General features: G+C 58.7%; 13 protein-coding genes, 1 long non-coding RNA gene and 1 other non-coding gene across 40 annotated transcripts; 7 read left to right on the top strand and 8 right to left on the bottom strand.

Annotated features, from left to right (window-relative positions):
• Window positions 1-496: 496 nt before the first annotated feature.
• Window positions 497-9588, bottom strand: Matk (megakaryocyte-associated tyrosine kinase). Of its 8 annotated transcripts, none has more exons than XM_060371159.1 (14): window positions 8969-9588; window positions 4807-4866; window positions 4484-4595; window positions 4137-4250; window positions 3927-4042; window positions 3626-3845; window positions 3260-3353; window positions 2535-2600; window positions 1944-2043; window positions 1691-1775; window positions 1538-1611; window positions 1251-1446; window positions 927-1013; window positions 497-855 (listed from the first exon to the last, which is right to left on the bottom strand). In XM_060371159.1, the coding sequence occupies exons 3-14, from the start codon at window positions 4571-4573 to the stop codon at window positions 616-618; spliced, it is 1482 nt and encodes a 493-aa protein (XP_060227142.1). In that variant the 5' UTR covers window positions 4574-4595; window positions 4807-4866; window positions 8969-9588; the 3' UTR covers window positions 497-615. The 8 variants fall into 8 exon arrangements, with proteins under 8 accessions (XP_060227142.1, XP_060227141.1, XP_021492538.1 ...); XM_060371158.1 differs by lacking the exon at window positions 8969-9588 and adding an exon at window positions 5756-6296; XM_021636863.2 differs by lacking the exon at window positions 4484-4595.
• A 316-nt stretch (window positions 9589-9904) lies between these two features.
• On the bottom strand, window positions 9905-26720 carry Zfr2 (zinc finger RNA binding protein 2). 4 transcript variants are annotated; one of them, XM_021636854.2, is made up of 19 exons: window positions 26513-26720; window positions 25268-25648; window positions 22328-22568; window positions 20804-20888; window positions 19989-20281; window positions 18332-18511; window positions 17783-17972; window positions 17097-17221; window positions 16530-16649; window positions 16135-16274; window positions 15577-15709; window positions 15014-15180; window positions 14476-14650; window positions 13538-13676; window positions 13029-13123; window positions 12846-12941; window positions 12458-12569; window positions 11156-11253; window positions 9905-10714 (listed from the first exon to the last, which is right to left on the bottom strand). In XM_021636854.2, exons 3-19 carry the CDS (start codon window positions 22496-22498, stop codon window positions 10538-10540), a joined length of 2496 nt encoding a protein of 831 aa, XP_021492529.1. In that variant the 5' UTR covers window positions 22499-22568; window positions 25268-25648; window positions 26513-26720; the 3' UTR covers window positions 9905-10537. The 4 variants fall into 4 exon arrangements, with proteins under 4 accessions (XP_021492529.1, XP_060227138.1, XP_060227137.1 ...); XM_060371155.1 differs by lacking the exon at window positions 26513-26720 and adding an exon at window positions 25753-25859; XM_060371154.1 differs by lacking the exons at window positions 25268-25648; window positions 26513-26720 and adding exons at window positions 23068-23531; window positions 25016-25081.
• Window positions 26721-26895: 175 nt separating this feature from the next.
• Atcay (ATCAY kinesin light chain interacting caytaxin) lies at window positions 26896-51219 on the top strand. Of its 2 annotated transcripts, none has more exons than XM_021636895.2 (13): window positions 26896-27185; window positions 29598-29724; window positions 32947-33005; window positions 36695-36913; window positions 37259-37444; window positions 37545-37647; window positions 38087-38218; window positions 38794-38880; window positions 39671-39757; window positions 47459-47494; window positions 49260-49331; window positions 49621-49653; window positions 50126-51219. In XM_021636895.2, exons 2-13 carry the CDS (start codon window positions 29648-29650, stop codon window positions 50133-50135), a joined length of 1101 nt encoding a protein of 366 aa, XP_021492570.1. In that variant the 5' UTR covers window positions 26896-27185; window positions 29598-29647; the 3' UTR covers window positions 50136-51219. The 2 variants fall into 2 exon arrangements, with proteins under 2 accessions (XP_021492570.1, XP_021492568.1); XM_021636893.2 differs by having other exon boundaries at window positions 26899-27185; window positions 39671-39769.
• A 2899-nt stretch (window positions 51220-54118) lies between these two features.
• Window positions 54119-57327, top strand: Nmrk2 (nicotinamide riboside kinase 2). The gene is made up of 7 exons (XM_021636896.2): window positions 54119-54312; window positions 55651-55741; window positions 56034-56082; window positions 56170-56326; window positions 56644-56715; window positions 56895-57001; window positions 57137-57327. Exons 1-7 carry the CDS (start codon window positions 54194-54196, stop codon window positions 57220-57222), a joined length of 681 nt encoding a protein of 226 aa, XP_021492571.2. The 5' UTR covers window positions 54119-54193; the 3' UTR covers window positions 57223-57327.
• Window positions 57328-63694: 6367 nt separating this feature from the next.
• On the bottom strand, window positions 63695-72610 carry Dapk3 (death associated protein kinase 3). 4 transcript variants are annotated; one of them, XM_021648899.2, is made up of 9 exons: window positions 72502-72610; window positions 71553-71651; window positions 66528-66888; window positions 66315-66444; window positions 66177-66225; window positions 65889-65915; window positions 64872-65024; window positions 64417-64462; window positions 63695-64345 (listed from the first exon to the last, which is right to left on the bottom strand). In XM_021648899.2, exons 2-9 carry the CDS (start codon window positions 71612-71614, stop codon window positions 63827-63829), a joined length of 1347 nt encoding a protein of 448 aa, XP_021504574.1. In that variant the 5' UTR covers window positions 71615-71651; window positions 72502-72610; the 3' UTR covers window positions 63695-63826. The 4 variants fall into 4 exon arrangements, with proteins under 4 accessions (XP_021504574.1, XP_060227136.1, XP_060227134.1 ...); XM_060371153.1 differs by lacking the exon at window positions 72502-72610 and adding an exon at window positions 72434-72456; XM_060371151.1 differs by lacking the exon at window positions 72502-72610 and adding an exon at window positions 72288-72419.
• Window positions 72611-73041: 431 nt separating this feature from the next.
• Eef2 (eukaryotic translation elongation factor 2) lies at window positions 73042-78663 on the bottom strand. Its single transcript, XM_021648906.2, has 13 exons — window positions 78519-78663; window positions 77325-77539; window positions 76921-77102; window positions 76447-76658; window positions 76093-76271; window positions 75898-76003; window positions 75560-75812; window positions 75283-75478; window positions 74953-75211; window positions 74729-74836; window positions 74237-74590; window positions 73849-74164; window positions 73042-73622 (listed from the first exon to the last, which is right to left on the bottom strand). The coding sequence occupies exons 1-13, from the start codon at window positions 78519-78521 to the stop codon at window positions 73429-73431; spliced, it is 2577 nt and encodes an 858-aa protein (XP_021504581.1). The 5' UTR covers window positions 78522-78663; the 3' UTR covers window positions 73042-73428.
• LOC132648820 (small nucleolar RNA SNORD37) lies at window positions 76338-76401 on the bottom strand. Its single transcript, XR_009587223.1, has one exon. It is a non-coding gene; the product is annotated as a small nucleolar RNA SNORD37 (small nucleolar RNA).
• On the top strand, window positions 77539-81332 carry LOC132648768 (uncharacterized). The gene is made up of 2 exons (XR_009587176.1): window positions 77539-78215; window positions 79171-81332. It is a non-coding gene; the product is annotated as an uncharacterized LOC132648768 (long non-coding RNA).
• A 4906-nt stretch (window positions 81333-86238) lies between these two features.
• On the top strand, window positions 86239-101354 carry Pias4 (protein inhibitor of activated STAT 4). The gene is made up of 11 exons (XM_060371150.1): window positions 86239-86389; window positions 89665-90070; window positions 95156-95240; window positions 95635-95676; window positions 95867-95957; window positions 96042-96170; window positions 96289-96394; window positions 96901-96974; window positions 97057-97217; window positions 97904-98034; window positions 98126-101354. The coding sequence occupies exons 1-11, from the start codon at window positions 86363-86365 to the stop codon at window positions 98386-98388; spliced, it is 1515 nt and encodes a 504-aa protein (XP_060227133.1). The 5' UTR covers window positions 86239-86362; the 3' UTR covers window positions 98389-101354.
• Zbtb7a (zinc finger and BTB domain containing 7A) lies at window positions 101120-116574 on the bottom strand. Of its 4 annotated transcripts, none has more exons than XM_021648877.2 (3): window positions 116434-116574; window positions 106968-108217; window positions 101120-104191 (listed from the first exon to the last, which is right to left on the bottom strand). In XM_021648877.2, exons 2-3 carry the CDS (start codon window positions 108200-108202, stop codon window positions 103729-103731), a joined length of 1698 nt encoding a protein of 565 aa, XP_021504552.1. In that variant the 5' UTR covers window positions 108203-108217; window positions 116434-116574; the 3' UTR covers window positions 101120-103728. The 4 variants fall into 4 exon arrangements, with proteins under 4 accessions (XP_021504552.1, XP_021504550.1, XP_021504551.1 ...); XM_021648875.2 differs by lacking the exon at window positions 116434-116574 and adding an exon at window positions 115346-115867; XM_021648876.2 differs by lacking the exon at window positions 116434-116574 and adding an exon at window positions 115386-115867.
• A 12118-nt stretch (window positions 116575-128692) lies between these two features.
• Map2k2 (mitogen-activated protein kinase kinase 2) lies at window positions 128693-142797 on the bottom strand. 2 transcript variants are annotated; one of them, XM_021648893.2, is made up of 11 exons: window positions 142477-142797; window positions 140479-140689; window positions 136968-137114; window positions 133788-133865; window positions 133289-133340; window positions 133097-133221; window positions 132777-132990; window positions 131441-131508; window positions 130574-130635; window positions 129918-129963; window positions 128693-128944 (listed from the first exon to the last, which is right to left on the bottom strand). In XM_021648893.2, exons 1-11 carry the CDS (start codon window positions 142566-142568, stop codon window positions 128834-128836), a joined length of 1206 nt encoding a protein of 401 aa, XP_021504568.1. In that variant the 5' UTR covers window positions 142569-142797; the 3' UTR covers window positions 128693-128833. The 2 variants fall into 2 exon arrangements, with proteins under 2 accessions (XP_021504568.1, XP_021504569.1); XM_021648894.2 differs by having other exon boundaries at window positions 131441-131505.
• Window positions 142798-159819: 17022 nt separating this feature from the next.
• Window positions 159820-168707, top strand: Creb3l3 (cAMP responsive element binding protein 3 like 3). 4 transcript variants are annotated; one of them, XM_021648909.2, is made up of 11 exons: window positions 159820-160533; window positions 161084-161161; window positions 162166-162297; window positions 162664-162961; window positions 163953-164059; window positions 164581-164718; window positions 165375-165481; window positions 166560-166628; window positions 166992-167076; window positions 167380-167476; window positions 167875-168707. In XM_021648909.2, the coding sequence occupies exons 3-11, from the start codon at window positions 162166-162168 to the stop codon at window positions 168249-168251; spliced, it is 1410 nt and encodes a 469-aa protein (XP_021504584.1). In that variant the 5' UTR covers window positions 159820-160533; window positions 161084-161161; the 3' UTR covers window positions 168252-168707. The 4 variants fall into 4 exon arrangements, with proteins under 4 accessions (XP_021504584.1, XP_021504585.1, XP_021504582.2 ...); XM_021648910.2 differs by having other exon boundaries at window positions 161084-161169; XM_021648907.2 differs by lacking the exons at window positions 159820-160533; window positions 161084-161161 and adding an exon at window positions 161273-161461.
• A 1872-nt stretch (window positions 168708-170579) lies between these two features.
• On the bottom strand, window positions 170580-183219 carry Thop1 (thimet oligopeptidase 1). Its single transcript, XM_021648903.2, has 13 exons — window positions 183060-183219; window positions 180346-180558; window positions 177865-178013; window positions 176315-176422; window positions 175258-175360; window positions 174564-174724; window positions 173776-173911; window positions 173186-173549; window positions 172843-173044; window positions 172121-172307; window positions 171895-172023; window positions 171421-171557; window positions 170580-171255 (listed from the first exon to the last, which is right to left on the bottom strand). Exons 1-13 carry the CDS (start codon window positions 183073-183075, stop codon window positions 171100-171102), a joined length of 2061 nt encoding a protein of 686 aa, XP_021504578.1. The 5' UTR covers window positions 183076-183219; the 3' UTR covers window positions 170580-171099.
• Window positions 183220-210187: 26968 nt separating this feature from the next.
• Window positions 210188-226594, top strand: Sgta (small glutamine rich tetratricopeptide repeat co-chaperone alpha). 3 transcript variants are annotated; one of them, XM_021648884.2, is made up of 12 exons: window positions 210188-210328; window positions 218216-218347; window positions 219509-219615; window positions 219768-219852; window positions 221149-221248; window positions 221636-221740; window positions 222303-222441; window positions 222878-222940; window positions 223506-223543; window positions 224699-224788; window positions 224889-225008; window positions 225604-226594. In XM_021648884.2, the coding sequence occupies exons 2-11, from the start codon at window positions 218248-218250 to the stop codon at window positions 225004-225006; spliced, it is 945 nt and encodes a 314-aa protein (XP_021504559.1). In that variant the 5' UTR covers window positions 210188-210328; window positions 218216-218247; the 3' UTR covers window positions 225007-225008; window positions 225604-226594. The 3 variants fall into 3 exon arrangements, with proteins under 3 accessions (XP_021504559.1, XP_021504557.1, XP_021504558.1); XM_021648882.2 differs by having other exon boundaries at window positions 219765-219852; XM_021648883.2 differs by having other exon boundaries at window positions 210254-210328; window positions 219765-219852; window positions 225636-226594.
• A 5640-nt stretch (window positions 226595-232234) lies between these two features.
• Window positions 232235-237850, top strand: Slc39a3 (solute carrier family 39 member 3). 3 transcript variants are annotated; one of them, XM_021648857.2, is made up of 4 exons: window positions 232235-232371; window positions 234074-234217; window positions 234860-235192; window positions 236943-237850. In XM_021648857.2, the coding sequence occupies exons 3-4, from the start codon at window positions 234983-234985 to the stop codon at window positions 237684-237686; spliced, it is 954 nt and encodes a 317-aa protein (XP_021504532.1). In that variant the 5' UTR covers window positions 232235-232371; window positions 234074-234217; window positions 234860-234982; the 3' UTR covers window positions 237687-237850. The 3 variants fall into 3 exon arrangements, with proteins under 3 accessions (XP_021504532.1, XP_021504531.1, XP_021504533.1); XM_021648856.2 differs by having other exon boundaries at window positions 232236-232371; window positions 234077-234217; XM_021648858.2 differs by lacking the exon at window positions 234074-234217 and having other exon boundaries at window positions 232246-232371.
• The last annotated feature ends 657 nt before the right edge of the window (window positions 237851-238507 follow it).

The following is a 238507-nucleotide window of genomic DNA, read 5'->3' as shown; positions in this document are numbered from 1 at the left end:
TTTGACCCCCAGCTTGGCGTCCTGGGTACCAACAAAGAAAACCGCCCTGGCCTTGGTTTCCAAAGGCTGGCTCCCCTCTGCACTCTGCCCCTTCTGCGACACAGACACCCCACACATTCACCCCGAACGGGACGTGATCTGAGTGCCCTGGCTCGGCGCTCCCTCGCCGGTGGGGTGACCCTAGGCTTCTGTACTCAGGCTCCCTCCCCAGCCAGTGTTGAGGTAGGCCCTAGGGGCTGATGGCCAGTGGGTCTCCAGCCTGGCTGCTCCGCAGGGGCCGTGTCCTCACAGGCTGGCGAGGCAGGTGCCCCAGGACAGCCTGAGGTCTGCCCATGCGGGAGGGGGAGAGGGCAGGGGCTCCGAGCATCACAGACGTCAAGAATCAGATGGGCTCAGAGGCTCATGGGGCCGGGCATGGCCGCTACAGCAGGGAGCTGGCTGTGCAGGCCTCTCCCCACCCAGGAGGACCACTGGCGTCGAAGAGACACTGTACAGAGTCCTTCCAATCACTCTTTATGGGGTGCCCTGGGCGTGGGGATTCCAGGGGCAGCGGAGCCTGTGCGCTGGCCTGGCCCTGCTCCTCTGCACCTCAGTCCTTGCTCCCCACTTGGGGGGTCAGGTGTCCTGGCTCCGTGGGGGGGCCGAGCCCTCAGCCTCCTGTCCCCCAGTGGGAGCTGTGAGGCCAGCACTGCGGAGCTCTCGTCCCAGCTTCTCGGCTACTTTGCGGAAGGAGGGTCTGCGTGCGGGCTCTGCCTCCCAGCAGCTGCCCATGAGGGCATGCACCGGGCCTGGGCAGCCATCGGGCGGCTCCATGCGGTAACCCTTCTCCACGGCCTCCGACACCTCCTTTAGCGACTGCAGACACAGGGCGGAGCGTGGGCGGGGGCGGTCAGCCACAGGCTGCCCCTCCCCAGGCCTCTGCTCACCATCTTCGGGTATGGGGCTCTTCCATATGAGAAGACTTCCCACAGCAGTACCCCAAAACTCCAGACGTCCGACTTGCTGGAGAACCGCTGTTGGGCAGAGGTCAGGGTGAGGAGGGGCCCTGTGACCTCCCTGGACAGTCCAGGGCTGCTCTTCCCCTCCATGCCAAGCCATGTCTGCTTCAGAGACAGGGAGGCTGAGACCCAGGGAAGGGCTAAGGAGGAATGTGTGGGGCTCCCTGGAGAGGCAGCCATTTTCCCTTGAAGCACAGAGCGCATAGGGTCACACAGCACAGAACGTCAAAGCCCGGGGGCAGGGCCACTCACCCCATTCTTGAGAGCCTCGGGTGCTGTCCACTTGACTGGCAGCCGGCTTGAGTCCAGCCCCTTCCGCTCGGCCTTCGCTAGGCCGAAGTCACTGACCTTGGCCACGAGGTCCTCAGAGACCAGGATGTTGCGGGCGGCCAGGTCCCGGTGTACCAGCTTCTTGCTCTCCAGATACTCCATGCCCTCGGCAACGTGTCTAGGAACGGACAACGCCCGGTCACCCTGCCATCGGGCCTCAGCTTCCCCTTCAACTGGGGACCTACCTTCCTGGGAGGAATGCCACTTACAGAGAAAAGTGCAGGAGCTGGGAGGTACTCACGAGCGCGCGGCCCCGAGTGCGCAGGAAGTTCACCAGGTTGCCCTGTTTGGGGGGAGGGACCTGGGGGTCTCCAGGCTGCTGGGCCACCCCTGCCCAGCCCCCCAGCTGCCACCCCACACACCTTGCTCACATGCTCCATGACAATGTACAAGCCATGGTGCAGGATCACGCCAAGGAGTCGCACCAGGTTCCTGTGCTGCAGCTTTCTGGGGGGGGAGGGGAGAGGGTCATGATGTGAGCCTGCCCTGGACCCTGCTGAGGAGTCCCACCAGGTTCTGTGGGAGTGCTGTGCTGTGCTTTCTGGGGGAGAGGGGGTCATGATTGAGCCCGCCCTGGACCCCAGCCCTGGGATCTGGTCCTACCCAGCCACTCACGTCATCACAGCCGTCTCATCCAGGAAGGCCTGGGCTGTGACATCACACTTGATATTCTTCACGGCCACCTTCTGGCCCAGGTACTCGCCCTGCAGGACGGCTGTGGAGGGGGACAGAGCTCGGTAGCTGCCAGCAAGACAGACAGGCACACCTGCTGATATCCCTGCCTAGAATCTCCCAGTGAGGGGTTGGGATCGTGGCCTAAATATAGTGTTGGATCTACATTCAGAAGGCCTTGTTCTATCCCCAGGTCCCAGAAGAGAAATAAATAATTAATGCAAATATGATGGTTGTCTCATTCATAATTCAAATTTCTGCTCCATAAAAAAGTCCGCAGATGCTACCCATGTTTGCATAATTTCCAGCTGCTTGGGATGGACCAGGCTGGCAGGAGGGCAGTTTACCGTCCCCTGACCTAAGCCCCAGAATACTGCATACAAAGAAGACATTCTGAGTCGAGCTCGCTCCCGCAGAGGATTCTGGGAGCTGAGGGTGGGGCTGCTCCCCAGGCACCTGAGAACCCACCCCTGCCCTGCCGTGTCCGGCTGCGGGGGACAGTTCTGGGCACTGCCTTCTGCGCCCCCTCCTCACCTCCAAACTCGCCCTCTCCGATCTGTGCTCCCAGCGTCAGGTGCTGCAGGTCCAGTAGCCAGCCAGCTGCAGGGTCAGAGACCAGCTCAGAGAGAGACAGGAGCCAGCGCTCTGCCAATCAGCCTGCAGCCAGTGAGCTGTGGGGAGCTGACACCCTGCAGCTGTGCGCTCCTGCGCGGTGCCTGCCGCGCAGCTGACCCTGCCGCAAGGAGCGCACCCCACTCCTGGTACCAGTTACAGTCCCGAGAGCCCCGGGCTGCCCCAGGCTGTCATCACAGCCCACCGCTTCCCCAGACTTCAGCCTTGGCTCCAGGATCTCCCTCTAGGGTGGGGAGTGTGCCCCCCCCCCCCGCTGTGCCCCTCCAGCCTCTGGGAGGGTCCGGGATCTCCCAGGGATGCTATTTCCCTGCGCAGACCCTGCACCTGCCTCTGAAAGCCTCCCACAAAGCCCTCTAATCTTGGGCTCTGAGGAGTCAAGCAGGAGCTCTCTCCACTGCGGGCCTTTCTCTGGGACTCTGGGCCCCAGGGGAGACACAGGCTTGGAGGACTCCAGGGCTTAACCAAGCTAGGGCTTGAGGGTGAGAGGTTGAGGCTGGGAGGCAGGGAAGTGGAGGGCTGAGGGGTGGGGCCTGGGCGACCGGGAAGGTGGGAGGGTGGGAGGCGGGAGGGCTGAGGCTCAGGCTCCTGGAGTGTATGAAGATGTCTTCTCCTGGCAGCAGCCATACCCTTTGCAAGCTCCTCCTCCGCCGACTTGGTGCCCTGCTTCCTCTTTGGCTTGACCAGCTTGGTGCAGATGGCCCCCTTGTCCTTGGTGTAATGCTGTGGGGCGGAGGCAGTGAGCTCTGGCTGTCGGGACCCTTGCTCCCATCATCCCTCCCTCCCCCAGTCTCCCCAGGGAGGCAGGCAGAACCCCCCAGGTGCCCCGGCGAGCAGGTTTCCATGGCAACAGTAGGGGCGCGGAACGGAAGGTGAGGGGCAGCTGGTGTCGACACGGGGCTCCCAGGAGAGATGACCCCGGCCGCCAGGGCAGCCAGCAGGGACCTCCCTCCGTCCATGCACCCCTCCCGGCCCCGCCCCCGGCCCCAGGTCACCTCCACCATGTCCATCAGATTACAGAAGCACGCGGCCTCGTCGATGGTCAGGTGGCCGTCTCGGTGCAGCACGCGGTAGTGGATGACGTCACGGCCGAAGCTGACACACAGGACGTAGTCCCCAGGGTGGCGGGCCGATTCCCGCACGAGGAACAGCCCGTCCTCCGGGGGCTGCAGCTGCTGCACGGCTTCCTGTCCCGAGATCTTGCCGTGAAACCAGCTGTGTGGCGGCGTGAGGAGAGGGCCCGTCAGGCCAGGCGGCCGGCCCCGGTGCCCCCCGCCCCGGCACGGCGCCACTCACGGCATGAGGCTGAGCTTGGGGTCCGTGGAGAGCGCCTCCCGAGGCCGCAGGGCCGCGGCGGCCAGGAGCCCTTCCTGCCCGCTGCTGTGGTGCTTGGCGCGGTACCAGCTCTTGTCCTGCACAGGAAGGGGAGGGCGGAGGGAAGGAGCCTGTGCTTGTCGGCCCTGGCGCCCCCAACTCATCCACCTACCCGTCAGCTTCCCCCCTCACCTCACAAGCCTCCAGGATGGTCACCATGTCTCCCTTGCGGAAGGCCAGCTCACCCGGCTTGGGGCGTGAGTTCTCACACTTGGTCATACATTGAGTCCCTGGAGCCCAGCGCCGCTGGGGAGGAGACAGGCAGGGGGCTGTCAGGGACAGCAGGGACAAGTGGAAAATGGAGGGACTGAGGGCTGCTGGGGACAGAAGACAGGACGAGGGGATGGTGAAGCCTCAGGCCTGTAGCTTAGGGCTTAGATGGTTGAGGCAGGAGGATTCCAGACCAGCTAAAGGATAGCCTGGGCTACCTGAGAGTCCCTCAAAACTAAAAAATAAAGCCAGGCACGGTGGCCCCACACCTGAAATCCCAGCACTCGGTGGGCAGAGACAAGTGGATCGCTGTGAGTCTGAGGCCAGCCTGGGCTACAGTGGATTTCCGAGCCAGGCATAGCTACATATTGAGACCCTGTCCTAAAAGTAAAATAAAGAAGAGTAAAAGCCTGGGTACCGAGAGAGAAAGGCAGGGCAGAAGGGACACAAAGTCACAGGGAGAGGCAGAATTACAGCCATGTGGGGCCAGCCTGGTTGGGCCCCTTGGGACTGTCAGAGTGAGTGGGGGCACATCCCAAAGCCCGGGAGGGGACAGCTGAGGAAGGTCTGCTGACCCGGGGCCCACACTCACAGTTGGCATCCTAGCTGTGGCAGGCGAGGGGTGCCAGGCTCGAAGGAACAGAGGGCTCACCTGTGGAGGAGGCAGTGTCATGCTGGGGGCGGGGGTCCCCGGGGCCAGGCCCTCCCTCCAGGTCTGGCACAGCGGAGGCAGCAGCCAGGAGGCAAAGAGCCTCCTCCCCTCACACCATCCCTCCGGTGGCTGAGGTGGCTGAGGTGGCTGAGGTGGCATCTGTTCTGCAGCCCTTGGCCTCAGGGAAGTACGCTTTACCCGCTTTACCCGAAAGAGGTCCTTAGACTCCCCAAAGGCCAGCCAGGAGACCCCAGAGCCTCGCCCTGCCATTGCTCGGGAGGGGAAACTGAGGCCCAGAGGCAAGAGTGCAGCGACCTGATAGCCCCGGTGGCAGTCAGGGTTGTGTGTGGGGAGGAGCCGGCCTGAAGCTTCCTCTTTCCTGGGCCGTGGGCAGGGGCTGTGACTCAAGGTCATTCCTGGGAATCGGACCCGGGGAGGAGCCTGGGGAGACGGGGCTCCCTGCGGCAACTCAGGTCAGCAGGGGTCACCAAGGAAACACCGGAAAGGACCCAACCCACCCCGGGCGGGCACTGCCTGTGGCGCCCAGACCCGTGGCTGGCGGGGGGCAGAACGGGAGGCCGGGGTGCGCTCCTGGCCTCGGGCGCACAGGGGTTTGTGCAGCAGCTGCGCGCGGGCAGACGCACACGTGCGTCCGGGCACAGGTGCCACCAGGCACCCGCGTGTGCGCAGAACGGGCGCCGCCGAGACTCGTGCCCCCGTGCGCGTGCCTCGGGCGCACACGGGCCCGCAGCGACCCCCGGGGCGCTCGCATGCGGGGACGCGCACCCCGCACCCGGGGAGGGGCGGGCTCGGCCCGGCGCGCCTGCGCCCCCGGGGCCAGGACCGTTTGGGGGTGGCATTCCCTCTCCACCCGCGTGCACGCGCTCACCTGCTCAGGGCGCAGCTCCGGGACGGTCCCCGTCAGCGGGTCCAGCACCCCGAGGCTCAACTCCGAGCAACTTGCTCAGCTTCCTCATTTTGGGGCGAGGATGGAGGGGACGCGGCTCGGAGCCCCTGCGGGTCCTAGCGCCGGCCGCACTGCGGGCCGCGCTGCCACCTCCTCCCGCTCCGCCCCCCACGCCGTCCGGGCGGGGTGCTGAGTATCGGGTGCTGGATGCCGGGTGCTCTCGGGTCCCCACTGGGTCCCGGCCTTCTGGCACCCACCCCCAGGAAAGCTGGGAGCGCGTAATAGCTCGAGCACGCGCAGGTGCAAGGAGTAGGAAGGAGTTCCCTGTCTGGGGAGGCAAACACACACACAAACACACACACACACACACACACACACACACACACACTTTCAGAAATGCCAGCCACAGTCTGCTGTGGAGCAGTCGAATTTCCTCCAAGCACTCGGGAAGCAGAGGCAGGAGCTCTGCGAGTTCGAGGCCAGCCAGGGCCACATAAAGAGCTACATAGTGAAGCCCAGTCTCAAAAAAAAAAAAAAAAAAAAAAAGACAATAAACCTAATCAATTAATTCAGAAGAGGCCGGTGCTCCATGGTAGAGCACAAGTTTGGTCAGCGGTGTCCCGCCCTGATGGACACAACATTCCCGGAAGCCACAGCTCACTAATCACCAGTGCCCAGACAGGTGTGGTTACCGCTGGCCAGCAAGGCCGGAGGCTGCAAGCCATCAGGGCTGAGCTTCCGCTTTCCTTGCGACTGCCCCTGTTGCTGAAGTCACTGGCCCCCTCCTGGCTGACGGGCTGCACCCTCGCTGCAGGCAGATGCCCGCGTGCAGGGGCCCGAGTGTTTGCGGTGACCAGCGCGTTCCGACCGGGGCTGACACCCGCCTGGGGAGCCCTCCTATGGATGCTTCTTCTGCTGCCTGCAGATAGCACAGTGAGGCCTGGCCTGGGGCTCTCTCTGGGGTGGCACACGGTGTCCCAGGCCGGAGAGGTGGAAGCGGAGGATCAGGAGTGAGGGCCAGCCCCAGCTACACAGGCGATTTGAGGCCAGCCTGGGCTACCTGAGAAGTGTATTGGTCAATACACTGTCCCTGTGGACTGAGGGGCACACACCTGCCATTTTAAGCCTTTGGGGAGAGATCAGGATACGCAGGGCATTTCCTAAAACAAACCCCAGAAACGGTGTCTCTCTCTGTGCGCGATTATCTTTGAGGCGCTGAGCGGGGGCGTGTGGGGTGTGATCCCTCCTCCGGGGCCCTTACAGCTATCGTTCCGAGGATGCTCAGGACCTGCCATCACACCTGCCTGGACCAGGCGTGCCAGGCCACAAAACAAGCAGAGGAAACCACGCTGCTGGGCAGTTCCTACCCCTGCTGACCGCAGCCCTGTCCCTCCTGGATGTTTGGTGTGGGGCATGAGGCTGCTGGGGGCTGTTCACGCTGCTGCAGGAAGCTGGGGCCAGGCTCCGCGGGCACAGCACTTGACTGGCATGCACGAAGGCCCGGGCTCTGCCCCAGCACCACGTACTCCAGGCGCGATGATGTGCGTCTGTCAGTCATCCCAGCAATGGGGATCTGAGGCCGGATCAGAACTTCCGGGTCAGCCTCAGCAGTCTGGGATGACCTGGACTACGAGAGACTGTCTCAGAAGAAGGGATCTACAAGATGCCCGGACACTCTGCTTCAAGACAGTTTCCCTCACAGCACAGGCTAGCCTAGAACTCACGTTCCTGCCTCAGCGTCCCGAGTGCCCGGATGACAGGCGTGCGGCACTACCGTGGGCGGGGTCACGGAGTCTTGTTGCTTCCCTGTGCAAGGAGCACTCACTGTGCCCACTTGGCAGATGGGGACACCGAGTCCCCGAGACTAACTGCCATCAGTCAAGACACTGGGGACACCCAAGCATCTGGGTTTCCATGGAGACCACTCCCTTCCAGCCTGCATCGCGGCCAGATCCGCCTGCCCCAATTAACATGCCTTTAAATTTAGCTCCGCATGGCGCTTCTCGTGCTAGGGGACTCTCTCGGATGCAGGGAAGGACGAGGCTTCCTGCCCAGAAAACACCCCTCAGGCTCACCGAGCCCCGGCCAGCCCTCCGCCCTCCTTTTTTTTTTTTTTTTTTTTTTTTGGTGTGTTTGGAGACAGGGTTTCACTGTCTGCCCAGGGTAGCCCAGCGGTCCTGGTCACACTATGAAAGCACAGAGCGACTTGTCGAGAGCAGCTGCCTCTACGTCATGTCTGCAGGAGAAAAGCGGGAATGGGAATATGGGCACAGCCCACCCATGCTCACTGCGTGCGTGGGGAGGCCCCTCCCCAGGGTGACAGAGGACCCACTCGTGAGGGGCCGGTCTCCCCTGCACGCGCGCGCGCGCGCACACACACACACACACACACACACACCAAGGTGCGCATTTTAAAGTCTGCTGTGGCCAGTAGACTCTAGCAGCCCCTCTGTGAGCCTGAAATTTCTTTATTTTTATTTGTGGGTGATAAGGAAAACCTAGGCCCTTATAATTTTTTGGTTTGGACACAGGGTCTCTCTCTCTCTGTAGCCTAGGCTGGCCTCAGACTCGGAGATCTGCCTCCCAAGCGTGGATCGAAGGCGTGCGCCACCACCGCCTCCCCGCTCCAACACAAAATTTTCTCACAATGCCGGTGACGTGAAAGCCACCATTTAACCCCGTCCCGCTCACAGAGCAGAACTGAGACTGTCCCCGGCGCACCTACCTCCACCCCTTCCCCTGCCCAGGGCCCTCGCCGGCCCACTCACTGTCTCTGGGGCTCTAACTCAGACCCTGCGGCCTGTGGCCTGTGTGTGGCCCGTGTCACTGGCATTGTGCCCTCAAGGACCACCTGCCTTGAGCGGCTTCCGGCAGTGTCCTTCGCGGCTGTGTAATATTCCAGCGCGCGGCTGCCCACTCGCCCCCTGGAGAAGTCTCCTTGGCCGGTGACAACCACGGGACATTTTATTTTCAAAACGCTAGTGAACACGGGGTGGGGAGCCCGGTCTGGGGGCTCCGGGGACCCCTCCTGAGGAGCACCGGTCCTCTGGCCAGCTCCTACTCCGAGCCACCGCGGTCATCCCTCACCCCTCCTGCGGTCAGCAGTGACCTTGCGCAAGCCGCGGCCGTCTTCCGGACCCGTCCTGCCCGGGCTGCGGCCCCGCCCACACACGCACGTCATCCGCCCACACTCACCTTGTCGCCTAGCAACGCTCCCCTGCATGCGCAGCCCTGGTCCAGCCCTCTGCGCCCCGGCGGTCCCGGCTTCCTGCCTGGTCTGGGGTCCAGCCCGGTGCCCTGGCCGCAGCTGGCCCGCACGGTGTCCCCTGTCCCGGGGGGTCAGGCGCTGCGGCTCTTCGCGGCTTCAGCGAGCGGCGGGGCCCAGACGGGATTCCATCTGGACCCGACTCCGCGCCCACCAAATGCTGGATTTCGCTCTCTCCGCGGCAGCTCCAAGCTCCGCGGTTTGGGGTTGCTAGGCGGGTCCGATTTAACTCTTTGTCCCCTGGTGTGGACTCAGCCGCCTTCCCAGGGAGGCTCAGGTGGACTGGGCAGAGGGCTCAGTGCAGGGCGCGGAGGGGGAGCCGGGGCAGGCGGGGCGCTCCCCCGCGATCACTGAGCCCGGCCACCAAGGTCTCCGCCTTCTGTCCCCCAGCTGGGAAGCCGTCCCCCGTCCCCCGCCACGGAGACGCGGGCTCTGCGCGCTGCCGGGAAGAGCTTTCCCGTTGGTTGGGTTACCCATGTGCGCTCAGCCAGCTAGACCCAGCGCCAGGCTGACGTCTCCTGTCTGCCCAGGGTGGTGGCCGGCGCGGGAAGCCGTGGCTCGCGGGGGTCGGGGGGAGGACCGCTCTCCGCCGCGGCCGGGACGGGGGCCTGTGGGAGGCTGCGCTTAGGTGCGGGGTTTCACTGGGAGGGGGCGGAGGCTGGCAAGGAGAGAACCTGGAAGGCAGGCGTGGGACCAGGGTCTCCTCGAGCTCCCGGCCACACTCCTCCAGGGCCCCCCAGTAGCGTGCTCCCTGGGGGCTGGGATGCCCCGTGGGGGTCGTGCAGGGCGCAGCCTGGCGTGGGGAGGCTGAGGATCAGTGGGCACGGCCGCCCCCACCCGAGCGAAGGACACGAGGCCTCGCCACACACTGGCAGATCCGCTTTATTCCCGGCCCCGGCCGAGTTCCGGAGGGTTGTAGAGAGCAGGTGTGCGCTGGCCTTCGAAAGCCACAGGCGGGATGGAGCAGGGCTGAAGCCTCAGGGTCCTACCTAGGGGGTCGGGAGGCCCGATGGGGCAGAGCTGCGCCCCGCCTGTGGAAGGCACTCTGGCTGGGGCCGGGGCTCCACCGTGGGGTGAGCGATCCAGGGGCCCCAGATGTGTCCCCACAGCTGGGGCGCAGTAAGGGGTCTGCGAGCAGGCTATGGGTGGGCTTGGGGTATGGGGTATCCCATTCCCTCTGCTCCTCGATGCCCACTCTGTGGCTTCAAGAATCCTCCAGGCCGCCCTCCTCTCGCCTCACAGAAGCGTGTCAGATCCCACCCGCCTCTTCAGACAGGAGGGGGGGTTTCAGGTTGCAATTAGTGTCACGGAGCGGGGCTCACTGTGACCTGGCTTGGGGGCAGGGGATGACAGAGCCACAGGCATGGGGGTCACGCCGGGGGGGGGCAGCATTGTGAATAAAGCCACAGGCACGATGGCAGAGATGTCCCATGATGGAGGAGCAGCGGGAGGCGCCCACGTGCAGGCGTGGATGTGCAGGCTGGGGGGTGACAGCCGGCTCACGGCAGCCCCACTGTGCCCTGCCGGCCCTGTTTCCTGTCCCCGGCGCCCTCCGGGGCCTGACTAGCCTCCCTCATCCTCTTCCGGGCGCGGGCCCCGAATCTGGTCCGTGGAGGTAACTGTTCCATGTGAAGGACCTTATGAATCTGCCGGAAAGCCACGAGCCGCAGGGCACGCTGCGGACAGCGCGTGCGGTCAGCCTCCGCTAGCCAGGCCCGGAGGTTCAGGCCTGCAGTGCCCGGCGACTAGGGAGCCGGCCTGTCCTGTCGCTTGTTACAGTTTCTGGTGCCAGGCATGTGGCTCTGGGGAATGTCACCCTGGCTGATGGCACAGGTTGGCCTGGACCCCCTGGGACCCCACCTGAATTCCCTATCAGACACTTGGCTCCCACGAAAGAGGCACTGTGTGGGCCTTGGGTCTGTGTGGTTGTCACTTCTTTGGAGGCGGGAGCTTATGTAGCCCAGGCTGGTCTCAGACCCCTCCTGCTTCTCCCTCTGCCCCTGGGCATGGAGCCCAGGGCTCCGTGTATGATGGGCGGGCACCGTGGCCTCCCGGGGCCCAGGCCTGCTAGCCTGCGCCGAGGCGCCCGACCGTGGAAGGGGAGCGGGACCAGGTACCTGCGCGCTGGCCGTCAGGTCTTCTCGCTGCTGCGGGGTCATGGGCTCCAGGGCGTCCTGTGGGCCTTTCTCACAGGGGTCCTGTAGCCCGGGGCCATCTGAGCCAGGAGAGGGTGGACACCCTTATGAGGGGCTAGTGCAAGCAATGGGCCACCCCGCCAGGGCGGGTGACCGCACAGTCTGCTGCGAGTGGGGCACACTGAGGCACCAGCTACAACAGGCCAGGCCCGACTTGGGGGTGGGAGGGCGGAGTAGGGCTTCTGGGGCACCTTTGTATTTGTGAGTGTGTGTGTGTGTGTGTGCGCGAGAGAGAGCGTGTGCCCAGTCTGTGTGATTACAGAAAGACCCCCCTCTCCCACTCAGAGCTACCCGTGTCCCCAGGAACCCGATGGGGATTCTTCCAGGGCCACTCCCACCCTCAAGGGACCTTTTTTGTTTTGTTTTGTTTTCAAGACAAGGTTTCTCTGTGTAGCCCTGGCTGTCCTGGAACTCTCTCTTTAGACCAGGCTGGCCTTGAATTCACAGAGATCTGCCTGCCTCTGCCTCCCCAGTGCTGGGGTTAAAGGCATGTGCCACCACCGCCTGGCTTTTTCTTTTTTTTTTAAAGATTTATTTATTTAATTTGAGAGCTCTGTCTGCATGTATACCAGCACGCAAGAAGAGGGCATCAGATCCTACTGTAGATGGCCCAGAGACACCGTGTGGGTGGGTGCTGGGAACTAAACTCAGGACCTCAGGAAGGGCAGCCAGCGCTCTTACCACGGAGCTGTCTCTCCAGTCCGCCCCCCCCTCCGCCCCGCGGCATCTTCTCCCCGAACTCCTTATGTAGCTGAGGCTATTCCCAAAGTCCTTATGTTTTCGAGGCTGACCTTGAACTCCTGACTCTCCTGCCTCAGGGTCCCTAGTGCTGAGGTGGCAGGTGTGTGCCACCAGGCCTGGATTGTGCTGGGGACCGGACCCAGGGGCTTTGGGGACACTAGGCAGGCGCTCTGCCCACTGTGCTACGGCCCCAGGCTACCGAGTGGCTCTGTAGCCAAGGCGGAGTCCTGGCTCTTCCCTTGAATTCTAGTCAAGGTTCAAATGCTCTCTGGTCAGGCAGGCGCCAGCTGCGTCAGCCACGACAGACGCTGCCGCCAGGGGTGTGGGTGGCGGTGGCGCAGCCCGGCTTGGGCCTGCTGTGTCCCTAGAGGGCGGTGGCCTTTCCCCGCCCTCCGTGCTGTCGGCCAGGAAGCGCGTTCCCGGCGTGTGGGTGCCCGCTGCCGCCCACGCCCTCGCCTCCCAGCTTCTGCCCGCATCACTGACCTGCCAGGAGCGCGCCTGTGGCCACATACTCCAGGACCCGCCGCATGGCGCCGCCGGGGCTCAGGGTCCGGGGCGCGCTGCTCAGAACCTTCTCCACCAGCAGCTCCGTGGCCTGGAAGGGGAGGGGGGCACGAGGGGCCACGCTGTGGCAGGTGTCTGTGGCCAGGACAGGCTCGGGGTCCTGGGGACGCAGGGCACAGTGGACGCCCGGCTGCCCACCCCGGCGCAGGCGCTCTGTGGGACCTCTGCATAGGGCGTGGACTTCGCCCTCCCGGTGGTTGGGGATTTAAGGCGCCAGGCAAACGTGACGGCGACCCGAGGCGGCTGCTTACGTGGAGGGCCCTCCACCCACCCCTCCGGGCCGCGTTCTCCGTCCCTGCAGCCTTACCCAGGCAGGCAGGGCCCCCCAGGCAGGCAGACAGCGCCGCAGCTCCAGCAGGACCCTGATGACAATCACGCACGGCTGCAGGCCACTGGCTCGAGCCTGCGGAGGAGACGCGCTCGTCGGGGGGACTCCGGGACGGACCGTGGCTGGCCACCGTCCCCACCCCGGGCCACCCCGGGCCCTGACCTGGAACCATTTAGCATGGCGGAGGGCTGCCAGGGTCTCCAGGCACCTCTCCCGGTCCAGGACGTCCTCGGGGTCACACAGGGAGTCTCTCGGCCCTAGAAGGAACAGGACGCCAGGTCCCTTCCTGAAGCGCCCCAGCCCCTCCGGCCTGGCCGAAGCAGGGTCCCCCTCCACCTTCCACGCTGGCCTCGAACTCACAGCCCTCCCCCTCAGCCTCCTCGCCCCGGGACCCCGGGCTGACCCCGCAAGCTGCACCTGCTATAGTGCTGATGCCCGAGGGGTGGGCAATTGCCCTGCGGGTCCTGGGCCTGGTCACCAGGAGATGTCCTGTCCCCAGACTGCATAGGCCGAGTGTGGCTCGGACTTTCCAGCCACGTGCAAAGGCCCTGTCTCTGCTTCCCCAGACCCTGTGCCCCCGTGTGCCCCCGTAACCCCCAGGAACCTGGCCCCAGGGCCTCCCCGCCCTGGAGCATGTCTGCTGTGCCCTGGAGACAGGCTTTGGGGTGAACCTTGTTGCACAGAGGGCTCTTCCCGCATGAGCGGTGAGGTGGCGGACACGGTGACCTTCACCCCCGGCTCCACACACGCCGAGATCACGATGTTGGCGTCACAGTCGGAAGAGACCTCGTACTTGTCCTCCGCCACTATCTGGGTGTGAACACACGAGACCACATGACTCCACCGGAGAGTGGGTGCACACGAGCAGGAGACGCTGCTGGCTCGTCTGTTTGCCCTCATGTGCCTGCGGCCAGGATGCCAGACCCGGAGTCCGGGAGACGCTGAGGAGCCTCTCTATGTATGTATGCGCATGTGTGTGGGAGTATGTGCACGCGTGTGCGTACCCGTATGTGCATTCTGTCTGTATGTCTGCATGTGTGCGCACGTGTGCATGCCTGGCCGGGGGAATGGAGCCCAGAGTCCTGCAGGGGAGAGGGCTCCCCATGGAGCCGGAGCCAGTGAAGATCCTGACCAGAACCTGCCATCCTCCTGCTTCAGCTCCCGGATGGCGGGCACACACCTGGCTCCTCTGTGCGCGCCGGCCAGAGACTGAGGCCAGGTGTCTCGTGCTCTCCCACCTTGTGTTCTGAGCCGGGTCCCCAGGCTCCGGCCCCCTGCTTGGCCAGGCTGCCCCAGACCCAGCCTCCACCTCCCCAGTGTTGGAGTGCGGGCAGGCACACCTATGGCCTGGCCGGCTTTTTACATGGGTCTAGAAATTCGAACTCAGGTCCCGACGCCTGTGTGGGGAGTGGCTCCAGCCCGCCCTGGCCAATCCTGTCTCCTCCCTGACTGTGGCCTCCCTGAAGCCCCGCCTCCTCCCTGGCTGCAGCCCCGCCTCCTCATTGACTGTTGCCCCGCCTCCTCCCTGACTGCCCCGCCTCCGCCCTGACTGCAGCCCCGCCTCCTCCCTGACTGCCCCGCCTCCGCCCTGACGCAGCCTCGCGCCTACCGTCAGCTCCCGGGGCAGCTCCTGCTCGACCCTCTGCAGCAGGGAGCGGGTGGGCTTCCCGGAGCACAGCAGCGTGAGCTGCACGCTGTGGTCCCCGCGCAGGACCAGGCCCTTGGCCAGAATGCCAACCCGCACCACACCCTTGAGCATCCGAGGCGGCGGGGGCGTCAGGGCGCTGTGGAGACAGGGACAGAGCGCGTCAGTGGGAGGAGGGCCCCAGGGCGCTGCACCCCTCAGCTCCCCGGCAGAGGGATGGGAAGAGAGTCACGCTGCTACCCCAACATCCACCCCGCAGCCAACCGGCCGACCCCGGAGAGGCCAGACACCTACCCATCCACGATCTGTCTGTCTGTCCATCTGCCTACGGATCTGTTTGCCTACCTAGGGCTCACTGCGTAGCCTAGGCTAGCCGCACACCCACAGCAATCCTCCTGTTTCAGCTTCCCGAGTGCTGGAGCTACCAAGCCTTACACGCAGCGCTGGGATGGAGGGATTCGGGACGAAGGGGCCGGGACAGAGCTTTGGGCTGGCCACTGACCCCTGCTGGCTGCTCTCCTCGGCCAGCGTGTCCGACACCAGCCTGAGGGCGCGCTCCGTGTGGGACACGGCGGTCTGGATGGCCTGCAGCTCCTCCTCCGTGGGGTAGATGGAGGCGTGCTTACACATGACGTGACGGTCGTCACTGCTCTCTGGCCGGCGCACCGGCTGCGGGGAGAGCCACCCTCCTCAAGGGTGGACCACAGAGGGCGTGGGAGGGCCGGGCCGGCCTCAGGGGGCCGTGCAGGTGGGAGGGGGCTGCGGCCAGCAGCTGAGCACCTCGGGTGGGGTGGGTGGGGCGGCTCTCTGTGGCCATTTCCAGGCCACAGGCTGAGGGCCACACTGGGCATGTCCCCAGGCAAGAGGCCAGCCTTACTCAGGCCCTGGGGACAGACACTTGTGGAGGGTTGGAGGGAGCCACAATGTGGGGCAGATATGCAGGTGGCCTGAGGCTGGGCAGGTGTGACATGGCCGCTGGACCCACAGGATGGTGTCTTCAGGGTCCTGGGCCCTCTGAGGGGGGACTGAGAAGGTCCTCAGCGACACACCACACCCAGCACCCACCTGGCGCCGGGTGGCGGCCACCCCTGGCCTGGCAGGATCGGCCGGCAGGGCCCAGGCAGGTAACCCTGGTGTGTGCTCCTCAACCTGAGGCTCTGGGGGCTCCTCAGACTGTCTGCTGTGCTCTTCCTGCTGCCTGTGGTGACCAGACGGGACAAAGGGCTGCGGTCACTGAGGCCAGGGCCGGCCAGCAGCCGCGCTCCAGCCCAGGTCACAGATCGCTGCACAGAGGGCTAAAGGTGCTGCCGGAGCAGACGCAGAGACCTCAGAAGTCGAGGGACATGGGGATCAGAGGTTAAGGGTCATGGGGGTCAGGGGACGTGGGGATCAGAGGTCAAGGGACATAGGGTATCAGAGGCCAGGGGATGAGAGGTCAGGGGATGTGGGAGGTCAGAGGTCAGGGGACATAGGGTATCATAGGTCAGGGGACCTGGGAGGTTAGAGGTCAGGGGATATAGGGTATCAGAGGTCAGGGGACGTAGGGCATCAGGTCACGGCGTACAGGAAGAGCAGCCGATACCAGATGTTGAAGGACGGGGCAGGAGTAGACCTCGTGGTCACCTCAGCTCGGAGCTCCAGCGCCGAGCGTCCTCCAGGCGTGCCAGTGCCAGCTGCCGCTGCCGCTGCAACCTCTTGGCCAGCACCCTCTGCATGGGGCCGCTGGGCCGGGCGGCCACCGGAAGCTTAGGGTCCACTTTCTTCTGCGGAGGGAGAGCCAGGCGGGTGTAAGGCTGGCGGGGGCACAGAGGAGCCCGGCTGACGGCAGCCGTGCTCACGCCCCCTACCACGGCTCACGGGGCCTACGGCGGGGCGCCGGCGCGCAGAGGGGGCACGCCCTGCCCAGGCACTGAGCGCGAGGCCGCTGGCGCGCCCCCAGGCTCGCTGGGCGCCAGGCGGGGCTCCCGGGGGAGCCTCCCCGCCCCCCGCCCGCCTCCGGCGCCCCCCGCCGGACACACCCTGTACTGCAGCCGGTGCCGGCGCCCGCTCAGGTGCAGGTCCCGGGCGTGGCGGTCGTTGAAGCTGCACTCGCAGAGCTGGCAGCGGAAGCGGGGCGCCTTCCCCTCGTCGCTGCTCACCTGGGGACAGCGCTCAGCTCAGCTTCCCGCCCCCAACCTGCGGCCCGGAGGGGGCGGGCACGCGGGACCCGGAACGCCCCCGAGCGCCCCCGAGCTCCCCCAGCGCCCCCGAGCGTCCCCCAGCGCCCTTGAGCGTCCCCCAGCGCCCCCGAGCGGCTCCCTCATGCTCCAGCCCCGCCCCGGCGCGGGCCCAGGGCCGCCGAGGACCCTCCCCGGGCTGGCGCTCACCCACCGGGACTGTGGGGGAGGCGAGGCCGGCCAAGGCGTGAAGCCCCTCCAGGATGGGTGGGGCGGGGCTGACGGGGGTCCCCTGGCCGAGCTCCCCCCCTCCACCGCCCCTCTTCCCACACAGGCGAGCAGGCTGGCGTGGCGGCGCCCACCCCAGACCCACCGTAGCCAACCCGGAAAAGCCCCTGGGAGCTCTGCCACCGAGCCTCGCTCGCTCACCTCCTCCACGTACTCCGCGCCCACCGCCTCGGTGTCCCCCGGGCCGCCCCTGGTGGCCTCCAGCCCAGGGTGCGATGGCGCCCTCTCCCCGGGTCGGCTGCGCGCCGTCGGCGGCTCGGGCGGCCCTGCCAGAAACCACGGTCGCCGCACGCCCGGGCGGCCCCTGCCCTCTCCCTTAGGCCCTCGGGAATGTGGACCCCAGAGGCCCGCCCTCCTGAGGGGTCCCGCAGCCACCGGAGGGCAGGCCGTGGTACCACAGGTCCCGGACGGCGAGCGGCCGGGGCAGAGCCCCGGAATCCTGCGCTCAGAAGGCCGAGGCAGGAGGACCGTCGGTTCTAGGTCATCGCGAGCTACACTGTGAGAACCTCTCTCAAAAGACCAAGGCTTGGCCGGGTGCGGCGCACACCTTGAGTCCCAGCACTTGGGAGGCAGAAGGAGGTGAATCTGAGTTCGAGGACGGCCTGGTCTACAGAGTGAGTTCCAGGACTGCCAGGGCTACACAGAGAAACCCTGTCTAAAAAAAACTGACAAGCCCCTAAAAATCCAAAAGCGGGGAGTGTGGCTCACGGGTTGAACACCTGCGCAGACACCCCACCCCCAAGTGAGGGGGCTGGGGGCGTGGTCAGGATGGAGCCCCGCCTAGAATAACCCAGTGAGGGGCTCTACAGTCATCTAGAGGCCTGTACCCTTGCGCGAGGCTGCTGTAGATCCCTTGGCTGGTGCTGGCCGGCCTGGGGCGTGCGGGCTGTGACGGGCAGGCGCCTCACGCCTGGCTGAGGCCTCGGGGGTGCTGTCCGGACCTCGGGTGTAGGCGACGCTCCGTGGTGCGGACTCGGGGGGGATGGGCTTCCCCAGCCTGGCGTGTAACTTGAAGACCTGCCGTGGACCCCCGGGGCCCGGCCTTCAGTCAGGAGCGTGTTCGGGAGACGAACAAGGCGCTCGGCCCTGAACAGGCCGCCGGAGGAGACGTGGGGGCGCTTCCCCCCAAACCAAGGTCCCGAGCTGCCTCCTGCCTGCAGCCCCTCTCTCTCCAACCCCCGCACCGCGTCCTCTACCTGCGGCAGCGGGGGCCCGCGGGCGGGAGTGTGGTTTGGGGGACACACGCTCCGGGGTGCGCCCATCCCCCCAGCCTCCGCGTTAGCCCCGCCAGGGCTCGGTCCCCGCCTCCCCGCCGGCCTCCCCCCGGCCTCCGCCGCCCCGAGCGGTGGGAGAGGAGCCCACCCCGCACCCCATACCTTCTGGTGCCTGGCTCCCCTCAGGTGCGCAGCATAGGCGTCCGCCCCGGTGCAGGACACGCCGCACAGGCCGCAGTGCAGGCCGGGGGGCCCCCGGGGACCCCCGCCGGGCCGCGCGCCCGTCCTCTGGGCCTCCCGCTTCTTCCGGTGCTTCTGCCCCTCCAGGTGGTCCCGGTAGGTCTGGAACAGAGTGGGCGGCTGAGCGGGTACCACAGCCCAGGCCACGCCGCCGGGGCTCGGGGGGCTGGGATCCCCCTGCCTCCACCGCCCGCGCCCGGGAGGTGACGAGCGAGGGCCTGGGGGGCCCCTCACAGCCCTACATCAACCCCAGCCAGTTTTCTCAAGGAAATGTTCCCCCAGGGTCCCGCATCTTGTCTGGGAGCGGGGCTGCCACCCGCCAGACCCTGCTTTCCCAGGCTGGGGCTGAAGTTTAGGGCGCGGAGGCCCGAGTTCTGTCCCCAGGCCCTGAGGAGCCGGCTGTGGGGCCCCTGCTTGTCCTCCGAGGACTCAGGAGGGGGAGGTGTGGGTGCAGGGGTTCAAAGTCCTCATCTGTGTGGCGAGCTCAAGGCCAGCCTGGGCTACATGAGACCCTTCCTAAAACAAAAACCAGGTGGAGGGGCGCGCCTCCAATCCCAGCGCTCGGGAGGCAGAGGCAGGGGGATCTCCGTGAGCTCAAGGCCAGCCTGGTCTTCAGAGTGAGTTCCGGGACAGCCAGGGCTACACAGAGAAACCCTGTCTCAAACAATAAAAATAAATAAATAAATAAATAAATAAATAAAAGCAAAAAGAGAGGGGGTGGGCAGAAAATGACTCAGTGGTTAAGGGCAAAGTTTGAGGTGAACTCAATGACTCCTCTGGCCTCCGTGGACAAGGCACACGCGTGGGGCACGGACTTTCATGTAGGCAAAACACTGATACCCAGAAATTACATAAAAATAACCTTAAAAAGACCGCAAAGAGAGAAAACTCCCTTTTGGAGCTGACGAGAGCACCTACAGGGTCCTACCTCTCACCCTGGGAGTACAAAAAAAGGGCTCAGTTCTTAGGACCGTGAAAAGTAGGACACGCGCTGAGAGGAGGAAGACAGCCAGGAACAGACCCCCAGGATCGGTTGACGGGGGAGGGGAAGGGGGGGTGTCAAAATGAAGAGGGTGCCGAGGCAGGATTGCACGCTCAGGCCCAGCTTTGGCGCAGAGACCTGAGCAGTCTCGGTGCTGAGAGTGACGTCTGACCAGCGCGAAGTGCGTCTGTGCGCGTGCGCCTGTACAAGTGTGCACGGTAGCAGGAGCTCTGGAAACCTTTAGGACAGCTTATGCCTCAGGACTTTCCCTGACACACCAGTAAGTTGGATCTAATTATCTATGTGGGATGTTGGCTGCGGGTGTCTGTGCCTGAGGTGGCCCGCAGAGGGCGCTGGTCCTCGGGAACTGCAGTTACAGCGCAGGCCACGTGGGCCCTGGAACCGAACCCGGGGCCTGCAGGAGGGGCTCAGGAAGCCCAGGCTGGCCTCACGCTGGACGTACCCGAGGAAGGCCTGAACTCCCGCTCCTCTGGCCTCCACCTCGTGGGACAGGCTGGCACCTGGGCGCCTGCCACACCTACCACCTCCAGCTTTAGATGGCAGGTGACACCGAGGCGTCCCACTGCCGGTCCTGACCTGCGGCCCCGCGCAGCTGACCCTGCATATCTCGCAGTAGTGTGTGGAGGGCGGCCTGGGGCCCGCCTGGGGCTTCGGCATCGAGTCCGGGAGCGGCAGCGCGTCGCTGGTGAAGCTGGGGTCCCAGGGCCCCAAAACTGGGCCACCCCACGGCTCAGAGCCCGCCGGGCCCGGCGGCGAGCGTGGCGCCTGCGGCCTCTGCGAAGCCCGCTGGGCAGAGGGCTGCGCCTGGGACTTCCGCGGAGGACACTGGGGTCCCGGCGACACCGGCTCCGGGCTGCAGGAGCTGGGTCCTGGGAGGAGAGACAAGGGGACGGGTACCGACCAAGCCAGGCCACCCCAGGCAGGTCCAAAGCTGTGTTAACTGCCTCGCAGGGAGGGTCAGGCCAGCAGCCCAGGCTGGACCCTGCAGAGCCAGGATGAAATCTCAGGCTGGACTCAGCCTTGCCTGTGTGGGCCCAGTTCGTCTGGCTGGATCTCAAGGAAAATTTAAACCTGAGATTAGACAGACCTGGCAAGATGGCTCAGCAGATAAAGACAATTGTGGCCAGGCCCGATGACCAGAGCCCACTTCCCTGGACCCACATGACAGAAGCGAACCTCCTCCTGAAAGCTGTCCCCTGGCCCTCCACCGCCCAGAGGCGCCAGTGAATATTAAATGTCACAGAAACAAAAAGATGCAAGACTGGAGTGGAGACCGGAGCCCAGCCTGCTCCTCCGGACACAGGCCCACTGCGCGCCCTATGCTGACCCAGTGTGGCCCCTTGTGATGCCCACACATCCTCACAGCCCCTCAGAGAATCCCCACACCCCACCTGGTCGGCAGGCTGATGTTGCTGGCCACTCCCCTGTGTCCCTGGAGTTCCTGGTCACCTTCTCTCGGCAGCTGTGACCATCCTCCTGGAGAGTTGCATGGGACAGGGACAGAGAAAGAAAAGCAGCTCAGGGAGCTGGGGGGACACATGAGGGACAACAGGGGACACTGGGGGACAATGGAGGGACACTGGGGACAGTGGGAGGCAATGGAAAGACAGTGGGGGGACAGTGGGGTGGGATACTGAGGGCACTGAGACAATGGGGGTAGTGGAGAGGGACATGGAGACAGTGTGGGGCACAGGGACAGTGGAGAGGGACACGAGAACTGCACAACCACCAGCTCTGTGGGCTTTTGCTCATCCAGTGTCACATATAGATGAAACAGGCTCTCGTAGGCCAGGCCAACCTTGAACTCCCCACATAGCCAAGCGTGACCTTGAACTCCTGATGCCAGTCTTTACCTCAGGCACTAGGAAGACAGGAACAGCTTCTGGCCTGGCTTATGTAGAGATGGGATGGAAGCCAGTGTGTGTGTGTGTGTGTGTGTGTGTGTGTGTTGGGCGGGCGTGATGATGCTGCCCACTGAGCCACCCTCCCAGCCATTAAGAAACCACTTCATTTCTGCATGAATTTATTGCAAGGATGAACATGTGTAAGCATGGGGCCAGCACAGTGCGCATGCCGGGTCAGAGTGTGTGGGAATCAGCTCTCCTTCCAGCTCTGGGTCCCAGGGATCAAATCAGGTCATCTGATTAGCAGTCAGTGTCTTTACCCGCTGGCCCCCTGCCAGTCCTGTCTGTCCGTCTGCCGTCTGTCTAGCTTTCTATCTACTTTTGGTTTTTGAGACAGGGTTTCTCTGTGTAGCCCTGGCTGTCCCAGAACTCACTCTCTAGACCAGGCTGGCCTGGAGATCACAGAGACCCACCCGCCTCTGCCTCCCGAGCGCTGGGATTAAAGGTGTGCGCCACCTCCTGGCCCCCAGCTTTGCATTTCTGAGGTAAGATCACCCCACCCAAGATTGCTCCAATTCCCTTCGGGGATGGCGGGTCTATGCCATCCCCAAAGTGACAGTAACACAGGAGAGAGACAGTGAAACTGTGAGCAAGAGAGAAGGAAAAGGAGCCATGGCAGACTCCAGGCTGGGCCACGGCTCGGGGCAAATTCGTGTCCCCCCAAATCCTTCTGGGCTCCTTGGGAGACATCAACATGGTGGCTCCAGTCACTCCGGGGCACCTCCTGTCCCTGGAGATGCAACTCTGACCTAGCTGATGTCATGGGCATCAGGCATATCCCCACGCCACACTGATGCCTTTCCCTGCGGTGCGAGGGGCTTGGAGGGGACCAGTAGTTAGAGCCCCAGCTGCTCCTGCAGAGGATCTGAGTTCATCCCCAGCACCCCACGGCAGCACAACCCTTTGAACTCCAGCTCCAGGACACGTGGCGCCCGACACACATGCAGACAACACACTCATACATGTAAAAAATTAAGCAAAATCTTGTCGCATGAGGTGGAGCTGCGGTACCTGGCGGGTAGCCGCAGCGGTGGCCATGGGGACGGGGCCCTGGGGCCAGCCGTCGGCTGTGGGGCCCTGGCTGGCTCGGGGCTGGGAGCAGCTGTGCCCCACCGGGACCCCTCCTGCAGGCTCAGGCAGCTGGGTGGTGGGGGCCAGGGCCAGGCTGGAGAAGCTCTCCATCCTGGGGGTGGACTACCCAGCGTAGCTGGCCCCAGGCGCTGGGAGGGGCCAAGTGGAGGACGGCTGGGTGCTAGAGCCACCGAAACACAAAAGAGAAAGTGGGTTAGCAGGGTGGCTGGCGTCAAGCCCCAGAGCAGCTGTGTGACCAGGCCAGCCCATCACTCCTGTGGGGCCTCAGACCCGACTCACTGTCCCTGCAGCTCAGGCAGGCCCTGGCGTCCTCTCCGGGACCAGGGGCACAGGTGTGGATGTGGGGAATTCGAACTTGGGTCCTCACCCTGGCGTGGCCAGCGCTCTCACTAGCTGCAATACCATCTCCCCTGTGTGTCTCGATATCCACAGTTACAGCCCCCACAGCCCAGGTAGTTGAAGACACTGGCAACCAGCTGTGCTGGCGCAGGCCTATTATCCCAGGTATTCTGGAGGCTAGCCTGGGCTACAGTGAGTAGCCCTATCTATCTATCTCTCTGTCTGTCTGTCTATCTAGGTATCTATCGAGATATCTATCTATTATTTTTTTTTTTTTGAGGCAGGGTTTCTCAGTGTAGCCCCAGCTGTCCTGGACTCACTTTGTAGAGCACGCTGGCCTTGGCTGGGACTGAAGGCAAGCGCCACCGCGCCGGCTCAGGGCTGCTTTCTTCTGATTTTATGAATGTGGGTGTTTTGCTTGCATGGCTTGTGGGGCCCGTGCCCTCGGGGGCCAGGCTCCATAGTGAAGGCGGAAGACGGAATGAGGGTGGGTGCTGTGACTCGACCTTCGTCCCCTGCCAGTTCAGCCGCTGTGCTGAGCCCTCTCCCAGCCCCTCACGCCAGGCCTCCACCGCCCCATGGCTGTGGGGACAGCACCAGCGGGCACTGTCTATGCCAGGAGGGAGCTTCGCTGTGAAGAGCCTGCGGAAATGACTACTGCCGAGGGGTTCTGAGGCCCTGAGGACCCACCGGAGCCACCCGTGCACTCCACGGAGGGTGCCCCGGCAGCAGCGGGGAGAACCCGGGGACAGCAGGAGACAGGCTACGGTGTCACTGTCCGTCCCTGTGTCGATAAAAGCCAGAGTCACAGCTGAGGGTCCCAGGAGCCCAACACTGGGCTCAGATTGGAAGCTGCAGGGGGGTGGCAGGCGAGTCCTAGAAGGCTTCTGATCGGCTGTGGTCTCGGTGACAGGGAATGGACACTCCAAGGAACAGCGGAGTTTCAGGTCGACTCAGCACAGGCTGAAGTCATGGGGGGGGGGTGAGGGCGCCTCAGTTGAGATGATGCCTCTGTAAGACTGGCCAGCGGCCAAGCCCTGGAACATTTCTTAACTAAGAGTTGATGGGAGGTCCAGCCCACGGTGGGTGGTGCCAGCCCTGGCCTGGTGGTCCCGGGTTCTATAAGAAAACAGTCTGAGCGAGCCATGGGGAGCAAGCCGGTAAGCAGCCCCCTCCGTGGCCTCCGTGTCAGCTCCTGCCTCCTGCCCTACCTGAGTTCCTGCCGTGACTTCCTTGGATGAAGGGCAATGTGAAAATATAAGCTTTGGTTGTGCTGTTTTCTTTTCTTTGATTTTTTTTTTAATTTTATTTATTTTATGTGCACCGGTGTCAGGCCTGGAGTTACCGATGGTTGTCACCTGTCATGTGGGTGCTGGGGTTTGAACTCGGGTCCTTAGGAAGAGCAAACAGTGCTCTAAACCACTGAGCCGTCTCTCCAGCCCTCTCTTTTCTTTTTCAAACGTTTGTTTGTGTATTTGTGCGACGGCAGAGGACAGTTTGCAGGAGTCCGTTAATCCTTCAGCCTGACTCCCTGGGCTTGAACTCAGGCTGCCCCTCACAGCGCCTGGCCGCAGTGTATCTCCAGGGTAACCTGAACCAAGACCCCTGAAGAGGAGGGTGTGTCCCGGCTGGCAGCCCCTGGCCCCTTCCCACTGACCGCTCACTGGTCCATTTACTCAGAGACAAGTCTCCCTGAGTCACCCAGCCTGTGCGCATAGTCCCTGCGGCTCAGGCTGGCCTCGAACTCCAGACGCCCTCCTCCCCCCAGTCTCTCACTCAGAGCTTGGGTTGGAGGCCTGTGCCGCGCCCCCCCCCCCACCCCGTACCTTCACTGACTTCGAGACCAGAGCCTCACTGCACCATGGCTGGCCAGGTCCTCCACCCATCAGACACCAGAACCCCAGCCCCCACACCAACCTGGAGGGCCCCCATCCATCACACACCAGGACTCCTGACTCCATCCATCAGGGGCCAGAGCATCCCACCCCATTCCCGCTTGGAAGGCTCCCCAAGGTCTCAGGCCCTCTCTGAGGTCAGTCCCCTCCCCCAGCCCTGTCCTCCATCCTAGGTCCCCCCGGAGCCAGGCTGGTCACTCCTAGGCTGGCCCTGTCCCCCCGGGTCCTCGCCCCCACCCAGCCTGTCCCTCCCCGCCCCGCCCTCCCGCGGACCCCAGGGACCGTCGCCCCGCCTCGGGCCCGCCCCCCTCCCCGTGACTCATGACTGCGTCCCGCGGGGTTGGGGCGTCCCGTAGCCCGCGGGGCTCATTACCTGGACGACGGGCCTGCGCCCTGCGCGAGGCTGGAAGAGCGGCTAGCCGCCATGTCCGCGTCCTCCCCGAGCCCACGGGGATGACGTCACGGCCCTGCCCCTGACGCACCGCCCCGAGCCCGCACAGGCCCCGCCCCCCCATCGCCCCCAACCTCGAGAGCGCCTCCCTGGCCCCGCCCCCTCCCTGGCCCCGCCCCCGCCCAGGAGCGCTACCCCAGGCGCCCGCGCGGGTGGAAGCACAACTTGGGTTACCTGGGGCCTTTTTCCTGTTGATTACCGCGAGCCATGTGCCCTCCACTTCTGGTCCCCACAGACGGGCAGCGGGATGCAGGAGCCGGGAGAAGTGATGGAGATAGGGTGGGGCGGAACTCGGCTGCAGTGCGGGGAGACGGAGGGCCACACCGGCGTGTGAAGGAGCTCGGTGACCCGAGCAGCCACACGCGAACCCACGGCAGGGAATGCCTGGAAGGGATCCGGAGACAGGAAGCTGTGTGGGGTGTATGGACGTGGGCTCTCTGAGAGGGTGGACAGCGCAGGCAAAGGCCCTGCGGCAGGAAGGATCCGGATGCACTCGCAGGATGCGCAGAACCATGTCAGCGGTCCCCTAGCGGGTGGGGGTCACATATCAGTTACCTGGAAAAGTAAGAACATACAATAAATTGATGGGGTGGGGGCGTCTTACACCGCTTCTGGGGACCAAAGTCTGGGCAGGATGGGTTCTCCGTGCTCCCTTTTACCTTCTGGTAACCTCTGGAGACCAGCCACCGTTCTCAGGGGCTACCTCAAACCTCCAGCTTCGGCTCCCTCCTCCCCGCTCCGGCCCTCACTGGGGGATTCTAGGCGGGGCTCCACCTGACCACGCCCCCAGCCCCTCACTGGGCCGCTCTAGGTGGGGCTTCACCCTGACCACGCCCCTCACTGGAGGATTCTGGGCGGGGCTCCACCCTGACCAGGCCCTCATCTCTCCTGCTTTTGACATTGTTGTGGAGCCTCCGTGCAGACGTGTGTTCAGGCACATACAGAGGACAGAAGCTGATATCCCATGTCTTCCTCAATGGCGCTCGCATGGCTGTTCAGCCAGCCCCAGGGTCCTCCTGAGCCGGATCCGGCTGGGACTGCAGGAGCGCAGAGCCACGCTGGCGTCTAGGGCGACCCCCTCCTGGTTCCCCACGCCTGCCCGCTGGGCCACCCCCAGGGACCCCTCTTCTGGCTTCTGGGATGGGGTCTCGCCAATTGCCGACGCCAAGCCTGGGCGCACCCCGTAGTCCACCCTGGCGCTGGACCCGGCGGCCTCAGCGGCTGGGATCCGGGCACAAACTGAGCTAGGAGCCCTCCACCCTTCCACCCTTCCACCCTTCTAGAACTCCTCCGGAGCACGGCAGGGGGCGCTGTGCCCACGGCAGCGGCAGGCCCAGTCCATCTCTCAGGAAAACGAGCCCGGCTCGTCGCACCCAACACCCAGCCTCGTCCTGGGTGGCCGCGGGCCCTTTGCCTCACCTGGACGGGGGAATCTGAAAACCTCCATGTCCATGCACTCGATGGTTTCAAGGGCGCCTCTTCTCCCAAACCAGAGCCCCGCAGTTCCCCGCCCCCTCCCGTGGAACCAGGCCAAGGCTGTTGGTCCATTTATTTATTTTGTCGCTCGCTGTGATTCTGCATAACCGCCTTGCATCATCTCACAGTTTGTGTTTGTTTGTTTGTTTGTTTGTTTGTTCTTTTGCACCTGCTCCGGGCATGGCTGGAAGAGATGCTTTTCCCCTCCGCCAATGGCGAGAGGAGGAGGCAGGCAGGTGGGGCCGGAGCTGTCGATCAGGCCTGGGCCCGCCCCCTGCACACAAAAGCAGCTGCCTCCACTGTCTGGGGGCAGGCAAAGCCTCAGCCATCCGGGAAGGGGGAAGCGGGCGCCGCGGCGGGCCCGGGCTGTGATGGCGGGGCGCACCGAGGCCTCGGGGGGACAGGCTTGCGGCCGCTGACCCGCCCTGCCCCTTCCCCAGCTGGGCCGGAGCCGGTGTGCCGCGTCGCCCTGGGTGACCTTCCTCGGATGTGGACCTGCCCCTGAGCATCCTTCCGCCGGGCTCCTCGCCTGGGTACCACCGAGAGATGCCCGCCCGCGTCTGCGCCCGGCCCGCCTTTGTGTCCAAGTGACGGCGCAGAGGCAGCCGCCGCGGAGGTGAGTGGGCCCTCCGCTAACTGGAAATTTCAATTGTCGTTGGGCCCTTGCTCTCAGCCGGGCCAGGGGAGAGGCGGATCCGGGAGACGCAGGCGGCCCCCCAGCCGGGACCTGCGCCCGGCGCCCCTGGTCCTCGCTGGAGCACGCAGAGCCGAAGGGACAGAGCCCGGCCCTGGCCGGAGCGACCCGGGGGCGGCAGGCGCTCATCCGGGGCCGGTCTGGTCTATTTATAACCCTGACTGCCGGCTTGGAGACATCAAAATCGCGCACACGTTAAAAAGGGTGGTTGGTTGTCAGCAGCGCGGCCACCAGGCCCGAACCTGCGCGGCTTCTCCTGGATTTTCCGAGGCTCCAGGTCTGGAGACCCGCCACACCCAGGACTTGGAAATGTGTAGCTGAGGGTCCTGCCCCGGTGAGGCCGCTGGGGATGAGGGAACCTGGGTCCCCTCCCTGCACAGACACAATGGAGTTGACTCAGTGGCGCTGGGGACGCCTGCGGGCGAGCTTGCCTCCTGCGCCGGGGCTCCTCCATGAATGGGTGATGACATCCCGCCGGCCCCGCCTCCCGCGGCCCCTCCCCCCTCTCCAGCCTGGGTCACACCTGCCGGCGGCGCCCACTGGCTGCGGGAGACACACCCCCGCGAAGGGCCCCACAGGCAGGGGCGCTTGTCAGGAGGCCCCACAAGGCCTGGGCGCTTGTCAGGGGCTCGGAGGACGGACTGGGGGTGACGTGGTGGAGAATCCTAACATCCCACGACCAGGCCCTGGAAGCCTGTTGTCAACATGGAAATGAGGAGAAAAATACGATTTCGCAGATGTGGCCCTGTTGGTGTCAGGGTTGGATTTGGGGCATCTTTAGTCGTGTGGGGGGAGGCGTGTGCTGGGGTGGGGGCGGGGTGGGGTGTCCTGGCAACGCTGAGGTCCATCAGAGGGTCCTGGGGAGTCTCCCTGCCGCCACGGCGTGCACTGTCCGGTAGCTCCAGGGGAGGAAGGTGAAGAGCTGTAACCGCTGGTTTGCACACAGGGCCGGGGCTCAGGGCTCTCACCCTGGAAGCACGGGGACTTGCTTGCAGCGGCTTCTGGGAGCCCAGAGCTGAGCAAGCAAAGACTTCTGCGGACCTGAGTTTGCTCCCGGGACCCCCATGGTGGAGGCAGAGAACCGTCGCCTCCACACGGTCCTCTGATGCACACGCACACAAAACGGGGAACTGTAACTGAAAGGGTCACAAACTGGCCGTGACGGCGCACGCCTTGTGCCAGCATGCCAAGGCTGAGCTGGACCACACAGTGAGTCCCACCCCGACCCACACCCAGCAAACCCAGTTCCAGCTGGGGCCCGAGGGACAGCTCAGCCCTGACGGTACCGGCTGCTCCCGCAGAGGATCCCAGATCGATTCCCAGCACCCACAATGGTGGCTCACAACTGCCTGAGACTCCAGCGCCAGGGGTCCCGACACCCTCTCCTTTGTCCTCTGTACTAGGTACGAACGCGGCGCCGACAGACATGCAGGCAAAACACACAAAAGAAAGCTGGGGGGAAGCAGCAGAGACGGAGCGGCCTGGGACTGGGCTCCTGGCTCACCTAGCTTCAGGGGCAGCGAGTCTCTGCCTCAAAGTAAAAGGAGGGGGGGTGATGAGGACACTGGCGTTGACCTCTGAATCAGAGTGGTAGGCTCAGATGACACAACAGAGGCCAGTACTTCTCCACCCCTCCCACAGACAGGGAAACAGAGGCACTGACAGATGACGTACAGAGATCAGGACACAGCTGAGGGCGGTGGGTTCCCCCACACACGATGGGGTCCCACATGAACGGAGCTTAGTGGCAGTTACCCTCCCACCTGCCCAAGGCCGAGACTGAAGAAAAGAGCAGACAGCCAGGAGTGGACAGATGCCGGTCAGAGAGGAATCCCTGACGGTCATTCGTACCTTAGTATGAATGAGCTTCACAGGCCTTTTCTTCTTTTTCCTTTTGTTTCTTTTTGTGTTTGTTTGCCACAAGGTTTCTCTGTGTAGCCCTGGCTGACCTGGAACTTGCTCTGTAGACCAGGCTGGCCCCAAACTTAGAGAACGCCCTGCCTCAGCCTCCCAAGTGCTGGGGTTAATAAAGGCGTGTGTCACCATCATTCAGCTTTTATCATTGTAGTTATCAATCCCTCCGCAGCTGAGGTCAGGGAAAAGGTGGGGAAGGTGAGCCCGGCGGCTCTGGGAGGTCCCAACGGAGGGGGCTGTGTCTAGGGGCGCAACTCCTCACCCGAGTTCACACGCAGCTGACCTAAGCCCTGAGTGTGCCCATAGGTGGCCCGGGCATCCTGCCGCGACGTGCTTCCGTCAGAGCTCCACGCGAACGCGGGTCCGAGGGTGGGGGCTGTGGTCACGGCCGTCTGGCTCAGTCTGTCCATTCTTCCCCAGATCACCTTCCGGGTCACCCCAGCTTCCGGTGGGCTCCTCTTCCGGCTCCCATGGGGACCACAGAAGCCACGCTGAGGATGGAAAACGTGGACGTGAGGGATGAATGGCAGGATGAGGATCTGCCGAGGTGAGGGCGCCAGCGTCCCCACCACCGGGGTCCCGAATCTCTCCTGGCCGAGCCTCTGTGGCAGACAGACCACTGTTGCCGATGGTGTCAGAGCCTTCCGGAGCCACTTGCTCCAGGACTCCCAGACAGGGAATTCCTGTAGCCAGGCTGGGTGTGATAGCCGAGCCCCACAGCTCAGCTCTCCCGGAGGAAGCTGGAGTTCAGTCCAACCTGCGCGGCAGAGAAGCAAAGGAGGGTGGTCAGGGTGGAGCCTGGCCTACAATCCCCGAGTAAGGGCTGGGGGCGTGGTCAGGTGGAGCCCTGCCCAGAATTCCCCAGTGAGGGGCTGGGGGCGTGGTCAGGTTGAGCCCTGCCTAGAGAGTGGTTGGGGGCGTGGTCAGGGTGGAGCCCCGCCTAGAATTCCCTAGTGAGGAATTGTGAGCGTGGTCAGATGGAGTCTCGCCTAGAATTCCCCAGTGAGGGGCCGGGGGCGTGGTCAGGGTGGAGCCTCTGCCTAGAATAACCCAGTGAGTGGTTAGAGGAAGGTCAGGGGCTACTAATAAAGTTCTAGACTAGCCTGAGCTAAATGAAATGCGATTTTGAAAAACCACGCCCTGGTTTTATACTCCAAGAGTATAAAGCACTTGCACTATAAACATGAGTTCAAACCTTAGACCTCAGGGAAGAAGGGAAGCCGGCATTTGTGACGCCAGAGCCGGGAGGTGGAGACACGGGATCTTGGAGCTTGCTGACCAGCCTAGTCTAATTGTCAATCTCCCGGTCATCGAGTGACCCTTTCTCAAGAATAAACGGATTCGAAGTGAGCACGGAACCTGACCTCCACCTCTGCTCTGCACACACAGAGTTCAGAACAGCCAATATGGAGGCTGGGATTCGGCGAGCTCAGGGGTCACTCGCCCAGCGAGCAGAAGCCCTGCCTTCCATCCCGGCAATACACAAACTCGCCTCTCTCACCCCCCAACACTCAGGGAGGAGAGGCAGGAGGATCATGGAGTCCAAGGCTAGCCTGTGCTAGTCTTGACAGGAGGCAAGAGGGAGAAACGTGTTGTTTCTTTACAAGCCCCTGGCCCGGCCTCCCCGGTCAGCAAGGGCCATCCAGCTGCACACAGCCAAGACTTTCCTTATCCATGAGAGCAGCGGCAGCCGGGGTCCCCGCCCACCTCAAGACAGACACCCCCCTGTGTGGCATTACAGCCCTGCCAGCCTGGTGCTCCGGGCCTCTCCAGACCCCGGCTTCAGCTGCAGCTGCACAGAGGCCCCTGTGTGCACAGCCTTTCAGGACGGATCTGGGTGCCCGCTCGCCTTCACGGGCAAAGCCCAGGACAGCGGGTCACTGGAGAGACAGACAGCCAGACAGACAGAGAGACTGAGAGAGGCCGAGGCAGAGACAGAGCAAAGAGCGAGACACACAGAGAGACAGACAGAAAGAGTGTGGGGGGGAACATTTTGAGACGGGGTTCCTTGTAGGCCAAGCTGACTTCAAGCTCACCATGTAGCCTAGAAGGCCTGAGGCGCCCCTGCCTCTGCCTCTCCAACGCTGGGGTTAAGGGGGGCAGCACCTCCTGGTGAGGTCAGTGTTCCCCGATTCCTCCCGCCTCATTTCTGTTGGGCACAGCCACTCTTATCAAAATAAAATAGAGGTCACGTGGGATGGCCCGCAAGAGGCAGCTACTGATCTAACAGGAGCATAGCACCCGCAGAGTGGAAACTGCCCAGAGCAATGATTCCTGGGACAGGGAGAACAGCCAGGATGTCATCACTCTACTCACACAGCTGAAAGCCAACCGGATGTTTAGTTCTGGGACGTCCAGTCTAATGCTTCCGCTTGGAGCTCAGAGTGCAACACCAGGTGAAGGGGGAGGACTGTTTCTCTCACTCCCCTTCCCCGTCATCCCTGGCCAGGCTTCCAGGGTATTCTCTGAGTCCGCCAGTGCTGCGCTGGCCACCCAGAATGCCCCTCTCCAGTCCCCGTGGGCCACGTTCCCAGCTCTCAAGTCTTCACTTAAAAGCTGAGGTTGAAGCCGGGAGCAGTGGAGCGCCGCTGTGATCCCAGCACTTAGGGAGGCAGAGGCCAGCGGCTCTCTGTGAGTTTGAGGCCGGCCTGGTCCTCACACTGAACTCCCAGAGAGCAGCGATGCAAAGAGAAACCAAAACCCAAACTGGGTTGAGGCTGTGGAGGTTGGGTTGAGGACCCCAACCACAAACCCCCAGAGCCTGTGTGAGGGGTGAGCGGCTAATGGGGGAGGCAGGAGATCCTGGTGCACTGGCCTAGCCTGGACCAACCTAGCTGAGCTGGTGAATTCCAGGCCAGTGGGTGACCCTGAGTCAGAATGCAAGGGTGCCGGGCACGGTCGAGCAGCCAAGGCATGACACCTGGGCACACACATGGCAGAGGTGCTGGTGCGGCTCAGTGGTCAAGCACTTGCTCAGCTTTTCATTGTTTGCATTTGAGACAGGGTCTGAGGTAGCCCAGGCTGGCCTAGAGTTCCCTATGTAGCTGAGGATGACCTTGAACTTCTATTCCCCACTGATAATCTTCCCAGGCTCACACTGTAGATCTTCTTTCTTTCTTTCTTTTATTTATTTATTTTTTGAGACAGGGTTTGTCTGTGTAGCCCAGCCTGTCCTGGAACTCGCTCTGTAGACCAGGCTGGCCTCGAAGTCACAGAGATCTGTTTGCCTCTGTCTCCCGAATGCTGGGATTAAAGGCACGTGCGAATACCACTTGGCTTTTAATTTGTAATTTTTACAATATTTATTCACGTGTTTATTAGTTGTGGCGATAGGGTCAAAATGAAACTGGAAAAGCTGACGCAGGAGAATTGCCAGTTTGGGGCCATCCTGAGCTACAAGAGTTAGTGCACTGTGATGACCAGCCACGAGGTGGCGGGAGAGAGCAGGGGCCAAGGCCGAGGCCGGGTGTTCTGGGACTTGCTTCTGTGAATGAAGGGTGTGTGTGTGTGTTTGTGTGTGTTTGTGTGTGTGTGTGGGGGGGTGTCGTTTTGACAGAGAGCCGAGACCGGGGCATCACTGTCTTGACCTGAGTGCATTCATTTTCTTCTCTCTCTCTCTCTCCCTCTCTTCTCTCCTCTCCCTTCTTCTTCTTCTTCTTCTTCTTCTTCTTCTTCTTCTTCTTCTCTCTCTCTCTCTCTCTCGCCTTCCTCGGCTGGACCTCCTGCTGCATTTTGGACTCTGCATTTTGGTCCCTGGGTGTCTCTGCAGACCGCTCCCAGAAGACACCGGGGTGGAGCTGCTGGGCGGCACGGCGGAAGACCCCTCCTGTAAGTGTAAGGGTGCGCAGACGTGCGGGCGTGGCTTCAGGCTGCATGCAGGAGGGCCTTGGTGGGCCGAGGCCCGCGTGGGGGGGGGAAGAGCCCACGATGGAGAATGCGTGCTCAAAGGTGGCACCGCGCCTCCCTGTGTGTCCTTAAGCTGGTTTCCTGATGTCTCTGTGCCCCCGGGGACTAAAGGCAGGGAATGCCTCGGGAGGCTGGGCAGAGGTAAACGCGGGGTCGCTCGTGGGTAGCGCATTCATCGTCCTGCTCTGCCTGAGCTCTGAGCCCTGAACCTCGGGGGAGAGGTCGCGCATGGCAGAACTTCTGTCGTGACGGAATTCTAGCACTGCCCGGGTGGAGACAGGAGGATGCCTGAGACTCACTGCCCAGCTGGTCCACCGTGGTCAGTGACCCCCAAGTCCAGTGAGAGCCGCCGTGGGGGAAACACTAGGGTGGAGGAGGACTGAGGAAGCCCCCGCAGAGGGCCCCGTCCACTGTATTTGCACACACCTGTACACACAATTTTTTTTTTCAGTTAGAAAATGTATGTATTTAAATTCACGTGGGAATGTGGAGGTGCTTGCCCAGAGTCCCAGAACACGGGGGGGGGGGCTGAGGCAGGGGGGTTGCCAGAAGTTCTAGGAAGCAGACCATAGGACCTGGCCAAGTTCTACGGGCGGCGATGCGCTCCTGAGGCCAAGAGGAAGAACTCCCCGAGGACCTGTCTTCGCCAGCGGTGGGTCTGTCGCTGTGAAGGGCCGCCACGCTCTGGGCACTGCTTATAGAGGAAGGCACTGAACGGGGCCGGGCTACAGGTTCGGGGACTGACCGCTTTATCAGCACGGCAGGAGACACGGCAGCTGTGGAGGAGGAGCAGAGTTCTCCTTCTGGATCCGCGGGAAGCAAGAAGAGAGAGAGGCAGACGTTGGCTTGAGCATCTGAGGCCTCAGGCCCCACCCCCGGTGACACACTTCCTCCCACAAGGCCACGCCTGCTATCAGAGCCACTTTCCCTTCGACCACCACAGAGCCTCTGTCAGCACCAGCAGCCAAGCCCCTGGGTGTGGCCCGCTCGCAAGCCGAGAGCCAGGGGCCTCCAGTCGGTGCACAGCCCTGGGCCTGCGCCTCCCTCCAAACCTCCCTCCTCCTCGTGGTGTAGTTCCTGCATTGGAAGCCAGAGCAAGCCTGAGGCACGGCCCAGCCACTCCTGGACGGACTGTCTGCATCCAGAGCGCCACAAGGACAGACGTTGGGCACGCGCCTTTGTGCCGGGCAGGATTTCCTTTTTAGGGTGCAGGCCGTTTAAGCGCACACCGTCTTAAAACCCTCAGAAATGTCTTCATTCTCCTGTAAACTGGATCTGCGTTTGTACATGACGTGACCCTTGGGTCACGGCTCCCCGTCACCCTGGGTGCCCCTGGGTTCGGCCTGAACCTTCTGTCTGCCTGACAGCCAGCTTCGCTGAGGTTCTGGGTTGCTTGTGGCCGCTGCATCTCCTCCGGGCTGCCCGGAAGGCGGGGTCACAGCCTCGGGCAGGGGCGGCTGCCAGGGCTGGGCTCTCCGATGGCACTGCGGCTCCCCCTGCCGGCCGCCCCTGGGAGGGCACGGTGACGCTTTGGCTCTGCCCACACAGCCTGTCCGCAGGCCCGCGGGACCGCCTCCCGCTCAGCCACGCGCCCGGAGTCCGTCCTCACAGGGCCGTGACCTCCCCAGACCGGGCTGCGGCCAGCACCGACGCAGGCTACCCCCGGAGGGCCAGGGGCCGCCGTTTACCCCGCGGCGGCTGCACCACAGCGGCCCGCGTGAGGGGCAGCCTGCGCCACAGTGGCCCACAGCAGCCCACACCACAGCAGCCCGCGCCACAGCAGCACACAGCAGCCTGCGCCACAGCAGCCCACAGCAGCCCGCGCCACAGCAGCCCGCGCCACAGCAGCACACAGCAGCCTGCGCCACAGCGGCCCACAGCAGGCCACAGCGGCCCACAGCACAGCACAGCACAGCACAGCGGCCCACAGCAGCCCACAGCACAGCACAGCGGCCCACAGCAGCCTGCGCCACAGCGGCCCACAGCAGCCCACAGCGGCCCACAGCAGCCCGCGCCACAGCGGCCCACAGCACAGCACAGCGGCCCACAGCACAGCACAGCGGCCCACAGCACAGCACAGCGGCCCACAGCACAGCACAGCGGCCCACAGCACAGCACAGCGGCCCACAGCACAGCGGCCCACAGCAGCCCACAGCGGCCCATAGCACAGCGGCCCACAGCGGCCCACAGCACAGCACAGCGGCCCACAGCGGCCCACAGCACAGCACAGCGGCCCACAGCAGCACACAGCGTCCCACAGCGTCCCACAGTGGCCCACAGCACAGCGGCCCACAGCAGCCCACAGCGGCTCACAGCAGCCCACAGCGGCCCTCGCCACAGCAGCTCAGGGGCGGCCGCCCCGACCGCCTCACCCGCTGCCCCCACGACGCCTCCTGCCGTGGCGAGGCCCTGAGACCGGAAGCGGGTGCCTGGCCGGTTCCGGCTGTTCTCCACGTCCTTCCACAGGATAAGGTCTTAATGGAGGTCCGGCGGGCAGCCAAGCGCGGGCCAATGCTGTGCTGTTTGGAGGCCGGGCAACGGAGGCTAAGGGGACTCTGTTGTTTCATTTTCCTTTTGTTCTTTTTGTTTTGTTTTGTTTTGTTTGGGTGTCTCAGACAGGGTTTTATGTATCCCAGGCTAGCTCACACTTTTTTTATGTAGCTGAGGATGGGTCCTAACCCTCCTACCTTCACATCTCAAGAGCTGGGTGACAGTGTGTGCGTTCTAGGGTCTTTTCTTTTTAGGTTAAATCCTTCTTTTTGTGTCTGGGAAAGGGGAGAAATGCTTTTTTGTTTTATTTGTTTGTTTGTTTAGACAGGGAGAGGGTCACTAGGTAGCCCTGGCTGTCCTGGAACTCACTATGTAGACCAGGCTGGCCTAGAACTCACACAGATCCACCCGCCTCTGCCTCCCAAGTGCTGGGATTAAAGGCGTGTGGTACCAGTTTTGAGAGCAAATTCCATCTAACTCTTACTTTTTGAATTTTAGGGAAATTTTAGGTAGATTCAAATTTATGATCCCCTCCCCCACACACACACCTCAGTGTCATTTAATTTTAAGGCTTGGCAAATATCCTTCGTCTCACCTCGCCATGACCCTGGGACATGACTTTGATGCTGCCCTGGGTATGAACCTTTTAACCTACCTCACAGATCCCCCGCGCTCCGCCCACTTCTGGGAGGGAGTCACGGAGGGTCACAGCTCCCGGGTTCCCAGGGCTCCCTGGGTAACTGACAGCCTTCCTCTGTACTGTCATGCTGAACCTAAAACAAAAGCTCCCCTTGAGTGGGCAGCTCCAGCAGGGTGTCTTTGATATACTCTTCCTCGGTATCTGGAGCAATGATGATGAGGGACTTCCACCCCTGGCCACGCCCCCAGCCCCTTACTGGGGGATTCTAGGCGGGGCTCCACCTGACCACGACCCCAGCCCTCACTGGGGATTCTAGGCGGGGTTCACACAGCACCCGGGAGGCGGGACACCAAGAGTTCAAGGCCATCCTCCTAGAACTCTCCCTTACTACCTAGTGAATCTGAGGGCAGCCTGGGCTCCATGAGACCCCGCTTGTGGCCTGGGAGAGCGAGCACTCTGTCCCGCTTGTGGGTCCCCGCAGCGCCTCCCTCCAACCTGAACTTGGGAGCACATCGGAAGAGAAAGACGCTGGTGGCTCCGGAGATCAACATCTCCCTGGACCAGAGTGAGGGCTCGCTGCTGTCCGACGACTTCCTGGACACCCCCGACGACCTGGACATCAACGTGGACGACATCGAGACACCCGATGAGACGGACTCGCTGGAGTTCTTGGGAAACGGCAACGAGCTTGAGTGGGAAGGTAACGTGGGGCCCCCCGCCCTGTCCCCCGTCCGCCCTGGCTCCCGCGGGCTGTGGCTTCGTGTGGGGGGGCTGTGTGGCCGCGAGGGTCCTCACAGGTGAGGGAGGCCCCAGGGACGCTGGCCGCGTGGCTGCAGGGGCAGAGCGGACCAGACCTCAGCAGAAGGTTCTAGAAAGGGCGCGGCTCAGCGCGGAGCCTCCTAGACCGGGAGAGAGGCGGCTCCATCTGCCCACGGGCCCGTCTCCGCGCTCCGGTTAGCCCAGGCTAGCTCACCTCACGGGGGTCCCCCCCAGGGCCCCGCCACGTTCTCAGCGCACGTTAACCCTCGCCCCTTGCCCCGGGCAGACGACACCCCGGTGGCCACCGCCAAGAACATGCCGGGGGACAGCGCGGACCTGTTCGGGGACGGCGCGGGGGACGACGGCGGCGCCGCCAACGGCCGCCTGTGGCGGACCGTCATCATCGGCGAGCAGGAGCACCGCATCGACCTGCACATGATCCGGCCCTACATGAAGGTGGTCACCCACGGAGGTGCGCGAGCGCGGGCGCCGCTGGGGGCGCGCGAGCCGGGGCGGGGGGCGGGGCGGCCCAGCCTGGGCTACGGCCACGCTCACAGGACGCGTCTCCTCAGGGTACTACGGGGAAGGTCTCAACGCCATCATCGTCTTCGCCGCCTGCTTCCTGCCCGACAGCAGCTCCCCGGACTATCACTACATCATGGAGAATCTCTTCCTGTGAGTCGGCGCCCATCCCCCGCGCCCCTGGGAGGCAGAGAGGCTGGCGGGGCTCCTGGGGTTCCAGGCTAGACCTTGCAAGCAGCCAGGCAGAGATGGGGGTGCCCTGGGTTCAGTGGGCAGACCACGCCCGGCTCCCTGGGTCCCGCCCACTGAACCCAGGCCACGCCCCAGCTCCCTGCGGCCTGCCCACTGAGCCCAGGCCACGCCCCGGCTCCCTGCGGCCTGCCCACTGAGCCCAGGCCACGCCCCAGCTCCCTGAGGCCTGCCCACCCTGGGTCCCGCCCACTGGGCCCAAGCCACGCCCCGGGCAGAGTCTCTCCTACTCGGTTTCCCAGCATCCATCACGTGCACGCCCACGCCTGCTCAGGCCCACGCAGGCCCTGCCCCGGTTTCCCTACCGGGAGCTCCGCGTTCACCCCACCCCCACCCCGGGCAGGTACGTCATCAGCAGCCTGGAGCTGCTCGTGGCCGAGGACTACATGATCGTGTACCTGAACGGCGCCACGCCGCGCCGGAGGATGCCGGGCATCGGCTGGCTGAAGAAGTGCTACCACATGATCGACAGGAGGTGAGGGCTGCGGTGGAGGCGCTCGCGAGGCGGCGTCACCCTGCAGCCCGCGGGCAGAGCCCGAGGTCAGGCTGGCAAAGCCGGGCTCCCCCAGCCTCTGACGGAAGGGCGCCCTAGGGTCCTGCCCGGACCTTCAGCTGAGTGATGACCCCAGGGACCCCGGAGAGGGCGGCACCGTGCCGCGAGGCCTTCCGTGCCCCACCCATGTCGGAGCGCTGAGTCCTCAAGGGCCGCCCTCCCCTGAGGTGTCGGAGGGAAGGCCTCTCCCTCTTCCCTGCTGAGTAATATTCCAGCCGAGGGCCAAGCCTGTCACCTGTGCGTGGGCGCTGGCTGGCTCCGCCCTGCCGTCTCACCGACAGCTTCTAACAGGCTTTTAGAAGCTGAAAGCACGTCTCGGAACTGCGAGCTGAGCTGGCGGCGCAGCGCTGAGATCCCAGCGCTCAGTGGGGCAGAGGCAGGGGGATGGCTGTGTTTGAGGCCACTCCGCGGGCCGGGGGGCCGGGGAGGGTCAGGGAGCGGCCCAGCGTGCCCCCCCCCCCCGTGACCGCGGCCTCTCTCCTCGCCTCCCCACGCAGGCTGAGGAAGAACCTCAAGTCCCTGATCATCGTGCACCCGTCCTGGTTCATCCGCACCGTGCTGGCCATCTCGCGGCCCTTCATCAGGTGGGCTGCGGGCCGCCGTCCCGCTCAGGGCCCGGGCTGGCCGCTGTGCGCTGGGGGCACGCACAAGGCCTCAGGCCCCAGATCCCGGGAGCCTCCAGTCTCAGCCCCCCCAGCTCTGGGTTATAGGTGCAGGGCGCCATGTCTGGTTTTCATGTACATGCTATGGATTTGAACTCACGTCCTGGCCCTTGCTGCTTTGAAAACTGTGTCTCTGTAAGTAGTATAGGTCAGTCCCCCTGCCTCAGCTCCATGAGTGCCAGGATGGCAGGCATGTACAACCAGGCTAGGTTGTGCCTATTTATTTATCTATTTATTTATTTATTTATTTGTGCAGTGCTCTGCCTGCACGACAGAAGAGGGCACCAGATCTCACCGTAGATGGTTGTGAGCCACCGTGTGGCTGCTGGGAATTGAACCCAGACCTCTGGAAGAGCAGCCAGGGCTCTTAACCTCTGAGCTTTATTTATGTGTTTGTTTTTGGGTTTTCGAGACGGTTTCTCCGTGCAGCCTTGGCTGTCCTGCACTCCCTTTGTAGAGCAGGCTGGCCTGGAACTCACGGCGTGCTGGGAATAAATTGTTATTCTTACAATGAATGAACATAGGAACACCTGAGGTGCTCGTCATTCAACACAGTCCACCTTGGCCACTGTGACAGTCCATGAGAAGTCTGGGGAGGAGGCTGAGGCAGCAGGTCCTGAGTTCAAGGCCAGCACAGGCGGCTTGTCGGGCTGGGGTTGGCGTGGCCCTGCTTGGTGTGGTGAGCCCTCTCCCGCCCTCTTGTCTCCATCAGCGTCAAGTTCATCAGTAAGATCCAGTACGTGCACAGCCTGGAGGAGCTGGAGCACCTCATCCCCATGGAGCACGTGCAGCTGCCGGAGTGCGTCCTGCAGTGAGTGGTCCTCCTCCCCCAGGGCCGTGCGGTGTGGGGTGACACTGGGGTGACGTGCTGTGTGGTGACACGGTGTGGGGGGCGACGTGGTGTGGGGTTGTAATGCCAGGTTCACGGCACCCTCAGAGACCACCAGGAGACGACTCGATGCAATAGCAAGAGAGCTTTATTACGGAGAGATCAAACTCAGGACCCAAGTGTCACTGACCCAGCAGTAGAGAAGTGGGACCTCAAGCCCTGAGTGAGCAGGTTTTTTAAAGGGAAAGTCTGTGATCAGGGGGTTTCCATGGCAGCAAGCAGGGGGGCGCAAGCCTTGGCGTTACAGAATTGGGTGAAGTTTAGCAGGGCGGGGTGACCTCTGAGGCACACAACCACAATGGCTAAGGCATATAATCACAATGGCTATTTTTCTAAACCATATCTGAGACATTGGGGAGAATTTTCCCAGCCGATTCCCAACCGATTCTCCTTGATTATTGCTGGGGAGTTTGTCTCTATTTTCTATGAAGCATTTATTCTGTGGTATTTCCCGGAGGCTGTTGCTAGGAGAGTTAACTTTGTTTTCTGCCAGGTGAACATTCTGTGATATTTCCTGGTGCCTGAATTCAGCTCCCAGTCAAGATCTTTATTTCAAAATGGAGTTATACTCAAGCTAACTTAAACTCTTCATTTCCCCCTTTCCATGTACCTGAAGAGGCCAGTCTTGGACTCTTACAATTCAAGGTCATCTCCAGGCTGATGGTATTGGCCTCTCATTACCATTAACTGTATAGTCCCTAGTCTTTGCCCAATATATCCTAACAACTTATTAAGCAAGCATGATCCAAAAATGACCAAAAGCAAAAGATTCTGCCTTTGAGCTCTTGTAATTCTGGCTTTGTACATCCAGTATTGCAATACTAGTTTCTGCTCTAGCTGAGCAGGTCCCCAAGATAATAGCTAATTGACTTAGCCTCTCAGCCTCTTAGGTGGGATTTGGGGCCCGTGGTCTCATCTTCTGAAACTTCTTCAATGCTGACTATAGGACTGTTGACATCAGGGGCTAGGAAGGCTGAAATGCCAGCCAAAGGCTGTGCAGTGGGGCAGTCCTCAGAAGCGTCTGGTTAGGTAATCCATCCGAAGAGGTAGTAAGCAGTCTTGTTAGCTTCCAGCAAGTTCCGATCTCAGCTTGCAGTCTCAACCAGGTGAAAACCTGCTGAGACAAATTTAAGCTAGAAACAGAAGTTAAAACTTGTCTAATAAATGGAAAAAATGAGGAATTCCAAGATCAGGGAAAAACTCATCTGGGGTCTGTTTGAGCTATGCCAGATCCAGGTCTTATGACTTTTGGGTTTCCTGAAACTCATATAAATTTTTAGTTTGTAAAAGGAAATACATAAAAAAACTCAGAAAAATAATATATTAACAATATTTTGTGAATAACAGGTAAAACTGCATCCAACGGAAGGAGCAATTTAAGTGTGTCTGTGGTCTGAAACTCTAACATTTTAACTGTGGGTACAGCAGTTGGCAATCAGCCATCATGCCATTTGTTGCACATTCAGCATTTACTTTTAGTTTCCATCTCCATGTCACATTGGAAAGTTAGGCAGAAATATATTAATGGCTTTAGTATTAAACTCTGAATGCTTGGACTTTCCTTAATAAAGCAACCAGAAGAAATAGATTTAAAATATTTTTAAATCCTATATCAAATTCTACCACAGAAATGGCAGATATTAAAAATATCATAGTAAAAGCTCTGGCTTTGGGGTCAGATATACACATTGTATAGATGTGTTTAGCATGATGAAATGCATTTTTAAATCTATCTCTAGAAGACAACCAAAAGGCAATTAAAATCTCAAGCAATCAGTGTTTCATCAACTTATTAGAACTCTATTGGTCAATGTCAAAACTCTGGACTTCTGAAATCTTATAACAACGTAAGCGTAACAATAGCAGAGAGAGGAGAGAAATCTGAACTATCTCCCATTTTTAATATGCCTCAAATCACTTTTCTGTATCATTCCAATTCATATTCATATACCTTAAAACACATATTTGTACCCTCCAATCTTTCTTGCATTTATCAATCCTGAAACTTTCCCAGACCAAACAACAATTTAGGTTTAGATTCTCAAAACCTAAACTCCTATATCCTCAGGCCCTATATAAACTCTATTATCTTTCTATCCAGCCATTCACCATAAGACATAGATAATTAACATGAAGCCTGTAGGCAGGGCAAACCTGCTTGCCTTCTTTAAATAAAAGAACTAGTACCTGGTAATTTTAACTAACTAATAAATTAACCAATAAACTAACAATGGATCTAACTATCTGCTCTTTAGCTGCAAGGCTACCATTAGCTTAGCTTAGCCATCAATGTGATCAGAGACCTGGGAAGGATAAATATGTACCAACACATGTACCAATCAAAATGACAGTGACAACTACTCAGTCCATCACTCTAGGCAGCTGTCCCTGGCTCCTGTGGTCTCATGGCATCATGAGCAGGGATGGTCGGGCGATTAGGCACAGAAGATGAGAGACTGTTTCTGTGGAGAAAGAAACGAGAGAATGGCCTCACCTCACCCTTAGCAACGTGAAACATTGACTCTCCAGGTGTCCACAGTTTAGGCTGGGCCCTAGCAGTGGGCCAGTTGGGGCAGTCTTGCCCAGTGGCTAGCATACCATAATCCAGCGTCACATTGTGCCCAAATCTTCTTGGAGACCTGGGGGAGTTATTGCCAAGATTTTGGGACTCTGTCATAATAAGCTTATATATATGTTAAAATGCCATATTCATCAGATCTCTGACAAGCTTGAGGGCCAGCATATCTGAATTAATTCTTTATCTCTCTTTTAATTATCTATTTTAAATTGCATCCTATGAAATAGAATGTCATAATCTCTAATTCTGGCATATTCCTTAAATAAATGTTTTAAACCCATATTTATCTCAAGTAGATCTATATAGGCCAACTTTATAATTACCCATCCTAGGCTTAACCTTAAAAACATAAACAAAAGACAAGACAAAATCCATTCTTATAACTAACTGCATTCATTAGCATAACTTCAAGTACCTTTCTGAACTAAAATCAAAGCAAAACTTTCAATCAAATACAATACGTAGAAGGGCCAGAAAATCCTGCTCATTCTATCATACTGCACTAAGACTGAACAGCAAAAAAGCAAAAAGGACACAAGTTTCATTTAGCACTAAACGGAGAAATAAACACAACTGGCAACCTTAGAGATGGACAGTTCTGGCCATTTCAAATCTATCGGCCAGAAATAAACAGCATTAAATCGTTTACATAGGCACTGGCAACCAGGCATATATTTTTATAATAATTAACAATAACTTGAATATTACCCTGTATAAACCTAGGCTAAAGAGCATAAGAAAACATTTTGCATTGAAAAAAACATCAGCCTTTTAAATGAAGAGCAACATATTTTACAGTTCTTTCTCAAATCATGCTTGCAGGTGTAAAAAAAAAAAAAACAAAGCAAATACAGTTTATATCTTTTATAACATTCTTTATACCTTTAGGTTAGGTTTTTCTCAGCTCCATTCTTTTGATTTAACCATACATTTTTCTTGATTTTCAGACCATATAAAAGTTTTCATCAGAACCTTTTTTTATTATTTTATCATTCTGACATAATACATTATAAAAACTGCAGTTTTCATAATTGGCTCAAATAGTATAGCTTGGTTTCATATGGTAAAATTAACAAAATAAACATCAAAGTCTTTTTGTCCTCCCCCAAAGGATTGAGGAACTGTTCCAAGTTCCCCGTTAGAATACCCTAGGCCATTGTCTAAAATACCTGATAAACTTTAAAATATTACATAGCCTTAAACATAATTTTTTTAAAGCCTGTTTTTGCAGTATCAAAATAAGGTATCCTTTTTAGGAATGAAGTCACAAAGTATAACCATAATTTTAAAAGTCAAAACCAAATTTTATCAGTGCAAACAATCCAGTACTTTTAAAATCAATACCAAGTGTATTATTTTGTTGTATTATTTTGATGCCAGCAAGAGAAGTTCTTGTATACAAACACATGGAGGTGCAGTTTTAATATTTTATATAAACAGTTTTAAACCTTATTATTTTTATAAACCTGGTTTTTAAAACAGGACAGAAACTATGTAAAGTATTGATTATTAATACGTTTAATAATCAATAATCAGATATCAAGATATATATACATATATAGTTATATGTATATAACTATATATATATACATAGTTAACTTATATATTTAAAAAAAAAACAGACAAAATTATAAAATTTATTTTTATTCCCTTGAGCTGTAATTTCAAGGGAGGAACATCTTGCTATCTGTTGAATCCAATTTTTATGACCACAGAGGCTTGCAGCTTTTTTTTTTTTACCTGAGAAGCTACTGTTGCCCCTTTAAGAGCTGCCTGCTTGCACAGAAGCCTTAAACATTTCTCAAAACCTGTTTTATCCCCTTCAGCAGTAGCATCAGTCTTAAGGTTGGGTACTATAGGGCCTGGCATCCCATATATAATCTCAAAGGGAGTTAACCCTAGCTGGTAAGGGGAATTCCTAACCCTATAAAGGGAAATGCAGAGGAGCATCACCCAGTCAGTGCCAGTCTCCAAGGTCAATTTCGTTAAGGTCTCTTTTAATGTTCTGTTCATCCTCTCTACCTGTCCTGAACTTTGGGGCCTCTATGCATAATGCAATCTCCAATCTGCCCCACTAAACTTAGCTACATTCTGACCTACCTTCAGCTTCCTTGCCACAACCTGGGCAGTCTCATAACTGCTTTTTCTCAGAACTGTCCCTCTTACTGTCCACTCTCAGCTACCTGGACTAAATCTTGCAGCGTCATCTGCCCCATTCTTTCCTGTTTCTATAATTTCTTTCTTATGTCTGGAGCGGACTGGTTAATGAAAACCAAAGCAACCGTACCTGTATGTTCAGGCTTTTCTGATCTACATGTGTATATCTGCGAAAGGCTTCATTAATTCTTCCCAGGAAGGCGGCTGGACTCTCATCCGTTCCCTGTCTGACATCATATACCTTGGCCAAATTAGTGGGCCATCTTGCGACCGCCTTGAGACCTGCCAACAGAGTCTGGCAGTAGAGTAGGAGACGCTCTTTACCTGCAGCCATGTTGTAATCCCAACTGGGCCCCTTGTAGGGAAAGTAATCATCAATACAGGCTTGATCTGTGGTTGGGGCTACTGGAGTGTCTGGGACAGTTTTGCACATCTCTGAAGTAATCCATCCCGGCTCCTCTGTGGTAAACAAGACCTGTAAAAGCTGCTGGCAATCGTCCACTGATGACCATTAGCATCTGGAGGGCCCTGTGGCCCGTAAGGGAAGGACTGTAGAATCTGCCTCTGGTCCCCCAAGAGGGAGAAACTGCCCGGAGGCTCTGAGTCCTTGGCCCTGGGCCAGATGGTGGTTCCAACCTGGATAAAGGAGCAGGAGCTGGTTGAGGAGTGGGAGGAGGAAAAGGATGGAAAAATTATTTCCATGGGAGTCCCATCCTGCAAAACAGATTAAGGGGGGTGGAGGGAGCCAGGGCAGTGGCCTCTGGTTTAGAGCCTGTGGAAGGAGGACTGTTAGTGGGGGTCAGAAAGGGCTTAATCTATGGAGGTAGATGAATCACTAGATCCTTCCAAACTACAATATAGGGCACTTGGTCTGGGTGCCCACATGCCTTCTGAAAAGTCATATTTCCCACCGCAAGGCCAGTGGGAAGGTGGAAAGTTCCCTCTGGCAGCCAGCCCCCATTGAAGGTGGCCATTCTAAGCTGCAAAAAGTCATCGTTTTTCCTTTCCTCACATCAACTGAAAGACTGTGAGCTCTAGTCTTAACCTCTCCAAAAAGCCAGAACGAAGTCAAGGGGTTTGGAAGTATCCTGTCCCATATCGTCAGTCAGGCTTTTTGTCGAGAGAGTTCAGAAGAACACAAGGAAGCACAAACGGACAGTTTCAACAAACAGTGAGTCACAGAAAAAAGGAGCCAGCCGTCTCAGGCAAAAGCGAGACCAAAGACAGTAAATCACAGCCTATACATAGGCTAGTGTCCCGGGACAAAGCTAAAACCATGAAAGCAAAAAGAGCTGCAAATGTGAAACCACAAACAATTAAGAGACTTAATCACACACAGAGACAAAGGAAAACCAGAAGCCTGGCTTTCCCGGACTTTTCTTCCACAGAAGTTCCAGAAAGGCTAAGACTGATCCCCACTCCAGCTTCCCTGCCACAGAAATTCTGGAGGGGTTAATTGGTGAGAGGGCCCGACGTCTCGGACACCCCCTCAGGCAGATGGCCATCTGGACGTCTCCCCCAAGCTGTATTCTGCTCCCTAGTCCACTGAAGGTTAACCAAAACCATATAACAAAACACTTATGACAGACAACACAGAACACTTACCCTCGGGACTAAGCTCTCCGGTCGGGAATCCTAGAGGTCCTGAGGCATCCCGGGCAGATGAGCCCCCAAATGTAATGCCAGGTTCACGGCACCCTCAGAGACCACCAGGAGACGACTCGATGCAATAGCAAGAGAGCTTTATTACAGGAGCGATCAAACTCAGGACCCAAGTGTCACTGACCCAGCAGTAGAGAAGTGGGACCTCAAGCCCTGAGTGAGCAGGTTTTTTAAAGGGAAAGACTGTGATCAGGGGGTTTCCATGGCAGCAAGGAGGGGGGCACAAGCCTTGGCGTTACAGAATTGGGTGAAGTTTAGCAGGGCGGGGTGACCTTTTCTGAGGCATATGATCACAATGGGTAAAGCATATAATCACAATGGCTAGTTTTCTAAACCATATCTAAAACATTGGGGAGAATTTTCCCAGCCGATTCCCAACCAATTCTTGATTATTGCCGGGGAGATTGTCTCTATTTTCTATGAAGCATTTATTCTGTGGTATTTCTTGGAGGCTGTTGCTAGGAGAGTTAACTGTTCTCTGCCAGGTGAACATTCTGTGATATTTCCTGGTGCCTGAATTCAGCTCCCAGTCAAGATCTTTATTTCAAAATGGAGTTATACTCAGACTATGTTAAACTCTTTAGGGTGACGTGCCACCCCTCCACCCTCCCTGCCACTACGCCACTCCCAGAGCCCCCCGTGTTTGCAGCTTCCTTTCCCTCGTAAATGCTGGGGGGCTGGAGGCGCAGCTCAGGAGTTAGAGCACCAGCTGCTTCGGCCCAGGACCGGGGTTCGGTTCCTAGTACCCATGTGGTGGCTCACAGCTGCCTGTGACTCCAGTCCTGGAGAGTCACTGCCCCCTTCTGGCCACTGTGGGAAATGCACATACTCATAGGGCCACTCACATAGTGAAAATAAGACTTCATGAAATTAAATTAAAACGTCCACATTGCACTTCACAGTGGCACGAGCCTGTGATCCCAGCACTCAGGGAGGCAGAGGCAGGTGGATCTCTGTGAGTTCAAGGCCAGCCTGGTCTACAAAGCAAGTCCAGGACAGTCAGTCTACAGAGAGAAAGTCTATCTCAAATAAACACTGAAGAAAACTGACTGTTGAAACCCTGTTTCAGCACACACCTGGGCCGGCCCCACACTGACGCTCTGTCCCCATCTGTGTCCCGTCCCCACCCCCACCGTGGCCCTGACAGCTCCCAGGTGGCCCCCAAGTGTCCCTGTCTGACTTTTTCCATGTGTTTTTTTCCCTCTCTCTCTCAGGTATGAAGAACAGAGACTCAGGGCCAAGAGGGAGAGGTCAGTGTGCAGGCCTCCCGAGGGGGTCAGGGGGGCTGGGGTGGTTTGGCGCCTTCCGCTGACGGGGACCCTCTCACTGGCCCCACTCCGCCTTCGGACGTGGAGAGGCTCGGGAAAGTGCTGGCGGGCAGGCCTGAGGACTGCGTTCAGACAGCCAGCTCCCACACACATGCCCGGTATGGCTGTGCCAGTTTGTAATCCTAAACCTGGGGAGATGGAGACGAGATCCCGGGCTCGCCCAGGGGGCTTGGCGCTCAGGGAGAACCCGCACCTAAAACAGTAAGGTGAGCTGGGCGGTGGGCGCACGCCTGTGATCCCACCACTCAGGAGGCAGAGGCGGGTAGATCGCTGTGAGTTCCAGGCCAGCCTGGTCTACAAGGTGAGTCCAGGACAGCCAGGGCTACACAGAGAGACCCTGTCTCGAAACAACAACAAAACGTAAGCTTGCTTGGGCCAGTGAGATGGCTTGGCTAGGACGGGGGCTTGCTCCAGGCCTGGAGACCTGAATTCCACCTCTTGGACCCCTGTGGTGGAAAAGAGTGACGACCCACACACAAGTGGTCCGAGGACCTCTGCGCCTGCACGCTCATCTACACGCAAAGACCCGCCTCTCAGGGGAGGACTCCAGAGTCCGCCCTGGGTTCAAATCCCACCTTGATAATTTATTAGACATTCTTCATCTGTTGCGGTTGTGGGCGTGCAAGCCACAGAACGAATGTGGAGGCCATTTGAGGAGAGTCGGTTCTCTGTTGATCAAACGGGGATTGAACTTGGGTCGTCAGGCTTGGTGGCAAGCGCCTTTACCTGCTGAGCCATCTCTCGCCGGCCCCTGCCTCCCTTATTTAGGCTGGGCTCAGCACAGAGCACAGGTGACCACAGAATTCACATACCAACAAGGTCAGCCCAGCCCAGGGTCTCAGGCCGGTCCTAAGCCCACAGCTGGGCACAGTGGAGCAGCCACGGGGCACTGCCACTGACTGCCCTGCACCTTGGAGCTTTCTGTATCCCACGCCAACCCCTCCCCCGCCTGGATGGAACAGCTGGGCACCCGTCCACCCCTGCCCCCCACCCCCATCTCTGTGGCCCTTAGAATCTCCTGAGAGTAGATCCTGCTTGCTAGACCTCCTGTGTCCGGTTGAGACCAAACAAGTGTCCTCGGGTCATCCGTGCTGGCATGGTGTCAGAGCTGGGGTCCTCTGTGACCTTGTGGGGAAGGCCCTGCAGGAATGGGCAGAGCCCAGCGGGTCCCCCGCCACCGCGGCACGCGCACAGGTGGCCTCTTGCTGAGTGCGGAGGACCAGCAGCCCAGCCTGGCCTCAGAACCCAGTCCCCAGTCCCCAGTCCCCAGTCCCCAGAGCTGGCATTGGAGGTGTGGGTCAGCGAGCCTGGCTCTGTCTGTCTGCTCCCCCCACGCCTTCCAAGCCTGGACTAGAAGGGCAGCTCTGTAGCTCGCTTGTTAGAGTGCTGGCCTCACTGGAACCCTTCCCCAGTGTCCCCGACAAAGCATGGCAGCACACGCCTGGCATTGCAGCACTAGGCATGGAGAGGCCAGGGGTCAGGATTTTATGGAATCGCCAGCCCACAGAGGGGGGAGTGGGGCCCGACCCATCCCTGCTCCTTGCCTTATGGTCACGATCCTGCCGGTGGCTCTCCCCCAACGCCAGGGCATCATCAGCCCCGGCTGGAGGGGCCAGTAGGACCCCAGATCCCCGGGGTCAGCCCCGGCTGCCTCGCACACTCGTCACCTGGCCCTGTTTGTCCACAGCGCACGGCCGCCACAGCCAGAGTTCCTCCTGCCCAGATCCGAAGAGAAACCAGAGCCTGTGGAAGAGGACGGGTGAGCGAGCCTGACATCCACCCACCCGTGTGAGGAAAGGGCATGGCCAGTGCCTCCCCAGGCCTGATGACAGCTGGGTGGCCACACCTGTCCCTCCGGTCCGGTCCCCTCTTTTGTGTCTGTCTGGCCTAGGGCCTTGAACAGCAGTTGCAGATTGACTCCTGCTTTCTGCCAGAAAAGCACACAATGGTGGTGGCCTTCCTGGGGACAGTGCCAGCCTCCCAAAAGAAAGGAGAATTGCTCAGGGTCCCAAGCAGGCAAGTAACACCTGTCCCCTCCCCATCCACAGGGCAGCAGAGGTGACAGAGGACCAGGAAACAAGGTAGGTGCAGCACAGGCGTCAGCAGGTTCCCTGCAGTGTTCTGATCCAGATGACTGCACATCTGGTGACCGCATGTATGCCCTGCCCCGTACATGGCAAGACGGGCGGGCACAGCCGTCTCCCAGCTCCTAGCCATGACTAGGACACCAGTGTACAGACGCTCAGGGGCAAGTCAAACAAAGAATGGATAGGGGGATGGGTGGGTGGATAGGTAGTGGATGGATGGGCGGATGGATGGTGGGTAGATGGATGGGTGGGTGGATGGATGGGTGGATGGGCAGATGGATGGGTGGATGGATGGGTGGGTGGATGGATGGGTAGGTGGATGGTGGTTGGGTGCATTAGGAACGTTGGCACCAGTCAGTACTGTCTGCTCAGAACTTCCCGCAGACAGGTAGCTCACTCTGAGTCTTCCTGTGGGAGCTTAATTCTCACCTCAGACACTGATCCCTAGTTTTCCTCTGCCCTCCAGCATGTCCTGATTTACCCAGAACTAGAGATGGACAGAGATGACTCCAGACACCATGTAACCCTCATCAGATGCCCACGGGCCTCGGACCTCACCCTGCCTCATCGTGCGACCATTGTCCCAGGCACCTGGCTCCATCACCCCCTCGCCCGGCATCTTTCACTGCTTGAGAACATTTCATTGTTGTATTGTCACGGACGCAGTGTGAGCACGTTCTGCAAAGGACCAGCTCTTGGCCTCTCTTCCCTTCCATGCTCTAAGCTTGTGGACATCAATGCTGGACTTGGGCAGTGGCGCCCTGGCTCGGCCTCCAGGCCTCCATAGCCCCGGGAGGTCCCCCACTGTCCCAGCTGGGATAACAGGAATGCGCATTTTGGGCTGACCAATGGGAGACCCTTTGCTCTCCTGCCACCTGTCCCTTGCTGGAGCCTTGGACACCTGATGGCCCTGGCTGCAGCTGCTTCTCTGTGGAATGTGACCCATTGTCCCTCTCCCTGTCACGCAAGCAGGGCTGTGACCGCTGGCCTGACATCCCCTACTCTGCCATTTGACTGTCTTCGGGATCTTCGAGCCTGTTGTACATGCATTGATCAGCCTGATGGTCCTCAACCCCCCACACAACCTAGAACATTTTCCAGCCTCCTTAGGGCGAATGTGACTCCAGGAGATTTTAACTCACACTGCATTCCAAGGGAAGGAGTGTCCGCCTTCCTATCCCCTGCCCAGCACAGGCTCGGGCTCCAAGGGTCACCAAGCAGGAGACAGACTCCAGCTCAGTGTATCGGAACAAGAGAAGGAAGAGGACTGGACACGCGGGGCTGCGGGTGCCGGAGGATCTGGGGGGTCCCCAGTGGGTGGGTGCTTCCGCCACCTGACCTCCAAGCCAGGATCAGAGAACACATTTGCCTTAGATGACCCGACAGTCTGGGCTAACGGCCTAGACAGCCAGAGCGAGCCTCCTGTCTCAGGGGCACCTAAGGCGGGAGGGGTCCCCTGTGGTGGGTGGGGGCAGCTCAGGCCTTTAATCCCAGCACTCAGCAGGCAGAGGCAGGTGGATCTCTGTGAGTTCCAGGATGGCAAGGGTTACAGAGTGAGACCCTGTCAAGGGAAAGAGAGAAGGAAGCATGAGCACGCGTGACCTTGGGTCTCCCTGGGGCTGGGCCCCACCGCCACACCTGGCATCCGGCCCCTCTGACAGGCTCCTTGCTTCGGAGCCTCTGATGGCCCCGGGGACAGCAGCCTCCACCCGGAGAGAGTCAGGTGCCCTGCCAACAGCACCCGTGGATCTGAGCTCTGCTAGGGAAACACCACAACAGGGGACCCCAATCCGTGGCGCTGACAGGCTTGAGTGTGATAGTGCTTGGTTTTGAGACGGGATCTTGCGATGAAGATAACCTGGAGAGCTGGGGTGGCGGGTATGGGCCCCCCAACTTGACTAGGGTTTGTATAGTTTTTTTGGGGGGGAGTGGTATTTGGAGACAGGGCTTCTCTGTGTAGCCGTGGCTGTCCTGGACTCGATTTGTAGACCAGGCTGGCCTCGAATTCCAGAGATTCGTCCGCCACCAGCACACCTGGCTTGTGAGTTGTTTTTAGACCACTGGAGCTGGAAGAGGTGAACCAGGATGGTCCCCTAGGACTCGGTCCATGGATGGTCTCGAGATCCCTGAGGCTTTTCCTGCCCAGGTGGCTGCCGAGAGCCAAGGCCTGTGATGTGAGGAACGTTGGCAGCAGTCACAATCCTGTGGGCCCCAGGGGGCTGCGGCCCGGCCCCAGCCCAGGGAAACTCCGGTAGGGCTCCCCTGCCACCTCCATCCCCGCCGCCCCGGCACGCCCGCCACCCCTTCGAGATCACCAGCACCCACAGACAAGCAGAATCCAGAACCAGGGCCACAGGAGAGAAACCCCAGTCCACACGTGGGGCTGGTGCCCGAGGGATACTGAGGCAAGACACAGGCGCGGCAGCCTGGTGGTGAGGGCCGTATACTGACAGGCCCAGGATCCACCTGAGAAGCTGCCCCAAGGCGAAAGTGCCCGCCACCTGCCAGCAAGCTGCGTGATTCAAGTCACGGACGCAGTGGGGACAGGACGCAGTGGGGACAGCGGCCACAATGGCGCGAGGCCTGGCGAGCCAGGGTCGGGTGGGGTGGATTTTTATGTGAAATAAATAAATTATAATGCAGAGAGAGAAGTGGGTTTCTGTGTGTTTCCGGGGGGCGGGGTGGCAGTGGGGCGCCTGCTCCAGCGGACGGGGGAGGAGCTGGCACACCTCCAAGGGCTTTGGCTCCACAGCCTGGACCTGGGGACACGCCAACGCGGCTCCGTTTAGTGTTGCCATCGAGATGGGGACCTGGGCGTGGTGACCCAGGCCTGATATCCCAGCACTGGGGAGGCTGCTGAGGCAGGAGCATCGCAGAGTTCCAGACTAGCCTGGGATTCCCTAACACACCAAACGGGCCAGCATGCAGCCACCTGGGGGTTTCTGCTCGGGGATGTGAGCAGGGTGACAGGCCCTAGGGAGGGAGGGGCTGACCCAGTGGGATACAGGCTGGGTGGGACACTGCGTACAGGCTCACGTTACACTCACTCATTCATTCATTCACTCGCACACTCATTCATTCACACACACACCCACACACACACACACACTCCATGGCTCTGGAGTCCAGCCACCCATGTCCTTCTCATCTCGGGGACAGTGCCTGCGCAAGTCCCCGAGGGCCAGGAGGGAAGGACCAGAGACTGCCCGGAACCAGCCACAGGCTGGGACACCGCGTGTCCCCACAGTGGAGAAGGGGTGGAGCCGGGTGAGCCAGCAGGACAATGGAGAGCCTCGGACCCAAGGCTCCTGGGAGAAGGTGCTGCTTGCAGGCCGGAGGGCTCCCCTTCAAACGCCCCAGCCTACATAAAAGGCGGTGCTGTGCCTCCTGGAACCCACCCTGGGGAGGCCTAGATAGGGGCTGTCTGGAGCTCACCAGCCAGACGCCCAGCCCAGTCAGGGCTCAGTGAGACCCTACCTCCAAATAAGTGGGCAGGGCTGGAGAGAACGCTCAGTGGTTAGAGCACCCCCTGCTCTTGCAAAGGACCCGGGTTCAAGTCCCAGCACCCACAGAGCGGCTCAAAATCCCCTGTGACTCCAGCTCCAGGGGACCCATCGCCCCTTCTGGCCTCCTGGGCACCAGGTACAAAGATGGAGAACAGACAGACACACATGCCGGCAAACACACACACACACACACACACACACACACACACACACACACACTAAAATAAAAATAGATAACTTTATAAATAAGGAAGGGCATAGAAGTATGCTGCTCCCAGACTCAGGGGGCAGAGGCGAGCTAGCCTGGTCTAGACAGTTGAGAGTAAGACCAGCCAGGGTGCACAGGAAGACCCCGGAAGACAGCCAACATGGACCTCTGGCCTCCTCACCACACAAAGGATATCTCTTCTCCTTTCCCAAGAACAGGGGAGGGCACAAGGTCGCACCCCGGCTCCCCGAGTCTGATCTCAGTGCCCCTGGTCACATGGTGGGCTCACCACGAGGGTCACGCTGAAAGGATTCTGTGGCCAGGCCGGGTCACCAGGGCAAAGGCGTCTTGTGATTCACCATCCAGAGGCCTAAACCCACCTTAGCCAGGACACTTTCGGAGGAGGAATTTCCTGTCAGGGCTGAGCTGGGGCCAGGCGGGGAGGAGGGAAGAGGGGGAGGGAGAAAGAAGGGGGAGGTGGGTGAGTCCCTTTTCCTGGCCCCATGAGAGCCAGTCTCAATGTCAGGGTCAAGCCAGGGGACACAAACTCGGAGGGATATTTTTAGGGATAGAAAGGTGTGACTGGAGAGGAGGGGGAAGAGGGGGAGGAGGGGGAGGGAGGAGGGGAGGCCGACAAGGGCGTGGGGCAGAAGTTGGCTGCTGTCCCTCTGTCCCTCCGGCTCGTGACTTTTTTAGGCAAAAGGCTACTGAAGCTATTTGCAGCTTAGGGAACAGGTGCTCACCCCGATGCTCCCAGGGCCTCCTCCCCCGGGGCGGCCTCCGGGCTGCCCTAAGCTATAAAGGCCATACAGCCTGGTCAATGAAGCCGGGACTACTCGGAGCACCACACTGCGGGCCACAAGCAGCTGCTGCGCGGCCACCTCAGGACCCAGTCCCCGTGCCAGGCCCCAGCATGAAGCTCATCGTGGGTATTGGAGGGTGAGCCCCGGGGACGGGGAGGGGAGAGGTCCGGAGACACTGGGCAGCATCGCCAGCTGCCCGCGCTCTGAGCCCTTGGGACAGTTGGCTCGAGGGACGTGGGGGCGTTGTGGCCACAGAGGGCACAAGGGACTGCCCGCTGGGGACTTAAAAGCCCGCAGGAAGAGCCGGGTCCGGTGGTGCACCCCTTTAATCCCAGCACTCAGGGAGGCAGAGGCAGGCGGATCCCTGAGTCCCAGGCCAACCTGGGCTACAAAGAGAGTCCAGGACAGCCAGGGCTACACAGAGAAACCCTGTCCCGGGGTTTGGGGAGCAGCTGCTCGGACTGAGTAACGGGAGTGTCACTCTGAACAAGGAACACTGTTGTACTTTGCTCCGGAAGCGTGTGTGAACCAGGGCCCCCGGCATTCACCTCGGGGCTGGGCTTGGGCCTCGATTTGGAGCAGCAGGGTTTGGTCATGCAGGGTTGCTCTGAACTCACTCTAGCACAGGCTGGCCCAGAAGTGAGGATCCTCCCGTCTTAGCCACTAGCTGGGGTGACCAGCGTGCGCCCACATGCCCTAGCCAAGCCTTTTCTAAGGATTCCCACGAGCAGCCGCGCTCGCCACGGCCTCCACCAAGCGGGCTGCGGTCAGCGCCGAGCGTCCCCGGGCCCCAGGACGGCTGAGGGCGACCTGAGTGTCCACCTCAGTCACCCCGGGGACCAGCACCTTGCCCTACTGCCCCCGCAGTCCGAGGCAAGAGCTCCTCCCCTGACCACGTCCCCAGACCCCTCACTGGAGGATTCTAGGCGGGGCTCCACCCTGACCACGCCCCCAGACCCCACGCCCCAGTCACCCAGGGGATCCAGGGGAGGGGCTCTACCTGACCACGCCCCTCGCCCGGTTTTCACTTCGTTCTGGGACCAGGCTTCACCAAGTTGCCCAGGCTGCCTCTGAACCCGTGTCCAATCTGCACTCCCAGACTGGGCATTTGACTCTTCGCCACCAGGCCCCGTTCTTTGGGCAGATTTAGGGAAACATTGGTTAGGCCCGCAGGATGGCTCCGCGGTGGAAGCTCCCGCTTCGAAGCCTCATGGCCCGAAGTCAATGCCCAGGACCCACGCTGGTGGGAGGAGGCTGGATCTCTGTAGGCACGCGCACACGCACACTGACTTGCACATACGCACACGCACACTGACAGGCACACACGTGCACACACAGACAGGCTCGCGTGCACACGCGCACACACACACACACGCGCGCGCGCGCGCGCGTACGCACCCATCACCTACCTGGGCCAGGCTGCTTAGGAGCGCGGGGCCGGCCCCTCTGTGGCCTCACTCTCGGTCCCTTCCAGCGTGACCAACGGTGGGAAGACCACCCTGACCAACAGCCTCCACAAGGCGCTGCCCAACTGCTGCGTGATCCACCAGGATGACTTCTTCAAGGTGGGGACGGGGTGGGGAGCTGGGGGCGGGGCGGCCCCCCGGCCTCGCGGCCCCGTGCGGGGAACCCCAGGCTGATGGAGGGCGGGGGTGGCGCCGGCCCACGAGGCACGAGGGGATTGCTTCCCACCCGTGACCCCTCGTGCCTCAGCTTGCCCTTCTGCGCCATGGGCTCCGAGGGGAGCAGTGACCTTCGGGGCCCCGGAGCCCCCTCCCCGGGCTCGCCGTGGGGTCACCCCGGAGGGGCGAAGTCCCCGGGGGGGCACAGGTGTGAGCTGGGGGTCCTGTGTTTCAGCCCCAGGACCAAATAGCAGTCGGGGAGGACGGCTTCAAACAGTGGGACGGTAAGCGCGGCCCCGCCCCGCCCCCCGCCGCGCCCCGTGGCTCGGGGACCCCCCCCCCGCTCTGAACCCCGATGTCCGTCCCGCCAGTGCTGGAGTCCCTGGACATGGAGGCCATGCTCGGCACGGTGCGCGCCTGGACGGAGGATCCGCGTAAGTTCGCGCGCGCCCACGGCGTCCGCCTGCGCCCCGGGGCCGCGGACAGCCACGTGCTCCTCCTGGAGGGCTTCCTGCTCTACAGCTACAAGTGAGCGCCGCCCGGGGTCCGGGCACCGGGAGGGGGACCGGGGCGGCCTCGGGGGCGCGGGGTGGGGGACCGGGGTGGCCTCAGGGGCGAGGGAGGGGGCCGAGGGAGGGGGCCGAGGGGGTGGCCTCGAGGGAGGACGGGCGTGGGGGACGGGGAGGGCCTCTGGAGGCGTGGGGGTGGCCTCGGGGGCGCGGGGGAACCCGGGGCCTCTGGAAGCGAGGGGGTGGCCTGGGGGGCGAGGGGGTGGCCTCGGGGGCGCGGGGTGGCCTCGGGAGGCGCGGGGAGGCCGCTGACCGCGCCCCCCCGCCCCCGGCCAGGCCCCTGCTGGACTTTTACAGTCAACGCTATTTCTTGACGGTCCCGTATGAGGAGTGCAAGCGGAGGAGAAGGTGGGCAGCCGCGGGCCCCCGGGGGTGGGCAGGCTCGCCGGTGCCCCCTGCTCTGATGCCCACTCCCACGCTCCCCAGACAGCCCGCCTAGTGGCGTGAGTGACCCCCGTCTGCCGCGCCCGGCTCTGCCCTGAGCGCCAGGGCCCCTCGACGGGCCCGTCGCCCCTTTCTCTCCGCAGCAGCCGCAGGTACACGGTCCCTGACCCCCCCGGCCTCTTCGACGGTCACGTGTGGCCCATGTACCAGAAGTACAAGCGGGAGATGGAGCGGGACGGAGTGGACGTGGGTAGGTGCCGGGGGCGGGCCCTGCGGGGGCGCCTGGAAGTCCTTCAGGGTCTCACCCCAGTCTCGCCTGCTGCTCCCCCCCGCGCCACCGCCCTCCCCCCGCCGCCCTGCGTGACCAGGCCTCTGCCCCGTTCAGTCTATCTAGATGGCACGAAGTCCCGTGAGGAGCTCTTCCATCAAGTCCTCGAGGGTGTTCAGAACAGGCTGCTCAACGCGCCCTAGCGGAGTCCGGGCAGGACAGCCGCGCGTGACCTTCCGGCGGGGCCCGCCGGGGTCTGTGCGTGGGAGGAGGCGTGGGCGGGGCCCGCCGGAGACTGTAGCATTAAAGGGAACCCTGTTTTTTAACCCCTGTGCGCTGCGTGGTCTCTGTGAGTGCGTGAGCGGAGACGGTGGCCTCTGGGGAGGATGCCAAAAGCCACGCACATTGTCAGCCTCCACTTCTCCCCAACCTTCACGATGGGCCTCAGTTTCCCCAAGAGACGTTTCCCCATGAACTCGGCTAAGAGAAAAACCATCTCCCCCAATGTGGACAGGCACAAGGACTGTAGAACCCGAGGGCACGCGGCAAGGGGTGTGTCCGGCTCTGTCTGAGAAGGTTGGGATTATAGAGAGCTCCCGAGGGAGTCCTGAGAACGGCATCTCTATCACCCCAGCCGCCTCTACGCGGTTCTAGGACCCAATTCTCATGCTGAAAGGTTATTTAAAATTTCCCATGGTAGCCCACGGAACACACACGCCTCGCCGCGGAACCTACCACGTGTCCTCTCCCACCACCAGACGCCTCCGGAGCTGTGCCTCGTGTGACATTTTATTACTTGTGTCCACTTCATGAAAGGAGAAACTGAGGCTCAGAGCATCTTGGTGGTGCTAGAAAGGGGGAGGGGGGAGATAGTCCAGATATTCCAGTCTTTTGTCTGAGGGCGACACCTCATGGCCATCTGTGGAATTGCAATGACAGAATCCTGTTTAGGCATAGGGAAAAAAACACTATAATGGTACATGGGTGGATGGATGGATGGATGGGTGGGTGGGTGGGTGGATGGATGGATGGGTGGGTGGATGGGTGGATGGATGATGGGTGGATGGATGGGTGGATGGGTGGGTGGGTGGATTGATGGATGGGTGGGTGGATGGGTGGGTGGATTGATGGATGGGTGGGTGGGTGGATGGGTGGGTGGGTGGATGGATGGATGGATGGATGGGTGGATGGATGGGTGGGTGGATGGATGGATGGATGGATAGTGGATGGGTGGGTGGATGGGTGGGTGGGTGGGTGGATGGGTGGATGGATGGGTGGGTGGATGGGTGGATGGATGATGGATGGATGGGTGGATGGATGGGTGGATGGGTGGGTGGGTGGATGGATGGATGGGTGGGTGGGTGGGTGGATGGATGGATGGGTGGGTGGGTGGATGGGTGGATGGGTGGGTGGGTGGGTGGATGGATGGATGGGTGGGTGGATGGTGGGTGGGTAGGTGGGTGGATGGTGGGTGGGTAGGTGGGTGGATGGCTTGAGTGTTGGCTACATAGCAAGTCTGAGGCCTCCTTGGCTTCATGAGACTTTGAAAATAAAGTAACATAAAATGGTAAAATAAATTATGATTTTTCTCATCCCCCCCCTTTTTGAGACTGGGTTTCTCTGTGTAGTCCTAGCTGTTCTGGACTTGCTTTGTAGACCAGGCTGGTCTGGAACTCAAAGATCTGCCTGTCTCTGCCTCCCAGATGCTGGAATTACAGATGTGTACCACAATCCGGCTTTTGGATTCCATTTTCTAGCCCAGGAACTTACAGACTTCCAACTTAAGGGCATTTTGCTTCACTTTGTGTTGGGGCGGGGGCTGCCATAGCTCAGATTGGGCTGGGACTCCTGTGCACATTTCCATTTCCCTCTTCACCCACCCCAGTATCCGTGAGACCCGCCTCCCGCTGTGACTGGAGTGGGGTTTCCTCACACCGCAGGAAGCAATGAAGATGACCCCAGGCTGTGGAGGTCATGTGACCAACATGGGCAGGAAGGGTTGTAGCACCAGGGCAAAGCTGAGACCCAGAGCTGGAGCAGCTGTCGCCAGCCCTCGGCCTCTGTCCCAGGCACGCTCTGTGGCCAGTCATCTGCTCCCTTCCCCCGAAATAGTTCAGCATGGGACAGGGACATAGGAGAGGTGGCTTCGGGGCAGCCAGCATCCTGCCTGGCCACTCAGACGCCCTGGACAAGAACTGGGGGAGGCGGAGGGGCTGGAGGGGTGGCTCAGTGGTTACAGCACTAGCTGCTCCTGCAAAGGACTGGGATTCAGTCCTCAGCACCCACATGGTGGCTCACAACCATTTCTAACTAAAGCTCCAGGGGGGCCTCTGTGGGTACCGTGCACGGACAAAAATTCGGGCAAAATGTCTATACACACAATAGGAAAAAACTGAAAAGGAATAAATTGCGGGCCAGCAAGAGGGCTCAGCAGGTAGAGGGGCTTGCTGCCGAGCCTCCAGACCCTCGAGGTGGAAGGAGAGAAGCCTTCCTACACGATGTCATCTGACCTCACACACGCCTGTGCATGCACACATGTGAAAACACACAGGCACACACACATGAACATACATGCTCACACACCTAATACAAACGTTTTGAAACCTGAGACCAGTGTCGGTCACTGGCTTGCTCCGGGCTCCCCAGAACATCCCGTGTCCTCAGGGCTCCCCTGCTCTGGGCTCAGTGGTGGAGGGGGGTGCTGCATCTTGAGGTTTGGCTTGCTGCTTGTCCCACACCTGAAGAGCCCAGGGACGGCAAGGCGCTTGCCCAGGGTCACTTGGCAGGGACAGGCTTTGGAGCCCTACTGTTCACTGCTGCCTGCCAGGCCTTCCTCAGACCCTGGCGTCCTTGGGAAAAGCCCCTCACTGCCTCTCCAGAGCGAGAGAGGGTCCCAGGGACAGCCGCCTACCCTCAGCTTGTCCCATCACCCACTCAGACAGAGCCAAGCCCCCCACAAACACTCCAGATGTCACCAGAGTCCCGAACTGAGGGGTGGGACAGTCGGGGACAGGCTCGGACACCCTGGTGTCGCAGCCCAGAGGGACAGTGAGTGCACAGCTAAGGATACTGAGGCTCAGGCAATGCAGACCTTGTCCAAGGCTGGAGAGGTGGCTCAGAGGTTAAGAGCACTGGCTGACCTTCCAGAGGTCCTGAGTTCAAGTCCCAGCAGCCACACGGTGGCTCACAACCATCTATAGTGAGATTTGGTGCCTTCCTCTGGCCTGAAGGCACACACACAGGCACAATACTGTATAAATAACGAATAAATAAATCTTTTTTTAAAAAAAGTGCGCTCAGGCTGGGCATTCTGACACATGGCTACCACCCTCGTCCTTACACAGAGGGGACGCAGGAGGATCAAAATCTCAAGGCCATCCTTGGCTATATAATGAGGCTCTAGCCTGGATTACATGAGACCCTGTCTGGGAAAAAAAAAAAAGCCTCAGGTTGGTGGTTATGTCCTGCAGATCCTGGGTGATGCCTGGGGGTGCATCACATTTGGCTGTCACATTTGGGGAGCTCCAGGTGGAATCAGGGTGACTCAGCCCCTCCAGAGCCCAGGAGGCCCCACACGGAACGCTCAGCCAGACATCTCCACAGAATGAGCTCAAGGTTCCTTGGTTTCCAGTTAGGGTCACTGCTGACCAGGACTCTCACAAGCCAGGAGGCGGAGCATAAGGCCATGCATAAGGTCCCCTGGCTGGTCGGACATCCGGTCTCCAACTCTGGTCTCTGAATTTACTCTGAGTGCCTGAATTTACTTTGCTCCTGGGGATTCGAACCCAGGTCCTCACAGGTACTAAGCAAAGACTTCATCCACCGACCCAGCTTCCCGGCTCTTCCTGATGACTCTCCTAGTAAGAAGAGCCATGTGCCCTGACCCACCACCCAGCCCTAGGACGTCACCCCACCAAAGCCCACACACCCCACGTCCTAAGAACCACAGAGAGGCCGAGGTGGCCTGGTGAAGACCCGGAGGTGTGTGACGGGCGTCCTGTCAGTGCCTGCCACCCTCACACCTGTCATGGACATCAGTCAACAGAGCTCTCAGTCAGCACTTACACCCAGGGCCCCACCGGGGCCAACACCGCCACCCGCAAAGGGCACTGCCCTCCAGACGTCAGCTCCGCAGGGGCAGGAAGGGGGGCATCCTGGGAGCTGAGTGGAGGACCGGCCAGAGCCGGCGGGGAGGGGACAAAAGCGGGCAGAGGCCGCCAGCTCCGGGTGTCCCCGGCTCGCCCATCCTGCCCCCCTTCCCAGAACCACCCAGCGACTCTAGAGACTGGGAGTTGTCCGGGACAGGAACAGCTCGTCTCGCCTCCTCTCTAGCCACCAGGCTACAGCAAGGGGTCAGAGGTGAATTTGGGGGACCAACCTGGGGGTCCCGTCTATGCATGGGGGACAGCCGGGGCATTGGGGTGCACTCCTTTGATCCCAGTGCTTGGGAGGCAGAGCCAGGAGGACCTGAGTTCAAGGCCAGCCTGGACATAGCCTGTTCCAGGACAGGCAGGGCCACAGAGACCTTGTCTCAAAACAAAACCAACCAACAACAACAAGAAAAACAAAGGGAATAAAAGTGGCTTTAAATTACGAGAGTCCCAGGAGCGGCACACCCGGGCAGGACTGGGGCTGGGGACAAAGGGGGTCCCCTCCTCGGGCCCCCGGCTGCTCCCCACCCACTCCAAGACACACATGCACTCTCGGGGTCGCTTGGATGGGATGGGGTGTCCCTGGCTCTGTACCGTTGGACGTCACCTCCTCCTTCCACCCATTGTCCCAGAAGCCTGTGGGACCGTCAGGGTCTGTGTTTCGTTCGTCCTTCTTTTTAACACAATTCTTTGACTTTTTGGGGGTCGCCACGGCCGGCCGCATGAAGGCTGCGTGAGGGCCCAGGAGGGGAGATGGTTGGCGTACTTACTTTTGTTTAAGGTCTCAGGGGTTGAAGGAGCCGCTGGGGGCTGGCAGGCTTGGCTTTATAGCCACGGCGCCGGCTTCCTGCCAGGTTATTAATAGTGAGGGAACGTCTTGCCCGAGTATGGTCAAGACCTGAGCAGCCGCGGACGTGGCTGGGCTGCGTGTGCTGGGAGCACCTGTTCCTGCCTGTGACGGGCGGGGGCGGGCGTGACGGCAGCATGGCGCACAGCGGTGCCCTCTGACCTACAAGAGGCTAATGCCCTGGGCGGGATGTGTGTGTCCCCAAACCACAAATAGAGCCAGTTGTGGTGACACTGGCCTGCCATTCCGGCCCTCGGGAGGGGGAGGCAGTACAGTACGCCTAGGCTACATGCCGAGCACGAGGCCAGCCTGGGCTCTGTGGACCTCCACGTGAGACCCTGTCTCAAAACCAAAAACAAGCTGGGCGCAGTGGCCCACGCCTGCGCTCTGAGACCGAGAGGGGGAGGCAGGCAGACCTCTGAGTTCTGGCCAGCCTGGTCTACAAAGCGAGTCCAGGACAGTGAAGGCTACACAGAGAAACCCTGTCTCGCAACAAAAACAATCGTCTAATTGAGATTGAACTCTTAGGCCCTTTGCCTGCAAGTCTCCTGCCTCTATGGAGCCCTTAACTTGGGGTATTTGGTTACCAGATTGAGAGACTCAGGGACTCGCTGGCCCCTGGGGAAGGCAGCTCACACGGGTTTGTCAGGAGCGGGCCGGGCCCTGAGGCACGGGCCGGGCCCTGAGGCACGGGCATGCCTGTTGTCGGCTTTACCCGAAGCCAGGAGACAGTCCTAACGGTGTAAGAGTGAAACCCTGGTACAGAAACAGGATCTTGGTGTGCATACTTGGAGCTGCCATAGCCCCCCCCCCCCCCCCCCCCCGCCCATCCATCCTGAACATCACTGTGCTGGAACATTCCCTGTTTGTCTGCAGCAAAACTTAGCGAATATAACAGATCCTGTCAAATAAGGCTCCATTTCTGGGTCCTGAGGGTTACCGGATGTTCAAGCCTGTGAATGGGGCCTACGGTGACCACATCAACTTTTATTTTTTATTGTTTGAGACAGGGTTTCTCTGTCTGGCCCTGGATGTCCTGGAACTCACTGCACACCAGGCTGGCCTCGAACTCACAGAGAGCGACCTGCCTCTACCTCGCCAGGCATGTGCCATCACACCTGGCTTTGTAAACATTTAGAAAGTTTTATTTATGTGTATGGGCTCTGCGCCCACAGATGGCGGAAAGCGTCTGAGCCTCGAATCTGGACCTAGACATAGTTGTGGGGCCATGGAGCCCCGAACCAGCCCTCCGAGGCGCAGCCGGCCAGGGTTCCGTCGACGGCTCTCTGCTGCCACCCCGCGGCGGCCCGGCACACGACAGCGTGTGCGTAACCGTAGCCGGCCCAGCGACGGGAGGCTGCGGCCTGAGCCTGTGACAGCCCGTTCCCGCCCGCTGTGCAGGACCAGCTAGAGGGACATCAGGCAGGACTCAGCTGAGGGGCCCTGACTGCTCCTGGGGCAGGAGGACATCCCAAACTGCCTCAAGCAATCCTCCTGCCTCCGCCTCTGCGAGCTGGGACAGTGTCCTCCGGGCACCGCCACCCGCTGCGGTGCGTCCTGTTCAGGGCTGTGCTGCCCGGGGACCCACAGAGCTGCAGCTTTACCAGTGCAGTCTGCGTGTATGAACCCTCCGGTGCGGCACAGGCATGATCGGGGGTGCGGGTCGTGGGCCGGGAGGTGGAGGGGCCGCCCGCCCGCCCGCCCCGTGGAACACTCGCGGCAGTGCGTGAAAAGCAGCTTTATTCTGGGACTCGCGAGGCCGGGGTGGGGTGGGGTGCGGGGCGGCCGCCGGGGCCCCCGGGCCGCGGCCTAGCGCACGCCGCACTCGGCCTGCAGCCGCTCCTGCTCCAGCGCGCGCACCAGGTCGCGCACGAACTGCACCTCGGCGGCCACCTGCGCCGCCAGTGCGTCGTAGCGGTTCTCCAGGCGGCCCAGGCGGCGCTTCAGGCCGCCGGCGCCCAGCAGCGCCGCGCGCGCCTCCTCCTGCGCCCGCGTGCGCAGGGCCTCCGTGCGCCCCAGCTCCGAGCGCAGGCGCCGCAGGTCGCGGCCCAGCCCCGCGCTCCCGTCGCGGCAGCGCGCCTCCCGCTGCTCGGCGGCCGCGCGCAGCGCGCACACGCGCTCCCGGCACTGGCGCCGGCCCCGCTGCAGCTCCCGCAGGCCCTGCTCCGCCGCCGCCACGTCCTCCAGCACGCGCGAGAAGCGCTCGAAGCTGGCGTAGCTCGTGTTGCGCGGCATGCTCGAGTGCGACTTGAGGCTGTACTCGCGCAGGCGCGCCGCGCGCAGCCGCCGCCGCTCCGGCTTCCGGGCGCCCTCCTCGCGCCTGCGCACCTGCGGGGCAGAGCCGTGACAGCTGAGCGTGCCTCCCGCCCACCTGAGGCCCTGGGGCTCCGAGGCCTCACCTTGATCCAGGAGTGCTCCAGGCTCTGCGCGATGGTCATCCTCCTCCTGTGGGTTCAGGCAGGTCAGCTCTCTGGTGACTCCACCCAGGGGACCCCATAGGACCCCACCAGGGCGACAAAGGTCAGGTGACCCCGCCACGACCCCAGTCATCTGAGTGCCTCGCCCAGGGAAAGCCTGCAGGCCTCGGCGCTGTCACACACACACACACACACACACACACACACACACCCGGCCCCTGCCGCCCCAGCCCACAGGGGGCCATAGGGGGCTTGCTCCGCCAGCGCTGTGGCTTTATTCGGAGCCACGAGGGTGTAAAGGCTGGGGGTGCGCCGGACACCCACCAGCCAGGAGCCAGAGGCCAGCCTGGGCTGCAGGAGACCTGCCTCCAGAATGCAACAAACCCGCCAAACATCACAGCGGGCGTCGCCGAGGGGCTGCCGCCACGGCCGCCTACTTGGGGTCCTTGACCAGCAGCCTGCGGATGAAGTCCTTGGCCAGCTCGCTGGTGCTACTGAAGTACTCCTCGTCGAAGTCATAGTTGACGGCCGAGATGTTGGTCAGCGTCTCCTGCTTGGTCTCCCCCAGGAACGGGGACGCCCCACTCAGGCTGCAAGGAGACAGGGCGCATGGCGGGCGGGGAGCGGGGAGGGCGGGTGTCGGCCGAGGGGGGCCGGCACCCCACCGGCCTCACTGGTGCCTGTCACATCTGCGAAGGGACCTCGGCTGGAGACGGCCTGACTGGGACTGGCCCGTGGGCACGCCTGATGGGTGACGGGAGCGGGACTGTGAGGGACACCAACCCTGAGCAGGTGCTCCGGGGACACGGGAAGGCCAAGCATGCCGGAAGCAGTGTCCCTCCACAGTTCCTGCCCCTGCTCCCACTTCTGCCCTGACTTCCTCCATGACCGACCCTGATGGGTGGGGTAAGAGTAAACCTTTTCTTCCCCAAGGCGGGTTTGGTCAGTGTTTTATCACAGAAAGCAAACTGGGGCATCTCCCATCCTCCTGACTACCCAGCACGCTGGGCCCCTGTGAAAGAGAAACATCTCCTGGGAAGCAGGACAAGCCCAGAACAGGGCCAACGGTGAGGCGCTGGGAACAAGCCACCACCTAGAATCCCCAGGTGAGGTGCTAGGGGCATAATCAGGGTGAAGCCCCGCCCAGAATCCCCAGGTGAGGTGCTAGGGGCATAATCAGGGTGAAGCCCCGCCCAGAATCCCCAGGTGAGGTGCTAGGGGCGTGGCCAGGGTGGAGCCCCGCCTAGAATCTCCCAGTGAGGGCTGGGGGCGTGATCAGGGGTGGGGCCCGGCCTAGAATCCCCCAGTGAGGGGCTGGGGGCGTGGCCAGAGGTCCAGCCAGGGCCGCAGAGCGTGAGCCGCGCCTTTCCCATTTCCCAGCAGGCTTGGAGCAGGTCCCAGCCCTGACCCTGGCCTCTAGCAGGTGCAGACCGAAGTCCCTCCTGGGCACTCACAGGATGTAGGTGATGACACCGATGCTCCTGCAGGGGCAGAAAAGACCGGCCAGGATGGCTGTGGCAGCACTCCCGAGACAGAGGGGCCCTCTCTGTAGGGCCGGGGGTTCTAGAGTATAGTCGGTGTCAATCAGAGGGCCGCCCGAGCACCCGAACCGAAGCCAGGGCCGCAGGATGGCGCGGCCCGGCGGCCCACCCACGCCGCTCAGGCTGTGAGCAAGCGGAGCCCGGAGAACCGTGACAGGCTGGGGTCCGGGCAGGAGGCCCCACCCTTCCCACCCCACTCACCACATGTCGGCCTCCAAGCCCAGCGGCTCGTAGTTGACGATCTCGGGGGCTGTGGACACAGGGCCGCGCAGGCAGGTCAGGCGGAAGGGGCACAGGGACCCTCCCCGCCCCCCGGCGGCGCCCACACCCGCCCCTCACCCACGAACTCGGGCGTGCCGAAGATGTTCTTGAACTCGCTGCCCGCCTCGATCCTGTGCGCGATGCCGAAGTCGATCAGCTTGATGCGCGGGCTGGCCGCGTGCTTGTCCAGCAGCATGATGTTCTCGGGCTGCGGGCGGCAGGCAGCGCGGCGTGACCCTCGGGGACCCCGGCCCGCCCTCCCCGCGCCCCCGGCCCGCGCGCGCGCGCCACCTTCAGGTCGAAGTGCGCGATGCGCTTGGAGTGCAGGTAGTGGACGCCGTCCAGGATCTGCTTGAGGAACTGCGTGGCCTCGTCCTCCGTCAGCGACTCCTTCTCAGCCAGGAAGTCGAAGAGCTCCCCGCCGGACACCAGCTCCAGGATCAGCACCACGTCCGTCTTGTTCTCGAACACGTCGTGTAGCGTGATGATGTTGGGGTGCCGGATCTCGCGCAGGATGCTCACCTCGCGCTCGATCTCCTCCCGGCTCACCCCGCGCCGGCTGGACGGCAGGCGCCGCTTCTTAATGAACTTGGCCGCGTACTCCATGCCCGTGCCCTTCTCCTGGCACTTGCGCACGATGGCAAACTGGCCGCTGCGGGGAGGGGGAGCGGAGGACACCTTCGCTGGGGTACCCAGCCTCCGTGAGGGCTCCCACGACAGCAAATCCGCCCCGGGGACCCGGGGACTGGGGGGAGAGAGCGCTGGCTGGGCACTGGGCACAGCAGAGTTAGCGGTGGTTAACCCCAGCGCTGACGGATGGAGGACGGTCCCCGCCCGGGGAGTCCAGCGCTCAACCAGCTCCAGCGAGACAACCGCAAGAATAAAAATAAAAAAACCAAGGTGACATAAAAATGGGGCTCCTCAGAGAGGTGTGGTGACCACGCCTTTAAGCCCAGTACTCAGGAGGCAGAGGCAGGCGGGTCTCCGTGAGTTTAGGGCTAGCCTGGTGTACACAGGGAAACCGTGATTCAAAACAGCCGACTGAGGAAGATCCCTACCGTCGACCGACCTGTCTCTCTCTCTCTCTCTCTCTCTCTCTCTCTCTCTCTCTCTCTCTCACACACACACACTGTAAATGCCCATCAACCCAGCTGTGGTGGCGCCCACCTGGCACCCAGCACTCAGGAGGCCGAGGCCAGCTGCTGCACAGCCCCAGCCTCTAAGATGAAAATGTTCCGTTAGAGCAAGGCCCCTCAGACAGGAAGCCAACAGCTCAGCTCGGTCTCAAGAAGCCCCTGACGCCCCCCAGAGGCACTGCCTCCCCCCAAACACATAACCAGCGACACCGCTCAGGACTCTTGACTGACGCAGACCAGCCAGGCCACCCGGGGAGGATGAGGCCGCCGAGGAGCTGTAGGAGCTGCGCCTGGGCTGTCTGGGCGCCCCGGGTCCTGGCTTTGGGGGCTGTCACCTGTGTGGGAAGGGGCTTTGGGGATGCAGCGGTCTTTGAGCCATTTCTGCTCCTGCAAGTGGTCCCACTGAAACTCATCGGAGGTCTCTGGTGTTGCCAGGGGCTCCCTGTCAGTCTTGCTCAGGAATAGAGCCACACACCACAGTCTAAGCTACAAGACTGTTCTCAACAATAGCCAAATCTTACTAAGTAGCCCAGGCTAACCTTGAACTCAGTGCCCCCTGGCCTCCGCCTCCCGAGGGCTGGGAAGGTAAGGGCTGCTATCACAGCCAGGTTTTAGTTTGTTTGTTTGTTGACAACTACCTTTGGTTGTTGGTTCTTCTTTTGTTTGTAGAATGGGATAGTCTGGCCATGTAGCCCAGGCTGGCCCTCAGCTCCTGAACACAAGTTCTCACTCCGGCTAGGACAAGACTTCATGCATATTTTCCTACAGCCTCGATGCATGAACGTTTTAGGGAGCAGAGCCTGCCTGTCATCCTGGCATTAGGAAGGCAGAGGCAGGAGGATCAGATGTGCAAAGCCATCCTTGGCTACATGGTGAGTGTGACGCCAGCCTGGGCTACATGAGACCCTGTCTCACACACCATGGAGCTGGTGAAATGGCTCAGACGGCACCAACCCTGACAAACACAGGGAGAGGAGAGCACCGACTCCTGCAAGCTGCTGACTCACACACACACACACACACACACACACACACACGCACATAAGAACTAAGCCAGGCGTGGTGGCGCACACATTTAATCCCTGCACTCAGGAGGCAGAGGCAGGTGGATCCCTGAGGCCAGCAGAGTGAGTCTACAGAGTGAGTTCCAGGACAGCCAAAATACACAGAAAAACCCTGTCTCAAAAGCCTTGACTTCCGCCTCTACTCCAGCTTTCTTTTAAGAAACAAAAATTGTTTTATGTATGGGTGCTCTGTTTGTATATGCACCTGCACGCCAGCAGAGGGCACCAGATCTCACTATAGATGGTGGTGAGCCACCATGTGGTGGCTGGGGATTGAAATCAGGTTGTCATGAAGAGCAGCCAGTGCTCCGAACCTCTGAGCCGTCTCTCCAGCCCACTGCCTCCAGCTTTGTCTATAGCCTGGTTCTGACACATCTGGCTTCGCTCTGCCGCAGGCACCTCCCGGCTGCCCAACTAGCCCACTCCCAGCGACAGGACCTGCACGGTACCCGTGCCTCCTTCTCACGGGCTGCGCCAGAGCTCTGCCCTCCCTTCCAGAGGGGTAGGAGGGAGTGCAGGATGCACGAGGGTTTCTTGTGCCAAGGGACCCAGGATACCCTGAGGACGAGGGGTGAGGGCTGGTCACGGTAGACCCTACAGGCAACGGTAGTGCTCTGAGGACAAAACCCCAGCGCCAGACTCAAAAACAGCAAAACCACAAACAAGATAAACAAAAGCCTGTGAGGCCGGTGAGAGCATGATGGTAAACACGCCCAGCTTCAGCTCACTGGGGCAGTGGCTCGCTGCATCCTCCAGTCATTAATGGAGAAGGATGCTGCCACTGCCGTCCACTGCATGAGGCTCCGGGCGTGCTAACTCGGGTCACACTCGCGGCCAGCGAGCCCTCCGGACCTTAGGCGCAGGAACACGGCTTCCTGGAATTGTATCAGATCACAAACAAGTCTTCCTCCAGAGACACGGGGCTAGGGGTTGCCTGCTGGGTGGGCTAGTAAAAGGCTTGCTATCAAAGCATGGGGACCGGAGTTCAATCCCCAGATCACACAAAGCCAGGGGTGGCGAAACCAGGGCTCCCTGCTCCGCTTCACCCAATCCCTGAGCTCTGCCACAGACAAGGTGTGGAGGAGACCGCACAGCGGTGGCTCTGGCTGCCCTCGCAGAGGACCCGGGGTGAGTCCATCACCCATATGGTGGCTCACAACCCAAGCCCCTCTGCAACTCCAGGTCTAGGCCCCCTAGCCCCCCTACTGGCCTCTTCGGGAACTGCACACACACGGCACACAGCTGGACATGCAAGCAAAACATAGTGCAAAAGATACAAAAATAAGCCAGGTGCACCCCTGTGATCCCAGGACTCAGGGAGGCAGAGGCAGCCAGATCTCTGGGAGTTCGAGGCCAGCATGGTCTACAGAGTGAGTTCTAGGATAGCCAGGGCTACACAGAGAAACCCTGTCTCTAGAAACAAACAAAAATTAAATTAAAATTAAAAATTAGGGGCTGGAGAGATGGCTCAGAGGTTAAGAGCACTGGCTGCTCTTCCAGAGGTCCTGAGTTCAATTCCCAGCAACCACATGGTGGCTCACAACTATCTAATGTGAGATCTGGCGCCCTCTGCTGGCGTGCAGGCAGAATGCTGTCTACGTAACAAATAAATGACTCTTTTAGAACGGATTAAGGAGGCAGAGCTGCAGACGGCGGGTGGGCACAGGTGGTGTCGGCCAGCCGTCTGCCCACGCCAGCGCCCCAAACACTACAGGAAGGTATGCCCGAGTTCTGCACACGCTCATCCTCATTGGCTACAAGAGCAGCAGTCCTGTCCTCAGTCCCGGAACCACACCCAATGTGTGACTACGTAAGGGCGAGGAGGGTACCCAGCTGCATAACCGAGCTCCCTCTTTATTTCCACACAAGTTCTGCGCACAGAGGCCAGGCAGGGGCGTGAGCTGGAGTCACCGCTGTAGTGAGCCGCTGGGACTGAACCTGCGTCCTGGGCAAGGGCAGCAGATACTGTAGTCACTGAGCTCCGGCCCCACATCTTACTTTTCCCAGTCTAGGTCTCAGAGACCCTGCCATGGGATGGTCCCTTCCCATGGGAAGTGGACTAACTAACAGATGTGGCCACTCCAGGTGGCTCTTTGAACGTGGATGATGGGGACCGGCCGGAGCCCTGTGGTGTGCCAGGCACCCACAACCTGAGCCGTCTCCCAGAGATGGCACAGCTGCCGGCCATCCGCCAGGGCTGTTCCCACCAGGCCCCTCTCGGTGCAGCTGCAGTGTGCTCCTCAGCCTGCCTTCCAGGAGGCCGGTTATTTACATTCCGTGCTGGTGACATCATGGGGCGGGCCCTGAGGCTCCCAGAAGGCTGGCCAGGGCAGAGCTCGCCAAATAAGGTTTGAGGCCCCTTAGAAGGAGGAGGTGGGCGGTGGATGGGGTGGGGGCGCTGCCCTCCAGAGCTAGAGAGGACTGAGGGCTGGCCTGGGAGTGAAGTCCGCTTTCTCAGGGAATAGCAAGCGAGAAAGCGTCTCTTGAACCGTGCAAGAAGTGGGGAGACTCCAGCGTGGCCTGGTGTAGAAGAACGGAAGAGAGGGGGACTGTCAAAGTCCAGGGACAGCCGTGTGCAGCCAGGTAGCCCCAACACCCAGGCCTGCCAGACAGGACCTCGCTCGGGCCCTGAGACCCAAACGGTAGCGCAGGGCGGACTCCAGGAAGCTGTGCTGTGCCCAGCACACGCACACAGCACACAAACACGCACACACAATGTAATAATTCCATGAAAGAAGTTCAGGGCCAGCCTGGGGTACCTGAGACACTGCCTCAAAAACAAAAAAACCAAACAAGGCCAGACGTGGTGGCACAAGCCTTTAGTCCTGGCGCGTGGGAGGCAGAGGTAGGAGGATCCCTGTGAGCAGCGAGTTCCAGACCAGCCGGGAATTCACAGTGAGACCGTCACCAAGTGCTCTTGGGCTCCTTCCCTGGCCTAGGCACAGTTCCAAGTCTCCCCACAGCTCAGGCACAGAGAACGCCTGAGAAGAACATCCTGGGGTCTGAAGCCCAGAGTGGGGCCACCGGCACAGCGTATGCCCACCACCTCTAGACAGCGGGCACGAAGGGTGGAGGCGTCGGTGACCGCCCCTCCCGCCCGCCCCACCCCCACTCACCTGCCCAGCTCCTCCCCCATCTCATAATGCTCCTCCACGTCCTCCTGCCTGAAGGTGGCCATGGCGGCTGGCTTGCGCAGGACTCCAGGGGCCGGGTAGCTGGGGGAAACAGAAGAGGAAATGCTCATCAGGGAGGGGGCCCACTTCTCCCAGGAGGGGTGGGGCACCCCATGCCCTGACCCCGGACCTTCTTGAGTCGGCTAAAGACCCCACCCCGATTTTGGCATGGCAGAGCAAACCTGTCACAGCAGCACTGGGGAGGGGAAGGCTGGAAGATCAGGAGTTCGGGGCCATCCTCAGATACTTAGTGAGCTCCAAGCAAGCCCACCTCAAGCAAGCATGGTGTGTGCACCGCTAGGCAGGGGCTGGGGGCGGGGTCGGATGTCAAGAGTGCCGCTGTTCTTGCACTGTCCTGCGTTTGGTTCCTAGCGACTGTACTGGTTGACTCACTAGTACCCACAACTTCTGTGCCACTCAGGTACCCACCGTCGCTGAGACGCCCCACTCAGATACAAGCGCGGATGGAACTAAAGAAGCGAGAAAGACACCTCTCAAGCAGTACATACATACGCACACAAACTACAAAGAGCAGAAAGTAGCGGCATGTGCCCCACTGTCAGCCCAGCACTCGGGAGGCTGAGGCAGGAGGATTGTCGTGAGTGACGGAACAGCGTGTGGTTCTCTACTCTCAACACTCTGCCATAGCCTCTAGCTTTGGAGGACCCTATTCCTCACCTGTCAATCATGCCCACCTGCACCCCGGAACTCAGGGTGCCGATCCACGCATGCGCAGCAGCAGTGCCGGTCCTAGAGGTCCACCTCTCCCGGCCTGAGCGTCCCGGGTGCCCCCGTGAGTTCCCTCCCCTGGCTCCCGCCCTCACCGGGTGTCCCCCGGATCCCCGACGCGCAGCCCCGGCCTCGCCCCGGCCTCGCCCCGGCCCGTCCGTACCGTCCTCCGCCTGCGAGTCCCCGCCCGGTGCCAGCGTAGCCCCCGCGAGCTCCTCCTGCTCAAGTCCCGGGAGGCGTCTACGCATGCGCCCACCGAGCTGCGCCCCGCCCTGCGGGGCCCGGAAGCCAGCGCTTATTGGCTGAGGGCTCGACGCGGAAGCCGGAAGGCGCCGCTCACTGGCCAGCACACCGCCCAAGAGCGGAAGCGGATGTCGGCCGCCGGCGTCACGCGACGGCCATGCCGGGACGCAGCACCCATTGGCCCGCAGGAGCAGGGCTGGAGGAGGCCCTGACCGCTGTCCCCACGCTCTCCCACGATTGGCCAACGCAGTGAGGGCTAAGACCTGCGCCCGGTAACGCGCAGACCACAGCACTGGACGTTTAGCTGGGTGGGTCCTGGCACGGGAAGCCGGATGGGTCGCCAGGGAGTGGTGGGAAATGGGTGGACACATCAGGGCCCTGCAGGGCAGCACCAACAGGGGAAGCAGGGAAACCTTGGGGCCCCAAGGAGCAGGCGCAGCACAGGAGAGAGAACTCAGGGTGGGTCAACCAGATGAGTTTATTACTCCAATGGCTCGCACAGACAGGGCCCCAGGCTTAACGCAGGCTATCAGCCTGCCAGGAGGTACCAACCCGGGCTCCCTAGGGGAATTCCACAAGGCCATGAACCCCATAAACCTCTGAATGCATTTATTTAGACTTTTGGACATCCGATAAAGAGCTGAGCGTCCCGCCCACCCCACGGCCCGCCAGTCCAGCCTGCGGGAGGGATTCGCCTGCTGCCGTGTAATTCCAAAATAAATAGAATTGGCATCAAGTGTTGTTAGTGCTGAGCGATGGCAGGGGAGCCCCAGCAGCCTCCAGAGCGGCACTATGGGGACAGTCTCAGGGTGTCTTCTGATGGGCGGGCACTGTGCCGTGTGGCCGCCTACAGTTTGTCCAGGAAGTTGTCCAGCGCAGGGATGCCCTCCTTGAGGCCTTTGCGCTTTCGGGTCTCAGCCACGACCTGGCTGGGGCGGCTGCTGTTGTCAAATGGGTCCCCAGGCAGGATCTGCCAGTGGTCGAACACACACTGGGGGAAAGCCTGGCCACCAGTGTTGGAGCGGAGGTCGGCGGTGAAACCTGGACACAAGGCAGGGTGCTCAAAAAACAAGCCTAGGCCCCAGGTCTATCTCCCCCCTGCCTCCCCTGGGACTTTTCATGGAAGCCAGTCTGGAATTGAACTCACAGAAATCTGTCTGCCCCACCCCTCCCCCCTCCCAGCTACATAGAGCTTTGCAGCTTTGCCCAGGCACCTGCAAACCTCAGGGACCGAGAGGCCTGGGACAGCAGACTGGCCAACACTCACCGAATGACTCGTTGACAGGCAGGTATGCCTTGACCACGAACATGGGGGTGCCAGCCACTTGGGACTCCTCGAACACATGGCCACGCTTTCTGTTGAGGACGCCGTAGATGCCGCCCACCACCTGCTCAGGACACTGGATCTCCACCAGGTAGATGGGCTCCATGAGGCGGGGCTGCGCAGTGAGCACGCTGGCGTAGAGGCAGCGGCGCGCCGTGGGGATGATCTGCCCCCCGCCGCGGTGGATGGCGTCCGCGTGCAGGGTCACGTCGTGAACGTCGAAGCGCACGCCACGCATGTTCTCCTCACAGAGCGCACCCTGGAGAGGGCGGGCAAGTCAGCCACAGCCAGCAGCCCTCGAGGGCAGGGCAGTCCAGGCGCGGGCACTCACCTCCTTGGTGGCCCACTGGAAGCCAGCCACCACACTGTCCTTGATCTCATTCAGGTACTGCACACCCTTGGTGATGTCAGTGAGGATGTTGGGTCCGGTACCATCGGGCCCAAAGCACCAGATCTTACGGGCTTCAGCCACATCCCACTCGTACTTCTCAGCCAAGTAGCGCGCACGCGCCTTGAGCTCCTGGCGGGCAGACACCTCCCCCTTGTCGATGTCCTCAGCCAGGCCATCGGGGAAGGGCCTGGCCTTCATGTACAGCCTGTTGTGCTTGTTGGGGGACTTGGACAGACACAGCACATTTGACTCCTCGCTCACTGTCTCCCGGTACGAGACAACAGGGTCGGATTTCTGCACAAGGGACACAAGCAGCAGCCCTGTCAGTAAACAGAAGGGCTTCCAAGCTCCCAGGCAGGGCTTGAGCCTAGAGGCCAGTGCGCAGAGCGGCCTGTGGCTCCAGGGGGCCGGTCAGGGCAGGAGGGGGCCCACCTTGATGGGGATGCAGGCGTGGTCCTCCTCCAAGTCCTTGAGGCAGATCTCCAGGTGCAGCTCGCCCGCGCCAGCGATGATGTGCTCCCCCGACTCTTCAATGATGCACTGTGGGGACAGTGGTCAGCACCCTGCCACACTCCGCCCCCAGGTCTGCAGCCATAACCCCCGCATCAGGCCTGCACCTCCTGGCCGCCCGGGCCTCCCTCCTAAAGCAGGCACACCTGCACCATGGGGTCGGACTTGGCCAGCCGCTTCAGCCCCTCCACCAGCTTGGGCAGGTCGGCAGGGTTCTTGGCCTCCACCGCCACCCTGACGACAGGGCTGACGCTGAACTTCATCACACGCATGTTGTGAGCGTGCTCGAAGGTGGTGATGGTCCCCGTCTTCACAAGGAACTGGTCCACGCCGACCAGCCCCACAATGTTCCCGCAGGGGACGTCCTCGATGGGCTCCACGTAGCGGCCCATCATCAGGATGGTCCTAGAGGGAGGCAGAGCGTCAGCAGGGCCGCCAGCCAGGGCGCGCGCGGGCCGCACAGGGGCAGTGCCCACCTCTGGATGGGCTTCAGGTACAGGTCCTCCTTCTTCCCAGGAGTGTAGTTGGGGCCCATGATCCGGACCTTCAGGCCTGTGGACACCACCCCGGAGAACACTCGACCGAAGGCGTAGAAGCGGCCCTTGTCTGAGGTCGGCACCATCTTGGAAATGTACATCATGAGAGGGCCTTTGGGGTCACAGCTCTTAATGCCTGTGAAGAGGCGGCATTCACGTCACCCTGGTACACACGGTGGCCCGAGGAACTGACGGCGGCTAACCCTAAGCCACCTACCCATGGCGGCCTCATCGTCAGGGGGCCCCTCGTAGAGCAGCTCGCAGCGGTACTTCTGTGCAGTGACTGGGGATGGCAAATGGATGGTGATCATCTGCAGAAGGGCATCGCCTGCAGGCAGCCAGCGGCGCATCACAGCCTTGAGCAGGGGCTTGCCCTCCTTGTCCTTGTCCTCGCTGTCCAGCTTGATGTCCAGCTTCTCGATCAGCTTGGCCGTCTCCTCCTTCCTGAAGTTCATGATGGCATCGAACACCTGCTCCAAAGACCCAAAGGATCAGGTATGGGAGAGCTGCTTCCCAAGCCAGAGGGACCCCCAGGCATGCTGCCCACAGACCCACCTTGAAGATGGGATCCAGAATGAGCTGGCAGAAGGTACGGGGTAGTTTCTTGCCGTCAGGGCTATTGGCAGACTTGCTGAACTTGCCATTGGTGGGGTCAAAATACCTTGCAGAGAGAGAGAGGAGCACATAGGAGCGGGCTGCCCAGGGTGCTGGGGTGGGGGGAGAGGAGCACGCACACCCCACAGTACTTACCGGTCCCCCCACAGCTTCTTCATCATATCCTCCACTTTTTTGGCCCTCTCGGCCGGCCCTAGCTGGCCCTCACCCTTGGCTGCAAACTTGGCCACATACATCTCTGCAAACTGCTTCAGAGTGAATGCCCAGCCATGCAGGCCAGAGCCGAAACCTACGGTGCCCAGGACGGGGTCAATCTGAGGAAGGAGAACAGCCCTGAGCCGGGAGCATCCCGAAAGGCAGCCCAGCCATGAGCCCCACAGCCTCAGATAGTGAGTTTCTTCAACAGACATCAGGTCAAAGTGAAGAATTTCCGTCATCATGCGTGGCGCAGTGGTTCCCAGAGCCCACCCCGCCCGGCTGGCTCCTCACCATGATATTGCCCATGGGCCCACTCTCGCCCTCGCCGTAGGTGGAGATGATAACGTTCACGTTCTCCACGATGCGCTGGAAGGTCTGGTAGAGCTCCTCGGGCTCCAGCTGCAGCTCCAGCAGGGCACGGTCCATCTTGTTCATCATGAGCACAGGCTTGATGCGCTCTGCGATGGCCTGCCGCAGCACCGTCTCCGTCTGCACGCACACGCCTGGTCAAGGGGGGGAATGGCTAAGATGTCTGCGAGCTCAGAGACGCCCTAGAACTGCAGCCGCAGAGGGTTGTCACAAGGATAGCAGAGGCCCCCAAGCACTGACGTCTCTCCTGACAGGGTCCCACAACTCAGCTTCTCTGCTCAGCCCTGTGGGCTGGGTGGCAGGCACCAGCACACCTGGCTGGCTTTCATTCACAAGCCCCACAAATGCAGCCTGTGGGAGTGAGAAGAGTGCCAGCTGGAGGACGAGCCCGCTTACCAGACACGCAGTCCACCACCACCAGAGCCCCATCGGTGACACGCAGGGCGGCGGTCACCTCCGAGGAGAAGTCTACGTGGCCGGGGGAGTCGATGAGGTTGATAAGGAAGCCCGAGCCATCCTTGCTCTGCTTAATGAAGTTCAGGTCGTTCTCGGACAACTCGTAGAAGAGGGAGATGGCACTGCGGTAGGAGGGGGACATCAGTGCGAGTGGCCGCGAGAAGCCAGCCCTGCTATGTGGTCTTCAACTCCCTGTCCGCCGGGGGGAGGACCCGGCGCGCGGGGCTGCATTGCACAAGCCCCCTAAATACCACCATCTGGCCCTTGGCAGCAAACAGGCTGACAGGAGTGGGGAGGACTCCTGGGCAGGCCCCGCCCCTCCTCCCAGAGCTGGAGGCGCTTACGTGGACTTGATGGTGATGCAGCGCTCCTGCTCGTCCTTGCGCGTGTCCGTGAAGCGGGTCTCCCCCGCTCTAGCAGAGGCGATGATCCCCGCCTTGCACACGAGGGAGTCGGTCAGCGTGGACTTGCCGTGGTCCACGTGAGCGATGACCGACATGTTCCGGATGTTGGCCTTCTTGTCCATGATGGCACGGATCTGGTCCACTGTGAAGTTCACCTGTGGCAGCGGGGGAGGGGCTCGGTTTGCCTGGGTTCTAGGAACTGAGCAGAGCAGGGCAGCAGGTCTACCCCACAGGAAACAGGATGTCTCCCCAAGATGGAGCTGCGGCTGCCATCCACAAGGGACAGCAGTCCGCCGTGTGACTCACGCCCTCACAGAGAGATCAGGAGTCCACAGACTGCCTGTCACAAATCCAGCTCTAAACAAACACTAGGCTGACCACGGCCACCGGGCACGTAAGGACAGAGTCCGACCAAGCCTGGGCTACTCTGCATCGCGGGCACCATGTCATCCCAGCTACAGAGTCCAAGGCCCACCGGGGCGGCCCCCTCAGCCACATAAACCAGCAGGGACCCGAGAAAATGCTGGAAGCAGGCCAGCCAGACCGGCCCCCACGGCTCAGCAGCGCTGGGTCGTGTCCAGAACTGGCAACCAGGGCTCTGGCGGTGGGCAGTGGTGCCCTCCCCAGAACCAGGAATGACAAACCAGCAAGACGGCACACGGGGTGCCGGAAGGTGCCCCCGCACACTATATGTCCACGAACACCCACAACCAGAATACGCTGCACTCCAAGGTCAAATGCCGGGTCCCAGAGGCCCCGAAGGACCTTTGGCTTGCAAGGACCAGCGATACCGAGGGGCCCAGCAACCAGGAACGGCACCAGCCGGCAAGGGTAAGCGGGGACGCGCACGACCTACTGGGGTGGCCGCGGAGGACCCCCTTCCAGGCTGTCACCTCCTCGGGGGCGGCCCCCGCCCGTTGCTGCCCCCTCCGCCACCCCGGCAGGCAGTCGGCGCCCCCAGGGGCGCCCCCGCGGCCCGCGGCACGGCTCGGCGCCCCGGGGCGGCGCGGCTATGGCACTGGCGGCCGCGTAACACCCCCCCCACGCCGGCGCGGAAGCCCCGCCACGGCCACCCCCCTGGCCCCCCGGAGCCCCGCGCCCGTCCCCGGGCCCCGGCCGGCCGCGGCCCCTCACCATGGTGGCGGATGGCGACGGATTGTCCCGGGCGGAGGCGAAGAGCGAGGCGCGCCGGCGATGGCGGCGGCGGCGGCGGAAGAGGCCGCTGACGTCAACGCCCGGCCTTTTATAGGGCGGCGCCGGTTGGCCGCGTCACGTGACGGCGCGCGCGCTCGCGGCCCGGCGCGCGGGGCCCCGCGGGGGCCGGCCCGGCGCGTGCGCAGAGGCCGCCGCGGCGCCGGGGAGGTGGGGCCGCCGCGCCGAGGCCGGGGCGCGGCCAGCGCGGACCCCCGGGCCCAGCGCAGCGTTGCCCGCGCGGGCGTCAAAGCTAAAAGGCTCCAGAGCGCAGCTCCCCGCGTCGACGCGCGGAGACCCCACAGATCTGTGAACAGGGACCTCGACGCTCGGCCCGGCAGCGGCTGGGACCGAGGTCCGGTTCCTGGGCCTGAGGGTGTTATGTAATTTGACACCGCTGGGCCGGCCCGGGGCCGCACGCTGCTTCTGCGAGCCCTTCCCAGTGTTCTCAGGACACTCCGTATTGTTTTGGTGTCACGAGGCAGCCCAGGCTGGCCCCTAATCTCGACGATCCAGCCGCTGCCGCCCCAGCGCTGGGCATTGTTGTTGTTGAGACAAGGTCTCTGGTAGAATACACTGGCTTTCAACCCCACAGGCTGCGGAGGCTGGCCTCGAACTCCTGATCCGCGCTCTGAGGAACGCAGCAGTAACGGTGATAGCAACGGCTTAGCTGTGGCCTACGCCGTCCGTGAGGCAGAGGCAGGCGGATCCGAGTTCGCCTGCTCTTCAGGGCGAGTCCCAGGGCGGCCGGGGTTAAGCAGAGAAACCCAGTCCCCAAGCAAAAAGAAATGTCGACAGATGAGCGCGTGATGGGTGACAGGCAGCTCCACCTGGCAGGAGGCCGGGGAGGCGGGAAATCGAGGCCAGCCACCCTTGGCGACGTTCGCTGCCGTCTAGGGCTGCATAAAACCTGGCCTCACAACTGGGCGTGGAAGGCGCCCTTAATCCCAGCGCTCGGGAGGCGGAGGCAGCCGGGTCTCGGTGAGTTCCAGGCCAGCCACGGCTACACAGAGAAACCCTGTCTCGGAAAAACCTCGCTTCAAAAACCGAACCAAAGCTGCTGCTTCTTGGCTTTCAGTCAGTTGTCTCCAGTCTGCTTCCTCTTTGGACGAGATCTCACTCTGTAGCCCAGACCTCCGGGCCTTCCCTCTGCCTCAGCCTCCCGGGGGAGGCGGGGCGGGACCCGGGCGCGCTCCCGGCCACGCCGCGCGCGTCCGGCAGGGGGCGCCGCAGGGCCGCGAGCGCGCTGTCCCCGCCTGACCCTGGCCGCAGCCTGCGCGCGCTGCGGCGTCCATTGTTCCCGGGCAATGCACTCCCTCGGCTGAGCCGGGGAGACGAGAGCGGCTTCCCAGCCTGCAATGCGGAAAGCTCTAAACGACCCGGTTCCGGCCTCCCTCCCTGCTGGTTTCCTTAATGCCTGACCTCTGCGTGCGCAAGAGGGGACGCGGAGCCGGTGTCGGTGGACTGACACCCGAGGAGTGACGGGCAGGAGGACTCAGCTCCAAGGCCGCCTACAAATGGGGTCGTGACTCCATTCCTTTTCCTTTTCCTTATTTTTTTTTTCTAACCCGACCAGCGCATGCGCCCTCTGGTCGGGAGCGCCCTGATTTATTTTTCTGGAAGAACCCAGAGCTCCCCGAAGTGTCAGAGACGCCTCACAGCTTTCCAGGCAGAGTGGGGTCTTGTAATGGGACGGGGCCAATGTTCTCAAAGAGGTTCAGGGGGCCAGGTAGCCGCCCGGGTGCAGAGCACGCCCCTGGCCCGTGAGAAGGGAGCCCGGGGGCCCGGCCACGCAGGCTCCTAGACCGGCCTTGGCCTCGCAAGCCTGTCTTCCCTCAGGCTGGAGATTGGAGGAGCGGGTTCGAAAGGTTATCCTTAGCCACACCTGAGTTCAAGACCACCCTGGCTACACTGAGACTTTGTTTCAGAAAGCAATACTAAAGAGGGGATGGAAAAATGAAAGGTGGGGGATGGCTCAGAGGTTAAGCGCACCGGCTGCTCTCCCAGCAACAACATGGTGGCTCACAGCCACCTCTAAGGAGAGCTGGTGCCCTCTTCTGATGGGTAGGCACACACGCAGGCGCAACAGTGTGTACAAAATAAATAAAATCCTCTTAAAAAATAATAAAAAACATGTAAAAGAAGGAAAGGAAAGCCAGGGCCTCAACCGCAGAAGAGACACAGGGAACTGAGGCCGACGAGGCTGGACCAGCCTGCCATCTCAAAGCTTTGAAAGGTAAGGCAGGAGGATTGTGGGAAATTCCTAGGCGACCTGGGCTTCCCAGCAATACCAAGTATCAAAAACGAATCAAGACGCTGAGATCACTGAGGAAAAACGCAGTCACACGAGCCCGATGACCTGACACTGCCCCCCAAACCATGGTGCATAGAGAATGCCGCTCCAGAGACTCCTCTGACCCACACGTGCCCCGCGGCGCAGACATCAAGCACACATTAACCGGACTGGGCTCTGAGCACTGGGGTGACACCACAGACCCCAGTCGTCAGTCCTGCGCGGTGGAGGCTGGTGATCGCGCGGCTCCAGGTCAGACTGAGCTGCGGATGACCCTCGCTCCAAAAAGCAGTAACTTCGTTTTTGTTGTTTGTTTTCCAGACGGGGTACAAGCCCTGGCTGGCTTGAAACTCACGATGTAGACCAGGCTGGGGCCTCGGACCTGCCTGCTTTTGACTCGCAGCTGCTGGGATCAAAGGTGCGGGCTATGACACCTGGTAAAAATAAAATTTATTTGAGAAAAATTCTGAAATGGGGGTCTCACTGGGTAGCCCAGGCTGGCCCGGAACCACATTCTCCCTGCTTCTGTGTCCCTAGGGTTTGGGTTAAAGGCCTCTGACACTAGCGGGACTGAGTAATTGAATTTTATTTAGGAAAGAGGGGGTTAAATTGCTCTCCGGGATTGGCCTTACCGGCTAATTTTAAGGGGCTAAATAAAGTGGGGAGGAGAACAGGGCAATGTTCAGGGCTCTGGCGCGAGGCAGGGGCGCAGAGGCACAGCACCTAAGATCTGCAGAGGCTGCAGCCATAAGATCACACTCATCGGTTGAGTGTGCAGTCATCGGTTGAGGCCTGAGCTGGGCGCAGAGCAAGGGCTCCGGGAAAGCCGCAAGGAGGTGCCACTGCGCGTGCGCGACAAGAGCAGGGCGCGAGCGGCAGCGCACCCTACTGGCCACGCGTCCCAACTGCTCGCTGATTTGATCAGACAAGTTGTGAATTTTAAATTCTCTTTCTGCTGTGATGTGTTGGCTTGGAAAAGGTACTGAAAGTCTCTGGGCCTTAGGGTGAATAATGGACTATTTTATGGGATCCTTGTAAGCATAAGGAAGAGTGGCGTTGGGGGGCAGAGGGCAGAGGGCTAGCCTCGCGGGCACCGAGCTGTCCTGTGCCGCCTGTGTAGCCACTGCGGAGACGGAGGCGGGGGGATCCGAAACGCAGCCTGGGCTACAGGAGACCCTCGCTAACATCACAAGAGAAACAAAAGAGCAAACAAACAGAGAAATCACAAGGCTTGAGTCACAGCTCCATGAAATCCTGTGTTCAAATCCCAGTTCCCGCGTAAAAGGCTGGGTGTGATGGCCCTTGCTGAACCTGGAGTTCTCCTGTGAGACTAGGCTAGCTGACCAGTCAGCCTTAGGGATCCAATTACCACTTCCTCAAGGGGGAAAAAAAAAGTGAAAGAAGACTTCTCCATACACGGTGACGGCACACCTGCTCTCACATGCACGGGCACACCACAAGGAAAAGAGCCATACAATAAAAAAAAAAAAAAAAAAAAGGCCCAGCTGGGCACCGGTGAGATGTCCACTGGACAGGAGGCCACAGTACACAAGTTCCGGGTTGGAATCCCAGCCCCCATTTCAGGCAGCTAACAGGGGCTCCAACGCCCTCTTCTGGACTCTACAGTCACTGCACTCAGCGGCACATGCACAGTTAAAAATGGTAACGGTAAACCTGGCTGTGGTGGTGCACACCTTTGATCCCAGCACTCCGAAGGCAGAGGCAGACTGATCTCCGAGTTCAAGGCCAGCCTGGTCTACAGAGTGAGTTCCAGGACAGCCAGGGCTACACAGAGAGACCCTGAGATTAGAAGCATGTGCCACCACCTCCTGGCAAATATGTGTGTACATATGTATATGTATAAATACATACACATACATGTATATATAGACCTAGCTGTTTTTAAAGTCCTTAGAAGACGGTTTCCCTCCTCAAGGTTCAATATTTGGTGTCTCACTCTTGCCTAAGCCAAGAGGGGAGAAAAGAAAAGAGGAAAGATGCATCCTTCCCGCTATTGGCTGAATTCTGGTCATGTAACAACCTGAGAATACTGGGAAACGTAGTCCACTCTGAAAAGCCACATAACATGGAAATTGGAAGACTGAGGTCGCTGGCGGGAAGTGCTGTTGTCAGGCTGTAAGGATGTTAGTGAGCCAGAGAGCTGTTTTCGTGGGGAAAGCGTTTGCCGCACATACGGACACACTTGAGTCTGAATCTCTAAACTACACAAAAAGCCAGGTGTGGCGGCTCCTCCGTTCTCTGCTCCTGACCACACGGACGCAGGGACCACGTTTCCACATCACTTGCTGCACAGAACACCATGAGCACCCAGAATAAAAGCCAGGGCACTTCCTGCCGCTGTTTGCTCCCTGCTGTGGGTCCTCACCCACTCCTTACAGGAAGAACTGCCTTGTTCTTTTCTCTCTCCTCATCCGTGGGGATTAAAGGCATGCCCCCGCACTGCCTGGCTTCTCCCTATGTTGTTGGGTTTGTCTAGTTGTTTGTTTCTCTGTGTAGCCCTGGCTGTGCTGAACTTTGTAGACCAGGCTGACCCTGAACTCACAGCGATCCACCTGCCTCTGCCTCCCTTCTTCCTACGTTTGGAATGTGACAGGTATAGTATTGTTTCTAACAATTGCAAGACTCTCAAAAAAAAAAAAAAACCAGCACTAGGAAAGTGCTGAGCCACACCTTTTGCTTGTTGGTTTGTTTGTGAGACAGGGTCTCTCTGTGTAGCCCTGGCTGTCCTGGAACTCTCTCTGTAGACCAGGCTGGCCTTGAACTCAGAGATGCACCTGCCTCTGCCTCCCGAGTGCTGAGATTAAAGTCATGTGCCTCCATCCAGCTTTGGCACACACCTGAGTTCCAGGCCAGCCTGGTCTGCAGAGTGAGTCCAGCACAGCCAAGGCTACACAGAGAAACCCTGTCTCAAAAAAACCAGTCAACCACTCAATCAATAAATGAAAATGAAGCCCACAGTAGCCTGAATGGTCCCTTCTCACTTCTGTTGGCCGTGCCCCACCTTACCCTGTAATGGACTCCTCTTATGCTGTGGGTTTACAGGAGCAAGAGAACTGTGGCTCCCCATCATCTCAGAGCTACCAGACTGAGGCAGGTGAATTCCTGACAACGCAAGGTTAGCCTGCTGTAAACACGCAGCTCTAAGCCCAGCAGACTACAGAGATAAGCCAGAGAGAGAACCCTGATCCAGGGAGTACACTGGGAGTGTGGTGGCCCACACCTTTAATCCTAGGGAGGCTGAGGCAGGTGGATCAACGCCAGCCTGGGCTACACAGAGAGACCCTGTCTGAAAAAACAAAACAACAACAACAAAAAAACCCAATACAAACAGAAAGGAAAGAAAGAAAGAGAAAAGAAAAGAGGAACAGGCTAGAGGAGGCGGGCTATGTGTGCCTCATCCATGGGACACTTCGGTGGTTAGGGCAGATTCTGGCAAAGACTCAGGGTCAGTTCCCAACACCCACACAGTTTACAACCATCTGTAGCCAGTTCTGGGGGTTCTGACCTCGGTAGGCAGCCCTCACGTACACAAACGTGCAGGAAGAACACACATACACATAAAATAAGTAAACCTTGCTGGAGGCTTGCCTGGCACATGGAACCCCTGCTTCACCCTCAGGTCAGGGAAATAAGGTGTGGTGATCCACGCCTGTCGTGCTAGCGCGTGGGTGACAGAAAATCAGAAATTCAAGGCTACACGGTGGGTTACTGGGGGATTTCCAGACAAGCCTAAGCTTCATGAGACCCAATCTCAGAAGAATAGTTTTTCCTCTCCATCTTGTGGGGACTGAGGAGCCGCACAGAGCTTTTGCTAGCGAGAGGTCAGGGATGGTACAGAGCTAAGAAACTTTTTTTTTTTAAATGTAGTTAGGACAAGAGGAGGGGTTGAGTGGCTTGCAGAGAAGTGACCTGAATGCTAGCATGCACACACACGCGCGCGCGCGCGCCAAAAGGCACAGGAGGGAAAGAAAAACCTCTTTCTGTGACACAAAGTCTTTATTGCCCAGACTAGCCTCAAACAAGCTGCCTGAAGGGCAGTCTGGGGGCTGTGCTCGGCGCGCCTCAGAGCAGGCCCGCCGTGGGCACGCGGAACGCAGATGGGAGCTGAGGAAGGCCCGCACCTGCCAGCTGCCGCACGCAGGGAGCAGCCGCAGCTGCCCGGCTGCGCTCCGTTCATCCCCAGCCGTTCCTTCCTCCAAAACCGCGGCCTAAGCAGGAGCCATCACACGCACCACGCGGGCAGCGCCTACTCCTTTAAGAGCCCCCCACCGGCGCTGGGCGTCGCATGGTCCCGCCCCCCTGAAGAGGCGGCAGAGGGGGCGGGGCCTCCGCAGCGCCGGGGCGGGGCGTGGGCGTGGCCGCCCCGCCCCGCCAGGAAGGCCGGGCAGCAGGGTGGGGCTTGCGGGTGGCTGGGAGGCCACTGTGGCGTGTGAGCTGGCCCCGGCGGGCACAGGTGATGGCTCGCGAGCCTCGCCCTCGGGGGTTCGATCCCCGCGGCTCACTTGACTCGCACGTGGTTGAAGCAGAAAACAACTACAGGAAATCGCCCTCCGAGGTCCGCCTGGGAGCCGTGGAGCGCGCCCAGCCACGCCCGCCCGCCCTTGCCTCGGAGCCCGAGGCTCTGCCTCCGATTCCCCGAGCCCACGAGCGCGCGTGTGTCCCCAACACACGCGCGTTAAATAAAAAGACCACAGGAGCGTGGCACTGAGCCAACGAAAACAGCAGGCTCCTCCTCACGACGCAAGGTTAGGCAGGGCTCCAAGCCCAGCACGCCGGGAGGCAGAGGCAGGCGGGTCTCCGGGAGTTCGAGGCCGGCCTGGCCTACCGAGTGAGCCCAGGACAGCCAGGGCTACGGAGACCGCGTCGGAACACAAACACTGATCTGGCTGTCACAGCGAGTGAATCTGCAGACGAGGCAGGAAGCCTTGGGGCCAGCGAGAGGGCACACGGCACGATGGCTGGCTGGCGCCCTGCCGCCTGCTGCCCAGCCCGGCCGGAGGCTCATCCCTGAGGTCTCCGTGGTGGAGGGAGAGAAGCCACTTTCCTGCGCCGCCCTCTGACTCTCACAGAGGCGCGCGCCAAACGCATAAACAAACGTGATGTTTCCCTAAAGCCGGCGGAGAGTAGGCGCGCGTCCCGCCAGCGGAGGAGAAATGAGGCGGCGGAGAGGGCCGCTACCTCTTTAAGAAGCCAGGCTCCGCCCGGAGTGGGCGTGGCGGCGGCCGGCGCCTTGAAAAATAACTGCGGGGGCGGGGCTTGGCGGCTGTCCCTTACGATTGGACAGATCCTCGGGCGGTGGCGCCGGGGCGCGCATGCGTACGTCGCCTCCTCCCGCCTCTCGGACGCGGGGGCGTGGAGGGAGGAGCCGGCGCTGTCTTTCATTGGCTCTCGCGCAGGCCCCGCCCTACAGTCGAGCGCCGTCACGTGACGCGACGGCTGGGGCCTCCCGGCGCGGGGGACGCTAGTGGCCAAGATGGCGGCAGAGCTGGTGGAGGCCAAAGTGAGTGAGCGGCGGTGGCTCGGGCCGGGGCGGGCGGCTGTCACGGTGCGGACGGCGTCTCGCAGTGAGCTGGGGGGGGCGCGGTGCGGGCTGTGGCGGCGCGGGCTGGCGGTGGTGCGACCAGGACGCGGGCTGAGGCTGCGGGCGGGGGGCGGGGAGACCGGGGGCGGGGTCGCCTGCACCCTCCCGGGCTGTCCCCGCCGACTGCTGTCACTCCATTGCCGACCCGGGCTGGGGTCCCTACGGTGTAGGGACGCGGCTTCCGCGTGCAGGCACTGTCCTCTCCTCTGGGACAGCTCCACTGGGACGGAACTGGGGGTCCCCGTGTGGTCTCGCAAGCCCGAGGAATGCGGAGAGTGACTTCTCCATAGCGTTTCCAAGGCAACGAGTAGGACTCAGGCCCGGGTTGCCCCCATCTTCTCTCCCCTCCAGGCCAGCATGGGGAAGGTTTGCAGGGATTGCCACAAGTCCTCTGATTCTCGGGGGCCTGTCTGACACCTCCCACTACCGACTAAGTCAGACTCAGCCCAACTCTGTGTGCCCAGGTTGATTTTGGAGACTCTGAGCCCTAGATCCCCTCTCCTCGCTTGCCCACCGTGGGTTACCTCTTTACTTCACCCTCCAGTGATCCTGTCCCTCTCTGTACCCCATCTGTAACCTCTACATCCTGGTGAGTCATCTTGTGGGGTTTCGCTGCTCCCCGCCGTAGCCCACCAGACCCACCCCGCTTTTTCCCCTCACAGGACATTGACGGACTCCAGGGGAGGACTGTTCAGGCCTGTGGTCCCCCCCCCCCATTTCTGCATTAAGGTACCAGGGCTCTGTGCCTCCACCCAACTTGAGTCCCCATTAAAAGTTCCTGAGGCGAGGCTCAGCAGAGCCTGCATCCAGTGCTGTGCTGTCTCCCAGGCAGGCTGCAGCTTACTTGTTGCTCCTGACTTACTGCTGTACCTCAGTGCCCCTTAGGCATCTTTCCACCCTTAAGGGCCTGATTGCCCCCCGTCCTATTTCCTTGCTCTCTTGTTACGTGGCTCTTCCCTCCACACTTGGACCCTTAGGGTCATTCTAGAGGCTCTTATGAAAAAGTACCCCTACGCCAGCTGCAGTGGCGTACACCTGTAATCCCAGCACTGTGAGTTCGAGGCCATCCTGGTCTACAAAGTGAGTCCGGGACAGTCAAGGCTAGACAGAGAAACGCTGTCTCAAAAAAAACCAAAATAAATACTCCTCTTTTCCCCCATTCATTCACGCCATTTGGAAAATAGAGCTTTGAGAGGAGACATGTGAACGACACAGGTTTGAGGCGCAGTTTTGCTGCTTGAAGTCTTCCTCTCGGCATCCTGGAGCATTGTCGCGAGGCCAAGCCTCTGTCCCCTCCTCCCTCCTCAGCGGCAGGAACTGCGATCTCTTCTCTGCTGTCTTGATCCTTGAAATACAAGCTGACGACCTCTGCTTGACCCTCTGCTGGCTGGACCCCCACCCCCATCTCCGTTTTGTGAACTTGACCCTTCTGTGAAGCTCTGTAATGGTGAACCTTGGCAGCTCCAGAGGGGCTCCCTCCTGTCACAACCACTCACAGTGCCTTCAGTATGAGGGAGACGCCTCCCGTTTTCCTCCAGCCTGCCACAACAGAGTTTCTGTCTTTCGGGGTCCACTGGGGCTCATGGGAGGCAGTCCTGGTGTTTGTGGACCATTCTCCTGAGTGGAGAAGTCCTTTCAGCAGGCTTGGGCGAAGCGTTCATCCTTTGCCTTGTGTCAGGGGTCACCTCAGCTTTCTGAAGAGCCTGGGCTAGTGACACAGTGCAGCCACCTCCATCTGAGTTGCTGCTTCCCATCACGCCCTAAGGTGAAGGCTCCAGAAGCCAGAAACTCGGCCCTGGTAGCCTGTGCCAGGGCGGGAAGTGCACCCCGGGCTGGGACGGAGGCTTCTTCCTGTGGTCTGTCTGCTGCCTGCTGTCCCTAGCAGGCTGCGCAGGCCATGGCAGCTGCGGAGAAACCTGACCCAGACCATATGGCAGTGACCTGGCTGCTGGGATGCTTGCCAGGGTCCTGGGTGATGGACTCCTGGCCATCCACCAGGGCCACAAAGCCCCCTGGCTCTGGCTGGACCATCACGGGCTCCCACATCACTATACCCTCTCCTCAGGCTGAGGGGTTTGGGCTTGTTCTGGTACGAATGTGCTAAGAATTGTTTGTCCCCGCATGAGGTAGGAAGTCAAGGCCACAGTGGGGGCACCTGAGGGCCTCACGCCTTGGGTCCCTGGAGAGTTGGGGCTCCTCTGCAGTCCTTCAGAGGTCTGGGAAGTCTGGTAGCCACAAGGACAAACTCCAGCCCACCCTGTTGTATAGGACAGCCTTAGCCATGCTGTAGTATTGGCACCCCAAGTCCCAGGTGTTTTTAGGGCTCCCTGGGACAGTGCTATTGGTCACAAGGACCATGTGCCCCAAGTGACCAGGCAGACACCAAATGGGCTGGATCCGTGGGGCTCAGAGCCCTGGCTGGTCAGGAGCCCTTTCTGTGCCATGCAGTCTGCTTTGGGGCTCATGGCCTAGGCCGCTGCCCACATCCTCTCCTCCCACTCAGGCTACAGTTCCAGTCTTGTGGAAGCCCCTTTCTGCCTCCACTTTTCACTCAGTCCAGTCCAGCCCCAGGACCTAACATAAGCGGCCCCAGGGCCCGACTGGCCTGTCTCTCAGGGGTGCTTGGTGCTTCCATCTGTGGAGACCTGCCATGCTCAGGTTTCATGAGTGCAGGCGACCTGCCGAGGGCCCCGGTCACACTCTGGGATCCCCTGTGCTCTGACTGGTTTCATTGGCCCTGAAGGACCTGCGCGTCCTCTTTGTCACAGTGTCCACCAGCTTGGTTTCATGGGCCAGGTATCCCGTGTAGGCCCATTATGCTCCTGGGTACCCTGGTGGCGCCTGGGGGTGCTCTCCGTGGCGCTTGGGGCCTTGCCTGAGACCAGCAGGCCATACCTAGTGTGGGACAGCGCTCATAGGAAGCAGGGTAAAGAGGTTCACAGGCCTTCGGTCCCGACACGGTCTTCTCTGGTAAAGTGAAGCTCGAGCCGGCCCAGCAGGGCGGTCTAACTAAGGAGGATGGCCGAGGATGTGCAGCGCGCCTAGCACTGCCAGGGCGGATGGCCGGGGCAGTCCTTCTGTCCCATGGATGCCCCCAGCAGAAGAGGAGCCTGGGCGGGGTGGCTGCGGGGGAGGGGCGGCAGGCGGAGGCCCGCCCGCCCGCCCCTGAGAGCTGCCGCGGTTGCCCTTCGCAGAACATGGTGATGAGCTTCCGCGTGTCAGACCTGCAGATGCTCCTGGGCTTCGTGGGCCGCAGCAAGAGCGGGCTGAAGCACGAGCTGGTGACCAGGGCCCTGCAGCTGGTGCAGTTCGACTGCAGCCCCGAGCTGTTCAAGAAGATCAAGGAGCTGTACGAGACGCGCTACGCCAAGAAGAGCTCCGAACCGGGCCCGCAGGCGCCGAGGCCCCTGGACCCCCTGGCGCTGCACGCCGTGCCCAGGACTCCCCTGTCGGCGCCCGCCGTGGACTACCCCGTGCTGTACGGGAAATACTTGAATGGACTGGGGCGCCTGCCCGCCAAGGCCCTGAAGCCTGAGGTGCGCCTGGTGAAGCTGCCCTTCTTCAACATGCTGGACGAGCTGCTGAAGCCCACCGAACTGGGTGAGTGCCGGGTGGCGTCCGGGAGGCCCCCCAGCAGGCTCAGACCCTGGGCCCCATCCCTAGCAGCTTAAAATGGGCCACGGGGAGGCCGTGGTGGCTCACCCTGGCCATCTCATCACTTGGGGGCTGAGGCAGGAGGATGGTGAGTTCTGGGCTAGGCTGGGCTACAAAGACTGCTTTTTGAAAGGAAAAAAAGCAATGGCTGGGAGTGTGTATCTTGCGCGTGAGCACAGACAGCACTTGTTGGCATGCACGACGTCCCGGGTGCCATCTGCAGCGCCCAGTGCCAGCACAGGCCTCTCGTCCCACCGCCTAGGTGGCCGAGGCAACAGGATTGCCATGATTTTGAGGCTAGACTGGGCAAATAGACTGATTTACCTACTTGCTCATGTATTTGTTTACTTTTGGCTTTTTGAAACAAGCTTTCTCTGTGCAGCCCTGGCTGTCCTGGACTTGCTTTGTAGACCAGGCTGGCCTCGAACTCACAGTGATCCACCTGCATCTCCCTCCCTGAGTGCTGGGATCACAGGCTTGCACCACCACGCCAGGCTTAGACTGAGTTTTAAAAGAAAAAAATCTGGGCATGGTGGCCAGTTCTGGTTATGCCAGCCTTTGGGGAACAGATGCAGAGGAGCAGTTCAAGGTCATCCTCAGCTACAGAGGGAGTTTAAGGCCAGCCTGGGCTACATGAGGCCCTAACTCATAAAAAGAAAGGCAGATGTAAGTGGGGCTAGCTGTGTTCCCCACAGGCCTAAGCTGTCGGGATCAGGCAGCATAGACCGGTCGGATGCCCGTCCGCTCTGTGGGGGCGTGGATGGCCTCCCGCAGCGCGTGTGGCCGCAGATGCCGCCCTGAGCTGTGCGCCTGAGCAGTGCTGACGGGCAATAGGTGCTGGCCCTTTAATGGGCCACAGACGGGACCTGAGGCTTTCTCAGGTTCCCAGTGTCCCTAGAGACAGCTCGTCCCCCATTGTCTCTCCTGCCTAAACCCCAGGGGCCAGGCCTCGAGGTGAGCAGTTCCTCTGTCAGTCTACATGGTGCCCAGGGCCCTCTCCGCCTGTGGCCTGGCATTGGCAGAGACTTCCTTCCATCTCTGCCAGCCACCCTGGGTGGCACCCTTCTACAGTAGCACGGCCATGTCCCCCTTTTCCTGGGACTTGGTGGGGGGTGCTGTGTTTAAACTGGAGCTGCTGGAGGGTAACCCACAGCAGCACCTCTGCCCTGTGGTGTGATCTGAGGCCCCACCCCCTCAGCTGAGGCTCCGCCCATCAGTGGCTCCATCCTCCCCTCTGACCCCCATGGTGCTGCTGGGGGTTCTTGGCAGAGCCTTCTGGCCTGCCCACCCTGCCCTTCCTGTCATGCTCCAAGTGCCACAAGCCTGCCTCCCCCAGGTTTCCACAGCCCTTGGGATCCTTCGGGCCAAGCTGACTGGGTGCCATTTTGAGGAAGACCCCAGTGCCGGGAGGTTAGCCCCCTGGCCTCCCCGCCTGCATGGCAGGCTTCCTTCCTGCAGAGTAAGCCAGCCGTCACTCCGCCCCACAATGCATCACTGTGCCCCTAGCCCCCAGGGACCCTGGTCACCTGATCTCCGGGAGAGCATGCTCCCCTGTCTATACCAGCAGATTGAACAAAGAGGTCTAGCCCGCCCTGCCTGCCTCTCCCCCAGGGCACCCCCTTCCCTGGGTCCCCACAGCCTGAAGGGCTACTGGGTCAGAACGCTGATCTACGCCTAAGGCCATGATTCCCTCAAGCTCCAAAACCAGGGTTTCACACGCCTGCCCCACCCTGGCCTTTCCCAGAACGAGCCCCGTGAGGCCAGTTCACAGTGGCCATCCTTGCCCGGACCAGAACAAGCCCCACAATCCTGTAGGCTTCCCCAGAAGCGCCAACCGCTCAGCCTGCGCCAGGCAGACAGACCCATAAATCACCTGAGAGCACCCGGAGGGGGAGGGCAGGAGGGAACCAGAACAGCTGCAGACCTGGGCCACTGACAGCCGTGGAGGGAGGGCTTGTGACCAGAGAGGGCAAGGGACTCAGCCAAGGACACACAGCAGCCCTTGGCCCCCAGGCTGTATCCCGCACCCCCTGCTTGGGGGGTCTGTGTTGCTCTTTGCCCGTTCCCTGGCTAGGCAGGCCCAAGGTAGGTAACAGTTGCTGATCACAGCAGAGCTGGCTTAGGTCTGGGGACCTGGGACCCAGACTCTCCTGTCTGCACCCAGGACACAAGTGACAGTGGAGTAAGACTGGGTAGGGAGGGAGGTGTCGTTCTGTCCCTTACCCCAGGGCTCCATGTCCCCTGAGCAGCTGGAGGGCTTCCTGAGAGGTGGTTTCACGCGGGCGTCCTGAGCATCGTCTGGGTGGAATGAGGCCATTGTGGGGCCTGGACCTGAGGACCTGCCTGGGTGACCTGAGCTGCTGGTGTTTGGGACGTCAGCCCCTTGCTGTCCGCATAGGTCCATGCTCCCTGGTTGTAGTTCTTGTTTTGTTGATGTAGTTTTTGAGGCAGGGCTCACAGTATTCCAGGCTGTCCCAGAACTCGTCTAGCCTCAGCCCCATGGCGCTTGCTGTCTCAGAGAGCACTGTGAGAAAGCCCGCCGGGGTCTTTCTTCAGGGCCTTTCCATATGGCCCACCTCGACCTCCCGCACTATGATGTCTCCAAGGACACCCCCAACGCCCGGCCCAGATGACGTCCGCCATAGCTCCCTTCCAACACTGCCCCTGCCTGCTGTTTCCTTTACCTTTTGCATGCTGCTTTCTGTGGTGTTTTGAGGCAGGGGCTCAGGTAGCCCAGGCTGGCCCAAACTGTTACATAGCCAAAAATGATCCTGTTTCTCCCTCCCTACCGCTGGGCTGTGCCTTGCTCTCTGATACCACAGCTGGGCCTGGATGGTTCAGACCACAGATTTTGGGCAGGCCAGTAGTGCAGGTAAGGGGATTGCCCTTGTCTGGTCCTGACCACCCTGGCACGGGCTGTGGTGCTCTGTACCTGGCTACGTCCCCACCTGGCTGTGTGCCCCACAGTCGTACTGGGGGGAGCCCTTTTTCTCAGTTCCTGTCTCCGTGCTGACCCGACTCAGGACCCAGCATGGCAGGCTAGGGTGTCTGTTGGGGACCTGGAGCCGACAGTAGCCAGGTGACATGCAGGCCCACCATGCTGTCCTGTGACAGCTCTCGGGAAGCATGCTGGCCCCCACCGCTGCTGGCCTTGGCCCTCCCCATGCTCAAGGCCCATATTAAACACCCTGGCCACCTTAGCCAGGCAGTGGTAGTGCATGCCTTTAAGCCTAGCACTCGGTAAACTGAGGCAGCACAATTGAAGTTGAGCCTAAGCCGGGCTTAATCATACGACACGGTCAGCAGGATGTGGTGGCACAGGCCTGTAATTTCAGCACTGGGGAGGCAGGGGCAGGTGGGGCTCAGTGAGTTGGAGGCCGGCCTGGTCGACACACAGCAGCCCTGCTCCGCCTCTCCCCCACCGTCAGCTACTTTCACTTTCTCTCTGGGCCACATGGGCAGTGGGTGGAGGCCCACACTCTGGACAGGGCAGGCACAGAGCCTGAGGAAGCCACAGATCACTTCTGCCATCGCCCCACATGCCTGAGGCAGGGCGACTGAGCAGGTAGAGGACTGGGACAAGGGTGCTCAGGGCCCAGGCCTGCATATCCATGGGGTCCCCAGGCCTGCAGGTGGGCACTGCGGCCCCGAGGAGATGCAGAGCAACCTAGACCAGCTCTGGGTACCCCTCAGGACCTTTGTCACCTCCTCAGGCTCGGGCGGCTTTTGCCAGGGGCTGCAGGGGCTGGACGCCCCTCCCCGACGGTTAGGTCTGCCCTGTGTAGCCCTGGCTGGGGTTAAGGCATGCACTGCCTCCGCCTGCCTGTGGTCCTGCAGCTGTAATTGGGCCTTGGGGATAACCTTGTACCAGACAGACATGCTAGAGGAACGCTCTGGAGGAGGGAACGGGGTCGGAGAATGCACAGCTGTCCCGTGTCCAGGAGGAGGATTGCAGGTTCAAGGCCAGGCTGGGCTCTAAAGTGAGCACCACAGTGGCCGTAGAGGTCGCAGGGCGGGGTGCTCCAGTAAGGCCGCTGAGGCCTTGAGTCCCCTGCTGGTGTGGCGGTGGTTCCTGCTGTTGGAAGCTTGAGAAATCCGGCAGCCATGGCGGAGGCCCTGGCTTGGGGAGCTCTGTGGCCCCCCCCAGCAGCACATGGTGGGACAGGGCTGCTGGGGTGTGGGCCTCCACAGCAGTGTGTCACCAGGCAGCCTGGACCCCCCACACAGAGTGCCCCTCCCTGGAGGGTAGGTGGGCCTCTTCCTCCTGCCCAGCCCCTGCCGGCTCTGGTGCCTGCCGTGGCCCTGCCAGGCTCCTGTGGCGTCCCCCAGGCCCTGTGGCATCGCTGCAGCCTGCCGTCGCCCAGGGACCTGTGGGCTGGCCTCGGGTGTGACTGGCCCCTCAGCCAGCCCCTCCAGCTCCCGCTGCCCAGTCCGCCTCTGTTCCCACAGCCTGAGGTTTAGGAGGCTCCAGGCCAGGCCCACCCCGCAGCAGCCGTTCTTGTGACAGCATGTCGTGGGCTGCTGTGGTCCTCATCTGCTGCCAGAGCCATGGCTGGGCAGAGGATGCCACCAGACCAGGCCAAGCTGGTTTGGCAGAGCTGGGAGTAACTCGGGCCTGCTCCCCACAGCTGTGCCCTCAACCCCGCCCTGGAGCCCAGGTTGGCTTTGAACCCGAGATCCTTCTGCTTCAGCCTCCTGATACTGGAGTGGCAGGCACGGCCTGATGCCTCCTCTCTGTCACACTCGCGGTAGCCGCTGTGTCACATGTCCGCTAGGGAAGGGCCTGGGCCTCGTGCACAGTAGGCCCCCGGTATGCTGTGGGACCACGCTGGCTGATGGAGACTGGACTGCAGATGAAGAGGTGTCCACAGACACAGACTGCTCCCCTTCTGCCTTTGGGACTCCTGGCTTTAAAGGGACCTGGAACGGGCAGGGCCAGGACCTGTCCCCTGACTCCCCCGGGAAGAGGGCTGTCCTCCATGCCTGCGCCCGGGGAGGTGCAGCCAGGCCGCCTGACCCACGTCTGTTCAGTCCCACAGAGCGCCGAGAAGCTGCAGGAGAGCCCATGCATCTTCGCGCTGACCCCTCGGCAGGTGGAGATGATCCGCAACTCCAGGTGTGGCCACTACGAGCGCCCCAGTGCATGTGCCTGCCTGTGCCAGGCCGAGATACCCACAGGCTCGGGCTAGGGAGCTCCCCAGCTACGCGTGTCTGCACATGGCACCCAGGGTCCCTTGGGCGCGATGGGTGTGGGTGAGCCTGCTGTGGGGGTGCCCAGCGAAGCCCCGCCCTCTTGGTGAAGCCCTGCCCGCTGGCAGCCACGCTGACATCTGCGTGCGCCATGCTCTAGTGGGCCTTCCTGCCCACTGCCTGCCTGGCAGTCGTGACCGTCCCTGCCCTGTCAGGCGGGAGTCCCAGGGCTCTGTGGCCACTTACTCACCTGCTGGCCATGGGGAGGGCTCCTGGGTGGTGGACACGGTCCCTGACTCCTGCCTGTGCCCTGCCCACAGGGAGTTGCAGCCTGGAGTGAAAGCTGTGCAGGTGGTGCTGAGGTACGAGAACACGCCAGCCCCGCCTGCTCCCCTCCACACACTCACACGTGTGTCCGGCCCCACCGCCGCCGTCACTGCTGGGGTTTGCACAGAACTCTCCTGCTGCGTGTCTCACAGCCCGTGTCCTTCGTTCCCCCTCAGCCCCTGGGTCCTGTGTCCCCCACAGCCCCATGTCCCACTGTCTCCCCAGGATCTGCTACTCGGACACCAGCTGTCCACAGGAGGACCAGTATCCGCCCAACATCGCCGTGAAGGTCAACCACAGCTACTGCTCAGTGCCGGTGAGCGAGCATGGCTGCCTGGGGAGCCCGGGGACGTGGACGGGTAAGGGGGCCTGCTGGGGCTGAGCGCAGCTCTGTCCACAGGGCTACTATCCCTCCAATAAGCCTGGGGTGGAACCCAAGAGGCCCTGCCGCCCCATCAACCTCACCCACCTCATGTACCTGTCCTCGGCCACCAACCGCATCACCGTCACCTGGGGCAACTATGGCAAGGTAAGCCTCCGCCGCCCCACCCCGCATGCCCCGCACGCCCCACACGCCACGCCTCCCCGCACGCAGCACCCATCGCCCCACGCCCACCCAGCACCCTGACTGCAGCCTCTGCCCACAGAGCTACTCCGTGGCTTTGTACCTGGTACGGCAGCTCACCTCCTCAGACCTGCTGCAGAGGCTAAAGACAATCGGCGTCAAACACCCTGAGCTCTGCAAGGCCCTGGGTGAGCGCAGGCTCCCTGCCAGGCCTGCCGGGGGGGGGGGGGGGGGTGTCTGCTCTACCACCTCGCGGGGGTGGGCGGGAGACCTGGGGAAAGGATGCAAGGATGCAGTGTCAGCCCGGGTTCAAGGTTCTGGTCTGGGGGTTCTTGATCGTGATGTGAGATGTTAGGGTCCTGGTCCATGGGCCTCCTGCCTTCAGAAGGTGGGGGGTGAGGTCAGGCGGGACTTGGGGAGGAAGGTGAAGCATGAGGCACAAAGGCAGGTTTTGTGTTGTAACTTGTGACAAGTGGTTTTTTAGGACAGGGTCTCTGTACACCAGGCCGGCCTCGAACTCCGGTCTGGTGCCTCTGCCTCCCGAGTGCTGGGATTAAAGTCAAGAACCACGAGGCCCAGCTTGTAAAGGCCGTCTGGAGCTGGAGACCAGCTTGGGCCCCGTGAGCCCTGCAGCCTCCTTCAGCCAAGGGGGGACCCTGCCCGCTGATGCTTCGTTTCCTCTCTCACCTCACAGTCAAGGAGAAGCTTCGCCTGGACCCGGACAGCGAGATTGCCACGACTGGAGTGCGAGTGTCCCTTATCTGCCCGGTGAGTCCCAGGGATCCCCAGGGCGCGGGTGCATGGTCGGCTGGGCGGCATCCTCACGCGCCCCGCCCCCATCCTCCCACAGCTGGTGAAGATGCGGCTGTCCGTGCCCTGCCGTGCGGAGACCTGCGCCCATCTGCAGTGCTTCGACGCCGTGTTCTACCTGCAGATGAATGAGAAGAAGCCCACCTGGACGTGCCCCGTGTGCGACAAGCCCGCAGCCTACAGCCAGCTCATCATCGACGGGTGAGCCTCAGCCCTCGGCCTGGGGCCGCCTTGCTGTGGGGAGGGAGGGGCTGTGTCCAAGCCTCAGGATGTTCCTAAGTGGCCGCCTGAGGTCGTGACCTCTATGGGGGAGGAGAAGGCAGGCAGGAACCTGTTCCACAGCACAGAGGAAGGCTTGCTCTTCCCCTTGGGACGGCTCAGCTCTCCACTCCAGACACCGGCTCTGCCGTCCTGCCAGGCACCAGCCACACTTTGGTGCCCCAGAGCCAGCACAAGCAGCCGAGGCCCCCAGGTCATTTGAGCCATCTTGGGGCGTGGCTGAGGGACCCTGCCGTGCGAGCCGGGCCTCCTTCGCGCCTGATGAGGAGACTGAGGCCGCCGGGGCTGTCAGCGGCCCAAAGCCTCAGGCTCTGAGCTGGCCAGGGTTGACCTGGGTCCTTGCTGGATGGCGCTTCCCTGGCGCGCTCTAGCTTTGGGTGGAGTGGAGCGGCCCTGGGCCCTGGGCACGTGGCCTGGGCTCAATTGCCCTCTGTTCTCAGCCCAGCTGCGTCCTTCCCGGCTCAGCCTGCCCTCCCCCAAGGCTCCAAGCAGAGCAGCCTCGGTAGCCAGGGCTGGCAGGCTCAGCAGGTGCGAGTCCCCTCGGAGGCCTGCGCCCGCTGCGAGGCAGTGCCCGAGCCCAGCCCTGTCCACCCTGCCGCCCGCTCCAGGCTGCTGTCGAAGATCCTGAGCGAGTGTGAGGACGCCGACGAGATCGAGTTCCTGGCGGAAGGTTCGTGGCGCCCGATCCGCGCGGAGAAGGAGCCTAGCTGCAGCCCGCAGGGCCCCATCCTGGTGCTCGGTGAGTCCCGCCCCAGCAGCCACCGGCCCGCCCGCCCGCCCGCCCGCCCGGCCGCCCGGCCGCCGCTGAGCCCGCCGCCCTGTCCCCGCAGGCACCCCGGACGTCAACGGGCTGCCTCCGGCCTCCGGCGCCCCCGGCGCGGGCGGTGGCCCGGGCGGCGCGGGCAGCGGGGCGGCTGCGCCCGGCGGCCTGGAGAACGGCAAGACGGGCGCCGACGTGGTGGACCTCACACTGGACAGCTCGTCGTCCTCGGAAGACGAGGACGAGGACGAGGACGAAGAGGAGGACGACGACGAGGGGCCCCGGCCGAAGCGCCGCTGCCCGTTCCAGAAGGGCCTGGTGCCCGCGTGCTGACGCCGCCGCGGGGCCCGGAGGGCGGGAGCCGCCGTCCGTCCCCGTCTGCCCCCGGCCCCCCCCCCCGGCCCCCGGCTCCCGTACCTCTGGACTCTCCTCTTGGGGGCATATAAAAAAGTAAAATGACAAAAAAAAAAAAAAAAAAAAAAAAAAGGATGAAAAGTACAAAAAACGAGCAGGTCAACACCCGGCAGGCGCCGCCCGGCCCAGCCGCCCGCGCGCGGGGCCGCGGACCCTGAGGGCGGCGCCCCCGCCCCGCCGAGCCGCGCTGGCCTGCGGGCCCGGCTGTTCGTGAGAAGCCATGGTGGGCTGCGGCCACAATGTGCAATAACGCGGGGGGCGCGGGCGGGGGGGTGTCGATCCAGCCAGCTACCTCGGTAACTCCACTTCATTCAGGTTCACTTCCCGCGGGGCGGCGGCCCGGGAGCCGCGCTCCCCGCCCCGGCCCCGCCCGACCGTCAGGAAGCAATACCGGGGCCGGTGGGGGCGGGCGGCCTGGCCGAGTCTCGCATGAACTCGCCGGGAGGCCGGGGCCCGGGCAGCCGCGCGGCACTCTTTTCTAATATTTGTATTCTAATTTAATTGTTTTTTAAAAATGCAAATAAAAAAAAAAAGAAGGAAGAGTAGCCAGTCCGGCACCCGCCTGTCTGTGGTTTCTCTGTAGACCAGGCTAGCCTGCCCGTCCTCCCTGGGAGCTGTGCGCGCGGCCGGGCCAGAGGGCCCGCGTGGGCAGCCTCCGCTCGCCCGTCGCCCCCCAGGACGCCGGGGCCGGGGATGGCCAGGCCGGACCCGCCCGACAGAAACTGAACTCAGACTCACAGCACGTGTGCAGAGGACACTGGAGTATTACTCGGCCCCGAACAGGCAAGGAGCTCCACCGCGCCCGCCTTGAGGACGCTGTGCGGTGGAGGGCCGGGCGGCGCGGGCCGCCTGTGCTCGCGTGGGGCCGCGCCGAGCCTGCAGCCGCTGACCGCCACGCGAGCCTGCAGCCGCTGACCGCCGGGGTCCAGAGCGCCGATGACTCAGTGTGACGTCCTGGGCTGGGGCCTGGGGATGTCCAGGCCGCAGAGGTCAGGCCCGGCGGATTCCTGACGCCCGGGTCTGCAGAGCAGGCAGAGGATCCAAGGCCGCCGCCCCCACGCCCTGGACACACCCCAGGGATGCAGCTGACCAAGGGAGGACTGCTGAAGAGCCGACCCCGCGTCCACCCCATCCCCCGCGACAGGGCCCCAGGCCCACTTCCTCCTGGGGACAGGAAGTTGTCCACAGCCAGCTGAGGTTTCCGGCCCCCTAGGCCCGATAAGGTCACTGGAGCCCAGCTAAGGACAGCACCTAGGCGGCCTCCTGGAGTCCAGGCGCAGCCCACCCAGGGCCTGCAGCGCTCCGACCGGGGCAGGCCTGGGCCAGGATTCTGAGGTCACCTCCTTTCCCAGGAACAGCCCGGGCACACCCCACCAGCCACCCGGGGACCTGCTGGGTCCCGCTGCCAGGCCCCACCCACGGCGTGTGATACCCAGCAGAGAATGCGTGTCCCCCATCCCGACCCCCCAAAAAAGACAGAACACAGAGACCAAGCAAGGAGGCGTCGTAACAGGCTGCATTTAGTGGTTGGGTTTTTCTTTTATGTACAAGAAAAATGAATTCTATTTTTTCGGATTTTTCATAATCTTTTGTTGTTTTTATTACTTTTAAAGCTTGTCCCCCCACCCCCAAAAAGTGCATTTTTTTTTAAATCAATTGATTTGTTTTCGTTTGCCTCCCACACTTTATAAAGATTCTTACATCCAGTCAGTGGAATGTCTGTTCTGTGCTCCGGACCCCCATGTGCCAGGCCTGGGCCCCCAAAATCCAAGGCACCTCATTCTGGGCCTGGGGCGGGACTCCCCTCTGTCCCCTGGCCCCCTGTGCCCCCACCAAGGTAAATCAATATGTATTTAGTGCGAGCTAGTTCTGAACTGAGATAATCGTGCCTGGGGTGAGGGGCCCCCACGACCCCTGACCCGTCCGGTGCCGGCCAGCCCGAACTCCGGGAAGGCCGTTTCCTCAGCTTAAATAACTTTTTTAAAATAAAACTGCAAATATAAATATCTTTCTTTCTCAAAAAATAGGATTTTGCTCTCTTTTTTTATTTATATTTTTGTTGATTTTTGTCTTTTTTTGTTTTTTTCTATTTTTCTTTCAGCCTGTGTCCCCCTACAACTCCCTGCTACTTGCACTGTCGATTCCCTGAACAACCAGCCTGGGGGCCACCTGCACTTCGAGGCTGCCGTTGCGCCTGCCACAACAGCAGCGTCCCCTAACGAGCACCCTCAGAAGGTCAGCTGTGCTGCCACAGGGCGAGGGCCACTCAGGGGGGCACTCCCGAGCAGCCCCCCCGGGCACCCGCTTTGGTTCTGCCCACTTGAGTCCAGCTTGGCAGGGCCAGGTCTGCCTTTACATTCATTGGTTTCTGTATATATAGATTTTTTTTTTCATTTTTATGGTTTTTTTGCCTTTTTATTTTCTTTTTTTTTTCTTAATCTCGAAAGGCCAGTAGGGGTAGGAAGGCAAAGAGCAGCAACTGCTCAGCAGGGGTGGCCTTGCTCAGGTCACAGGCTGGGGACAGCAGCAGGCCTGTCCCCTCCCCAGCCTGGGGTCCCGGGAACCCTGCAGGCTGGGCCCTTCTCTCACCGAGTCACACACTCACACACACTCAAATTCACCATAGTGGAAGTAACAAATTTCTGTTGTCTTTTCTTTTTTTTTTTTTTTTGTTGTTTTTTTTTCTTTTTGTTGTTGGTACCAGGCAGTTAAAAAAAAAAAAAAAGGAAAAAAGAAAACAAAAACACACACAAAAATAAACCCCGAACAACCAAAGGAAACCTTCCTGCAGAGCCCTCCGCTCGAACCTCTACTGAATTCCACAATTCTCTTTGGCAACTTTTATCACGGCCTTAATTTAAAGAATAAAAATTTGTAAAAATCGATCCACATTCTATATACAGTATGTGATTGCAGTACACGGGGGCGGGGTGGGCCTGGGGGCGGGGGCCGTCCCGGCGCTGGGCCCATGCGGTGGCTGCGGCCCCCGGGATGGGCTGGCGGTTAAGGCAAGGTGAGTGGGCGGGCAGAAGCGGAGCAAGGAGCCGGGGGCAAGGGTTTAGTGCAATTCCCGAGGGTTTGCGCTGTCACTGGCGGGTTCGGGGGGGCCCCCCACCACAGTCCCCAAGGGCTCCACCCACCCCGAGTCTACGGCCGGTGGCCAGGACGACTGCGATTGAAGTTAGTTTTATTGCGAGGGTGGAGGGGGGCTGACCTCTCTGGGAACGGGGCGGGAGGGCGCAGCTCGGCTTCCGGGGCGGCTCACTGCGGGAGTGGGGTGCGAGGGGGTGCCAGCACCACCCCACCCCGGGCCTACCCACTCTGCGGCCCCAAGAGGGGACCCTGAGACATCCGAGGGAAGTCGTGGGGCGGGGGGGGGGGGGCGGTGAGGGGAGGGAGGCCCCTGCGCTAGGGACTGGGAAGCAGCCTTCTGAACGAGCATCCCTTTACACCAAAGAAAGACAGTCAGCGTCGGGCCACCCAGCGGGACCCACCGCGAGGGCCCGGGGGGCAGGGTGCGCATCAACGGGGTCCCGCGCTCGGCTCCACCTTGGCCACAGGGGTGGGAGTTGCAGGCGCCCTGGCATCCAGCCGCCACGTCCCCCAACCCCGGCCCCCGGCCCCCGTCCGTGGCCTGTGGCCCGGTGAAGACCGGGCCTTTTTGGGGGGAAGCCGGAGTTTGGGGCGTGGGTGGGTGGGGGTGTCAGGTGCTGGGCCCTGGGTTACAGTCAGTGCCTTTGAGTAAAAAGAAGGGGTGCCTGGGGGGACCATCAAGTGGGGAGAGGGGGACCGGGCGGGGGACAGGGTCTGGCTGGCCGGTGGCCAGCCCTCTCTCGGGGACATCCCTGAGCTGGGAAGGACAGGACAGGCGGCCTGTGGCTCCCAGGCCTGTGGTCTCCAAACAGACACAGAAGAGGAAAGAAAATAGCACGGGGGCGGGGCTGGCAAACACGGGGAGGGAGGGAGGCCTGCAGCAGGCCGCAAAAAGCGGACCCCAGGTCGCTTCCCGTGGATCCCTGGACACCCGGCCCTCAGCCTCGGGGACGCAAGTGGATTCTACCGGAGCAATGGGTTGGGTTTCTTTTATTTTATACAAAAATAAATTGACTTAGTTACTTCCCACTGCTCTCGCGCTCCTCTCTCGCTCTCTCTCCAATTTTTCATAGAAGCTGGGTGCAACTTGTAAACATTTCTTAAGTTAAGAATGAAAAGTACCCGTTCAGTTACAAAGTGCCAAGATCCCCCGGGGCTGTCGCCGCTTTTGCTGATATTTCTTAAGGTTTTGCTTTAGGTTCTGCCTTTGTGTTTACTAAATTCTTGGGGTTTTATTGCTGTTTTGTGACGTTAAGCTGTGGCCTCTCTCACTCCCTCTCTGTCCCTGCCTGAGTCCTGGGGTTCCCTCTGATCTTGGCTACATCCCCCCCAAACTGCTGCCTGCTCCTCTGAGGAAGAATATTTTATATATATCTCTCTCTATATATCTCTATATAAACTGTCTTTAAGGAGGAAAAGGGGAAAGATCTAAAAAGTGCTTTAAAAAGTGGGGCGTGGGTGAAGACGAATTTTCAATCTCTGAACATGGGGTGGGGTCTGGGCAAGCAGAGATGGGAAGGGTGGGGGGGTCACCCTGAGCAGGGGCCGAGGACCCCGCCAGGTGTAAGTGCCATGAAGGAGGGTGGTGGGGACCCCAGCGTCCCCCCCAATCCCCGCTCCGGCCACCCAGACTGGGGAATAAATAATTTGTATGTCAGTGGTGGCCAGGGTGGGTGTGCGGAGGTGCGAGAGGCCACAGGCGGGGCGGGAGGCCGGGGGACTCCCCCCTCTTTAGTAAGTGCCCTGAGGAAGGAGGGTGGGGAGCCGGGGACCATTTTAACGTCCACTCACAGTGGACAGAGCATTTAAGGTCTGTCTGAGACCCCTGAAACCAACCAACAAGGAGCCGGGCGCCTGTCCTGGGGTCCCCGCCACCCTCGCCTTAGCCTGGAGCAGGCAGGGCCCCCGGGGCGGAACCCTGCGGCGGACGGGGCGAGGGGCGCGGGGGCGAGGGGGGGGACCGTGTCCTAAGGATCTGAGAAAGGCAGGCGCCGCGGCCGGGGATTTACACGCACACTCGTCCGCGCATGGATGGAGGCTCGGGGCAGAGAACTGCTTGCTGAGGTGCTGGGGCGGGGGGTGGTTGCTCTCTGTCTCGCTTTTAGGTTCTGTCTGTTTGTCTGTTTGTTTTGTTTTTGGTTGGTTTGGTTGGTTTTTTAGTGCGAGTCAGGTGGCGAAGTTACCCTCGGCGGGGGCCGCGGGGCCGCCCGCGCCCTCGTCGCCGCCGCTGCCCGCTACATTCAGGCGGCCCGAGCTGTCGGGGCTGGCCCCGTCCTCGTCCTCCTCCTCGTCCTTAAAGTGCTTCTCCTGGCCGTTGCGCGGGCCGTCGGGGGGCGCGGGGGGCGCGGGGGCGCCGGCCGGGCCGTCGGGGGGCAGGCCCCGCACGCGGGGCTTGCGGCCGCGGCGCGAGGGGACCCCGTTGCAGCCGTCCTTCTTGAGGTGCCTGTGCAGGTGGTCGGAGCGCACAAACGTCTTGCAGCAGCTGTCGCACTGGTAGGGCCGCAGCCCCGTGTGCACCCGCATGTGGTTCTTCAGGTCGTAGTTGTGGGCGAAGGCGGCGCCGCACTGCTGGCAGAGGTAGGGCTTCTCGCCCGTGTGCTTGCGCATGTGCACCTTCAGCTTGTCCTGCCTGCGGGGGGGGGGGGGGAGGGGCGGTCAGCGGGCACGGGCCACGCCAAGGGGCCGAGGGGAGGAAGGGGGCTGGCCGCGAGGGGCGCGGGCCCAGGCCGGCCCTTGGCGGGGCGGCGCGGCCCCGGGGACGACACTAGAGCTCTGCAGTGCCCCCGCCGGGCAGAGGCCGGGCAGGGCAGGTGCGGGCCAGGACCGGGGCTGGTGGGCGCCGGGGGCTCTAGTTTCAGCCCTTAAAGGCTTCTATGTATAACCTGTGGTGGCACAGCTAATCACGGCCCTGGAGAGGTGGAGGCAGGTGAGTGTCCCAGGGCTGGAGCCCAGCCTGGTCTACATACAGACACCAGGTCTCCAACACAAACAGTCCCACACCTCAAAGATGTTCGTGAAGGCCTGTGCCCCACGGAGGCCGTCCTGCCTGGGACCTCCTGGACCCTCCTCCCGAACCTGCCCCTCCGCCCCACAGACACCCCACGGCCCCACGCTGCACTGTCCTCCCCCCCAATCCTCTCCATGGTGAACTTGGGGCCTTTGAAACTGCCTAGAACTTGCCATCCTCCTGCCGTGGCCCTGAGTGCTGGCTTGGCAACACACTGCCCTCTACATCTCCTGCCCTCTGGGCCGGGCATTCTGATTAACCCCGGGGCTAGACTTGCTGAGCGAGGGGCTGAAGTCACAGAGACTCACCCAACCCCACTCTGAACCTGAGTTGTGTGACATTTCTTCATCCGCCCTGTTCTGAGGCATGGTCTCTTCATGTAGCCCAGGCTGGCCTGGAATCTGAGGCCTTCCTTCCATCATGAGGACTGATAATCCCTATTCATTCCCCACTGGCCCACTCTGCCTTTGCCCACCCCCAGCGGGCTGGCCCTGCTCAGGGCTCTCTGGCATGGCCCAGGCTACCATCCCCGCCTGGGGGACATGGCCCCCGCACTCTGCAGCAGACCTTTGTCTCTGGCTCAGTGACCCCACCCCCAGCTCACTTCCTCCCACGGTCTGCACCAGCACTGGGGGTCAACGGCTGTGGCCTGCACAGGCCTCGCCCGGCACCCCAGCGGTACAGAGATTCCCCCAGAAGGCTGGGGGCTGGGGGCCCTGACTGGCCTGGGGTTGCACAGCGGGCCAGCAGCCACACAGAGGCAGGGTGGAGGTGGGAGGCAGCCCCGGTTTCATCACCCCAAGCCCCGGCCTGGGTAATTATACCCCGGCTGCCACAGGCCCGGCTTACTCAACGCTCACTGTGAGTCACAGGGGCCCCTGGGCCCCGGGCCTGGGGGGTGGTGAGGAGGTGGGGGTAAGCAGTGAGGTGGGGAAGGCCCCAGGGAAGGGGTAGGTAGGCTGGCCAGGGGCGCAGAGGCCTCAGCAGGCACCTGTCTCTGGGCCTCAGTTTCTCTGAGGGGAAGAAGCAGTCCAGGCCTGGATGGAGGCTAAAGCACACCTGAGCAGGACTGTGGGGGCCTATAACTATGGTCCAGGGCCTCTACCGTGCTGCCCCTCCCGGGGCCCAGGGGCTGACGGGACCGGGGTACCCTAGAACGCTCCCCTGGGGAGGAGCGCTCCCACCTAGTCTCACCCACTAAAGCAACTGCCTCCCACGCTGCTCTCTGTCCCCCCCTGGCGCTCCTGGGCACTGGGGCCCTGCCGCACCCTCCTCTACTGCCCCCTGGGGAGGGGGCCGGGGTGCTGGGGAGGGGGCCGGGTGGGGCCAGGAAGTTAGGACAATGGCTTCTTTCTTCAGGCCTGGTAGGCGTGGCTGGGGAACCCCAGGGCAGGGGGTAACCGCTGAGTCACTGGGCCTGGCTGTGCCCCTGCCTGCCAGTCACCCCCTACACACACACTCACGCACAGCGACACACGCACAGCACGCACACAAACGCACAGCACACAGGCACAACACACACACACGTGCACACACACAAACGACAGGTCTAGCCTGCCCTGGGTCCACACAGCCTAGGAGCCACCTCTAGACTCTCTGAGCCAATCACAAACAGCCCCTGGCCTGGCTTTGAACTCCCCAGGCTCTTTCTCAGTCCTTGCCCTTCCTACTGGTGGAGCCCAGAGAGCCTCCAAGCTACCCGGCCCCGGGGCACAGCTGTTCCGCTTGGAAAGCCTTCCCCCTGCGCAGCTGCAGGGTCTGGGAGAGGCCTGCGCCTGTGGCCTGGTGGTCCCGTCTAGCCACAGGAGCGTCCCAGACCTGGCAGGTGCCTAAAAAGTGCCAAGAGAAACCCGGTCTCAAAAGCCAAAAGCAAATGCTGGCTGGGAAGCCCAGTGAGCTGGTGCAGGCCTAGCTCTGAACACTAATCTCCCAGCACTAAGGTGGCAGAGACAGGAGGATCTCGGTGAGTTCCGGGCCTGCCTGGTCTACGCGCTCACACTGGGCTTCAGCTCCACCGTGGCGAAGTGATGCCAAGCAGCGGCAAGAGCAGGGCGACCCTTGGGACAGAGGAAGGCACAGGAAGGGGCCGGGAGAAAGGAGAGGACGGCAGCCCCGAGGCCAGAGGGGCAGCGGCAGGGCCACCAGGACCCTCTGGACGGGGAGGCCGAGGAGAGCCGGCCTGGGCCACCCGTGCACCCAGCCGCCCCCCGCCCCCGCAGTGCTGGGGCTCCCCGGCCACCCCCCCTCACCTGGTGAAGCGGACCCCCCCCCCCGCGCCGGCCGCCCCCGGCTCACCTGGTGAAGCGGACCCCGGCCCCCCCCCCCGCGCCGGCCGCCCCCGGCTCACCTGGTGAAGCGGACCCCGGCCCCCCCCCCGCGCCGGCCGCCCCCGGCTCACCTGGTGAAGCGGACCTTGCAGATGTTGCACTCGTAGGGCTTCTCGCCCGTGTGCGTGCGGATGTGGCGGGGCAGCTTGCCCGCGCCCTGGATCACCTTCTCGCAGATGGGGCACTTCTGGAAGGCCTTGGCGCGGATCTTCTTCTCGCCCTTCTGCGACCAGGCCGGGTAGACGTCGCCCTCGTGGGCGCCGCTGAAGTACTTCAGGTAGTAGTCCATGACGCCCTTGTCGTCGGCGCGGGACTCCTCGTCGCTGTCCCCCGCGCGGCCCACCGACGACATCATCTGCTGCAGCAGCGTGCTGGCCGCCAGCCCGTCCGCGTCGCCCGCGTCCCCGTCCTCGCCCTCGGCCGCGCCCGACAGGAAGCCCGGGGAGTCGCCGGGCTCGGGCGCCGCCTCCGACAGCGCCGCCGCCTCCTCGTCCCCGTGCCCCGCGCGCCCGTAGTGGCCGTTCTGCGTGGCGGCGGGCGGGGCGGCGGGGGCCGGGAAGAGGCCGGCCGCGGCCTCCTCGTCGCGCTCGGGCCACAGCCCCGGCGTGCTGTCGCCCTCATCCCCGTCGCCCGCGCCGGGCCGCTCGGCCGGCGGCCCCGGGCCGTAGAAGTCCAGGCCGTTGCACTCCCCGGCGGCCACGGCGGCCACGGCGGCGGCCACGGCCTCCTTGGTGGCGTCCAGCTCGTCGTCGGGGCCGCCGAAGCCGGCCCAGGGGAAGGCGGCGGGGGGCAGGCTGTTGATGGGGTTGCTGCGGAAGAACTCGAGGTACTCCTTGGCGCGCAGCAGGTTGCGCTGGTCCGTGGGGCCCGCGCCGTCGGGCTGGCCCGCGTCGCCGGGCTCGTCGGCCGCCAGGATCTGGCGCTCCAGCAGGTCGGCGCACACGTGGCTCACGGCCGGGATCTCCAGCAGGCGCGCGGCGCTCAGGATGTCGCCCACGTTGGCCGTGCTGACCGTGAGCGTGGCGGTGTAGGCGAAGTCCATGAGCGCCGTCAGCGCCTCGGCGCTCACGAAGTCGATCTCGTACACGTTCTGCTGGTCCACGGCGGCGCCCGACGTGAAGAGCTTCTTGAAGTACTGGCTGCAGGCGGCCAGCACCGAGCGGTGCGTGGGGAACTCGCGGCCCTCCACCAGGATCACCACGTCGCACAGCAGGCCCTGCGTCCGCTGCTCATTCAGGCCGCTCAGGATGTCGCTGCTGTGGTCTGGGAACGGGATCCCGATGGGGCCGTCCACGCCGCCGGCCATCTTCCGCGCCAACACCTGCGGGAAGGGGCGGCCGTCAGCGCCGAAGACACCCACTCTTCCCAGCCTCAGTTTCTTTAGGGGAAACCCGGCTCCTCCCAGCTTCCTTCCTCAGCAGAACGCGGCACCAAGGCCCCCGACGTGGTAGAGGAGGAGACCCCCAGGGAATGTCTGCGGACTCCCGTGCCTGCAGGCCAGACGTGGTGTCCTGAGGAGGGCCCTAGCCTCAGTCTCGCCACGGATGGCCCCAGGAGGCTAAGCAGGGAGCCGTGGGCCAGAGAGGGTTAGCCACCCATCCACTGCCCCACGGTGACTGAGGATTAAACTGAGGCCCAACTGGTCCCTGCTCCCCTGTAGGATTCGTTGGGCAAAACCAGGTGCAGCCCAGCTCCGGGACCTGATCACTGGGGTGCCCCCTTCCTGCCCTGTCCCCAGGCCAGACCCGGGGAACTGGCTACCACCACCCGTGCCACGCCCCCACAGAGAACAAGGCCAGGGCCTCCTGTCCGCCCTGCTATGTTGCCCAGGACGGTGCTCGGCCTGTGCCAGGCCTCAGACTCCCCATCCGGCAAATGGGTGGCCACCCCTAGAGGAGCCTGAGGGGGGGGGACACTGGACTATCCCACCAGGGCCCACCCCTCCTCTTCTCTGCCACCCCCCCCCAGCTGTGACTCATGCCCAAGTCCTTGTGCAACTCTCTGGCGCTGCCTCCACCCCTCCGCCCTCTCCAGAGAGCCAGACTGCCCTTCGCCACCCAACAAGGCCTACATTCCTCCAGGTCCAGATCGGCCTGCCTGCCACTGTAGGGACAGGGGCCGCTGGACATTGTTCCCAGAAGGGACAGGGTCCGCGCTACACCCTCCGGAGGCCTCTGGGCTCCTCCCGTCCCCTGCCCGGCCTGGCCCTCACCCAGAGGTCCTGTGGGAGGCACAGTCCACGGTGGGCCTGCCCCTGCAAGAGCGGCTGGTGACAGATCCTTTGTGCCACCCCCCTCTTCCCACACCACCAGCTGCCTGAATAGACCCCCCAATACACCCCCACTGCCACACAGGGGAGGGAACATTCAGATGTGACTGTAGGGACCAGGGGGCACAGCCCTGGCAGGCCTCAAGGAGCCCCCGTCGGTGGCTTCCACCCCCTGCCACCATCTGCCGTCTGGCCCCGGGCCTCAGGGAGCATGTGGGCAGACAAGGCAAGCCTGTCCCCTCCCGCCACAGCCTGCCACGAAGAGGGAGGGGGGTATGTGACCCCAAAGACATCCCAAGCCGGGGTGACCCAGGTCCTTTGGGGAGGGCTCAAAGGTGTCCCTCCAGGGGCCCCGGGGCCTGAAAAAACCCAAGTGACTCAGCCCTGGCTGTCGCCTCGGGCACGGCCACCCTGGCTTCCCACCAGCCGCTGAGGTCCAGGGCCAGGGGCTGCCGAAGCCCTATTTTAAGTACGTAGGCACCCAGGTTCCAGCCTTCGGGCTGTAGTTGGGAGGACGTCCCTTGTCGGGGGCCAGGCCTGGGAGACACAGGGCCACATAAGGCCCCAGGCCACATCACACACACACACACACCACTGAGAAACGTGAGGTGCAGAGGGACCTGGACACCCAGTGAAGCCATCAGCAAGGCTGGCCCTCCTGTCACCTTCTTCCTCAGAGCTCCTGGGTCCCTGGGCCCCCAGAGACACCTGAGCCACCTTCTCTCCAGGAACAAGCACCACCTGCCGTGCCACACCCCAGGCCTTCACCCCACCTGGGCCTCTCAGGGGCCTCACCCAAGGAATGGCCCTGAGACCCAGCTAAGTACAAGAAGGAAGGCTGGGCTCATGGTTGCTGCGGCACACAAGGTGCCAGGAACCCACTCGAGCTGCCTCTAAGCCACACCCATCAGCCATGCTGAAGCTGTGGCTGTGCCTAGCTCCAGGGCCGTGTCCCTCCTCAGGGACACCTTCCCAACACTGGCTGGGGTCCCTGCAGACAGCTCCTGCCTGTGCCTGCCTCCCTGGGATTTCTGGGGCTGTTCAGTGCTGAGTCGGCGGACGGGCAAGGGGCAGGCCCTGGCAGGCCCCTTCTGGGTTGGAGAGGTGGGGCACACTCTCCTGGGGCCTGGCCATACAGAAGGGTCACAGCCAAAGGTCAGAGGAACCAAAGACCCGGGCCCACACCCTGCTCCACCCACCTGGCAGGCTGACACACCCAGTATCAGGGGACAGCTGCCGGTCCCACCTCTTGTCTAACCTAGGATTACTTGCTGTAGCTACTTTCAAGTCAATCTGCCTTCCCCTTCCCCCCACCGTTCAGGAACTAATCAGGCGCCTGCCTTCACATCTTCCCTCCATAGCCCTGACAGGATCAGAGACGTGCAGGCGGCCAAGGTCACACAGCAGCAGACCCGGCCAGGTCCACACTCCGGCCCTGTCACATCTGCCAGCTGCAAGGATCGCCCAGGAAGGCTCAAGGAACGGGGGAAGGACACTCAGGCCTGGGGAGAAGCCTGAGCAAGGCGAGGGGCGGGGAGGCCTCTCGATCCCAGCTCTTGGGTTGCCTGGGTACCTGGACGAGCCCCTGTGGAAGGCTATGGCCCTCACTGCCTCAGTTTCCTTGCGGATTCTGGCCAGGACAGACTGAGCTTCGGCCCGAGGCCCCCTGGTGCACCCCTGCCGCAGTGCCCAACAGCTCCTGGAAGCTACGGGGCGTCTCACTGCCGCTACACTAGGTCCAGAGAGGGTGGGCGCCCGCCCCCTGGCACTCAGCAGCAGCAGGCCTGGCTCACAGGTGCAGCTTGCCAGGCCCCTGGCCCTGGGTCCCCACCCCCTCCTAGCCTGTGTGGCAAGGTTGGTCCCCGGGTTACAGTGCCCTGACCTGATGCCAATGCCAGCCTGGCCTGGTCTCATGGATCAGGAATCCAGTGGGGGCACATGGGTGGCCCCTGCCCACCCGTCGTCCTCCTGGACTAGGTAGCAGCAGAGGACCAGGCAGGGCTCAAACAGGCCCGCCATTTACTCTGCATTTATTGCCATAATGGGGAGGGGCTTCCTGCCCTGGGCCTTAAAGGGCCAGAGGCAGGAAGGCAGCAAGCCCAGTGGGAAGTGTGTGCGTGTGGGGGTGGGGACAGGCAGGCCTGTGGGGAGCCCAGCTCCAGGGTGGGGCCCAGGCCCACCCTGTTCCCACGCTCTGAGTGCCACACAGCCAGGAAGGCCAGGAGGGAGGCCCAGCCAGCTCCAAGTGGAAGCTAGAATGTTCCCCCAGGTGGAAGGGAGCGAGGTTCCTACCACTGCAGGCAACCAGCACAGAGCGGGGTGGGGGTGGGGGGTGATCCCAGTGTCTCCCAGGAGGAAGAGGGCCTGGCTGCACCTGTTCTGCAACATGCCCACAAAATGAAAGTCTGGGCAACCTGGCAGGCCTGCCTGCCACCTGCACCACCCCCAGCCCCCGGCGGCCCAGGGGCCTGCAGAAGGCGCCACCTCCCCTCTCAGACACATCCTGGCTCAAGGTGGGCCCCAGGCCTGTTTCCCGTCAAACCAGAAAGGTGTGGGTGGGGACGGCCACTGAGCAGCCCAGCCTGCTGAGGGGACAGATGGAGGGGCCGGTCCTCCGGCCACACTCCAGACCCCACACTGTGGACGTGAGAGGAAGCTGCGGTGGCGGAGGGGAGCTGGCCACCTCATCCCACCTGCCTTCACACTCCTGCGAGGGGGTCTAGATCAGAGAGGGGAGGCTACTGTCCCAGGGTCACAGAACCAGCTGGAATTTGAACCTGGCTGGTCTTGCCTAACTTGTTCTTCCCAGGATGCCTCTCCCCTCCCCCGACACAGCCCCCCAGGGAGCTCAGGCAGGGCACAGGGGCCCTGGGGCCTGTGCAGGCCATGGGGCAACAACCCCAGGGGGCTGGCATGACTGTGGTCCCTGTGCCAATCCGGGGTGGCAGAGCCACTCCCGCCCACCAGCCGCTCCAAACCTGTTTCAGATCGGCTAAGGGAAGTCTGGAAGAGGACACTCAGGGAAACTAAGGCAGAGGGAGAATGTGGTCTCTCTGGGTGGGTGGCAGCCCCTGCCCCATCTTGCCTCCCAGCCTTCCTGAAGGGCCTGTGATGGCCTTGAGTGAGAAGGCTGGGGCACAAGAGGTGGGGAAGGTGGCTCAGGTGGCAGAGACCCATGCCCAACTCCCAGCAGACCCTGGGGTGCCCTGAGGTGGCCCCAGGAAACGTGAGAGGACATGGAGGACTCGGGGGTGGGGGCATAGGACAGCAGCTGGTTACGGCGGTGGCCCAGCCAGCTCACATGTGGACCACTCCTCAGGTCAGGCCCTGGGTCCTGGGAAAGCAACGTCTGTCCCTTCTGAAATAATCAGTCCAAACCACAGCTCTGCTCAGTTTGGGCACCGGCTGTGATCATTGGTCCTGGGGTCCCTCGAAGAGCCCCCCAGGACACCAGACCACAGCACGGCAGACGGAGCGGATGGGGAGGCAGCACTAGCTTCCAGCTGTGTGACCTTGGAATCTCTCTAGCCCTCTCTGGACTCAATGTCATCCTGGGCACAGTCCCTAAGTCGGTGACAGTGACAGGTGTTACTCCTGCATCCAGGCCCAAACAGCAGCCTACTGATCTCTTCTGAGAGACACAGGTGGGCAGACAGCCCTGGGACATTAGGGGATTTCAGAAAGACCCCTACACTCTGAGGCGGGACCACTGGACTCGTGACCTTGAGTATCACCCTACTTCCTCATGCCTTCCACCTCCCTCTGCCCCTCGCCAACCCTGGCTCACGTGGGACCTCCCCACTCCAAGCCTCGGTTTCCTTCTACGTGACAAGGACCGAACTATAGGTCACACAGCCTCAAGGAAAAGAACAGAATGCACCCAAAAGCCACCAAGGACAAGGCACTCCTGCCCAACAGCCATCCCCACAACAGGCCACAAGGGGCTCTGCCTCTCTGGCCTCAGTGTCCCCAAACACTGCAGGGACCGGAGGTGTGGAGCTCCCCCTTCCCGGGCCCAGTGCAGACTGGCCTCTGCCACGGCCAATCTCAACTAAATAATAAATACCCCCACCCCCCAAGTGACCGGCAAATTAAAATTTCAGTGTCCCCGTTGGATCCTGTTTCCTGCCTGTCTTCCAGCCCAGGCTCTGTCCCCTCCCTCCCTCCCCTAGGCCGTCTCCACAGCGATGCCTGCCGGTAAACAGAGCCCCGAGCCCAGCCCCGGAGAGGTGCCAGGGCCCAGCTGGGGGAGCCATTGGGAGTCCCTCCGGGAAAGGTGTGGGGTGGAGAGGTAATCCTGGGGTGAGCAGTTGTGCCCCCAACCGAGAGAAGCCTTTTGCAACCTAAGGCCTAGCCTGAGCGGAGGGAGAAGGAGGAAGGGCCTGGGACCTCTCCCATCACAGCCCTGCCAATTACAAGCAATCAGCTTGGTGCCTGGGGTGGCTCCCCCTCCTCAGCGTGGGAGCGGCCACTCAGGGTGACGCCCTGGGCCCAGGCTTGGGGGAAGGTGGTGCTGGAGGTGGGGGGTTGGCTTGCTGACATGGGAGGCCAGAGACACCCGCGCCGGGGGAAGCAGCTGTGGCAAGGAGAGGGGGGGAGACGCGGGGCTTCCGCCGAGCTTGTCACCCACGGGTACTGGGCTTAGTCACTCACGGGTGCTGAGCTAAGTAGATCTGCTTGGAGGGGGAGGGAGAGGAGAGGAGGAAACCAGGGAAGCCATCTGTCTCTCTTCCACTTCCGCCACTCAAGTGAGCACCCTTGGGTGCCAGGCCCAGGTGGGGTCGGCAGCGGGGGCGCACGTGGTGGCGATGGCGACGAGAAGGAAGGGGACAAGGAAGGGAAGGGACCGCGGTCCTGGGGCCGCGCGGCTCCTACCTCCTTCCCGGGCGGCGCGCGGGCCCCGGCGACCGTGACGATGGCTGCGGCGGGCTGGCGGCTCCGAGCCCCGGCGGGCGACGCTGAGCCCGGCCCCGCGCCACCCTCCGCCGCCGCCCGGCCAATCCCCACCCGGGCTGGGGGGAGGGCGATGCAAATTACCCCGGATCTGGGTCCGCCCGTCACCTCCCCCGCTCCCGGCCCGGCGCGCGCCAGGCCGCGCATCCCCGGCCTCGCCTGAAGCCCCGAGGTCCCGCGACACCACACCCTCCCCCGGGGAGGGAACGTCCTGTCTTGCGGAGGAACCTTTCTCCTCGTCCCGGAGCGTCCGGAACTACAGAGAAAGGGGGAAAAAAATAAAATATTGAAACGGAGGGGGGGGGCCAAGGGACGGTTACACAACAGGAGGGGAGGGGCGGCAGCCGGAAGCCGGGACCGCCACCGGCCCCCGGCAAGGGAGCCGCGGAAGCCCCGCCTCTCCTCCACAAACCTCGCCCCGCACGCAGGCCCCGCCCAGACGCAGGCCCCACCCCCATGCTGCGCCGCGCCGGACGGCTTCTGGCTTCCATTGGCCCGCTGGTACGCCGCTCATCACCCCTCCTCTGCAACGCCCCTCCCTGAGCCGCCGCTATCGCGGGGCACTCTGGGACTTGTAGTTCAAGCTCCCTGACCATCTTCCAAGAAGCCAAGCCTTGAAGTTAAGAAAAAGAACTACAGCGCCCAAGAGAACCGCGAGACCGCGCCCGCCTCCCAGACACCCCACCCCTTCCCTCCGCCTCTCTCGTTGCTTTTTTTTTTTTTTTTGCAAAGCCCCCCTCCCTGTTTTTTCAGCCCCCTTCCCCCTCCCCCATGGAGCTCCATCCTGGCCAACTCCAACGTCTGCGCGCAATCCCGGATAGGCCCCCCCTCCCGCTTGCCCACGACCACTCGGAAAGGGGAGCGGCGCGCGCCCCGGGCCCTATTGCAAACTTAGCACGCGACGCGCCCCTCTACCCCCACCTCCGCCCTCGATGCGGCCCGACTCCCCTCCCCCCCGGGCCGCGCGCAGGGAGCCCCGCGACGGGAGGAGGGGATCGGGCGCGGGCTCGTGCCCTTCGCCCCGGAGGGACCCGGGCGGAGCCCCCCCCGCCCCCGGCTGTGGCTGGACAACCTTGGTCCCCAGAACCCCGGAGCTGCGGAGGCGCCCCAAATCCCCCATCCACCCCGTCTCCGCTCCGTGCGGGCGCTCGGGGTGCGCACTGCGCCCCCGGACGCGTCCCCACCCCGCAAGGAAATTTTTAAAAAAGAAAGAAAAACAAAACCCACCTCTCCCGGAGAGGGGTCCCCTTCAGCCCGGGCGGCTTACCTCGCGGGGACCCGGACCCGGAGGACGCGCGATCGGGGCTGCCCGCGGCGCGGACCTCGCTCGGGCGGGCGTCGTCGTCACTGCCCCTACAGTAGCCGTACAGTACGCAAAGCCCCGTATGATGCTCGCGACTCCCTTCCTGGTTTGTCCGAGGGCAAGAGGGGTCCTCCCTCGTCTTAAAGGTGCCGCAGCGCCGGCACCCCCACGCCCAGCCCGCCCCCCCGGCCGCCGCGGCCAGAACAGGCTCTGCAGGTCGGCTCTTGCCACGTCCCGCGGGGCTGCGCCGCGAGAGCAGATCGCGCTGCGATTAGGGATTTGGGGGTGCCAGACGGGCGGGGGGCGCAGCCCCGACCCATCGGCCCCTCCCCTGGCAAGCCCGTGACCTCTCCGCCCCGTGCGCGGCGCCGTGCCAGCCTGCTGGCTTATCTAAGGCCCGGAGCACCCCGGGGTGCTGGGGGCGGGCGAGAGGGGCCCCTCGGGTGCAGGGGGTGGGGGCCGCAGATAAACAGCCCGGGCCTGTGCGCGCAGGGCGGGGTGTAGGGGGCGCGGGCTGTGCCCCCGAAGCCGGGGCGGGGCGGGTTGGCAGTGGGGGCGGGAGCGCCGTGCGCACCCGGAGGACCCGCTGCCTGGGCGTGGGGGCGCGCTGGCCCAGGGAGCTGAGGCGAAGGCGAGGAAGTGACGGTCCCCCGCCGCCACACCTCTCTCCGGGTCCACCGGGGCGCTGGCACGATCCCCCACCGCCCTCCCCCGGGCCTTAGTCTCCCCAAGGAACCGGAGAGAAGGAAGGGTCTGTGGCTAGGAGGGCGAGGTGGCCTCGGAGCTCCCGTCCTCCTGGGCCTCAGTTTACCCAAGTAGTTCAAAGAACCCAAGAGAGGAAGAGGAAGGGTATCTGCAAGGAACGGGAGCCTGCCTCTGAGCCCCAGGCCCCCCAACCCCCACCTTGGCCTCAGTTTACCCAAACTGTGAAGGACCCGGAGAAGGCGGGGGAGCTGTTCCCTCAGAACGTCGGGTCTCCGTCCACCCCGATATGAACCTCAAAGCTGTTTACCCAGAGCTGTGCCAGGGACCCCCCAGGGGGAGGCTGGCAGGGCCGCGAAGTGTCAGCCGGGCTCGGGGGTCCCTCCCTCACCGGTGCAGCCAGCCAGCAAACCTGCCGCCCCGCGATTACATAAAACAGTCGCCTCCACCCGGCTGTGCCAGGGGCGTAGCGCGGGGAAGGGGTTGGCGAGGGGCGGGGAAGGACGGTTGTTTTCCAGGCCTTGTAATTTTCCCGCAGCCGGCTGGCTGGCCCGGCTGGCGCGGGGCGTGGACGCGGACCCTCGCAGGCCCGCCGCGCGCCCGGAGGACGGAGGTGGGGAGTGGGGAAGCGCGGATCCAACCCAGCTTTATTTTCTGTTTTCCTTTTTCACCCCCCGTGTCCTTTTCTCTCCCACTTCCTCTCCGGTCGTGGGAGAGGTCCGGAGAGGGAGGGGAAGGGAGAGGAGGGGACAGGCGACATCCCGGTTCAGCAGGCCTTCAGGGTTCGACTCCAGTGAGCCACGACCGCCGGAGGACCCGGCTTGGGAGTCCGGCTCGCAGGAAGGGGCGGAGCTAGCAGCGAGAGCCCGCCCCTGGCCTCAGTTTCCCCTTCTGCGCCCCTTCAGATGGATTCTGGCCATCCTTACTTGGGCTTTTAAATGCTCCTCCATGCTCCTCCAAAGGCCCGGGTCATTACTTCAGGATGTTTTTCATTCATTGTTGGTACTGTTATCAGTATTAGTGCTATCACTCACATACTGCCCAGGTCCGAGGGAGCCCGGTATATTTAGTTTGTTTTCTTTTCTTTCCTTTTTATTTTTTTTTTTACATCAAAGGATCGACCCATCCCCCAAGTCTCCAACTCGTTTTTATAAACCGAATTAAAAGTACGGATCAGCCTGGCACGGCAGCCCACGTCTTTAATCTCAGCGTTTGGGAGGCAGAGGCAGGTGGATCTCTGACTTCGAGGCCAGCCCGGTCTACAGAGTTCTAGGACAGTTGGGGTTACACAGTGACACCCTGTCCAAAAATGAAAATAAACAAAAGTACCTTTCGACACCCGAAACAGATTGGATTGACTTTTTGTATTAGTAAATTGTCTTCAAAGGGGAAACCCAGGAGGGCCCCACAGGGGAAGTGGAAGCCCGAGCCCAGGCAGTGACAGCAGCAGAGAAGGTGGGAAGGACTCCGGGCGGCCACGTGAGCCCGGCGGGGGGCGGGGGACCCGGAACTCCGGCCGCGGGACCCGAGCGTAGGCGCCTTAAGCACCCGGGTCGCCTGGCCCGCCCTGCTTTGGACCGGCCACAGGGGCGGGGTCACCTGTGCCAGGCCGGAATTCCACGCCCGCGGCTGACGCTCCACCCACTTACCTCGGTTTCCCCGGAGACGGGGCTCTAGCCCGGGAAGAGGAGGGCTGGGGACTTCAGGGAACCCCTTGAATTCTGTCTTGCCACTGCAGCTGTCACCGCAGGCTGGACCCTCCTGAGGGGCCTGGAAGATCAGCATCGCCAGGGCACACCCCAGAGCATGGCATCCGGGTTTGCTGATGAGTCCAAAGGGGACAGGATCTAGACCTCGCTGTCCCCACCGCTGGGAGCTGGGGGCGGGGTGGAGTGGCGGCGGGGAGGCTGGAGGCCGAGGCGAGGCTGGAGGCCCAGGCTGGAGAATGCCAGCCCAGCCCGGGCAACCTGCAAGGCCTCCCCGAAGTCAACTGGAAGAAAGACAGGTACAGCCCCTGAGGTGGCACACGCCTTTAACCCTGAGGAAGCAGACAGGAGGATCTCCAGACCGCACGAGGTCAGCCTGCTCAGCATGGCGGGTCCTAGGCCATCCAGGCTACACCGCGAGACCCTGTCTAAACACAAAACATCAAATAATTAAAAACAAATGAATAGATAAATAAAGATCTAACTTAGGGGCTGGGGAGATGGCTCAGTGGTTGAGAGCACGGGCTGCTCTTCCAGGGGTTCTGGGGTTCGATTCCCAACACCCACGTGGGGGTACACAACTCTCTGCAACTCCAGTTCCAGGGGATCCAATGCCCTCACACAGGCACACGTGCAGGCAAACCACCATGTCTGTAAAATAAAAACAAACTATTCCAAAAAAATCACCGGACATAGTGGCACGTGCCTTTGATCCCAGCAGAGGCAGAGGCCAGTGGATCCTTGAGTTCAAGGTTAGCCTTGTCTCCTAAGTCTGGTCCAGGCAGCCACGGCTATACAAGGAAACCCTGTCTCGAAAGGCAAAAGAGAACCAAAAATCTAGTGTAAATGTAATCTAATTTAGACAGTATGGCTTCGGAGGGACACACCTTTGATCCCCTCCCCGGGAGCTGGAGAATCGCAGAATTCCTGGTTCTCCAAGAAGTAGTCCAAGGTCATCCTCAGCTACTTTGCAAAATTTTCTGGCCTGGGCCACACGAGTCCATAGCTCAAAAATCAAAACAAAACTAAACCAAAACGTCTACACAAGACTAGGGAGGTTCACATCTGTAACTCCATCACGCTCAGGAGACAGAGGCGGGAGGAGACCCGCAGGGGCTTCAAGGCCAGCCTGGGCTCAGTGGCTCATGCACAGGATCCAGCCCCTAAGAGGTGGAGAGAGAAGGACCGAGGGCTTGGGACTGGCCTTGGCCACCTGAAACCCAGCGGGAGAGCATGGTCTAGGGTTCGGTACCCTGCTGCAGAAGACGCCCTTGGAAACACCGGGAATCCCGGATTACTGTAGGCCTCTGGGAGCCTCTGTACCCTCAGAAGCCTTTGAAGAGAACAGCGAGGGGCCTTGGGGGGACAAACCCCAAAGGGGAAATTCAAACAACAGGACAGGACATGCAGCTCTGAGGGGAAAGGGAGAGGGGGCGGGGCGGCTCAGCTCAGCTCGTTTATGATATTCTGTAACTGATTTTGAGGGTAGGGTCTTTGTCTTGCCTCCTCTGCAGACCACGCCTGCCTCTGCCTCCAGAGTGCTGGGATTCCAGGCATGTACAACCACAGCCATACCAATTTTTTTTCTTTTAAGACAGGGTTTTTCTGTGTAGCCGTAACTGTCCTGGACTCACTTTATAGACCACGATGGCCTCGAACTCACAGCTATCTGCCTCCCGTGAGTGCTGGGATTATAGATGTGGGCCACCACACAATTTCATTTTATTTATTTTTTTGGCACACCATTTACTTACTCATTTATTTATTTTTGAGCCAAAGTCTATGTTGACCAGGCTGGTCTTGAACTTACGGAGATCCTCCTTTCTCAACCTCCCGGGTATGCTATGTCACCGACAATGATGATTTTAATGAGATAGATACAGTAGTGTAGGCCCGTCATCCCAGCACTGTAGGGGAGGCAGGATCAGGAGTTCAGGGTCATCTCTGGGTATATGGTGAGTTCCAGGCCAGCCTGGGCTACTCAAGAGCCTGTCTCAAAAAAAAATAAAAAATAAAAAAATCAGAGCTGGAGAGGTAGCTCAGCAGTTAAGAGCACTGACAGCCCTTCCAGAGGATGTGGGTTCGATTCCCAGCTCCCACACGACAGCTCACAACTGTCTGTAACTCCAAGATCTGACACCTTCACACAGACACACATGCAGGCAAAACACCAGTGCACATAAAATAAAAATGAATAAATTATTTTTTAAAAACTCTGGGCTTGATGGCTCACGCTTTTAATCCCAGCATTCAGGAGGCAGAGGCAGGTGGATCTCTGTGAGTCTGAGGCCAGCCTGGTCTACAGAACAAGTCCAGGACAACCAGGGCTACACACAGAAACATTGTCAAAAAAAAAAAAAACAAAAAACAAAAAACAAAAAAAACAAAATCATCATCATACTGAACGGCAAAAACGTGAACGCAATAAAGAAATCCATCACTCAGGGTCTGTGAGACATTTCACTCATTGGTTCATGAATTTTGCCGTGCTTCAGACAGAGCACGGGCCCTGGAGCAAGCTATGGAAATGCCCTACTTCCATAGCCCAGGCTGGCTCCCAACTCCTTCTGAAGCAGAGGGTGACCCCTGCCTCCACCTCCCCCGTGCTGACCTGACGGTTTGTGCCACTGTGGTCGGTTACGCTCCTTTCTGCAGGAATGAACAAAGCTGCTCAGATGAGAGAGGGGAGCGTGTATGGGCTAGGTGGGCGGAAAGCCAGGGAGGGTGGGCCGGGAGGAGGGCAGGGTTGGTGGGGGATGCCAAGGAGGGGCCCAGGGGTGAGGACACCGAGGCTGCCGTCAGCAGCTGTGCTGGGACCTCAGCCACTCACAAAGGCGAAATGTACCTTAACCAGAGCGGCGGCACCACAAAGCATGCCGCTGCTCTTGGGGGCAGGACTTCTTTTTTAAATGGCCAGCCATCCCGGCAGGTAGCTGGGGCTCGAGAGGCGTGTGTGAGTCAGACGTGACCGAGGCTAGAAGAGGGGCCTGTGCGAAGGCCCCAGGGCGGGAGCGGCTTTGTCTGCGGCAGAAGCCTGGAGACCAGGCTGCAGCTGTGGCCGCAGCTGAGCTGAGGGTGCTCAGAAGCCAACGGACTCAGAAGCCAACGGACGCACGCATGCCGCCGGAAGTGAAAATTACCTTATTTAGTTGGCTCAGGGTATATTTTTAAAAGACAGGGGCTCATATAACCCAGGCTAGCCTGGAATTTATCATGTAGCTGAGGGTGACTTTGAACTTCTGACCCTGGAATGTCAGGCAAGGCCTCCACTCATGGCCTCAGCCCCTGGAAAATATTTTCTTTTCTTTTCATTCATTATTCATTCATTCAATCATTTTTAGTTTTTTTTGAGTCTTCTGAGTCAGGGTCTCACTATACAGGCCTCATTCTCCTGGATCTCACTACGTAGAGCAGGCAAATCCGAAAGACAGACAGACAGACAGACATCATGGCACAAGCCTGTCCTCCCTGCAATGGGGAGGAGGAGGCCGGAGCGTCAGGAGTTTGAGGTCATCCTCAGCTACCTAGTGAACCTGAGCCAGCCTGGGCTACGTGAGACCCTGAGTGGGGGCCTGTCGCTGATCTTTGGGCAGAAGGTGTGTTCAGCTCCGGCTGGCTTCCCACAAGTGCCTGGAAATGGCCACTCTTCCCTCTCTACGCCGGGGTGGGGCCTTCTGGCCTGCAATGCTCCGAGGGGACTTCAGCCATGTCTAGAGAATTGTGACAGTCCCTGGCACGGGATCCACAGGGCAGAAGAAGAGAAGCCGGCTGGAGTCTAACCTCAGTCTTGCATGCTGCAGCTGTCTTTTTGCCAGTTCCTTCCCTAAACAAATGCCCTTGGTGGACAAGTCAGGGCTTTGGCCACCCTCCCCCTACCCATGCATGGCCGCCTGAAGCCTCCCTGGAAGGAAGACCTGAATTCTCATATCCGGGGTGACCTCTGGAGACTGGAGAGGGTCCACCTGAGTGAGGTCAGTCTCCTGGCGCCCGTCAGGAGCCACCCGGGCTGTAGGGCGGTGAGAGGAGGCGGGGGCCGCGGGGGCAGCTGCCCCCACAGGCTCCTTCTCAAAAACAATAGATAAATAAACCAACAAAACAAATGCCATTTGGGCAGCGGGTCTCCCCACCCCCTCGCAGTGGCCTGCCACGTGGGCCCGGCGTCTGCGGTGCTGTCCCCTCCCGCCGGCTGCAGGGCCTGGGCTCTGGTTTCATTTCGCTACCGCTACCGTGGTTTCAGTTCCAAGCTGGGGACAGAGAGGGAGCCTGCGGGACGGAGCTGGGCCGGCCGAGGGGGACAGGGCAGGTGCGGGGCACCCACAGTGCGGTGCCCGGCGGCCCGGCGGCCCTCAGCTCGCTGGGCTCTTCTCCACACAACCTTCACCGCCAAGGTTAAGGGGTCAAGGTCAAACTCGCCCCAGGTGGCGCCGAGTGGGCTCCTTCCCCCCCCCCAGGCTCGGTGCCGTGCGGCTGGGGCAGCCACCCAGTGACTGATCTAGGAAGTGTGGCGGATTGCCCCGAAAGTCCCCTCCCCACCCAGCAGGAGGGGGTGGGGCAACGGCCCAGGCAGAACAGGATGTGGGTCACCCAAGTGTCCCGGCCAGGGACAGTCTTGGTCCAGAGTCCAGCGGGATGGAAGCTGCTCAAGACTGCACCCAGCATCCGGCCGCCTCAGCATAGTCCGGGCTAAAGAGAGACCTGGACTCAAAAGGCCAAAAAAAAAAAAAAAACCCACAGGGACGGCAGCCTGCCCTGGGCAGCACCTGTGTTTGCCGGAGCACGCCCATCTGGCCCCACCCCCGCTCGCCCCACCCCCACGTCCTTGCCTGCAGGTGGGACTGGGCCCGGCCTGCCTACCTGCTCCCGGGGGCCTTGGGGACAGGCACACCCCTGGGTGAGCCTGGCTGCCAGCCAGGGACAGCAAACCCACGTACCTGGATGGCCTAGCGCCCCCGTGGGGCCCGATCGAGCTTGCACAGGTGCCGGGTCAGGTGGCCGGTCAGCCGGACAGACTGGGGGACTGCTGGCGACCTGGGGGGACGCGGGGCCTGCGGAGCCTAAGCGCGACGGAGTGGGCTTTGCCAAAGGGCTCCGGAGGGTGAGGACAGCTCACCATCTACTCTCTAAACTCTGGGACCCTTTCAGCGCGTTTTCACGCCTTCCCAGGTGGCGCCACGATTCCAGAACATTCTGTCACCCTCAGAGGCAGCCCCAGATCCCCACCCACACCGCCACCCCTGCAAACACAGGCATGAAGGCCGGAGTTCAAATCCCCGGGACCCGCACAAGAAGCTGCGGCCCGGCAGCCCCTGCAACCCCAGCACTGAGGAGGTGGACACGAGGACAACACTGGCCGGATCAGGAGGCCTCAAGTCGGAGCGAGATCTTCCCTCAAAATAATAACGATGATGATGATGATGATGATAAAAGTTAAAAAATAACAGTGGCGCATAAGGGAGGTTGAGTCACTTGCTGCCTGACCACGGGAGCGCAAGGCCTTGAAGTCACATACAGACGCTGGCCTTCTCCTTTCGCCCTGCACCCAGGAGGCCACAGGTGGGTGGCTGGCCTGCTCTACACAGTAAGACCCCGGACTCCAAAAGCCAACCCATGAAAGCACACATACAGATGTACAGAAGGGACATGGTGGTGCAGCTCAGTGAGCACTGTCCTGGGGTGTGCAAAGGCCCTGGGGTGGGCCATCCCTCCTCTACAAAACACCTAAGCTCAGTAATGACTGTGTACACGAACCCCACAAGAGACAGTTCGCGGCAGGAGACAGGGCTCCGCAGGCTCCGGCTAGAGCGAGGGCCGACGGCAAGGGCTCACTGGGGAGAGGAAGAGGGGTGCGGAGGTGAGAGGGGAAGCTGCAAGGCGGCGGGTGGGCGGGGGCTACGCCCCGCTGGGGCTTCCTCCTGCACTTCCGGCTCTTTCTTGTGGGCTGTGGCTCAGAGACAGCACACCTCCCTTGAAGTCCCAACCATGAAACGTGGGGCTGCCCTGTGTCTGCTCCGTTTTCTTCCAGCCCCCTTGACCCTGGGTCACACAGAGCCCAGCTCCAGGCAAGCAAGGCTCTGAAGGCCCCACTCTGCTGCCCGTGCTCCTGCATGGCCGGCAGGTCACGGGACCCCCGCTGGTGGACCAGAGCAAGGAAAGGCTGACGCTGGGGACACAGGAGGGGGGAATCCCCATTGTCTCCTGTGTGGGGAACCCTGGGAGAAGCGAGGGTAGCAAAGAGCTCAGGGCCCCAAGAGCGCAGCAAGATGGTAATTAGGTGAAGGCATTTGTGCACAAGCGTGAGTTTGAGCTCTTAGCTCTGCGCTGTGAAGGAACTCCCAAAGTGTTGTCCTGTGATAAACAAGAAGTACATGTCATGAATGGTGAGATGGCCCAGCAGTTAAGAACGCTTGCTACTGACTGGGCTGGAGAGATGGCTCAGTGGTCACAGCACGAGCTGTTCTCACAGAGGACCCAGGGTTTGGTTCCTGGCACGCCCTCGGGAGCTCACAACCATCTCTTGTGAGTTCCAGGGGATCTGCCACCATTACACAGACAAAACACCAATGCATCTAAAGTTAAAGAATGATGCACTTGAGAATCAGAGCCAGAGTCAGTTCCCAGCACCCACACCAGGAGCTCGCAGCCACCCGTGATTTCACCTCTGGGACCTGATGCCCGCCTCTGGCCTCTGCAGGGATTGTACACAAGCGCATGTGCACGCGCTGAAAACAAAGGGTCTCACAAGTGTCCCTGAGGACTGAGAGAGCACGGGCTGGTTGGCCAGAGACCCACTCACCTGGTCCACCGTCTTTGTAGGAAAAGTGTTCTTTGTTCTACATTGTCACTTCAAGGCCATACATGGGTTGCAGGCACGTGGGGCCATGCTGGAATTGGCTGGGTTTCTTTCGTGCGCAAGGAAGCCTGTGGCGATCTGGTCATGGGTGCCTGCCATCATGTTTGTTTGTTTTGTCGGTGTTTTGAGACTGGGTTTCTCTGTGTCGCCCTGGCTGTCCTGGAACTCACTTCGTAGACCAGGCTGATCTCAGACTCAGAGACCGCCTGCCTCTGCCTCCCAAGGGCTGGGATTAAAGGCGTGCGCCACCGCCACCTGGCACTTCCATGTTTTTGTTGGTGTGTGTGTGTGTGTGTGTGTGTGTGTGTGTGTGTGTTGACCCATGGATTCCTCCAGGCCATCTGCTGGTGAGCCCAGGGTCCCCCAGCCTCAGTCTCCATGGCACTGGCTTTTTATGTGGGTGTGGGGAACTCATGATGTCACATCAAGCATTTCACAGACCAAACCAACTCCCCAGGCCCTTTTCTTTTCCGGCATTGAGTCTCCCGCACAGCACAGCCCAGCCTGGAATTCTAGGCAGTTCTCTGCCTCAGTCTTTCAGATCCTGCCATTCAGGCCAGCACCAATGGCCACCCAAGCTGCTCTTTCTCTTGGTGCTGCTAGGACAATGCCTACCTCAGAGCCAGGTGCCCCACACCCAACACATTTTCAGACAATGTAGCCCTAGCTGTCCTAAAACTCCCTCTGCAGATCAGCCTGACGTCAACTCAGACATCCACCTGCCTCTGCTTCCACCGTGCTGGGATTAATGGTGCCAGCCAAGACACCCTCTACTTTGAGGAGGGTGTCCTATTGTAGCCCAGGTTAGCCTCCAGCTCACTGTGTGGTTGACAATGGCTGAGAACTGATCTTCCTGCCTCCACCTTCCAAATGCTGCAATGACAGGTGTGCGCCAATGACACCAGGTCCCATCTCTATCTGGGAATTCTACCAGGCTGAGCTGGTTGCTCCTCTCTCCCAGGAGCCCTGGGGCTCTCTTGTTCTCAGGGCAGTCTATCTATGGCTTAGTGAGGGTCTGTTTTTAGGGACCCCTGCAGAAAATCCCCAAATATCTATGGAGCACAAGGGGAAGACAGCAGGTCTGTGGGAGATGGAGATGAAGTCAAGGGAGCAAATGGGCCCCCAAGGGGGAAGTGACATCATCAGGGGCAGGTGCTGTAACTCCAGGGGCTCCATCAGCCTTATCAGCTCCAAACCAGCTCACAGGAGAGCCTGACTACCTCCATCACTGGTGCAAAGGCAGCAGCGAGGGTAATAAATAGACTTCTGGGCTGGGCACGATCACACCTTTGATGCCAGAACTCAGGAAGAGGCAGGCACATCTCTGAGTTTGAGGCCAGCCTGGGCTACATAAGACCCTGGCTCAAAACGAGGAACAAAACAGATTCCCAGGGCTGTAGGTCAGTGGCTAGCTTCTCCGGCATGGAGGACATGGCCCTAGGTGCCATCCTCAGCACTTGGCATGGAGTTTGCAAGGCGTTCCTCAGCGACGCTGAGTCGGAGGCCAACCTTGGCTACGATGGGACCCTGGCTGCAACAAATTCTGTTCAGCCTTTGGCCCAAGCTTTTGTTCTGAGAACCCATGTCCCCTATTAAGGACAGGAGAACTGGGGCAGGCGGCGTGCCAGCCTGGTCCCTGAATGGTGAGACCCCAGGGCGATGTCCCACCAGAACCTCAGCCATTTTGTCCCCTCCTGCCTGGTGAGCCAGTCACTGCGTGGGCCGGTGGCACTCAGTGAGGCTGGGTCTCTGACCTGCCTGTCCACGGGGATCCAGCACAGACTCCTCCCTCCCCCAGGAGCCAGGAGAAACCAGAGGCCACCACCGTCCACCCTCTGGAGCCATGGTGACACAGGAATGGGTTGCACCTGTGCTTGCAGCCACCTGGCCGGGACAGGACAGGGAGGAGGGAGGGAACCACCCACCTCACTCATGGCTCAGGCAGCCAGCCTGCCTTCTGGGAAACCGCTGGCAGCCCTTATCTGGGTTGTGTCTAGGCTAATGTGGGGTGGGGTGGGCAGCCCTCCCGCCCACCTTCCAGAAGGCTCTGCTTGCTCCTGCCCACCACACTAGGTCCCTGGACCTGGACAGACCTGGGGGCGCTGGCCAGGTATACCCTTGGCTCTGGAGGTGTGTCCCTGCACCTACGAGCTCCCAGACCGGAACTGCTGTGGCCCCTGCTGCTGTCACTGGGGTGGGACAAGGTACACTTTTCCTGATATGTAGCTGAGGCTAGCACCTGAGTCACTGTGTATGTAACACCGAACCTGGTCCAACTCCCAGATGCTAGGATGCCAGGCAAGCGCTACAGGATCTTGGTTTTGTCCTCTGGTTATGACTCTGCAGGGGGGTCTCAAACTTGTGGCAATCCTCCTGCCTGTGTTCCTAGTGCTGGGTTAATAGGTGGGAGCCATGTCACCCAGCAGACCCCGTCTCACCCTTGCGTGTACACATGGGCGTACTGAGAGGTCAGGCAGGGCGTGAGGTGTTCCTGTTATGTTCCGTCAGGCTTGTTTTGAGCTCCGCTGCCCCACCAGGAGGGGCTGCCCTTTTCTTGACAGCATCTCACTGAAGCTGGGGCTCAAGCCCTCGCGCGTGTCTGCACACGTGTGGACACTAGCAGAGGCCTCCCTAGCCAGAACTCTAGTACAATCACATTTCCAAGCCTGAGGCTGTGGCTCAGGTCAAGGGCAAGTTGGGCATCTGCCCGGCAGCCAGCCAGCCCTGACACAGCAAGCCGGTCCACGGCAGTTGGATGTGCTGACTGCCTTGGTCCCTGCAGAGGAAGGGGATGCTGGGCAGTGAGAGGCGTGAGACAGACACCATAGGGCCCGCAGGCCTTTAAACCCAGCACCTGGACAGCGGAGACCATACTGGCCTGCACACTGTTCTGGGAAAAGAGACAACTTTAAGACAAAAAAAGGGTCCCTCTGGCCACCTACAGCCACAGCCACTGCTAGTCCAGGCGCCCTTGACCCAGGGGCTCCGACAGCTACTGGGGCCCAGGGTCCGTCCCCAGCACTGGAGAGGCGGAGGCAGTACGAGTTCCAGGCCAGCCTGGGCTATCAGAGACTCTGCGTCAACAAGAGATTAATTGGCTGAGTGGGGCAGCATGTACCTCTAATGTTAGCACTGAGGGATGTGTGTAGTAAGGCAGAGGCAGGCAGACCTGAGTTCGAGGCCAGCCTGGTCTACAGAGCGAGTTCCAGGACAGCCAGGGCTACACAGAAAAGCCCTGTTTGTGGAGAAAAAAGGACACACACAAGAAACCCAACAGGTATAACTGAGCCCACCACTCCTGTGATGTACGATCCCTGACAGACTGATCAGGTAGGCCACACTGGCGTAGATCCTGCCATCCTTGGCCTTCCTAGTGTTTGGGGTGTGTGGGGTAACTGCAGCTCCTGGCACAAGAGAGCCTGTGCAGCCCCTGCCCTGAACCGTCATTTCCTGTTTCCTAGGCCGCGTCATGGTCTCCCACTCTAGGATATGGACTCTATGGTGAGGGCAGGCCATGGTGGCCCACGCTCTGCAGAACACCCAGCGGTGTCTGTGGCCGGCAGAAGCTGCCAGGAGGCACTGGCTGGACCAAGCGAGCCTCAACAATGGCGCCTCAAGCTGTTCGAAAAGTAACACTTCCCTCTGCCTCTTTGGGAAGGGGAGCAGCATGTGCAGACCAACAGGCCTAGGTGAGAGGGCATGCTCCAGCCCCAGCACCTTTGGGCTGTGGGGCCTGGAGAGGCAGCCTCCCAGCTTTCCTCAGAGCACTGTGGCTCAGCCCGGCTGACTGGCGGAGGCCACAGGGCTGCCCACTCCTGGGGGCGCTGCTGCCCTTATCTGGTCTCATGACCCAGCTCTGCTGGGGTCTCCAAGCGTGGAGCTTCCTGCACAGCGCGCTGAGTCAGCTCAGCACGACTGGGCTGGGCGGCAGCCGGGCTCCCTGGGGGCCCGCGAGGGTCCTGCCTTGCTGGTGAGCGGGGCCATGGGCAAGCAACGGGCCAGGAGCACAGGGGCAGCTTTCTCTTTCTCCATCTTGTTTTTTTTTCAAAAGCACGGACTCAGGCCCCCTGCCACAACACACGGCATCACTGTCCCCAGGGGCGGCCACTGCCGTGCCGACGGGGACAAGGGCACAGGCTGCTGGGCGATGGCTGTCACACTGCAGTGCGCGTGGGTGTGCTAGGCTGCTTCAGCCGCAGGGTTCCGCACAGCCAGCCGGCGAAGTCCACCTCCTCCCCCTCAGAGCGCTTGATGAAGGCATGGTTCTGAAAGAGGCAGGGTGTCGGTCACCGCCAGAGGCCGGCCCTGCCCAGGCGGTCCGGGACATTGTCGGGGGCTGTCCCAGCCTCCACCTGCTCCATTCCACAAACTGCCTCTAGAAGAGCTGCACGTCCCCAGGTCCGGGGCAGGCCCTCCAGGGGAGGGCAGCCTGAAGCCCTATGACCCTCTCCTGACAGGGTAGTTTGGGTGGGAAATGGAAGGACACAGAAGCCGGGGCCTGGTCACAGGGAACAAGGCCACACCTCTCCTTTATCTTGGATGTCCTACTTTTTTTTTTTTTTTTTTAAGACGGGGTTTCTCTGTGTAGCCCTAGCTGTAGACCTGGACTCACTCTGTAGACCAAGCTGCCTCTGCCTCCCCAGAGCTGGGATTAAAGGCATGTGCCATGAGCCACCACACAGTGGCTTCCTTTTGTTTTTGAGACAGGGTTTCCCATAGCTGAGGCTGGCCTTGAACGTCTGTGCAGTCAGATGACCCTGCGATTTCTATCCTTTTGCCTCAATCCCCAGGGTGCTGGGGAAATGGGGGTGCCTAAGTGGGCCTCCCCAGTACTGGCACGGCAGGTACGCACCACCACACCCAACTAGAAGGCACTTGTGTCCATCTCTGGGCCTCTGGGGGTGGCCCAAGCGTGCACACAACCTGTGACTAGCCTGGCTTTCTTTCTCAGGGGCCTAAGAAATAGACAGATGGTGCTTAAACCAGATTAGGTCTGTCCAGGGAGGGGGATGTTCGCTAAGATCTGCCCATAAGTCTCAGAGTGGCTGCTCTGCCCATCCTGTGGGAGAAGGGTGTCCAGGGTGCAGGTCTGTGTGTGTCTTCATGTCAAGGACAATTCCAGCCTCACAGATGGCCCAGGCCCTGGGTGGTGGCTGCACAGAGGTGGCCGAGACCCTGGCAGTGTTGTGTCCTGTCAGAAAGCCCCAGTCCCCTGGCCCAGGACACAGCCGCACTCACCATCAGCATCTTCAGGTCTGCGCGCTCCGCTGGGTTCTTAATGAGGCTGGGTGAGGGGACAAGGTGCGGATGTCACTCAGCAGCCGTGGCCGGGCTGCCCCCTGGGAGCCCCTGACTTCTTGAGACGACAGGGTCTTCTGTATCCCAGGGTAACCTTGAGCTCCTCGGCAGAGGATGACCTCGTCCTCCCGGAGTGCCGGGGTGCCAGGTGTGTGCCCCCAGCCCCCTCCCCCACAGCTAAAGTCCTAATGAATTTAAGCAGAGAGCTTGGTGAATCCCTCCAGAAGACCACTGTGGGAGGCGGGTCTGCGGTGGCTCACTCCACTAACAGGCAGAAATGGTGCCTTCTGGGACATCCAGGTAAGCTGCCGCCTGGCCCCATGTGCTCCAGAAACAGCACGGAGCAGCTGACTGCTCTTAAAGAGCTGCGGAGTTGAGCCGCAGCTCAGCTACCCCCAACCCACACGCCCACTGGCTGGGACAGGACCTGTGCTGCTCATAGGCCCTCAACCAGCACACACTGGCATCCTGACCATTCAAGCCTGGCACCTGGGTGTGAGATTCTGGCTTCCCACGTGGCCTCAGGTGTGGGGACAGTTCGACCCCTGGCTGGAGTGCGGGGCTGCCTCCCCCCAGCGCCACAGGCCCCATCTCACCATTTATTGACAAACTCCTGGAAGTCGGAGCTGAACACACCACTGGGCAGCTTTGGAGGTGGCTGTGGAGGACAGGGAAGGGACACCTAAGCGGCTGGGGGTCGCTGGCCGCTCCCTCCGTGGGCTGGGCTGCGCTGGGTCAGCAGCCCAACACTATCAAGTGAGTGGGCAGGAGCGGCCTGTGATGCAGCCAGGCCCTTCCTGTGAAGGGAGGCTCCAGGGCTTCTCCAAGAAGTGCTGGCTGAGCAGAAGCGTCAGTGCCAGAACAGTGACAGCCCTGTCACAGCCTACAGCGTCGAGGCCTCTTTACAAGGAGCTAGGAGGGTCCAAAGCCTGTCTTCTGCCACTGTCCTTTGGCCCTGAGGACAATCGTGTAGATTGCATGTGACCTTGGTCCCCTTCTGGAGACCTGCTTAGATAGTTTTTGTTCCACTGCTGACTGCTTTTGAGTCAGGGTCTCACACTGGAGCTGACACTGGTCTGGAAGACGCTATGTGATAATCCTCCTGCTTCAGCCTCTGACCCCAGGACACTAGGCTGGAAGGTCTAACCCCAGGAGCTCTCTGGACCCAAAAGAAGGGCAGCAGCTAGCTTCCCATGGGAGGAAGCGTGGACAAGGGGGTAGCCTGCTGTGTCTGTGGTCCTATGCGGGTGACCGCCCTTGGGCACAGCACTAGCCTAGGCTGGCCCATGCTGACCTCCAACTCGTTTCCTGCCTGCACTGCTGGGCAGCTGGGTCACAGGGCAGATGAAGACACAGAGAGCTTCCTACTGAGCTGGGCCTCGAGGTGCCCAGCCCACAGCATCCCTCCCTCGGGCATTCAGCTAATTCCTTGAGCCAAGTGCCCGGAGACCAAGGGCACACACCTCGTTCACGATGTAGTCCAGAAGTTCAAAGATGGCCATGGCTGGTCGGCTGTCCATCCCATGACCTACTTGACAGGACAAAGGACAAATAACTGGGGAGGGTGCACAAAGCTTACTGAGGGTGACCCTGGTCCCCCCACCTGGCTTCAGTCCTACACTCTCACAGGCATGTGCCAAGAAGCTGGTCACGTGGGTGGGAATGCTCTGTGCGTGCTGGCAGTAGGCAGGGCTGGCGACTGAGCAGGCACACTGATGTGACCTTGCATAGCTGCTGAGGCCTTGCAACAGGAGACTGGTGGACGGCGACCCCTGCCCGAGGCCCTGATGGCCAGAAGCCGAACTGTGCTGTTCGCCCATCCTGCCATGGGCTGCTTTGGGACTTAGGCAGGAACCTGCCAGTGAGCTGGCCAAAGGACTGGGGCCAGCTGAGGAGCATGTCCTGTAATCTGGTTTCAGGGTGAGCGGGCAGTGTGGGGCGCAGGGTCGGGAGGGGGCTCTCTGCTCACTGAAGGCATGTGAACCACGCACCACCACTGAGACACACAGGGGCCTCCAAGACATTGTGCTTCCTGAGACCCAGACACAAGACACACAGCACAGACTCCACGTCAGGAAATGTCCAGAGCAAGAGAATCCAGGGGGAACTGGGTGTGCAGGGAACATGACATCCTCTGGGGGGTGGGGGGGAGTTGAATGTTCCAGAACCAGCTAGAGATGACAGCACTCTTATCTTTGGATGCGCTAACCACTGGGCAGCAGGGCCTCCAGGAAGCAAGACGGAATGTTTATGTCCTGCCTCAGTGGCTACAAAGTCACCCACTCTCTCCCACTCCCAGTACCCAGGTGCTCTACAGAGGCTCTGTCCCATGCCAGGACCCTGTCCCTTGCCCCCAGCAGCTAAGGTGGCCACTCCAAGGGTTGGGTTGTCTCCCCTGGTTTCCCAGAAGCTGGATTCCCTTCAGTGTGCACTCCCTGTGCCACCGAGGCTACCAGGGGCCCGGGGATGTCACCGGAATACCTCGGTCTGGGGCCCCCTCTGCACTGCAGCCCCCACTTAAGCCGTTTTCATGAGGAAATGCTGGGAAAGCCAGCAGCTGGCCAGGGCTTGCTCCAGACTGGAGGCTCCCGGCCTTCCAGCTGGCGGCAACAGGTGCAGCCGCCCTGGACGCGGGGGAGACGCGCACCGCCCACAGCTCTGTCCCCAGAAAGCCCAGGACCATCTGAGGACTGCTGACCATGGCATGCCCTGTCCAGGGGCAGCTGCTACAGGGAGGGCCGGGAGGGTGGCAGCTGGCCCCCCACCCGTCCCTCCCCAGCTAGCTATAATGTCTCGTACCACTGATGGGGCGTCCAGGGGGCCTGGGCCTTGGTGAGACACTGTGGGGCTCTCCGTCTGCCCCGTCGACCACGGGCCTGCCAAAGCTGGCCTCTAGTTCCTTGGCGTCAGGTGGGGGGATGGGGTACCTCCCGATGGCCAGCTCCACCAGCGATAGTCCCATGCTCCAGATGTCCGACTGCACAGAGTAGTGTGTGCCCTGCAGCCGCTCTGGCTGTCGGAGAGACAGACGGCGCTGGGGCCGGCAGCAACGGGGCAGGGGCCACATGCACCGCCAGAGGGGCCTCACCGAGGATGCGCGGAGGGGGCCGGACACTCACGGACATGTAGGAGCGGGTCCCCACAAATGAGTTGGCCATGGAGTCAATCAGCTGGCCGCTCACCCCGAAGTCGCACAGCTTGATCTCGCCTCGGGAGTTCACCAGGATATTGGAGGGCTTCACGTCTGGAGACAGGGCCAGAGTAAGGCCGCGCCCACGGTGGCCCGCCTGCGCCGGCCTTCACCTGCTTACCTCTGTGCATGATCTGGTGCTTCTCCCGGAGGTACGCCAGGCCTCGGAGCACCTGCAGGGAGGCCAGAGCATGACCGGCCAGCCCACGTGTCAGGAGCACCAGCCACGGTGACACAGTCCCCCCAAGCCCCACACAGGCACCTGCGGCAAGCACACGGCCACTGTCTGCAGTTGAAAGCGCAAGGCCAAGGGCAGCCTCAAACTTGCTACGATTCTCCTGCCTCAGCTCCTCATATGCTGATATGACAGGCATGTGCTAGCACACCTAAAAATACTTGTTTTTTTCTTTTCAGACAGGGTCTCCCTGTGCGGCCCTGCCTGCCCTGAGTACGGGATGGGTGCACACTGCTCATCCAGTTCCGTCACAGGGAAGAAAGGTGGGGTCACAGGCCACAGCTCATGGTAGGGGCAACAGAGAACCTCAAATGGATGGGGCCCGGATTTGCTTAAGCTCCCAAGAAGGGGCTGCGGCAGGAGCAGCAGCAGCCAGCAAACTCACCGCAATGCTGACCTTCCCCAAAATGTCCTCAGGGATCCGCTTGGCCTCCTTCAGTACCTGGTCCAGCGAGCCACCGTCCTGCATGGAGACAACAGCAGCTGAGCAGCTGGCTTTGTCAGGAAGCCCAACTCAAACTCGGCCACGCCAGCCTCAGCAGGCCAGCATCGGCCGAGTCCCCTGGCAGGCCTGTGGTATGGGACATTCAGAGCCCAGAGGCTATGACTGTGACAGCAACAAAACACACCTATGTCAAGGGCTGGCCCCTTCACCAGGGGCTGTGGGGAAAGGGGCAACACTGGGGATCTTTGGGCAGGACACGACCTGAAACCTGAGGGCCATGCCCCACAGAAGGGCAGTGGCGAGGTGGCCAACTGGCCACAGTGCAGTAACAGGACCCACAAGTCATCAACCTGGCGGTCCCTCACAGCGGGGTGTGGCCCTGATTCCACTCAACAGATGAGGAAATACTGTCCTGACTCCAGCTGGGCCAGGACGCTAGGCAGTCACGGCCAGGCTGGTACACCCGACATAGAAAGCAGGACCTCAGGAGGTGAGGTCAGGGAGGGCCTCCTCTGTCATGGGGCTCGGAGGGACACAGGGAAGGTCCAGAGCACTTGGCCATCTCTGAGGAGGCTGGAACTCGAGGTGGCCGGGTCTTCCAGTAAATCTCTCCTGCTGAGCACGGGGTCACTGGAGCCCTAGATTTTAGCTAGCTATCTATTTACTTACCTATTTATTCTTATTTTTATTTTTTGACTTTTTCAAGGCAGGAGGTCTTTGTGTTACCCTGGCTGTCCTGGAACTCAGGAGGTCCACGTGCCTCTGCTGAGTGCTGGGATCAGGGCGTGCGCCACTATTGCCGGGATCTGTTGTGATTCTATGGACTGAGACTGGAGGAGACAATGACTGGGTCTAGATACTGTCCACCGAGGGGAAGGACAGGCTACTGTCTCCCGAGGGCAGCAGGTCCATCACTTCCGTTAGGCCACAGTAGGCCTGCAGGGTGCCGAGCAGCTACCTTACCCCAGGAGTTCCTCGGTGTGACAGCTGCAGGCATCTCTAGGCATGACTGAGTCTCTGGTGGCCAGCCCCTTCCCGGGGTTGAATGTGGATGCTCTTAGGCAGGTCCCAGTGTCCCAGGGCAAGATGGAGAACGGGGGGTGGGGGGATGGGGGGAGGGGTGTGTGCTGCACTTTAAGAGACTGTCACAAAGAGTGCCAGCACGTTTTCTTGTGGAAGATTCGAACAGAGAGTCCAGGCTGAGCCCCCAGAAGGTCCTACTTCCTACACGGGCCCCCTTCAGTACCTTCTGTCGCTCTGCAACGGCACAGGCGCTGCAGAGGACAGCTAAGCGGCCCAGCAGGCTCCTGGTGGGTGGGCCCGCACCTATGACACACAGCGGCTTCTCTTCTGCAGGGACAACTGGGGCTGCAGTGTGGCATCAGAAAGGGGGCAGGGCCTGACAGGCGCCCTGGAGGGAAGCCTGGTCTTGGATGGGGCGGCAGGAGCCCAGCCTCTCCCTCCCCTTCCCCTCGGCCTCCAGGTGTAGGGTGAGCAGCTGTGCCCTCAGCACCCTCTGCTCAAGCTAGGGCTGGAGTGCTAGGGCTGGAACACTCCAGATCAACGACAAGGGCTCTGTGCACACGAGCCTGTGGGCAGAGCAATGCTCCTGTCAGGCTAGGGCCAGGCCGCTGGCAGGGACACAGCTATGGCCTGGCTGTCATCTTACCCTTCCCAAGGTCCTGCTGAATGCGGCCCACTGTTACCCACAGAGTGGCCCCAGAGGTCACAGCTGCATCCTCCTCTCCCTGAAGAAAGGTTCTCCAGGGCATGCTGCCTAACGCAAGCCAGCGAGGCCAGCCCGCTGCTGTCTGTCGCCAAGCTCCGCAGCACCCCAGAACTGGGAGCCCAGAGTGACTGGATGGCACAGTCACTCTCTGATTTCAGCCTCTGTAGCCAAATAAATCCTGTTTCTGTGTCACCCTCTACAGAAAACTGAAAGTGGACCAGGGCCAGGACCAGCCTAATGGCCACCCAACACCACCCCCAGGGGTAAGCTTTCCTCCCAGGACACACCCATACCAGGTGACCTGATTTAATCCAAACTCCATCAGCAGGGAAGGCAGAGTGGCCTTTTTCTTCGCCCCTTCTTTGAGAGGGGGCCTCATGTGGCCTTACTCCTACCTCCCCGGCACCGGGATGTGGACATATACCAGGCCTGGCTCAGTTCTGTTTTCAGACAGAGCCTTGCTTTGTAGATCAAGCTGGCCTCAAACTCAAGGCAATCCTCCTGCCTCTGGGACCTTCCTGTCCTAACACTGTTGCCCTAGTGTGAGAGGCACCTGCAGGCAGAGCGGGCTCCCATGCCCCTTGTAGTACAGTGCCTAGCTGGGCTGCCAGCCGGCCACTCTGGCGATGAGGAGGCAAGTGCCTTGACACAGGATGGAGTCCCTCTCCTGCAAAGGACCAGGAGGCCTGTAACCCAACAGTCGCCCATTTATAAAGGGATGGGACTATCACCTGCTCATCTCTGAGGCAAGTAGCATGAGGCTCAAGGGAGAGACAGGCCAAGGCCAGGTGAGGGCCTCCCAACAACTGGGCACACCTTCCTCAAATGCACTTCCTGCTTCCTGTGCAAAATGGTCCCCAGGTCGGTGTATTGGGTAAGGGCCGTGGGAGCTGCCAAGCTTTCAGGGGAGTCTCAAGGTTCTTCTGGTTGTTGTTTTGTTTTTTCGAGACAGGGTTTCTCTGTGTGGCCTTGCCTGCCCCAGACTTGCTTTATAGACCAGGTTGGCCACAGCCTCACAGTGATCTGCCTGCCTCTGCCTCTGCCTCTGCCTCCCGAGTGCTGTGATTACAGGCTTGGGCCACCAAGTGCGGCTGAGTCTCAGGGTTCTTGCGCCTGGCTCAGCAGGTTGGGGTCTTGTTTGGCTCAGACCCTCCATCACGCCCAACTCTAGAGACCCAAACTTATGGAGAGTGAGGCGTGCGGTGCGGCTACCATCTGGGGTTGGGGCCCGTGGGCCTGGGTACATCCTTCCTAGCTCAGAGCGAGGCAAACGGCTAGTGGAACAGGAACCCACTCCCCCCCCCCACGAGACGACAAATGCAGGTCGCACAGCATGGCCCCACGCTCCCGAGTGGAGCGGTGGGTGAGGGGTGGGTGGACGGAGGTCTCACCATGTGCTCCATGCAGATGCTGATCTCGCCGTCGCTGTAGAAGGCTCCGTAGAAGCCCACGATGTAGGGTGAGTTGCACTCGTGCAGCACCTGCAGCTCCCGGATGATCTGGTTGCGGACAGCCGGCTTGATCTCCAGGTGGATCAGCTGCAAGGATGAGGAGTGGCTGCTGAGGAGGACCACCCATCTTTAACCACGGTGTTTAACCGGCTCCCAGACACGCCACGCCGGCTCCCAGGCCCTTCCTCCAGGCCCGCCATTCCCAGGGCACAGCCTCAGTGGCCACTCGGGAAAAGCTATGAGGAAGCAGTCAGCGCCCACAAGCCTGGAACCTGGTACCAGTGGGGAGCAGCCATGGCCAGGCCCGTTAGAGCCACACGAGGCCAATCGTGGGCACTAGGGCAGCCTGCAGACAAGGGAGGTCCCTGCATGGGCAGGGCAGGGCTCTGGGGTGGGGAGACAGCTGCTGTAGTGGTAACGGCTGCTGGGGAACCTAACAGACACCCCAGCAAAGGGTCACTGGGTAACTGTAACTAGTGAGCAGGAAGGGTGGTCAGGGCAGGGTGAGGCCTTTCCACAAAGGGGACAGAGAGCCAATCTAGGGGTGAGCCACCCACAGGTGAGCCACCACTGGGGCACGAAGGTGCCGGATGAGCTCAAGGTAGGTGAGAGTGACCCTGGCCAAAAAAACAACAAAAGCAGGCGGAACAGGTGGAAATGGTATTTCCACACAAAGGCCGAACCTTATCACCTGAGATCCACAAACGCTCACTGGGGCCTCTCGCAGCAGGCCAGGCTGGCCTACACTTCCTTGTGCCTCGCCTCCCACGCTTCACTGACTTGACACCCAACAACCATGGTATACTCTTCAACTGTGATAGGAGCACAACAGCCCTGTCTTTCTCCTCAGCCCCAGCGCCACGTGTGAGTATGTGGGTCTGTGTGGTAGGTCTTGGTGTCCACAGGACTGGGGCCTATTGGGGTCCAAGCCCACCCTGAGAACCGTGGGCACTAGAGGAGGGTGTGGAGCAGAGACAGGAATTGGTTGGGCCTTCTGAGAAGGGCGGTGGCCGCAGGTGAGGTGAGGCAGGGACACAAGACCTGAGGCCCACGATGAGGGAGGCTCTCAACTGCCACACAGGGGCTTGGAGAGCATTATCTGATGTCTGTGGGGTATCACGGACGCTGACAGAGGGCGGGCAGTGAGGTGAGCCTTTTAAAAATGCATGGCTGCCACCCTGAAAAGCGGACAGGAGCAAGCGCCCCCACCTCCACCCTGTCTGCTGACATGCAGTCCCACTCCTGATGGCAGCCTGCAGAAAGCCAGGACCAGGGCCGGTCTCCCGCCACACCAAGGCCCTTCGCAGTGGCTGGTGGCTTAGCCACGGGTGCTGAGCACTCGCCGCACAGAACCCTGGGAGCCTGGAGTGCCCAGGGACGAGCCAGGAACAGGGGCGGGAGGTCTCTGCTCCATGCTGAGCCTGCAGGAGGGTCTCATAAGGCTGATGCCATCTGCCCAATCCAGAAACTTCTCTGCCAACTCCTCAGTCCTGCAGGGTGCAGGCTGACAGCGGAGGGGCCGTTTGGTCAGCAGCAAGCCGCCCTGGTCTCTCAGCCCACGTCTGTCTCCAGCATCTGAATGCGTGGCGGCTAGCTTGTGCATCTCGGACACGGGCCTTGGACACCGGATCTCTGCTGCATGAACCACCTGAGGTGGCCCTGGCATGGGGTGACTGCACATCTGTGTCCCCTGCTGGCAGGAGTCAGCCCTTGAGCAGGGCCATCCTCCTCTACCAGGACATGGAGAGAGGGGTGCGAGCAGAACTGTACAGTCTGCATGACTGGAGGGCCCACGGGACGCTGTGATGAGTTCATGCAGCCTGTCCCGAGCCTGGACCACAGAGCACCAGTGCCAGCCTGCTCTCCCTGTGCCATGGGCCTGTCACCGGCTTCCAAAAGTCACACACGAGCACCAGCTCTGCATACACTGCCCTTGTCAGGAGCAGTTGGCATGGAGACGTGGCCTCCAGCTGTACAAGCTGTGGGCAGAAAGCTGCCTGTTGTGGAGAAGCTTCCAGCCCAGGTGAGCTACGCGCCCTGCTGGGCTCCAGCCATGAGGGGCCTAGGACTGCTGGTCCAGGATGTTGCTAGAGGCTGGACCAGTCCTAAAAAGAAGAGTTCGAGTGGACGTGTTGGGCCCTGTCCACTGCAGCAGACCGGCACTCACCGATGGCAGAGCAGGGCATGCTGGCCAAGGGGGTGTGGACAATTCTCAAAGCAGCCCCATATGCGGATGACCTGTGTGCAGGCGGTGGCTGAGGCTCAGCTTCCACACACTGGCCACCTCTTAGGCAGCCAGCGTGGAGGAGGTAAGGACGGTCCTGGGTCCCCACGGCGACTTGGGCTCCCCGCTGCCCTGTCAATGCCACAGCAGAGCTCTGCGCAAGGCAGGTGGATTCCAGGGTGCAGCAGTGCCCACGCGGAGTCGGCAGAGAACTCTGGCAGGAAGAGGTGGCTCTCCCTGCTGAACAGCCCACTGCAGACTTGAAGAACGGTCAGCTGTGTTCACGCTCCAGCCACCAGCGTGCAGGTCACCTTCTGTCACCTCTCCACCCCTTAAAGGGACTCCTGCTCTGGGAGAGAAGAGCCGGCAGGCAGGCAGGGGTCCACGCTAGGCTGGCGGGATCCTGCAGCGTGAGGATCTTCAGGAACAGGTGGAAGCCTGGAGCCAGGTGGGCGTGCACGCATGCACCCGGCCTCCATCGAGGCGGCGAGCTTTCAGAGCAAAGAAAAGCAGGTGACCCCTGTGGCAGTGTAGCTCATCCAATCGGCAGAAGGTAGGAAGCATGGCCACTGCTCCCACGTGGCTTCGGGACCCTTGTGAGGCCGCAGCGTGCCAGCCTTCCCCGCAGACTTTGCAGCTGCGTGCTCAGTAGCCAGAACCAACTTCCGGCCGGCTCCACATCCACCTGCAGCAGTCCTGCTTCTCCGAAGACCAGGCGGAAGGCTTGGCTTGCCGTTTGCCGTTCCACACAGGGTCTCGCATGGCCCAGGGTGGCCTTCAACCCAGTACGACACACTCTTGATCCTCCTGGGACTACACGCCTGCACTATAGGCCTGGTTTACGAGCTACTGGGGAAGGAACCCAGGCTTCGTGTGTGTCAGGCCAGCACTCTGCCCACCGGGTCAACACGCCCCGGCACATCGTCATAGACTAACAGACGCGTAAACTCCACGTGTGGCCCTTCTCTAACTGCACAGCGGTTCGCAGTGCAGCCTGACAGCAGTTTTGAATTGGATGGGGAAGAACATGGGGTCTGGGGCATGCCAGGCCAGCACTCGCCAGGGCACCATGTCCCTGCCCCAGAATCTGGCAGAGGCAGGAATCTCTGTGAGTCCAGGCCAGCTTGCTCACAGAGCAAGTTCTAAGTCGCCAGGGCTACAGTGAGATCCGGCTCCAGCATCACAGAAGCTGAGGACAGGACGCATGCCCACCCTGACCCCCCTCACCTTTCTGGCCATGATGAGGCCTGACGGCCTGTGCCGGGCCTTAGTGACCACGCCGCCATTGCCGGCCCCCAGCTCTGAGATCCTGTCAAAGTCGTCGTCCCTGAGCTCTCCGACCTTGGCCTTCTGGGTGAGGAAGGCCTCCAGCCGCCTCCTCTGCTGCTCATCCAGGTCCAGCTCCTCTAGCTTCTTCTGCAGGTCCACCAGGTTCGCCCTGCAGAGCCAGGAGCACAGGGTGAGCCGAGGACCCGAGCCCATGCCATGTGGAGGAACCGTGACAAGCTGCTCCAGAGAACCCAGGACACCTCAGGAACACATGAGGAGGCGTACCATGGCCCTGGCCAGGACCTTGTCTGTGCTGAGGGCATTTCAAGTGGCTTTGGATCCTACAGTAACAGCAGCCATGTCACCGTGCTAATCCATCTGAGGTCTCCCACCCATCAGCCATGCCCCCACCCAACCCCTCACTGGGGATTCTAGGCAGGGGCTCTATCTTTTCGGACAGGGTCTAAAACTTACCCAGACTGCCCCTGAACTCACTCTGCAGCCTAGGCTGGCTTGAAATGGTGCTCCTCCTGCCTCATCCTCATGAACCTGTTCCCACCTGTCTGTCTTCACCCTCAAACAAGCCACCCGACCATCCCACCCTGTCCTTCCTTTCGCACGTGTGCGCCCCCTATGACAGGCATGTGCTGGTCATCCTTCCAGGACCCTAGGTGCACAGTAGCCCTTGGAGGGCCTCAGCACCTTCAGGCTTCTAGTCCTTCCACTCAGCTTCTAAGAAGCAACCCAAGACCTCCCTTGCCTCCCAATGGCTGCTCTAACCCATTAGCTTTGGCCAGCAGGATACAACCTACAAGACCTAGCTTCAGGGCGCTGTACCCCATATCTGCGCTGTGGGCTCGAGGCTCCCAGGAACTCTCTCCAACTCCTCAGGTCCTCCCCAGGCCATTCCTATGACTTCCAGACCAGAAGCCCACTCTTTCCTAGAACAGCATCTCCCAGCCTCCCTCTATTCTCTAGCACCCCAGGCCATCTTTATGCTCTGTGGGCCTATCAACACCTATCATGTACCCCACCAAGCTAACTTGTCCCTTAGGCTGTGGGACTGTGGGAAGTTCTTCCATCACGCTGGTACTCCTGCAGAGGGGTGCCTCTCCCAGTCTTTTCTGACAGAGGCCTCCCCAGGTATCACTCAAGGATCCAAAGCCTGTCCTCTCCCAAGACACCCCACTTTCACCTCAGAAAGCCCAGCCTTCCCCCTCTGTCTCCTCCCAGCTAACCCTTATCCCCAACCTTATTTGACGAATCCTCTTGCAACCTGACCCGCTTCCACCCCGTGGACCCCTCATCAGCTGCCCCTAGGCCTACCTCCCGGTCACTGCCCACTTTCCACTAGGTCATCATGTCCCCCCCCCTTGTCCCTTACAAGCCAGGACCTCCTCCACCGCCCCTTGCTCCATAAAACAGGTTCCTCCCCTCTGGTTCTGGCGAGGACAGTCTTGCCTCCTGGGGCTCTGGCCAGGCACTATAGGTTCCAATCTTTAAACGCTCCGCTCACCTCACACCCAGCCCACTGCCTGTAATCATCACACCCCGCACACCCGGAAAGGCCCACCCTTTCCCGGACTTTTTTCCCCACGGAGCCACCCTCTCAGACCCCACTCCCTGTCCCAATCCAAACCCCTGGCTCAGCTACGGACACTCACAGACCCCTGGGTTACCCTGCTCCACTCTGCCAAGAGCAAGCTGCTCTCGAGGCCCCGCCCCTCTACGCTCACGGACCGCAGGGTTCTCCTCTTAGGCCACGCCCCCCTCCCCAAAGGCCAAGCTGTCAGTCCACAGGCCTCACCGCTGACCCCGCACCCCCGAGGCTTCGTCCCAGCGCTCAAGGCCACGCCCCTTTCCCCTCAGCACACCTCCTCCTCAACCCTCACACGGCAACCCTGGGATGTGACCACGCCCCCCTCCGCCGAGGCCCGCCCCTGCGCTCGCACTCACTCGGAGGCGCCCTCGCTGGTAGGGGACGGGCCCTCGGCGATGGTAGGGTTGATGGTGAGCGCCGGTAACACCGGCTTCCTCCGGGCCAGCATCGGGGCTCCGCGGCCGGCGGCGGCGCCTCAGCCGGGGCCCATAGGGGGCGGTGCGACGCGGGCCCGGGACTGCGGCCTAGGCCGGGCGGGAGGCGGGGGGCGCCCGAGCCGGGGGCGCCGGGGTGAGGAGACCGCCGCCGAGGCCGAACGAAGCTGACGCTGCAGCCCAGACGGGAGGCGGGGAGCAGGGGGCGGCCACGAGATCGCGGCCGGACTCTCGCGAGATCTCCTCCCGGAGGCTCCGGCCCCCCCCCCCCCCCCGCTGAGGAGGCGCATGCGCACTGTAGGAGAAAGGGCGGAGGCGGACGCTGCGTCCAGGGCACATGCGATCCGCTGGGCGGCCGGGTTCCCACGCTCGGCTGCGCATGCGCCGCAGATGCATGCTGGTTGATGACCGCCGACTGACCATGAGGCGCAGAGACCGGGGCTCTGGGATGCCCAGGAAGAACGTTCCAGGACGTCGCGCCACCGGCACCAGTCAAATCAGACTTGTCTAGTTTTAGAATTTTTTCTAGATTCGGCCTCTCGGTCACTGAGCCTACCCTAGAACTCCTGACCCTCCTGCCTCATCCAGCAAAGCCTCATGCTGGCTTTGCTGGCATGGCCCGTAGGCGAGAGCGCCGCCCGCTAAGCCCTACTCCCTGGTGTTTATATTTCGAGACCGTGTGTAGCCCACACTTGGGGAAGGTACAGCTGTCGTCTACGCTTCGTTTCCAGTCCCGCAATCCTCCAGTCTCAGCCTCTGGGACCACCTCACTGTTGTGCAGCAACCCCGCAGCCCCTCGTGGAAGCTCCTGTCCCCTTCCCAGTCCCTGACAGTCACCATTTCAGCGTCTGAATCCGAACATTTTGTGATTAGGGACACTTACTGTCTGGCTCATTTTACAGAGACCTATTTCCTCAAGGTCCATCCACAGAGGTATAGATGTCAGAGCCCCGCGCTTTTTTCTGGCTGAATAAGATTCCTCTGTGTGGGCGTACCTAAGGGCTACCCTGGGCTACGTAGCAGCTCTGTCTCAGAGTTGGAGCCCAGCCCAGCAGCGGAATGCTTTCTGGCTGGTGCTGGGTGGACCCCAGGGCTGCCCAGCGACTGACCGACCGCCAGTCAGCTATCTTCTGAGTTTGTGAGGTGGTTCGCCGGCCAGGCTGGGAGAGAGCCTGCGTTCAAACATCACTGCAGCTGGAAGTGCTGGCCTCAGAACAGCGTCTTCCTGAGTGAAAGCCCTCTCCCACCAGCTTCACACAGTGCAGATATGGTTAGGGTGGTCCTCAGGCTTGGGTGCAAGCCCCGCTACCTGCGGAGCCCTCTCGCGGACCGCCGGCCGCCCACTGATTCTTCAGCAGTCTCCTGCCGGTGAACTGGGCGAACACACCGGAGATGGGTCTGGGGTCTCCAGCTCCGGGGTGGGAATGCCTTGTTTTCCAGCAGCTCCAGGGACACTCCTTCACTCCGGTTTATCTTCAGCTCCGTGTAATCTTTTTTATTGACCCATAATGGACCATAATAAACGCACCCTGGGGAAGGTGCAGTTCCAGGAACTGTTAAGGAGGGTGCAGGCCTGTGGAACCCTTCCCCTCCGAGCTGGGTGTGTCCCAGTTATTGGCTTCTGCCCACAGTGAGCAAGGGTGCCACGCTCCTGCTCCTGGTCTATGTGAGCTTTTAACTGGGAAGGACCCTGACATCCCAGATGGTTGAAGGACACAAGCAAGAGCTTCACAAGTCCAAAGGCTGTGAGGTCACAGACAGCAGATAAGGACAAGTCAGGCCCTGCCACAGGAGAGAGCAGTCAGGGATACCAGTCCCTAAAGCCAGAGCACTGGCTGATCTTCCTGACAGATCTCCAGGAAGCCAAAGCCAGCCCTGTCTGCACAGCCAGTTGCAGGCCACCGGGGCCATGCACTGAAACCCTGTACAAAAAAACAAAAAGTATACAGGGCCTGCTGGAAACCATCCACCGGGCATGATCAGGAGTGGAGCCCCCACCCCCACCCCGCCTAGGCTCCGCAGAGAGGGAACTGGGGGCGTGGTCAGGGGTGGAGCTCCAAGAAGCCTTGGGCTTAATTCCTGGTACTAAATAATAATAAAAACATAGCCTCCGGGATTCCTTCGGAGGTCGCTGGTCCTCACTGTTCCGTGCTGTAGACCTCTGACTTTGCTTTCACTTTTCTGTGGGTCTAACCTTGTCTAAGGACAAACCAGCAGGATGATGTCAGAGGTGCATGTTTCCCTTCAGCTCCTTGGACACCGCAGCCGTGGCGGATGTGGGCACATTATACACCCTGGGCATTCCTGTCCCAGGTGCTGACCCCCCCCCCGCCCCCATTGTCTAGCCCTTCACATGAGGTTTTATGGCTGGGGTCACAGGGCACCTCACGCTAGCCGCCTCCCTATATTAACCACCCAGCACTTTCTGCTGGCAATCTCTCCGTATCTGGCTCCTGACTTATCAACAGTTCCAATGACCTTCTTCTGGGTCCCCTGTTCCAGACACTCGGGGAAATAATTATGTAATGGCTTTCTTGATAATACTAGCTCAAGGTGACACTTGTGTGGATGGGGCAAGAAAGGAGAAGGGGTAACTCACCTGGGTGGTGGCTGAGCTGCTTGCAAAACCTTCCAGTCCCATCGGGGAAACTCCACGACCCTGCTGAGCGCCTAACACCCCAGCAGAATCCATTCCTACAGATAAACAGAAGAAACACAGGAAGGATTCATGGGGTTTTCGTTTGTTTGTTTTTTATTTTCGAGACAGGGTTTCTCTGTGTAGCCTTGGCTGTCCTGGACTTTGTAGACCAGGCTGATCTCGAACTCACAGCAATCCACCTGCTTCTGCCTCCCCTCCCTGAGTTGCCGGGATTACAGGCGCAGGCCACCACGCCCTCCAAGGCTTCGTGTTTTCTTGTTTTGTCTATGTGTGTGTGTGAACATGTGAGTGTCACAGAGCGTGTGTGGAGGTCAGAGGGCCCCTTGTGGGGACTCCCGCCTTCCATCACATGGAACCGCGAATGGACCTCAGGTCTGCTGCCTGGACTGCAAGCTCCTTCGCTTGTTGAGCTCTTCCACTGGCCCCCTGGCCCCATTTGTGTTGAATGAAAATGACTCAACACTGTTCACCATTCGGAGGCAGTGAGATCAAAGGGCAGATGAGAAGGTGTGTGTCCTGTCCAGCAACTGGGGCTTGGACCTCAGCCAGCCTAGGCGACGCACAGAGACCTAGCTTTAATGGGAGGGTGTCGGCAGGTTTCTGGATATTTGATTGTTTTTGTCCTGTTGCCCTATACCTCCTCTATCCCTTCCAACTCAACACCTAGTAGAAGAGAAAACCAGCTAGAGGGGAGAGGTGCCGTCAGTATCTTTAGACTGCTTTCTGCTGATGAGCAGCATTGAGTTCATAGGGGTGAGATTGCTCTTCATCATCTACATGTCTCAAACCAGCAAACAACCGCAACAGCAAAAGGAGCCTTTTTTTACCCTCTCAAGAATCCTCAGAATTCCAAACATAAACTCTCTTCAGCTGACAAAGTCGTACCCTGCCAGAGCACAGGTCACAGTCGGCTGCTGTGAACGATCTGGAACAGCCCAGTGTCCCACTCCTGGGATTAAAGCAAAAACAGTCATATAACACGTCTATGCCCTTACGTAAACCAAAACTTGTTCCTACAGGGGCGGGTGTGTGACGCAGGGCTGGGTGGGCAGAGCTCACCAGTGCACAAGAGTCTCCAGGACTGTCCTAGCACTACCTAAGTCAGGTTCGGGGGTGACGAGTGCCCCTCAGCACATAGGAGGGTCAGGAGTTCAAGGTCATCCTCTTTATAGGCTGAGTTGGGGGATAGCCTGAGCTACAGGAGGCACTGGAAAAACAAACCGACAACAAAAGAGCCAAGCCTTGCTGGGCGTGATGGTGCACACCTTTAGTTCCAGCGCTCAGGAGGCAGAGGCAGGAGGATTTCTGTGAGTTCAAGGCCAACCTGGTGTACAGAGTGAGTTCCAGGATAGCTCGGACTGTTAACACAGGTTGTGCAGCCTGTGTGGCTGGCGTCCACGGGATAGGAGAGGACATCGGAGCCACTGGAGCTCGAACTACACATAGGTGTGAGCCATCGTGTCCGTGCTGGGAGCTGAACCCAGGTTCTCTGGAAGAGCAGCAGGGGCCCTTAGCCACCGAGTTATTGCTCCGGCCCCAACACTTTCCTCCAGACATTCCTGTCCTCAGTGACAGACGTGGCAGTGAGAAAGGTACTGAAAATCAGCACCAGGAACAGGGGAGGCGGGGAGTTGCAGTGACAGGGTTCTTGGGTCTTTAGAACTGGGAGGTTCTCGGAAGCATTTGGGTTATGAAGTCTCCAGCTGCTGGAGAGATGGCTCAGTGCACAGGAGTGCTTGTGGGCTGTAGCAGAGGGCTGGAATTCCTTCCCCAGCGTGCATGTCAGACACTTCACTACCAACCGCCAGTGATAGGGGCTGTGGCAGGAAACAGGCTGAGTAGGTTCTGGGGGTGGGGGAGCCCCATGGAGGGGCAGAGCTACCAAGCCTGGAGGAGCCCAGATGACTCTGTCCTGAGCCACAGATGCTAGACACGGAGCTGGATGATTTGGGGTTTCCTGGGCAGTGGTCTTGGGATAATTCCTGCGCTGTGTTCGAATTTGTCCCTTTGGGGGGAGAGATGTGCACTCAGTGAATATAAGCTCTTTTACTTTGGGGGAGTCACAGGAGACTCGCACTGAGCTTTGCCCTTTTGGTTACATGTTGTGGGAAATATTTGGCTGTTCATGTTCGCCATTAATCCATGGATTATTAGCTGGTTATACTTAACCAGCTATCCTATCAATGAAAGAAGCAGACACCTGATAGATTTTTGATAAGCCTTATTTCACCCGGGGCCAGGCAGATATTAACCCCTAAGCTACCTCGTTATCTCCCAGCCCCAAATCCCAGGCCATTTGCTCTAATCATTCCTATCTGAGCTACTTCCCATCCAAAATAATATAACACTAGCACATGCGCTCCCCCTGGGATGCTGCTCTCCTCCAGCGAATTCCTCCCGGCCATGTAGGCTAACCCCTGACTGTCTCTGCCTCCTCCTCCTCCTCTCTCTTACCTGTCTCTCTCCTTCCCATGATCCTTCTGTCCTTCAAGCCCAAGAACCTTAGCTTTGCCTGCCTCACTTCTGCCCTGTCCAGGTGTGTAAGCAACTTTATTAGCCAATGAGGGAGAATTGTGGAGGCAAGGTTCCACAGCAGCATTTCAGGTACACGACAGTCGGCTCCTAAAAGACAGCAAGCAGAGCCCAGGGAGCAAAATCATTAACAATCAAGTACAGAGCAGCAGACCACGCTGTAGCAGTTTAGAGACTGTGGAAACTTCCTTTTCTGGAGACAGGGTCTCCCTGTGTAGCCCTGGCTGTGCTGGAACTCACTCTGTAGAGCAGGCTGGCCTCAAACTCAGGGATCCACCCGTCTCTGCCTCCTGAGTGCTGGGGTTAAAGGAATACACCACCGCCTCGTGGCTGACTCAGGGTGCTTTTGGAGCTGGGCTGAATATATTATTGTATTATGAGATGGCCACGAGCTTTTATGCTTATGTTTAATCCCAGCACACAGGAGGCAGAGGCAGGGGGATGCCCGTGGGTTTGAGGACAGCCTGGTCTACAGAGTGAGTTCCAGGCCAGTCAGGGCTACATTGTAAGACTCTGTCTCAAAACAAAAACAAGAAGCTGGCTGTGTTTGAGTTGAGGAGGGCTGGGTGGAGCTGGGTGGCAGCCATTGATTGACGACAGGATTCAGCGACACCGAAGCACATCCCAGACCATGACTGTGAGAGTCTCCAGGCTGAATTAACTGAGGAAGACCCACACTCAGGGTGGGAGGCTGCAGTGGCGATTTGGGGATTTGAGTTTTTTCTTTTTTAACAGAGAACTGTAAGAATACGTTTTCCAGCTGGGCACGGTGACACGCACCTTTAATCCCAGCTGCACAGCTGTTGGGCGTTTGGAATTCCAGGGACTTTTCGGGGGGAATATAAACCGAAGGCAGGGGGTGTTGGTTGCTGCTGGCCGAAACTTAACAGGTTGGTTAAGCAGGTGTGCACAAAAAAGAAACAAGAAGTGATCAGATATCCTGCTGGCAGAGATCAAACTTGTCCCAAGGAGCTGGACGGCCCTAATTAGCAGGAAGTCCTCTAACCATAATGTCATCCTTCTGGCTCCCTTTCCTCACTATCCTTTTTTTTTTTTAAATCATTACGAGTGTTAGGGGTTGAAAGGAAAGAAGAAAAGGTGTGGAGAACAGCAGAAGCAAGAAGCACCCACCAAGGAGCAAAATCCAGGCTATAGGTACCCACCCCATCCTATGGGCTGGGGTCCCGGATTGAGTGAAAGGGAGAGAGGGATCTGGGCGGCAGAGGTCTCTCTTCCTCCTGACGGAGGGTCTGCGGCGGACAGACACTAGCACGCTCCTGGCACCGCAATGGACCGTGTGCTCTCAAGCCCTGGGCTGGGATGAGACTTCCTTCCTCACATCGCTCGGGGCAGAGATTCCGTCACGGCAACAAGTAAGAAGCGAGGTACCGAACTGACATGCTTTTGGTCTAAGCATTGAGGGCTGTGGCTCACTCACCTGCCTCTGCTCAGGCCTCAGGAGCGGTGCAGACACAGCAGGCGCCACACAAGGACGCACAGACAAAGAGAAGGAAGCTGTGGGGAATGTGTGTGGAGGGGAGCCTGTGTCCCAGAGCCCTGGACACGGCCCGGCTCCCCCAGCGTCCGAGACGGCAGGGAGTACCGAGGATGAAGCCACGGCTCGGAGCATGCTGGGAGACGCTGGGCACCTGCTTCCCAGCGCCGGCTGTGGGTTAAGCATCTGTCAGCTGTGTTCACAAACACCGTGATCCCCGTGCTCCAGGTATGTCAACAGGAAAGCTGTGTGTTTTGTGAATCTTATTTTGTGGTTTGTCAAGCCCCTCTTTTGTTTGTTTGTTTATTGAGACAGTTTCATTACACAGCCTTGGCCAACCTACAACTATGTAGACCAGGCTGGCCTTGAACTCTCAGAGCTCCACTTGCTTCCGCCTCTTCAATAAAGGCAAGGTCACTACATCCAACCTGTTTTTGTTGTTCAGAAAGGGTCTTGCAGGTTATACACGACAAAGAAACAAGGAATTAGAGATCCCGATTTCAAAGATCCAAGTGTCCCTCAGAGCCCAACACCCCAACCAGCAGGAAGTAGTCTAACAAACTCCTGATCCTCCTGCCCCACCCCCCAAGTACTGGGACGACAGGCAGGAAAGTGGTTTATTTGAGGGCCCTCACACAGCCTTCACTGCTACCGTACTGCGTGTTTACAAACACGGCCGAACCTTGCCTGCAGAACAAACCCTTCGATGGAAACCGCATCGTGCTCTGCGTACTGGGGAAGGGACACATTCCTTCACCCACTCGCAAGAATCAGTCAACAAACATGTCACGTTCGCCCGGGGCCAGCCACCAATTGTGTCACAAGATGCAGTACAAGCAAAAGGCCTGAGAGAGGGCTCTGTGGGGAAGCACTTGCCCCACAAGCCTTCGGACTCAAGTTCAAGACCCCATTAATGTTCTTTTCCGTTATAACTGTCTCCTACGGTTGACCCCGCATTGGGTGCCAAATGAGGCTTTTTTGTAAACGTAGCTTTTTAGTCTTTTATTTTGTTTTTAATTGGCTTTACAAGCTGACCACAATCCCCTCCCTCCTCTCCTTCCAGTTCCGCCCTCATGCCCTCCCCTCCTCCCCCCTCCCCAGGAAAAGGGAGGCCCCCGTGGGTGCCAGCCCACCGTGGTACATTAGGTCCCAGCAGAGCGGGCACACCCTCACCCACTGAGGCCAGACAAGGCGGCACAGCTAGGGGGAAGGGATCCAGAGACAGGACAGTCAGAGACAGCCCCCGCTGTGGCTGTTAGGGGACGCGTGGTGACCAGGCTGCGAATCTGCTACATATGTGTAGGGCCAGGTCCAGCCCATGCGTGCTCTTGGGTTAGCGGTTCAGTGTCTGGGAGCCCCCGTGGGCCCAGCTTAGTTTCCTCTGCGGGTCTTCTTGAGGTGTCCTTGACCCCTTGGGCCCATTCTTCCTCCCACTCTTCCCAAGGACTCCCGAGCCCGGCCTGTTGGCTGGCTGTGGGTCTCAGCATCTGTTTCCACCAGCTGCTGGGTGAAGCCTCTCTCTCTCATTCTGCTCGATCAATTCACTCTCAACGGTGTCTTCGCTCTGCTCAGCCCCTCTCTTCTCTCCAGCCCTGCTCAGCCTTCTGCCTTCCTGTATCAGCTGTCCTCTCTGACCCCACGTCCCGTCTCCTGGACCCCACTCCTGCCCACTCTCCAACCCTAGTACCCTTTCCTCCTCCTCCTGTCTCTCAGCTCTCAACCTCCGCTGGCTTTTTATAGCCCCTCCTGTTCCCAGACTGTCACGGGAGGGAGGGCACAGGGTCGCTTAAAGGGCTGGGCACATGAACTGTTTCACACCACATCTCCCCTTTAGCTCCCAGCGAAGCTGCTTCCCTGTTCTTCCCAGGGTCTTTTCTCAGATTCTCGGGCATGTGATGCGATCTTCCTGTTGCTCCCTCAGGGTCACATCCACAGCTGAGGTGAGATTTTTTTTTTCAGGTTTATTTATTTATTTATTATGTACACAGTGCTCTGCCTGCATGTCCACCTGCACGACAGAGCAGCATTCGATCACGTTACAGATGGCTGGGAGCCACCATGTGGGTGCTGGGAACTGAACTCAGGACCTCTGGGAGAGCAGCCAGCGCTCTTAGCCTCTGAGCCACCTCTCCAGGCCCTGAGATGAGATCTTAACAGTGGTGCTTCTCTCTCCTGTAACTTGGGTACTGGTCCTCGAACCCTGTATATTCTTGGACTGTCTAACCTTCTAGTATCTTGTGTTTTAGAGTTCCTCACTGAACTCTCTCTCTCTTTCTGTTTTTCTGTTTTGTTTTGGTTTTTTTGAGACAGGGTTTCTCTGTGTAGCCTTGGCTATTCCGGACTCACTTTGTAGACCAGGCTGGCCTCAAACTCACAGAGATCCGCCTGCCTCTGCCTCCCAAAGTGCTGGGATTACAGGCGTGTGCTCTACAGCTCTGTGAACCTTTGCCTGGCAGCCCCATCTTGAGCTGCTGGATGCAGTGCTCAGCACAGCCCATCTTAAAGTTCTGGCTCACAGGCTTGTCAGTGGTCAGGTGCTGGATGCTCAGGTGCAGGCTCTTCCGCCTGGCAGGGGAAGGCAGCGCCTGGTCGGGGGTCTCCTCTTTGCTTGCTTTATTGGAGATAACTTTCCAAATCCTGAAAACTGGGTACAGACCTTCCGAAACGGCCGTTCTGAATTCCAAGATCTTTGTGAAATAATAGTTACATCAGCTCCTGTATCCACCAAACATTCTATTTCAATACCATTCATTCACTATTCTAATTTTGGCCTTTCATTAACAACCGTCCGCCAGAACACAGAAGGACAGAAGTTTTCCTGTACTTCCCAGCCTGCCTGATCGTTCTGCTGGAGCAGCTTTGCCTTTGACACAGGAAATGAGTAGCCGCCGAGCAATCCTATCACCTGTGTTAAATTATATTATTATTATTATTATTTTTTTTTACAGAAGCCATTATTTTTAATTTCTCCGTTGAAATCTTCATCTATAACTCCTGGGCGCACAACAAATCCTTGAGGATTCAAACTGTTCCTTCTTGAGACTATTCCCCCCGAGGCTGAGGGCACAGGGCCCTAAACTGAGTCCAGGAGCTACGGTATAACATTGGATTTGGGGGAGAGAGTAAGGTGCCTGTCTACGGCAGCCCCACGAGCAGCACTGCCTGCAGCAGATTGCATTAAGCCTGCAATGCTTGGCTTTAGCCTCTTCGGCCGGCCTCTTCTTTCCTGGCTGACAGAGGCAAATGTCTGCAATGGAAGTTTGGGTTTCTTCAGAAGCTCAGTTGTGTTATGTCCGTGTGTTTTTATTTTACCTCCAAGTGTGGGATTTCAGTTGGGCTAGCTTTTGTCCACGCCTGTTAATGATCTCGTGCAGAGCGCGGTGTTGCCAGCAGGTAACCGCCTTCCACGGGCGAAGGGAGAGGGGTGTGGTCTGGGCTCCGATAGTGTAAACGTGAGAGCCTGGGAGGCAAAGGCGTGGAAAGGGCGGCCTTCCGTGTTGGCAGTTTGGCGAGATCGGGAGCAGTGTGGCGGTTTGGAGCAGACAGACGGAGAGAAACATTTTGGGGGAGACTGCTGGCTGCATCCGCTATTGAGGGAGATGGGAACAGCCCTAAAAGAACCCATTGACCCTCAGCAGCCGGGAGGAGCAAAGGGGCCCCCTCTCCCCACTAACCTTTTCTCTCCTACATAGGGTTAGGAGGTTGAGGCCTCCCCCAAATAAAGAAGAATTTAAAAAAAAAAAAAAATGAGTGCCTCAGACGGCTCATACCAGGCCCCCATTTTGTTGCCCAATGACAAGAAATCGCTTGGATATCATTCTTGGACCTACGTTCATTGGTCCAACCCTTGCCAACTCAGAGGTTAAGAGCACTGGCTGCTCTTCCAGACATCCTGAGTTCAATTCCCAGCAACCACGCGGCGGGTCACAACCATCTATAATGAGATCTGGTGCCCTCTTCTGGCCTGCATACAGAACTCTGTCTACATAATAAATCTTTTGGTGGGGGGATGGCACACGCCTTTAACCCCAGCACTCCTGATGGCAGAGGCAGGTGGATCTCTGAGTTCAAGGCCAGCCTGGTCTACAGAGTGAGGTCCAGGACAGCCAGGGCTACACAGAGAAACCCTGTCTCAAAAAAAAAAAAAAAAAAAAAAAGAAACAAAAACCTCTTCCCACATTACCTGCTTAGCCTTGAGATACCAGACCTTCCTTCTGATCTATATTTACAAAACCAGAAAACATTGCCCTTGGAGATGCCTTGTTCCAATTTTGTTTCAAATGTTTAAAATGCTTTTGATATCAGAGACCTCTAGCTGTACTTTGGCCTGCTATGTTAGCACGCTGTATGTTAGAACCAATATTGTTTGAATTCTTGAACTCATGCGTGATGCTCAAGCTTCATGACATGTTTACGCTGCGCATTTGGGTGTATTTACTGCTGAGATCAATCTTTGTTAAAACAAACAAACAAACAAATACAAAAACAAACAGTGAGGGCTTCTCCAGAGCCTTGGATAATTCTTGTAAAAGTGTAAAAGCTGTGGACTTGTATCCTGGCTCCTCGACTTTTCCCCAAGCTCTTGAAGCTGCAAAATGGCATTGTTCTGTGGCTGCGCCTTCAAATTGAACCTGTCCTTGTCTGCCGGCAAATCGGCCTTCACCTATTAACCGCTGCCTCGCTGTCCTAACTCTTCTCGCTCTGTTGCGATGCTGCAAACACTAGCTGCTTCTCCCCCCCCTCCCCGTGACAACCACTGCAGCCAAGGAGCAGCCTCGAGCTCAGCTTTGCCCGCTCGCTCCAGTCTTGGGGAATAGATTCCGAGTAGCGCAGTTATTTAAAGTCTGTTTCACGTAGGCGACTGCGTCCCAGAGACACCGTTGCGCCTTCAAACCCTTTCGGTCCTTCTTTTCTGCAGGACGCCATCCATTTCGTCACAACCTGTGGGTCATCCCCATAGCAGGGTAGGCTGTGAGCGGACCGGGAACTCTGTCGGTGTTTTCGGACCCGGGACTGCCTGCCCTCCAAAGGTGCTGTGGTTTCACCCCGTCTCCTGAAAAAGGCTGTCTCCCCTGACCAGCCTCCTGCTTTTCCATTTTTTTGACTTCTCTGCCCTCTGACAGTTTCTTCCCCTCTTTCTCCCTGGGGGAAACTCCCTCTGGTCCAGTCACTGGGAATGAACCTATTTGTTCTCGGGTTTCTTGTGTTTGACACTTCTCTTCTGTTTTTCTAATTCCCAAGCTTCTCTAATTCCGTGCTTTCCAGTACCGCAGACAATCTTTTCTCCAGTTCCACCTGCATTTTTTTTCCAGTTGTTCAGCCAGTCTTTTGTAAAAAAAAATAAAATAAAATAAATCCCAAAATAAGGGAAAGGAAAGGAAAAAACAACAACAAACAAACCCCAAAAACTGCTGCTGAAAACCACTGGGGAGGGGCCGTCTGTCACAGCAAACACCCTGAAAACTTTTTGAAACAAAGAATCCACCATTCCATCTTTTCTGAGTAGGGTCAGAGAGGACAGTTGATGCAGGAAGAAGTTTGAGTAGTCTGGAGAGAAGAAAAGAGATTTAGCAAAGAGAAAATAAGAGATGAAAGTGAATTGAGGGCTGGAGAGATGGCTCAGAGGTTAAGAGCACTGGCTGCTCTTCCGAAGGTCCTGAGTTCAATTCCCAGCAACCACATGGCGGCTCACAACCATCTATAGTGAGATCTGGCGCCCTCTGCTGCTGCGCAGACAGGATACTGTATACTCAATAAATAAATATTAGTTGAGAGGGGAGAAGCTGAGCCAAGCCAGAGAAGATACAGGAGAAGAACCCACACAAAGTAGCAAATACAGGAAAAAAAAAAGACTAAAAAGCTACATTTACTAAAAACTACACCCCAGAATGCCCCTGTAATGCTAGCATTCCACAGGAGCTGGAGTCCGGGGGCCGGCCTGTAAGCAGACACCTCAACCCCGTTCTCAGGGAGGACTCCAGCAGCGCCCAGCAGCGCGCCAGCGTCTTCGCACACACAAAAGATTCTTTCGAAAGTGACTCCAGCAGTTGGGCATTGTCTTTCGATCTTTACTTTATTTTATTTGGTGACAAGATCCTGCTCTTCAGCCCAGACTCACTCAGTGGACCAGGCTGGTCACAGAGGTCCTGAGCGTTGGGATTAAAGGCATGTGCCACCATGGCTGGCTGAGAGATTTCCCTACGTCGGTTTTTATTTCTGTGTCTCTGTCTAAGAGAAAGTGTGCCCAACCTGAGCGCTGGGAATGGAACTCAGATTCTTTTCAGAGACAGCATAAGCCCCTGAGCCATCCAGTCTCGCCAAATTTTAAAGATGCCTAAATAACTCAGGACACTGGATCGTTTACAGAATACTAATAAGGGAAATAACCCATCTGTCCACGTCTAGGTTTGAGGTGACTTTTGGAATGTTTTGCGTGGCAGCTGGCGGGACCCGAGTGACTGGGGTATTTTCCATCTTGCCCCTAACCTTTCCTCCCGTGGGGTGGGGTGCAGCCTTAAGCCCGGCTTTATGAAGCCTAGGGAGGTAGGTGTCTGTAAGTTTGAAGCTAGCCTGGTCTAAGTGGGTTCCAGGATAGCGAGGGAAACCTCATCTGGAAAACATGAGGGAAAGAAAGGGAAAACTGAGCATCAGGGGCCAGCGAGCTCTCAGGGTGGAGGGGCCTGTTGCCACCAATGCTGGCCAGAGTGGCATCCCAGAACCTACACGGTGGGAGAAGAGAACCTGCCCCCCCCAGGCACTATCCTCTTACCTCCATGTCTGCGCTAGGGCGGGCACGCTCAGCCACTTGCGATAAATAAGTAAGTGTGTGGGCTTCCATCTTCGGAAAGAGAAATGCAGAGCATTCCCAGGGTTCTGAGGTTACACTTTCCCTTTAAAGCTGGACATGGGGGCACAGGCCTGCCAGCCTAACCGCCAGGGAGACCCGGGTAGGGAGATTGGGACAATTTATGGGGAGGTCATCCTTAACAGAGAGAGAGAGAGAGAAAGAAAGAAAGAAAGAAGGAAGGAAGGAAAGAAAGAAAGAAAGGAGGAAAGAAAAAGAGGGTCGGGTGTGCCTCGCTTGGGAGAGTACTTGCTGAGAGCGCACACCTGTCATCCCAGGGCTGGTAGGGTGGAGGCACAAGGGTCAGGGGTTCAAAGTCAGCCTAGGCTACATGGTGAGTTTCATACTGGACAGAGGACAGGAGACCTGTCCCTACTCAATATTAATTGATCGATTTATTAAACAACCAATTGTTTGCTAATTAACTATTAATTAACGAAACATTCAATCAACAAGAGTCAATCAATTGATTAATTTTTTCCTCATTTTTTAAACTTTTATTAATTATACTTTATTCACTTTATATCCCCCATAAGCCCCTCCCTCCTCCCCTCCTAATCCCACTTTTCTTCCCCTTTCATTTGATTGATTAAAAGACTCCATTAATTAGACAATTAAAAGGCCCAGCAAGCAGCACTTGCGGCCATCAGCCTCTAGAGGTCGCCCCAGCCCGGCAGAGTGGGGCATGTTTGTGACCTGGAAAGTTGCATTTTCCATCACACATTCTGTGTCGGGGCATAGGGAATAAAGAGGATTGGCAATTTTCTTATAGTAACCGTCATGATCATCTTCATCATTATTATTATCATGGCAGGGCCTCACGACGTGCTGCGGGTTGTCTGGGATTAAAGCCTGGAGCCACCACAGTAGCTTAGAGCATTTTGTGTATTTATTTGTAATTCATATCTTTTCTGAGACAGGGTCTCTCATGGTCCAGGCTAGACTCCAGCTCACCACGCCAAGCTCGCCACCTCCTGAGAGCTGGAGCGAAGGGCCTGAGCCACCTCCCTGGGTTGCCTGGCTTTCTTCTTTACTTATTTGTTGTTTATATTTAAACACAAAGTGTCAGCTTTAAAAAAAGATTTATTTATTATTTATAACAGATAAATATCCCTGGCAGACTCTTCCCTTTTCGTGAAGACAAAAGCAGAGGCCCGTCTGCCACTGCCTCCTGAGTGCTGGGATCAAAGGCGTGTGCCACCAACACCCGGCTTTTTTTTTTTTTTTTTTTTTTTACATTTTTATCGATTCTCTGGAAATTTCACATCATGTACCTGAACCGCAACCGCTTCTCAGTCCATCTCCCCTGCAAAAAGCAAAAAGAAACCAGGTGGGGGCACACGCCTTTAATCCCAGCACTCGGGAGGCAGAGTCGGGCAAATCTGTGAGTTCGAGGCCAGCCTGGTCTACAGAGTGAGGTCCAGGACAGCCAGGGCTACACAGAGAAACCCTGTCTCTAAAAACAAAACAAAACAAACAACAATGGCAACAAAAATAAAAATGAGAATTAAAAAAACGAAAAAACCCCGATTCCAAATTGTGTTCTCTATATGTTCAGTGAAGCCTGGTCAAACTCTCAAAGGCCTGTCCCTTAGTGTCTTAGAGTCTTAATAGAGAAGCCAGGGCAAGAGTGTGGTGCATTGCTAGAGCTCCTGCCTAGGTGGAGGAGTCCCAGCAGGCTCAGTGGTTAGAGCACTCACACTCGCAGGGCACCTGGGCTTCGTTCCCAGCACCCAGGCGGAGGCGCCGGCCTTCTGTAAACTCCTGGGGACCTGCTGCCCTCTGCAGGGACTGGATGGAAATGGCGCACAGAATTCTAAACTGATGCTGCCGGAGATCTTAGCCGGGTGCTGTCATTGCCGGCAGGGCCAGCAGGGCATGGACAGGCAGCCCACCTTCCTCTTGTCATCAGGGGATGCTGGGCATCCACCGTGGACAATAAAGTCACCATCGCTGCTCTGGCACACGGATCCTCTGACTCCTATGCTCACCCTGGCTCCCAGAGAATCTCCTCCAGCCATGCCCACCCAGGACTGACCCTGCAGGGACCACTCTCCATCCCCATCCTGCGGTCCCTGGCACCAGACCCCTGGCCACCTGCCCGCCATGCCCTCTTCGGCACCTCTGTCCCCCACGGCCCTCTGACACGATGCGCCAACCTCACGGCGTTTGCACAGGCTGTTCCTGGCTCGGAGGACCCTGCCACCCGCCTGGCCACTCGCTTCCCTCCCGGGGCTCCTGGGTCCAGCTCCTGAGCTCTGGGGTGAGGAGCAGGGCCTCAGTGGAAGCGGGGCCCTTCAGGGTGATCTACTGGGCGGATAGCGGGGACCAGTTTCCCAGAAGGCCCTCTGCTCTGTCCCCAGGTGTGGCAGCCAGGGGCCGGAGGAATGGCTTAGGCCTTGCAGCATGAGCACGAGGGCCCGAGCTTCCTCAGAACTGAGGGTGGGGACTGGGTAGGAGGGCCTCACCACCACCTTCCTGGAACAGGCCCGAGTGAGGACATTGGAGTGTCAGGCTCGGATGAAGCCTGATAGTTACCCGAGAGAGAGCAGAGTCCCCCATGGCCACCAGCCACACCCTGTCACCATCACAAGAGGTTCGCTCACACCAGGGGCAGGAGGAACACTCCATCCTCCCCCCGCAGCTGCCCCCAATGCAAAGGTGGGAGGCAGGCTCAGGTGTGCAGATAAGCCAGGAGGGGGCCCAGAGCAGCGGACTCGGGTGTGGCCTGGCCTGGCTGCAGGGGCCAGGGTGAGTCAGGCGCTCTGTCCCTCGCACAGTGCAGTCTGTCCCGACACGCCCAGCACCGCTCAGAACCAAGAGATCAAGCTGCCTGGGAGGGACAGAGACAGCTCCCAGGAGTCACCATCACAAGACACACCTTGTGGTAAAGTAGCCAGCAGGGGACTTTATGCCTGGTCAATCATGAATTGATTATTTACTTCCTCTGCAGGGATGGAGCTCTGTGTGCCCCAGGGCATGATGGGGGAAGAAGCCATGACTCAGCCACTCACTGGGGGGATTCTAGGCAGGTGTGTGGGGGCATGTTGCTGAGCTACACCACGCCCCGGCTCTCTTTTGCTTCAGTTTTATTTATTTTCATCATTATTATTATTATTTTGTTGTTGTTGTTTAACTGAGTTTTGTTGTTTTTCTTTCTTTTTTGTTTTTTTTCCAGACAGGGTTTCTCTGTGTAGCCCTGGCTGTCCTGGAACTCGCTCTGTAGCCCAGGCTGGCCTCACACTCAGAGATCCGCCTGCCTCTGCCTCCTGAGTGCCACCGCCACCCAGCGGCTCATGTTTTTCTTCTTCTTTTCTGTTCTTTTGTGACAGGATCTCATTACCCGCTGTCCCGGAGCACTGGCCTTCACACTCCTGGAGACCCACCTGCCTCCGGGTTAGGGCTGAGCCCGCACACAGGCTTCTCACTTGTTTAGAGCCGGCCTGCCTCGACTGCTGGAGGAGCACAGACTGCCTGCCAGTGTGGCGAGAAGCCATGGCACACACGGCTGAAGGACAGTCGCCTGTGACCCTGCATTCTGGCCAAAGCAAACGCTGCCCCAGGAAGCAAACACAGATGCCCCCCTCCCCCCGAGGACAGAGGGGGCAACGGCCTGGAGGGCATGGTGTCGGAGGGGCTGCGCCTCCGCCCGGGGGCGCTGTGGACACCAGGCTGCGCTGTGCTCTGTGGGGCGTCCCCGGCCTCCTCCGACTGCAGGCTCCTGCCAAAGAGGTGCCCGGAAGTCCCTTCCTCCTGAGACTGCCCTTGGCACCTCGTCCATTCACTGACTTCCCAGCAGCTTCTGGCCAGACATCGACCACGTAAAACTCCTCGACAGGCCTCAAAGCCCTTCATGCCCCGTCCCCGTCCCTTCCCTTCCTTCCCCCTCTCTTCCCTGCACTAATTCTGGCCCTCTCACCCTCTCTCCGTCACCTCTCTCCAAGCCTCAGCTCTAGGATTCCCTGGGACCCCTTTGGCTCAAGCTGTGCCCAGGGGTTCGGCCCTCTGCTTTCGCTCCTTCTGACGCGGTTAGCGGTCGCCGATGTGCTCGTTTCCTGCACAGGAGCTTGCTTCTCTCCCCCCCGGGAAGCGTCACCTCCACCCCGTCCTTCTGCTCCAGCCTCAGGAGGGCCCTGGATGCCTCGCAGTGCTCCGTCCTGCCCCGGGGCCTTTGCACAGGTGACCTCTTCCGCCTGAAGCCCTCTCCAGCTCTCCACCCCTCGGCTGACTCGGTCTCCCAGCCAGGACTCCGGGTGGCCCCTGCTTCTGGCCATGGACTCGGCTGGTTGCTTCCTGGCGTCTGTCTACCGAGATGTGGCTCATCCGGCCGCTTGTGGATAATTGATTGGTCAGGCCTAAAGCAATGGCAGGCGCACGGGAGGTGCTCAACGAGCAAGCATTGATTGTGCACCCGCTGTATACCCACCCTCTTCTGGGCAACAGCATCTGGTAATGACCTACAGAGTCTCTGGAGGCCTTTGTGGCTGGAGCAGAGGCGGGAGTGGGGGTGAGGGTTGGAGTGAGGGTTGGTGTGAGGGTGTGGAAGGAAGTCGGGAAGCAGATGGACACGGCAGACGGGGCTTTGAGGGCTGGGAAGGAGTTGGCAGAGAGTTTGCCCAGCAGGCACAAAGCCTTCTGCCCCCCCTCCCACCCACCCCCTCCACACACACATAGGGCAGGTGTGGTTAGCCAGGAGGTGGAGGGATCAGGAGTTCAAGGTCCATCCTCAGCTGCACAGTGGGAGGCCAGGCTGGTCCAGGGAGACAGATGTGGCAGAAGGCCATCACAGGCACAGGACAGGCTCCCGAAGGCAGGTGCAAAGGCCCTGGGGTAGGAAAGTGCAGCATTTATAAATATTTGTCCGCTGAGTTCATGAGGGGCCAGGTGCTTCGAGAAGGGATTGATTACCACGTGGGACAGTGGGGGACACTGGGCGGGTGGCCCCCCCACTTGGCTCCCTCGGAGTGAGGAAAACGCCCACTGTTTTCCTCTTTCGCAGGTGCGGCGAGGCCCGCCCAAAGACCCTGGCTCTCGTGGGGGACCCAGCATCCGGTGACGCTACACAGAGACAGTGGCTGTAAGTAGGTGAGAGGTCGCCGGGCCCCGACACCCCAGACTTTGCTCTTTGGCCCCTGGAAAAGCACGGGGCAGATAACGGTGGCCCCGCCCCCGCTCCCTCCGTCGCCATTGGCCCTCGGCCCTGCCCGTCTCCCCCATGGCCAGTTGGCGGCGGGAGCTGGGCCGGGAGCTGCTGGCCCGTATTTCAGCATCCTTTGGGGGTGGAGACGTGGCAAACGGAGCCTCGGGCTGCGCCGTGGACCGGGAGGGGGCTGCCACGGGCGAGGGGCTCATGGATGGGGACAGAGCGACTGGAAAGGTGAGGGGCCACAGGCTGGCAGGGCCTCAGCACACCGGGAATACCGAGGCTGGAGCTGGAGCGGGGCTGCCATGGGACCCCACAGCCCCCCAGGACATTCAGGACGGGTTGAACCAGGCGCCGGTCTCTAGAAGAGATTTTGTTAGCTTGTTTTGGTCTTTAGAGACAGGGTTTCTCTGTGTGGCCCTGGCTGTCCTGGAACTCTCGCTGTAGACCAGGCTGGCCTCGAACTCACAGAGATCCGCCTGCCTCCCGACTGCTGGGATTAAAGGGGTGCACCACCACTGCCCAGCCTCTCTAGAAGTTTCTACATATATATATGTATATGTGTGTATATATATGTATGTATATGTGTGTATAGATATCACACTGGCCATGTGGATCGCTAGATTTTTGCTTGTTTTTTTGTTTTGAGGCTTGTAGTGGTAGACCTGGCAGGCCTGGAGCTGGCCATCCTCCTGTCTCTGCCTCCGAGAGCGGAGGGGACAGCCTCACACCACCACGGGTTTTAAAGACTCCTGGCTTTCTGCTCCCAGCTCTGTTTACACTTTAAGCAGACTGGCAGAGACCCGGCCTAGCGGCCAAACAGAAGTCACATTTGGCCTGGACGGACCTGGGTGGTGCGTGTGCGTGTGTGTGTGTGTGTGTGTGTGTGTGTGTGTGTGTAAACAGATGTGACCTGGCCCCCTCTCTCCTTGCTTCAGATGTCGTCCCCTGCCTGTGCCATGGGTCCCCTGGACAGCGTGGAACTCCTTGACCTGCTGTTTGACCAGCAGGATGGCATCCTGAGAAATGTAGAGCTGGCTGAGGGCTGGAGCCTCGCCTCGGAGGGGCAGGTGAGGGTGTCTGGGGGACATGTCCAGCCACACGTCCAGCGCTGGGGAGGGGACACGTGCAGGACACGCCCGTGGCCCCCCTGGCCTGACCCGGGCAGCTGGTAGCCCTCACCACAGCCTTTCAATAGTAGCTAGATCGTCCTTCTAATGGGTGTCAGGGGTCAGGCGGAGAGAAGGCAGGCACCACCCAGAGCCAAACAGCCAACTTCCAACTCCTGTCTGCTCACTGTCCGGAGCTTTCCCAGCTGTCATTTCACGGCTGTTGGCTCTCAGACGCCTCCCTCCCTGAGACAGAGAGGGCCAGGATTTGCCAGGCTCACACAGCAGTCTGAATAAGCAGGTGTCTTCTCTCCACGCCCCATCTAGAAGGTTCTACCACATTCTGACTCTGATGACTTCCTGACTTCCATCCTGGGGCCTGGAGACTCTGACCCCAGCTCCCCCCTATGGTCCCCCGCCGACAGCGACAGTGGCATCTCCGAGGATCTACCCTCAGATCCCCAGGACACCCCTCCCCGTAGTGGCGCTGGACCAGCTGACACGGCAGCCAGGGGTCATCCAAGCCAGCAAGGCAAGGGGCCCTGCCCCTCCTACCTGCCCAGGACCCCGTGCCCTGTGCCTCCAAGGACACAAGTCCTTGAGTCCTCCGTGGCTATTGACCTGGGTGAGTATGGGACCGATGGACACCCTGGGGTGGGAGACACGGGGGGGGGCATTTCACAGATGGAGGGGACCCTGGGAGGGGAGCCTGCCACCTCAGGCCTGAGACACACACCCCCTCTGGCGGCTCGGATGACAGACAGACGGGGTTGAGGAGACAGGGTGGCCTGAATCTGGGTTCCTCCAAGTATGGTGAACTCAGTAGGTGCTCAATAAAAGCTGGGGAGATTCCAGAGCCCTGGCACAGGAGCAGATAATGCCCCTGAGAAGGACAGCTTATCAGGGGCCACCCCACAGATCAATAATGATTTACTTCGGGGACATGGATCAGCAACCCTAGCCAGGGAGAGCCCCAGCCCAGGGGAATTGGGTGGCCTCTGGCTAGGCTCCACCCCGACCACGCCCCCAGCCCCTTTCTGGGGCATTGGAGGCGGGGCTCCACCCTGACCACGCCCCCAGCCCTGTGAGCCGAGGCATTCATTCCGTTGGTTACCTGCTAAAACCCAGGCTCAGAGCGGCGAAGCCCCCTTCCCAGGGTCACGCAGCTCTGCACAGCCTCATCAGAAACCCGTTTACTGCCCCGTTTGTGCTGTGCAACAGCATGTCTCCTGCGTGCTGGCCATCCAGAGCTGCAGGCCGTACGTGACACTACACGACTCCCTTACAGCATCCTGTCCTCCATAGCCCCATGGCACAGAGCCGCAAACTAGGATCCTTTGTATTGCGTCTTACGGCAGAGGAGAACTGCTACAGAGGGCCACATTCCCTTCCCTTCAGGCAGGAGCTTGGCGGCGCACGCCTTTAGTCCCAGCGCTGGGGAGGGAGGCAGAGGCAGGCGGATCTGAGCTCTAGGCCAGCCTGGTCTAAGAGTGAGTTCCAGGACAGCCAGGGCCACACAGAGAGACTCCGTTTTTGAGGCTGATGTGGGCACTTGCCGGGGCTGGCCGCTGAGACTAAAGGCCCGATGTCCTCTCTGTCCCTTCCCTGCCGGCCAGACATGTGGAGCACGGACACGCTGTACCCAGAGGAGCAGACCGGCTCGCCCTCTCGCTTCAACCTCACCGTGAAGGAATTGCTGCTATCTGGTGGCGGTGGGGACTTGGTAGGTCCTGGATACCAGGAGGAGCCCATGTCTGCCTTGAGCAGCCTCGGACACCAAGGCCCAGAGCGGACCTGGGTGCACCTCAGTCCCAGACGGTGTGTCCTGGGCTGGCCCTCTCCAGTAAAGATCAGAGAGACAGACAGTCAGGCAGGCAGAGACAGAGAGACAGACAGACATACAGAGACAGGGACAGAGAGAGACAGGGGGAGACATGGAGGCAGAGAGCGAAACACAGAGAGACAGACAGACAGAAAGCGAGGGGAAGGGGACCACTGCTGAGGCCCAGCCCAGAAAGCTAGGAGAGAGGGTTAGGACTGCACTGGCCCCACATGCCAGTCACTGTGATCTGCCCCACCCTCAGCCCTGAGCCCTCCCCCCACCCGGCTCTCTCAGGTGGGTCCTGAACTTGAGTTCCTCCTGCCTCTGTGGTCCTGGGTGCTCGGGTGACAGGCCTGTGCCCTGCTTATGTGGTTTTAGTTTTGGAGTCTGTGTCTCTACTGAAAGCCCCTTCGTTTCTATAGCAACAGCATTCCTTGGCCGCCTCCCAGCTCCTGGGGCCTGGGAATGGGCATTGCCAGGAGCTGGTGCTGACGGAGGATGAGAAGAAGCTGTTGGCTAAAGAGGGGGTGACCCTCCCCACCCAGCTGCCTCTCACCAAGGTATGTGGGCCCCGGGATGTCTGCACACGTGTTGACGACTGGGTCTCACTTCATAGCCTGGGACCAACGTCAGCAACTCTGCCTCTACTTCCTGGTGCTTCAGTGACGTTGCGCCTGCTGTATGTGGCACTGGGAGGGAACCCAGTAGCCCAGGCTGGCCTCGAACTCACAGACCTGCATGCCTCTGCCACCACCCGAGTGCTGGGGTTAAAGGCTTGTGCCCGCACCTCTAATTTATCAGATTTTTCCTGCTCTTTTACACGGATGGACAATAAGGTGCTGTTTCTAGGGATCGCCACCAGGAGGCGCTGTGTCCCAAGCCACCATGACAACCACAGAGTTTTCGGACTGTGGGTGGAGGACAGCGTTAGAGCCCTGGAAGCTTAGCGACCAGTGGGAATGTAGGGAGAGGGTGGACACAGCGTCCTCCCAGCATGCATGGCGCTCTGGCTTCCATCCCCAGCACCACAGAGACCTGGCAAGGTGGCACACACCTGTCGCACTCAGGAGGGGGAGGAGCAGGAGTTCAAGGCCATCCTCGAACCTCTGAGTTTGAGGCCAGCCTGGGCTACGTGAGACCCTGCAAACAGGCAGAACTCTGGTTGGGTGTGTGGTTGGGGACAGCAGGGGTTGACAGAACACCCCCTCCTCCGCAGTATGAGGAGCGAGTGCTGAAAAAAATCCGCAGAAAGATCCGGAACAAGCAGTCAGCCCAGGAAAGCAGGAAGAAGAAGAAAGAATACATCGACGGTCTGGAGAGCCGGTAAGGCGGGCCGCGGGCCGCCCCTCCTAATGGAAACCCGGGCAGGGGGGTCAGAGTTTGTGTCCTAACAAAACTGTGCCACTCCGGGACACATTGTTCTTCCCTGCTAACGCCAGGAGTTCAAGGACCGCTAGGGCTGGCCCAGTCATTCATTCGTTCATTCATTCATTCATCTGCGTGTGTGTGGTGCCTCCGTGGGAGCTGGAGGACAACCTTGGCAGTTGGCTCTCTGCCTCTCCCGTGGGGGGCTGTGGGGGTCAAACTTGGCTCCTCAGGCCCGGCGACCCACAGAGCCGCCTCTCAGGCCTGCTCGGCGCTGCGTGGGGTCAGCCCTTGCCTGAGTGACAGCAGGCTGGGAGGTCCTCAGGTGGGACACAGGGTGGAGGGCTGGAAGCCCTTGGCACAGCCCAGGCTGCGGGGATGACAGGTGGGAACGGGGGTGCTACTCAGCAGGAGGACCCACACTCACATCCAGGCATCTGTGCACCTGTGTGGTCCTGCCATGCCAGCACTCCAGGAGCTGAGGCAGGGGGATCCTCTGCGGCTCACTGACCATGGCTCGCTGGTTCCTGGAGCTTGCTGCCCTCTCTGGGGGACCCGATCCGATTCCCAGCGTCTGTGGCTCCCAGCCACTGTGATGGCAGCTGCAGAGAAAGCAACTCAACTCCCGCTCCTGCGGGGAGGGCCTGCACAGGCGCAGATAAAAACCACCAAAACCGCCTGGCCTGGGACTGGAGAGACAGCCCAGCGGGGACAGCAGCCGCCTCTCCTGGGCTGGCCTCCCAGCACTCACAGACAGCTCACAACCCTCTGTAACTGTAGCTCTAGGGAGCTGGCGCCCCCCTTTGGCCTCCATGAGAGATACTGTCCCCACAATAATAACAACCACAGTGCTTTCAAATAAAAAGAGAGAGAGAGGCCGAAGGGGGCATTGGAGCCACGCCCATCCTCCACAGGAATGCCCACGCCACAGAACACATAAGTGGCTGTCAGGCTCGGGCTACCTTCAGATGAAGCCTCAGTGGGGCTGGTGGGTGACAGACGTGTTCTCAGCATCACCCGGTCCTTGTCCTCACAGGATGTCAGCGTGTACCGCCCAGAACCAGGAGCTGCAGAGGAAGGTTTTGCATTTGGAAAAGCAGAATCTGTAAGTGTGTGTTGATACGGGGCATGGGGAAGGGATCCTCTAGGGAGGGACAGAGGATGATGGGGCTCTCAGAGAGCCAGAAATGAGACCTCGAGGAGAGGAGTTCCATGTGGGGCTTCACCGGTTGTGTAAGAGTTGGCTAGGGAGGCAGTGGCTATACGCAAAGCCCTATGGGATGAGCAAGAACCAGCCGCAGACACTGGTGGCAGAGGGCGGAGCCCGTGCAAAGGCCCTGGGGGGGAACAGAGTGCTGCGGGGAGGGCCTTTTAGGAACGCTCGTACGCCATTGAGGCTGAGGGGTTCCAGAAAGGGCAGGGAAGCAGGGTGGAGGGCGGGGCTCAACAGGCTGTCCTCCCCCGCAAGGTCCCTTCTGGAGCAGCTGAAGCACCTGCAGGCCCTGGTGGTCCAGTCCACCAGTAAGCCCGCCCACGCGGGCACCTGCATAGCGGTGAGTCCTCCCTGCGGCCATGCTCGGGGTCCCCAGGACTGGCGGAGTGCTTGGTCTCAGTGGAACAGGCGGTGGGGACTGAGCGTCTTCAATAGCAGAGGCTCATAGCCTGGCAAGGTGGGACAGCCTCGTCCCGGGAAGAGGAGGCAGGGGGATTGCTTCGGGTTATATATAGGTCAGCCTGGGCTACAAAGTTAAAATGAAAAGTCACATCCGCCTCCTGAAACTCCCCTTTGGCTAGCTGGACCTCAAGGTGCTCACGGGTGGGGGAAGGTTGGGGTGACCCAGCCCCATCTCTGGCAGGTCCTTCTGCTGTCCTTCGTCCTGATCATCCTCCCCTCCATCAGCCCTTTCACCTCCAACAAAGCCGACAGCCCCGGAGATTTCGCGCCAGTGCGAGGTAGGTGGTGCCAGGCCTTAGAACCCCCGGGGGAGGGCGAGGTGTGCTGGGCCCCGAAGCCCATCCCCAGCACCATAGAAACCAGGTGAGGTGGGCGGGCCTGTCGCCCAGCACCGGGGAGGTGAAGGCAGGGAATTGTCTCAGAGCTATCCTTGGCAACGTAGGACAGCCTAGGCTACCAGAGACCCCTGACCAACAATGTGAACCATGGAACACACACACACTCTTGCCTGAAAACCAAAAGCTTATTGCTGTGGAAGTTGGCGGCAGATGGCGCAAAGAATCAAGAGCTTCGGTGCCAAGGCTGCTGCCTGAACCTCAATCCCCAGATCGGAGAGGTGGAAGGGGATGGGCCTCCGCCTGCATGGTTGCCCCCCTGACTCCCCAGTTCTCCTCAGTGTTTTCCAGGACCCTCCACAACCACGCCGCTCCCCGCGTGGCTCCCGACGTCACCCCCGGGGCCGAGGTCCCAGGACCCTGGCCCGACGCCGGCACGCCCCACCAAGGGCCTCCCTCCGGCAGCCTCGCTGCAGACTGGGGCAATTTTCTGGAAATGCCAATGCTGGGCGGCCCGACGGAAGAGCTGGACAACTCCACCCTGCTGCTGGTCAACTCCACGGAGGAGCTGGGCAGGGCGGCCCTGCTGGCCTGGCTGCAGCCGCTGCTCGGCCCAGGCCGGGTGGGGCTGCAGATGGCCGAGGAGCAAATGTGGCTGTCCTGGATCCCCACGTGGCTCAGGGTCCGTCTGCTGCAGGGTGCCCTGGGAGAGCTGTGACGGGCGGTGACGGGCCCAGACTCACGGACAACCCCCGGCCTGACGGAGCCTCCTGGAGGTGCTGACCCACAGATTAGGTGGAAGTGGGGCCGCCAGGCACGAAGACGTGAAGAGCCTGGTGTAGGACATGGCCTAGATCCCCTTACCCAGACAGACAGACACTTTACACATAATCTCGATCCCCAACTCTCCCTTGATCACCGGGCAGATGCAGAGCCTGTGGGGGCCAGGTTTCAACACGGGCTGCGGCTGGACTTTAGAGGGGGTCCTGCCCGAGGACAGCCATCTTCCTCTTTTCTTTCAGGGATAGGGTCTCACTCTGTAGACCAGGCTGTCCTTGAACTCACAGAGACGCGCCTGCCTCTGTCCTGAGTGCTGGGATCACGGGCCTGTGCCACCTGGCTGATCCCTCCTTTTCTAAGACTGTGTCATTTTCAATAAAGTATTTTGGCAATACTGGCGCTGTGGCTCAGTGGGTAAGGCTGGTAGGCGTGAGACCCTGGCATTCCTCGGCGGCAGCGCAGGAGCCGGGCTCGGTGGCCCACAGCTGCCATCCCAGCACTGGGAGATGCTGAGGCTCGGCAGTTCAAGGCCGGGCAGCTCGTGGGGACACACCTTCCATCCCAGCCCTGGGGGCCGAGGGCAGCTGAGTTTGGGGCCAGCAAGATAGTGTATGGCAAGAGTTCAAGGGCATCTTTGGGCCCACAGGGGTTTTGAGGGCAGCGTGGTCTACATGAGACCCTGTCTGTACACAGCATTTTGATAGTGAAGGTGGCTGGGGGCTCCGACTGGCCACAGCCTGGATTGGGGCTTGACTGGCACCCTAGACGTGAGCTCAGCAGTTTGGAGAGTGGCATAGGGAAGGGCATCAGCCAAGGATGGGCCCGTGCCTCCCCGAGGGTCTTGGCTGCCCGCTCTGGTTTATGGGTGGGGACGCTGAGGCGTTGAGTGGCTCAGCCCAGCGTCCCTGGAGAATGAATGAATGTCTGGCCTTGTGGGTTGTGGGCACAGGAGGAGGGCAGCCATTGCAGGAGACAGTGCTAACGGGGGGATAAATCTCGAATCGGGCATGGTGGTCACACTTCAAATCCCAGTACTCAGGCACAATCAGGGACAGCTCTGAGTTCAAGACCAGCCGGGACAGCCAGGGCTACACAGAGGAACTGTCCCAAATCCACAGAAATAGACTTGGGGCAGGTGACATGGTCTGGGGGTTAGCCTCAGGCCCTGAGGTTGAGCCCCAGCCACGCGTGCCAGGAGTGGGGCCTGTCTGAGCATAGCCAGATGGATCCTGAGGGCACCTGGGCTGGCAAGCTTCAGGTAAAGCCAGGCGCCCTCTGTCAGGGGAGTGAGGCAGGTGGGGAGGGAGGGGGACACAGGACCCTGCTCTGGCCCCCACACGTCAGGGGCCCCGCCGAGTCTCCGCACACGTGCACAGAATACACACAAGGTCTCCCGGGTGCAGCCTGAATTTGAGATCTACCAGCCTCTGCGGCCCAGGGCTGGATTACAGGCGTGCCCCACTGCCCCCCGTGCGTTTGCCATCTTTTAAGACATGGGCTCAATGGCCGAGTGTTCCTTCTGCCACCATGAAGGAAGTTCACCTAGCCCTGGCCGAAAGCAGCAGTTTTCCTTCTCTCTTCAAGACAGGTAGCCCTGGCTGTCCTGGACTCACTTTGTAGACAAGGCTGGCCTTGAACTCACAGAGCTCCATCTGCCTCTGCCTGCCCAAGTACTGGGATCACAGGAGTGCGCTACCCTGCCCGGCTCATCCTTTCCTGTATGCCCGTGTGCGGGCAGGAGTCCTCGGGGGCAGGGTGACACTGGTCCCAGGAACTGGAGTGAGAGGCAGGTGGCTCCCTGAGCCTCAGTCTGCAGGAGCAGGACCTCCGGGCCACAGCTCCCTCCCACGCCCACGCAGACACGGGTGCAGTACCCAAGCAGGCCAGAAGGGGCAGCAGACACCCCGACCTGGAGCTACAGATGTGACTGGCTCTGGCGCTGCACCCTGGGCTCTCTCCAGCCCGGCCTGTCTTCTAGGCTGACTGGCCAGGGGGCCCAGGCTGACAAGGGCCACGGCCTTGTGAAACCTCACAGCGCTGGGGCCGCAGACCCGAGCACGCATGCCCGTTGCTTGACGCAGGACCCGCAGGGCCCATGCTGACCTGGAGTTGCTCACCCGCTGCCTTGCCACGCCCCTGAGCCCAGATGGGCTGGGGGCGTGTGGTACCCGAGGATCAGGGTTGATCTCATGGCTTTCTTTGCCGTGCCCACCAGCCTTCAGATACTGTGTGTCACAGTCCGCTGTTTGGCAGTCGGAGACCAGCCTGGGCTACGTGTCTTTTTTTTAATGCAGATTTAATGGCAGCTAGAGGTCGCAATACTGTACACAGCCAGCGAGTGGCCGCGCCTCACCGAGGCTTGCTCCCCACCTTCCCCCAGAAAGGTCCAGAAACCGCTTGTTGAGAACATGACCCTGAGTGACGCACTGGGCAGCTAACCCTGGCACCATCCCCTAGCACCCTCCAACAGCTGGACTGTCATGTGACCCAAAAATGTCACAGCCCAGAGCACTGGGACAGCAGGCCACGCCTGTGGGCAGAGCAGTGCAGAGGGAGGGGCAGGCAGGGTGCCTGTGTGAAGGTTAATGGCTGCCTGCGCTGCAGGGGACAGAGAGCCACATCCACCACCAGGTGCTGGGGAGGGGCTAGTGCAAGAAGGAAGCCACTGGGGCAGCCTGAGGCCAGGGGACCTGGAGCCGGGTATGACAGGGTGGAGAATGACCCCCAGCTCATCCGTAGGCCCCAGGCTGGCTGGGCTAAGGCACAGGGCGGCAAGTGGGGAGCGGTCAGCAGGCAGGAGGCTCGTTCCCCTCGACCTGCAGACCCTTGCTCAGGAGGAAGGCGTCCTGCTTGGGGTCACGGCCCAGGAACTGCTTCAGCATGGTGCTGGCATCTTCAGAGCCCCCCGGCCTCAGGATGCTGGTCCGGTAGTCCATGCCAACCTGGGGGCAAGGGGGGTGGGGCGGGCATTAGGGCTCCATTCACCAAAGGGGAAGCCTCGATCTGGGGTGAGCATCTCCGGGGGCTGCAGGGCCCAGCTCCGCCCACTCAGAGGCTCCCGAAGCCGGAGGCCGCTCTGCTCTAGCTGGCTGAGGGGCGGCGCTCACCTTGGGGCTCAGCACGCCCTCCTGCTTGAAGCGAGTGTGGAACATGTCCATGGAATACACCTCACTCCACAGGTAGCCATAGTACTGGGCGTCGTAGCCACCCGCCAGGTGCCCGAAAGTGGCTGGCATGTTGGTCCCTGCACAGACACGGAGCAGTGAGGCGTAGGCTGCGGTGCCCACCTTGGGGAAGCATGGGCTGGGCAGGGGCGCATGGGGCCACGGTGACAGGCCCCAGGAACTCTGAGCTGTCCTGGGATCTGCATGGTGTTTGTACATGAAGTCCCACGTGCGAGGCCTTGAGTGAGGCCAGTGCTGTGGCGGAGACTGGATATTGTGGGCACGAGTCAAGGCCTCAGGAGGACCAGGCGAGGCTTGCATCTCCTGAAGGCCCTGGAGGGGCCCATACCGCAGCTCTCTGGAGTGGGGACAGCGGGGGGGGGGGGGGGTAACACTAGGTGGCCTGGGAGCAGTTACCTGGAGTGGCAGGCACCCCAAGGATCTCTTGGCAGAGCCGGGCATACTCCTCAGCTGGGTCTGCGTCTGTCTGCGTGTGCAGCGCCTGGTCAACCTTGGCAAGGACAATCTGCCGGAGGTTGAAGAGACCTTGGGGGGAGGTCAGAGGTCAGCCTCAGCTGCGGGAAGCGCCAGCACTAGGCCTCCCGCCAGGCTGAGCCCTGGGGGCCGCTGTGGCCAGCCTCACCTGCGTTGGCCTGGCGGGACTTGATGAGTTTGTCGAGCAGCTCCTGAGGGGCCTCGCTGCCCGTGCGGTAGTGCCGGGACATGCGCATCAGCGGCTCCTTCTCCCATACCCAGTTCTCCAGCATCTGCGAGGGCGCCTCCACAAAGTCCCGCTCCACATGCGTGCCGCTGAACATGGCAAACTCCGCCTGCGGCGGGCACCACCTTAGGCATCCTGGCGTCCGGGCACCCACTGGGCCTCAGCGCCTGTGCAGGCGGAGCAGGTGCACGCCCCTGGCTCCTGCACATGGATGCCGCGGGCCGCCGAGGCCGTCGCCCTCTCCCTGCCTCTGGTCCCCAGCCTGACACTAAGATTCCCGCGGCCCTGGCTCTGCTTTCCTGCAGACTGCACCGACGAGCCCAGGGCTGGGAGAGGCTCCGCGCTGAACTGTACCCCAAAGCCACCTGAGATGCGAGTGTGGGGAGATGTTTGCCTAGAGATGGCAGCGTGAGGAGGGAAGGGGCCTGCAGCAGGCCGCCACTACAGCACAGGAGAGGCGGGTCAGCAACAGGGAACCCGAGCTAGGAGCCAACCCAAACGGTGGGTGAGGCTCAGCCGTCTGCGCGGCACACACATGCACACACTCCCTCACATGGGGAGCGAGCGATCGAGTGTCATGGAAACACTTCACACAGGAGGGGGCCCTGGCCAGTTCCGTGGCCTGCACGGGGCCCCGCACACACCTGTGAGCAGAGCTGGTGCATGACATGGCCGAACTCGTGGAAGTAGGTCTCCACCTCGTCGTGCTGCAGCAGCGAAGGCGTGTCGGGCGTGGGCTTGGTGAAGTTGGCCACCATGGCCGCGATGGCCAGCTGCCGGCTGCCATCTGGCCGAAGGCAGCCGGGCTGTAGGCCGAAGCAGGCCGCGTGGCCGTACTTCCCTTCCCTGAGGGAGGGATGAGGTCAGAGAGGGCCCGGGCACCCAGAGCAACAGCCAGCACGTGGTCCCCGGGCATGGCTACCATGGCTGGTGGGGGCAGCACGGTAGAGTGGCGGTGACCCGAGTCCCGGCAGGCCCCGTGCCCACCTGGGGTACAGGTCGAGGTAGAACTTGCCGATGTCGTCCCCCGAGGCGGCGTCGCGCACAGAATAGAGCTGCACGTCCTCGTGCCAGGCGGGCCCCTCCTCCAGCGTGAAGGCCAGCCCCAGCAGCTCCTGGTAGATGGCCAGCAGCCCCTGAGTGACCACCTGCATGGGGAAGTACTCCTTGAGCAGGTGCTGGTCCACGCGGTAGCGCGTCTCCTCCACCTGGTTCATGTAGTAGCGCATGTCCCACGCGTGGATGCGCCCATCGAACGGCAGCCCCCGCCTGGTGCACTCCGCCTCCTTCAGCTCCAGGATCACCGCGCGCTCCTGCTCGCCCAGCGGCTTCAGCTTCTGCGCCAGCTCGTCTGCGGGGGCGGCACTGTCACCCTCGGCCACCCTCGGGCCCCGGGAGAGGGCAGCACCCCCCAGCATGGACACAGGTCTGTACCATCACCCCAGAGCTCCAGGACGGGCCAGCAAGGGCAGCTGCGAGCGGCAGCCGCTGGACGCTGACGCGCTGGTGAGCAGGGACAAGGGCCCTACAGGCTGAGGGAGTGGGGCGAAGCCGAGCCGCCTGGCCGGGGTGGCTACCTAGGAAGGTGGCTACTGTCTGGCTGGTCTTGGCCATGTTCATCTCCAGGACATAGTCGGCGTGTGTTTGGAACCCCAGCAAGCTGGCCTTCTGCGCCCGAAGGGACACCAGCTCCTTCAGGATGGCACAGTTCTCCTGCAGGGATACAGGCAGCTCCAGCTCTGCACCTCCCGGCCAGGGGCGCGGGTTTGGAGGGCTCTGGGCCGGCTGTCCTGGGACTGGCCGTAGGCCGCGCTGACCTGAGCACGCAGCAAGTGGACCTGCCACGAACCCGCCACAGCAGACCAGTGGGGATAAGCCCGGCTCCATGCAGTCAGCACAAGGGAAGAGCAGGCCGCCCAGAACAATGAGCACAGTGCCCGGAGCTCGGGCAGCCATTCCAACTGGGTGGCCTGGCCACTCTACCGCCAGACCACACGGCAACTCACACCCAGGAGGGCAGGGGGCCTCGCAGAGGCAGCACCAGCCACGAGGGGTCCTCGGAGGCCAACGGAGACCTTCAGTGAGGAGCGGCACTCGGGCCCCAGTTACTCTAAAGCCCACGGAAGTGAGGACAGGCGTCCCTGTCCCCGACTGTCCCGCTGCGGCCGAGCCCCTCAAGGGCAACTCCCAGGCTGACACGCAGCCAAGAGCACGGCAGCACGGGGGCCAGGCGCCACACCTGCTCTACGGCTAATGGGGACTGCTGTGCGGGACCAGCAGGTGTGCTCGAGAGCGGGGGCCAAGGTGGGCGACGGCGGCAGGGCGCCAGGGGAGGCCAGCATGGGGACAGGCGGCCGCTCCGCACCTCCTTGCAGCGGCAGTTGAAGGCCTCCTCCAGCAGGCGGCGCGTCTCGGGTACGTGGCACTTCTTGAGCAGCGGGAAGTAGTGTGGGTACTTGAGGGTGACCTTGAGCTTGCCATCCTCCGTCTTCTCCAGCGAGTTCAGGAAGTCCTCGGGGAGCCCGCCTGTGGGTACAGCGGATGCTGTCAGGACACAGCCTGGCGGGCGGGCGGGCAACCCCGACACGATGCCCCAGTCGGCCAGTGAGTGCCGTGAGGGCCAAGGAGCGTCTAGGTGGCCAGCCCAGGCAGGTGAGACGCAGGGGAGGGGCCGTGACAGTGCACCCCTGCAGCAGACACGCTGAGGTCCTTAATGTACCAGAGGGCCAGGGGGTTACAGGCCCAGGGCGAGGGCCCAGACACCACAAGTGGGCGCTGGTCCTCTAAGGTCCCGGGCCAGGGCCAAGAAGCACCACCCCTTGTCCCGGCTAAAACCCATTCTGTGTGGTCGGGCGCCTGTGGGGCCCTGGCCACCGGCTAATAGGAAAATGCCAGGACGGCCATGGCTGCCTCAGCTCAGGGCACCTGCAGCAGACGGGACCTGGGTCAGCAGAAGCCAGCTCCTGCCTCCCAAGGAAGGATGTCTCCAGCGTCCTCAGCTGGCCTGAGGACCCTCCCTCCCCCCTCCCCGGCCCCACCCCAGCCCGTGGCATGCCCACCCAGCTCCTCTCGCGTGAAGGGCAGGAAGGTCGTGTCCTCATTCAGATTCTTGTTGAAGTCGATGCACAGCAGGCTCAGCCTCTTCTTGATGCTCTTGATCTTCTGCAGAGACACAGCAGGCCGTGAGGGGCGCCAGCCTCTGCCGCCCCCCAGGAGCCCTGCATTGGCGTCCTCTCCCAGGCTTCCCCGGTGGGGAGGACCCTCGGCCTGCAGCCTGAGCTCTGGGCTGTGGAGATGGAGATGGGGACTTGCTGTCAAACAGACAGAAACGGATGGGGTGGCCCTCTGCTAAGCAAGGCGGGGGGCTGGGCTCCGGCCATGGATGGCACAGCTACGGGAGCTTCTCAGCAGATCATTCGGGGACAGGAACTGGGGCCACAGGTGGCCCTTGGGGACAGGAACTGGGACCACAGGTGGCCCGCAGGGACTCCTCGGCCTCTGCTGGGCATGGGCGCAGGCCGGGAGACGCCTCCGACTTCCTCAGAGCCAGCCAGCCAACAAGAGCTGGGGACCAGGCAGGGAACGCTAGGACGCACTGCCCCCGGGAGGCCCTGCCCTGGCCCACCCTGCCAGAATGCGGGCTCGCTGTGACAGTGGCTACGCAGGGGCCGCTGGGCCAGCTCTGTCACAGTGGATCTGGATGCTGCCCTCAGCAGGTCCAGGGCTCTGAGGCAGCTGGCGGCCTCTGGGGTGGGATCACCTTGGCGGGACCCTCCACTCAGGAGCTGCCTTGCAGGGCATCCACAGAATCACTTCCTTTTTAGGGTCTGTGCAGTGCCGGGCCACCTGTCCTCAGCGATCCAGTTAGCTGTCACCCTGCTCTGCGGCCTGATGCAACAGCGCGACAGCTGTCTCTGCGCGTGCCAGGTCTTCAGGGCAGCCCAGGAAGGCACGCCTGGGACCCACATCCCGGGCCAGGCAGAGCCAAGTGCGGGCGGCCCTGACGGTCTGGGTTCAGTGACTAGCTACAGAGCTGCTTCTCTGGCTCAGGCCCAGGCGGAGGACACAGATCTCGGGAGGCCGGGACTGGAGAGCTTGGGGAGGAGGCACACTCACCTCCTGTGTGTCCTGAGGGAGGTGGAGCCCGTTCCTCCGGCCCAGCTTGATCAGCCGCTCTAGGTAGCGCGCTGCCTCAGGCCGCAGGGAGTCCTTTGGGACTTTCTCCTAGAAGCAGCCAGCAAACACTCACGTCAAACACCAGGTGACAGCAGGGTAGTCTGTCCCCTTCTGTGGCTCTCGCCCACACCGTGGCTTGAAACCACCTGTGACTACAGCTCCAGGAGACTCGGTGCTAGCTTCTGGCCTCCACGGGCCGCAACACACATGAAGACACCCACAAACAGACACAAAACATACATGAGATTCAAACAAACAAACAAAAACCTTATAAATCGACTTTTATGTGCATTGGTGTTTTGCCTGCATGTATGAGGGTGAGGGTGTTGGGTCTCCTAGATCTGAGTTATGCAGTTCTGAGCTGCCATGTGGGTGCTGGGAATTGAACCTGGTCTTTGAGGAGCAGCCAGTGTGCTGACAATTGAGTCATCTCTCCAAGCCCCCAAAACAAACATCTTTTTGTTTGTTTGGTTATTAGAGACAGGATTTCTCTTCGTAGCCTTGGTTGTCCTGGACTCACTTTGCAGACCAGGCTGGCCTCGAACTCAGAGATCCGCCTGTCTCCGCCTCCCGAGCGCTGGGATTATAGAAGTGCACCAAGGAGCCCAGCTAACAAATATCTTAAACCAACCAGAAACCCACAATCTGATGGTGCGGGTTCGAGGGTAGAGGTGATTGCAGCCAAGTCCGCAGACCAGAGTTCAATCACCAGACCACAAACAGTGGAAGGAGAGAACCGCCTCCACAGGAAACAAAATCATAAGTGATTAAGTGATTACACAGCCAGGCACGGAGACACCCGGAGACGGAAGCTCCTGAGACTGAGACAGAGCATCCGTTCCAGTCAGCACAGGTTACGGAGAAACCCCCCCCAACCCCAGCATCACAACAGGACCCCCAGTCTTGACCACAGCCCGCCTCGGCCGGGGCCACAGCGCTCCTGGCTGCACAAAGGCCGACCAACAAGGCTGGCGTGAGCTCCGAAGCAGAATTTTCTTTCTGTTCTTTTCTTGGTGTAGGGCAGACAACCCACCCGAGCTGTGCCTCGGTGGCCCTCCCCTCTCCCGTGGGATTCCAGGCAGGGCTTGGCCACTGAGGGTGCAGCCCAGGCTGGCTTCCAGCTCATGACGGAACCAAGGATGGCCTGGAGCCTCCTCTACTGGCTAAGGGCGAGATGAGAGGCATGCATCCTAACACTGTTTTATCCCAACTGGTCCCGGCAGGCCTTGAACTCCTGATCCTGCTGCCTCAGCCTGTCAATCACATCCTACAACTGTGTGATAATTACAGGTATTTCAACAACAGAAACCTTGGCCCCAGTGAAGGTGCCAGCACGCTGGGCCTGCACCCCCAAAGTGGCTCTAGCCCACAGCCCGCGCGGACAGTGGCATCAAGGCCACCAGCCGCGCGGCAAGCAGTGTGCCAGTGCAGAGCCAGCGCCCCGGGGCCTCGCTTCCTTCCGCCCGGGCTTCTGCCGACCCGCCACCCACCTGAAGCCACACGACCCTCTGGTACACGTCCTGCCTCATGCTCATCTCCACATCGAACTCCGAGAGCTTCTTGTCAGCCTCTGTGCTGGCTGTGCGGATGTCCTTGCACGGGGACACGTGCTGCGGGAAGTCCAGGACATTCCTCTGCACTGAGGGGGACACGGGGACACGTTGAGCGGAGCAGACCCTCGGGCTGCCCTCGGAGACCCTGCTGCCCCCGGCCAGGCTCAGGCATGCTGACGGAGCGCTGGGCCCACGCCCTGCTCACGCTCGGGCAGGCACTGAAGCCATCTTAGCGCCGTGAGACAGGAGCAAGCCTCAATTTGGAGCTGCACAAGCTTGAACGCTACTGCGCTTGGCCTGTGAGCCAGCCAGTCCCTTCCCCAGCAGGAAGCCAAGAGCACAGGCCATCATCAAATCTGTGCCTGTGCACAGCAGCGCCCACAGCAGCCAGAGGACCGAGGACCATGCAGCCACCAACAGGAGCGAGGCTCTGACACGCACAGCGCCAGCCAGAGACCCAGGTGCAGAGACCCAAAGAGTCCAGAGGCAAGGAGCAGAGGTGCCGGGGTGCGGGATGGGCCAGGGACGGCTCAGTCTGGGTGGTGGTGACCCTGTATGTTTAGCCCGTTGGCCACGGAGAGTGTCCCTGTAGAGACAGCTGCACGACGCTGGCCAGCGCAGGACGGACCTGGTCCCTTCAGCACTTCAGCTGCCCATAATCAAGTGACGAGCCCCGGTACACGGTGGGCGGCAGGGGTGGGGAGGCCCCAGGAACCCCGAGCGCAGGAAGGCCCCGGAGGGGAGCAAACTCGACACGGGCCTCCACACGGAGTCCCCGGGGACCAACTGAGACGCCGCGAGGGCGCAGCCCAGACCCACTTGTTTCTTTCTTTGTTCTTTCTGTTTTGGAACAAGGTCTTGCCATATGCCCCAGGGGAGGCCTGAACTTAGGGCAATCCTCCTGCCTCGGCCTGCCGAGTGCTGGACTCAAGATGTGCACCACCACACTGGGGTTCATCTTGCTTTTCTTTCTGATCTGTCCAGCCCCCACAGGGAAGGAAGGGCTGTGGGAGAGGCTGGCAGGGGCATCAACAGATGCCTGGTACAGTGGCGCTAGGCCAAAGGAGGCTCCGCTGGGCGATTCCTACCTCAGCCCTGAGGACGAGGACACTGCTGGATGTGTGAAAGGAAAACAGGCTAAGGACTCAGCCTTCCTGGCTGAGGCTGGAGCAGGCAAAGGAGAAGTCGGCTGCATCTGAGGGGAGTGTAAGGGTTTCCCCACAGGCAGCCTGACGAGGGGGAGCAGGCTGATGGCAGGCCCATCTGGACCACACCTGGGGATGCGGAAGGAGCAGCCTGCTGGACCCGAGGCGAGAGGCTTCAGCATGGTCCTCGGTCCTCTGGCTGCTGGGGGTGCTGCTGTGCTCAGGCACAGGATCTGATGATGGCCTTTCCTGGTCCACCGGCACACAGGGGCTCTCGGTCCTCCAGGCTGCTGTGTCTGCCGGGCCTGAGGCAGAAGCTGTCCTGCTTGGTGGCAACACCTAGCATCGCATTATAGAAACAGGGCAGAGGCAGGACAACACAGGAGGATGTGAAAAGGGGAGCCATGATGGCCACGGTTCAGCCCTGGAAGGGGCCTGAGGCAACGAGGCCAAGAGGTGAAAACTTGGGGATCACACATCTCCCCGCACCAGGAATGTTGCCACGCTATCAGCAGACTCCCTGTGGAAGTGTGGGGCAGAGACAGGAGGATGGCCGGGACTCAGAACAGTGTGTCAGGCACAGAAGGGGGACTCAAAACAAAACAGCCAAGGAGCTGGCGCAGCAGGCAAAGGTGTCCGTCAGCAGGCCCACACATGACTGTGATCCCCGCACAGTGGGGCGAACAGGAGGATGCAGGCACACTTCCAGCCCACAGAAAGACAAAGAACCTTCAAAGCATCAAAGAATGGGCCAAAAACACTGACCGCCTGTCACCCCAGCACGTAGGAGTCTGAGGCGGGGGACTGCAAACTTGAGGCAAGCCTGGGCTACGCAGTAAGGGCTTGTCTCAGAACACAAATGAACAAGGGAGATGGCCAGTGGTTAGAGCACCTGCAAGGGACCCACAGGACCCGGGTACCGTTCCCAGCACCACTCGGCGCTTCACAAATGCCTGTGGCTCCTGCTCTAGGGGACTCGACACCCCCTTCTGGCCTCATTCGGAACTGCACACATGTGTACAGACCTTTCTCTAGCTGCTGGGATTAAGGATGTGTGCCACAAAGCCTGGCTTAAAAAGAAAAAAATCCTTAAAAGAAAGAAAACAGAGTCAGACCAGGGCTGTTTGTGAGCTCAGGCAGGGGCTGACACCGGCAGACAGAAGCCACAGAGAAGTAGGTTTCAGGCTGTCCTGAGCTGGCTCCTATGGCCACGGTGCAGGGAGGGGCAGCAAGGGGGAATACCCCCCCAGACCCGAGACACTCCTGAGCTCACCCGTGTAGGTCACCTCCACATCAGCCAGGGCCTTCAGCGTGCTCTCGTAGGACACGTCCTCGAAATCCTGGGAGCCCACGCGGTCGTACACACGCTTCGTCTGCTCCATGAGCTCCTTGCTCAGCGCCTCGATCTGCTGCGCACTCAGGTCCCAGCGCAGGAGATTCAGCGAGGAGCGCGGGGGTGCCGCGTCCACAACGTCCCCAGCGCAGGCTGCCGGGGCGGGAGACACGGACTGAGCCTCGGCCAAGGTGTGCCTGCCCACCGCCCTCCCCCCGGGACCTGCCCGGGGCGGCGATGTCAGGAGCGGAGACATAGCCGCACCCCGGTTGTTCAGGTCCTGGGGTGTAGGGTGTCCTCACACAGGGGCCCAGCCCCTCTCTCCGGCTGAGGAACCCTGCTGCTTAGGCAAAGGCCGTCCTAGAAATGGAAGCCCGGGCTTCGGCCGGCTGCACCCTTTCAAGGTTTCCAACTTCTCCCAAAAAGGAGGGTCCAGAACCACTTGCTGGGAGGCCGGCCCTGAGGGGCTTCCAGAAGTCTGTCTCCCTACTGTCCCGTTCTCCACACCACGTTGGCGCCACAAGCCATCCAGCAGCATGCCATTCAGGATTAGGTGTGGCCCTCCACACCCCTGGGGCTGGCAAGCTGTAATTAAGGCCATTCCTGCCCCTCTCGGGCCTCACTGACGAGGGCGCATGCAAGTGGGGCTGGCGGGACCAGGAGAACAGCTCAAGGACAGGTGCCACGGCTGGCACAGAACAGGAGCCACCAGCAGCTGCTGCCGCTGACCCCACAGCCCCGGCAAGGCCGCTGGGCACCGCCGATGGACAACCCACAGCCGCGGAAAGCAAAGGTGGGATGGCACACACCGGCCCTAGAGCACACCCGAGCCTTAAGAGACAGCAATGAAGGCCGTGGAGACGGGGTGGCAAGGGCAGGAAAGGGGGCTCCCCACCAGGAGATGGACTGCGACGGGGTGACTGGTGCCTGCTTTAAGTCCCCGGGAGGCTGGAACAAGAGGATTCCACGCCTGAGGTCCAAAAGGAGAAGGTAGGGCAGCCATGGTTCAAATAAATAAAAATAAAAATAGGGACGGGGTCGTGGCTCAGTGGGCAGGGCGCTTGCCTAGCGTGCACAAAGCCCTTGCTCCGTCCCCACCACCATAAAATCAGGTGCGGAGGGGCACGCCTGTCATCCCAGCACTTGGGAAACTGAGGCAGGAGGATCTCTAAGTTCAAGGGCAGCCTGGTCTATAGAATGAGTCCGGGATAGCCAGGGCTACACAGAGAAACCCTGCCTTGAAAGCAAAAAGTAAGGAAGACGGGCAGCAGTTAGGAAGCTACTCAGTGTCAACCCCTGGCCTGCCTGCACAGGCGCATGCTCATGGCACACACATGGGCGCGCGAACACACGTACGTGCACACACACACACACACACACACACACACGTAAACCAAGGGCTGTACAAGTGGGAACAGGGCCAGCCACGAGAACAGAGAGAATCCAAAACTTCTGGAGAACTAGGATTGCAACATGTTTCTGTAAACACCTGGATTAACGCAAGTTCCCGTGTAGCAAGAAATTCTAACTATTCCTGCTTCCATGAGCCTGGTCACAATTGGGGGATGATCCCATGGCATGAGATAGCACATCGGTGGCAGCCCGGAGAGGCGACACACACCCTGGGCCACACAAGGTCACAGACCACCCTTTGGGATTTTTTTTTTTAAGTGGCGCTACCCAGGGCACCACGTTTTCCCGTTTAAGGCAGGAGCACTTGCCGAGTTGCCGAGGCTAGCCTTGCAAATTCTGGAGGTGAGATCCTCGTCTCTGTCCCACACTTGGGAAGACAGGCCGGCACCGGCTCGGTTCCTGGCTCTGGATTAAACAAATCCAGGGGACGCCAGGGTGGTTGAGCAGTTGAAGGCGCTTGCTGCCAACCCGGACGGCGCGAGTTCGATGCCCACGACTCACGAGGTGGAAGGAGGGACAACTCCCCGTGAAGATCCCTCCACACACACCAAATACCATTAAATAGAAGCCAAACACGCCCCTCATCTTCCCGGGAGGCTCTACACCTGAGGATGGGATCCCCGCCCGGCGGCTGCGCCATCGAGGATGCTCCCCGCCCACCAGGCCCGGCGAGAGGAGGATGGGTCTTCCAGCCAGCCCTGCCAAAGCGGCGTGACCACTGTCCTCAGAAAACGGTCAAGGGTGCCTGCCCGCTCTTCCAGAGCACCGGGGTTGGGTTCCCTCGCCACCGCCTGGGGAACTGACTAGAGGTGCAGAGGATCCCCACACTCCTGTGGCCTCCGTTCCACACACGTGCACACCCGCCACACACGTAACTAAAAAGAACAAACCCTGAAACCACGGAAGGATGGAGGCGCCGCGGGTACCCCGACCCCTCTAAACGCCAGCGGGCGCCCGTTCCGAGCACCCCGGCTGGCACGCCGCCGTCTGGGGTAGCCTTCCCGCAGCCGCGCGTTCACACCGCGTGCGGGCTCTGCTCGGGCCCCCGTCGGCTGCCCACCCCGCTCCAGGCCGAAGGGCGGGAGGCAGGCGCAAGGCCGCCGCTTTCGCAGGCCGGTGTGCCAAGGGGATGAAGTCACGGGAAAGTTAGTTCATTCATTCCGCGGAGGAGGGGTCGGGGTCGGGAGCCCCGCGGGCTCCACCTGCCGGAGGGGGCGGAGAGGGCGAGGGCCGGCCAGTACCTGCGGGGGGCTTCATGGCGGCCGGCGGCGTGCGTGCGGGTGGTCCTCCTGTCGTCTGGGCCGCCCGGGGCGCCTCGACTCAGCTCGGGAGGCTCCGGCGCCCTCGCTCGCAGACTTAAGTGCTCGCCGCCCGCGCGCTCGGAGCACGCTGGGAAGGCGCATGCGCGCGAGGGCTGCCGGGCGTCCGGAGCGCGCACGCGCGGGGACCGACCAGTCTGGCGTCGGCGCATTACGGTTCCGCCCCTGTGGTCCTGAGGCGGCCGCGCGGACGGGGCGGTTTTGCGCGTGCGCAGAGCACAGCGGGCCCCGCGATTGGCCGTCAGAGGTCGGTGGGCTGGGCCTTCGGCTCCACCTTAGAGGCCAGGATGCTGTTTCCATGGGAACCTGACACCGCTCTTTCTTGCAGGCTTTTTTTTCTGGGACGATTTTGCTTCATTCAGGCTGTGTGCTTGGCCTGTTCGTTCATTTCCTTTCCTTCTGTTCTTCAGCCAGGGCCTCACGTAGCCCAGGCTAGCTTCACACGCTCCATGTGGCCAAGGCTGACCCTGAGCTCCAGATCCTTCTGCCTCCACCTTCTGAGTTCTGGGATGACCTGAGCGCGCCACCTTGCCTGGCTACTCTTTCCTTCCCTCCCTTCCTTCCCCTCTCTTTTTTTGAGACAAACTCTCGTGTAGCCCAGGCTGGCCTGGAGTTTATAGTGCAGCCAGACTTCAAATTCCTAGCAACCTCTCGTCCCAGCCTCCGGGTTTCCGGGACGGCCAGTGTGACCGCCATGGTCTTTGTCTTTGTCTTGCCTTGTTTTGTTTTTTGAGCTGAGTGTGATGGTGCACACCTGCTACCTGCCTGCCAGAGTAGCCTGGGCTTCATTCCGCGCCTGGAAAACCGCAAGCCTGTAAGACCTGGAGTCTCACAGCTCAGGAGCCCAGGATCGCGCCCTTCCCAGGAACACTCACAGAACACAACTCAATGCAAACGCAGGAGGTTTATTCCAATCACAATAGGGTCACCCATCCAAAGACAGGAGATGACCCCGAACGTGTAAAGCACAAGGTTTTTATACCTGAAATTCAGACCACTTTTGCTCTATACATTGATTGGTCAGCAAGAAGAGCATGAAGATAGTTTACAGCTGGTGTAGATAGTTTACAGCTGGTGTAGATAGTTTATAGCTGGTGTAGATAGTTTACAGCTGGTTATAGATAGTTTTTCTCAGAACAGTTCACCCTGCCCTTCAAGAGCTACCTGCACCTGGCTTCAATTCAAATAATCTCGGTCGTTTTTCTCATTCCCGGGTAGTCCCTCAAGCCAAACAAACAAACCTCGACTACATCACGCCAGGCAATTCGTTGGTGTCTTGTTGCCGGCTGTGATAAATCACTCTGCTTTAAGCAGCAACAACAGACCTCGAGATGGCTCAGTGGGTAAGAGCGCTGACGTCCAGAGGATCGGACCAGATCCCAGTACCCATGCTGCCAGCCACTCCAGCTCCTGGGACCTGACATCCTCTTCTGGCCTCTGCAGGCTCTGTGTGCACACAAATACATAAGCAGACTCCTTTTAAACATAGATTAGTGGAAACAGCTTATTTTAATGCGCAGCTCCAGGTTCAGGCCCTGGAGGTAATCAAGCCAGTAGGATAACGCCACTGGGAGGCCAGTGCCTGAGCGCTACTGACCTGCTCGCTTTCTCCAGTATCACAGTTCAGGATCTGCTCAGGGATGGGCCTGCCCAGAATCAAGATGGGTTCAGTTGACAGGCGTACCAAGATCACCCCCACAGGCAATCGCAGATGCCATCTCCCCAGCAGTTCCATCTGTAAGACCTGGGGTCTCACAGCTCAGGAGTTCAAGATGGCGCCCTTCCCAGGAATTCCCACAGATCACAACTCGATGCAAAAGAGGTGTTGTTTTTTTTTTTTTTTATTCCAATCGCGATAGGGTTGCCCCGCCAAAGGCAGGAGACGACACCCCGAGCATGCAAAGCACAGGGTTTTTATACTTAAAAATCTGGGCACTTTTGCTCTATACATTGATTGGTCAGCAAGAATAGCATGAAGATAGTTTACAGCTAGTTGTTTGCAGTTTTGGGCCCTTTGTGAGTTTTCTCAAAACAATTCACCCTGCCCTTGTTTTTTTAAAAAACTATGTCAGAGCGGTTCATCCTACCCTTTGAGAGCTATCTGCCTCTGGCTTCAATCCAAGGCTATCTCGGAGCAGTTCATCCTACCGTCCGAGAGCTCCGTGCCTCTGGCTTTAATTCAAGGATGGGAGTAGTCACAGCTGTTTTTCTTTTACAGTTGTTTGCATTCTCGGGTGGGCTCTCATTCCTCCCCCCTTTTCCTTTTGCTCCAATTTTAACCCTAAAATTGTGGATCAACCTTAGAAAGAGGTTGATACTGCCTCTGGAGCATCAGGACCTGAACCGCACTTACACGGTCCCTGACGAAGGCGAGTAATCAGTTGACAATACAGGGTGCTATTGTGACAAGGAGCAAAAGGGTAGCAAGGGGTCCCAGTAAGAGAAGCATATAGGGGAGCAGTCCATTAAACCCACTCCAAAAAGGAGATTCTATTAATCCTCATCTCCTTTTTTCAAGATCTTCTTGTGATTTTTTTAATCTTTCCTTTCGCAATGCCTGACTTATTAGTGTAAAAAACAGCATTGCTCCTGTAGGGCTAAGCAGATTCCTCCTTTTTCAGCCGTAAGGAGATCTAATCCCCCTCTGGTTTTGGAGAACTACTTCTGCTAAGGAACTGAGCTGGTCTTGGAGGCCACTGATAGTGCTCGAAAGCAATTGTACATCACTAATTAACTGTTGGGACAGTTAGTTGTATTTATACAATGAAACACCCAAAGCAGCTGACCCAGCGCCTATGGAGGCAGTCAGCCCAATTCCCACTAACAGAGGACTGAACTGAATGGCTCTCTTCGTTCTTCCAGCCATTAAGTGAAAGCTGGGGACTGGGACCGGCTCATCCCCTGGAATGATGCTAATATCAGGGAGTAAGGTTGCCTGTACACAGGTCCCAGTCCAATCTGCGGGCAAGAACGTATAGGCTTCATTATTCCCGCATAAGAACACAGTGTTATTGTCAGGGCAGAGAGCTGTGGAGATGTTGATTGTTGAATCACAAACCGTAGCATCCCCTACAGGGAGAGCTGAGCTACCATTTTTGTAGGGTTTTGTCAAGCAGGTAACATCTTGGTTGAAGAGAGGCTGCACTCTCAGAGGGGGTGCTGGGTGGCAGGACCCCTCAGCAGTGGAATAAGTGGCGTTAGAGGTGGGGAGTGCCAGAGGAACAGGCCGCCTTTGTCGGAGGCAGAGCCAGCAGTCACTTGCAAGCAAAGGATTGGTGTCATTGAGGAGGCTATGAGTGGCAGTAATAGCATCTACAGTCTGGGGGTCTACAATAAGGTTCCCTCTACTATCAGGAAGAACCAGAGGGTGGTAATTGAGGGACGGGTATTCTTTCTCTATTAACTCTTCAATTCACTGTTTAACCTGTTCTTATCTAACCTGATCCTGCAGCCCTCCTCCGTCTGAGAGGTGAATCGGAGGTACCTTACTCCAGCATACAGGCTTCCCTACCATCCCCGAACAAGGGGCTTGGGGTAATTTAGATCCCTGGCCTCCTCTTGGCACGTTGTGGGACCAATCGTCTATCTTCATGGCCCCCTGACTTGGTTCAATATGGCAGTGAAATAGGTGATGTTATCTTTTCCAGTACCTTGTTGCACAGCCCCAGAGCAACCGCTATGCACAGCCTGTTGATAGGTATCACAAGGGCAAGGCCCAGGGCGCCCATTTACATAAGGAACCATTTTAGGCTTGGTTACACAATGCCATTCTAAACTTGGGAGTGCTCCCCGAAGGTTGCAGGGCTCTATATGCCCATGTATCGCCACACTCAACTTGCGCATAGGCCTCGCCGGGCCCCCAAATCTCACCGTCTAGTAAGGCTCTGCCATTCATCACCCCACCCTTTCGGTCACAGGGTTTACCATGCACTGCTTCCAGGGCCTCCCGAGCCCGGTGAGGATCACCGAAGCTCCCGTCAGTAGTTACCCAATCGAGTACAAACAGCACCACCCCGAGGCACCATTGTCTGTCCACTTTGCTGGTCGGAGAGTTCATCGTCCCTGACGAGTTTCAGTTTTAGCGGGCTGCTGGAGGCTTGGACTTTCCGGTGTCGGCAGGTTGATGAGGAGCAGGCTTGACGTGTGACGCATGGATCCAGGCTGCGATGCCCTAGCTTTGACGGCTGTTGGGGTGGCGAGCAGGACGTAATAAGGACCCTTCCGCCGAGGTTCCAGATTCGGCTGTGGTGTTGTCGCACGTATACCAGATCTCCAACCCGGAACTGATGGGCCGCCTCCAAGGACCCGGGCGCATATGCACTGCCAACCTTGCACTCTCTTTCTGAATAAGCTGCAGTCCTTTCAGCCTGGACAAGTCAGAGTTACCACTAGTTATGTCAAGGGGGTCCCCAAGAAGAGTCAGGGGAGCAGGAACCCCATAGAGTAGTTCAAAGGGAGTTAAGCCTAGTAGGGAGGGAATATTTCTGACTCTAAAAAGGGCCGAGGGAAGGAGCACCACCCAGTCACCGCCAGTCTCCATGGTCAATTTGGTGAGAGTCTCTTTTAGAGTCCTATTCATTCTTTCTACCGTCCTGAACTTTGGGGTCTATAAGCACAGTGTAATTTCCAATCAAGCCCCAGAAACCCAGCCACCTCCTGGCTTACCTGAGCAGCGAAGGCCGGCCCATTGTCTGACCCAATTACCTTTGGAATACCGAAAAATGTCTTCCAGAATCTTTTTGGCCACTACCAGGGCAGTTTCTTTCTTTGTGGGAAAAGCTTCCACCCATCCTGAGAAAGTGTCCACAAAAACCAGGAGATATTTATTGCCTTACCTGGCTGGTTTAATTTCAGTGAAATCCACTTCCCAATGCATTCCGGGTCTAGTTCCTCTCAGCCGCCTCCCTGGGCTCTGGAAACTCTTACCTGTGTTTACCCTCTGACAAGGTTCACACGCCCTAGTCACTCTCTCAGTCAGGGCGGTGAGATTTAGTATTCGGTACTGGGATTGGCCGGCAACTTCAGCCAACTTCTTTGCCCCCAAGTGAGTCCACTTATGCATCTGAGTTATTACTCTCTCAGCGTCTTCCTGTGGTAGAATGATCTTACCTTTGGAATCAATCCATGCCCCCACACCGGTGTCAAATATCCTGTTTTTGCCGTATTAGCTTTAAGTCACTTTCTGAGTAGGTTAGTCGTTCTTCTCTGGGCAGCTCAGCCGTCAGTACCACTGGGACAGAGTTTCCTCTAGTGAAGGAGTCTGGTAATGGGAATTCTGCCTCCTGGCCTTGGCAGATGCGGGTCTTATCCATAGTTCCATGTCTCAGAGACTGTCCTTGGCGGTCTCTGCAGGCGGGGTGCTCTGAGCCTGAGAAGTAGATAGCAAGCTCCCTGCAGCCTTGGGAACCAGACAGACTTTGTGACCTTGAGTGAATTCCTGCATGCCTCGCCAGGTGGCACAGACGTGTAGCTCCTGTGAGAAAAATTTGCTTGTACCGTTTGCTTTATAAGTGTTGTTTGCACGTTCCATAAACTGAGACTTGATCAGGAATCTGTCTTGTCTCCCTTCTTCGCATCTCTGTCCCCCCATTTCCACTCCCTCTTTCAGGTGGACCCTGTTTGACTAGCCTGCGGGACGGGCCACTCTAGCAGCTGCTTTAGCCTTCTAGAGGCCATGTTGAGCCAGCGATCAGGTGGCTGCCTTACGACACTCTCGAGGGCCTGAGGAGCATAGATGGTGAGGTCCTGTCCCAGAGTCAGTTTGTCTGCATCTTTTCCTAGTGCCGCCACTGCTGCTGTTATTCGCAGGCAGCTTGGCCATCCTGCCGCTACTGAATCGAGCTTTTTGGATGGATAGGCTACCGGTCTCTTCCTTAAGGTCCAGCACCGTAAACCAAACCCTGTCAGGGGGGAGGGAACTCAACAGGTTATACGGGTTGGGCACGGTAGGATGTAATCCGTGACCTGTTTGTTAACTTCGCTCAGATCCTGTAGGGGGCGACAGTCGTTGCTCCCAGGCTTCCGAACCCGCAGCAATGGAGTATTCCAGGCGGATTGGCACCTTCTGAGCACCCCTAGGTCAAGGAGCCGCTGTGTGTGAGGGCGGATCCCGTCACGGGCTTCCTTAGACATCGGACATTGCTGCACCTCGATCGGGGTAGCCTGAGGCTTCAGCTCTGTCTGAACTGGGGGCTGTCTCTCTGCTTTTCCTGGGCCAGCCGTGTCAGCCCACACCCTGGGATGTCTCCCTAGCCACCAGTCAATGTCTTTTTCCGGACTTACCCCCTTTTCAAACAGGCGGTGTTCATCTTCCAGCTGAATCGTCAGGAGCTGAATGGGATTTCCTTTATTGTCTGTCACCTGTGGGCCATCTGGTCTAAAATGAATATGGGCCCCTATCTTAGTTAGGCTATCTCACCCTAACAGTGGGTACGGGCACTCGGGGACAACTAAGAATGAGTGGGATACCCGGCCCACTCCAAGGTCCACCATTCTTCGGGTAGTCCATGAAGATTGTTTACATCCAGCGGCTCCTTGGACCCATGATTTCTTCCTTTTTAGCTCCAAAGTCTTGTAAGAGAACAGAATGCTGGATGCCAGTGTCCACCAAGAAGTGGACCGACTTCCCCTCCACCTTAAGGGTTACCCTGGGCTCGGGGAGGGGGGCCGAACCCCATCCGCCCTAGTCACTGTCATCACCCAGGGTTAGGACTCGGGTCTCCAGGGCTCGGGTGTTCGGTTTTTCTGGCTTTTTCTTCCTTTTAGGACAATCCTTGATCCAGTGTCCTTTCTCCCTGCAATAGGCACACTGATCCTTAGACAAAGGGCCTCCCCGATTGCCAGGAACTCTCTCCCTATCATTACGACTCTCTTGCGCTATGGTGGCCAGGATCTTAGTCAACTTTCTGTCTTGTCTCTTATCCCTTTCTCTTTCTTTCTCTTCCTGCTCTTTCTGCTTTCTTTCCTCCTTCTGTTTTTCCGTCTCCCAGCTATAGAAAACCTTCTCTGCTACCCACACTAAATCCTTCAGCGACTTGTCGTGCAAACCCTCTATTTTCTGGAGCTTTCTACGAATATCTCTGGCTGACTGGTCTAGAAAGGTTATAGTCACCATTGCCTTATGCTCATCTGAGGTAGGATCATAGGGCATAAACCGGCAGTAAGCCTCCATCAGCCATTCAAGAAAGGCTGCGGGGGATTCATCCGGCCCCTGAACCGTCTCTCTTACCTTCGTCCAATTGGTAGGCTTTCGAGTGGCCCCACGGAGACCCGCCATTAGAGTCTGGCGGTAGACCGTCAGGTGCTCCCTACCTCTGGGTGTGTTGTAATCCCAGTTGGGGCAGGTGAGGGGAAAGCCATCATCAATCTCATTAGGGAGGATGGAAGGCCTCCCGTCCGTTCCCAGCACATTCTTTCTCGCCTCCAGGAGAACCCGTCCCCGTTCCTCAGTTGTCAGGAGGACCTGCAAGAGTTGCTGGCAATCATCCCAAGTGGGCTGGTGTGAGAATAGGACAGATTCAAACAAATCAGTTAGAGCTGGGGGATTTTCAGAAAAGGGAGGGGGGTTCTGGGCCTTCCAGTTATAGAGATGGGCTGATGAAAAAGGCCAGAACTGAAGGGGTTGGTTTCCATCGCCATCAGGGGGCCCATAGGCCCGCAAAGGAAGGGCCTGGAGCCTGGCCGAGCTGCTCGGCGGCTCCAAGTTCCTGCCCATGGACGGCTTTCGCTTTTGGAATCCGGTGGTGACTTCGGCGGTGCCGAGAGACTGGCAGCACCCTGCTGCAGACCTGCCATGTGCCTCTGGCTTTAATTCAAGGATGGGAGTAGTCACAGCTGTTTTTCTTTTACAGTGGTTTTCATTGTCGGGTGGGCTCTCACATCCAGTCAAAGTGACAGTGAAATTTGTCCCCACTGGTGCCTATGATGGGAAAAATCCTGGGCCTGGGGAGATGGATCTACAGGCAGAGCAATCACTGTGTTCAGGAGTTCAAATCCACAGCAACCACAAAGGTGGCGGGAGGGTGAGCCTGGGGAGCCCTGGAGGAGCGAGTGCCTAGGCTAGACCAGCATACATGCAGGCCCTGGCTTTCCTGAGAGATCTTGCCTGCAGAAACAAGGTGGAGAGAGTGAAGGAGACACTGGACCTCCACCTTGGGCTGCCACACATATGTCACACAACCCTGCAGCACACACACACAACACACATGATGAAAGCAAAGGAAATCAACGCCAGCCAACACCTGCTGACAGGGGGCAGCGAAAGGGCGAGGCCAGTGAAGGAGCTGTGGGCCAGCTCTCTCTCAGCAACATGTAGGTCCTGGGAACGGAACTCAGGGTCTCAGACTCAGTGGCAAGTGCTTTTATCCAAGTCATTTCCAGGCCCCTGGTGTGTGTGTGTGAGAGAGAGAGAATAATTCAGGTAACCGGGTGTTTTTCTGTTGCACCAGCTGCATGCAGTCCTCACAGGAGCCAGAAGACAGCGTCTGGATGAAGTGGAAGTTTCCGGTTTCTTTGAAGACTCAGTTTTGTCATGAGAGCTGGCCACATGTTTGGCTGTGAGCTTTCTCAACCGAGGGGCGTGCGTGACTTTGGCCAGCTGTGGGTAGACTCTGAGAGAAGGCGATATAGAGAGGCCCACAGACAGTGAGGCTTTGATTTTTGGATTGACATTGCTGTGCTGATCTTCCTGCTTTGACACGCGACTTTGCAGAGAGACGCATTCCAGAACTTCTCGGGACAATCCAATTGAGTCTTGCAGCTTTTTACTGACCACGTGTTGCTGCTTGGTGTTGGCCTTTGGACTGGACTGCTGGTATCCTGACGACTGAGTTTGGTAATCTGCTAAAGACCCATTGACCCGAATCAGCAGGAAGCAGATAAGAGAGGTCTACAGCCCTTCTCCCTACTACTCTGCTATCTAAGGTCAAGGATTGGAAGGGAGGTGGAGATATTTAAAAATCCCAAATAAAGTAAGTTTCGTGAAAAATCTAAGCCTACATCTTGACATCTGGAATAACAAATGGCTATGAACTGTCTTGTGGGTGCTGGGAATTGAGCCTCTAGAAGAGTAGCCAGCGCTCTCTCTCTCCATGGCTGAACTGGCTCTCCAGCCCCTGTAACCCGGCTTTTACAGCCTTGCGCATTCTTCTTTCTTCCACCCTTTCAACCACCTAACTCTAACAGGAGTGGGAGAAGGATAGAGGGGGAAAGGACATCATTCTAGTTAGATTACTTCCTGCTGGTTAGAGGTGCCAGGCTCCTTGGGGCAAGTTTGATTTTCACTGTCAGGAAATGTATTTTCTTGTCCTTGCTGTTTCTTCTTTGTGCAGGACTACTCAACAAACCACAACCACAACAGCCAATAACCAATAGCAACCAGCAGCCTCTGACCACCAACCCACAACCCCCATATCGGGGCTCTAACATTTACACACCCTTTGAAAATTTCTCAGAATTCCTAATGTCACACACTCGCAGAAACTATCAAAGCCAGATCAACTGTCAAAGCCATGCCTCCACTGAAACACAAGGCAAATCATAGTCGCTGTGGACAGTCTTAAGCATCCCATTCCCCACACCTGGGATTAAAATGAAAGCATATCCTTATAATATTTCTGTGCTTTTTTTTTTTTTTTTAAAGAAACCAAAATGACAAAACTTTGACTCCAAGCTCCTCCTTGTTCTTTTGTTTTGTTTTGTTTTGTTTTGTTTTGTCTTTGAGGCAGGGCTTTGTAGTGAAAACATTGCAGGTGGAGGGGGCAGTCCTGTGGAAGTGAAGAGCACCTGAAAAGTTAGACTAAAAAGACTCAGTCCTGACGACAGCAAAAAGAGTGAGAGTTCCCTCAGGAGGAGACAGGGGAAGAAGCCGCAGCGGAGGCTGGTCGGGTCAGAGAAAAGCTGAAAAGGTGGAAGGACAGTCTGACAATACAGCCTGTTTTGAGAGAAGGGTTGATCTCAAACGGGCCAGGCCACCAGGTTGGAAGGGGGACGGCCTAGGATTATGAGATCACCATCAGCTTTTCCCGTAGCTGTACAGCGCGCTTCTGCTAAGGGTGTCAGACAAGGTTAGGATGAGATAGGATGACATCCTAAAGAAACAATAGAGATAGATCTAGTCAGGCAGTGGTTGCACGCACCTTTGGTAGTGGAAGACAGGTAGATCTCTGAGTTCAAGGCCAGCCTGGTTTACAGAATGAGTTCCAGAACAGCCACAGCTACACAGAGAAACCCTGTCTTGCAAACAAACAAACATGAAAAAGAAAGATATGAAAAAAAGAAAGATATGATAGATCTAAGGCATTTTTAAAGGGCCATGATTTCATATGGGATGCACTCACCTTATGTGAAACAAATTCTAAATAGCTGAGCTACTCAAAATAGAATTATTTACCAAGACTGGAAAGGGTTGGTGACAGCTGTACTAGAAAATTGTCTGCAGTTGCAATGGTTAACGTGGTGGAGGGAAGAAGCCACGAATATCGAAAAACAGCAAAACAGAGCAAGGGGAATGAATACAGTAAAAGATCAGTTGCTGGGTAAAGGGAGGTATCCTGAGATACAAGAACAGATCCAATCTGATGACATTACATAGAACAATGTTTTATCAGCTTTAAGAGCTTAGGACAAAGTTGATGTGTCCTGGAAAAAGTCCATCTCATTTACAAAGATTGTACAAGGCTCTGGAGAATCTGTCACTGATTTTTTTTACAAAAATTAGTCTCAGCTGTGCACAAAGCCATATTCGACCCTGATGCAAGGCAGGTGTTGATAGAGACCATGACATATGAAAATAAGAATACTGAATGTAAAAATTGTATTAGACCATTAAAGGCACAAGCAGCATCTACGGAAAAATGGGTAACTTATCTGACCAATATTGGTCCTAATGTGTACAACGATAGTATAATAGATCAAGCTATAGCTAGAGGTCCTGTTATGCCCAGCTATTAGGTCCCAAAGACTATCAGGAGCCAGACCACATATGCAAGAGCAAGTAGCTTTATTCGAGCTTAACCTCGGACCCTCACCTGTCACCAGCACAGTGGATCAGAAAGAAGAGCCTGAGCAGCTGAAAGGTAGGGTTTTTATTGGGGTTTGAGCAAGGACCAGGAATTTCCAGCTTAGCAGTTACAGGATCAGGTGACATTTAGCGAGGGCAAGCTTGTTAGAAAGTGATTGGCTAACTAATATAACTAATGTTGAGCAAGCTATCCAGAGACTTCAAGAATATTAGGTATTTTCCTGTGCCATGAATGTTTACTACAAAATAAGATAAGGCTGCCCAGCACAGACCTCCCCCTCCTCCCCGAGATAAGATACCTTCCCATTCCTGTGGTTATCCTCAGGCTGTTTCTTGGATAGGGAATTTTATTGTCTTGTTCCTGGAATTGATGACCTATGGCCTCATTATTTTTTTTCTTTTAAAGTCAGGCCTGGTCCTAAAATGGAGACAAAATGGAGTTTATGTCGTCCTCTCCATCTCAAGATCTCAAAATGAGCGGTGGTTCAACTGTGGGGAACATGGCCACTTGCTGAGAAAGTGACTGAGCCACTAAATGTCTCGGACCTCAAACCCTCGGTTCTTTAATTGTGGGAAATTTGGTCATTTGTAAAACGATCCTGTGAACAAGGCATCCCTAAGGGTAATGGTTTTTCTGACTATAAACCGGAAAGAGGGGCTGGGTTTCCAGGGTGTGCAGACTGTGTGACACCGTTGAGTGTAGGTCCCAGAGAGAAAGCCAAAGTAATTGGTTTTTTTTGGTCGTCAGGACACATGGCACATGGAGCTGAACAGCGGCCAGCAAGTGAGCGCTCTGTTCCATCAGTCCCTGTCTGTCCACGTCTGTCTGTGTCTCAGAGATACTGGTTTATGTTTTGTGTTTCTTCGTGTCTGTGTTCTTGTTTCCGGTGTCTACTTTCTTGGTTTTGGTTTCCTTTTGCAAAAGAAATTGGAACTGGTCCTTGGGATTGGCAAATGTTCTGTGAATCCCCTGGGCCCCAGGTGCGGGAGACATTCCTCCAGCTCTTCGGGAGAAACTCAGTTCTCATTGGTTTTGGTTTGGGGAGAGCCTGGCAACTTTCAAATTGGTTCTTTGGTTCTGGATCCAGTGAACGGTACATCCACAATTCTCTGGTCGACCAAGTTTTCCCTGGGAACGTCTGTCTGTTCGTGAGTGTCCTTGTCCTTGTCATTTTTTAAGGTGGGTCTTCTTGAATTGATTTAACCATGGGTAAAACTCTAGGCTAACAGAGCCATGGGTCTTGGCGGCTCAGGCACAAGCCTCAGGGCCCTGGCAGGACTGCTCAAGCCATGGTCCACAAACTCTGCTCCTCTAGCCCTTAGCAGTGGGTGGGAAAAGCCTGCTGGGAAGGCAGGCAGGCTGGCAACAATGGCTGTAGATGTACAAGCCTGGCCTCTGGGAGAGAAAAATGGTGGTGGTGCTCACTTCTCCTCCAGGAGTCAGCATGAGAGGGTGGAGGCGAGGAGGCACGCCAAGGGATGGCTGTATCATACCGCACCCCGGGAAACACTGCAAGCAAGTCCCAAACTCCTCCGTAGTTCAATAGATGACAAAATGCTTGAGATTACAGCTGGAGGAAGGAAGGAAAGGTTTGTCTGTCTGTTTTAAATGTATGTGTGGCCTTTCCATGTAAACATGGAAAGATCTGACTGATCTTAGTTAATATGCTCTGTATGTCTTGGTGATAGACTAACAGTTACTGGCTATGCTTAAAGTTTAAATTCAAGCTCCTCTTTAGAACATACATATGTGTGCATATGTCCTTACAACGTCTGCACAAACACAAATGTTCTAAAATAGCAACCATGTGGCCTGTCCTGAGCTGTGACTCCATCATCTTGAAATTGCCACATGCTGTGACACAGGGGAAAAAAAACCAACAACTTTTTTTTTTTTCAGAATCTCTTAGTTGTGATGAATTCTGTTTATCATCCCATCTCCTTTTAGACTAAGAAGGCAAGTCTCATTTTAAATTGGTATTGATTTTAGAGATTGAATTGCTTACACTAGAAAAATTTGGTTTGACTTTTAAAATTATGGTTATGCTTGTGACTTCACTCCTGAAAAGGGTACTTCATTTTGATATTGCCAAAACAGATTTCTTTTTAAACTATGTTTAAGGGTATGAAACATTTAAAAATTTATCAGGTCTTTCATAATGTCTTTATGGATCATATATATATATATATATATATATATATATATATATATATATATATATAATTCAGTGTTGTATTATCGCAGCATGCCATGCTGTGTGTGTGATTCAACCTGGTTTTGTTCTGCCCAGTTCACGAACCCCAAAAGACCAGGAATAAACAGACTCCGCTGTAAATACATGAGGTTCCTTTTTATTGTAAATTACAAGTTGCAGCTTGGGCCCACACACCCCCACCGCCGAAGCGTTGGGTTCTTTCTAGGCTTTTAGCCCAGTTGCTGCAATATTAGTTTCCATTTCAGCTAAGCAGATGCCCAAGATAATAGCTAATTCCAGGGAGCCAGCCCCTTTTAACTTAGCATTTCAGCCTGCTAGGGGGGATTTGGGCGAAGATCCATCTTCTGAAGCTTCTTCAGTTCTGACCATTGGACCGTTGGCATAAGGGGCTAGGGAGAGTGAAATGCCAGTCAAAGGCTGGGCAATGGGACAGTCCCAAGCATCTGGTTAGTTGATCCACCTGAAGAGGCAGGGAACAACCATGTCAGTTTCCAGGAAGTCCAGATTTCAGCTTGCAGTCCACAGCTGATCCTGGAATAGAGTTAAACAGGTGAAAATCTGCTGAGACACATTCAGACTGGAGACAGAAGTTAAAATTTGTCTATTAAATGGGAAAAATCAGGGAAAATCTCATCTGCGATCCTTTTGAGATCCAGATCCAGGTCACATCCTGAAACTCATGAATTTTTTTGGTACACAAAAGGAAATATATATTCAGCAAATCTAACATAACATTCTGAGAGTAACAGGTAAAACTGCATCCCACTGAAAGAGTATCAGTTAGCTGTTTGTTTTATAACCTTTTTAAACAACTTAAGTGTGTCCATGGTCTGGAACTCTTTAACACTTCTGTGGGCATAGCTGTTGGTAATTAGCCACGAATGGAGCTTGGCCATTTTTCATACACACAGCATCTACTTTTAGCCCCCACTCCCGTGTTCACACTGGAAAGTTAGGCAGAAATACATTACTGGCTTTAGTGCTAAACCCTGGATGCTTGGATTTTCCTTAACAAAGCAACTAGAAGGAATAGGTTTAAGATATTGCTGTGTCAAAGTCTACCCCAGAAATGGCAGATATTAAGAATACCATACTAAAAGCTATGACTCTTGGGTCAGATATATACATTAAACAGATGTTTTTAACATGACAAGAAGCACCTTTAAGTCTATCTCCAGAAGACAACCAAAGGAAATTAAAATCTCAACCTGGTGACTGAATCTCAGTGCTCCATCAACTCTACTGATTAATGCCAAAACTCTGAACTTCTGAAATCTTACAACATAAGCACAACAGTAGCAAAAGGGGGGGGGGGATCTAAAGTATCTCCCATTTTTAATGTGTTTTAAATTATTTTTTGTATCTTTATAACTCATCAGACCCTACATAGGCTCCATTTATTTATCTTAAGACACAGGCAACTAACATGAGTCCTGTGAGCAAGGCAAACCTATTTTTCTTCTAATAAGAGATCTAGTACCTAGTAGTTCTAGCTAATGAACTGATCAATGAGCTAACAGTGGATCTAATTGTCTTCTCTCTAGCTGCAAAGCTACCATAAGCTTAGCATAGCCATCAAGGTGTTCAGAGACCCGAGAAGGATAAATTATAAGCTAAATAAATATACCAATCCATGTGCCAATCAAAATGACAAAGATGACTAGTTAGTCCATCACCTAGGCAGTGTTCCTGGCTCCTATGTCTCATGGCATCCTGAACAGAGGCAGTCCAGCCAGGCACAGAAGATAAGAGACTGATTCTGTGGAGAAAGAAATGAAAGAATGGCCTCATCTCGCCCTTAGCAACGTGAAACATTGACTCTCCAGGTGTCCACAGTTTTGGCTGGGTCCTAGCAGTGGGCCAGTTGAGGCAGTATTGCCCAGTGGTTAGCATACCACAATCCAGAGCCACAGTCATCTGTTGTTGTGCCCAAATCTTCTCGGAGAAGTAGGGGAGCTATTGTCAGGATTTTGGGACTCTCTGTCACAATAAGCTTCCACAGTTAAAATGCCATATTCATTACATCTCTGACAAGCTTGAGGGCCAGCATATTTGAGTTACTCTTTGTCTGTCTTTATCATCTGCTCTAAACTGTGTAAAAAAATCTAAACAAAGACACTAGGTCTAGCTCAACATCTTAACCAACTGCAGTTGTTAGTCTAACTTTAAATCTGCTCTTCCTGAACTAAAATTAAAGCAAACCTTTTAATCAGATACAGTTCATAGAGAGGCAAGCAAATCTTGCTGCTCCTACCACTTGCATTGAAATTGAACAGTAAAAAGCTTTGCACTTAGCACTAATCAGTGGACTGAACATAACTGATAGACCTAAACAAGGATGATCACAAACTCATGGCTCCACCCTCTTTATCTCTGGACCAGCATGGTGGCTGGCCATGTGTAACTCAACTCAGCTGAAAGCCCTAAACAAATATAGCAACAAAACTACAGTTTTACGTGCTCTTTATCCCTGAACCATCATGGCAGCTAGCCATGTGTTAGCACGGGCTGCAATTGACAATACCAAACATAGCCATTAGGTGCTGCTGCTGATACAGCAATCACTGTGGAGCATCTACAACCCCCAGAACCAAAAGTTCTAACATAGTGATCAAATAAGTTTTAGAACCAACTGCATAACAGAACAGTACAGAGCAATTTCAAACTGTATGAATTATTTTAGCCATAAAAAACCTATCAGCCTATTCTTTCCCCTTAAAAGAGTATAAGAAAACATTTTGCAATAAATAATCACTAGCCTTTTAAATGAAGTATAACATATTTAAATACAGTTCTTTTTCAAATCATATTATTAACTCTATTTTTTATAAAACATCCACTAACCTTCTGTAACATTTTATATACCTTCAGGTTCCTAGCTTCGTTCTTCTGGCTTAACCAGACATTCTTACTTTCTTGCTCTCTCTTGCTTTTTATGTAACATAAAAACTCTCATCAAAATCCTTTCCATTCTGACATGATCCTGCTGGAGCCCAGCTTCTATGATTTGCTTTTTATAGGCAAAGCAAAAACAAGTTACATTAATACAAAAAGTTCTGAAACTGCCATATTTTTTTTTAAAAAATAACTTCCCTGTTGCAGATAACATAAAGGTAACATAAACAAACTCTAAGGGACTTAGAACAAGTTTTAAGGAACTAGGTGAAAACATGTTTTTTCGTAAACAAAGCAGCTTAACAAACAGCTCTCCACAAAATACATTTTAAAAACTGCAATTTTCTCAATTAGTGCAGACCATATGGCTTGGTTTAGTAAAATAAATAAATGCCAACGTTTTTTGTTCTCCCCCAAACTTTCAAATTTTCTCTTAGACTACCCAAGATCATTGTCATACCCAAATGCCTGATAAACTTTAAACATTTTATTATAGCCTTAAACATTTAAACTTTTTAAAAAACCTGTTCTTACAATATCAAAATAAAGAACCCCTTTTGTAGGAGAGAAGTCACAAGGCATAACCATAATCTTAAAAGTCAAAACCAGATTTTAAAACCAGAATTTACCAGTGCAAACAATTTAATTTCTAAAACCAATACCAATTTAAAATAACTCATCCTTTTAACCTAGAAGGAAATGAGAAAAAAAAAAAAAAAAAAGAAATGAGAATTATTTGACTAAGGTTCCCCCCCCTTTTTTTTTTTTACCCATACCAAGATGGCGGTCACACTATAACCCACATGGTAAAGTCAAGATGGCGGTAAGGCACTGAGGCACTTCACATACCACGTGGTAAACTATACATATGCGTTCATAGACCTTACAAACACATAGGCACACATATACATTTTAAACAAGTTTCATGAGGCCTTTCAGAACAGAAAACAGAAGGTAGACTCAAACAAATATTGTACAGAGAAATTGAGACAAAAAAACACTCACTAGCTGAACAAATTTCCCGGGACCAAAACTGATTCTTCTGGGGCAGGCCAAACATACTGATTCCTCCTGCATTGGGTGCAGAAGGCATGGGCCCTGATGCCCCAGGAGATACCAAGAGTGGGCTGTTGCCCCAGGAGATACCGAGTGGCACTCACCTGGTGGGTGAGTGGGACCAGGCAGTACAGATTACCCACCAAAATACTGAAAATACTGATGAAGCTAGGGGCGTCCCCCTGAACTCCGGCAGCTGCGACCACCAGTGCGACCACCTTGATCACGTCTTGCTACCCAGATACAGAGACCCTGAGCTCTGAGGAACTTTCCGAACAGAGAACAGAAAGTACTGCACATACAAACATTGCACAGAAACATTTAGACACTTACAGCCGGCATAGAAAAACCTCCAGGTCAGGTTCCTGGAGTCTTGGGGTCCAGGAACGAGCCCCCAAAATGTTCTGCCCAGTTCACAAACCCCAAAAGACCAGGAATAACTATACTCCGCTATAATACATGAGGTTCTTTCTAGTGTAAATTACAAGCTGCAGCTTGGGCCCACACACCCCCCACCGCCAAAGTGGTGGGAGCCGAGCGTCCTGTGCCCAGGTTAGTTGGATGATTTAAAGATTCTGGTCCCTCCCAGCATGCCCAAGGCAGGGGCGATTCCTGCCTGGCAAGCATCTATTGGTCAAAATGCTACATTTTGAATCGATTGGCTATAGGAAGGTTCCCAGGCCATTAATGACCTGGTGTCTCTCCCTAGGGGGATGGGCCAGTTTCCTAGCAACTGTATCTCTAGTGGGTGGGGAAAGAATGCAGTAAGGCGGTCCTTCCCCTCACGGCATTACTGGACTTCTCCACGCACCTACTTCAGGTCTTAATAATAGCTGCTAATTTATCTTTTGGTCTCTCAGTTTGTGAAGGTCTCTCCAGATTAACGGTGACTTGAAGAGTGTGCCAGTCCCTGAATGAATGGGCTAAGGCTGTTTCTTTCTGGCTGATAGGTTTGGTCTGGCCAGAATAGTTCAAGTGCAGTCTTAAAGTTGTTCTATACTGTTCTATTATGCAGTTGGTTCCAAAACTTATTTGATTAGAGTGTTAGAACTTGGTTACAGGAAAATGTAAATGCTCCACAGTGCTATACCGAGAGAGGCAGCAACACCATCGGGCTACACCTAATGGCTATGTTTTAAATTGGCGGCCACAGCCTGTAACAACACGTGGCTGGACACCATGTTGGTTCAGGGATAAAGAGGGTGGAGCTGTGCTTTTACTGCCATCTTTGTTGCAGGATGCCAGCTGTGTTCAGTTTCCTGTTCAATACTAAGTGAAAATTCTATCCTTTAAGCTTTTTTTCTGTCTGGTCTTTATAATGCGATATGGTAGGATCAGCAAGATTTGCCAGCCCCTCTACGAACTGTATCTGCTGAAAGTTTTGTTTTGATTTTAGTTCAGAAATGTATTTAAAGTTATGCTAACGACTTTACAAAATTGGATACAAGATTGGGCTTTACCTAGTGCCAGAGCTGGCTGGCAGAGTCAATCAGTTTCTAAGTGGGGAGTAAAGATTGAAATAATTAAAGCAAATCACACTCCACATGAGATCAGCTGGAGAGGACTGTCAATAAGTCTGCAGCATGAGTTTATTCCACAATTCCTTTTTATAGGCAAATCAAAACCAAGTCACATCAATACGAGAAAGAAGTTCATGGAACTGACAAACTTGTTTTCTAAAACTACTTCCCCGTAGTAGATATGGTCCAAGGTCACACCAACAAGTTTTAAGGAATTTGGCAAACTTCCTCTTTTCTCTGTCTCAAGGTGAAGGCCAGGGTGAAAACATGTTTTTCGATGCTTTGTTAAGCAGCTTGACAAATAAGCAGCTATCCACAACCTTGTCTCTTGTTCATGTTTTCAAGGTTAAGCCTCGGATGGGTAACTACAAAGTTTGCCTATATAGATCTACTTGAAACAGATGTGGTCCTAAAACACTTAACTACAGAATGTGCCATAACTATAGATTATAACATTCTGTTTTACAGGATGCAGTTTAGAGAAGATAACTAAAGACAGACAAAGATTAACTCAGACATGCTGGCTCTCAAGCTTGTCAGAGATCTGATGAATGTGGCATCTAATGTATATAAGTTTTATTATGACAGAGACATGAAATCCTGGCAGTAGATCCCCCAGGTCCCCGGGAAGATTTGGGCACAACGACAGATGACTTCAACTCTGGATTGCGGTATTCTGACCACTGGGCAAAAGCTGCCCCAACTCACCCACTGCTAGGGCCCAGCCTAAACTGTGGACAAAACTGTGGAGACTGGAGATTCATTGTTTCAAATCGCTGAAGACAACATCAGCAGTCTCTCTGTCTCTCTCTCTCTCTTTTTTTTTTTGTCTCATAGAAACGGTCTCTCATCTCCTGTGCCTGATGGCCAGGCTGCCTCTGTTCATGATGCCACGAGAGCACAGGAGCCAGGGACAACTGCCTAGGTGTCGGACTGACCAGTCAACTTCGTCATTTTGATTGGTACATAGATTCATTTAGCTTATAATTTATCCTTCTCAGCTCTCTGATAACACTGATGGCTAAGCTAAGCTAATGGCAGCTTTGCAGCTAAAGAACAGACAGTTAGATCCACTGCTAGTTCATTAGTCGATTCATTGGCTAGTTGAAACTATGAAGTATTAGATCTCTCATTTAGAAAGTCAAACAGGTTTGCCTTGCCCACAGGCTTCATGTTAATTGCCCATGTCTTACTGTGAATAGCTGGATAGAAAGATGTAAAGTTTATGTAGGATCTGAGGATATGAAAGCTTAAGTTACGAAGATCTAAAAAAAAAATTGTTGGAGGGTCTAGCAAGATGCTTCAAGGTTGGTAAATGAAAGTTACGAAAGAAAACCTCTCTAAGAAGGTGCTTCAAAGTTGGTACATGCAAGAAAAATTCGAGGTTCTAAGAAGGTATTTTAAGGTTGGTAAATACAAGCTGTAAAATGTTTATAGTTCTAAGATGTTTTAAGGTATAGGAATTAAAGTTGTAATATAAAAACAGAATTTATGGCATATTCAAATTGGGAAATACTTCAGATTTCTCTTCCCCTCTATGCTATTGTTGTGCTTATATTGTTATAAGATTTCAGAGGTTCAGAGTTGTGACATTGATCAGTAGAATTCTGATAAGCTGATGGAGCACTGACTGCTTACTATTCAGTCACAAGCTCCAGATTTTAATTTCCCTCTGGTTGTCTTCAGGAGATAGACTTAAAGGTGCTTCTCATCATGCTAAAACCACCTCTGTCTAATGTGTATATCTCTGACCCAAAAGCCACAGCTTTTACTAGGTCTTAATGGCATGAGTCTATTTCTGCTGTCTTGTAGACACCTGTTACCTGATTTTCCTAAAGTATGGATCTCAATACAATGGTGATACTGATATACTTCCTTTTGTAAACTAAAATTCATATGAGTTTCAGGAAATCAGAAAGTCATGAGACCTGGATCTGGCATAGCTCAAGTGGACCCCAGATGAGTTTTCCCCTTGGTCTTGGGATCTCTGCCCTTCCCAATTTACTAGACAAATTTTAACTTCTGTCTCTAGTCCAATTTGCCTCAGCAGATTTTCACCTGGCTGACAGACTCCATTCAGGGATCAACTATGGATTGCGAGCTGAGATCTGGAGTTGCTGAAAGCTGATGTAAACCAGCCCAGCCGATGTGATGGCTCCCAGTCTCTTCAACTGCATTGCTAATTAGATGGTGCCCCATTGCCTAGCTTTTGACTAGCCTTTCACCCTTCCTGGGTCCCCAATATCTTCATCCTAATGTCAGCCTGAAGCAGCTACAGAAGAAGAGAAATTCATTGGCCTTCATCTTACCTGACAGGCTGAAATGCTAAGTCAAAGGGGCTCTCTCCGGCTAGAGAGATGGCTCAGTGCTTAAGAGCACTGTCTGCTTTTCCAAAGGACCCAGGTTCAATTCCCAGCACCCACATGGCAGCTCACAACTATCTATATGTAACTCCTGTTCCAGGGGACCCAACCCCCTTACACATTTGGACAAAACACTAACGTACATAAAAAATTAAAAAACCCAGTCTGGTGTATGAGACTTTAAAAGGGGGGGGGAGTTGTCTGGCATAAGGAATGGGTTCCTATAATGTCAACTGACATACCAGAAAATTGACCCTTAGTCCTGCTTCTTCTAGTCATGCTTTGTGCCCCTTGTACAATTATGCCGAGCATTAGAAAAAAGTCTCAGTACCAGCCCTTGGACACATCTCAAAGATCTGAGATTGAATCCTGTTCCGGGGAGGAATGAGAGGACCACGCCTGACCGCCCCCCCCAAAAAAAAGTCATCAGTCCCAGGAACTAGGCCATAGGTCACCAATTCCAGGAATAAGAAAACCATAGTTTCCTACCCAAGGAACAACTGGGGCCTCTGTGTGGGGCAGCCCACTGACCTAACATTCCTGAGGTCTATGGGTAGCTCAGTGTTGAGCCAATCACTTTGTAACAAGCCTGCCCTTGCTGAATGTCACCCAGTCATGTAACTGTGAAGCTGGACAGTCCGTCCTTCCTCAAACCCCAATAAAAACCCTGCTATGCAGCTGCTCAAGGCTCTGCCCTCTGATCCACTGTGTTGGTGACCATGGGCATAACGCACTGACCTGAAAAGTGCTAGTTCACCAAAAACATCTCTGTGTATAATTTCCCACCATACACAGCATAATTAATGGCTTAGAACGGAAGGGGGGAAATACAGTGACATTTTGAGGAGTCTGGATTTTGTTTTATTTAAAAGACACAGAAATATCATGGGAATATGTTTATGTCTTAATCCCAGGGTTGGGTATATGGGGATGTTTCACAATAGGTGACTATGATTTGCCTCATGCTCTAGGAGAGGCACGGTTTGTTTATTTATTTCCCAGAGGCAGATAGTTTCTTCAATTGTGTGACATTTGGAATTCTGGGGGCTTTTCAGAGGGTACATAAATGCTAGGGCCTGAGAGGATGAGGGGTTGGTTAATGGGCTGTTGGTTGTTGTTGGTTGTGGTTTGTTAAATAGTCATGTTCAAAGAAGAAACAAGGGGCTGGAGAGATGGCTCAGAGGTTAAGAGCTTTGACTGTTCTTCCAAAGGTCCAGAGTTCAATTTCCAGCAAGCACATGGTGGCTCGCAACCATCTATAGTGAGATGTGGTGCCCTCTTCTGGCCTGCAGGCAGAATACTGCATACATAATAAATAAATAAATCTTAAAGAAGAACTGGAAGGAAGAAGAGACAACAGCAAGACAAGCAGAAATTAGATATTCTGACAGCAAAGATCAGGCCCACCTGAAGGAACTCAATACCCCTAGTCAGCAAGAAATAGTCTACCAGTAAAGTTACCCCTTTTCTGACCCCTGGCTTTATTCAAGATCTCCTCCCTTGCCTCTTTCCTTTTTGCTCTTTTATCTAGTGTTAGGCGATTAAGGGAAGAAGAAAAGGGGTGCAGAAACGTGAAAGAAAGAAGAATCCACAAAGTAACAAGGGCAGGCTACTGGGTCTCAGTGTTGAGGGTGGTTTTGTGCACCGTGTGGTTGCAGGCCTGACTTGAGCATTGTCATTTCTTTCCTTCTTTTTAATTTATTCACTTTACCTCTTGATCACAGGCCCCTCCCTTTTCTCCTCCATTCCCACCCACCTTTCCTCTTCCTCCTCCTCCTCCATCTCTCTCCCCCCAGTCCTCAGAAAGGTAGAGCCCTCCTCCCTTTACCAAGAGGCCATAGACTATCAAGTCTCATCAGGACTGTCTGCAAGTTGTTCCTCTGGCCTGGCAAGGTTGCCGGACCATGGGGAAGTGATCAAAGAGCAGGCAACAGAGTCCATGTTAGAGACGGCCCCTGCTCCCCTTATTAAGGAACCCACATGCTGCCTATCTGCTACCTCTGAGCACTGGGGTCCTCTTCACGCATGGTCCTTGGTTGGTGCATCAGTCTCTCCAGGTCCTTGGGCCCAGATTTGTTGGCTCTGTTATTTTTACGAAGCATCTCTTGTCTCAATATTTTATAAAAATTGTTTCTCCACTATATCTGATCGGTTAATAAAGGGCTGAACAATCAATTTCTGGGCAGGAGAGTAAGGCTGAGGCGGGACTTAAAATCCCAGGAGGAGGGTCCCAGATGGAGGAGACAGAGAAGGAGAAAGTTGCGATGAGGGCTCACCATGAGGGAGTTGCTATGAGGACATAGATGGAGCAGGAGGAGCCAGGGCGAGATTAAGGTGGCTGGCTTGAAGATCATTAATAAATTTAAGAGGTCTCATTTGGGAGCTAGAGCAGGCATAGAAAAAACAACATAATTTTATACAATATCCCAGGCTTACCTGGAATTTGCTATGAGGATGGCCTTGAACTCCTGAGCCTCCTCCCTCCATCTCCAGAGTGCTGACTGGCTGGTGTGCACCACCACACCTGGTTTCTGCTGTCCTGGGAATGGACCCACGGCTTGCTTCATGCAAGCCCCGCAGGTAGAGGCTGGTGGTCAGGGTTTGTAGACTGGGGAGCTCTCTTCCCTTGTGCTGGTTTGAATAACAATGGCCCCAGAGGCTCACAGGAGAAGGGACCCTGGCAGGCCTTCTCCCCCATTCCCTCTGCCTTGCTAGAAAAAATTCTACATATTCCTAAAGCTAGCCACCAAGGTCCATTCCTGATTCCGTCACTTCCTCCTCTTTTTTTTTTTTTTAATAATTTATCTTTATTTTATGTGCACTGGTATTTAGCCAGCCTGTGTCAGTGTCATATCTGTTACAGACAGTTGTGAGCTGCCATGTGGGTACTGGGAATTGAACTCAGGTCCTCTGGAAGAGCAGTCAGTGCTCTTAACCACTGAGCCATCTCTGCTGCCCCCACTTCCTCCTCTTAGCATGATGGATCCAGCTATCAAAATCCAAAAGTCCAGCCGGGAGGTGGTGGCTCATGACTTTAATCCAAGGAGGAAGAGGCAGGTGGATCTCTGTGACTTAAGAGGCCAGCCTGGTCTGCAGAATGAGTTTCAGGACAGCCAAAATTAGTCCAGCAATCTGAAGCCCCCTTTGGCTCACCTAATTAAAACGGCCAATTAAAATTAAACACCTCATCCTTTATTATAAACTACCATTTTCCTACGTGTCACATCTGTCTCCTCTCTATCCTGAAGTAGTCTTTTGTCCCTGTCCTGGGACAAACACCCCTGACCCCTCTTCCTTGTTCTCTTCCCCTTCTCCCTCATTCTCTATCTCCTGCCTTGGTCCCTTTCCCTGCCCTTTGTCCCTCTGGGTCAAATAAATCTTTTTCTGTGCTAAGAAGTTCATCTTGGGGTCTTGAGGGGACTTTCAGGCTCCCTAAGATAGCATAAGGCACTGTTAAGTGGTGTGGCCTCATGGGCCTTGGAGGTCTCAGATGCTCAAGCCAGGCCCAATGTCCTGCTGCCTGCTGCCTGGATGTTGAACTTCCAGCTCCTTCTCCAGTGCCATGTCTGCCTGCATGCCGTCATGCTTCTTTCTGTGACGATAACGGACCAAACAAAACTCTGAACCTGTAAACCCACCCTAATTAATTGCTTTCCTTGGGCTGGAGAGATGCCTCAGAGGTTAAAAGCACTGGTTACTCTTCCAGAGGCCCTGAGTTCAAGTCCCAGCAACCACGAGGTGGCTCATAAACATCAATAATGAGATCTGGTGCCCTCTTCTGGCGGTCAGGTGTACATGCAGGCAGAACATTGTGTACATAATAAAACAAATAAATCTTAAAAAAAAAAAGTTGCTGTGTCCTCTTCACAGCAGGACAGTAACTAAGACACTTGTCACAAGCGCTTAATGCCGGAGCACTTTAACCGAGACACCACAAAGGGCGGCAAGGTATTGATAAAAGCCAACACCAGAATGATTTTTGAATGTCGCTTTAATCACACAAATAACACAAATATCTAAAGGTTGCCCAGCTCATTATACATTCTATGGGGAATACAACCTGGCCGCAGGTACGGGCTCCGACACTTTGTCTCCGGTGTCGAGAGTCGTCTCAGTTCCAGCTGGACCTTCGACTTGTCTTCTGATGACTTGACAGGCCTCGGAGCTTCTCTGCTCCAGCCAGGCCTCGGATGCAAAGGAAGCTGTGGTTGCTCGGGAGCCGCCTTCCATGGCCGGTCTGATAAGGGGGCTCCCTTCAGAACCGGTTTGTTAAGGTGGTCTGGGCTTTTCAAGCAGCCGTTTGGGTTTGGGAATAGGCTGGTTAGTGGCCGTCTTTGGGCGTACTCACCAAAGAGTCTGGCCTGCCGCACCCGAGTGGGCTCAGGCTCCAGTTTTTATACCTTTTTTCAGGGCCTGGGTTTGACTTATCACTCGTTCACACACACCAGCTGCTAATCGGCTGGCATTACCTAATTTCATTACTTAGCGCCTTAATTTCTATACTTTATTCTAAAATATCACTTAGCCTACTATTTCACACACACACATGCCAGCTGCTAATCGGCTGATATTATTTAATTTTACTACTTAATATCTTAAGGGCATTACTTAGTTGCTATTACTTAAAAATGTCTTCTCTATCCTTGACAGCTCTGCTGTCTTACAAGCTCTCAGTGTCTTAGGGGCACTGCCCAGTCACTGTCACCAAAAACGTCTCAGCTTTGCTCCTGACAGCTCTGCTGTCTTACAGGCTCACTACAACACCACTCCTGCTTTTCTTGTGTGTCTGTGTGGGGAGTGGCACACATTCAGATCCTCCCACCCCAGAATTCCCCTGTTCACCCAGGAGCCCCCATGTGGGACTCATTCAGCCTGGAAGGAAGAAAAGCCTTAAACAGCAATTGCCATGGTATTCTCTGCCAGAGTGACCAGCTGGCTCTTCCGTCCCTCAGAGTTGTCCCATTTTCTATCCCGACGTATACACACTCAAATCCCTAAGCAACCCAGGAGACTCAGTTTGGTAATCATAACCACACCGCATGTACCGTGGTGGTGGTGGGGAATGGCGACAGCACGACATACCAGCACTTGGAGGCTGAGACAGGGGGATTGCCTCCTTTTGGGTTGTCTTGTTTTTTTGAGACAGAGTTTCTCTGCGTAGCTCTGTCTGTCCTGGAGCTCAGGTTGTAGTCCAAGCTGGCCTTGAATTTAGAGATCCGCCGGTCTCTGTTTCCCAAGTGTTGGAGTTAAGGGTGTGCGCCACCACCGGCCCCCTGATAAATGTTTTTCTTTTTGGCATCAGAAAGAAGGGAGGATATGCAATACATAAAGCTTTTTACTTATTTGTTTGTTGTTTGTTATGTATTCAATGTTCTGCCTGCATGTGTGCCTGCATGCCAGAGGAGGGCACCAGACCTCATTCTAGATGGCTGTGAGCCACCATGTGGGTGCTGGGAATTGAACTCAGGATCTCTGGAAGAGCAGCCAGCGCTCTTAACCTCTGAGCCACCTCTCCAGCCCCTAGATACATCTTTCGAAAGGGATTAAATATAAAATAAAACAACTGAAGTATATCGCCTCGAGGTTAAGCGTACTCGTGGCTCTCCTGTGGATACTCCTGCACCAGGAGTTCAAGGCTGGCCTGGGTGGAGAGACGGTCATTTAAAAAAAGAGAGAGAGAGAAAGAAAAGGAAAAGGCGAGAAAACAGACCCCAACGTTTCACAGCAGCGATTGGTGCGGTGACTGTGCCTCAGATTTGCCGTGACGACAGCGGCTGCACCGCGTGACCCGCACCGTACCACGTGGTAGGAGCTGGGGCTCCTGGGGTCCGCCACCGCCCCATCATGCTTCGCGCCTGCCCTCTCGGTGCCTGTCAGACAGACTTTGGGCCTCCGTGACGTCTCAGAGGCCAGTTTCCATAACGACCCCCTTGTGCCCGCCTTCACGTGACATCACTTCCGCGAGCGGCTAGGCCGGCATCTTGGCGCACGCGCAAAGGCGAAACACACACAGGAAATGGGTTCCTTCTGCGCAGGCGTCGTGGGCCTGAGGGCGGGGCTTGGCTGCGCCGTGGTGCGCAGGCGCAGTCGTCGGTGGGTCGGGGCTTCGGTCGGCTGAGAGGTGAGTCGGGGGTCTCCGTGGCACCCCGTACGGGCGTGGGGGGTGTTGCTTGGGATGCGCGGCGCTCGGGGACCCCTAAGACAAAGGGGCGTGAGGTCGGGACTTCCTCGCCCCGCGGGGTCACGTGAGCGAGCGGCGCAGAAGGGAAACTGAGGCTGGCGACTTGCCGACCCCCCCTCCGCGCTTTCTCTGGAAAAGGCCGGCGTTGAGGGGTGGGGTGGGGCTACCTCCGCTCCCTCAGGACCCCTCGGCGCCAGGCCCTCCCACTTTACCACTCCCCGCGCTGTTGACCTTGCTCCTCCCACAGCCTGCTCGGGGCCTCAGTTTCCCCCCTCTGTACAGCGGGCGACCGCCGTCTGTTTGAGGGCTGTCGGTGCTCGTTCCCATTTGGAGGGTGTGTTTGGTTAGGGTTGCGGAAAGTCGGTGAAGTTTGGGGTTGCAGGGCAGAGGCCACCTGTCCACCTGCTGTGCACGCTGGGGCCGGCTCGCTTGCCGTCTCTGAGCAGCTGCTCTCGTTTAGAATCGTGGCAAGGCAGGTGTGCTGACACAGGCAGAGGCAGGAGGATCATGGTGGCTTCCATGCCAGCAAGGACTGTGCCTCAAAATACAGAATGACAATCAAAAGCAAAGACCCCAAAGAGGAGCCTAGCTCTTTGGTCCATCACTTATTAAATCCAGTGTTCCGTTTGAGAGGGTGAGGCAGGTGGATCTCCACGAGTTCAGGCCCAGCCTGGGCTACCTAGTGAGTTTCAAGACCTAACCTAAATGTTGAAGTTACCACACTGTGAGGCCCTCTCTCACAACAAAAGAAGCCTTCACTAATTTTAGTTGCTTCCCTTTTTGACAGAGTCTTTATGTGTCCCTGGCTGCCCTGGAACTCACTACGTAGATCAGGCTGGCCTAAAACTCCCACCTCTGCCCAGGATTAAAGGTGTGCACCACCACACCTGGCACGGTAATTAGTTTTTAAACGGGTGTTAATATTAATATGATGGCCCTGTAGTTTAGTTGTAAACTGGGTTTGCTGGTTGTCACCCCAGCATGGAGGAGGCTGAGTCAGGACGATGGGAGTGAAGTTCAAGGCCATCTTGGGGTACGTGATAATATCTTCCTATCTCAAAAACCAGGAGTGCCGGGTGCAGGCCTGTAATCCCAGCACTTGGGAGGCAGAGGCAGGCGGATCTCTTGGGTTGAAGGCAGCCTGATCTACAGCTGGAGTTCCAGGACAGCCACAGAGAAACCCTGTCTAGGAAGACAAAGCAAAGCAAAAACAAGAAACAGGCCATGGTGGCCAAGGCCTTTGATCCCAGCATTCAAGAGGGAGAGGCCGGAGGCTCTCTGTGAGCGAGGTCTACAGAGTGAGTTCCGTGAGCGCCACATGGAAAAACCTAGTCTTAAATAAAAAAAAAAAAAAAAAAAAGCGGGGCTGGAGAGATGGCTCAGTGGTTAAGAGTACTGTCTTCCAAAGGTCGTGAGTTCAGTTCCCAGAGACCACATGGTGGCTCACAACCATCTATAATGTGAACTGATTCCCTCTTCTGGTAGGTGTTAATGCAGAAAAAACACTCATATACATAAAATAAATAAATCTTAAAAAAATTTAAAAAAGCAAAAACAAGCAAAAAAAAAATGACAGCAACAACAAAAAGAAAGCCAACTGAAATTGTTGTAAATATGTCTGTCCCTCTGACACCTGGGGGTGAATTGTTCCTATGTTGGCCCATTAGCATCCTGCATGCCTGTTGACTTTTGTAGTGAGCTGGGGATGACACAGAATCCCCACCAGTTGATCGAGATGACTTCCCTGCTTCGTCCTGGTTATTTGTTTGAATGGTCTTTCCTTTCTCTGCCATTCTTGTCCCCTGTTGTCAGCCCTGTTTCCTAGGGGGACACTGTCTCTGAAGAATGAGGGAAGCACACCCAAGGTTGACCTTCCTCTGGTCTCCTTGTGTGTGTGTGTCTGTGTGTCTGTGTCTGTCTGTCTGGTGAGGCACATGTTTGTGCACACGTGCGCGTAGGTGCGCCCATAGTGAGGCACACCTGTAGTCCTAACACTCAGGAGGCAGACATGGGAGGATTGCCTTAAATTTGAGGCCCGCCATGGGTACATAGAGCTCTGGTGTTAAAATGGAACCCAGCCCAGTGACGTCCTGCTGTTGAGGCCTCTGTGCTCCAAGACTGTGTGTGTACCCCATTTCGTGGGTAAGGGACTGTCCATTGGACTCTGTGCCCCGGAGCCGCTGTCTGAGGCCCAGCTGTTGCTCGTGGCCAGGCATCAGCTCCGCAGCTGGGCTTTCTTGTTCCTAGGGCTTCTGCGTTCTGATTGACACTCTGCTCACGGGCGCCCGGTCCAGGCGACCTCACCAGGCTCCTCAGAATGGATCCGAGCTCTACAGCCAAGCCTGGCAGTTGCCTTACTGACCTCCTGGCTTGGGAAGTTTCAGGGTGGGGGAGCAGACACACACTGTGTAGCCCAGGCCAGCTTTATACTTGTGGCAATCCTCCCGTGTCAGCCTCCCAAGTGCTGGTAAGAGCTGAGGCTCGGGCCCAGCTAGGGTTCTTGATGTGCGCCCTGTACACCTGAGTGTGTAGCTGGGCACCCAGGAAGTTCTGATCGGTGAAGGGTTTATCATCCCTTCCTGGCAGGGACCGTGGCTCCTGGCTGTCTCCCTGCTCTGGGTCCCTTAGTCTCTATATGTGGCCATCAGTTCTCCATTTTTATGTTTGAGACAGGAGCTCATGGAGTCCAGGCCACCCTCAGATTCTGTGTAGCTGAGGTTAACCTTGAACTCCCAATCCTCCCAGGTCCTGGGCTTATGAGTGTGTGCCCTGCCCTGTTTGTTGTTATTTCTGTGTGTATGTGTGTGTTTGTGTCTGTGCGTGCTGTGCGCAGTGCCCATGGGGGCCAGAAGAGGGCTTTCGTTCCTGGAGCTGGAGTTGCAGCAGGTAGTTGTACGTGGCTGATCAAGGTGCTGGGAACAAGTGGTCCTCTGCAAAAACAGCGGTGCGCATAAGGGCTGAGCCGGCCCTGCCGCCTGCGCTCTTTTCTGAGCCGGGAGCTCAACATGAAGCCCAGGCTGCCTTTGAACTCAGAGCAGCGTCCTGAGTGCTGGGATCACAGGCCCCACCTCAGCCCTTGGCTCTGTTGTCTTTTTATAAGGAATCCAGTGGCCAAAGAGAGGGTGCTGTGCTCCCCAAGACTCTGGATCATGTAGCTTAGAGACTGGCCTTCTCACCTTGCCACCTCTCTGTGGTTTAGATGCTGCCTGGAGCTCGGGCCCAGAGGCCACCCTCCAGAGCGCCCTGGGGTGTCCAGTTGACAAGGTGTGAGGCTTGGGAACAGGGTAGAACTGGAGCGCATAGACCTCCAGTTTTTGTCTGGTGTCCTTGACATTTAAGGAGTTTGGAGTAGCCCCCAGCCCCCTGTCCCACAGCAGGTGCACACAGGATCTGCAAGGGCCTTTGTGAGCTGACAGCTGCCTGCCTTGCAGATGGACGGTGGCTGTAGTTTGGGGAGCTGCTGTGTTGGGGGTCTGCATTTAGAATGGGGGGGCTGGGTGCCGTCAAGCAAAGGCAGGGCCTGTGTAGGGCTCAGGGTGACGCGAATGTGGACTCACTGTTTTCTTAAGCTTATTTTCCTGGACAGGGGCCTAGGTGTGGAGGGACACTAGTGAGTATGCTGGGTTGGGTTTGGGCTTGTTTTATTTTCACAGAGGCAGGCTCTTCCTATTAGCCCTGGCAGATCTGGCACTTGCTTTGTAGATCAGCTGTCTTCAGCTTCTTCTACCTTCTTCCCTTGAGTCAGGATACCTCTGACCCTGGAACAAGGTTGTTGGCCAGCAAGATGAAGCCATCTTCCTGCCTCTACTTAGGCTCCTGGTACCAGGGGTACAAGTTGATACCTATGACCACGATCAGCCTTTTAAGTAGGCGTTGGGATCTGAACTCGCAGCCTCCCACTTGCCTAGCCGGTGCCATTTCCCACTCGGCCACCTCACCCGTCCCCAGGTTTGGGGTTTGATTCTGAGATGAAGGAGTGAGCTGGGTTGAGGCAAGGGCCAGCCACCCGCAGGCTTCGTGGCCCCGCTGTGTCTCAGGAAGAGAGGGTGGGAGGAGGAGTGTGGAACAGCACTGAGAAGTGTCGGGCCGCTCACCCAGGAGAACCGTGGGACTCCTAGGCCCTGCTTCCCCTCAGCCCGTGCCCCACCAGGCAGGCCTGGGTGGTGGGCAGCCGTGCTCATAAAGCCGCAGTGTTCTGGGAGAATAGGCCTTTGAGAGCCTAGCCCTGTGGCAGAAGCTCCCCAGCCTCCCGGGCCTGGGCTGAGAGAAGTGGGGCCTCATGGCTGCAGAGGGAGGTCAGTGTTGCTGCAGAGGCGCGCACCGGTTCGTGTGTCTTCCTGTGCAGATGTTCTGCCTCCACGGAGGACAGATGCTGTTCTCTGAGGGGCTGGCCCTGGTCAGACATCCCCCACAGTCTCCCGTGTCCATTCCAGCGAGGGGCTGCAGTGTGTCACCATGCTTAGCTTCTTACATGGGTGCTAGGAATTTGAACTCAGGCCCCCGTGTTTGCAGCTCACACCGTACCCACTGAGCCATCTCCCAGTCCTGTGGGTGCCGTGGCACTGTCCTGTCAGATACAGCTCAGGGGCTAGGTCTCCTTCCTCCCCTTGACATGTGGGGATGGAGCTTAGGTTGGCAGGCCTGGGGGCAAGCTCGGTACCCACTGAGCCATCTTGCTGGCCCACTGCTCCTGTTTTTATTCATTTGTTTGTTTAGTCAGGGACTTGTCGTAGCCCAGGCCAGCCTAGAACTTGGCGTCCCCTGCCTCAGCTCCTGAGCACTGGAATGGGTAGTGGTTTTCTCATGCCTGGCAGGCTGGCGTGGAGGGATTAAGCTTCCTTTTGGAGAAGCTGAAGGTCTGGCCTTGGCCTCCAATTTCTGGGCTGTACAGCCTACTACCCTAGTTTGATCCTGGCTTGTGACCCTGGTAGCCTGTCTGTCCTTACGGTCTGACCCTGAGAGCCGTCGCCCGTTGGTGCTGGTGGACAGGGGTCCTCTGGGTGAAGGGGCAGCGCTTGCCCTTCCAGCCCCAGAGCCTGGGTGGCTCCCCCTGTGGCAGGCCTCCCTACCCTTTGTCTTCACAGTGGTCCCTCATGGGGGTCAAATATTTCCCTTAGAGTAATATTTGGGGATAGGCCCGGGCTCTGTACGTGCCGGGCAAGAAGTTGGGACTGAGCGACACCCCTGACTTCCGCTGGATTGAAAAGTTTATCTGTGTGCACGTGTCTCCTGCACAGGGTGTCACATGCCCGGGCTGAAGCTATGGGTGCTGTGGGGTGCCGAGAGCTGGGGTGCAGGCCTCTGAAACAGCAGCTCAACCTCTGAGCCATCTCCCTGCTTCACTCCTGCATTTATTTATCTTGAGCCAGGGTCTTCCCGTGCAGCCATGGCTGGCCTCAAACTCAAAAGACCCGCCTGCTTCTGCCTCCCTGTGATGGTGCCCACCACCTCCAAACCCAGTCCCTCCCTGACACTGGTCTACTTAGACCGACCTTGAGCCCAGCATCATTCTCCTGCCTCAGCTACCCAAGTGCCAGGGATCACAGCCCTTGCCGCCTGCCCTCTAAGTCTTTTCCTTTTATTACGCTTGTTTTAAGATGAGTCAGGATCCCTTCTTGGCCTCCTTTAACCTCATCACCTCCCTAAAGACTCTGTCTCCAAAGGCAGTCAGTCACACTTGGCCTTGGGCGCTCAGGGGTCTCTGTAGAGGCGAATGGGACAGTATGGCAGGTGAGGCTGGGAACGAGGCCTGGGAGCAGGCCTCACGGTGCCCTCTCTGTGTGTTAGCTTGAGGTGGCACCCTGCGCCTCTCAGCTTTGCTCCAAGGCTGCTTTCTAGAGCGCTCTTCCAGCTGCTCTCTGAATACTGGGCTGAGGCTGAAAGCATGGCAGTGTGTCCTCCGCTGAGGTGTCTCAGTCCAGCAAGCATGGCTGGAGTGCTTGGCAGTGGCCAGTGGCCAGAACCTCAGCACTGCTGAGAGCAGCCCGTCTGTCCGGAGGGTGATGGCAGAAGGGGCCTGCTGTGTGCTGGGGGAGGGACAAGATGACTGCACGGTCCTTGTCAGCAAGGAGGATGGTGTAGCAAGGCAGTGGGCACCAGGCAGGCACGGCCAGGAGTCACCCAGCCTGGTAGCGGGGACAGGCTCCCAGCCCCGGGGGACAGAGGCCACAGGGGAATGTACCCCACACTGCCGCCTCCACCCAGGGTCTGGGCCCCACTTGCCCACCATCTGTGAAGACCTGCAGCTCTACCTGCAGTCTGTCCTTCACCAGAGATGGGCGCTGAGGCTTGGGGTGCTGAGCTCATGTCTGTGCTCAGCATGGGGCTGTGCTGAGGGATCGTGGCATGAGGGACAGTGCCGAGGGCTGCCCAGAGCCGTGCAGCGGCTGTGAAGTTTCCAGCAGCCCCACTCCACAGGGGCAGCGACTGAAGCGCTGATGTGGGCCTTCGGGGTCAGCCGGGCGTCTCACTGTGACCCACGTGCTGCGCTGGCTGTCGTGATCGCATGCCAGGCGCCAGATTTGAGGCCAGTTTCTGTCTTGACTAAAGGCCACAAGTCTGAGCTGGCATGCAGTTGGCCTCAAGCCTCCAGCGGCCCTTCTTCCTGCCCCCTCCCCCCCCCCCCCGGGGCTGCTGTCGCCCTGCTCCCTTTGCTTGTAGCCTCTGTCACACCGTGTCCGCTCTGGCTGCATCCAAACACCCCTCCTCTCCGAGGGTTTGTCGGCACCAGCCCATCCTCACGGCTCCTTCTGGGCCCGAGGATGTGACCGCAGCGCTGTGCCTGCTTCTCTGCTGGCTCGCCTGGTGTGCAGTCAGCTCATCTCCAGGGGACCGAGCTCACCTGCCACCCCTGAAGTCTCGGGCTGACGTCAGTCGGAATTGGTCGGGAGAGCCCCACTCAGCTGCCCTCTAGAGCCCGGAGCCGCCCGTGTAACCATGCAGTATCGCCATGTAGTGCTCAGTTTTAAGCTCTAGTTCCTCCCTCCAGCCTCCAGCCCCAGGTAGGAGACAGGCTCGTGGGGAGAGGGGCCGCAGACCCCTTTACGTCTCCGGCTGTTAGGGTCAAAGGGTCTTTGCGGATCCGCCAGTCTCTGTCAGCAGCAAACCCAGCAACCGTCTCCTCCACGCCGCTGTCCTGGGTTTCTTTCCGTCTGTCTACTCCAAACCGCCACACCGTCAGTCTCACTAGTCTCTCCAGACTGCTCCACGCCGCCACCACGCGCCATGCGCCCTCTTTCTGGGCTCAGATTTATATCCTCAGAGCCCTAGACCACGCCCCCTCCCTGTCGCCAGAGGCCAGCCGGTACCAGCTGGCGAAAGCCATGCCCGCACGAGACAACAGCTGGGGACAAACTAAAACCCAGCTAGAACCCCACACTGGATTAAAACAGAAACATATTTACATAACACAACTGAGTCTACAAAGAAACCCAAACTGCCATTCCAGCAGGGGTCTTGGGGGCCAGGGCTGTGAGCTGAAGCGCCTCCCAAGCTCTGAGAGTAGGGCGGGTCAGGGAGCTGGAGTCCTCAAAGCCCTGGGGTCCCAGAAAACAGCTCTGTTCACCGAGCCCCAGGACAGGCGGCACTGACTGGCTGGTATGCCTCAAAAGGGTAAATTGAGGAAAGAGAACCCAGAGGCAGCACTCTATCCCTAGCACTCCATCCCTAACTCTCCATCCCTAGCTCTCCATCCCTAGCGCTGTGGCTGGGGACACAGTCACGTCTGTGGCAGACAGGCCTGTGGTTCCATGCCACGGTGTCCCCACCTGCCACAAGGCAGATGGGAGGCTCTGCCTGAAGGCTGTGACACTGGGACTGTGCCTACAGATCCTGAGCAGTGGCACCGCAGCAGCCTCAAGATGGACAACAGGAAGCGCTTGGCCTATGCCATCATCCAGTTCCTGCATGGCCAGCTGCAGCACGGCGGGCTCTCGCCTGATGCCCAGGAGAGCCTAGAGGGTGAGTGTGGGATGCTGTCTTCCGCCCCACCAGGGCCCAGGACACCCAGCCATCAGCCGCAGAAATTGGGGCCAGCCAGCATGCGTGCCTGGCCTGGGCACCTGTCGCCATCCTTAGCTCATGCGGGGGCGGCAGGCGCCCTGCTTCCCCTTGCTGGTCCTCTCTTGCTGTGGGCTGAATCCCCAGCCCCTGGTGACACCAGGGTCACAGGATGGTGGTTCCCGGGGGCAGCCTCAGTGGCCGGTTGGCTCCTGTGTGGGCCTCCTTTGCTGAGGGTGTGGCCTGTGCCTCCTTCTTTGTTCCTGGGGAGATATGACAAATGTCTGTCTGTCTCAGATAAACCAACATACAGGTGCCACCAAAGCCCTGCTTGGTAAGCCAGTCAGGCCATTGGGGTCACTAGAGGAGCAGAAGTGACTCTGAGAAACTATCAACCAGGCCCGCCACAGCATGGGAGCTTCCGGGCTCCCTCCCTGGAGCGCAGCCCAGCGCCTGAGGCAGCGGGGCAGGGCACAGTCTCTCCTCTGCCCCTGAGCGCTGAGCCCACCGCTTATGTGCGAGAGAGGGCCTGCTGCATCCAGTGTGGTCGGAGCTTCCGGAAGCTTGGCCGTTCCCTTCTGCCCACCAGCTTTCTGCAGCACGGCAGTTTGCCCCAGGAGTTGCAGGCCCACGGCACGGATGCCACCTGGGGAAAGGTGGCTTTCGGGCATAGGGACACTGTCCGAGGCACAGCGGCTTGGGCTGTTCCCAAAGCACAGGTGCTGGGGCAGGCCTGTGCTGGTGTCTCACGGTAGGCCAAGCCCCAGCATTGTGACCCTGCAGAGGGCTGAGGTCACCCACGTTGGGCCTCGCCTGCTGCCTCCTGCTATCCGGGCAGGCAAGCATGTCTGAGAGGCCGCCTGAGGTCACTGAGGCACGGCCAGCTGCTTAGGACCGTCAGGTCCACGGTTGAAGACCCCTGGGTTGGGGCTGGAAGCAGGTGGGTAGCGCACACACTTGGCTGTGTGAGGTGCCGGGCTAACCCAGGCATGGTAGAGCACACCTGCGCTCCCGGCACTCGGGAGGTGGAGGCAGGACCATCCTCGTGAGACCCCATCTGGAGAGAAGTTGCCAAAGCTTCCGGGGGCTCTGGGGTGGCCAGCTCATGTCACCTCTTTACAGTTGCCATCCAGTGTCTGGAGACAGCCTTCGGGGTGACGCTGGAGGACAGTGACCTCGCCCTCCCCCAGACTCTGCCAGAGATCATTGAAGCAGCCGCTGCCAGCAAGGTGAGCCTGGGCTTCCCTCCACTGCGCCCGAAATGGCAGTGGGCGTGGGCGTTTGGCCATCCTGTGTGGACTCCTGACGGCACTCTGAGCTGGGCGGTGCCCTGCAAGGGCAGGGTTGGCTGGTCACAGTGGCATTGTTTGGCCCCTAGCAGGAGACGCCGCAGGACTCGAGGAACCCTGACAGGACGCCACCCTCTGAGGAGGACTCAGCCGAGGCAGAGCGGCTCAAAACTGAAGGTGAGGGAGACAGATGTCCCCGTTGGGCCCTGGGCAAGGTACAGGAGGGGTGCAGCTGAGGTCAGCGAGGTGGCTAGTGTGAACGGGCGTTGGGGGGTCTGTCTTTTAAAAGGGCAGCTCTGGGGAGCTGGAGAGAGAGTGCAGCAGTTAAAAAAACGTGCATTGTTCCTGCAGGGGCCTGAGGTGGCTCCTCAGCACCCTAGTCAGCTCCCAGCTCAGCTCTGGGGGTCCAGTGCCCTCTCCTGGCCTTTGTGGGCACTGCACCTGCACACACCCCTGCGTGCCTGCACACACACACACACACACACACACACACACACACACGTGCGCAATTCAGAATGATGTGTATAAACATTCAAGAGGGAGAGTTAGAGAGTTAGGCACATCTTGGAGTTCAAGGCAAGTTCCGGCCACCCAGGACTACATCATAAAACTCCGTCTCAAAAGCGCAACAAAGTAGATGCTTTTAAAAAGATACTTTCAAAAGTTGAAAGAGCTGGCTGTGATGGCACACACCTTTAAGCCAGCACGCCGGAGGCCGTGGCAGGCAGATCTCTGTGAGTTTGAGGCCAGCCTGGTTTAGAGAGCGAGTTCCAGGGCAGCCGAAAACTTAATGGCCTGTGTGGACAGTGGATCTCAGAAAACCCCAAGAGAACCATGTGCTGGGGGGGGGGTCTGCAACCTGGCCATGGGTCCCAGAGGTGGCCTTGGTGTCAGAGCCAGGCTGGCCCTCTGGGTCTGCAGCTCTGCATGGGATGTATTTGGCTGGATTCTTGTTCTTTTTTTTTTTAATTTTTTTTAAATTGTTTATTTTATGTACAGTGGTGTTTTGACTGTGTGAATGTCTGTGTGAGGAGTTACAGACAGTTGTGAGCTGCCATGCGGGTGCTGCGAATTGAACTCAGGTCCTCTCGAAGAGCAATCAGTGCTTTTAATCCCTGAGCCATCTCTCCAGCCCAGGATTCTTGTTCTTGTCACCCAAAATGCTGCAGTACAGCCACAGTGCTACTGACTCAGGGTCACCCAGCACACACAAGGCTGCCTTCTGTCCCCAGCAGCACACTGACCAGGCGTGGGGTCTGATCTGTCATGCCACACAGGGGAGGTAGAGGCAGGGTGGTCAGGGCTTGGCCACATACATTTGAAGCCTGCCCGGGTTATGTGACCCCTTGCCTGAGTGTACGCGTTCCAGTGTGGCCTGAGTGTCCGGTCTCCCTTTGGGGATCCTAGCGCAGGGGAGCTGAGGGTTGTGGGCAGCAGCCTGGGCCAGCCTGGTTCCTCTCGCTCTCCCTGCAGGTAACGAACAGATGAAGCTGGAAAACTTTGAGGCAGCCGTGCACCTCTACGGCAAGGCCATTGAGCTCAACCCGGCCAACGCCGTCTACTTCTGTAACAGGTACCCGTCAGGCCCAGGGGGCCGCGGCGCTACAGTGCCTGCTGGCATTTGGGGTGGACTGTGGAGGAGGACCTGCGGCTCTGAGTGAGGAGCGGGTCTCTTTGAAGACCCTGAGCTGTGCGGTCAAGCCGGCCGGGCACTCAGACGCGCTGCCCGGGCACTCTTGTTGCCCCGCAGCCCCTGCTCACCCCTGCTCTTCAGTTGCCCCTCCGTTCAGGGCTGGCTTCCACACGGGCCGGCCCACCTGTCGGGGCCCGTGCGGTGCCCGCTTCCCGCCACGGTCGACTCTGTGCCCACATGCCTCCGGCAGCCCGGCCTAGGCCTCTGTCCCCTGACGGGCTTCCCGTGGCGAGCCAGGGCGCCTCTGTGATTGCCCCGTCTCCCCAGAGCTGCGGCCTACAGCAAGCTGGGGAACTACGTGGGGGCCGTGCAGGACTGCGAACGCGCCATCGGCATCGACCCCGGCTACAGCAAGGCCTACGGCCGCATGGGGTAAGAGCAGTGCGCTGCTGGCCAGGCGGCACGGGCCGGTGCTCCGCGGGCTGCGGTCACTCCAGCCTCCCCCGACCTAGGCAGTCACTGCTGGCTAGAGCGGCCTCGGCCGACCATCCCAGAGACTCAGTGCCTGTGCTCTGAGCCCTTTGCCAAGGCAGGTGGTAGGGTGCAGGTGACAAGGCGCCGGGAGCCCCTGTCCGTGGGGGTCCAGTGGGCCAGCCGTCCCCACAGTGAACAAGGTGTATGTCCCTGTCCCCAGCCCTGTGTTTCTCTCCGGAGACCAGCCTCAGGTTCTCCAGGTCCCCTGCGTAGCAGAGTCCCAGACATGGCCTAGGGCTCTTGAATAGAGTCACCTTCCGGGCCGCTGGTATCAGCACGTGGTGTCAGGGACACGTGTGACAGGCAGGTGTGGTGCCCTGATTCCTCGGCTGTGGAGCCCGTTTCCCATGTGTGGGTCTGTCCTCTCGTGTGACCTCAGCGTTGTCCCCAGCCTAGACAGGCGGGTTGCTGGGTCCCTCTTGCCCCGCTGTGGCTCACCTGGCTTGCCCTTGGCCCCCAGCCTTGCGCTCTCCAGCCTGAATAAACACGCAGAGGCCGTGGCTTACTACAAGAAGGCCCTGGAGCTGGACCCTGACAACGACACATACAAGTCCAACCTCAAGATTGCAGAGCTGAAGCTGCGGGAGGCGCCGAGCCCCGTGAGCCCACACGGGAGGGGGTGATGGGAGGCCAGGCTGGAGCCCCTGTGCTGGGGGGGGAAGGGTGGCGCTGAGGCTGGCGAAGAAACCCGGATGTTGTGATTAGGAGAAGCAGATGCAGGGATGGTGGGTGGGGTGTGTTCTTGGGGTCCTCCTGTACTCAGACACAGGGCGGAGCAGGCCACACGGGTCGTGTGGTCGCGGAGCTGGGACATGCTGGGCGGAGCCCCCATGCTGTGTGAGGGAAACAGGTGTGGGCCACAGACAAGGTGCAGGCTGCCCGGCGGGCTCACAGCGACGGGCAGGCTTGTGGGCCCCTGGCAGGACCCTCCCTGAGTGCTGTAGAGCGTCCAAGACCCTGGGGGCTGCAGCCGCTCATCTTTTCCCAAGGGGCCAGCCTGGCTTCAGACGAGGCTGACCTGTGTCTCTCCTGCAGACGGGAGGCGTGGGCAGCTTGGATATCGCCGGCCTGCTGAACAACCCGCACTTCATCACCATGGTAGGCAGACAGCTGCAGCCCGCCAGCCAGCCTCCCAGGGAGGAATCTAGTAGGGACACTCAGGACCCACAGGTTGTGTACTCTAGGTGACCCTCTGTAGGGACAGCCAGCCTGCAGTGCGGCCTGCCAGGCCCCTCTGAGTGTGGTCATCCCCGGTGCCTCACTGCGCAGCACACTGGGCTCTGTGGCGCCAGCCAGCAGGGGCTCCTTGAATGTCCTTGCTGCTGTGTCATTTCGGGGCAGGGCCCACAGAGACCAGTCTTGAATTCTGTCTGGGTATGGGGCATGGCCTTCAAAGCGGGGCCTGCGCCTCCCCTGGCCCTCTGCCAGTCAGTTGGTGACTGAATCATTTCCCTAGTCCGGGAGTCCCTGGGGTGCAAGCTCAGCTGTTTGGGTTGTGAGCAGTGGTTTTCACCTTGAAAGGCTGAACTCAGCTGGGTACGGTGGTACAGGCCTGAGAGCCGGGCGCTGTCTGGGCCCTGCTGCCAGCCTGCCTGCTGCGGGAAAGGCCGTGCGGCCCCAGCTCGGCAGTTCTGACACGTGTGTCTTCTTCTGTTCTCTTTAGGCTTCGAGCTTGATGAACAGTCCCCAGCTGCAGCAGCTGTAAGTGACACTGCTCTTTGTCCTTCTGTGCCTAGAGCACACGTGAGGACTACGCTTACTTGTTTAGGTGTGTGGGTGTTTGCCTGTTTGTGAGCCTGTGCACATGGCTGCAGTGCCCAGTGAGGCCAGCAGAGGGCGGCGTCAGGTCCCCTGAAACTGAACTCAGATGGTTGTGAGCCGCCATGTAGGTCCTGAGAAGAGAATCTGGGTCTGTTTTGAGATCACCCAGTGTTTGCTGGCGCCTGCCTTTAGGCCCAGCACTCGGGAGGCAGAGACAGGTGGATCTCTGTGAGTTCAAAGCCCGCCTGCTCTACAAAGCTAGTCTAGGACAGCCAAGGCTAAACAAGAAACCTTTTTTTTTTTTTTTTTTTAAATAAAGCCATATATATATTTTTCAGTATTAGCATTTTGAGGCCAGGTCTCGCTGTGTAGCTGCAGCTGGCCTGGAGCTATGTGTAGACTAAGCTAGCTGACCTTGAACTCTGAGTAGTGGCTAAGTGTGCTGTGGCCTAGCCCAGTGTTGAAACTGTGCCATGTGCACCATCATAGCGTCATGCACCTCCTACTGCTGTCCACTTGCGGAGCCTTCTGTCCCCAAGAGCATCCTCCAGTCCTATCCCCAGACCCCAGGACCCACTGGCCTGTTGTGGACATTCCTCATCATGGAGGCACACGCAGGCCCTTTGGCTCTGGCTCTTGCATTGGCACAGTGTCCTTGGGTCCCTTTGTGCTACGGTGTGTGCCCGAGTCTTGTTCTTGTTCAGGGCAGTGTAATATTTCAGTGTCCTTGAGTTGTTCATGCTGACGACTGTGAACATGGTGGTGGGGTCTGGCTCCTCACTGGGAGCCCTGGGGCAGGTCCTGCCAGACCAGGGGCAGCTCTGCCGTGGTGAGGAGTGGGGGGCCTGGATCCTCCGAGCCTTGTCTCGGCACCAGCCCTGGTGCTGCTGCCTTGTTCTGCACAGGGTGTCCAAGGTCTGCTTCCCGTTAGGACCCCACCATGTTAGTCATGGGGGCCACATACTGACAGCCTAGAGCCTGAGAGAGGGGCGTGACAGCGGGCTGTGCGCACTCAGCTGACCAGGGCCCGTCTGTGGGCCCCGGGAGGCCAAGGGCAGCGGCTGTGGGCCGCGTGCTCACTCCTCTCTCCTGCAGGATGTCGGGCATGATCTCGGGGGGCCACAACCCTCTGGGCACCCCGGGGAGCAGTCCGCCCCAGAGCGACCTGGCCAGCCTCATCCAGGCGTGAGTACCGCCACTGGCTGTGGTGGGGAGGCACCGGGGAGGTGCCGGGGTGGGGGACGGGCTGCAGGGCAGGGGCACAGCGTCTCCTGGGCATCCGCAGGGGCCAGCAGTTTGCACAGCAGATGCAGCAGCAGAACCCAGAGTTCGTGGAGCAGATCCGGAGCCAGGTGGTGCGCAGCCGGACGCCCAGTGCCAGCCACGAGGAGCAGCAGGAGTGACGGTGAGGCCGCCTGCCCCGCGTGCCATGCTGTTGGCCGTCCTGGGGCAGGCCGCGTGGGATCGCACCTGTCCAGAGCGGGCCGGTGGCACTGCTTCTGCCCTTTCGTCACTATCGCAGTAGCACAGAGGACCCTTGTGTGTGCAGTTGCCTGACCCCTGCCCTCACCCCCGCCCTCTTCTTATTCCTTTACTCGTGTGCTTGCGTGCCTGCATGTTCAGTTTCCCGACCCCTCTCCGTCCCCCCCCCTTGTATGGTGGTTCATGGGGATCCCTGTGTGTAGCTCCCTCCTCCTGTCACTGGGCTTCCCGGCCCATGGCACAGAGCTTGCCCATGCGGCTACTGAGAGACGGTGTGGGGCCTGGGGCTGGGGAAGCAAGCACTTCACAGGCCAACTGTCCCCCAGCGCTGGTGTTCAGTTTCAGTTTCGCGTTGTTTTGGTTTTTGGTCTCAAGTGGCCGAAACTGTCCCCAAACTCCCGGTCTTTCTGCCTGCTCCTCTAGAGTGCTGGGGGACAGGCGTGTGCCACCAATACTGTTTGTGCTGGAGCCGTGGCGCCCCGAGTGTCCCCACTTACCCCTCCTTGTTGGGCCCCTAGGCCGGCTGTCTCACTGCCTCATCTGTCTGCAGCTGACCCTCGTGGTCCCCTTGCTCGCCGCCTCCTGGTGTTTTAGCGTTTTCTCAGTCGGGCTGCCCAAGAGAAAGAAACTGGACCTGCATGTTAAGACGGACTCGAGCTCCCCGTGTCTCCTCCTCCACCCTCTGTCTGTGTACTGTCCCCGGCCCATGCCTTCCTGGAAGAGAGTCACGTCAGCAAGCTGACCGCACACCAGCACCCGTTCCTCCAGCTGCCTAGGCGAGCTGCGGAGAGGGCTGGGGTGTGGCAGCCACGGGGGTGGGTAGCCTGGGCTGGGGGTCTCGGGCCCCGCCCTGCCTGCTTCCTCCTAAGGGACTTGAGCAGCTGACTCTCAGCCCCGGGGAAGCATCCACTGCCAGCCCCAGCTGGGCGCCAGCACCCCACGCCCACACTTGGGTTGCAGGTCCCAGCGGGTCCCCCTGCCTGCCTTATCCCAGTGGCCTGTGCCACATAGGACCGAGGCCTGTGACTCCTGCCCAGCGTGTGGACCATCCGGGCCTCTTCTTCCCAGCTTCTCCTCCCGTCTTCACAGCCATCGGCCAGTCCAGCTCCATCCTCACCTGGGCAGAAGACACGGACATCCCTGCCCGCCCGCGCCCCTTCTGTCCTCGAGCTCATGGGAATTCAGTGTTTTTGGGGTAGTCAAGCAGTCATGAGGTGTGGGCCCCTGGCCCACGCCGTCAGCCTGAAACAGCCACTGGAAGCATTTCTGTTGAGGGCCAGTCTGTTCAGTGAGGGAGAGAGCCTCACACCCACCTAGGAGCAAGGATCCAGGACAGCTGCACCCGGGGGTCGTGACGGCAGCAGGCTGGCGGCAGGTAGTGTGAGGGCTGTATGTGTCGTAGGTAGCCAGTAGGAAGATGGGCCCCGTGGGCAGTGCCGTCCACCTGCAGGTGACAGTGGTGTCCACGTGGGCACAGGCCGCCTGGGGAATAAAGACGACATGCTCGGCTCCCGTGTCTGCCTGTGTCCCGCCGGCCTGACGTCACAGCACATGGTCCGTCCGAATGCAGCACACAGGGCAGGGGCACAGGTGACTGTGAGGCCTGCGAGTGTGTGGCCTGCCCCTGGACCCGAGGGCCAGGACATCAGCCCGCACGCCACCCCGCCCTCCCCTTGCCTCCCACAGATGACAGGGAAGTGGTGGAGGTCAGCGCCCCGCAGGCTGTGGGGCACCTGCTCACTGAGGCAGGGCAGGGCAGGGCAGGCTCTCTCCTGAGCTGCGTGTATTTCTGAGTGCCTGCAGTCTTCGGGGTGGGTGGTCCCTGGACCTGACCTGTCAGCCCCCGGTGTCTGTGACCATCTTTGGTGTGAGTGGCAGTGTGAGGCTGGCGGTGCGGTAGTTTGCATTGCAGGGAGGCTTGCCAGGAATGGCTGTTGTCCTCCGCCTGAGTGCCTGCTATACACCGAGCGAGCCATTCCTCCGAGTCAAGCCATGGCAACCTTCTGTTCTTCCATGTTAACTGGCCGGGCGATGGTGGCGCACACCTCTGGCCCAGACTCTCGGGAGGCAGGCAGGTGCTCTCAAGGCCTGGTCTACAGTTTCAGGACAGCCAGGGCTACAGAGAAACCCTCCTAAAAAGAAAGAGTTTGAAAACATTTTTGTGAAGGCGTGTCTGTGCCACAGTGTGTTTGTGGTCACTCAGCTCTCTCCTTCGGTGTGAGGGACCCAAGGCTGGAACTAAGGCCATCGGGTTTGCCGGTGACAGCCATCACAGCTGGCCCACCCTCAAGAAAACAAACATGCTCAAATGCAAGCGCCATTCACCTGAAGCAGCCTGTGTTCCAGGCTTCCCACCAGGCCACTGTCCATTCTGAATCTTGCCTCTAGCAAGCTCACCCCTGGCTCAGCCTCTGCCTATGAGAGCCTTGTGACCCCCTGTGAGACTCGCTCTCCATGTATAGTCCTGGCTAGCCTTGAACTCAGCAATCTGACTGGTGGGATGAGAATCTGGGTCTCCACGCCCAGCTTTAATGAAAATTGCCATCATAAGAGGCCTGAAGAAAAAGGCAGGGGCTTGGGAACATTTCCCTAGTACACAGGAGGACAAGGACCAGGGTTCCCAGAGCAGTCTTAGGCAGGGAGCCAGGTTTGGTGGGATTGCCCATGTAGCAGGCGCTTCTGACTGGGGCCAGCTCTCAGCCTCTCCTGGGATCCAGACCGCCTGGGGAATAAAAGTGAAGAACACTGGGCTGGGTCTGGGGGTGTGGCTGTGTGGCACCGGGAGTCTCCTCCTGGCCTGCAGTGTGTGTAGGCCAGGGAGATGGGGGGCCCCAGACACATTAGAAAGAAGCAGAGCACCTGACCCACCCCAGCATGGCATTAGCCACAGGGTGCTGGCTTGGCTTGGTTTGGCTTGGCTTTGGGTTTTCAAGACTGTTTCTCTGAAGCTCTGGCTATCTCAGAACTCACTGTGTAGACCAGGCTGGCCTCAAACTCAGAGGTCCACCTCCGCCTCCCGAGTGCTGGGATTACAGAAATGCACAGTGCTGCCCAGCAGTGGTTTTCGGCTTTGGCTGTCAGGCGGGCAGCCTTGCAGTAAAGAGCTCTGGCTGCTCTTGCGGAGGACCTGGGTTTTGTTCCCAGCATCTACATGGTGCCTCAGAACGCCCTAACTCCAGTTCCAGAGGATGTGATGCCCCCTTCCGGCCTCCTGCAGCAGGGTACTTGGCAGACACCTGCGGGCCCTTCACCCAGGCACAGAAGGAAATAAACTGAATCCCAGCACTGGGGAGGCAAAGGCCGGTGCATCTCTGTGAGGTCGAAGCCAGGCGGATCTACAGAGCGAGTTCCAGGACAGCCCTGCTACATGTGAGACTGGCTCAGAGACCCAAGGTCCTGTGGGCTTCCCTGGGCCTCTGCCAGTTAACAAAATGTCAAAATCCTAGCTTAATCTAGAGCGGTTGGGGCATTTCTGAGTGTGGCCAGCAGGTGGCGCCCTGCACTCAGCCTCGATGCCTCTTGACGGCCCCATCTGTGCTTGCAGCCTCAGGACCCGTGAGCAAGGCCACAGCTTAGCTGAAGCCCCCAGGCCTGCAGCCTAGAAATTGTCCTGGTTCCACGGTGGGCCTGTGTGCCCTCCGAGCAGGTCCTCCGAGTAGGCACAGCCCTCTAGCCTGAAGTGGCTCATCTGACATTCATAAACCACAGGGACCCTGTGCAAACCTGGCAAGCACCAGCCCACAGACAACAGATCCCTGCTCAGGAGGAGCTGGGGCCTGCAGGCAGACCTGCGCAGTTTGGAGGTTCCAAACTCAAATGTCATCCTCAGGGCCAAGTTCCCGCTCACACTGACCCCCACCGCTCCCACTCCATTCAACGTCCAAACGACAGAACCAGGTCCGCTCCTGCCATCCCAACACCAGGGAGGCCCGAGGCAGGAGGATCAAAAGTTCAAGGCCATACTGGACTACAGAACTAGGCTTTGTCTCAAGAGTTCAGACAGAAGAGGACCAACAGTTCATGCCTGCTGCTGCGAGGAGGGGCCTCCTTGCCTCTCATCGCTGTTAGCTCTTGGCTATTGGGGATCGTGACATGACCGCGCACCTGATCTTTGCCACAAACTTTCCTGTGCTCATTGCAGTTTTTCTCCACCGTGGACCTGCAGCCCCAGCCAAATGACGAACTGCTTTCCTCATGCTAATCTTGCCGTTTCCTAGAATGTTTTGGAGTTAGAGTCCCTGCACATTCTCCTGTGCATCCGGGTTCTCTTAACACAAGGCTGCAGGGATTCAGATTGCAGTTCTGGCATTTTGATTGCTGCCTAATATTCCACTGTATGGACCTAGCACGGTATTTTATCCACTCATCGATGGGTGCGAGGGTTTTCCGTTTGAGCACTCATGTTTATATACATACATATATATATGTTACATGAATGTATGAAAGCTTTGTCTGCATGTGTGTCTGCACACCACGTTTCTGCCTGGGACCACAGAGGCTGAAGAGGGAGTCCTATTCCCTTTGACTGGAGTTGCATATGGTGGTGAGCTGCCACAAGGGTGCTGGGGATTGAGTCCAAGTCCTCTGCAAGAGCAGACCATGATGTTAACCGCTGAGCTGCCTCCGGAACCGTCTTTAAAAAGTTATTTTATTATTTATAAGTATGAGTGTTTTGTCTGCATGTCTGTCTGGTGGCATGGAGGCCAGAAGTGGGTGTCGGATGCCCTGGAGCTGGAGTTATGGAAGCTTGGTGGCAGCAATTTATGTCTCTCTGAAATTTTTAGATGCGATCTCATTTTGTACAACAGGCTGGCCCCAATATCTGAGGAGCCTGGGCTTCAGCTGAGAACCATCACTCCCAGCTCCTTTTGTTTGTTTGAGACAGGGTTTCTCTACATAACCCTGAATGTCCTGGAACTTGATAGGTAGACCAGGCTGGCCTTGAACTCAAAGAGATACACCTGCCTCTGCCCACAGTGCTGGGAGAAGAGGTGCACTGCTATGCCTGGCCCATCCCGGCTTTCATGAAATAAACTTTATCACTGTTCTTTGTGTGTGTGCGCGCACAGCGGGTGTGCAGGTGCGTGTGGGACACAGTACGTGTTTAGAGCTCAGAGGACAACCTTGGAGAGTCTACCCTGGGAACCCGGGGATTTCACTCAGGTCACCAGTCTTCTCGGGCAGGTCCCTTTGACCCACTGGCCCATCTCAAGCCCCCCCCCCCCCCGACCTCTATTCTTGCCTGGTCTTGATCTTAGGAAGGAACAGAGGCTGACCTTGAACTCCCCATCCTCCCGGGTGGCAGGCATACTACAGCATCATTCTTGCTGAACCATTTAAAAAGACAAGTTGAGGCAGGTGGTGGTGGCACACATTTTCATCCCAGCAGGTAGGAAGGCAGAAGCAGGTGGATCTTGACATTCATGGCCAGCCTGATCTACAGAGTGAGTTCCAAGGCAGCCAGGGCTACACAGAGAAATCCTGCCCCCACAAAATAAATAAATAATTGGTTCAGGCTATTTGTTACAGTGACAAGTTGATGAGTTCGGACAACTATGAATAATGCTGTCGGCCATATTTGCTTCAAGTCTTTGTGCGAATGTGTCCTGATTCCTGTTGAGTAAACGCCCAGGGGTGCACAGCTCAGCAGTTAGGGGCACTCAATGCTCTTGCAGAGGGTGCGGTGTCAGGACCATTGGTGACTCCAGTCCCGGGGCATGCGATGCCCTCTTCTGACCTCTGAGCATCAGCCACACAGCTGGGCTGTAGACAGACATGCAGGCAAAGCACTCATAAACAAAAATCTGTTTTGCATATATCATATACAAATGTCATACAAATAAATCTTTTCAAAAATAAGTAAACAAGGAGACCAGCAGTGGTGGGGCACGCCCTTAATCCCAGCACTCAGGAGGCAGAGGCAGGGGGATCGCTGGGTTTGAGGCCAGCCTGGTCTACAATTCAAGTTCCAAGTCAGCCAGGGCTGCACAGAGAAACCCTGTCTCCAAAAAAATAAAAAAATAAATAAAAAAATACATAAGTAACCGAAAAAGTAAGAAACTCGTGCAATGCAAAGCTGCGCGGGCTCACGAGTGTCTGCCTTGCTTAGCTGTCTTTTTTGCTGATTCTTTTGAGACAGGGTTTCTGTGTGTAGCCTTGGTTGTTCTTGGTAGACCAGGCTGGCCTTGAACTCACAGAGATCCACCTGCCTCTGCTTACTGGGTGCTGGGATTAAAAGGCCTTCCCCACCACCTCCCGGCTTGCCTGCTTGTCTTTGAGACAGAGTCTCATTGCATAAGCCAGCCTGACCTAGAATTTGTGGGCCTCCTGCTTCAACCTCCTGAGTGTTGGGATGACAGACAGACAGAACGACATGTAAAAAAAAAAATCTGTAAAACTTTTATCTGCATCGAACACAGAAGTTTCTTTGCCACGTGTGTTCTCTAGCCCAGAAAAACCACTGCCTCCATGGCACTTAGGTTGTGTAAGGGGCTCTAGGTACAACAGGAGGCCATGGGTGGTTGCTCTTACCTACAATCCCAGCGGTCAGGAAGTCGAGGCAGGAGGATTCTGAGCTATCTGAGTGCTGTCCAGCCTCAGCTGCTCAGCAAGACCCTGGCTCAGACAAAGAAATGAACATAAAAATGAAGCATGCTGGTGGTGTCTCTAAGGCCGCTGTGCCAGCGATGTCTTTAGGTGCTATCTAGATGCCGTGTCACTTTAGGAGGCACTTCCTGGGCGGCAGGAATAGTTACAGTAATGACGTTCTTATTTGTGTGATTGTGAGGTACAGTGTGTCTCTTGAGCTTCAATTTGTTCTTGCTATCAACAGATATTTGGTGAACGCATGTATTGTCTTCTTAAGTCATCAGGAAGGGCTTCAAGAAGGTTCCATTCGCTGTAGGAAATCGCTTCCTGCCTCCGCCCACAGGCATTCAGCACCATGCGCCCCTGGACAGCTCCGGGATGGCACCCCTCTTCCGGAACCATGGCTCCAAGTGCGAGTTTCCGATCGGAACTATTTGGTAGTTGCACTCAAGCTCTAGAGGGAGGAAACTGCTTTCCGGAGCCCGTAGGCGTTGCAGAATGATTGGCAGCAGATCCAGCCAGTAAGGTACGGGTTCTGTCTAGTGGCCCTGACAATGTCCAATGAACGCTGGCGTGGGCGGGGCGTGGGCCAAGGCTCGCAGCCCCGGGCCTCTCGGCTGGTCCGCTGCGGCGGGTTCCGGACCGCGCGGCGGTTGGCGGCAGGCGGCACCGGCTGGAGGCTTGAGGGCCTGGCGGAGGTACCAGAGGGGTCGGGGCGTGGCCTGGGCGTGGCGGGGACGAGGCGGGACGGGGCGGAGCCGAGGGGCCCGGCCACGGCGCCTGCCGGCTCGAGGAGTCCTCCCTCCGGGGTGCTGCTGCGCGGGGCACACAGTAGGTGCTCAGTAAATGCTCAAGGCAAGAACGAGCTTGTAGCCCCCCCAAAGGCCCCCCGACCAGCCCGACTTTGAGAGCCCCCGGGCCACCCCCACCCCACCTGATCTTCTGGGCATCTATTGGGCGCCTAGTGTATGCGCTTTGGCTTGTGTTCACAGCAACGGCCTCGAGGACTTTTGAGTTATTTTTGTTTTGTTTTTATTTTATTAATTATGTCATTCATGTCTAATATTTTAATTTTAAAGTTTAATTAATTTTAACCTTATTTATTTCATCCTAACTTAATTTTTTTGTTGCTTATATTCATTTTTTCAAAAGGTTTTCTTATTTAATTATTTTATGCATCTGTGTGTGCCCGTCTGTACGTACGCCACGCGTGCAGTGCCCCAAGCGGCCAGAAGAGGGGCTCAGATCCACTTGGGCTAGGATGGAACCCTGGTCTCCCGCAGAAGGGGCCAGTGCTCTTGACTACTGAGCCGGCTGTCCTGCCCCATTCTCTTTTATTCTTTTATTCATTTATATATGTTTCTTTTGGAGAGAGGGCCTTACTGTGTAGCCCTGGCTGCCCTGGAACTCACTCTGTAGACCAGGCTGGCCCCGAAGTCAAAGATGTGCCTGCCTCTGTGTCCCGAGCGCTGGGATTAAAACTCGGTTTGTTTACTGGGGAGGGTGGTGAATGAGGAAGGCAGAGGGCAACTTGTGGGAATCCATTCTCTTTCCTTCGTGGGTCCTTGGATATTTCTGGGGTCCTGAGGCTTGTGCCAGCACCTTCACCCTAAGAGCTTTGTTTCACTATTTTGTTTCATTTTAATTGAATTTTATTTTTAATCTTTGTTTATTAATTTATTTTGAGGTGTGGTTTTTCTCAGTGTCCACGCTGAGATCTCAAGCTTGTGGCAATCCTCCTACCTCCTCATCCCATGCGCTGACTTCAGACCCAGCACAATTTTTATTTATTTTTATTATTTTTATTTTGTTTTTATTTTTGTGTGTGTGCACATGCTCGAAGTGCAGACATTAATGTCAGTGACTTCCCTGATCACTCACACTCACATAAACGTTTTAAGTTAATTAATTAGTTTTTGTTTTTTCGAGACAGGGTTTCTCTGTGTAGCCCTGGCTGTCCTGAACTCACTGTAGACCAGGCTGGCCTAGAACTCAGAGATCCATCTGCCTCTGCCTCCCGAGCGCTGGGATGAAAGGTGCCACCATGCCTGGCACGTTTTTACTTTTTAATGTAAAGGATGATGTATATGTGCGTTTTGCTTGTCCTCACTCTGTGCACCACACATATGCCTGTCGCGTGTAGAGGCCAGAGGGCATGTCAGATTCCCCAAGAGCTGGGGTTCTGGGTGGTTGTGAGCCCCCAAGTGGGTGCCGGGAATCAAACCTGTGTCCTCTGGAACAGCAGTCTCCGCACTATCCTGAGGCGGGTCTCCCACTTGAGCCCAGAGTCATGATGGCACAGCTGCCACATGCGCCAGCCCCTGTGTGGCAGTAGAAGGGGCGGGGCGGGGCAGGGGACGTGGGGAGGCTGTGACGGCAGAGCTGGTGTGTGCTCGGCAGCAGGAAAGGAGCAGCCTCGCCCCTGACGTGCGTGAGGCAGGGTGAAGCCTCCTCCAGAGAGTCCCGAGAGCACAGCCTGTCCTTCGGCCGCCACCTCCGCCCAGCCAGCTGTGGCCTGGCATCTGCTCTGTACTAGGCGTCCAGGTGGGCACGGGGATGCACTCGGGAGTTTGGTCGGGTGGTGTGGAGGAGACCCTTCTCAGCGCCAGAACAGAAAGACGAGTGTGGGCACTCCAGGGCGGTGGCTCTGGGAAGAGGGGGTGCTCTCTGCAAAGGGCCTGGTTCTGGCACAGGCAGGCTGCTGTGCGGTGAGTTGCGGCACACAACGGATACTTTGGTCCTGACCTTGGGGACCTGCGTGAGAGCCCCTGTGAGGGCAGCAGCTCCCCCGAGTGTGTGCTGGCAGCGGGGGGACCTCCTGTCCTGTGCTCGCTGCGGAAGCCGCTCAGTGCAGGTGACCACCAAGCATTGATTGTGAATTTCATGTGCCTGGCCTGAGTGTGTGTGCGTGAGTGTGAATGTGTGTCTGTGTGCCTGCACGCACGCCCATGTGTGTGCTGAAAGCCGGCGGTCAGCCTCAGGTGTCTTCCTCAGTCATTGATCCCTGTAGTTTTGAGGAGGGTCTCATGCACCTGGAACTCCCTGGCCCATGGTGGCCCGGGCAGCCCCGCTCCCTGTCCCAGGCCCACAGCTGGAGCACAAGTACCCCGCGTCCCAGAGCCCTGGAGTAGCCCAGTGTGGCTGACCGATGTCCTCATGGCTAACTCGGCTGCCCTGTCCACACAGCTGCCGAGCAGAGCCATGAGCGCGCAGCCCTGCCGTGGGGGCCGGTAGCCCCGAGCGGGCCTTGGCGTGTGACTCCGTCTGTGCTCGGGCCCCTCTGCGACCCGTGTGACCCAGGCGGCCGCCATGACGAAGCTGCTGGTGGCAAAGGTCCTGTGCATGGTGGGTGTGTTCGTGTTCATGCTGCTGGGCGCGCTGCTGCCGGTGAAGGTCATCGAGGCGGACTTCGAGAAGGCGCACCGCTCCAAGAAAGTGCTGTCCCTGTGCAACGCCTTCGGGGGCGGCGTCTTCCTGGCCACCTGCTTTAACGCCCTGCTGCCGGCGGTCAGGGACAAGGTGAGGCGCCCTGGCGGCTGGGTGTGCAGGGGCTCAGGAGCAAGTGCAGACGCGTGCGGACGGGCAGAGGTGGTGCCCTCCACAGTGTGTGTGCTCTGGTGTGGCTGAGGGGCTGGCAGGGAGCCCCAGGACGGCGCGTCTGCCACAGCCTGTGCTCACAGCCTTGTGCTAGCACACCCAGCTTTCTAGGTGTCACAGCTCTGGGGTCACGACAGGTGCGGGGAAGGAGAAGGCACATTGCCATGTGACCCTGTGCCAGCTGCTGCCCTCTCTGTACCCTGCCCTGGGTGACGAGCCCGTTACCCACAAGGCACTGGCTCCTCTCTGCCCGTCCCCGGCAACCCTGGCCACACAAACTGCAGCAGGCAGCACCAGACAGCACTGACGTATCCCCTCATGCTTCCCGGGGCCCAGGCTGGAGGCCAAGCAGACCTTCCCCAGTTCCTCTGCTGCAGGGACCTCATCTCAGTGAGCGGGTTCACACCCAGGCCATCTGTCAGCCTCTTTCTCCTTGGCTCAGCCCATCACCGGCAGTATGGCTGCCTGGGTCACAGGCGGGACGGAGGTTGGTGGAACCTTCCTCGGGTGACAGGTGTGTCAGAGACCGTGGGGCTAGTGAGGGCTCCCAGCTCGGCGCACAGGAAGGGAGTCATGTCAGGCCCGAGAGGGCTTGGTCTCACTGAGGGAAGAGGCTCAGCCTCCCAGCAGCTGCCGAGGCTGTCAGAAGCTTGGGGACCTCAGTGCTGTCGCCCAGGGGAGCCTCCCTCAAGGCCACAGTGGTCACAGGTAGCCAGGAGGCTGGGCACTTTCCTGGGCCAGAACTGAGACGGGCAGGGCCCCAGTCCACCCGAGCCAGCCTCTGCCATCTGAGCCACAAGCTACGGCGGCCGTGTCTGCGCCACTGAGGAGTGTGTCTATGGTGACAGGGTCTCGCTCTGCAGCCCCTGTCTTGGCCTCGTAGTGCTGGAACCCTGGGCCCGAGCCCCTTCTGCTGGTTTCCCTCATTTGTGGTGTGCCCAGCCCTGCCTTCCCCTTGTCCAGAGTCTCACATAGCTCCCCACCCCTCATGCCTGAAGAGTGGCCCCGGGCCTCACTGGACACCCGTGGGTGGACGCCTGCCCGCTCACCCAGTGTCGGGCTGGGCTCCAGGCACCCTCTGCAGCAGGCAGTTGAGAGTGCCGGAATCCTGCCTGGGGCCGCGCAGCAGAGGCCACAGAGCAGCCTTGTGCCGTGTTTCTTGGGCGCTGTCTTCCTTTTTATGTTATGGGGATTTAGCGTGTGACCCATGTGGCGGTCACAGGCTCTCTGGAGTCACTCCCTGCCTTCCACCATGTGGGTCCCCCAGATCTGAGCTCAGGCTGTCAGGCTTGGTGGCAAGCGCCTTGACCCATGAACCATCTCACCAGCCCTGCTCACCCCCACCCGTGGAGATGGAACCCGTGTGTGGCAGAGCTGTGCCTCAGCCACACTCTGGAAGTCTCTGTTTTAACCTCGGTGTGACTTGGGCTGTGTCTTTTGGGTGTGTTGAGACAAGGCCTCTCTGTGTGGCCCTGGCCTGCTTCGGAGCGCTGGGATTAGAATCCTGTGCAGCTCGATGGCACGGTCAGCTGTCTGTGCCGCACCCGCCTGCTTGAGGCGGGGTCTGTAGAGGGTCCCAGGACCCGGTGAGCCTGCAGCCCTCCAGCCTCAGCCTCCTGAGTGCCCCTGCCCAGGAGGGGAGGCCGGCAGCTGACCTGCCTTGTCCCCGCAGCTGCAGCAGGTGCTGACGCTGGGCCACATCAGCACGGACTACCCGCTGGCCGAGACGCTCATGATGGTGGGCTTCTTCCTCACCGTGTTCGTAGAGCAGCTGGTGCTGACCTTCCGCCGGGAGCGCCCGCCCTTCATCGACCTGGAGACCTTCAACGCGGGCTCGGACGCAGGCAGCGACTCGGAGTACGAGAGCCCTTTCGTGGGCATGGGCGGCCGAGGCCGCGGCCTGTACCCCGAGCCCACGGCTCACACGCACAGTGCGGGGCTGCGGCTGCGGGAGCTGGGGCGCCCGGGGCCTCTGCGGCTGCTCAGCCTGGTCTTCGCCCTGTCGGCACACTCGGTGTTCGAGGGCCTGGCGCTGGGGCTGCAGGAGGAGGGCGAGCGTGTGGTCAGCCTATTTGTAGGCGTGGCCATCCACGAGACCCTGGTGGCCGTGGCCCTGGGCATCAGCATGGCCCGCAGCGCAGTGCCCCTGAGGGACGCGGCCAAGCTGGCGGTGACCGTGAGCGCCATGATCCCAGTGGGCATTGGGCTGGGGCTGGGCATCGAGAGCGCCCGCAGCGTGGCCAGCAGCGTGGCCTCGGCGCTGCTGCAGGGCCTGGCCGGTGGCACCTTCCTGTTCGTCACCTTCCTGGAGATCCTGGCCAAGGAGCTGGAGGAAAGGAGCGAGCAGCTGCTCAAGGTGCTCTTCCTGGTGCTGGGCTACGCCGTCCTGGCCGGCATGGTCTTCCTCAAGTGGTGAGCCCTGGATGCCCGCAGGACACAGACCACGACCCTCGCCAGCCGCGCTCAAGGGGCAGAGGTCACGCAGAGGGGCCTCCCAGGCTGGCCACCGCCCGCGCCCTCCGCAGGTGCCGGGCCCTACAGACACTGCTTTTAAAACCGTCTTAAAAGTTCTTTACCAAAGCTATGTGGCCATGTCACGTCATATTCCGTCACCCATCCCGTTTCTGCTGTCATTCCTGAGCCAAGACTGGAGCCAGGGGTGGGGACAGGCTTAGAGGGAGCAGCTGCAGTCCCCAGGAAGCCGAGGCCCCGCCCCCGGTCACCCCGAGTTTCTCTGGTTGCTCCAGGGTGATGGGTAACAGTTTATGAAAGGAGCAGTGCATGTGAGATGAGCAAGGGGACGGGGGGGGGCGGGCTGTGTCCCAGCGAGGAGTCCCCTCCTGGCCCTCGGGATCTCCGCTGCTTCCCAGAGTGGAGGCACACCTAATGCAGCGGGCGTGGGAGCCGAGAGGGTGAGCGAGCGGGGCATGGGTAGCGCCCCGGTGCTCATTTCTCACTTGTGTCCACACCACCGGGGGCTCCAGAGGGCACTGGTGAGGGCCCCATCCTCACACGGCAAAGAAACTCCCAGGATGCAGGCAGGAGCTCAGCAGCTAGCAACCATGGTGCCTGTTGCTATGGCAATACGGACATCTTGGGACACTCTGAGTGAGGACTCTCCTCTGGGGACATAAGCCTGCCAAGGCTCACCACCTTCCTCGTCTAGGGGCTATCCACCAAGCCTCACCCCAGCACCGTCCCCACGGTGGCCGGGTGTCAGCCTCCTACCTAGCAACT

This window comes from Meriones unguiculatus, chromosome 17 (assembly GCF_030254825.1).
Source record: "Meriones unguiculatus strain TT.TT164.6M chromosome 17, Bangor_MerUng_6.1, whole genome shotgun sequence".
Lineage (NCBI taxonomy): Eukaryota > Metazoa > Chordata > Mammalia > Rodentia > Muridae > Meriones > Meriones unguiculatus.
The sequence above is the reverse complement of the archived record's forward strand: the minus strand, read 5'-3'. Positions and strand labels throughout refer to the sequence as shown.

Bases quoted from the DNA above. Each gene is read 5' to 3' on its own strand.
- Matk (XM_060371156.1), bottom strand. From the start codon at position 5,280: ATGACCTTGAGTCACAGCCCCTGCCCACGGCCCAGGAAAGAGGAAGCT. The intron at 4,867-5,181 runs GTCGCTGCACTC...CCTCCTCCACAG, and splicing joins ACTGCCACCGGGGCTATCAG to GTGAGCCCTCTGTTCCTTCG. The intron at 2,044-2,534 runs GTGAGGAGGGGG...CCCCCTCCACAG, and splicing joins CGGAGAGGGCGAGTTTGGAG to CCGTCCTGCAGGGCGAGTAC.
- Zfr2 (XM_021636854.2), bottom strand. From the start codon at position 22,498: ATGGAGAGCTTCTCCAGCCTGGCCCTGGCCCCCACCACCCAGCTGCCT. The intron at 14,651-15,013 runs GTCAGTGGCCAG...CTGTCTCCACAG, and splicing joins GAGGAGAGCAGCCAGCAGGG to CGCCCTGACGCCCCCGCCGC. The intron at 13,677-14,475 runs GTAGGCGCGAGG...GTTCACACCCAG, and splicing joins AGCTGCCCCGGGAGCTGACG to ATAGTGGCGGAGGACAAGTA.
- Atcay (XM_021636893.2), top strand. From the start codon at position 29,648: ATGGGGACCACAGAAGCCACGCTGAGGATGGAAAACGTGGACGTGAGG. The intron at 37,445-37,544 runs GTGCGCGAGCGC...GCGTCTCCTCAG, and splicing joins GAAGGTGGTCACCCACGGAG to GGTACTACGGGGAAGGTCTC. The intron at 37,648-38,086 runs GTGAGTCGGCGC...CACCCCGGGCAG, and splicing joins ATCATGGAGAATCTCTTCCT to GTACGTCATCAGCAGCCTGG.
- Nmrk2 (XM_021636896.2), top strand. From the start codon at position 54,194: ATGAAGCCGGGACTACTCGGAGCACCACACTGCGGGCCACAAGCAGCT. The intron at 54,313-55,650 runs GTGAGCCCCGGG...GGTCCCTTCCAG, and splicing joins CTCATCGTGGGTATTGGAGG to CGTGACCAACGGTGGGAAGA. The intron at 55,742-56,033 runs GTGGGGACGGGG...CCTGTGTTTCAG, and splicing joins ACCAGGATGACTTCTTCAAG to CCCCAGGACCAAATAGCAGT.
- Dapk3 (XM_060371151.1), bottom strand. The intron at 66,889-71,552 runs GTGAGTGGGGGT...CCCTCCCCGCAG, and splicing joins ATGGGGGAGGAGCTGGGCAG to CGGCCAGTTTGCCATCGTGC. The intron at 66,226-66,314 runs GTGAGGGGCGGG...CTGTGTCCACAG, and splicing joins CGGCACGCCCGAGTTCGTGG to CCCCCGAGATCGTCAACTAC.
- Eef2 (XM_021648906.2), bottom strand. The intron at 77,103-77,324 runs GTAAGCGCCTCC...CTCCTACCGCAG, and splicing joins TGCATCACCATCAAGTCCAC to TGCCATCTCCCTCTTCTACG. The intron at 73,623-73,848 runs GTGAGTGTTGGC...CCTTGTGTCCAG, and splicing joins GCCTGTCAACGAGTCATTCG to GTTTCACCGCCGACCTCCGC.
- Pias4 (XM_060371150.1), top strand. From the start codon at position 86,363: ATGGCGGCAGAGCTGGTGGAGGCCAAA. The intron at 95,241-95,634 runs GTGTGGCCACTA...CCCTGCCCACAG, and splicing joins GAGATGATCCGCAACTCCAG to GGAGTTGCAGCCTGGAGTGA. The intron at 98,035-98,125 runs GTGAGTCCCGCC...CTGTCCCCGCAG, and splicing joins GGGCCCCATCCTGGTGCTCG to GCACCCCGGACGTCAACGGG.
- Zbtb7a (XM_021648879.2), bottom strand. From the start codon at position 114,265: ATGCGCGGCCTGGCGCGCGCCGGGCCGGGAGCGGGGGAGGTGACGGGC. The intron at 108,218-114,040 runs GTAGGAGCCGCG...CCCTTCCCGCAG, and splicing joins GCGCGCCGCCCGGGAAGGAG to GTGTTGGCGCGGAAGATGGC. The intron at 104,192-106,967 runs GTGAGCCGGGGG...CCCCCCCCGCAG, and splicing joins TGCAAGGTCCGCTTCACCAG to GCAGGACAAGCTGAAGGTGC.
- Map2k2 (XM_021648893.2), bottom strand. From the start codon at position 142,568: ATGCTGGCCCGGAGGAAGCCGGTGTTACCGGCGCTCACCATCAACCCT. The intron at 131,509-132,776 runs GTACGAGACATT...TGTCCTGTCAAG, and splicing joins CCCTGGACGCCCCATCAGTG to TAGGTCATGGGATGGACAGC. The intron at 128,945-129,917 runs GTGAGTGCGGCT...TGCCTCTTTCAG, and splicing joins CAGACCTGAAGATGCTGATG to AACCATGCCTTCATCAAGCG.
- Creb3l3 (XM_021648907.2), top strand. From the start codon at position 161,300: ATGGCCAGTTGGCGGCGGGAGCTGGGCCGGGAGCTGCTGGCCCGTATT. The intron at 161,462-162,165 runs GTGAGGGGCCAC...TCCTTGCTTCAG, and splicing joins GGGACAGAGCGACTGGAAAG to ATGTCGTCCCCTGCCTGTGC. The intron at 167,477-167,874 runs GTAGGTGGTGCC...AGTTCTCCTCAG, and splicing joins AGATTTCGCGCCAGTGCGAG to TGTTTTCCAGGACCCTCCAC.
- Thop1 (XM_021648903.2), bottom strand. The intron at 178,014-180,345 runs GTGAGCTCAGGA...TGTCCCCCTCAG, and splicing joins TGTGGAGGTGACCTACACGG to TGCAGAGGAATGTCCTGGAC. The intron at 171,256-171,420 runs GTGAGCGCCGCC...CCTTGCCCCCAG, and splicing joins AGGGCGTGCTGAGCCCCAAG to GTTGGCATGGACTACCGGAC.
- Sgta (XM_021648882.2), top strand. From the start codon at position 218,248: ATGGACAACAGGAAGCGCTTGGCCTATGCCATCATCCAGTTCCTGCAT. The intron at 219,853-221,148 runs GTGAGGGAGACA...CTCTCCCTGCAG, and splicing joins AGAGCGGCTCAAAACTGAAG to GTAACGAACAGATGAAGCTG. The intron at 224,789-224,888 runs GTGAGTACCGCC...GGGCATCCGCAG, and splicing joins CTGGCCAGCCTCATCCAGGC to GGGCCAGCAGTTTGCACAGC.
- Slc39a3 (XM_021648857.2), top strand. From the start codon at position 234,983: ATGACGAAGCTGCTGGTGGCAAAGGTCCTGTGCATGGTGGGTGTGTTC. The intron at 235,193-236,942 runs GTGAGGCGCCCT...TTGTCCCCGCAG, and splicing joins TGCCGGCGGTCAGGGACAAG to CTGCAGCAGGTGCTGACGCT.